Source organism: Neofelis nebulosa, chromosome 12 (genome assembly GCF_028018385.1).
Source record: "Neofelis nebulosa isolate mNeoNeb1 chromosome 12, mNeoNeb1.pri, whole genome shotgun sequence".
Taxonomy (NCBI): domain Eukaryota; kingdom Metazoa; phylum Chordata; class Mammalia; order Carnivora; family Felidae; genus Neofelis; species Neofelis nebulosa.
In genome coordinates this window covers 3078296-3358249 of record NC_080793.1, presented here as the reverse complement: position 1 = coordinate 3358249, position 279954 = coordinate 3078296, and the positions used below count along the sequence as shown (strand labels likewise).

Genomic DNA, 279954 nt, shown 5'->3' with positions numbered 1-279954 from the left:
AAGCGAGGCTGTGGGCCCCGGAGGCAAATGCAACGAGTTGTCTGTGTCATGAGGACGCAGGGGGCTTGGAAAAGCGGTTCTTGTACAGCCCGTGGCCTCGGGCCGTTAAGTGCCTGTGCGGCCCATCTCAGGGCATCAGGGCCACCCCCGGAGCGGCCTTCCCGGGAAGTCCAGTGACGGAGGAAGACGCTCCCTGTCTGGATCCATTAACCTCGCTTTCTTGGTTCCCAGTCCGCTTGGACCAGCTCTTCTTACGGAAGGGGGCGCCCACGTCCTCCCCCCATGACTCCAAACAGGCTCTGGACCCCAGGGGTGGGGGAGCAGCAGAGACAGAGCCCAAGATGTAGGGAGACGCAGTCCCCTAGCTTGGGGACATCCTCCAGAAGCCGGCGTGCCCGTGGCCCCAACACGCGCCCCCTTCCTGCACCTGGTGGCTCATTGCAAACACACCAGGGACTTCGGGACCAGCCCGGTTGCCCTCAGGTACCTTCTCCCAGTTTCGAAGGCCACACGTGTTACTCACAGACGGCTCAGGTGATGCAGCGACCCTTCTAACCCTTGACTCGTTGCCTAGGACGTGGCTCCCGCTGCGTCTGGGGCACAGAGGGGCACAGAGTGGGTACAGGGGTGGGGAGGGGGGTGGAAGGCAGGGTCGGAGTCCTGATCCCCTGCCTCGTGAAGACGGGGTATTATTGTCCACTGCTGCGTAAGGAATTGCCCCAAAGTATGGACGCTTCACAGACAGCCATGTCTTGTCTCAGGGCTGCGGCGGGTCGGGCATTTGGGGACACCTGCCTAAGGTGTCTCGGGAGGTGGCAGTCGGGGTCGGCAGGGGCTGGACCGCCTGAAGGCCAGGCCGGGCAAGCCCCTTCCAAGATGGTGCACCCATGCGGGCGGGAAGGAGGCTTCAGCCCCTCTCGCTACGCGGGCCTCGCGCTAGGCCGGTGAGGTGTCCCCACGTGTGGCAGCTGTCATCCCCAGGAGCTAAAGGTCTGAGGGAGGGAGGAAGGGGCAGGCCACAATTCGGTGATGGCCCCAGAGCCACGTGCTATCTCGCTTCCATGTTCCCCGCGTTAGAAGTCCAGGCTATGCCTCTTACCGAAGAAACGAACATATTTCTGCCTTTCTGCAAGAATCTTTCCATGTTTCTCCATGCTTACCTGTACCTGTGATATAAATAGTTGAATTGCCAGAATGTGGACTATATTGCATAATCGATCATCCACCCCTCACCTGATCACTCACCGCGTTGCGGGGTGAGCAGATATGTACAGTTACTTTCCCACGACCGCACAGGATTTCGGGCCCCACGGTGTCCCAGGAAGGGTTGCCAGAGTCGGCAGGTCCTGGACGAAAGCCCGGTGCCGCCATTAGAAGGCTTTCACTCCTGTCCCGGAGGGCATTCAACTTGGAGTCAGTGTTTCAGGATCTCAAACAGACCATAGGTGAATATCGTGTCCCAGCTGCCCTCTTCCTCCAGGGCCAGGGTTCCCCGGTGGGCTCAGGTCCGATGGGACCTGGCCAAGTGAACGGAGGGGAAGGCCCGCGTTCCACTCCCGGGTGGGCCAGGACATCACCCTTCCCCTCTGCCGCCCGAGCCCGGGAAGGTGGGCCCCGAACCGGGAACCTGGGTCCTGACAGGTGGTGGGGGTTTGTGTGTCGGGTGAAGCCTCTGAAGTTTCCCCACCACACCCCTGTGCCCTTGTCTGGTGATCCCCCAAGATGGCCTCCAAGGTGCAGACGGCGGGGTCAAAGGCCATGCACATTTTAAGGTTGACAAACAGTGTCAGACAGCCCCGCACAGCGTCAGGGGAACTCAGCACCCGGCCCCCAGCCTCTGCAGGGGCTCCGCGGACAGGGCGGGGAGCTGGGCCGCCCAGATGCACTCACCAGGGCTTGTCCCCTTCTGGTGCTCAGGTCTCGGTGCCGTCCCCTCCCTCCTGCGCTGTGAACTGCCCCAGCGGACTCAGCTTTCAATAAAAGGACGTTCGGAGAGCCCGTTCTGCTCCGGGCCTGGAGGGATGGATGCCCAGGCCGGCGCTGCCCTCGGGCCAGGGTTAGCTCTGCCCCTGCTGGGCACAGCCACGCCCCCTCCGCATGTCCACCACTCGCTGGGCGTCCCGAGGGCCGCTCTGCTCCAGCCTGGCACACAGAAGGTGCAGGTGAAGCTTGTCATGCGAACGAAGGAAAACAAGAACGATGACCAAATGTATCGCCGAGGCGCGCGATGGGACTGACCTGTGTCCCCTGCCAGCCCCCCAAATCCCAGCCTCCCCCAGAGTCCCGGAACTCTGGGGGTGACTGTGTTTGGAGGCAGGATCTTCGCAGAGGGGATCGAGCTAAAATGAGGCCATTAGAATGGGCCTGGAGTCCTTATAAAAAAAGGAAATTAGGACACAGACGCACAGAGCGGGAGATCACGGGGAGAGGACGGTGTCTGCGAGTCACGGAGACGGGCTCTGGAAGGAAACCCCCCGCCGGCACCCTGACCCTGGACGTCCAGCCTCCAGGGCTGTGAGGCAGGGAGCTTCCGTTTGAGCCGCGTGTCCGTGGCACTTGGTGATGGCTCTGAGCCCACTGATGCCGAGAGCTGGGTGGACCACGCTGGCTCGTGGCCTGGCCGTGGCAGGTGGAAAGCTGCGGCCACGTGGTTCTGAGGACCCGAGGGGACCCCGGCGGCCCCGCTCTGCCCGTGTGGGACGCCCTGGCCGCGGCTTGCGCCCACGATCCTTATTTTGCGTTTAAAACCCTGCAGATTCGCCCTCGTCAGCCGCCCTGGGTCTCACTTTCGGGGGTTTTATTCCTGCACCTGTGACCTGTCAGCCTGTGTCATCTCAATGCTGGCACCGGGCGCCGGACGGCCAATTATTCCCCAACTGGGGCAAGTCCTCGGCACGCAGAACCTCGCACACAAACTTCTTTTTTTATGCCATGCACCTCGGAGAGCAGTCTCGCCCCGTGCTGCGTTCGTCATAGGGAAACGGTGCACAGCGACGCGGGCACGAGTGGGTGCACCCGAGCACCGTGGGACCCGTGCCATCCAGCGCGGAACTCGCACCGCGAGCACCCTCTTTCTGCTCAATCGAGGGTGACTTGCTCCCCCTGGGCCTCAGTTTCCCCATCTGCGTGAGCAGTGGCGATCACACCGCAGGCGTAGAAAGAGACGGGCTCCGTGCCCAGCCGACGGCCGGCCAGCGTGGCGGTCCTGCTCACCCCCAGCTGTTTGCTTCTTCCCGACAAACTCCCAGAGACGGTGGAAGGTGTCCAGCCCGTGTGCCCATGACACGGAGGAGAAAAGTGAGGTCGGAAATGTCAACGGGTGCGCTGAGCCGGGAATCAAACACAGCTTCTGATTTCAAGGGACAGCTGTCCACGCTGACAGCACCTGCTTGGGATTCTCTCTCTCTCTCTCTCTCTCTCTCTCTCTCAAAAATAAATAAACTTAAACATAATATAAAGCTCAACCTAAGTTTATGGCCATGGAGGAGAGGAGCAGCTTCCCGTTTATGGTAAAGTCACCAAGGGAAGTGGTCCCCGGAGCGTGCTCCCCAAAATCCTCGTCTTGCCTGGGAGCCTCCCAGGAAGGGCGCTGGGCCCCAGAGCAGGTGAGGCAAACACATCTGCTGCTTCTGAGCACCGGCCCGCGGCGTGGCTAAGACTCCTGCGTGTGGGGTCCCGCTGTCCTGGCATCTGTGTGCTCCCGGGGGAGCCGGCGTGGGCGTCTCGGGGCCGAGGGGGTCACAAGTGGGCGGGTAGCAGTGCGTCTGCAGTGGTCAGTGCCTGAGTGGTCGTGCACACCCTGAAGTGGCCCCGGTGTCACTGTGACGTGACCGGAAGCAGTGCCCCCCGCCCCCCGCCTCTGAGGGCGTCTGCAAACCCTGCTGGGGGCGTCACGGCCTCCCATCCCTGTGTAACATTTTACCTCCACTGGGGGCTAATTGATACCTAGAAATTGCACACATTTGGGGCGCCTCGGTGGCTCGGTCCGTTAAGCGTCCCACCTCGGCTCAGGTCATGATCTCGCGGTTCGTGGGTTCGAGCCCCGCGTCGGGCCCTGGGCTGACGGCTCGGAGCCTGGAGCCTGCTTCGGATTCTGTGTCTCCCTCTCTCTCTCTGCCCCTCCCCTGCTCTCTCAGTCTCTGTCTCAAAAATAAATGAACATAAAAAAAAAAAAAGAAATTGCATACATTTAAGGTAAGCATCTCGATGAATTTGGGCGGATGCATATACCTGTGGCATCATCACAACCAAGGTAGGAAACATGCACAGCACCTCCCAAAACTTCCGTGTGTGTGTGTGGGGGGGGGGGTGGGTGTGGTTTTCGGTAGAACACTTAACATATTCACGTGCACAACACACACTGTTAACTGTAGGCTCTGTGTCACCCACGCACAGCTGTGCCCCCGACCTCTAGGACTCAGCCATCAGGATCAGCTCTCCCCCTCGGAACACACAGAGGAGGCCCCCTGTGTCCCCGGGTAGATCCTCTCAACAAATCAACACCCTGAGGGCTAGGCTTGTGCCCAGAGCACACGTGTGTGCGTGCACGAACACACAGGCACACACGTACGGACCCACGTGGATACACACACACACACACAGGCTTACTGAAGCCCCATTTAAAAGTCTTAACCCAATCCCAGGAAAAATGGCTCCTCGAGGGAAACTTGGCGGCTTCTCGTCATTCTCGTGGGTCCTTAGAACTTTTAGGAGGGGAAGAGTTCTCGGAAAGTGTTACTGCAGCCGCCCTGGCGGACGGTGGAGGCGGGATCTGGGACGGGGAGGGCGTCCCGGGGCTCGGGGTCGGCGGTGGCGTGGCGGGCGTGCTGGAGTGTGGCCCGTGTGGTCATTGTTCCTGGACTTGGACTCCGCGTGGATTCTAACAGAAACTCCGCCAGAGTCGGTGCTGCTGCCCGACTTCCGTTTCTCCCTCCTGACGCTCGATGGTCGTGAAATCAGCAAGCACCTTCTATCTTCGTGTGGCCACCCGCCCAACTGCGCGCTCCTGAGTGATCTGTGACAGCTCCCAGCACCAGGGGTGGCGGCGGCCGGGCGCCCGTTGCCAAGAAATCCACAGAGACGTGCACGAGAAACCCGTAACTGATGACGGGCTCAGCGATGAAGCAAGATACGGGAGCGATGCACAAAAACCAATTATATTTCTACACGCTTGTAGTGGACAATCAAAATGGAAGATTTAACAATTCCACTGACGGTAGCTTTTAAAGGAACACACGATGGATGAGTAAACTTAGCAAATGGAGAGCAAGATTTGTACGCTGAGTGTAGGACAACGTGGACAGAAATCGAATGCTACGTAAATAAACGGGGGGACATCCGCGATCTCAACAGAAAAGACTCGCTATTAAGATCGCAATACTCCCCAAATTCATCGACAGATTCGAGGTGATCCCTATCGAAATCTTGGCTGGCTTTTGTTTGTGGAAACAGGCAAGCGGATCCTAAAATTCCCGAGGAAATGCGAGGAATCCAGAATAGCCAAGAAAACCACGGACAGGAAGCAGGTGGGGGACCGCCACCACCCCCCCCCCCCAGTTGCAGAGACCGTGTGGCTCAGGCACACAGGTGCTCTAGTGGAACAGAATCGAGAGCCCAGAAACAAGACCTCATGCTTGTGCTCAGTCGATTTCCAATAAGGGCTCCGGGCACATCCGGGAGGGAAAGAAACACAGGCTGGACATCCACGCGCTCGTACAGAACTATCCACACAGGAGGACGCGGCTCAAGATCTACCAAGACCTGTAAATGTCAGAGCCGAAGCATGAACCTCTCAGAAGACGTCGGTGTGCGTTTCCGTGACCTTGGATCGGGCGATGCTTCCTTTGCAGTGACATCGAACGCATGAGGAACAAAAGAAAAAATAGACGGTTGGACTTGGTTGAAATGTAACACTTTTGCACATCAAAGGACACAAGGTGTGAAACAGTGATTCTCACGGAATGGGAGGAAATGTGTGCAAATGCCTGACATGGGGCCTGTAGCCGAAATACCGAAGGAGCTCTTTCGACGCAATAGTCATTTAAAAGGGTGGCGAACCCCGTGTGTCACAGGGCAAAGGATTCGAAGCGACATTTCTTTAAGTCACATATGCAAATAGGCAACCAGCCCATGGGAAGATGTTCAAGGTCGTCAGCCGTCAGGACGATGTGAACGGAAAGCACCGTGGTTCTCTGCGCCCCGCACCGCGGGGAGGGCCGGCCGGGATCTAAGACGCACCGCGGCAGGTGCTGGGAGGCACCAGACCCCCACTGCGGGAGGGGCCCTGAGCCGGGCACACACACACCGCAGCCTGGAGCCACCGTGGCGGGCAGACAGTGGAGCCGCGGGAGTCAGGGCAGCCGATTCGAGCGACGGACCTCGAATCTAACTGCCAAGCCATCGGCCAGAGTCTGAAGCGGGAGCTGCCCCGTTTCACCCCCCGCGACGCAGTGCCCAGGTCGGGGTCCGCAGGTGCGAGGGAGCTCCGCACCAGGGTCCCAACGGTCTCAGGGACTCTGGGGTCCGGCGGGCAGTGCAGGGGAGCCGAGGACCGAGTCAGCAGCAGAAGGTGGCTTCACCTGTCCCTCCCCCCACGAGGAGGCCTGGGCACAGGGGTCTGAGGAAGAACCCTGCCCAAGCTCTGTGAGGGAGGTGCAGGGCCGAGGCACGAACGTGTGGGCACAGGCCTGGCCGGCCGAGTCCCGACCCACAGCCCCTCACAGGCTGGCACCGGACGTGGTGGCCTTTGGGGACAGCCTCTGTGACGCCTGTGGCCGGGCCCGGAGGATCACACGGACGGTGTTAACCGGGAGCTGAGCTCAGCACATGAAGGTTCATGGTGGCGCTGTTCCCAGTTGCCAAAACGTGCCAGCAGCCCGAATTGCACCCACAGACGGACAGATGGGCGGAATGTGGATGAGTCCCTGCAGGAAAGGAGCAAAGCCCCGAGCCCCTGCAGCGCGGGGGAGCCCCGGAAACGCCACGCTAGGTCGGCGGTCACAGAACTCACTGTCCACACGAGGCCCGGGAGAGGCAAACCCGCAGACACTGAGCGCAGGCCCCGGGAGGGACCGCTGATGGCACACGGTGGCCCTGTGGGGCGACGAGGGCTCTAGAATCAGCCCGTGCCGACGGCGGCCCCGCTCTGCGAATAAACGAAAAACCGCCAACTCACACGCTTTAAATGAGTGAGTTTTATGGTATGTGAAGGCTGTCTTAACAAAGTGACAGGGAGTCCGCACTCACCCGCGGCCGGAGTCCCAGGCGACCAGGGGAATGCGGGTGCGAACGTGTGGTCCAGGCAAACTCGGTCTGCAGTCGAGGTCGTGCGGGTGGGTGAGGGGGAAAGCGGCCTGGGAGCGGCCCAGGAGGATTTCATGTCAACGTGTGCTGTTTTCCTGTCCTTTCTTCATCTGAGAAAAAAATGAGCAAACACTACATGTTTTAACTTCATAAATTTTGACAATTGTAGGCGCTCCTGTGACGGCCACCCTAGAGCCCAAATTACGGCCTATTTGTGTCACTGCAGCAAGTTCCCTGGGGCCTTCGGCAGTCCCCGCCCCTCCCCTGCCACCGGGCATCCACACCCCAGCAGCATGGATCCCTTCACTGACAGCCGTCACCCGGATCGGTGTGCCTGTTCTCGGAGATCGCGTGAATGGTGTGACACAGCATTTCGTGGCTGACTTGCTTTGTTCCACGTGAAGTCGGGAGGCTCATGTCTGTTGTCCCATGTTCCTCTTTATTGTCGGGGCAACCGCTGCGTGGCCGGCTGACCCGACACTTGGGTTTTCCGGTTTGGGGAGATTATGGACCACGTTGCCGTGAATATTCCCGTTCCGTCTTTTCACGGACGTGGCTCTCCGTGTCTTCTGGGAAGGACGTGCAGAGGCGTCGCTGAGCCTGTTGGTGCTCCCCCCGCGGTGAGCCCCTCATGGCGGGCGCTCTCGTGGCCGGGCCCCTGTGGCAGGTGCCTCGTTCCAGCCTGACTCCGAGAGGAGCCTGTGTGTCCACTTACTTGCTCGAGGAAGCTCGCGCGTCATTCACCACGTACCAAGAGCTGGACGGACAACTGTCTGTGCTCACAAACTCGTTCTTTTGTGGACAAGGCGGTAATAAACCGCACGTCCATACTCGTGAGCCTAGAAGAAAATGCACAGGGCAGCAGGGTGAGGGTGGCCGGAGGTGGAGGCCGTCCCACGGGAAGCCCTAGGTGGCCGTCTCCAGACCCGGTCCAGAACTCCAGAGTCGGCATCACTACGTCCCTGCTTCGGTGACCTGTCCCCTGTGCTGATTGAGGCCTCGGGGCATGGCGTTCGTGGCTGTGCCTTGGCCCCAGGGGGGCAGCCCGTGTGTCTGTGGGGTGCATCTCTGTGACCCCAGCACCCGACCAGAGTTTGGGGAGGTTGTGGAGAGTGACAGAGAGAAAGGCAGCCACACGTCCAGCCTCCGGGACGGCTAGGCAGAGCTCGGACACCGACGCTTAGAGAAGAGAACACATCCGCCCTCCCCGAGAGCTAGTGGCAACAGGGAGAGAAAGCCCTTCGGGTGGAGGACATCCAGCAGCTCCTGAACACTTCTGCCCTCGGCTGCCTCCGGGCCCTGAGTCCCGCAAGGGGAGGGAGGAGGGCGCCCGCCAATTCTGGGCTCACGGAAAGCCGTGCGTCTGCTTGTCTGACGGCCGGACGTCTCCTCCGTGAGCGGGGACCCTGGGTGCCTGGCCCGCCCCCCCCCCGCCCCAGGCCAGCCTCGCCAGCTCACGCTCCCCGGGGCTGCAGGCTCTCCAGGGACGGGTCTCCAGGGAGGGTGGCACTTCCTCCTCTGCCGGGCCCTGGTTCCTGCCTTCCGGGGCCTCTTCCGGGCCCCCCCGGAGAAAGAGGATTTTTCTTGTTGCTTCTGCTGCTGTTTTCCCACGCCCGTCGGTCCAGAGCCTCCCAAAGGCAGGCTGTCGACACCGTTCCCTGGGGGCCCAGGCAGACCTGCCAAGCAGGACATGGGACCAGCCACCTGGCAGTGATGGGCGGCAGGCAGGGGTGACCAGGAGGTGCCATCTGCTCTCGTGATACCCTTGGCTTCCTGTTCTTGGCGAGCAGAGGACGCCCCGAAAGCACTGCTGTGACTCGGGGAGAGGCCCCCGCAGCTTTGCGCGGCTCGACTGCAGGTGCACAGTGCTGGGGTGCCCCGGGAGCCGCAGACAAAGCCGGAAGCAGCCTCAGTCCCCCCCTCCCGGCCACCGGGCAGCCGCTCCTGGGCACGGTGGGGGGCGGGGAGACGTCTCCCTGGTGCACGCCGCCTCGGGGTCGTGCGACCTTTCCCAGGAGCAGGAGGCCGTGGGGTTTGAAGGCAGCCCGGTCCGTCCCACTGCACAGGGTGGTCAGGGGCGAGCTGAGGTTTCTGCCCACGTCGGGCAGACAGTGGTGGGGGACCCGCGGCAGGTGCGGTGCAGGTGGTCGGCAGGCGCGTGGCCCCGAGCTTCGTAGGAGTCTGGCGGGTGCTCGCCACCGGGAGCCCGGGGGCCGTAGCCGCTACCGGCCGTGCTGCATCCAGCTGAGGAGGAAAGGCAAGGGCGGAGCAGGGGGTTGGCCCTGGGTTAGGGTGAGGGTTCGGGGGAGAGGGAGGGGGAGGGCTGGGGGTGGGGTTGCGTTAGGGTCAAGGGAAGGCGTATGCGTAGGGCCGGGGTTAGAGGTTAGGGCAGGGGTAGGGTCGGGGGTGGGTGTAGGGTAACTTAGGTTAGTCAGGGCGTTAGGGTAGTTATCAGTGTTCTTCTCTGATTTCTGCATTTTCCCAAAATCCCTGTAATGAGAGTGCATCCCTCATAAGAGCAGAGCCCTCTTTGCAAATGGGGACGAAGGGCACACACTTCAGCCCTGCCCCTGACCGTGGGCGGCTGCCCTTGCTCGGCCCCGGGGGGGCTTTGCACACGGCGTAGCCCTGTTCTCACCACGCAGTACCATGGAGAGCGGCCAGGCCTCCGGTCCAGAGCAAGAACGCTGCCCGGGTCGTTGCCATGAAAACGTATTTCTTAGTGACACCTCAACCTTCAAGGTAACCTTGGTTAACAGCTCCGGCTGGTATTTACGAGACGCCGCGGCCGGGCGGGTGGCACCCGTCAGCCGAGTGACCTCAGCCTGTGTGCGCGAACCTGGCCTCTGGATGTTTCCTCGGAGGCACCCTGTGGGGGCTCCAGGATTCCTCTCCCAGCACTGCCCTGCCACAGCCGGGACTGGGGTCACCCAGGGCAGGTGACAAAGTCCCCGGGAGGGCCTCCGAATGGGATGTGACTCCCACGGCTGATGTCTTGGGGGCAGGGCTCCAGGGCGGGTGTGGCGGGGCGGGTGGCCAACTGGCCTGAGCCCGAGTGTGACCCCCATGGCTTGCTGTCCATGCCCTCCGTGGACACCTGTGTCCTCCGTGAAGCCACCTTGCCCGCCCTGCCGGCCAAGTGACCCACGGAAGGCATCGTGTTGTTCTACATGATGTTCCAGGCCGTGAGGACAAAGGCAGGATCCGTGAGGAAGGCCCCAGTGCTGCACCTGCCAGGTGCTGAGTCTGTGCTGAGTCTTACAGGGCAGGGTCCCTCCCGCCAGCCCACCTGGCCTCATTGCCACAACCACCTGGCCGGGCTCCTGAGCCGCCTGAGAACCCAGGGTCAGCTACAGGTGATGGTGGGGGCCGCACCAACAGTCTGGGCCTACGGGTGCCCCTGGGTGCCACGAGGCAGGAAGAGCCTTCTAGCACATTCCAGGGGAGCCAAAGCCTTCTGCCCTCCTGGCCCTGCCCCACAGACGCCGGGGCCAGTGGCTTTCGGGTGGGGCTCTGGCATCTGAATGTAGGAAATCTGCCCAGGGATTCAGATGCACGCAGGCAGCTGACCAGTGCTCCCTTCTTCCTTCCTGCGGCCACGGCTCCTCGGCCGTCAGGTCAGTCCAGGACCCCAGGCTGCCTCCTCCCCATGGTGCTGTCGAGGTGGACGGGGCCGAGGGGCACGGCAGAGAGTGCGACAGCCTCACACAGGGGTGGTTCTCAACATGGGCGGCCCCACCTGTCCACCCCCAGTGCCTGGAAGCGGGCAGGGGAGGATCTATCCGCACCCCTGGCTGGAGGTGAGGCCGAGTGTCCTTCCTGGGCAGGTGGCATTGCCCTGCATGAAGGAGCCGTGGGCTGGCTAAAGGGGAGGCTAAAGGGGAGGCTAAAGGGGAGGCTTCTGCAAGTGTGATGGGGCCCCAGACGGCAGGGTGCACAGGGACGCACGCGGGAGAGTGTGTGCGTCCGTCCACGAGTGTGAGTGTGTACGTGTGCGAGCCTGTGTGCACGAGGTAAGCAAGCGTGCGTGTGCCTGTGCACCCGTGTGTGTGTGTGTGTGTGTGTGTGCATCATTTCCCCCCAGCAGGATGGAAGTTCTGGCACCTTCTGCTCCCACCGTCGGGCTGGGCGCAGCCAGGTCACTGTCACCAGGATGAGCTCTCTGCGGAGACTGTTGCTCGAGGTTGGGGACCAAGTTTGTTTCTGTTTCCGACGCCCGACAGCACCCAGCACCTTCCGCTCTTGTGGAACGGACTTGAACTGGGGCCGAAAGGGGCCTAATTGCCCTTTCGTCCAGCAAGTCCGCTTTAATGCCCAAGAGGAGGCTGGGGTCTTGGAGCAAAGAGCTGTGTTCAGCGGAGTCCGGCCCCTCTGGGGACAGCCCCGTGCTGCTGCAGACCGGAAGGGGCCCCCAGGGGACTCTGGGCATGTGACACTACGGTGCCCCTGCCTGCCCTGCGGGGCCATTCACCTACTGGGGTGCCCTTGACTCCCCGGGGACCCCAGGCTCCAGCCCCTGCGCCTGGTCAGTGCAGGAGCCTCCTCAGCGCGTCTTGCAAGTGAGGGAGGGCCAGGGCTCCGGACAGCACCTCAAGGCGGATGTGTGGGCAGAGGTGGGAGGAGGGGCTTCCCCACCCTGGGCCCCGGGCCCCGGGCCCCGCGGCCTCCACCCTCCCGTAGCTTTCCCGCCCGGGCCACGGATCCAGGGGCTCCCGGCAGAAATTAGGTGTTCAGGACCCCGGCCCACCTGCGTCCAGCCAGCTGGCCTGGGTGGACCCATTTCTCACCCCGTGCCTCAGTTTCCCCATTTGTGCAAGAGAGTCTCCATGTTCTTTGTGCTCCAGGGTCAGATCTTACCAGTGGAAGGGCAGGGTGAGGCCACCTCGTGACAAAAGGGGGGACAGGTGAAGCTTCACTGCTTCCCTCCGGCCACTCACCGTCAGCCCTGCTGCAAGGGAGGGTGACGCCCTTGCTCCCCGCCAGGGGGGCTCTTCACCCCTCGAGAGCGCTGGCCAGGAACGAGTTCCAGGCATGGGGAGTGTCCAAAAGACGGACTGTGCGGAGGTGGGGGGCGAGCTCAGCCTTGGGGCCAGGCGGGGCCTCCGCCCATCCAATTTCTCTGGGCCTCAGTTTCCTCATCTTTGAAAGGGGCCACGGCCCGCAGAGTCACAGCTTGAGTGAGGCAGCACATACGTGTGCATCTGTCTGGCGTCCCCTCTGGTGCACTAGGAACGGGGGCCGGTCTGTCACTCCTCCGGGAGGGGCAGAGGGTGCCGCAAGCCTTCGGGGTAAATGCCCGCGTCAGTCCCGCGGAGAGGCTCAGCCCCAAAACCCGGGAGCACGTTTCTGCAATCACACCCCTTGGGCTTAAGCCGGCTGTCGTCCGAGGCCAGGTGGGGCGGGAGGCTACCCACGGCTCTTCTCCCTCCTCCCCTGGGTGGCCCGAGAGCCAGCGAGCAGGGGGAGTGAAGCCCACAAGGGGGCTGGTCCCACAGAGACGGGAGGCAGGGCGGCTGGGAGAGGCCACTGCAGGCCCGCGCCGGGAGCCCAGGCTCGCAGACGAGGGTACGCTTCCGGAGGGAAAACGGGGTCGCCTGCTCGATGCATTTCTTTCACTAGACAAGGTCCCCTCTCCTGCCTCCTGCCCAGGCCTCAGGGAAGCCGGAATCCTTCACCAGCCCCGACTCAGTGTCCCCATTCGGAAGGATCATCTGGGCACCCAGCCCACTCAGGATCCAAGCAGCGGGGCTCATTGCCTCTGGGCAACCCCCAGGGAGTGGAGGGCAGGAGGGCCCTCCCCAGCCCCCACCCCCCCGGAAAGGCCAGGCCAGCCGGGGCCCTGGGGGTGGGGACAGAGGTGAAGGTGGAGGCAGAACAGACCCGGGTGCGAAGGCCCCCCCTGCCCCCCCACGGCGCCCCCCGGTCCCCCTTCCCCCCGCCAGCCCTGCCCACCAGGGGGCCTGGAGCAGGCCACTCCTGGTCAGTTTCCGGATGGCCCCATGGGGATGTTCTGGGACCGTTAGGGAGAAGCACCCACGGGCTTTATGTGGGGCTGGGACCTCCAGGTCCTTCCAGGTCCTTCCAGGTCCTTCCAGGTCCTTCCAGGTCTTAGCTGTTTTCAGCAGACAACTGTCAGCCTGGCAGGGACGCGGGTTTGTGGCCGTGGGAGAAGGAGGGGGCCGTCGGCCAGAGCTGTTTGTCCACTCGGTGCTGCGTGTGCGGGGCACCTCACTGAGCCCTCGGGGGCCCGCGGAGGGCCGGCTCTCATCCCCACTTGCAGGCCGGGAAACCGAGTCCCCCAGAAATCGTTTGAGATCATTCGGCCAGCGAGGCGTGAGTCAGCGGATCCGCCCCGGCGGGCAACCCCAGTATCTGGATGAGGCCTCCTGTGGGACCCCAGGCAGATCGTGCTGCAGAACAGTGTCTAAGGAGAAGAGAGGCTCCTTCCAAAAAGCTCCTCTCTGCCTCAGTTTCCCCCCGTGCAAAATGACCAGCGTGGGTCACACAGCCTCTGGGCTTTGAGGGTCCCCTATCACCGGAAGATTGCCCAGAGGAGGCCTCAAAGAGAAGCCGGGTTCGGAGAGGCGCTCCCCCACCCCTGCGCACGCCCGGCCCTGCCCGCAGGACGCACGCGGGACGCGGGGCCACCTTTAATCCCTGGCGGCAGGCGCGAAGCGGGCTGCGGGTGGGGGAGCGAAAGAAATGTTTAATTTATCACCCGTTCCAAGAACGGTGGGAAAATAATAATTCCATCGGAGCACCGGGAGAATATTATTTACAGCCTCGAGCTTTCGCAACAATTCGAATGCAAAACAGGATGTGCTGTATTTATAGCAGTTTGTCCCAATTGGAGAGGGAAGGGCCAGCTCGGGAGAGCAAAAAAGCGCTTTTCTTTCAGCCGCTCGCGCTCGCCCGCCCGCCGAGGAAATGATGAGCCGTCAGCGCTCCAAGGGGCCCCGCGAGCTGAAAAGGCAGGTCCTGGGGACCAAAAGCAAACGCCAGAAGCACCGGGTGGCTCTCTTTTTATTCAAAATCACATTTTTATCGATTCCTGCACTCGTGCCTGGCAAGGCTGCAGAGGCGAGCAGGTGCTGCGTGGACAAGACGCCCCCCAGAGCGTGCCTGGCTGGGGCCGTCTCCACTCGGCAGCGAGGGGCCGGGGGTGGGGGCGGCCGCGCCTCAGTTTCCCTGCTCTTGGGAAAGGAACCAGCGTTTCTGTCCCCGGGGGCTGAGATGATTAATGAGCAACCCAGGAGCGCTTTGAGAATGGAAAATATCCTCACCGTCCCAGGGATTAATCATCACATAATACATGTTCCGTAACGGTGAGGGGACTTAAGTACCTGGAGTCGGCAGAATGACTCTCCCCTCGCTCCCCTCAGGAGCCTGTGGGGCAGAAGCTTCGCGGAGAATCAAAGCTCTCCTTTGCGGCAGCAGAAATGCTCTGGAAGGGTTTTCACGCCATGAGAGGGAGAACAAAAGGCGCCTCGGATGGAGGGAGGCCTCCCAGGTTCTGAAGGCGGACAGGGGACAGACAGAAATGGCTCTTCTTCTGTGGTTCTAAAACAGGACTGACCGTGTTCACCCCCAAGCTGGCTGAACGTGTCCTTGGCCCCGCAGGGAGCCTTCCCGAAGGGGTCAGGGGCGACCGTGCAAGCTCTCAGATCTGTTCCCTGCATGGCGTTCGAGCTGACGCCCTCCAGCTAGATTCTGGGGACAGGACTCGGACCATGGAGGATTTTGGGGGGCAGAGACTTGCCCTGTTCACCCCTCCTGACGTGGTAACCCCGGGGCACCCGCCTTTTCCTTTCTGAGGGTTTGTGGCAGGTAGATGTGGGTCAAAGTCCTTAAATTGTAAACGCCACTCACACGTGAGCAAACGCCCTCCACGTGCTCTGTAGGTAAGAAGGGTCCCTGCGCCTCAGTTTGCCCGGGACAGTGGACACGCTTTACCACCTGTTAACACGTGCAGAGACCCCTGCCCTCTCCAAACTATCCTGTCATCTCATTTACATGAAAGGGGACATTTGAATTAGCCTCAAAGTCAGATAGGACCGGATGAGACGGGTGCCCAGAGAAGGCAGGTCAGCTTGGAGAACCTGGTTCCAAATGCGGGCCCAGGAGCCAGGGTGACCCCATTTCTAGCAGTGATGACAGACAGCCTCCCCCAACAGAGCCTCAGTTTTGTCCCCTGGAAAGTGGGGATAACAATAGGATCTTCTCAAAAGGTGAGCCATGACCCTCAACTTCAAACGTCCAGGGCTGATGGGTCTAGGACAACGCCCCTCCCTCCTCATCGACTACCTTGTGACAAAGCCGAGCCATCGCTCCTGCGCGTCCACGAGCAAGACCCCTGCCCTTTCTGCCCCGGAGCCGTGAGAGGCATCGGCAGAGCTCCCTCGGCCTGCACAGACGTTTGACAGGCCGAGAAGCCTGAGGCTTGGATTTGCAGGCACCGAGCAGGGCAGCAAGATGCTGAGTTGACCGGGCCGGGAACCCCGGCTTGTCGCTGTCCGGTTCCTGCTCCGACGGCAGCATCCGTCGCTGACGGCAACTGCGGGGGGGCCCAGGGCAGCCCACCCGGAGAGAGCGGGGAGGGAGCCCGGGAGGGAGCCCCCCGTGGAGGCAGTCAGGGCCACAGCCACCCGCGGCATCAGAATGAAACCAGCCCACCTCCGAGGGTGGGGCCTGGCAACATCCCAGAATCCTGAATGCACCCTGCAGAGTGCCCTCGGCAGCCGGTGGGACTAGAGGACGCAGAAGGGCAGGGATACAATGATCCAGTCAGCTGCCTCCCCGATTCAGAGGTCCGGTCAGCAGCGGATGCGTGTTCAAAAGGAAGGGGGACCCCTCCCTGGAAGGGGAAGGGTGTCAGCCCTCACGAGAGATTGCAAATTATCTCAATCAAGTAATCGCTTTCATGCTTTCAGCTGAGCTAAACCAGAGAGCTTTGGTCGGAGGAGGTAAAACTCATTTGAAGTCTAAGCATCACAGGGGAGCACCGCAGGAGCCTTCCAGATGCCGGGGGGGGGGGCGGGGGCGGGGGGACCTCAGGGGCAGCGCCTGCCCCCTGGAAAAGGCAGGAACCTGCCTCCCGGCAAAGCCCATGTTCCGTGCTTCCTTACCTGCAGCCGGCTCCGTGATGCGTACCCGGCTGCTGCGGGCTCCTGGACCGTAAACCGTAGATGGGAGATTCCCCCCCCCGCCCCCCGGGGTGGGGTTGGTGAAGAAAGAGGCTAGGGTATTGGAGCCATCCGGTCACTCGGTGACCGTCACCTGCTCTCGTCCTGTCATCCTGGATATGCTTCACACCAGGACGGCTGAAACGTGCACGTGGGCAATGCCACCAGCTGTGTGCCATGCCCTCCACAGCCCGCCGGCCCCCCGGGTCGTGCCTGGGGGACCCGGGGCTTCGGGGCCACTCCTGCCATCTGCACACCCACAGAGATCAGGGCTGCTTGGGTCTTGATGCTGAACGGAAGGGAACTTAAAATATCTCGACGTGTAGACCTTTCTGGAACCCAGGATGGACCCCATCAGGAACGGGGGCTGTTACGGCCACTTCACTGATTTTTTCTAGGAGGGCTCGCGGGAGTGGAGAGACCACTGTGTGACCCCAAAGCTTACCTGGGTGCTTGGAGAGGAACCTGCCGCCCTGGGGCTGGGCTGCAGCAGGGCTCCCGGCTGGTGGTTTCGGGGGAACACAAGTGACTCAGGGATTTGCATTCTTGCCCAAGAAAAGCCCACAGGCCACACGCTGACCTTGTCTCAGCTCTTGTTTCCTGTCCCTTTGGCAATGTCTCCTCTTAAAATACTTGGTGGGGAAATCGCCCAAACGAAATGCTTGAGAAACAGATTACCACTTGCTCACCCAAATCACTAATGGGGTTTGGAAATTTCTAGATAGATTCTTGTGCTTCGAGTGACCAGCCATCTGGGCTTTGCCTAGGACAGAAGGGTCCTGGAAACTTCACTGCTGATATGAGGACGGTCCCAGGCAGGAGGGACCAGTGGGTCAGCCTGCTTGAGCCCAGGTCAATGTCCATGGTGGTCACCCAGCAGCTCCGCCCCCATTTCCCTCCCTCATGATGATTGGCTGGTGGCCGGCCAATCAGAGGCTTCCCTGGGAGCTTTCGGTTGGTTGCTAGGTCATACTCTCCCTTGCCTCTCCAGTCACAGGGTGGGGTGTGGTGACACATCTGTGACCATAGCAAGGGTCTCACGCCTTCTAGGAAGCTGTCCTCTGCTGTCCTAGGCGAGAAGGAGCCCAGGCAGGACAGCCACGGGTGTGCCTGCGTGTGTCTGTCAACCCAGCCACCTGCCCCGGCCACCCCTCGTCAGTGGGATGAACAGAGTTTGGGATACTGAGAGGGTGGAGGCCGAACGGCCCAGGCAGAAACCTCGCGCCCTGAGTTCCGCTCCACCTGGTGACTTCCAGGAGGCCACAGAGAAGGTATTTACGTGCAACAAACAAATAACTCCCCAGCACTTCACCCACAGCAACGCGCATCCCGGATTCTTCTAGTACATTCCACCCGCATCGCAAGACCCTTCAGCAAGGTTAACCCCATCCTAACGCAAGTTTAGAAATGAAATCCGCCACAGCGAGCAAATGTCGGAGGCAGCCTCGTCCCGTTCTTTCCCGCAGAGCAAATATGTTTGCACAGCGGCTTCGGGAACAGAGCTCCAGAGAGGATAATACGCGTGTTCAACGTGGCCTCGGTCCCTCTGCCGCTCATTTCGTGCATTAAATATGACAGTCCCCGGCCGGCCCCGCCACCGTGCTGGCGAGCCGGCAGCCGCTTGTCAGCACGTTAAATCGAGAGCAAATTGGATTGTGCACCGGTCCCTGGGAACAGAAAGCAACGGCAGGATGTGGGATTTTATGAAGCGGTTTCGCTTAGGTGGGAACGCGCTCCTGGATTTCTTGTCTGGTCTGTTCATAAGCTCTCAAAATACACGCAAAAGCAGACAAACACCGCAGAAGACAGAACAACACAGGACAGATCCCGCTTCCTGCTCTGCGTCCCTCTAGTTTCCAGAAGGTGAAAATGGCCTCTATCCTGCGCCAGTCGGGGCGGGCGGGGGGAGGGGAGCCCGCTGTGCGATTTGCTTTCTCCACGGCGCTCTGAGGGCTTGCAGACCCAATTAAGATATTAAAATGGGGCGCGGGCATCAGGGCTCCTCCGCGGAGGGCTGTCTTTGTTTGCGGCTTCGGCGAGCAGCGCTGTGCAAACTGCTCCGGCCCCAGGGACGCCGGAGAGTTCTAACGGGGATTATCTGCCTCCTGAGATATAAATTCCAATTTACTCTGACACAAACTATTACCCTGCAAACACCGGTCATCTGTCTTCAGGTGCCTGGCAGGCACTCCTCGCCAGCGTCATTATCTTGGGGAAATTAAACCCGCGCAGGCTGAGGGCCGCGTCCTGCCGGGCAGGTGCCGGCTGACCTGACCTCCGCCCGGTTCCCCCCTCTCCCCTGCCCCGCGCTCGCTCCCACCACCTGCCCCCCCCCCCCCCCCCGAAGGCCGCCGGGCAGCTCAGATCGGTTGCAGCTGGAAGGGGCCGTAGGAAGCCTGGCCGCGGCTGGCCTGGGGGTCCAGTCCAGGCCAAGGACAGGTTGACGGGGCCAGAAATGGGGAGACAAGAAACGGGAGGCCTAGTTGGCTGTGCTGTGCAGAAAGCTGGGGCTCTGGGGGGCCCCAGGTGGCTCAGTCGGTTAAGCATCCGACTTCAACTCAGATCGTGATCTCGCAGTTTGTGGGTTCGAGCCCCGCGTCAGGCTCTGTGCCGACGGCTCGGAGCCTGGAGCCTCCTTCGGATTCTGTGTCTCCCTCTCTCTCTGTACCACCCCCACTCTCTCTCTCTCTCTCTCTCTCTCTCTCTCTCAAAAATAAACACATTAAAAAATTTTTTATAAAAAAAAAGAAAGCTGGGGCTCTGTCCCCACTCTGGTGGCAGATAAAGCCTCCCTTCCAGGTCTCAGTCCCCACATCTAAGGCCCTGGGTGCCAGGGTCCCCATCCTCTTCCTGCAGGTGCCGCACAGCCTTACTGAGGCTTTCCTGGAGCGGCAGAGGCCAGGCTGGCCAATCTGAAAGGCAGGAAGAGACCTCGTCGACGGACCCTGACGGTGGGCCAGGGGGTTGCTGAGATCTGACACACGCTCCCCACGTCCACCCACGCGTGGTGCCATGGTCACCGGAATCTTCGCGGAGTTGTGAGATGGTCACCAGGCTCTGTTCCGGAACACTGTCATCACCTCAGAAGAAACCCCATACTCTTGGCCGTCCCCTCTCTGTCCCCCTCCCCCCGGCCCGTGACAACCACGAGTCTGCTTTCTGTCTCCGTGGCTTCGTGTGCTCTGGGCACCTGACATCAGTGGGACCACACCTCCTTCTCACGCTCGAAGACTAGTCCCTTGTGCGGCTAGGCCACGCTTTGCTTATGCATTCGTGAGCGTGCCCACGTGGGCTGTTTCCGCGTTGGCGGCTTGGAGAGCGCCGCCATGAGCACGGGCGTGCGAGCTCCGCGTGGACACGGAGGCCTCGGGGTGGAACCCCTGGGCCACGCGGTGGCTCTCCGTTCTGGGAGCCACGGCCCAGGTCCCCGGGTGGCCGCCCATCTCACGACCGCGAGCCATCTTGCTGCTCTGCTTTGCCTCAGGCGTGGAGAGAAAGCGCCCGTGGGCAGGGACATCTTTACTGCCCCCAGTTCCTACGGAACGGGGACCCTTTCCCCCAGCAGCGTCTCGACACGCAGAGGGGACACTCCCCTGCCCCTCGAGGCTCAAGTCGCAGACGCGGGGCCGGGAGCCAGCGGGGGCGGGCGGGGCGGCCCTCCCGCCTCAGCAGACAGGGTCTGAAAGGACACCTCGTGCAGAAGCCTCGCTGTAGATGGGGACACGAAGGCTCTGAGGGCCGGGGTGCCCCTGAGGCTGCAGACCTGCCTGAAGCTGGGCAGGAGCACAGACTGCTTTCTCTCTTGGCCTCGCCCTGGCCCCGGGCGGCCTCGGGGGCCCACAGCCAGGAGGAGAGAGCTTACCTGGCAGAGGGACGTCCCCAGAGACGCCCACCGTCAGGGTCCGGCGACGAGGTGTCTTCCTGCCTTTCAGACTGGCCAGCCCGGCCTCTGCCGCTCCAGGAAGAATCCAGAAGATTGGACGTGAGGCCCCGGGGCTGGAAGGGAGAAATGCCAGGCACGGCCTGCTCCTTTACCACCGCGGCGCTTTGTCACCTGCCGTGTTTCCCCAGCCGGACCCGAGCTCCTGGAGGGCAGGAGCCCACACCTGTGTCCTGGTGTGTGCGGCTGATGGAGTGCCGAGATGGCGAGCGGGACCCGCGGGACCCTGCGGGAGAGGAGAGTTTGGTTGTTTGCGCACGTGCGTGTGCGTGTGTGCATGGGTGTGTATGAGCGTGTGTGTCTGTGTATGGGCACGGGTGTGCATGGGTGAGCATGTGTACATGGGTATGGGCGTGGACGTATGCGTGCACGGGTGCGTTTACGCAGAGGTGTGCGTGTGTGTGCATGGGTGTGTGCGCGTGTGTGTAGGCATGGGGGGTATGTGTGCATGGGCGTGTGTTTGTGTGCGAGCACGCATGGGTCTGCCTGTGTGTGCGTGGTTGCCTGTGTGTGTACAAATGTGTGTGTACGTGTGGGTGTGCATAGGTGTGCGTGTGCACGGGCGTGTCTTAGGCAAGGTCTCAGAATCTCCGCATTTGGAATCAGAGGCACCAGTGTCTTGGGGGTGAGCACAGCTCTGGCCTCAGGCGTCTGGAAGGCAGAGTGAGCCCGAGGCGGCTGGGACTCGGGTGGGCCCGCCTCCCACTTCTGCCTGGCGGCCTTTCCCTGAAACGGCAATGCGGGCCCATGGAGACCCCTGCCCTGTCTGTGGGCCCATCACGGTCAGGTCGCCCGCAGGCACACAGACCCCGAGAAGGAGGCCTTCAGCCCGTGTTCCCCCGTTTCTAACAGGACTTTCATGGCTGGCCCTGAGGGAAACTGCAAAATTGCAGGCGCTTTTTCTCCCCCTGCAGGCCCAGGGCCCCTAAGGGATCCACTCACGTGCCCCAAATTCTTGCCGAAGAGTCTACAGACGCAGTTTCTCAGCCTGGTGTGTTAGTGGCTTAGCAACCGCGTGCAGGAGAATTTACACTTTTGAAACAGAATAATGTTTCCTTCCACCACACGGACGCCAATCTTGGCACCCTGGGCATGGTTTAGGGACTAGCGCGGAAGATTCCTAGCAGAGGGTCTCACATCCGTGGGGGGATTTTCATACATTCCCCCTGAAGTGTCTCTGGGTGCCAAGTTCCCACATCCCATAAGAAGGTTCCTAATCACGGCCCCTCCCGTGCCTGGAGGCAGAGGGACTGTCAAGGCTGGGACCCTTTTCCCAGCAGGAACCAGCGAGCTCCGTCAGACATCGTGGACTTCAAAGGCAACCACCGATCTGCCAAATGCAGCTCGTTCAAGCTGGCGGGAGAGGCCGAGAAGGACAAGCTGGTCCTGGGGGACTTGGCTGGGGACAGCGCGGGCGACTGTCAGCCCTGGGCCGAGCGGCCCGGGCCTCAGAGCAGAGAGAGCCGGCTTCGCGTCCCGGCTCTGTGTCCCCGGCCCGGCTTCCCCACTTCTCCGTCTGTGATTTCTGCATCTCTGTGAGCGTGGGGACGGGTGACAGAGTCAGTCCCTGCTCCCGAGGCTGTGACCCTGCAGGACAGTGAGCTGACTGTGCGTGGGGCTGGAACTCCCTGACCCTCATCCCTGTGGGCGCGTGGAAGAGGGCCATCAACTCTCACCGGTCCTTAGAGCCCGGTTTCCAAACCGTGTTCCGTGCAACACGAGCCCGGGGCATTTTGCGCACTGGAGGTGCTGGGAATCGTAGCTGGGGGAGGCCCTTTAACTGCTGGACCCAGAGCTGCAGAGAGGAATACCCTCGGGGCGGAGGGAGGTTGGGACGAACAGGCTCCCAGCTTGTATGCCCTTGACTCACAGGGTCTCACTGAGACCTCCAAAGAGGGCACGGCGCGGGGCCCGTGGACCCTACTTTGTACGTGCTGAAGGGAGGCTGCCGGACCCACAGGTGAACTTCCCGGCAGGGCTGAAGACAGAGCAGGGGGCCCCGGACGATGGCCATGCTGCCCAGGGCAGCTCAGGGAGGGGACAAAGCCCAGAGCAGAGACGCAGTCCAGGGAGGAGGACTGTGCTGGCCGTCCTGAGGGTCCTGGGGGAGCCCAGGATGGCTGGAGCGGCAGGGGGCAATGCACGGGGGGGGGGGGGGGCTGGGTCCTGTGCGTCCTGCTCCCTCCTCCGCGATGCCTCGGGGGGCTGTGACATGCCTGCAGCCCCGCTGTTGCACCTCCGAAGTGAGGGTGGTGGTAACTGCACTCAGGGCACAGGCCCCCCGACGGCAGGGGTCTTTCTGGCACCGACACCGCCCCCTTTCCTCATGAGCAGGTGATTCCCTGATGTCCCCAGGGCCCCGCCCCCACCCTCGCGGGGACCCCGTCCCCAGGGCCCTGGAGGAAGAGAGTGCGTCATCGCTCCCTGCTGCCCCTTTGCGTCCCAGCCCCGGGACCCCCCGCTCGCCAAAGCCCCTTCTGGCCCCTCCGGGCGCCCCGCGCACATGCCCACAGCCTCACCGGGCCGAAGAGGGAGTTTTTAAAAGCCTTTGCTCCCCGACAAACCCGGGTTTGTTTCCAGCGTGCGTTTGCCTCTCTCGATGCCGGCCGTTCAGAGCCTTGGGCTCAGAGCTCTTGGGCTCAGCGTCTGAGCTCGCTGGGCCTGGGCCAGGGTCCCTGAGCGGGTCCGAGGAGGGGGAGCCCCCAGCCTCTGGCCCCCCGGTAACTGACACGGGGCAGCCCCTCCCTCACCCCGGGTCTCACTCTGCAGTGGCTTCGCACAGCCTAAAAAACGCTCCTTAAGAAGGGAGAAAAAGCTACATGGGAACCTTTCTGCTTCTTTCAAGTGTGCAGAGTGGACCTCAGGCCAGCTGTCCCCCGACCACAGCTGAGGAAGGTCGCGCCGCACCTGCTCCGGGGAGCGGCGGGGAGCCGCTGGCCCCACGGAACTGGGCCACACCCCACCCGGCACGTGCCTCGGGACACTTGCAGACCTGACTGGGCCGCGCCGAGCAAGCCCCACGGGGGGGCGGAGGGTGACAGGGGACGGTTTTCCACGCTGAGGCCGGGGAAAGATTCTTCACTGGGACTTCAGAAGCACCAGACACGAAGGAGCAGGTCGATCTGTTCGACCACCTTGAAATCCGGAGAACAGAAGGCAAGTCACAGAGGGACAGAGCTGCCAGCTGCCGAAAACCGTAGCGGCTTAGAGTGGCAGGAAGGCGTCCTGCACATTCGAAGTCCCACCCGGGTCCCTTCTGCGGACGCTGGGGAGAATCTGTGTCCCTGCCTTCTCCAGCCTCTACGGGACGCGCCATTCCTTGGCTCGAGGCCCCTTCCCCCAGCCTCTCAGCCGCTACGTCACCTCTCTGATCTGCTTCCCAGACCCCTCCCCCCTCTTCCCTGCTTCGAAGGACACAGGAGATTAGGTTGGGCCCCTGCACCATCCAGGACCATCTCCCAGCTCGAGGTCCTTAACTTAATGCCATCTACCAAGTCCCTCTGGACATGGAAGGTGACACAGTTACCAGCTCCGGGGACGAGGGCAGAGAATCTTTGGCAGGGGCATATAATTCTGCCTATCACCAACTATTAAAAGAAAAAACACATTCTCCTATCCGGGATATCTAAGGGACGCCTGCAGATCAATCAAAAAAGTATCACAGGGGTTCCGTCAGTGAAGCGTCCGACTTCGGCTCAGGTCGTGATCTCACGGTCCGTGGGTTCAAGCCCCGCGTCGGGCTCTGTGCTGACAGCTCAGAGCCTGGAGCCTGCTTTGGATTCTGCCTCTCTCTCTCTCTCTAAATAAATAATCGTTTAAAAAAATATTTTTTTAAAGTATCACAGCTCAGTAAAATGTGGGTAAGGGATTTGAACAGATAACGTCACAAAACATGATACCCACAGGAGTGACTATATTTTTTTAAACGTTGTCTACTGTTTTAGTCCTCTGGGGAATGCAAATCCTAACCCAAAACAGGGACAGGTCCACACGCATCGGACGGCTGGAATTAGGAAGGCACGGATGCTATCGTATGGTGATCTCACGCGCTGCTGGAAGCACCGTGAACTTGGGGAAGAGTTCGGCATTAACTCTGGGAACTGGAGACACACATCCCCATGACCCGGCGGGCCACTCTGCTCCCCGACGTGGAGAGAGCTGTGGCTTGCGTCAGGGAGCACGGCCGAGGAGGGGACCAACTACAGGAGCGCGGGGGCACCGCTGTGAAGAAGCAGATCCAGGAGAGCGAGTGCTGGGGACCCCAGGCAGCATAAAGATGTTCCCCAAAGTAAAGACGGCCCGTCGTATTAGGGGACGCTCATTTAGGCGGTCAGCAGACACCAGGAGAACCAGAAAATGTTGCTTTTGGGGGCGGGACAGGGTGGTGCCTGGGAAAGCGTGCAGACGGCCCTACCTGCTAATTTTCTGGTGGTGATTTTGTGCGGGCTGCATGGGGACAAAACACGTGGGCAACACCTTTCGTGGCTTACCCTTTTGTGCCTGTGCTATGTTCACAGTGCAAAGCGACCTTCACAGAAAATGCACTCTCTGAGTCCAGGAATGTGGGCGACCTCCACATCTTTCCTTCATATCGGGGGTCAATGTGTCGGCGAGGTCCCCCGCCACCCTCCTGGCTGACGAGATCCCGCCAGGTCCTGGCCGCAATCTCCAGTGAAAGCCAAGTCTATCCACTGGGACGGTACCTTATTCCTGAGTAGGTATAAGCATCCTAGAAACCCAGGAAGACTAACATTAAGTGCACAAATCGTCAATACAACAAGTCACAGAATTATGACTTATGTGTTAAGGAATCTGGACAGGGTTGGCGTTTCGGTCTTATGTTTGAACCACGTGGCCTATTATAAAGAACGTCTCATAAACCCCGACTCAGACGTGTGATTAACTGGTTGATTTAGTCATAACGTTACATGGAAATTTCAGTGCACATCTACGCAGTGCTGAAATACAGGAGAGACCTTGGCCTCGTTGCGTTTCTAAGTGACATTATTAGATTCCTAAAAATTAATTAGCGCTAGGACGATTTTGTTCATTAGACAATTGCACTACCCAAGAAAGAATTTGGATCTATTACACTTACTATTACGATCTGAAGTGTGGAAAGTATTTAATGAATTAAATCTGTAGCATGCAAAGGCCCTTAAAAGCCAACTGTTAAGATCTGGAGGTCTTTTGAATAGAAAAATAACATCTATCAACCAAATGTAAGAGATCAGGGGAAAGCTACATTTTTTTTTTTTGGTTTGTTTTTTAGTTTTCAGAAACCACCCATTAATTTTAAAAAACAAAGTAGAGGGGCACCTGGGTGGCTCAGTCGGTTAAGCGGCCAACTTCGGCTCAGGTCACTATCTCGCGGTCCGTGAGTTCGAGCCCCGCGTCGGGCTCTGTGCTGATGGCTCAGAGCCTGGAGCCTGTTTCGGATTCTGTGTCTCCCTCTCTCTGACCCTCCCCCGTTCATGATCTGTCTCTCTCTGTCTCAAAAATAAATAAACATTAAAAAAAAAAAAAGCAAAGTAGACTTAAGAAGAGTTTTCGAAACTCAAATCAGGACATTTCAGGGGCGCCCCGGGGGCTCGGTCGGTTGAGTGTCCAACTTTGGCTAGGCTCATGATCTCACGGTTTGTGGGTTCAGGCCCCACGTCGGGCTCTGTGCTGACAGCTCAGAGCCTGGAGCCCGCTTCAGATTCCGTGTCTCCCTCTCTCTCTGCCCCTCCCCCTCTCGCGCTCTGTCTCTCACTCTCTCTCTGTCAAAAATAAATAAAACATTAAGCAAAAATTTTTTTTAATCAGTACATTTCAGTGGCCGTGAGAACTGTTCTGTGTGGGCATTTGGGGAAATGAAGTAAAATACAGGAACTCTCTGGAGACGCCCATCACGAGCGCACGGCCCCGTCCGAAGGTGCCGGAGGCAGGTGTTCATGCGGCCTTGTCTCCGTTGGCCTTTTCTCTGCTGTCAGGCCTTCTGCACTCGCTGGGACCTCTGTTATCCCCCTTACCTCTCCATCGGCTTCTCATCCGTACATCCTCCTCCTACCCCTTCGCTTCTACAGCTGAGACTGCTCATCCTCCCCGGACCTTTTACAGCCAAGGTCAATGGTCCCTGCATCCCGTCACCAGCAAAGACCTCGAAAGCCCGCAACCGCGTCCCCTCGTGCCTTTTGCCATTGCTCACCCGCCCCTGCTTCGTCACCTGCCAGAGCCCCATGGGACAGCGACACAGGTGCCACGGGGCCTCTGCCTCTGCCCCTGCCTGCCCGCGCCCTCGCCCCGTGTGACTTGTCCCTATTGCTGCTTCTTTTCCCGTGTTTGTTTTTCCTTGTTTTGAATCTGGGTCTGCGGGTGGCAAATTAGGTCCCTGCCCAGAGGTCTTCTGGAAACACCTTCGTCTTGCCTCCCTTTCAAAGAGCATCTTCCCTGGGTGTGAAATTCTAGCTTGGCAGTTTTTTTTCAGCGCTCGAAAATGTATGTCCTGCGTTTCTAGATGCCATTATGTTTTTTCTTTCTTTCTTTCTTTCTTTTGAGAGACAGAGTATGAGCGAGCAGGGGAGGGGCGGAGAGAGAGGGAGAGAGAGAATCCCAAGCGGGCTCCGTGCCGTCAGCGCCGAGCCCGATGCGGGGCTCGAACTCACGCGCCGTGAGGTCACGACCTGAGCCGAAACCAAGAGCGGGGCGCTTAACCAGCTGAGCCCCCCCCAGGCGTAGATGCCCTTATTTCTGCCCAAAGTCTCATGGCAGCTCCTCTGAAGCACATGCCTCTTCTCCTCTGGCGGTTTGCAAGCTTTTCTCTTCGCCCTTGCAGCCCGAGGTGAGGCCCACGTGAGGCTTGCTTGGCCCTTGTCCACTCTGCTGTTCCACGAGCGCCAGTTCTGAGCGCCGGCGATTTTGTCCCACCGCGTCCCCACGTCTCTCGCCCGCCCTCAGCCCGGACGCCCTCTGTGGAGCACTGAAACCCCCGCCTGCTCGGCGTAGAGCCCTGCACAGCCTCCGGCCTTCTCTGTGCCCGTCGGGCGGCCCCGGGCAAGGCCGCCGCTGTCCCCGCGACACCGGGTTCCCGCGGCTCCTCACCGCCCCCGTCGCCTCCGCCGCCTCAGAAGAGAATGTCTGAACTTGGTCCTGTTTTTCCCGTGTTTTCACAAGGAAGTCCGGTCCCCGTTACCGATTCGTGCGTTCCGGGCAGCGCAAGGCTGGGCCCGTGGCTGTGTCTTCTGACTGTGGCGGTCTCCCCGGGAGGGATTCCCCACCCCCCCCCCCCCCCGTGACCTGCTCTAAACGGCCACTTTGCATTCATCCGAGGACAGGGCCACCCTCCTTTTGGTGGGTCCTTAACACATCTGTGATGTAGTGGCTGTTCCTCATCTGTGAAATTTTCTCTAGAAATCGATTCCCTCGTGAGCTCACTGACTGCAAGGACACAAGCTTTTCTTTATAGAAGTGACCCTATAGGGGTGCCCGGGTGGCTCCGTCGGTTAAGCGGCCAACTTCAGCTCAGGTCATGATCTCACGGTCCGTGGGTTCGAGCCCCGTGTCGGGCTCTGTGCTGACGGCTCGGAGCCTGGAGCCTGCTTCGGATCCTGTGTCTCCCTCTCTCTCTCTGCCCCTCCCCTGCTCTCTTTCTCTCTCTCTCTGTCAAATTAAAAAAATTAAAATAAAATACAATAAAATAAAGAGGACAGCAGAGCCGGGAGGAAAAAGAGACCTGAGCAAGTGTGCGGGGATGTGTCCCACACCTCGTGCTGACACGGCCCGAGGACAAGAGCCCCGGGCGCAGCCAGACAGAGCTGGGCGGCACGTAGGCCCCTTGGAGCTTCTCAGACTTGGAAACCACGGAGGTGTGCGGGCCGCTGCACCTAAGGCCACGCGAGCCTGTCGTGTCCCTCCGCGTCGGGCTGTTTTCTTTTCTTCGGGTGCTCGCTCCGCCCTGGACTCTGGCGGCCCGGTCAGCGGCCCGGTGCCACCCCTTCTGAGCACCCTGGATGAACAGGGTGCTTGGAGCTTCCTGCCGCGCCCTCCCCTTGGCCCCTCCGTGGATGAGCTCCGCAGGGAAGCAGGGCCAGATTCCACGGGAGGGAGAGCTCTGACGTCAGGAACCACGGCCCCAGGCCACGCGGTCCCAGATGGCAGCCGGCCTCTTATGCCTGCAGATCTTCAAGGAAAGACAAGCGGCCTCTGTCAGGGGCTGCGGGGCCGCCGACTCTTGCTCTTTGTGAAAGCGGGAACCAGGATGGGCCTTAGTTTCCAGTCCCAAGATCTGACCATTGACGGTTCAACCGCAGTTAAAATTCAGAACGCCCCTCTGTAGTCATGGAAGGAGTGGGGGCGGGAGGGGGGGCTCTGGGAGGGCCGTATTCGCTGCTTCGGGACAGATGGACATTTCCAGATGGCTGGTGGCTCTCCTGGCTTCCTGACTGGGACTCCTGCCATCGAGCGGGGTGGGTGGGAGGGGCTTTCAGCCTTCTGTGAGGCTCTGGGAATCAGATAATTGGCCGCCCCCTCCCCATATGGCCGATTAGTCACTGGGACAATGACGGCCAGGGTGGGTTTTAGGACCAGGGCGCACAGGCAGCCTTCCACGCCTGTCCTCACCGAGGCCGCCTCTTTGGGAAGGTGAGTGCCCACCAGAGATTTTACCGAGCAGCTTCCGTTAGTCAGGGCTGTAAACCAACAAGCCTGTTTCTCCCTCAGGTGAGGGTTCGACGCCCGGGGACCCGGCCCCTCCTGCCGCTTGCGTCACAGGGAGGCCTGCTCAGGGCTCCCAAGCTCGGGCAGAAAGAACGTGACACACAGGCTGAGTCGCTCCATTCCCAACCTCATTCCGCTGGTCTTCTACTCGAGGGCTTTAAAACAAAAATCCCATCTGTCACTGTTTGGGGTCTGGAAATGTCTGGTATTTTCCAGTTCTGCAAGACCTCGAATTCCTGGGCTTTTTCTTGCATTTTATGCCGCTTGCAAATGGCTAAGATCTTCCCTACGTGGTTCTTTCTCTCGTGAGGTCCATTCGGCCCACAGGCAACAGCCACGCGCTACTGAGGGTCTGGGTCCCAAGCTCCTCCCTTGGAGCGACATGGGACGTTTGTTCTCTGGGCCTCCCTCCAAGTCAGCAGAGGCAGGACGTCGACCGAACAAAACCGGGCGCCCTCCGGCGCCCTCCCGCTGACCTTGGACGTGTGGGGCGCGCTGTGTAGGACGGCGGGGTGCACGCAGGGGCCGGCGAGGGCTTCGGGGTCACGCAGCGGGACACAGCACAGGCGAGCAGGCTGGGTCCTACCTAGAAGGGCTGTGCTGAGATGTCCCCCAGGCCGCCGGGCAGTGAGGCGCAAGGGGGGGAACCCTGGCCCCTGCGAGGACTTTGCTCAGTTCTGGTGGAAAATGGTCTCATCCCGCCATCTGGGCCGGGGGCGCCCTGGGGGTGGTTGACCCGCCTGCACCCAGGAGAGGGCTTTGCACCTGCAGACGCAGCCATTCTGGAGGGGCTGACCTCCTGGCAGGGTGACTGCCATCCTGGTTTGTCCCGGACTCAGTTTCCCAGCAGGTAGGGTGCTCAGGGCTGAGACCGGGAGTCCCAGAGAACCAGGACCAGCTCGAGTCTCACCCTTTGTGATGGGAGGTCACTGGGAGAGGACAGAGGCCCGAGGGCTGGGAGGGGCCTCTGGGGCCCAGGAGCCCCCAGTGCAGCCAGTCCTCCCGGCGTGGGGCCACGAGTGTCGCCCGCTGCTCTTCTCCCCGGCCGTCCGGAACTTCCCACGGTGTTGCTGCCAGGTCTGTGCCCCCGTTTCCAGGCAGTGCCCCCTCCCTGGGTCCTCTGAAGTGGGACGCTCGGGGCCTAAGGCACAGGTGCAGTCTGACCTGTGCAGACAGGAGTGTGGCTGCCTCCTCCTCAGTTCTAGATTCCATGCCTCCATTAATGCAGCCCTAAACATCATCCCGCTTCTGGAGAGCGACACTGGGCTCCACCCAGACCTGACGGAGCCTGAAATCGACCAGGTGGCCCCTTCCAAGCCCTTTTCTTGCAAATGGCTCTTAAGGCTTCAGATTCTTGGAAGGACGTGTGAACCCGGGCGAAGGGGAGGGAGGGACCGGAGCAAGTGGGTTTGGTGGACCGGGGCGACAGCACCGTGCTGGTTTCAGGGTCTGGGGCCCCTCGCAGCCCCCAGAGGTCAGCTTTATTTGGGGAGGGGGCGACGTGCCTCGGGCCGGGAGGCTCCATGGTGGGTTTTGACGCCAAAGGTGTCTCCTCCTCCAGGAAGCCTGGTCCCTGCTCCGCCCCTCAGAGCACGCCCTGGGGCAAGTGTGGGCAGCCAGCGATGCCGGGCAGAAGTGGCGTCCAGCACAACAGCCACGACCCTGCCCTGCTGCCAGAGGGGCGGGGGGCACGAGGGAAGCTGTGGGGGCCGGGCCAGGGCTGCCTCAGTTTACAACAGTGACCTAGAATCCAAGGGGCTCCTCCTCTCAGCTTGTGAAACAGCAGAACAGAAACTGAGGCCGGACTCGGGCACGGCGGCCAGGCCAGGGAGGGCGGCCGGGAGGGGCAGGTGTGGGGGGTGGGGGCGGGGGTGGGGCGATACCAACGCCCCTGTTCACTGACCCCTTGGTCTATCGCTGACCCAAACCGTGGGCACCGGCCTTACTCCGGAGTCTTCAAATCCACCCCGTTATCCTCAGTCACATTAGAGAGAACTCAGACGGGTCAAGCGACTGGCCCAAGGTCACGCAGCCTGGACCTGACCGGGCCCAGGGAGACCCAGGTCTGTGTGGACACAGAGCCCTGTCACCTCACCAGTGACACAGAGACTTGCTTGTTCACGAGGGAGGCAGCTCCATTCTGGGACCCTGACCTTGGGAGGCCCAGACCCCAGCGCTCACAGATAGCACGTGTGTTGACAGCCGACCCGGGCAGGGAGCCCCACAGAGCCCCAGGCCAGGCCCCCAGCATGTGCTGGATTTGACGACAGGGCGGCGAGGCGGGGGGTGGGGGGGGGGAGGGGGGGAGGCTGGAGCCCAAGGGTCCCAGAGCCACTGGGTGCGATGATGGAAGGTCCATGTCACTCGGCTGGAAGGGAGAAGGGCCTTCCTCCCCGAGGGACAGCACAGGGCAGACGAAACCAGAAATCGCATTGGAGCTGGAAGGGGTTCAGCAGCACGGAGAGCAGGCCGGGGAGGGGACACGTCATGGGGTGGAAACCCAGGGGACAGGGGCGCCTGCCACCAAACTTACAGCTTCAGGCCCGTTCCCGCGGGTGTCCCCCGCCCGGCCTGGATCCGACGACCGCCCTCCCTCCTGCAGCCGGGACTTCCGGGTGCGCTGTCCTGACCTCGCGGGGTGGGGTCATTGCTCCCCGAGTCTTCAGGGGTCACTCCCGTCAAAGCTAGGCTTCCCAGGCGGGACCCCGTGCCCTGCCATGAGCACAGAGGTCACAGCCACAGTTGAGAATCCAAGGGATGTATGCACAGACCTCACAGGCCACTGTCCCCTTTCCCGGGGGACAGTCCAGCCCAGGGGACACGCCCGGCCCTGGCCCAGGCTCCAATCTGGCCCCGGCCCCCTGCTCTGGTGGCCTGGGCAGCCCTTCAGTGGCCCCCCCAGCCGGTTACACCTTCCCGAAGCCCCTGCGGGTTCACGCACTCACATGCATATATAATGCAAATAAATCCCTGTCATGCCATCAGGTTAATTGCACGAGCCCCTTCCTCTCCCAAATATCTTTGCATTCGTAGAAGTATTTTTTAAAAAATCCTATCGTGAGGGTTAAATTGTAGTGTAGGGCTAACGCATAGCTTGAAAAATAACAGCTTTGTCCTGACACTGAAGGTCAAGAGATAACAGCCTTGCTTTACTCTTGTAAATTATGCTTCCTACTCTTGTAAATCAGGCTTCACCAATGAAGGAAACAAAAGCTCAAAGAAAAGAGCGTCAGAGGCAAGGCCAAGGAGATCCACGGGTTGCAACTTAGTGGCAGAAAGTCGAAAATAATCACCTCATCCGACAACTGTTTCTAACTCATCTGGCAACTGTTTCTCTGTTCTGTTCCCAGGTGATGATAAACCGATGTGATCGGCCATAAGAACTCTGCACCCCGGCTGTTCGCGGCCGCACCCTGATCAAGAGTGTCGGTCCCGATCGGTCGGCCTTGCCTCTCAGTGCAGTAAACTTTGCTGTGACTGTCACTGGTGCCCGTAGCATTCTGTGTGGATGCAACACTATCAAGTGCTGAAAGCATGAGAGCATTTATAAGTGACGCGCGGCAAGGCTCAAATTAAATATTTATAAAAATTACTTTTTTTTTTTTTTTTAGCTCTTAGCCCATCTCTCAAACAGATTTAAAAAAAATTTTTTTTTAACCTTTATTTTTGAGACAGAGAGAGACAGAGCATGAGCGGGGGAGGAGCAGAGAGAGAGGGAGACACAGATTCCGAAACGGGCTCCAGGCTCCGAGCCGTCAGCACAGAGCCCGACGCGGGGCTCGAACGCACGGACCGCGGGATCGTGACCCGAGCCGAAGTCGGCCGCTCCACAGACTGAGCCACCCAGGAACCCCAATTAAACAGATTTTTTTTTTTTTTAAAACAACACTTAAAAAGAATTTCTGGCTTGCCAGGCTAAAAATGTTTCTGTATTTAACAGTCTTAACGGGCCATAGTGACAGGGCCCTCAAGAGGTCACGGTTTTTCTCTCAAGATTTCGTTGTGTCTTTGAAACTACGACTTCCTGAAGGAAGATCAGTCCCAGGAGGACCCCATCTCTAGGGTGGGAGGTCGAGGCACGGCGAGGTCCTCAGCTCTGGGTTTACGGCTGCACGTGGGGGCACCGTCCTCGCTGCCGAGGGCTCGGTCCAGGAGAGGCCCGTCCTCCTCTGCTCTACCCGCACCCCCCCACCCCTCCACCCCGTTCAGGGCTGGGGCCGCAGTCCTGCACTGGCTCACCCCTGAGCAGACCCCCTCCGCGCTAAGCGGCGGTGAGGCAGGTGAACAGGGGCGGGCGTGACCAGCGGTCGGGGCAACGCAGGCCACGGCGACACCCGCGTGTGCTGAGCAAGGAAGCAAGTGTGCGTATTGAGAAGACGCGTGGTCGGCGAGAGCCGGCGGGGAGACGAGGCATCGGCGTCTCGGAAGGGCACGAAGCACAGAGGGCCCCCCGGGGGAGCAGGGCGGGGACCCTGAGCCCGCGCTCCCTTGCCTGCGGGCCCCAGACCAGCCGTCCCTCCTGCCACCGTGTGTGGGGGGCCACGCCAGGCCAGCCGCTCCTTCGCTCCGACACCCTGTAGACCTCACGTCTGTGGTGCCCCCGAGGTGCTGGCCGTCGAGGTTTGACAGGTGACACTTGTGACACCACCAGGCCCCTGGTACACCTGAGCGCAGTTTTCAGGACTTGAATCGCTGTCCCGGTCTTTGGTGGAGAAGGCATGCTTGCTGGGGTGTAACAGGGAATCGCCTGCTCGAGAGGAGGGTGGGCCCTTGGACTTGGATCCTAGGCCTAGGCATGGGATCCTGCTCCCTTGTCCCCCTGTCCCCCTGTCTGCTGTCTCCCTGTTCCCTGTGTCCTGTGTCCTGTCTCCCGTCTCCCTGTCCCCTTGTTCCCTTATCTCCCTGTCCCCTGTTTCCCTGTCCTGTCCTATAACCTCTCTGTCTCCCTGTCCCCTGTCCCCATCTCCCCATCCCCTGTCCCCCTGTCCCCTGTCTCCCTGTTACCCTGTGTGCTGTCCCCTGTCTCCCTGTCTCCCCATCCCCTGTCTCCTGTCTCCTGTCTCCCTGTCTCCCTATGCCCTGTCTCCCCGTCCCCTGTCCCCTGTCTCTCCATCCCCTGTCCCTCTGTCCCCTATCTCCCTGTCTCCTGTCCCCCTGTCCTTCTGTCTCCCTGTCCCCCTATCTTCCTGTCTGTGTACCTCTCTCATTTCTCTATGGACAGGCACCCAGGTCCCGCCCAGGGGCCTTCACTCTTCATCACGTTGTTACCTTTGGGCCCGGGTGGTCCTGCCTTCCCAGGGGCTCCAGGGGAACCGGGAGTTCCCGCAAATTCCAAACACACATGTATCATGGACAAAGGACGGCCACAAAATTCCACTTGAGATCTTTGCCCCAAGTAGGAAGGTCCACCCGGCCTCCGTTGTCCTCGGAACCACTGCCTGGTGTCACGGAGCAGCCACAGGATGGGACCAGACCGTCCCGTGGGGCCCGGGCCCGGGGCTGCCGCCGATTCCTGCCTCCGCTGACCTCTGCGTGGTGCACCCAGGCCCGGGCCGCCCTCGGAGCCCTGCTGTCTAGCGAGGGGCCCGGAACATGGACACCTCCTCGGAGACTCTGACACACCGGTCCCCCGGGACACGGCCGGCCTCTCTTGCAGCGTGTCCCCGCAGGGCGAGGAGGTTCGGCTGAGCCCCAGCCCCCGGATGCCGTCGAGGGCGGGGTCATCAAGAGCCCCTCCACGTAGGATCTGATTCCATGTCCAGAGCAGGGTCCCCACCAAGTGCCCCTCAGCGTGCACCTAATCACCCCGGGCTTGGGGCGCCCCCCCCCACCCCGATAGCCCCCTCGACGGGCTGTTGGCACGCATCTGCCTTCTATGCAGGCTCGCGCCCCACGCCAGGAGGGCCCCCACTCTGGGGAGAGGCGCCCGCACACGGCAGGTCCGCCCACACCACGGCCTGTCCCCAGTCCCCCCCCGGGCGACCGAGGCCCCGCTCTCCCCCTTCCTGGTGTGGGACTCAGGGAGGATGCTGGCCCCTGCGTGCCTCCGTTTCCTCATCTGAGGGAAACATAGAAGAACGTGGTGGCCTCAATTTTCGGGTGAGATCAGGGAGCTATGTGAGGCCCGGACCTCTGTCTTCCCGTGGCCTCGAAAGCCGGCCTTGGGTCAAGGACCAGGAAGCAGATATTCCGTAAAAAGACACTTGGTCTTTGGACAGTCAGGTGGGTGGGCGCCAACCCCTCAGGTGCAGGTGCAGAAAGCTCGTGTGGAAGCCTTGACCCCCCACCCCCAAATGTCGCTGCTGGAGGCCCAGTGTAGACCGGAGGAGCCTTAATGGTCCCGTGAACGGTGGACCGACTCATCGTTGCCCCTTCTGGGCACACGCACCGTGCTCTCACCGCACAGGCAGCCGCAGAGGAGAAAACGGCAGCACGAGAACCGTGAGGAAGAGAAAATGCTTTCACGGCACCAGACTGCATCCAGCGGAAGTCCACATATTAGCAGACATGTGCAGTCCAAGGCGTGCGCTCCGGGGTCAACCGTACCCCAAACGTGAGCTCCTAAAACACTCCGGAGACCAGATCCCTCGTAGGGGAATCGCGGGGCCCGACGGGCCTTCGGGTCGGCGTCTGACGCTGCTTCTGAGCAGGGCCCCGGCCCCCGGGCTCCGGCTAGAGACGAGCAGGGGACGTGCCCACCCCAGGGTCTGACAGGAGGAGGCGGGGCTCGGTGACCCCGCCCGATCCGGGGGCACGTGCCTCTCTCTCCATCGACGCCTGCCTCTCCCTCGGGCCCTGCGTCCCCGGGCAGCCCCGGGCAGCCTCGGGGGACGGTCAGCCTGTCGGAGCCCTCCAGACCCGCCACTTCACCCCTGCAGAGAAACGCAAAGTGCCCGGCAGGGCTCCGCTCCTGATCCCACTGTCAGGCCACCCGATGGCAGACTTCTGCCCGTGAGGTGACCTTGGGCCTGAGCAGGCTGCCGGGGACCACTGGAGGGTCAGCCTGGAACTGGGGCTTCCTGCCTCTCTGCCCTCCCACCCCCTGGCCATGGGTGCTGGTCAGGTACGAGGAGATGGCCTGGGAGCCCTCCAGACCAGGGGGAGCCCAGCTCCTCAGTGCTGCGTGTCCTCGGGCATGACATCAACCCCTCTGGGCTTCTGTCCTCGGGGGAGGATACATTAGACGACGCAAACGTTTAAAACCTGAGTAGCATCCACGGTGTTGAGAATGAGCTTCATAAACACTGGGGACTTTCAATAAATAATGACAATAGATATTTATAAGAAATTGGGGGCAAATTAAGCGTCCCGTGATATTCTAGTCAAGAGCCACATGCGCCTCCGGCCTCACTTGTTCCAGACCTTTCTCCAGGGTCACGCAGGGGAAACTGTCCCCGTCCTTCCTCTCCCGGGCTCGGCTAGTGAAGGCAGCAGCTTCTGGAAGTTCCCGCCCGGTGAGAGAGTGCCTCGTCCAGAGCCTCCCACGGGTCGGGATCGCGGCGGTGCAACCGCTGGGGACAGCCGCTGGCCGGGGAAAGGTGATCTGGAGCCTGTGATGGTCCCTCCCTTTCCCTGCCACCTCAGCGACCCAGTGGGGCTCACCTGTCCCCAGAGCCTCCAAGTCCCCCAGGGCCAGTGCCAGCGGCAGGAATCTGACCTGGGCGGCCCTCCCCGCTCTGCCTTCACACGCAGCGCCCGTGTGGGACCCGACGGTCGCCCCCACACGAGGACCCCGAGGCCCGGAGGGGAAGCCTCCCGGGGCTTGGGCCCAGACGGTCGGGCTCCAGAGAGGCTCCCGTTCCCTCCGGTCCGGCTGCATCTATTTCTGTGCCCGGCAGCCTCCTCGTCTGGAAAATGAGGCTGAAAACGTGCTTAGCGAGGGCTGGCACGCAGCCCGCGGCCGGCGAGCGGAGGCCGATGTCGGGCCTGCGCAGCTGGAGTCTGACTCACCCGGACAGGTGTCGGCCGTCCAGGCCACAGTGCACAGGAGGGCGACGATGGCCAGGACGGCAGGTCCCGCGGCCACGGCGGCTCTGCCCCGCTCCGTGGCTCCCGTCTGTGCCGCTCAAGGCGCTCCCTGGCTCTCTGAGGCCGCGGCTGCCCACCTTAACCTCCGGGTCTGATTCTCACGTCAGTGACCGCTTCCTCCCGAGGCCTCTGGTGCCAGCCTCACAGGCCCTAGGCCTCACAGCCTAGTTAATGAGCATCCTGGGTAAGGGGCCTCATTTCCCCTTGGCTGGGACGCTCTTCCCAGCGAAGACCCCACGGCCCTGGGGGAAGGGCAGCCTGTCTGCTTGTGTCGTTAGGGAAAGCCCTGGCCGCCCTCTCTCATTCCCCAGCGGCGGGACAATGATCCGAGGCCGCCCCAGGTCGGCAAGGTTTGCACAACCAATCATTTGCACACAGTGGGAAGGGGGGGTGGGGTGGGCGGCCCGGCCAGGGATGTCACCAAGAGCCAGTCTAGCTGGCCCTGCACGGAGGACAGGCTCTGGACCACCAAGCAGCGTCTTCGGGCTCGGGGAAGCGGGGGAGGGGGAGGGGGAGGAGGATCCCAGCCAGTTGCCCCGGCCACTTGTCACCTGCCCCGGGGAGGGGCGTCTCTGAGACAGAGCCAGAAGTCCCAACCCCACCCGCCCGATAGCCCCTGCCCCAGTGTGTCACTGGAGTCGCGACCCCCATCGTAAGACAGTCATGATGCTTTAAACTTCCTGAGTCAGCAAATGTAACAAGAATTATTCATAGGCCCCTTAACGAGAGTTATTAAAACGTGCCTGTTACCTACGGAATAAGGTTTATAAATCAAGCTTAAAAGCCTAAGGAATCACTGGGCTTTGGAAGTCACCATTGTAACAGACTGACCAGACTCATTTGAATTTATTTTAAAGACAGTGACACACTGAGAAGTCCTTTCTGTGCAAGAAACCAGACGAAACCTAGCCGAGAGGCACCACAGAGAGGAAATGAGTCCATATGGCAAGGCTCAGGCCCGGGTATGCTACTACGACTTTGAGGGCATCTCTTGTTGTGGATGGGGAAACTGAGGCACAGAGAAGGAAAGGGGCTGCCTGGGGGGGGGGGGGCACACAGGTTGTCACTGGTGGGCCAGGATTAGAACCCAGCTCCCCTTTGTCCCTGGGATGCTCTCGTCCCCACCCTCTGCCTCCCTCTGTCCTCCTCCCTCGGTCCCGAGCCTCCCGCCCCTGCCCTCTGGCTCCTGGCTGTGGGACGCTTAGAAACCTGGGCTCCAGGCTCAGGGCTCCAATCGTTCCTGCCCAACCCTCGCCTGTGACAGCACCTGGGCAGGAATCTGACATCCCCACCCGCCCTCGGGAGGCTCCCAGCCAGAGTGGAAAGACCACTCAATGGCAAGCCAACGACCCATTGAGGCACGAGGATCAAAGACAGAAGTCCTGAAGTCCTGTCGTGGCTTCCTTGCCTTGGGCTCCCCCTGCTCCAGAACTTTCCAGAAGCCTGTCGCTGTTGGTCCCCGCCGAGCGTTTCCTGGGCCGGTGCACCAGGACTTGGCTCCCCCTTGTGTTGGCCTCACAAGCAAGACAGAAGAGGGATGTTTAGTGAGCACCTACTAAGTGTCAGGGCTGCTCTGTGCCCTGTGACACCGTGGTGACAAAGCGGACAGGCCAGTACACTCTTGGGAAGGCAGCAAAAGAAGAAGCAGACAGACAAATACACAGTGTGGCCCCAAGAGGCCTCCAGCCGACAGCCAGTGAGCACCGGAGGCCCTCAAACCAACGGTACCCAAGAGATCTCGCCAACGATGTGTTTGAGCTCAGCGGATCACTCCGCGGTCAGGTCTCTGGATGAGACCTTGGCCGAGGCCGGCACCGTGCCTGCCATTTTGGGGAGGCCCCGAAGTGAGGGCCCGCGTGAGCTGCGTCCAGACGCCTGACCACAAGAATGTGAGCCGACGCACACGTGCTGTGTCGCGTCTCTTAGTTCGGGGTAGTTTCTTCCGTAGCGAGAAATAATAACGCACGTACAAAGTGGCTGCTTAGGTTTAAAATGAATTTGAGAAGATCCCTGCACCGGGGAACATGTCAGTTCCCAACACACGCCCGGGAAGCGGACTGCTCCCAAACCCACGTGATAAAATTTGTCGGTTTGGGGGGTGGGGGGTGGGAAGCGGGATGCTTTGTGCGCCTGGCACTTGTTGAAGGGTTTACTCCTGGGAGATTACGGGGAAGTGGTGTTTTCCTGCCTCAGGCACAAAAACAGACCCCAGCGACGGGTATAGGACGCCCACTCGCGTGTGCTCCCAGTGCGTGGCCGGTGAGGGGAGGGCCCCTGTCAGCTACAGTCCTTGTCACCCTTTTGGGGGCAAATCCTTGGACTGCTCTCCTCTCTTCTGTTGAAACCGACCGCGTGATGAAGTTCGTTGGTGAGATTTTTAGATCAGACCGGGTGACTACTTTGGAAGGCTCCAGACAGGTTGTGCTGGGTTAGAGGTATCCAAATCTTGGGCGCCATCCACGTGCGCCGTTTTATAGCTTAAATCTAGTATCTGTCATCTCCGTGACATACTTCTATTTCGTCCGCGTATCTGAGCTGCACGTCACTTTATGCATACACACCTCTGACCTCATGCAGAGTGAGTTCTTGGATCCCGCTGGTCAGTTTTCAGCGTGGGAGTTCGTCGCGGGTGTTGGCTCAGCCCGCCTTGCGCGGCGAGGGGTGCCACGGGGGTGGAGGCGGGGAGGGTTGGGTGGGGGCCAGGACGGGAGGGGGGCCCCGCCTGCAGGAGTCCGTGTGGGTGGGACGGACACGGCTGTATCTGCAGGGGTCCCGAGCCCCTGCCAATCACAAGGCTGCGGGGCTCTAGCTGCTGCCACCGGTGGCCTTCGGGTTGGAAGTCTAGGCGTGCGCTCCCTTCGGCAGCGCATATCCTAGAAGGTCTAGGTCTTGTATCTCTAGGAAGTTGTGCAGGTGATTTCAACGGACAGGCGGCTGAGGGAGCCGCCGGTGAGCAGACGTCAGTGGGCGTCACCAGAAGGACCCACGTTGTCCCCGCACACGGCGATAGCTGCCTTACGAGCGTGCTCCCCGCTCAGGGGCTTAGCAGGCGCCCCTTCTCCGTGGAGGAGGAACCAGAGACCCTCCCTGGCTTTCCTGCTCCGGGACGGGGCCATTTCCTTTCATGACCGCGAGCGGTCCCCTCCCCCAGGGCCCAAAGCGATTTGTGAAGTCGACCTCCTGTCCCCTCGGCCCCTTCTCCATTCAAAGACACAGGCAGCCCGTCTCAGGCTCTGAGGGACCTCCGGTCACAGAGCGGCGGTGACCCTCACGCGTCTCGTGTCTTACGGAGGGGCCGACAGGGGCTCTGAGTGCTGGGTATTGGCAGAATCTGGGCCTGGGTCCCGGAGCCAGCTGTCCTCACTGCGTTCTTCTGACCAGGCCACAGCTGTGTCCCTGGGTGCACAGGTGTGCCCACACCTGCACGCGCACGTGGTACTGGGGGTCTCGTCCCAGAGCCGGCGTCCCCCTGGGGTCCCGGCCTGCTCGCTTCCTGCCCTTCTCGGCAAGCCCTGCGGACTCCACGCTGGAAATATCCAGACTGCGATCCTCGGTGCGTCCCCTGCACGGCCACCTCTCACCTGGGTGACGACCGACGCTGGCTCTGTCCTAACACGGGGCCCGGAGCCGGCCAAACACGGGTCCTGCCGCGTCCCACATCCGGCACACACCACACACACGGGCACACGTTTTCTCTCTCGCTTTGTGCCTCTTTCTTTATGCTTCTAAAAAAGTACACTTTTATCCCTTATGCGTTGTACTTCTCCTGAGCACTTATCCCTCTCGACAGGCTTCGTGCCTGTGTCTGCTCACGTCCGTCGCCACTGGGACGAGAGCTCCGTGCAGACGGGACTCTTCCGCGGTCCCCAGAGTCTGGCACACGGCACGCGGCCAACGAACTCCCTGAACGAATGAACGAACGAGTGGATGAACCAGCTTCCCGCCTGTTGGATTTCATCCGGCGACCTGTGCCCTCGGCGCGCACGCCCGGCCTGTCCCCTCTGCCTCCCGAGTCACTGCGGCGGCCTCAGACCCGTCCGGCTCTGAGGGGGCCCCACCCTGCGTGGTCATCGCCTGAGCCGAGTATCTGGAGCCTTCGTCATCCACATCCGGGTTCTGAGCAAAGCGCGGCTGCTCATGCGGGGGACGGCTGAGCTGCGCCCGGCGTGTCCCTCAGTGTTTCTCGGTGTTGGCGCTGATCCTCAGCCCCTGGGGGTCCTGGTCCCTGCCGGCCCTCTCCAGACCTCATCTCTTCCCCGTGACACCCTCCAGCACGGTCACCGGCGACCAGCCTGGCCATCGCCCTTCCGCCTGTGACTTCTTCCCTCGGGAATAACCTGCCTGCGAGAGGCCACAGGGAGCAGACGACGACCCGGACAAATGCTCCGCCCTGGAGACAGGAACCTCCTGTCCTGGGATGACAGTCCGGGCTGCACGCCTGCCTTCAGTGACGCCGAGGTTTTGCGAGAGGAGTGCCCCGCTCTCAGGGGCCGAGTCCGTCGAGCTCAGGATGGCCTAGGCCAGGGGGCGTTGAGCCTGCGGGCGCAGCAGGGCCCCCTGAGGCCTGGAGTCTGATTCAGCAGGTCGGCAGCGGGGCCCGAGAATCTGCTTCTGTGCCAAAGAACCACACTTTGAGAAACACCAGTCCAGGCTTTGGTGTAGCAGCTAATCACCCCGGACGTCACTGGCTTGAAGCAACCAACATGTGTCTCCAACTTTGTTGCAAATTCATCTCAGGTGGGCTGGGGACCCCCTCCAGGTCCGCCGGGGACGTGGCACTCCCGAGAAGGAGGCCGGCGACAAGAGGGAGCCCCTGCTGCAGACTGGGAGACCCAGGGTCGAAGCTGGAGCTCGTGGTCAGTGGCCGGGCGAGCCCCACGCCCCGAGCAGCTCCAAGGGGCCGAGAAGTGGGGTCCGGAGGTGCAGCTGGGCAGCAGGGTGGGGAGGGAGCCCCAGGGACGTGCGTCAGGGCCCAGGATGAGCCCGGACACCCAGGCGTGGCCACAGCGTCCCCCAGGTTGGCGCCTGGCCACATCCTGACAGCCCCCAGGGAACGGCTCCGTCCTTGACGGGCCCACGGCTGTGTCTTCTGGGGGAAGCGCCCCCTTGGCCGCCAATGGCCTCCTTCCGCTCTTCGCGGCCACCGCGAGGGGCTCGGTGCGGGGGACGGCCCAGTTGCCCTTAAGAAGACAGCCATTCACGTCTGTTTATGGTGGAAACAGCAAACTTAATTTATTGAAAAATTCTTACAGGGACTCATTCATCGCACAGGTTTAAAATATCGTTATGATGGGGCGCCTGGGTGGCTCAGTCGGTTAAGCGTCCAACTTCGGCTCAGGTCATGATCTCGCGGTCCATGAGTTCGAGCCCTGCGTCGGGCTCTGGGCTGACGGCTCAGAGCCTGGAGCCTGTTTCAGATTCTGTGTCTCCCTCTCTCTCTGCCCCTCCCCCATTCATGCTCTGTCTCTCTCTGTCTCAAAAATAAACGTTAAAAAAAATTTTTTTTAAATAAAAATAAAATATCGTAGGACGCCCTTCCTTGGACGTCACAGTTAAACTTAGGATCGTGTCTGTGGGGCTTTAAGGCGTCATCTGACATTGTATTGTAAAGGGCCCAACGTCCCAGAACCTTTTCTGTGGGTTTTCCGATGATCGTGTTTTCCCTTTCCATCAACAAGTGACCAGTTATATCGACAAGGAGAAATAACAATCACGCCAGGAGAATTTCTGCAAATATAAGAAGTAAGTTTTATTGCAATATACCGCAGCAAAGTGGTCGGGGGAGAAGGGGACACATCTGGCTTCAGTACAAATGACGACAGCTTTGAAGGGACCACGAAGATGGGGAGGACAGACTAAGAGCAGACTCGGGAGGGGCGAGGAATCAAAACGGAATCACATGACCTAGACAACCCCCGCAGGGCACCGCTCGGCAGTCCTCGCGTATGGCTTTGCTTTGGAAGAGACAAATGTGAGAGTCATTGGCGCAGGCCGGCATCCCAGGCGCGAGAGGACCTCGAAGCCAGGCTTTTCTTTGGCAACAGCGAGACTCCGTTTCCGCGGGAGTTCGGGAAATCCCAGTGGGTGATTTCGTCTCGCCCGGGGTCGGAGGGCTCTCTGCTGTGGTCTCCCTGGCGGGGCGGGGTGGGCAGGGACAGCACCGGACCGGTCGCCTCTCCCCCCGAGGGGGCTGAGCAGGGCCCGGGGGCCCCACCCGCTTCCCCCAGCACGGAGGGAAAGGGCATAGCACGAGGGCAGCTTTTCACAGTAAAGGGACAGCCAATCCTCGCCGGTCCATCGGGTCTCCCGCCCACAGTAGGCAGCCCCCGGCCCTCGCTCGTGGGAAGAGGGCACGGTGCCCGGACAGAGCCCCGCCAGCCCCGAGCTCCAGTGCGGCCGAGACCTGCGCCCAGGATGCTTGCAGATGGGAATCCAAATCGCTCGTGTGGGAAGGAGGCCCTGAGGCAGCCCTGCAGAGACCCGCAGAACTCACGGCCCTCCTCCCTGTCCGCTGAGGGCCCCCCGGGCCACCCCTTAGCTTCAATTCAGTTCTTAGCACAGACACGGAAATTAGCACCAAACGTTCGGCAACCAGATACAACCTGCTATCGTCACGACACAGACAGTGCGGGAAGCAGCTTTTATTTGTGTGTGTGTGTGTGTGTTTTCAAATCACAGAACCACAGCCTAATACCGGAAACGGGCCTCGCCGCGACCTGGGGGCGCAGAAGCGCGTGGGCCCAGCGGGCAGGAGGGTGGCGTGCGTCTACCTTAACGTCCTTGGCGGAGACCCACGCCGTGGAGGCGAAGACGGGGACCACGCAAGGCGGGAGGGTGAGGCACGGCCAGGTACCCCCGCGTCGCCTTTCAAGGAGACCTTGGAACAGATAGCACCACAAAGGACAAGTTAAAAGTGAGCACCAATTATCACGTAAGGACCATCTACAGAAAGTGTGGGTTCCCTGCCCCGGACGCTCTCCCGTCAGGCTCTGCGGGAAGAAGAATGGAGAAAGGAAGCAATTAAAATTAATTTATGCCTGCGTTTTAACCTAAGTGCATGAAGGAAAGGCAAAGCGTGGAGTTCTCTCTCTTTTTTCTTTTTCTCCTCTCCATTAAAAAAGAAAAAAACCTCCAGAGCTCATCAAAAAATTGTCTGAAGAGGGGCACGGACGCCTGCTGGTCGAACGGCAGCATGACCTCCCGCCCTGGGCAATATTCCACTTTATTGCACGTTCCTGGCCAGGGTGGGGACGGGGGCTCCTCAGGTCTCGCCGGGATTGGACCGCCCACCCCTTGTCCCCACTCTCCAGCGGGGCTGAAGCTGGGTTTCCGTGCGTGATCGAAAGTCAGGGACACTGCACGTTTATGACAATACAATACAAATATTTACTTAAAACTCACAAAAACGGAAGCACCTTGAATCCATCGGAAAGGCACGTGCGGAACGACATTTCGCCCGCGAATGGATCGTGTAGTTGAGAACAGACGCTCTGGCAAGGTGGGGATGACCCTTACAAGGCTCACCTCAGAACACGTTTTGAAGGGGAAATACACATCTTCAAGTTGAATTTAAAAAACAACAACAACAACAACAAAAGGGGTCTCCGAATAGTGCAGCCCCCACACCCGCTCCGTGGCAAGAAGTGTGGCCCCCTTCCCGTCCCCGTGGCGTGGTGGCGACGGAAGGGCGCTGAGACAGCGGGGTGCCGGTGGCGGTGGGCCGTCTAGGTCATGTGATTCGGCTCCGGGGTGGGGACTCAGCTCTCTTCCTTTGCTCTGTGGGTCTGGGGTCCGGCTCGGCGTGGAGCCGGGCGCAGACGAGGTCGGGGGAGGGACGAGGAAGGCCTTCACTGTCCAGGACGCCCGCAGACGGCGCGCTGAGGTCACGAGGTTGCTCTCGGGGGTCGGGCTCGCGGCTCCTAGCCCAGGAAGCAAGCTGGCCCCACTTCAAATCCGAATTTCTGTGACGCTTCACCGAAGTCATTGAACATGATGTCCACGATGGGCACCTGCTCCACCTTGGGGGTGTCGATCTCCAGCACGGTCTTCTGATACCCTTTCTTCGTCTGGGAGGCACAAGAGAGGCGCGTGTCAGCGAGAGGGGGCCGGGGGCACCTCTCACGCTTGAGCCCCACCCGCCACACCCGCCCCGGCTCCCGGGCTCCCACGCACGCGCACGAGCGGCCGCGGACAGGGCCCGGCTTCTGTCACGTCTTCAGGCAGGCGGAGGGAAGGAAGGTTCCGGACCAGGGCAGGCAGCGCCCCGCCTCCCCCCACCCCCCGCCCCCCGCCCGGCCATTTAATCCGGGCCACGGTCCTGGACCCACGCCCCACCCCCACCCCACCAGCTGGGACACTCCAAGGCAGCCCCTCCAGGACCAGCTACAGAAAACACAGCTCTACTGGAATACGCCGATCTGGGCTCCACGTTCAAAACGCAGAATTCTAAGACAGGACAGCGGATCGCGGGCCCTGCCCTTGGCAATGACCCCCCAGAAGTGAGAGGAGGCCACACCCACAGGTGCGAGAAGAAGCGGGGAGCTCTATGCCGTCCCCTCCCCCGGCCAGGCCAGCACCCACGGCCGTCCACCTAGGCTCTGTGTCTCTGGGCCTCCGCCCTCACCGTCGGCCCCCCCTGAGAACCAGGGAGTCAGATTCAACAGCTTCCTGGCCCTTGCTGGGCCGCTGGGAGGTGGGGCTGCCACGGGGCCCGTGCCACCTCGGCTACGGGCGGCCCGTGCCTTTCCACGCCGGCGGGGCAGTGCCACGGGAGGGCCGGCGAACGGCCTCTCCTCCCCACCCAAGGGACGGCAGCGTTTGCCGAGCTGACAGGGTGATCTCTCCTGGATTTACGGGGCCCCACGGCTGCAATTATCGGCGCACTTACGGAGGGCATGTTTAAGCAGGCCTCGAGCCCGCAGCCGCCCCGCCACCCCGTTATTCCTGAGGCATAAATAACCGTTACGGGCTGGCGATGGCCCCCGAGGGTGCACGGAGCTTCACAAACGACGGGATTTATGCGGCACGCTTCCTCGGGCCCCCTGCCAGGTGATCCGTGTCTGTGCACAGGGCTGGGCCCGCTCAGCGGCCCCTCAGTCCGGCCACACGGCCACAGAGCGTCTGCGGGAACCCCAGTTTTTGGTCCCTCGATGCCCCGTGAATCCAGCTGGCCTCCGGGGGCCGAGGGCCGAGGCCGGCCTCTCTTCCACCAGGAGGTGCGTGGGGGGGGGCAGCGGGGCCCCCTGAACAGTTACGTGGGAGGGGCGTGACCCGGCAAATCGTGCTGAACTTTTTGGGGGTTTGGGGTTTGCTGAGCACAGCTCCCCAGGAGCCCCCCCGTGCCCCACCTCCACGTTCCACCGGCCCTGCCCTCCGCCCACACTCCAGCCCTGGCCTGCCTGCGTGGCCCACTCTCTCCATCCGCAGGGCTCTCTCCTTGGAGACATCGTCTCTCCACAGAGATAGGATCTTTTCTTTCCAGAGTAAACCCGTCTGAGGGGGGAGCTGCCGCTCTTCCTGGCCCAGCGTCCAGTCTGGATATCCCACCCTCTCGGGTCCTGCCACGGCAGCCAGAGATGCCCGAGGACCGTCGCAGAGCTCAGAAACGGCCACCGTGAGGACGGGGCACGATCTCCTCTCTCCGGCAGATCGGGGCAGCCGATCGACGTGCGCACTGTTTTCTAAGGGGCGGGACCGTGGCTGGGATTGCAACGGCGCTGGGTCTCGGGCTCCGGGCCAGCGGCGCTGGCTTCCACGGACCCCATGGTGGAGGAGGAGCCGGGTCCTTCCAGCTCTGGGCAAGGTGGAGCCATGGGGGCTCCCCTCAAATCTTCGCCCTTTCCGTACGGCGGCAGCCCTCGTGGGGAGAAGAGGCACGTGGCAACGTCCGGAGCCACTTTCAGTTCTGACAAGTAGGTGGGGGCCTGGCAGCTGGTGGGCTGAGGCCAGAGGCGCCGCTCAACATCCGACAATGCACAGGGCGCCCCCACCCCAACCCCACACACCCAAAGACTCATCTGGCCCCAGGTCTCCTCCGTGTGACGTAAGGGGCAGAAGCAGGAAGGGGCGGTGGAAACTACGGGCAAGGAGATTTTAGCTCAATTCCTACAAGAGCTTCCTAAGGCTGAGACCTTGCCACCACGGCCTGAGAGCTGCCTCGGGTGGTAGTGAGCTCCCTGTCAACGGAGGCATTCAAGGTGCAGCTGTGCCAGACGCGGACTACGGTGGGAAGGGGGTGGGAATTAGGAGACTCCATTCTGTCACATCCTACGGGCCTTGGGCAGGTCACTGGGCCCCTCCCGGCCTCAGAATTTGCTTCTGCAAAATAAAGGGAAGGCCCCAGTCAGCGGTTCTTACCCGGAAGCGGGAGCCCTCCTAGTGGCGTTTGGGGCGTGGAGGCTCGTGGTGACCGGCTGCCCACATGCCGCCGGCACACCCACGCCACCAGGGGACACGGCCAGACAAGGAAGGCCTTTGGCTCTGGGGTTAAGGAGCCGGGAGCTCGACCTTGTGCCAGGACGCAGGCAGACCCAGGCACGCGGGCTCCCGGTTACACAGCATCGCGGGGAACTCCTGGCGGCTCCCGGCTTTGCTGTTGCAACGAGTCGGGGAAGGAGCGTCTACAGAAAGAGACGCGGGGGCACCTGGATCTTTCCGGAAAGCTCTCTGGAGCCTGTCTGAGCTGGAGCGGGGAGCCAGGCGGCCCGCACTGTAGCCGCTGAGGGTCCTGGGCCACGAGGTGCATTTTCCAGCATCCCCCCCCCCCCCACCCCCGCCGTCGCCCCTGCAGGGACGGCCCCCCGCTTCTGGAGGACCAGTCTGCTCTCCTCACCGGATGGCCTGTGCTGGCCCCAGCGGACTGTTTCCCTCTCTGCCATGGAAGCCGGGATGCTCCAGAATGCTCCGAGCCACATTCAAGCCCCTTCCCCAAGGACTTTCTGCTCTAGGAGACACTTCTCTGCCCTTCACGTCTCTGCCTCTACTGCCTTCAACTAGCGGGCCTCTGTTGTCAAGAACAGTCACAGGAACTGAGGGTTCTTCTGGGGCTCACGGCGGGCTGAACGCAATCCCGAGCGCTTTTTAGGCAAGATTAGAAGTGCTCCTGGAGCCACCCTCTGAAGGAGATGCTATTACTGTCTCCACTCGCGGGAGGCGGGGAGGCAGGGATAATTTTACCCGCCGCCTCACGACCTTCTCACAGCAGCCCTCGTGTGTCAGGAGCGTGAACAGATGCCAGGGGGTTAAGGCCTCCCTCCCGCCCCCCCACCGGTGCGTCTGGACCCCTCCCCGGGGGACTGGACTCCTCTGCTCTTAAGCAGGGACGAGTCCCGCACATTCCCCGGCCAGACCGCAGGACTGACTCGCACAAATCCCAGGGCACGGGGCCGCAGGGGGCAGGGGCAGAGTGCCTGGGGGAGCCCGCCCCTCTGGGCGTCCTGGCCTCACACTCGGCCCCCCCCCGTTCCCTCCCCTGTAATCCCCACAGTGGCCCCGGGGGGGTGGGTGAGAAAAGGACCAGAGGGCCCCCTGGGGGCCGGAGGGGGCAGTCCCGGCCAGGGCACCAGCCAGGGGCGGAGGCAAGCTCCGAGCCTGGGTCCCGCTCTCGGTGAACACCGGACACCTCTGCCCGCTCACCTTCCCTCTGGGCCCAGGCGGCACCGCAGAGCCGTCCGCGACACTCTGGCCTGGCCCAGAGGGCGCCAGCCACCCTCAGCGGACCGGTCCCAGGCACGCCGGGACGGGACGGGGCGGGAGCGTGCAGCTGTGGGGACGGGCACAGAGGCGAGAGCACGGGCTTGTCACGCGCACCCGGTGGCAGCTCAGTGCAGGGGGACGCCCTCCCCGGCCCGGGTCACACTGTGACCAGCTCTCCCAAAAGCCCTCGCCGCTCCGTTCAAAGAGCAGGTTGGGCGGCGGAGGTGGGGGGCGGGGCAGCTGGTGGAACCACTGGAAGAACCGGAAATCACAGATGGTTTGCTCCACCCAGAAATCTTCCGGAAGGGCCCTGTCTGGGGCTGGCGCCGGGGATGGCCACCAGGTGAGCGGCACGGCGCCTTCCGGAGAAGGACATCATGCCTGCAGGGAGGCCCCCCGGAGGGCCGGCCCTGGTCGTGGAGCGGGGGTGCAGCCCAAACTACCTGGCCCCGCGGGAGCCGGCCTGGGCACCTCGGGCAGGTCCCTGAAGAACAGGGGCCGGGAGGGGACAGCAAGACTCAGAGCAACGCTTCCTGGCGGCCCCCGCCTCCAGCCTCTCAAAGGCCCCAGGAGGGGCACGCCCGAGGATCTCAGCAGGACCGGGCCCCCAGTGCGCGGCTGCACCTTAAACGTCTCCCGGGACACGAGGACACGGCTCAGACCTGTGGGCTGCCCAGGGCTGCCCCTCCCCTGGGCACCCAGGCCTCGCTCTGGGTCGGGGGGCGGGGGGGGGCGGCACAGGCGGGCGTGCAGAGAAAGGCAACTGTTCCGGGGCCCGGGGCCCAAAGGGCGGGGCGCAACTCCAGCCCTGAATGGCCGTGCGGCCTGAGCAAGCCTCCCGTCAAGCCTGCAGGCAGAGCGGCCCTTTCTGGCGGGCGGCACGGGGCCCGGGCCTGACCCTGCACCCACAGAGCACAGCCCGGCACTTGGGAGCAGACCCAGCCTGGGTCCCGGCCGTTCCCAGGAAAGCCCTGTCCAAGAAGAGAGCCTCTAATTCCCAGCCGCGCTGACAGGGGCTCCTTGTCACACGTGGATGGGGCCACGGACCCGGCTCCCCGGCCTCCCGTGTCAGGGCTCAGCTTTCCCGGGCCGGGCGCCCTCGCCGCCCCCTGCACGCCGCGCAGGGCCGGCCCCGGAGGCGCCCGGTGACCGACCTGGCGCGGACTGAAGGACGAACACCGGAGGCCTGGAGGGTGACACCCCGCCCCCCGGGCCAGCCGCGTGTGACACTCACAGCACAGCCGTCCACCAGGGCGCGGATGTAGGGGCTGTTGTCGTAGGACATCTCCTCGTCGTTGGAGCCCAGGAAGCGCATGGCCTTGTCGTAGCTGCCCGTGGCCGCGTCCTGCCAGGCGACCGACTGGTAGCAGTTGTAGGTGATGTTCTGGTTGGCGGAAGCACTCAGGAGGCGCAGGAAGGTCATCTGGACCACACCCACGGGGTTGCCCTCGGCGTCCACGTAGGAGAGCTGGGGGGGAGACAGGGAGGGCGCTCAGCAGCGGGGGGACACGGCCTGCTGCACGGCCTGCCTCTGTCCACGTGCCGTCTCCTCCAGAGTGAGAGCCACGCCAAGGGCAGCGCCCCGGAAATGTGCCACACTCCCGGCCCCCCGCCCCCCGAGGCCAGGGCGCACCGGCTCCCGGGGGGCTCCCTGGAACAGAGCTCGACGCATATCATTTCTTCCAGACACCCACACAGCCCTCCCACTCCTCCTGGCCTGGCGGGTCCCTACTCCTCCAGGGCTCAGTTCATGTTCCTCCTCCTCCAGGAAGCCTGCCCAGGTCAGGTGCCCTTCCCCACCTTAGCCTAGCTCGGTGTCTCTTTTCCCTACTGGGCTGGAAGGCCCTCCATGCCAGCGCTGGACCCCGTGTCACAGGCTCCTGGTGCGTGGCTGCAGCCCGCCCTGGACTGAGAGCACCCTGAGGGCAGAGACATGGCTCACAGTCCTGTCACTGTGCCTGGGGACCGGCCAAAGGAAGGTGCTCACGAGATCATGGTAATAAATGAAAAACTTTTGCTGGGCACCTATCACGTACTAGGCCCTGGCCACGGAGCCGTGAGAACTGCAGATAGAGAGAGCAGGGGGCCTCAGGGGCAACTTGGGCCAGCGGGGAGCGAGGCACGGGGTGCTCGAGGGCTAGGGCGACCGGGCGTCCTCCTGGAGGCACAGGGGAGCCACAGGATGGCACTCGGGAAAGGCCATCTCCACCTCTCCCGGGGCTCGGAATCCAGGGAAAAGCAGAGCATGCCTTCCTGCAGCCTGGGGCGGGGCTCAGTGTTGCCCACACTTCGAGGGGGCAGTCGGGGCACCCTGGGGACGTGAGCCTCCCAAGAAGACCCTCTCTCTGACAGCAAGCCCCGGGCACGGCATCAGGGAAAGACAACGTGTCAGCTCTCAGGGACTCTCTCCAGCGTCACCAGCTGGTTACCCCAAACAGGGCTACCAGGCTCGGCGGGGCAGGCACGGGGCGTCCCGAGAGGCGAGCCTCGGTTTCCGCATCCCGAGCAGATTCCAGCTTTCTGAACAGCAGGACGCGGCCAGGGGACGTGGGCGTCGCCCCGACCCTCCCCCCCCCCCCCCCGACGATCCTTGTCCCGCTCCAGCCAGGCATCGGGGTCTGAGGCTGGCCCCCCGACCCCCCCCCCCCCCCCGCCGGCACGCTGATGCCCCACGGCTGTTCCACTGCAGGCCCATCCCGCAGCCGACCCCGGAAGAGCCGGCTGAACACGCGAAGGGGAATGAGGCCCACTCGCTTATATCCACACACATATAACCAGCGAGCACGGAGGCGGGGGGCCTGGCCGGCGATCCGGCCCCTTCCCGCCAGCTCCGGCTTTGCACGCGGTGACCGGACACCTCACGGTCGGACCCTGAGGAGGAAGACCGAATACCAACCGGCAGTCCGGGCCATCAGGTGCTCCTTCTGGGAGGAAGCTTGACTGACTGGAGGAAGCAGACATGCACAGGGACAGGCCAGCGAGCAGCGCGGGGCACAGAAGGACCCGAAGCCCCCAGGGCTGAGCGGGGCGGCGGGACGGCCGAATCCCGCCACGAGTCCCCCCCCCCCTCCCAGTGGGAAAGGGGCTCCTCGGGGTTATCTCCACGGGCTGGGTCCCGGGCAGCCCGTCCAGAGAGAGAAGCTATTCCTTTAGGAAGGGCCCCGCTTCTACGTCCGCCAGGACGGTCACAGGCAGCTGGCAGTGCCTCAGAGGGAAAGCCCAAATAAGCAGGAGCTTCTGCTGGGTCCCACCTCGGTCTAAAATCTGTGGAAACGGGCCGGAGGCAGGAGGCGGGCTACCGGGGTGGGTGGCGGGAGACGGTGTTCTGAGAGAGGGGAGAGGGCGCGGGGCCACGAGGCGGGTCCTTCTGTGCACGGGCTGCTCTTTCTGAGGCGAGCACAACAGGGGTGGAGGGAGGAGAAGGGGCAGGTGGAGAAGCAGGTGGGGGGCCCGCCGCCCACGCAGGGAGATTAAAGAGGTCTCCACAGACGTGGCGAGGCGAGCACGAACCTTCAGAGTGTCTGCAAAGAGTGGCTTGGAAATCCAGGACGTGGGCAGCATGCAATACTGTTAGCTACGGAGTGCCGCAGGATGTGAGGACGAGGGGCCCCGAGGGCGGAGACGGGGCAAAGGCCAGCGGGAAGCCACCGCTCCGTGAGTCCTTGGGGGACGTGGCTTCTGCGAGCCACGGAGCTCCCGCGACATGGCTTCCGGGAGGGGAAGGACCCTCTCCGGGGGCGCGTGGAGAGGGGACAACCAGATCTGAGGACGTGAAGGCCGGGAGCGAGGTGGGACACCTGCTACGCACCCACGTCCTGGGCCCTCGGCCCCTTCGCCTGCTAGAAGGAGGGCACGGACTCTGCACTGTATTCCAGAAAGGGGTCCGATCAAAGCCCATGCTGGCCGCTGGCCGCACGTAAAGGAGCCCAGACCGGCTCTCAGTCTCTGTGCCGGTGACAGAACATCACTGGCTTCCTTCAGGATATTCCATGCCCTTCCGTCTCTGGGAAAGGTCACTGGGACTGGCTCCCCGGGAGTTAAAGCAGGGACTAGCCTAGTCGTGTGGGATGCGCAGAGACTCCCGTGGCCGGGTGGGCCCTCAGGACGGCCCCTGGCCCGGCAGCCGCAGGGGCCCGTGTCCTGAAGGGAACTCAGTTGGTCAGCGGCCCAGGACTCGCCTCGTCTGACCTGCCCGCTAGGACGCAGCGCTTTACAAACCCCTCCGGCTCCTGGGGTCTCTGGTCCCAACTCCTAGCCGCGCCAGGCTGTGGCTCTGGGCGGCCCGTGCACCAACCTCCTGTCCTAGACCGACTGGAAACCCGCCCGCCTGCCCCCAGGCCGAATGACCCCTCGTCGGGGATGGCGGGCGCCCAGGCTGGGTCTGGCTGTCGCGTGCCGCGGAGCAGCTTGGCTGGAGGGGCTCGAGCAGGGGTGGCACGGCGGCCGTCAGTGCCATGCAGAGCCGCGAGCCAGGCTGTGCCGCGAGCAGGCAGCGCCCCGGCGGCCACTTACCAGGGACCCTCGCTTGTACTGACTATACCAGGTAGAAGGCTGCTCTTTGGGCCAGCGGGCCATTTTACTCTGTAAGATACGAAACGGACGCGTTTGAAGGACAACCGCGCGCAAGTCGGAGGCCGCCTTACCAGTTTACCGCGCTTGAATTCACTGAACCAGGAACCCGGGTTTTCTTTGGGCCAAGAAGTGATCCTGGCCTAAACATCGAGCGGGGAGGTGGGGAGGGAGAGAAACAGAACGACAGGGTTACTAGGAGCCTGCCCCGCCTGCAAACACACCTCCTCCCGCCCGCGGCACGCCCCTGCGCCTCGCCCCACGTGGCCGAGGGGGTTCCGCTCGCCCGGGGACAGCCCGGGGGCCACGGCGGGGACAAGGGGAGAGCGGGGGCCTCGGTATCCTCTCCGTTTGTGCACATCCAGCCGCCAGCGCGGGGCCTGGCACTTCCCAAGTGCCGGGTGGGGCCGCGGGGTCAGGGTCCGGACGACCGAACGGATTCCCGGGGGCCGAGATGAAGGCAGTCATGACAGTGAGGGTCAGCATCTGCTGACGGGCCAAGGGGAGCACACTCGGGCACCCCGCCATGTGATCCGCGGCTCTGCCCGGGGAACGGGGTGGGCAGGGGCGCTGCCAGGGCTGGGCCGGCTGGGGGTGCGTGCGTGCGTGCGGTGGGTGGTGCCGGCCTGAAGACGCGGCGTGGAGGTGGCAGAGGAGGGCCCCCAGCTGGCGTGTGCTCAGCGCAAGGCCGAGGCGCTGTTCCCAAGGTGGGGCCCAGCACAGAGCGGGCTCGTACCCGGTGCGCACCCCGTGCACGAATGCATGCGTGTGACCCCTCCTCGGGAGGACGCCTGCCCCTGGCTCCGGGAGCAGGAACGGGGAGCCGCTGGCTGCAGGCACAGAGCCGGGGAGCCCAGCGGGCGGGCCCACGGGACCCAGGCCCCACAGTCTGCTGTGCACAGCAGGGGAAGCGGAAGCCGGACTCCCTGTCCTGTCCCACCGGGGCTTCCCCTCTGGGCTGGCCTCGTACCGGGGAGGGGAAGGGGCCTCGGGGAGGAAGACGCACCCCAGGGCCCCCTCCTGTGCATTTCTGAACAGGCACCTGGCCTCCTCTGGGAAGCAAACGGCAGGTGTGGGTGGGCACTCCTTCTGCCTTAAACCCCGGCCCTCCCGCTGCCTGACAGGGAGGGGCCGGGCGGCCGAGGGTCCCGATTTGCATGAGGCTCAGTCCGAGAAAGAGGGCAGAGCAGTGGGGGTCACTCAGACCCCCGGCTCGCTGTCCACGCAGCTACAACGCCAGCTTGGGCTCCCGGGGGTATCTCCTGGTTCTCCAGAAGCGAGGCCGCTTGGCGGGGAAAGACAGCCACAAAAAGGATGAGAACCAGCGTCTCTTCCACCCGAATTTCCTCCTGGGCCTCTGCCAAACGGGAGGGTCCTGCGGCTTGCGTTGTCTTTTTGAACCTCAGGGCGTTTGTCGCTGGGCATAAAGGGATTTCAAATTTCAGGTTGGGGAGAGTGCGTATAAGATAGGGGCGGCTCCGTCGGTGAAGCGGCCGACTTCGGCTCAGGTCACGATCTCACGGTTTGTGAGTTCGAGCCCCGCGTCGGGCTCTGTGCCGACGGCTCGGAGCCTGGAGCCTGTTTTGGACTCTGTGTCTCTCGGTTCTCTCTGACCCTCCCCCGCTCATGCTCTGTCTCTCTCTCTCAAAAATAAACACTAAAAAAATTTAAAAAACAAAACAGGGGTCCCCAAATCGTGCCTGTCAGGGTGGAGCTCCTGTCCCTGTGAGCTGGGCCTTCTGCCCAGGGGTGCTGGGGCCCCCCAGTTTCAGCAAGATTTAGAGACAAGGGGGCCCTGACGCTGCTCTCTCCCAGGGGATCTGCTTCTCGGCGCTGTGGCCAGTAAGGAGCTGCAGGCCTCAGGCTGCCCGGCTCTCCTGCATCGGAGCCTCGACTGTCTGCACAGCTGGCCGCCTGAGGGGCGCCGTGGGGGTCTGCGCAGGCCCCATGCAGGCCCCACGCAGAGGGCTCTGTGCCATCTGTCAGCTGGAGACCTCGCTCACCTCACCTGTGCCGCACCAAGGCGGAAAGGAGGCCACATCCACCCCACACACCCGCGCACACACACAAACTCCCGGCACGGAGGCGACGGTTGATGTTGATGGTCCGCGCGGTCTCCGTGGACCAGAACCCCGCCCGCCGACACCCTGCACCCAACAGACTTCGGAGAGGACGCGCTGCACTCGGGACAGACAGGAGCAGGTGCCCAGGAGGAGGCTCCTACTAAGAACTGAGGCAGACGCCAGCCTCTAAGAGACGTGTCCGGGTGACTTTGTACTTGGCCCCAAAGTCCCCCCCCCCCAAGGGCCTCAGGTTGGCCTGGGGTCAGAACCATGGGGTCATCTGAGGAAGGCTTGGAGCGACCAGTGGTTGAAATCCCAGCCCGGGGGAGGGGGGCGAAATGCCCGGGGGCTACCCTCTTCCGCCCTGCCATGGCACGAGGCTGTGCCCACCGTGTCCCGTGGCTCTGGTCTACTTTCCGGGGGAGAAACCTTCACCTGGAAACCGCCGGAGCCGTCAGCCCGGCCGTGCGGCGACAGGAAGGCAGTCGGGGAGGCAGGCACTTACCCCCTCGGACTTCTTGTCGGGGAAGACGCACGTCGCCCCTCCGGCCGTGAAATTGCAGTAAACTTTGAAGGAGTCTCTGGAGCAGCCTTGGTTAGGATCTACCCAGTATTCACCTGGACGGCAGATGGGGAGGTGGGTTTGCGAGCTGCTCCCTGCGTGGTTCCAGAAGCATCCGCACCCTGTCGGCTCAACCGTTCAAAGCCCACGGCCCGGCCCACAGGCCGCCAGGGCGGGCCTTCCCCGGGTCTGTGCGCTCGCGCTCTGCCTCTCGTGCTGCACCCACATGGGGGCACGACGGACCCGCCACCAAGAACCGGGCTGGAGGGTGAAGCCCAGGGCCCGTCAGCGCTGGCCAACGGCCCCCACGGCAGGCGGACGGGAGTACAGAGACGCTCCAGGTGGGCTTGGAGGTTCACGCGCTCGGGGTCAGAGAGGCCGGGGACCGGGGACCTCGGGGGAGAAGCGCTCATGCCTCCCAGAGGGGCAGCAGCCGGCCGGCTAACGGAACCGTGGGCTGCGTGTGGCTTAGGGCCGTGAGCCCGGGAGGGCTGCTGCGTTTCCGGGACAGTCCGGACAGTCTGGGTCTCGCAGGCTGCTTCCCCACGCAGCGCCCGGATCCTGACACTAGGACGAGTCCAACGGCACGGGGAGGGGACGTGACTCCCGCGGCAGCCCTGACATCAGGCGTGTGCTGAGCACACGGCACACCGTCTCTGCCGCTCTGTCCTCTGGTAGGGCACGCGCTTCTGTCCCCACTTCACGGACGGGGCAGCTGAGGCTCAGGGTGACAGGTGACGCACGAGACGGTGGCTGAGACGGGACTGGAAGCGGGCCCCGGGCCACCTCGGAGCCCGGCCCTGCCTCCCCGGCCCCCCTTTCCCGGGGCGCGTCCCGCGCTGCCTCCGTCAGGCCCGCAGCTGACGCACGGATGGGGCCCCCCCCCCCCCGAGGCCGTGTCCTTCCCGCCGCGCGGGCTGCCCCGTCCCCGCCCCCGCGCGCCACTACCGTCCGGGAAGTCCGGATGACAGAGCTGCAGGTCCTTGCAGGTGCGTGCGGGGTTCTGCTGCGTGCCCAGGGGCCGCTTCATCTGCTCGATCTCTAACTTCAAGGAGTTGAGGGAGCCGAAGATCTCCTCCATGCCGTCCGCGTAGTCCGCGTAGCTCTCGCCGGCCCCGTCGTCCAGCAGCTGGCTGGCGTCGATGTTCCGCCGGGTCCTGGATGCCTGGATCGGCAGGGGCTGGATGACCTCGCCGGGGGGACCCTGTGTGCAGAGAGGACCAAGGGGCTCTGGCGGGAGCAGGGCCGGGGGGCTCCGCGTCCCGGCCGCAGACCCCGGGCCACCTCGGGGAGCTTCTGCTCCCTCTTTCCTGCTCCGGAGCGTGGCACACCCCTCCCGGCCGCCAGGCCTCGCCTGCGCACCCGCCTGCCTCCTCCCAGCCTCGGCTGGACCCCGAGCGACCGGCTCTGCCCTCGCCTCTGCAGCCCAGCCCGGGGCTGCACACGGTGGGACCGCACTAGCGCCTGCGGGAGGAGCCCTCCCGGGGGCCGTGTGGGGGCCCCGGCCGAGGACAGACACAGGAGTCGAGAGGCTGTGTTGCCAACACGGGGTGACCCGGGGGGCGCGCCCCACAATCTGGCTCGTCAGGGCCTCTACCCATCACCCGGGGGCCTCGTGTGGTGCCGCCCACTGTCGCACGCACACAGATGTGCACACACGCATGCACACACGCACGTGTGCACTCTCTCCCCCTCTGCCCAACCAGGCCTCCCAGAGAGAGGCAACTGGACCCCGTCCACCAAGTCCTGGACAGCGAACAGCACCCACAGACGCTCCCACGACCGCCTCCACGCCAGGACAGCCCCCACCCCACTTCCAAGTGTTCGAAGGGGACTCACCGGCGGGCCGGGGGGTCCTGGGTGGCCTGCCTCACCCTTCGGGCCAGTGGGACCCTGGGAAAAAGGAAAGAGACCCAGGATGTGACTTCACCCCACCTCGTGCTCTGGATGATCTCCAGAAACCTGCACGGAGACGGCAAGGGACAAAGTCTAGCGTGCCGGGGGGAGGACAGCAGAGACCCTCCTGTCCACAGTCCCAGCTGTAAGAGCCTGACGCCCCGAGACGGGAGCTTAGGCGCACCGTCCTGCTGAGGTGGGGAGCGACGGCCCGGATGCCTCTGTCTGCAGCGACCCAGGCTGCGGACGTGCTCAGGACCTTCAGCTCTGGGAGAGAAGCATGAAGACCAAGCCATCAGGGGTCGAGGGGGCGAAGGCGGCCCAAAGCTGTCATCCAGGGGGATGCACGCCCCTCCCCCGGGCAGAGGGGGCCCATTCGGGGTGCAAGCCACTTACCGAGGAGCCCTTAGCACCTTTTGGCCCAGGAGGACCCTGCAGAGAGCGGGGGACGGAGCGTCAGGGAGCGGGCACCCCTTCACCTCCAGGTACCCACCTCGACCCACAGCCCCGCTCAGGCCGGGCTGGGCCTTCTCCCCCTCCCCCGCGCCCCAGTCCCTCTCCTAGGAGCCTGAGCTTGTACTGGCTTGTCTGGGGGCAGGCTGGCGCTCACCCGCTGGGTGGCCGAGGGGCCTGTCGGACGTGGTCACCCTGCCCCCACCCCAGCCGAGACACCACACATTCAGGCAGCCAGAGTTAGAGGGAGAGCAGGGCCAGCGTCAGATCCACGGGGCCACCTTGGGCCACATGGACCCAAGGGGCAAGCGGAGGCTGGAGGCCGTGGGGGAGGACCCTGGCGTGCAGGGTGCCCTGGGAATCGGGGGTGCCCTATGGATAGCCCCCCACCCCTCGTCCGGGCCGAGCAGTCCTGCTCACGCTGATGGGGACACTGTCCTCACCCTCCCACCCTGTGGATGTGTGCAGTGGAACAGCCACGTTCCCTCAAATGCCCGCCTCCCCTACCTGGACCCGGGGCCCAGAGACCCCACCTCGCTGTGTGGCTCACGTCCCTGACGTGGAGATATGGGCAAATCCACCTGGGCCCAACGTCCACTCGGCAGTGGGACCCAACCCTGGGTCTCCTGACTATCCTGTGACCCTCCCGCCACATACTGAGGCCCAGGCCCAGGCTCACCCGCCTCCCTGCTCCCCCCAGAACGACCAGGGACCATCCGCCCCTCCCAGATACACACCGGCAAGCCGGGAGGGCCCGGAGGGCCGATCGGGCCGGAAGGACCAGTGATGCCCTGAAAAGGAGCAGAAAACACAGGCCATCACGCAAGGGAGGTCACAGACACACTCACCTGCTGGAAGCCGAGTTCCTCAGCTCTCACGGTCTCTCCTCCAGCGGACACGGCCCGCAAGGGGCCCGAACACGTGCCGGGAGGTTGCCCGTCCCCCCCGCCCGGCTGCCTGGGGCCCGGCCAGACTCTGGCATCTTCGGGCCATGGGGAGGTGACTTCGTATCGTCACCCCTTCTAACGTTCCGACTTGAAATACACAAGCCCCACACCCAGTGGTCCCCCCGTTGCTGATTTCCACTCGTTGTGGGAGCACAGGCCCTGGGGGTCGGGGGACGTCAGTGTCCTGGGGTCCCTTTGTGCCTCCCCTTTGTTCCTCTGCACTTAGAGCTTGCAGCCAGACCCCCGTCCACACAGGCCAGCCCGGCTGGTTTTAGCCTCCGGCACCCCTGCAGCCACAGGGCGCCCAAGGCTCACCTGGAGCCCTGACTCCACACGAGCTTCCCCCTGGGGCGTAAGCGCCCGCCAGGGCAGAGGGAGGCTGAGAGAGCCCGCCCTTCCCCCTCCCCCTCTGCCACACAGGGACCGGGGCAGCTCACTGCTGTCAGAATCCCAGAAATTCTCGAGCCGGCTCCCCCCCAGCCGGGACGCTGCAGAGACCGGTTTGCTGTGACGGCTGACTCTGGTGGTGGAGACCCTGGACACCCTCCTAATTCTCGAGGTCACTGGTCACCACGCCCCGGACAGCTCCCATTTGGGGAAGACGGTGGCAGATGGAACAGGGGCTCTGGAGGACACCACCCTACAGCCACAGGGGGCCGTCAGCGGTCCCACTTCACTCCCTGCCCCCGCGGCTCTGCCTCACGAGTGCTGCCCCCTTGCGGGTCAGGCGGGGGCCAAGGTGGGCGCAGCCAAGGGCGTGAGCACCTTGGGAAGCAGAGAGTTATACCCGGAACGAAGCCCTCGCTCACACGGGGAAGCGCACAGCCACGGCAGGCCCGCCTCGTCCCCTATCCTGCTGCCACGCACACATCGCCCTTCCCCGGCCACGGGGTCCACTTGTGCCCTGCCCTCCCGGGGCTCAGTGGTGCGGGGCCGGGAGGATCCCTCTGGCTAAGGTTTGCTGGGGGTGCAAGCGCCCATCACTACTGTGGTTCCCAAGGAAGTCTGGGGCCAGGCGTGCACGTCCGGGGTCGGGGGGAGCCCGGCCCGCGGGTCTGGCAAACGTGGTGGAGACTTGCCAATGACCTGGGGGCAATTAGCCGGGTCACAGGCCCTCGAGTGGGGTGAAGCCACGCCACCTCTGGGGCCACCAGGGCAGCGTCCCCTCCGCTGTTCCCCTCCAGACGCGACGGACGTGAGGACGTCCTCGCAGCTTTAACCGGCCTCGGGTCCGCTGGGCACGGAGCGCCAGGTCGTAAGCCGCTTCTCGCCATCCGCGAGGACGCTCACTGGGGGGGGCCCCACCTCACGCACCTGTTCGCCCTTAGGGCCGGAGGAGCCCTGGGGGCCAGGGAGACCGCGGTCGCCCTTTTCACCCTGTTCGCCCGGAGGTCCGATGAGTCCGATCAAGCCTGGATGACCCTGTTTGGAAACAAAGGCATGAGGCGGCGCTCGCTGTGGCCGCGCCTCCCTGCCAACCACGTGAGCCGGCGGGACGTGGCACGTCCCGGCCACGGGAAGCCACGGAGTCACCGGCCAACACCTCCCGGTGTGGAAACCGGCCTAAAGACAGCTCAAGGGACAGACGAGCAGGTCTGACACGGTCGGCCTTTGGTCAAATCATGGTCTAAAGAGAGAGGGAGACACAGATCCCAGACCAAGGTGATAACACGGTTTCCTGAGTGACGCTGTTTTGTGCGTCTGCTGGGCATTGCCCAGTTTTTCTATGGCCACCGTGTATGCCTTTTGTTATGGGCACAGAGACATTTATGCACTTAAGGGAAAAAGTTACAGGGTGTCATAGATACGACAATGTTTCATGTTTCTCTACAAGGGACGCTCTCTACGCAGGCTTACGTGTGTTCGTTTCATAGGAGCCTGTGGAAAGCTCTAGAAGGACTCTTCCAGTTTTCCTTACTTTAGGGATTGAGTGGTGAGAGGCATGGAGTAGAAAAGAAACAGACTCCCCAGTCCTTTTTTAGAAGGAACTATCTGGGGGGCGCCTGGGGGGGCTCAGTCAGTTGAGCTTCGGCTCAGGTCACGATTTCACGGTTCGTGGGCTCGAGCCCCGCGTGGGGCTGGGCCGACGGCTCGGAGCCTGGAGGCCGCTTCGGATTCTGCGTCTCCCTCTCTCTCTGCCCCTCCCCCGCTTGGGTTCTGTCCATCTCTCTCTCAAATAAATAAACATTAACAGAATTTTTTTTAAAAAGAAAGAACTATTTGGTTTGTGTGTGTGCTTTCTACCTGTCCATAAATCAGTGTGAGCAGAAAAAGATCACCCACCAGCTGGAGAAAAAGAGCGGGCTTTGCTGTGCTGCAGAATCCACAGTAGGAACACTGCTCGGGCCCTGCACACCCTTCGGCCACGGTCTCCCACCAAGGACAGGGACCGAGTCCCCCATACAGCACAGACTGGTTACGTTCCCAGCCTTCCAGGACCTGTCCCCGGCCAGCAGCGGGCACTGGACGGACAGGTGGCTGATAGTTTGAAACCCCGGATGTGAGGGGCCCCGAGTCACAGCCTCAGAGGCACTGGAGTCCTGTCTTACCTTTTCCCCCTTAGGGCCAGAATCTCCTTTGAGGCCGGGGAGTCCTGGGGGACCCTGGGGAGAAGAGGTGGAGGGATCAGAGCTCTCCTCCCCAACCCCACCCTCCACCCCTGCCGGGGAGCCCCTCAGGATCATCACTCACCATGGGGCCGGGGGGGCCGTCGGGGCCTGGGGCGCCTGGGAGACCTTGCTCACCCTGAAACGCAACGGGCCCTCAGCACGAGCCCCACAGGGCCCGTCCTGTGCCCACGCCCCCACCCGGCAGCCGCTGCCCCTCCCTGGCCCCCATTCGCTCACCACAGGGCCAGGGATCCCTCGCAGGCCATCGGGGCCGGGCTTCCCAGGGGCCCCCTGGGGGCCAATGGGACCAGTCTTCCCAGGAGGGCCTTCTAAGCCGGCTTCCCCCTGCAGGGACACAGATGCTTGAGGCTGTGGCCACCTTGGCCCACGATCACCGCCCAGAGGACCCCAGATGCCCTCAGATATCTGGGGCTGTCCCAAGTTCTTTACGGAAGCCACCCTGACCAACTCTCCACCCCCCTAATTTCCTCGGTCGTCCGGGCTTCCCAGTCTCCAACGATCTCGGCCACCATGGCCGTTCCAGCCGGCCCTGCCTTCATGGCGAGCTCAGCCACCACTGCCTGGGCAGGCCTGGGCCTGGAGGGCTCCTGTCCCTGCATCAGTTGCCGACAGGGCAGCTCCAGGAGGCCCACAGGGCCATCAGAGTCACAGGGAGCAGCCCCTCGAGGGCCCTGGGCGCCCCGCCTCTGCCCGGCCCCGCGGTGGGCACTGGGTCAAACACCAGGCCGGGTGCCCCAGCACCAGCTGCCCTCTCCTTAGGCTGGAGGGGCGGACGGCCTGCGGGTCTGTGGGCACCACAAGCTGTCTCCCTCCCGCTTTGCGGCGAGAGCCAGGCCTCCCTCTGAGCTGGCCCCAGCTCCCTGCTGCCTCCGTGGCTTTCCTGTGTCCCCACGTCTCCACTTCACGCCCGACTGGCCGCCATGCAGGCGGCTCTTCTGGGAAGCTCGACAGTCACGGCTGAGCAGAGAAGCACATTACCTTGGCTCCCTTCTCTCCCTGTCTGCCTTCGGGGCCTGCGGGGCCGGGGGGGCCCTGGAACAGAGCAAGGGAACAGCGTGTGAGGAGCTGCCTGAAGAAGCCAGAGCCATGAGGTCTGTGTCTGCAGGGAGATGGGCCGGGGGGCGGGGGCGGGGGAGGGGGGCTCCCGGGCCGCTGGCCAGCATGGATAAGGCCCCCCAGAATGAGTCCCAGTGGTCTCAGTTCTGGAAAAGGCCTCTGGGTCAGTCTGGGGAGGCCTCTGGCAGCCCGCAGTGCTGGGGCCCCTTTCCCGCTCACACACCAGGCAGGCCAGTCTACCACAGCACCCCCCAGACGCTAAGTATTCAACGTGCAGAGAAAGGCTCGTTTCGCCCGCTCTGACTTTTGAGAGAGGTCTGACGCAGGGGGCGAGGCCCTCTCCGGCTTCGTGGGTGTCCTTCCCCCCACGACGGGCGCCACCGATGGCATCAGCACTTGGCCTCCCCCAAAAGCACGGGGCGACCGACCTAGCAGGTCTGAGGTTTGATGACACGGCGGGCCTGGAGAGCACGCCTCAACCGGAAGCAGGTGCCTGGCGAGGGCCGCCTAGCGGACGCGGGGCCAGGCGGAAGGGCGGAGGGGAGGGGCGGGCCTCACGCAGAAATCTCGCAGGCAGGGGCGACGTACAGGATTGTTTATTTACCCTTTTTCCTGGAGGCCCAGACGGTCCCGGTTCACCAGTAGGGCCCGGGGATCCCTGGGGTCAGAGAAAGAACACAGAATTTGGGAATCAGGGTCGGTCAGACGGACGCCTGGCACGAAGTTCTCGGCGTGTGCGCCCCGTCCTCGGCCGGCCCCGAGGCTGCCTCTCTCTTCCTCTGGAGCTGCCACAAGTCCCAGGTGAAGTCATCCCGCACCGGGGCTCCAGCAGCAGCGGGACCGGGAACCCTGGCTCGCGGCCACGGTTCTGCCACATTTTCAACCAGCACTTTCCCACCGCGTAGCAATTACTCTGGATGCCCAGCGACCGTCCACACCACCCCTTGCCCACATCCCCGGCGACAGGAGTGGACCCCGAGGCACGGGGAGGACAAGGGTGGCCCCGAGTCCCAGCCCCGGGAGCAGGGGAACTCGGGCATCTCCGGGGCTTTGTTTGCTGCTCGTCTCACACGGGCGACGCCAGCCCGTGCCCGAGGGTCGAAGTGCCCAGCAGCAACCTGCCTCGTTGGTGCAGGGTGGGGGTGAGGGAAATCGGTGAGGACTCTGGGGCCGTCCCCGAGGAAGGGGAGGCCCACTGGGGTCGGTTCCAAACCGGGCACACGTGCCTGGAAGCGATGTTTCAGAAACTCAGCGTCGGGGATAAGAGGCAAGTCTAGTGTGATCCCAGCCCAGGGGGCTGACCCGGGCAGAGCCCTTTGGGGGAGAGGCACCAATTAGGCAGAAGTAAGGCCATCCTGACATTCACGGGTGGGCTTGCGGTGGGCAGGGGCTCCCCGGTGACAAGTGACAAATCAGTAGTACAGCTGTTCCCAGCTTCCACCGGAGCCCTGCAGGGAGCTCGCGGGGAAGAATGGCTCCTACGAGGGAACTGGGCCCGGCTTTTTCTCAGAAAGGAACAGAGCAAGTCGCAAATCCCAAGAGCGCCCGACACCCTCCACCAGGTAGCCGGGGTCCCTGGAGGTCACGAGTGGACTCACCGTTTGCCCAGCCTCACCGTCGTCCCCTTTGTCACCAGGGGGGCCATCTTGACCCTGAGGGGATAAAAGCAAGTTCCTCCTGTCTCCCGAGTCACACGCCAATGCCCACCGTGTCCCCAGTCCCTTCCCGAGAACCCAACCCTCTCTGGGCGGCCAAGCGGGAACTCCTAAGCACCACAGCCTGGAGGCCACGTGGGAGAGCACCGTGTCCCAAGGAGGATTCACAGAAGACAACCAGGAAGGCAAAACCCGGACGGCAAAGGCAGGGGGAGGGCTGGTGGGGGTGGGGGCTCCGTGGCCTTGAACACCTACCGCGGGGCCAGGCTCTCCGGGGGGACCAGGATCTCCAGGAAAGCCGACAGGGCCCTGAAACAGACAGAGAGGCACGTCGGGGCCCCGAGCAACCGGGGGGCTGCCGCCGCATCCCCAGGACCCCCGCCTCACCCAGCCCCTGCAATGCCCTCTGTGCGACACCAGGAGTGCGCCCACGGCCCGGAAGCTCCCCGGAGACCACCTCATCCCAGCCACACCCCACGCGGGCAACGAAGGCTCAGCACTCCGCTTTCGGGGCACACGGAGGAGGGCAGGCGCCGTGCCCGTGATTCCGCTCCCGGGGCTCCAGGCTGAGACCAGGCCCAGACTTTCAGGCTTCTAGAACAGGCTAGTAGAAGTCCCTTCTGAGACGAAGTGGGACAGGCCACGGGAAGGTGGCATCCGCGTAGACCGCTGCTCCTGCAGCCCATTTAGCAAGCTTCCCGGGCTGGGCACATGAGGCCCGGAAGCCCCCCGCCCCACCCCTCCTCTTCCTCACCTCCACATCTCCGGCCCAGCAGCTGGTGTGAAAGCCTCTACGCTTTACAAACGTTACCCCAAGACCCATAGCGGTCGGGAGCTTTAGTGTGCCAGCAGAGAATGAGAAAAGCCCGGGCCCGGAGGTCGCCAGCTTCGGGGCGCCGTGGCATCTCGGAGTTACTCACGGGGCTGCCTTTGGGACCGTCGTCCCCAGGAGGGCCTTTGGGTCCAGGGGGTCCAGCTGCACCAGAAGGGCCCGACTCGCCCTTCTCGCCCCTTTCTCCTTTGGGTCCCTGGAGGGAAAGGCCAGCGTCGGTGCCCTTGGAGCCGGCCCCAGTTTCGCAGAGTGCCGTGCTGGCCTCAGGCGAACCCCCTTTGTTTGCACGGGAAAGCGAGTGCCCTCGGGGTGGGGGGGGGGGCCGACACGCTGGGCCCAGTGGGTCCCTGAAGCTGCTTGTGCTCCCCAGCCCTTGGTGGCCCCCGGCGATGGCCTGGCCCCGCTGGCATTCCAAGGTGGGCCTGACGGGCCCACCAGCTTTCTGGGGCCCCTGGAGGGGACCTTTGGCTTCCAGGTGGGAGGGGCTGCGGGGGCCCAGGACACCCGCCCACTCCCCCGTGTGCAGGTGGAGGCGGAAGCGAGAGGCCAGGAGACCCCCGTCCACCAGCCGCCTTTTGTGCCCGAGAGCCTCCCCCAGGCCGTCCTGGAAAGAACGCCCATCTGACCTGCGAAGGTCAGAACATTCCAGTCTGGGCTGATGAGAGGACAACTGCCCCCATGTTTGTGGCAGCCCACGAGCAGGTCTGGACCACCACAGACGGCGGAGGGACTTATGGCCTTTGCTCGCGGGTGTTCACCGCCAACGTGTTCACACACACACGCGCGCGCGCACACAGGCAGGCTCGCACACACGCACGCCCTCTTGGTACGGTAACCCCACGGAGGTAAGCGTGAGGGGAAACACGGCTCCCGTCGCATGGACGGGACAACTGGGGCAGACTGTGAGCTTGCCCCCCAGCAGGGGCCCGTGGTCGGGGCCCCCCCAGCCCACTCACCGGAGGGCCCCCCTCTCCAGGCAGGCCAGGCTCTCCGGCTTCGCCAGGCTCACCCTAAGGAGGAAACGCGACACGGTTACGGTGGCACCGAGAACAGGGGCCCCGGCTCCGAGCACTTAGCAGACCCTCACTGCCGTCGGGGAGGTGGGGGGCCCGGGGCGAGCGAGCGGCCAGCGCACTCTGACGGCGTGTGGGGTTGGAGGGCAGATGCGTCCCTGTCAGGGCGTGTGTTGACCTTGGTACTCGCAGGCCGTGACGCTCACACAGAGGAGGGGACCAGAGCAGGCTGGGCGTCACAGATGGCGCTCGGGTGAGCTCTGGGGGACGACGAAGAGAAGGCAGTGGGAGGGACAGGGGACGGCGCAGGGGGGAAGGGCCGGACCCAGGCAGCGAATACACAGCACCACAGGCTCAGAGGGTGCAGCCGCCCTGGGCGGAGGTGGGCGCGCTGGGAGGGAGACACCTCCGAGCGGAGGCAGTGCATCATTAGTTCGGGGGCTTTAGCAGGAGATGCTTCTCTGTTAAGGTTCATATCGTAAAAAATGGGCAGTGACGGAGAACTTCTTTCAATTTAACGGGCTGATGTCGGAAAGTTCTGGAAATGGTGTCCAGGGACTGCAAATGGACAGGAGCACGTTGGTCCCGTCCCTTTTATCCCGAGGAAGTAGGGCAAGGGCTTTCGCAGTGGAGCAAGGTCACGGGCACCGTGTGGAGTCCTGCTCGCGCACACGGTGCACACACAGAGCCCGCCCTGCTCACGGAGGCATCCCCAGGGCCCACGCCCTGCAACTCATCCGATCGGATGAGGGGGACCCCAGGCTGTGAAGCAGGGACGGTAAACGCGGACACGCCCACACTGCCAGGAACAGACAAGACCCATCAGAGCTGGATCTGGGAGGGGGCCGGGCCTCCCTGCTGGTTGTAGCGCTTGGAAATTCTGCAAACGGCCGCCGGGAACAGGGGTCAGAGCCCCCAGCAACACGGCACAGATCTGCCAAGCGTCGAGGTGCGTCTGACGGGAACGACCCAGCAACGCCCCGCACGCCTGTATCCGCAGCTGGACACACACACACGCACACACACGCACACGCACGTCAGCCGCCAGAACAGCGAGGGGCGTGAGTCACCTTCTCTCCCACCGCACCGGGATTGCCTATGCCACCGGGAGGCCCTTGTGGCCCGTCAGCGCCTGGAGCTCCAGAGGGTCCTCGGGGGCCGGGGGGGCCCGGGGGTCCCTAGGGGAAGGAGAACCAGTGAGCAGAGACAAAATGCAAACTGTGACCGGAACAGAAACGAGCCGCCACGCCCGGCCGGGTCGGTGCATCCTGGTCGCGCTTACCATCTGACCCACGTCCCCAGTCTCGCCCTTCTCTCCGGGAGGTCCCGGCAGACCCTGGGGACAGGAACACGGCAGAAACTTAGCAGGTCGGTGTCGCGCTACCCCAATACCCACGAGGCCTTCACGGTCTCCCCACCACCGCGCCAAGCAAGCATCCAAGAGCCTCAGGATGTGCTTCTGAGCGTATAGCCAAATGCGAGGCCACCCCCATGACGCCGGGTCTCGGAATTAGCCGGAGGAAATCGCGAGAGAGTACTTGGAGATTTATGGACCGAGGCGCTTGCCACACTGTCCCATTAAACAGTAAAACCTAATGAGCCAACAGCAGGGAAATGTCGGAATAAATTATGTCGCCACCATATGCTGGCAGTGACTAAAAATCACGTTTTCAAAATAAATAAAAAGGGACACGTCTAAAGAATACTTAGTAACCCTGAACACAACGCGTAAAGCGAAACGCAAGGAGCTACGCTCAAACTTTCCGTACGCTCCGCGTGATTCCGGTTTTGCAAAAGCTGAAGGAGATCACACACGTGCGTGTGTGCGTGTGAATCCACGGGGGTAAGACGTGCCCGGGCGTTTAAAGCCATCAGTCCTGAGTCGTACGTTTGCCGGGCACTCTCTTCATCTACAATTGTTACAGTAGGTCAATCATTTCCACCATCTCTGCAACGAGTGCAGGAACCCACACCGCTGGTCAAGAGAAGCAAATACGGACACGTCTGCAGTCACGGGGATTTGCGTTGTTTCTAATTAATGAGGAAGCCCCGGGAGGCCCACAGAGCCTGGTCTTAGATTCCCCATTCTTAAAATGTCAGGAGGAGAGGGGTGGGGGAGGGGAGAGGAGAGGGGAAGGAGGGTGGAGGAGACGAGAGGGGAGAGGGGAGAGGGAATCAGGACGGGGAGAAGGGACAGGAAGGAAAGGGAAGGGGTAGGGGAGGGAAGGTGAGAGGAGGGGGGAGGGAGGAGGGGAGGAGGGGGGAGGGGAGGGGAGGGGGAGGGGGAGGGGAGGGGAGGGGGGAGGGGGAGGGGAGGGGAGGGGAGAGGGGGAGGGGAGGGACTAGGGGAGGGGAGACAGGGTAGGGGAGGAAGGGGAGAGGGGAGGGGAAGGGGAGGGGAGAGGGGGAAGGGAGGGGGGAGGGGAGTGGAGGGGAGAGGGGGAGGGGAGGGACTAGGGGAGGGGAGACAGGGTAGGGGAGGAAGAGGGGAGGGGAGAGGGAGAGGGGAGGAAGGGGAGAGGGGGAGGGGAGGGACTAGGGGAGGGGAGACAGGGTAGGGGAGGAAGGGGAGAGGGGAGGGGAAGGGGAGGGGAGAGGGGGAAGGGAGGGGAGAGGGGAAAGGGAGGGGAGAGGGGAAAGGGAGGGGAGAGGGGGAAGGGAGGGGAGAGGGGGAAGGGAGGGGGGAGGGGAGGGGAGAGGGGGAGGGGAGGGACTAGGGGAGGGGAGACAGGGTAGGGGAGGAAGGGGAGAGGGGAGGGGAAGGGGAGGGGAGAGGGGGAGGGGAGGGGAGAGGAGGGGGACGGGAGGGGCCGGCACCGCAAAGATGAGGGCCCTTCAGAAGGAGACCACCGCCCTTGCACAAACCCTGTGGTTAGTTACCTGCAGCCCCACTGGCCCGGGGGGCCCAGGAAATCCTCTTGGACCTTCGTCACCTTTCTGCCCAAAAAGGCCCTGCTGGCCACGAGGGCCCGGCTCGCCGTCGGCTCCCTGCGGGGGGGACGATGGAGCCGGGGGTGAGGAGCTGCTGCCGGTACCCCGCCGGCTCGAGGGGCTCGGGATTAAGCACGGATACTCACGGAGGGGCCTGGCTGTCCGATGGGGCCCTGAGGACCGGTGGGCCCAGGCGGACCCTGGAGGGAGAGGACAGAGACACGGCTGCTTTCCCGGGGCCAGAGCGGAGGCCGACGGGGAGGGCCGGTCGGGGCAGAGACCGCGGTCCGAGGCCGTCAGCTCGGCCCCCACGCGTGGCCGTCGGTGGAAGGATGCCGGCCCGGCGGCAGGGGCGTGTTGTCGCGGGCGGTGCTGGCGGCCGCCGTGCATCATCTGAGCTCCCACCACACGCCCCGACGCGGGCCCCAGAGGCCCTGCGTTAAGCACACGATGGGCGCCACGCCGCCCCCCACACGGGGCCAGGACCTGGCTCCAGAGCGCAAGGCTGGCGGTGCGTCCCCAGACACAGCCCACTGTCGGCCCAGGGAGCGAGGGGGACAGGAAGGCAAGGGAAGCAGCACCGGGCGGCGGCCCCCACGGGCACACGGTCACTGACCGCCTGGGGACACCAACCCCCCTGAAAAGGCCCAGCCGCTCAGCAGAGTGGACAGGTGTCACCCGTACCAGGAAGGAGCTGGCCCCGAGTGACACTGTTTTTCAAGAAGACACTAGGGCCCCTGAGCAGACCGAGCAAAGGAAAAAGGGGCAAAACAAAGAGGCAGCGGTCAGGGTGCCCGAAGGGCGGCCGTGACCCAGGCCTGCAGAGCCGAAAGCCTCGAGGACCAAACGCTCCGCTGGCCTTACTTCCCAAAACCCGTGAACGCCTCCCGCTTGTCTGTTCACAAGGGACTCACTCAGGGACATACGTACGTGCACGCACAGACACACACACGCCCGTGTGCACACGTGTGCATGCACGCCGCCCACGCGCGGGTTCCAGCAGCCGTGTCCTGCTCTGGGCTGCTGCCGCTGCCGCGTTAAGGACGGCGTAAACGCCAGCAGGGAGCGCGGGGTCCCCCTACCTGCTCGCCCTTGTCCCCCTTGCTCCCCTTCTGTCCAGGCTCCCCGATCTCTCCCTGCGGAAAGACCAGGAAGATCTGTTAGCCCCGACCCCTCTGCATGTTATCTGCTCCCCCTAATTATTTTTTCCTAGAGATGAAGAATCATCTCCTCTCTGGGGGGGGGGGGGGGGGCGGATAACTTCCAAGGAAGAGACATTTCCGCAGATTAATTGATTTCCCTTCTAATACAATACTGGACGGGACGCGGCCTCGATCTCACACGGTACAGGATTTTAGTGGATTTTAAAACGTGGTGAGAATCACGGTGGAAATATTTACTTTGTCATATGTGGGAGGCATAGCAATGCAGGAACAGAGACATCGGTTACCGGGCTCCAGAGGGATTATGAAAGTGCCCAGCGTCCCTGTCGTACAGAGCTGTCCCCCGCGCTGAGAGGCGGAGTCATCTGCGCACAGGTGACGAAGTCGGAAATGTCACCCGAGTTATCATAAATGGAAAGTCAAGCCAAAGAGCGAGATTCCACCGTCTTCATTAAACGAGGGGTGAAATATCAGCTCTGGAAGTAACAGCGGTAGAATCATCAAGCACACTCTTAATGAACGGGGGCCTTGATGATTCAAGTGACTACACTTAAAAATAGACACCGAGTAAAATCTCGTCATGTCGGGCTCTGCACATGCAGCACCGACGTGATGCACGGGGGAGCGGGGAGGATCTCTCCTCGCTCAGGAGGCTGGTAGCGAACGTCCCCAAAACGGCAGAACCGCACGGGAGGAAAGCAGTTTCAAAGCCCCCCGAGCACTCCAGAGATCTCATTCGTCACCGCGCTATTTGGGAGCTTTCCCGAAATCCTGCACCGACGCCGAGCGAGCGGGGGCGGGGGCCGCTGTGTCCCCCGCACCGGCAGTCTGGGCTGCGGGTCGTCCGCGGGCAGGGGCACTTGTCCCAACTCTTCTTACCTTGTCTCCGTCTTCTCCGGGGGGGCCCACGGGGCCAGCTGGACCGGGGAGCCCCACGGGGCCCTGGAGGCCATCTCGGCCAGCTGGGCCTTGGGGACCCTTCTCACCCTGAAGAGGAGAGGAGACCCCCGGTCAAACACGGCTCCGTCGTGGGACCATCCTGCCACCAGCTCATCAGCCCAGAGAGGAGAGGCCCCCGGGCGGGGAGTGGGCAGTTCCGGGCCTCGCCAGTCCTGACGGGTTTCAGCCAGCTTCGCCGAGGACCACTCTGAGCCCGGCCCCCGGCCACTCACATCCCGCACACCGCTGCCTTTCCGAAGAAGGGCTCCTCTTTTACAAATGGGGAAACCGAGGCACAGTTTGTGAGCGGTGCCGCCCAAATTCAAAGCCAACCAGCCAGATTCCTGAGGCTGTGTGCGGGATCACGGATTCTAGGGGCCAGGAGGGCCTGAGCCCCGGCCACCACCAATGTTCTTACCATTTTAATTCTCGGCCAACACCTCCCCCACCAAACAGGCGCGTACACACACAGGCATCTCTCTTCTCTCGTGATTCTGATTCACTTCCCTCGCAACTGCCCCTAGAAATCTCAAACGTCCTTACTAAGTCCTTGCTTTGCTTGGGTCACCGTATTACTCTGTGGGCGCAGACCGAGGGGGTGTGTGCTGGGGAGGGGGGCACGGGAGAGAAAAATGTGTGCTCAGTGTCCAGACCCACGTGCGGCCAGCACCTACTCGGACCCCACTGCCCCATCTCGACCTCTCCGGCTTGCACAGCTCCCTCCCTGCCCCTCAATTTAGTTCCTGCCAATATAGCCTTCAACCCTAGGTGAGCCAGAAGCGGCCCAGGCCGGCTGTGGCTTGCCTGGAGCCTTCCCGTGTGACACCACTGGTCAGGCGGGCAGTGCTGGGGGACACCTGGCCTCCTCCTCTCCCTGGGGCTCTTCGGGGAGAACGACAAGCTCTGCACTCCCGGGAGGTTTCTGCTTAAGTATTTACTCTCTTCAGGCAACGAACTCAACCGTCTCTCAACCGTCTCCAACCACAACTGTGCTCTACACGCATTCAATGCACCACAGAAGGCGGGTTTCTGGCTCCGAGTTCGGCTGGGTCAGCGTCCGATGGCCTCAGTGGAAACGATGAGATGCCATCAGAGCCGACACCACACCGAACGGATGTTTGCCGGGGCAGGTGCTCCCTGCGTGGTATCGCGCTCGGCCGGGAAGGGAACCGGGCCCTTGCCACCCATGAACCGCCAAGCGCGGAACGCACGAGGAAGGTCTTTCTAACAGACATCCGTCAGTGCGGGCGTCCCAACTCTGTCGGGGATGGTCCATGAGCACGTCTGCCCTTCCCTCCCGGAGCCCTGCTCATTCTGACACCTAAATTCCAAAGGGAAGTTTGAGCTGAAATTTGTCCCCGGGACCGACTGAATGCGGGGCAGGTGGGGGGTTTGCAAAATCATGGTGGACACCAAACACGGTCGGGGTGGGGGCACATCAGGGCAGCAAGGGGCACTTTGTGGTTACTCCGGGAAAGGTGCTTGGCGGAGGGCGGCCAGTGGCTTCCCGGGAGGTCTACACATGAAGGGACCCGTTAATCTCCTTCCTGGAAACCAAGGCTGGGGCAGGAGGCCTCACGAAGCCTCCACGCTGGGCTGGGCCACACTCGGGGTCACTGACAGCCGGCTGTCGGGGGTCCAGGGAGAAGTTTCTCTTCTTGGCACATGCCTCCCGGCCCCAGGCCAGGGGAGGGGGCTCCCATCCCAAACACCCATCCTTCTCCCACAAAGACCAGCCTGGCTCGGGTGACTGGGACCCGGCCACACATGGAGCCCAGAGCCCGGCCGAGACCAAGGCTGAGGCCACACTGGGACACACACGGTCCCCAGCCCCTCCCTCTGTGTGCACGGGCTGGGGCACAGCCACGCAGGTGAGCTCCCCGGCACCCTCTGGCTCAGGTGACTCTGAAAGAAGCCAGCCAGCACCGGGAACCCATCCTCGGACCTCAGTCAGGACACTGGGGACACACCCACTTTCCTGGGGGACAAGCACACCCCCCACCCACCTCCCCACCTCCCGGCTCCCGCAAGCCCCTGGGGCACGCCCGTGGCAGGGATGGGGCTTGGCGGGCAGGGCCCCTGTGCCCCCGAGGCGGTACTTACGGGAGCTCCTTTCTCCCCAGCCGGCCCTGGAGGTCCTTGGGGCCCGGGTCTCCCTGGGATTCCGATGGGCCCAGCAGCACCAGCCGGGCCTCTCTCTCCAGGGGATCCCTGGGGCGGGCAAGAAAATGGTTCATTTCCAAGGCTCCCAAATGCACGGACACAATCTTCCAGAGTGCCACCAAGCCTTATCACTCCAGAGCCCTCAATAGTTCCCAGGGCCCTTCACAGCGCACACTACATAGACCAGCGTTCGAGGCTCTGGGTTTCTGGGCCCCTCCTGGCTCCTCCCTTCCCATAATTCCAAGCAGATGCCTGCCTCCTCTCCAGGGTCTGAGAACACATCCTCCTTAAGTGCTTGCCTGGGGTGCCCTCCTGGCCCGGGGTCCCCATCCTCTCCCCCCACCCCGAGGTCTGCCTGCCCACATCGGGCTCCCTTTCCATCCCGCTCCCCCATGTCGCATGTTCTATGCTCTATGGAGGATGTTCTGCCCCACTGACCCCCCCCTCCCCCAGAGCACCGCTGACGGGTGGGAACCGGCCTAATCCTAGGGTCAGCACAGGCAGGCCACCATTGCCCAGGCATCGCTCCGCACCGTCCTTTATCAGAAAGAAAGGTACCATTTTCATTTCCGCCTGGCTTCCCTGAAACGGTCCGTAACTTGGGTGGGGAGAGCTGGGGTTACCGTGTGGTCTGTGCTCAGACCCAGAAGGCGGGGGGGTCCTACAAACCCACATCTGTGCAGCAGAGCTGGGGCCCCGTCCGAAGGGCAGGGGGAGATGCGGCCCCCGTTACACCTCCACGGAGTGCCAGCCAAGAACAGGGGTCTGTGGGCACGCCTCCCGAGGGTGGGCGTGGCCCCGCGCGGCCCCCGATTCCCCCAGACCACAGAGGCGGCTCTGGGAACGCTGCATCCTCAGACCTCTCCTAGCTGGACTCCCAACGTTGGAGGCACCATTCCGGCAACAGACGGCACCTGTGCTGGCTGACCTGTGCGTGGGCAGCCCCGGGGCAGGCGGGCAGCCTGACTCTCCAATCCACACTCAGAGACGGGAGATCTGTGCCCCTTCCCTTCCCTCCCCACAGCCCCGGGCCCAGACCTACACTCGGCTCGTCAGCACCTGCCTTGCTCCTCCAAAGGCAGGATGGAGACACGCGGCCCTCCCTCCACACCGCCGAGCTCTCTGCCTGTCCTCACACAGCGTGCCCCCCGCTCGTGATCACCCCGGCTGCCAGCTCGGGACCCGCTGCCCGCCTCCTCCACGTGGCCTGCCCAGGACCCACAGCGGGCCAAGGTCGGTGGGCACGCTCTCCTGGCCCTCGGGGCCGCCCTGTCTGCCTGCCCCCCAGGCTCGGAGGAAGAGGTCGGATAAAGTGTCTGTGCCGGCCAGCCGCACTCACCGCGGGGCCTGGCGGGCCAGGGGGGCCTTCGCTGCCTTTCAGTCCGAGTGCGCCCTGCAAAGCAACGAGAACACGTTCGGGACACCGCGGGGAGAGGGCCCCGGGCTGGGCGGCGTCCAGCTCCATCACCCCGCCCGGCCCCTCACTCACCACTGGACCGGGAAGCCCCCGATCCCCAGGGAAACCACGCAGTCCAGGAGGGCCGTCTTTCCCAGGGAGGCCGGCGGGACCTGGGTCACCCTGAAATCAGAGCCACAGAGGAGCTTCTGAGCGATGCCCGGGACCAGGGTGGCTGGGGAGGTGGGGCGAGGCTTCCTCTCCCAGATCCACCAGATTCAAGCCAGAGTGGGGCAGCCCCAGGCACTGGCTCCAGAAGGAGCCTCTGAGGGGCGGCCTGACGTGCTCCCGGGCAGCTCGGTGCACAGGAGCGTGACCGGTGCTCGCGCCTGGTAGGCACTTTCCGCGGGCTGGCTCTGCGTGTGGTGTGGGGACAGACTCCACCCCTCTGGGCTCAGGGTGGGTTGAGCGGGAGCCGAGGGCCCCCACGTCTGCCCTTTCCGTACACTTGGGGCTCCTCGTAAAACTGCTCAGGTAAAGGAGCCTGTGGCCAGACCACTGGCCACATCACCCGAAACAGACCCACCACCCAAGAGACTTGTTCCCAGCCTGAAACCACATTTCCCGAAAAGATAAACCAGCTGAGCGTTTTCCCTGAAGCACATGAGAGCTTTGATTTATCTTCCAGAACTTTCTCCAGGGCCCAGCATGGGAGCAGAGGGCATCTCCGACCAGCACGCCCTTGACCTTTCCAAACTCGGACAGCTCTCTCGGTGAGGGGATATGTGCCCACCCACATCTACGCGTGTGTCTACATACGTCACACAGTCACACACACGTGTACGCGTCCTTAAGTGCACACACGTGTATCCGAGCACAGACACGTGCAATTCTTCCAACAACGCTTTACTGGCTCTCCTTCCTTATTCGCGGGTTTACTCTTGCGCCTGTGCTCGCGTGCACGGCTGGGTTTGCTGCGTCCCTCCCTGAAAGGCTGCGAGGGGAGAAGCTCTCCATTTTCAAGCCGATACCCAGGAATTACGACCACCAACCAGGGGCGCGCCCCGGCTGCGTGGGGAGGCTTCCTGGGGAACAAAGACGGGACGCAGGACCCACGCTAAGAGGCAGGCTAGAAACACGTCCACTTTCTGTTTTCGTTATTTATCCTTTAGCCTCTTGTGGTGGGAAACTTTTTAACGGGTCACTTTCTGCTAAATCAGTTTCAGACACGAAACGTCAGGGTGGGTTATGTGCGTCTGGGAGCCGGAGTGGCAGCCGGGGGAGGGGAGGTCAGCCGGGCACAGCCCCGGGGCCGAAGGCCAAGGACGGTTTGACCCCCGGCCCCCGCTGCCATCCCCCCTCTGCGGCAACACAGCCCAGATCCTCCTTCAGACCAGGCAAAAGTGGTCGTCTGGGGAGCCAGCTGGCACGAACAGCACTGGTCTGAGACCCCCCACTCGTTCATCAGAAAACAGCCGGACAGAACAGCGATCCCTCCGCGAAGGCCGGGCCGGCAAGGGAGGCCCGACGAACTCACCTTCGTCCCTTCTTTCCCGGCAAGGCCAGGGAGCCCCTGCTCACCGGGGGGGCCTGGGGGCCCGGGGTGGCCACGCTCGCCCATTGGACCCGTTTCTCCCGTGGGACCCTGCGGGGAGAGTCCACGTCAGCCCCGAGCGTTTTTGAGACACGCCAGGGAGCAACCTTGCCTTCCCAAGCTAAGGACAGCCCTGGGCACGGAGGCAGAGGGCCCGCTGTGTGCCCTCCAAACCCCACAGTGCTTTGCGAGTGTCCTTCCTCTGGTAAAAGTCCAGGAGGAAACGGACGGGGCGGACGGGGTGGTTGCGTGCCGTGAGGGTGGCCCAGTGGCCACGCGAGAGGTGGGCGGCGTGCCCACATCCCCTGCTGTCCGCGGCCGCAGCGGGTCAATGTCTTATTTCCTGCTGCATCAGGTGGGAACTCGCTGCCCAGTTTTGCTGCTCCAAGCCATCGGTCCTGGCTGCAGGCCACCGTGCGGTGACCCACGGGCCGCGGTGCTGGCCGGAGCCAGGAGGCCCAGGCTGCCGGGGGCTCGGGGGCAGGGAAGAGCGGGCCCGAGCCGGGCCTGGCCCTGGCTGCCCGCGAGCCAGCTCCGTTCCGCCAGCTTGCCTCGTGCTGATTGTTCAACAGACCGTCCCCGTTTTCCCCATCTGGCTCCCTGTGCGGAGCTCATCTCTGAACGCTAACAAGCCGTGGGACTCGGGATTCTCCGTCAGCAGCACCTACGCCTTCCGAACCCTGGGGCACCTCCCTCCCGTGTGGGCGCCGCACAGATGGCCAACGAAAGCGGGGGACGCGGCTGCTTACCTGAGGGCCCACGACGCCCGGGGGCCCTGGGGGGCCGGTCTTGCCTTGGAAACCCTGCGGAGAGAGAGTCACCATGCCGAGATGGCCGAGCGGTTCTCATCAGAAGGCTCGCGCCCCGACCCCCGACAGCGAATGTTCCCCACCACACTTGCGAGGGCCCGTCTCCCCTCTTTTGTCTGTGCGTATATTTCGCGAACACAGTGAGGCCGGAGAGGTTAGCTTTGCTCGCTGCTTTTGTGCCGGGAAACAGATTTTAAAGCCGCCGATCCTGACAGCGTCACTGAGCGTTCACTTTCCCGGCGGACTCAGCACCATCGTTCAGCCTCCGGAAGCTCGACTCAGGAGCTACCTCTGGGCTGTTTCTCATCAGCGACTTTGGGAGATGGTCCCACGTGTGTCGCTAACGCCTCTGCCGAGTGACAGGTGACCTCACCCGCCCCTCGGCATTTGTGGGAACCGGGACAGGGCGGGGGTCTTCGCCGCTTTCGTAACCCGGCAACTCGAACGCGCGGTTAGCCGGGTTCAGGGGGTTCCTCGCCTCTGCCCGCACACGGCTCGTGTGCCACAGCCCTGCCTTCAGTTTGGATGGTGGCTCTGTTACGCGTCCTCCCTTCGAGGAGGCGGCTGCGGCTGCGAAGCAGGGACGCTTCGTTTCCAGGCGCATCTACAGAGCCCTGCACGTGCCAACAAGATGCCCTCTGCAGGTGCCCTGAGACGCTGGCAGGAACGTGCAGCCGTGACGCCCGGGAAGCTGTTAGTGGGAGCTCTAGAATCTGAAGGGGGGCGTCTTAAGCCACAGGGAGACCTGGGGGGCGAGCGGGCTGGCCCGCGTGGCTGATGGGCAAGGGCGGTTCCCTGCCTCACTGCCGGACGGCCGCCGGGCCAGCACCGGAGACTTCACGCTTAGCCGCTGGACCGTGCAGGGCCCACGGCGGATTCAGCGTCTCTGCAAATTCTCAGGGGGCTCTTCTCTTGAGGCCCAAGGGAAGCTGCATGCAGTGCACGGGAATGGCCGTACTTAAGTTTATTTATCTTGCGAGGGAGACGGCGTGTGCGTGTGCACGTGCGTGCGAGCGAGCGGAGAAAGGGCAGAAAGAAAGGGCAAGACAGAGAGGATCCCAAGCAGACTCCGCGATGTCAGCAGAGCCCCACATGGGGCTCGGACTCGGGAACGGTGAGATCGTGACCTGAGCCGAGATCCAGAATCGGACGTTTAACCGACTGAAGCCCCCAGGCGTCCCGGAAATGGCCATTTTTCAAGCAGAACCTTTGGAGGCAGCGTTTACAGGGTCAGAAACAAGGGGTGGTGGACAGGTCAAGGGCACCCTCACGTGGGGGGCCGTGGCACAAGTGCCAAGTGCAGGCAGGAGCCTGAGTATAAGGCAGGAAAGGCCCGTCCGTTTGCCCCGGGGTCAGGACCATCCCTGGCTGGTCTCGAGCCCCTGGCTGGGACATGAGCTTTGGGCTCACGCTTAGAAGCGATGCCCTTTGCTGCATCCGTTTTCTAAAGAACAAAGTCAACACCCGAGGGAAGACCTTTCTGGAAGGTTTGTCTGGATGCCCCGCCGTGTTGGAGACATCTGTCCTGCCTGGGTCTGGAGACCGGGTGCCCCCCGCATCCACGAGGGCAGCCAGGCACGGCACGGGTAGCTGGGAAGCCCCTACGTTACTTTCCCAGCGAAGACGAGCAGCTTAATTACCCCACCAGCCTCTGTCTGGGGTGAGGCAGAGGCAGAAAGGCACACGCTTGGCAAAACCTTGTGTCTTGTCTCCTCAGAACAGCATTAGAGAAAAACAGGCAAAGCTCAAACGAAATGTTTTAATTTTTCTCCATAAACAAAAGAACGAGGTGACGTGCATTCATCAGCCAGCATGCGCCCCGCAGCAGAACGCCGGGAAGGTGCAATTAAAAGAACCTTTGTCACAATGAACCAGGGGGACAAGGGGATGCTTTTAGCGCAGGCACGGAGGACATGTTAACGGCGGCATTCAAAGCTTCGTGGGACGCGGGGTTTGCTGTGAGACCCTTTCAGAGGCCTGCGACTACAAAGAAAACTGGCCGCAGAGACAGAGGGGCCGGCTCAGCAGCCTGTGCCGTCTTTCTGGTGACCAGGAGGTCCCCACCCGTCCGAGCCTGGAGCCTCCAGATCACAGGTGCGCCCACGGCCTCCCGCGGACACGCCCGCCGTGGGCGCGGCAGGCTGGCCTGCAGGGCCAGGAAGGGACCTTATTTCTGAAAGACACTTTTTCTTCCCACTGAAAACGCCGGGCGCTTTAACCTCCAGCCAACAGCGACGCAGCCTGCACCCGGCTTCTCCAAAGGGAGGGGCGAGGTGGGCGGCGCACCCGGGACGGCAGAATCGCTCACCGATCACGAGCCTGGCTGAAAGCCCAAGTTATAACGGGCAGGCCACCTGCCTCGTTGAAGGGGCCCCGCGTAGCCCCTGCCATCAGCCCCGGGGCCGGGAGGGCCCGCACAGGCAAGGCGCCAGGCCGTGTCCCTTCTCTTACTACATCCCAGCGCGAAATGGCAGAATGGCACGGGGTCTTTCCGGCTCGCTTTCTGGCCCGAAGGCGCACACTTCGAGCGTGGCCGCACTCACGATTCCTCACTGAGGAACAGGCGGCTGGTTGCACGCGGTTCAGCGTGCGGGTGGCATTTTGTCTGCCATGGTGGTTCTGAACGTGACCCTGGACCGAAGTTGCCGGGACACCTCGGGCACCGGCACCGGCCTTCTGCGCACACAGAGCCGCCCCAGGCGCCGCTGGCCGGCACGGGGCCGTCCGCAGGCAGGCTCACCCCGAGTCAGCGGAAGACGGCCGCCACCTCAGGGGCCTTCCCGAGGCTGGCCACTTTCTCCCGAGCCCACGGGGCCGAGGAGGCGTGCCCACGGGCGGGGCTGTGGGAGAGGCCGGGCCAGCCTGCGTCCCCGCGTCCCCGCGTCCCCCACGCTGCCAATACTCACGGTCTCTCCTCTCTGTCCAGGGTGTCCCGGGAGCCCGTCCTTGCCCGGAGGGCCCTGAAGGAAGAGGCAAAGGGAAGAAGTTGCATTCAGTTCTGAGAGGCGCGCACCTTTGGGATTTCAGACCAAACCAGGGGACGAACACAGCCACCTCGCTTCACAGAAAGCTCCTGCAAGGGTCACAGTGACCAAGCGCCACGTGGGGACCCAGCACCTGTGCGTCACCTCCCGAACCCGCACAGCCTTCCCGAGCGCCACACTTCCCCTCCCAGGGGAGAAACTGAGGCAGGGAGAGGTGCAGCCGTGGGACGCACAGGCAGCAGCACGGGGGCCCGGGTCCGCCTTGTCCTGGCCGCTGACCCCCAGCGTGTCCGTCTGGCGACAGTGCCCACGGTCAGGCATCTTTCCCTCTGGGGTGTAACAGAGTGCGCTCTGCCTGTGCTGACTTGGACTGTGCCCCCAAAATACGGGGGGAAGTGCTAGCCGCCCCGCACCTGCGAAGGTGACCTCGTTTGGAAACGGGGGCTTTGCAGACGTCACCAACGCAAGGTCACACTGCACTGGGGTGTTCCCAAAGTCGGTGGCTGGTGTCCTCACAGCAAGACGGGGGCGTGACGGCCCAGGGACACCCCCAGAGGAGGCGCCACGTTAGGGTGCAGGCAGAGACCGAGTGAAGGGCGTACAAGCCGCGGAGGGCCAGCAACCACGGGAAGCCGGGAGCGGGGCGGGGAAGGGGGCGGTCTCTCCCAGAGCCCCCCGGGAGGAACCGGCCCCGCCAACCCTCGATCTTGGCCTCTTGGCCTCCAGACTGCGAGACAGCACGTTTCTGCTGTCTCAAGTGGCCGAGTTGGTGGTAATTTGCAACGGTGGCCCGGGACACTCACACTGGACCCAACTACAAGATCGTGTCCGCCCAAATGGGAGAGAGGTCCACGACGCTTCCAAAAGCGGCTCTCTCCAGTTTCCCCGCCGACGCCCCTCCCACCGGCCCAGCAAGGAAAACACGTTACTCACAGGAGGGCCCTTGGGTCCAGGGAAACCGGTGGGTCCTTGGGGTCCGTTGGGTCCCTGCGGATAGAGAACGGCCAGCTGAGCACAGATGTCCTTTCCCCAGTGCGTGGGGGCCCAGGAGACCCCACCATGGTCCTCCCGAGTCCTTGGTTCTCCGAGCAAAGTCTCTTTGTGCTCCCCCGGACCCTTTCTCCATTTATTCCAGCCCCCCGCCCCCCGCCAACGCAACAAAGGAGGTCAGTCCGGGGAGCTGAAGGGGGGCAGCTTGGGGCCGAGGGCCGGGGGAGGGGGCCGCCCGCTTCGACAGGCAAGAGACCTCACTCCCAGCGAAGGCTATCACTGATCCGCTTTGGGATCCTAGGAAAACCCTCTCCTTCGGTAGGACTGGAGACACGCCTCCCTCTCCCCAGCCCACCCCGGGAAGAAACGGGGAGGGACGTTTAAGGCAGGCTGCCTCCCCAGAGATGTTGGCAGAGGCCCGCGTGTTCACGATGCTCACCCGTTCACCTGGAGGGCCAGCGGGGCCGTCGCCTCCAGAGTTGCCCTAGGAAGGGAGGGACACAGAAAAAACAGCTTCACCACGATGATCTTTATTATCACTGCCTGTGACAGAACACTGGCCCGTGACGTCACGGGATGTCAGTCACACACGGCACACGGGCACAGGCACGGGTCACCAGGACTTCCAGGAAAGGGCAGAGGGCGCCAGCCGCCGATCCACGCTCCCAAAGGCCACCTGTCTTGTCATCAGACCCTGAGCTGCTATCCACGGGGCTGTGACATTTCCCCGAGAAGAGCCCCCTGCGGGGGGACAAAGGCCACGCTCCCACCAGGAAGTGTGTCGAAAAGTCACATGGCGATAGGACCCAGGCATCTGCCCCGGGGCCCCCACAAGCGGTGACAACGGCTATGCCGTGGTATCACTCGCTCGTGCAGGGGAGCGTTAATCCCTGTACGGGAACGTGGGACGCACCGGCACTCAGCGTGGGAGAATGTTCTGCACCCCCCGGTGGACACATCCCACTAGCCGGGGGGCCAGCTCTGCACCCCAGCCGAGCAGAAGGCCCACGTCCCTTGGTGGGAGCGCACTTTGGAATGGCGTCCCGGCCGAACGGGGAGGGCCTGCTTGGCTGTCACACGTTTCCACGCTGAGAAAACGGGAGGAGGGGACGTGAGGGACAGGCTCGGGCTCTCCCTCTGAGGCAGGAGGTAGAAACGGGCCCTCCCCACCAGAACCGGATGGTGGGGTACCCGGATGGCTCAGCACTTGTGCAAAGCCCGGGGGCCCGGTCCCCTAAGGCTGCGGAGGTCCCAGTGTGGGGTGGCCCTTCCCGCCACGGCTCCGTCGGGGCTGAGGCACGTGATGCAACTCAACCTGACCTGTCCGAGGGCTGCTGGCCCGGCTCCTTCTTAAATACCCTCAAGCAAACTTCCTTTTTTTTCTCCCAACAAAAAGGCCACGGATCACCCACAGGTGCTCCACGTGTGGGTGGCGTGGCTGACACCCCAGAAGTCACTGAAAACCTACCTTGGGGCCGGGCTTCCCAGTGATGCCCCGGGGGCCCCGTTCGCCCCTCGGACCCTGCAGGGGGGGAGAGAGGAAAGGTGAGCTCGAATCCTCCCAGCCCTGGACACCTCCCTCCCCCTCCCACCGAGCATGCCCCCTGCAATGTGCTCCCGCTTCTGGGAGCCCAGAGGGTGGTTACCGTCGGGCCTCGCTGCCCCCGTGGTCCTGGCTTCCCAGGTGTGCCCTAGAACCAGAGAAAGAAGCGGCTGGTCAGTGACTTGCCAGAGACCCCTGCCACGGCCTGGGTGGTGGCCCTCTCCTGGGTTACGGGGAGAGAGCTCGGGAAACAGAAGCCGGGAAGGTCTGCTCTCCTTGTCTGTGCTTCTCCAGGAGATTTTTCAGGCCGAGGGGACTTCACTGCACATTCGATACACAGAGCTTTGTGTTTCCGCACAGGCCTGTAGAAATCCAATTTTCTCCCTGCAGTCTGATGGATGTTTACCGCCCTATCTGGTTTCCTTTCCGCAAGCATCAACGCCCCCCCCTCCCCCTCCCGCCCGCCCTCTCCCTCCCTTTCTCCATCTCTCTCAGCGGCGGGGGCGAGGGGGATCATTACCGCAACCCCTTTCATACATAATTTACTTTTGCTACAGTTCCGAATATTAGCCATTAAATTTTCAACAGGCTCCACAGTCAAGCAAACTTGTGGCTCCACGTATAAATCATACACCCAAAGTCATCGGCTTCTCTTCTCGTAGAACCTAGACTCCTTTTTCTTGGCGGTGTTGTTTTGCATTTTCCAAACCACGGAAAACAGATGCGCCACATTTGTTTTTCTCGGAAGCAGAGCTTGGATAACGGGTAACCGCGGTTCACCCGCAGCGCGCGGAAGCAACGGGCGGACCGCCACCCCGGTGTCCCCACCGCCTCTCGACTCATCTTCCAGAACTTTATGCCGATTTCGAGCGACGAAGCCCAAGACGGAGCTGAGCCGCGAAGGCCACCTGCCGCACCGTCTCTCCCCAGCTTTGACTTGTTCGCTGCTGGAATCAAAACTGCTCTGTGCCGTCTGCCGTCTTGGAGTGAATTTAATACGACGGTTTACGGTGACGAGGTGGTTATGTCTCCTTCCAACAATGCACTCTGGTTTCCCTGCTTTAATTACCTGGCGATAGCCTTCGGCTCCAAATAAATATTTGCATACGAACATTAATGCAACATCTGCTTTCTTCGCGCTGTTGGCTTTTACCAGCGTGGACGCCGGGCCAGCCCCGGCTACTTGTTGGCGTCCGTGGGTGCGTCCAGCCGCGCGTCTTCTCCACCAAGTCCCACACCCGTGAGCCCGGGCACAGAGGGCAGGACCGAGGCTCAGCCCCGGCCTCCCGGGTGAGCCTGCTGCCCAAGGGTTTCCCTGTAAACTGAGCCAGAGAGGGACGGACGCTGCTCAACAGGAACCGCCCCGTCCACGGTCTGCTTGGTGACTCGCCTGTGAGCGCCTGTCCTCATGTCCTCACGGGGGACGCGCAGACAGTCCCAGAAACGGCCCTGCTCCGGCCGAGAAGCCAAGCACAGGTGCATCTCTGGACTCCGGCCTCCCGGGCCCCTCAGCCACCAGCCCCGCAGAGCCGCCCTCCCGGTCCGCAGATGGCTCAGGAACGGCGGGAGCAGGCACCACGGAGCCCCTGCCTGTGTCCCTCTCCTCCATGATTTCCAACTGGGACTCTCAGGGATGACATTTTCAATGTGGCTGGTGCCTTCAGTCACGTGGCAAGACGGACCATGCCCCATGGGGGGGGCTTTGAGGCCCCGGGGACGCCACCCTTTCGCCCCCACCACCTGTTCACCGTCCCCTTGTCTCTCCCCCCCCACTCTGCCCCCTGCTCAGGCCTCAGTCCTTTGTCCCGGGCATCTGTGAGGCCCAGCCCACCTCCGCCCCTCCAGGCTGTCCCTGAGCCCTCCCTACCTCTGCAGTCAACCGCCCCCCCTTCCCCAGCACATCTGGTTTGTCCCTGAGCACGGAACTGCCATCCGCCACACCATCTGCTTTACTTACAGACTTGCTCCCTGTCCCCACCCTTGGAAGGCAAGTTCCACGAGGGCAGGGATCTGGGCTTCTGTGGCTCTGTCCCCAGGGCTCCAAGAGCACCTGACATGTGGGGACAGGGGAGGTGCTCAACTAATGCCATTTGGATGGAGGGAGGGCTGCGTGGATGGACGGATGGAGGGAGGGAGGGACACAGTGACAGGCTGGCAAGAATGACCCCATAACTTGGTCTGGAAGGGTCAGCGAGCCAGCCGGATTGCCAGGATCGGCGATCAAGGAAGAGTTGCAAACCACCAGGGCACGGGGAAGGTCACTGTCACTGGGAAAAAATTTCTTCTTCCTTTCCTGGGGAAGGTTCCAGAATAAAGACATCTCTCTCAGGAGATATGTGGGGGGGACAGACGTGCATAATTCCGGGGTTCCTCTCCCGTGCAGAGATGTGGGTCCTCAGTCGCTCCCGGGGAGGGCGTGGGGAGCCCATGAGCTGAGCCGTGAATGGTCCAGGTCTCCTGACAGGACGTGCTCGTAAAACTGTAGCCATCTGTGATTCGCTTGTGTGCAGGGCCATCTCGGATGCTTCCCAGGGACGGACTTGGCCTTTTCCTCTAGATCCCATGTCCTCCGCTTGCCTCTGTGCCCCCAACACCCGGGAGGGGCACAGGGAATATTTCTCCCACGATATGCGCGAACGTGCTTGCCGGTCCTACTTGGCCCTTGCCCAAGCCGTTGCCTTTTGTAAAAGTTGACATCGTTGTCCTCAGGGCCTGCCCCCACCAAGGTGGCCTCCGAATACAGCAACCACCACAGGCAGCTTGGAAAAGCCCCGTAAATTCCCAGCATAGTTTCCTTGCGTCTGCGCTTCAGGTCCTGGGAACCAGGAGCCAAACCTCACAAGAGCAAGCTCCCCCGTTCTGCAACCACATCTGTTTTCGGTGGCGTCCCTGGTGACCCCCAGCACCGACGCATGGGGATAACGGCCCGTGGGGCTTGGGGGGGGGGGGGGACCCGGGCATCTCTCTGCCCTTCTGAGCTCAGGAAGCTGAGTAGCTCTACAGGGGCAGGGAGAGAGGAGCGGGGCTTGGGCCAGAGTGCTGGCCCTAGGGCGCCGGCCAGGCCTCCACGGCCCCACGCGACCCGTCCCAACGGGGCCTTGATCCCTGGCCCCAGCGGGCTCCTCCACGGACAGGGGCTGTGGCCAAATCACACGACCAAATGCCGAACATCGCGACCCCTCTAGGAGAGTCTCGCCGCGAGCTGGCGTCAAAGGTCACGAGGCCGCCACCAGCGCAGAAGCCACTCCCTTATCACCCCCATGCTTCCCGGACCCTGGCCCGCCCTTCACAGCGGCCTCTGTGAGTATTCCAGAGGGCAGCTTTCCCCAAAGGCGTCCGTCAGATTCTCTGTGGAGGTCAGACAGACAGGTAGGGAGGCGGATGGATACACGGACAGCGACGGACAAGGAAGAGCCAGACAGACACGCTTGCAGGGGTACAGACACAGGATGTACGTGTAGGTAAACAGATAGATATGCATGGAGGTCAGGTCCAGCTCCAGACGACGACAGTGTCCCTGTGTTCACGCCGTCTCCTCGCACTGAGGGCAGTTCCCCGTTTTCTATCTATCTCAGGCATCGGGCACGCGCACGTCTGTTTACACGGGTTGGGCTGGCTTGAGGTCTCTCTCCGTTTTTCAGGAGAGCTCACCGTCTCTGCTCAGACGCGGTGAAGACAGATCGGGGCGGGGGTCTCTCTGGGAAGACGCAGCCCCCCTGTGCCAGGAGCAATAGCGTGGGCGCAGGGGAATGGGCCGGGCCTGTCCCAGTTCCCGCAAAAGCGGCAGTCCTTCCTCCGAGGTCTGGGGTCCTCCCCGCGCCAAGGTATGCCCTGCACACGTCTCGCAACCCGGCCTCTCTGCCCCCACATGCCTGTGGACAACCAGCTCAGAACTGAACGACCAAGAGGACCCCCTCGATCCTGCGTCCCGGGCAGCAATGCTCAGAGAGCGCCCTGTAATTTCCCCGAACAGAAGGCCTGGAGCAGGGGGCGGTCAGGGCGGTGTGGGGGGTGTGGCTTCCTCAGCCCAGCCCTTCAGAACGCCACTGTCCACGGTGACACCGGAGTGAACCACAGCATCCGGCACCGGGCAGGTGCCCTGGGGCAACGGCAGCTTGGGAATGACGACGGGGAAGAGCTTCCTGAATTTGGACCGGCAGGGTAGGCAACACGCTCCTTTTTTCTCCTTCCCTTCCTTTAAAAATTCGCCCGGAGGAAAGGCCCTCGGGTTGAAAGACTCGGGTTTCGCTCACGGCCTGAGGAGCTGTCGGGGTCGCGGTGTCGGTCAGAAAGCATGCCCTCCCCTCCCGCCGCTGCCCTGCAGCCCACCACCACCCAGCCCCGTGTGCGGGGAGTCTCCAGCGCTTGGTGCCGAAGGCCACGGGCTTAAGGTCAGCCATGTGGAAAGCGGTTTGGGCAGCAAAGTGGGTGAGAGCAAACAGGACGTGCCAGAAAATGCACCCGTTGAATACCAAGGAGGCCGGGCTGTCCTTACCCTGCCGCCCTTCTCTCCGTTGGCACCAGGAAAGCCGGGAAATCCGACAGAACCCTGAAAGAGAGGTGACTCATAAGGAAGCACGAGAGCTGGGCCAGAGAATCAGCTATGCTGCGTGTGCCAGCAGCAGCTTACGGTTCACGGCCTCAGACACGAGCTCCACCGACCCACCCCCGACCCACCCCCTCACCCCCCACCCATCCATCCACCTTCTACCCTTCCATCCATCCATTCATCCATCCGTCCGTCCACCCACCCATCCACTCATTCACCTACCCAACCATCCAGCTACCCATCTAACCATCTACCCATACATCCATCCCATCCAACTATCCACCTACCCCTCCATCCACTCAGCCAACCATCCATCCGTTCTGCCCAACCATATACCCACCACCCCGCCCCCAGCCAGCCATCCACCCATCTAACTATCCACCAATCTGTCCACCCACTCAAACACCATCCATCCATCCATCCATCCATCCAACCATCTGTCCATTCAACCAGCCATCCACCCATCATCCATCCACTCACCCATCCATCCAACTATCCGCCTATACAAACGTCAACCGCCCACCCACCAACCCACCATTCGCCATCCATCCGTCACCCACTCACTCAAGAAATATTTCCTAGGCATCTCATAGAGTCCAAATCTAAAAACCAAAGCTGAGTCTTAACCACACTTCCCCCTTCTCCCCCTCTGAACACTCATGTCTTCAAATGCTGGTATCTGCGAAGAACAGGGCACACAGATTCCTGAGAATGAACTGGAAGGGATGTGTGGATCTCACATTCACGACATTTTGTTTGCTGCGTCTTGTTGTCATGTTTTGTTATCTTCCCAGAACACCTCTAAATAAAGCATGGCAGCTTGTAGAGTGAGAAGTTAATGCAAATCTATGCACTGACTCTAACAACTAACAGCTTTTTAATTCTAGAAACCTACGAGGGGCACGTAGACAAAAGAGACACTTGGGGACTTTGATGTGGGTAATACCCAGACAACTACGACAAGAGCTTCCCTGTGACACTCGGGCACTTCCCGTGCCCGTGGGAGGTGGCTACTGTCTTCAGCGGGCCTCGGCTCTCCTGTGGCTAAAAATCCTGACCTGAATGTGCGCTCAGACCATGAAAAGTTCGCGAATTTCCAAACCTTGCACCCCTAGTCCACCTGCCAATCCAGGCAGGAGACTGCCCCGGACACCCGGGTGCAGGTCCCACAGAGCTCAGTGCGGGTGCTGGGACACGGTGGCACGTCCAGACACTCCTGAGGACCTTGAAAACTGCCAGGCGGGGTGCCTGAGTGGCTCAATCCCTCAAGCGTCTGACTCGGTTTGGGCTCAGGTCACAATCTCACAGTTGCACGGGGTCAAGCCCTGCGTCAGGCTCTGCACTGGCAGCATGGGGCCTGCTTGGGATTCTCTCTCTCCCTCTCTCTGTCCTTTCCCTGCTGGCACTGTCTCTGTCTCTCTCTAAATTAATTAATTAATTAAAAAAAAAAAACTGCCAGGCAGCTCAAAGTTTTATTCCCTTGCCTTCCAAGGACACTGCCTGAACTTGGCCCACACACCCCCGGACTTCTCTCCTCTCCTCCCCTCAGAGGACATATACTTCAGGACAAAAGGCCTGTCCGTCAGCCCCTCTTGCTCCAAGACGCGGGGGGCACGGCCACGTCGCAGCCGCACTCAGCACGCTACTGTGGGACCCTGAACAAATTCCCGTTCCACTGCAAACTGCCTCCCCGCATACGGGGCGAGGGCCCACCCGCCCCAAGTGGATATTAGCGTTCCACGGGAAGGACTGCTGATTCCTCAGCCAGAATGGAAATATCCAGGGGGACAGGCAGCCCACGGGGCCCTTCCCGGGAACGAGCCTGAGCCTGGGAGCCTGGAAAGGCGCTGAAGCCGGGGAGGCAGAACGACGCAAGCAAAGCCAGGAGAGACAGGAGCTCTCCTGCAATTATGTCTCCGGTGCAGACAGCTGGTTATTTTTTAAGGAAGAACCATGAATAATAAAAGGTGAGATTTGGGGGAAAAAATAACGTGTTAAATGATTTCCAAGGCCTGGAGGAGATGTTTCACTTAAAGCAGAACATGATTTCATGGAAGGAAGGTTTCATCTCCCTTTACGCTGTTAGGAGCAAATGACCTTCAAATCTCCAGTGCGGAGCAGAGGTGAGAGAGGCTTCACGAGCCCTCGGTGCAGAGAAAGCAGCGGGCAGAGGTGCAGGGGACGCCTCGCCTCGCACGGCCCTCGGCTCAGGCTGGCTCTGCCCCCTTGTCTGAAAGGCCCGACTGCCAGCCCCCCCTTCCAACCCAACCAGGCTAACGCGCAGGCTGCGGCCAGGGCAGAGCCCGGGGGAGACAGCTGGGGCGACGCTGGGTTTTGCCACAGCAGCCGCCCCCAGGGCCGTGGGTGTCCGAACACCCGATACTCTCATAAGTTACCTTGGGCCCTTGTCTTCCCGGGTAACCTGGTAATCCCGGCACTCCGAGTTTTCCCTGGGGAAAAAGAAGGGGCTGTGTTATCTGGCCAGCACCTTACCTCTCCATCCATTTTCTCCCAGCCGAGAAAGGACACGGAGAGGCCGCTGCCTGCCCCCCGGGAAGCCGTCTCCTCCGAAAATCCCTGCCCGGACGGGAGGCAGGAGGAGACACGGCCATGGCTGAGGCAAGTCTCCAACGGAGGAACTCTTTATCTGTGAGATTCTGTCGAGCCCTTTTGTAAAAGAGTCCTCGGGGCAAGACAGGGGGGATGTCTGGTGCACTCTGAGCGCCGGTTCCTGGGCCAGCGCCACAGCAGGGGGCAGGGGGGCGGGGGGCACAGGTGTAAGGACAGGGGCCTGTGGAGAGTCCCTGCATGAAAGATGATGCCCTGGGTGCCGGGGCTCGGTCCCCAAGCTCTGGGGCACCCGGAGGAAGGAGCTCTCTCAGGGCACTGGCCTGGCAAGGTGCTCAGAGAGACCTAGCTCGGGACAAGGAAAGGACTGGCCTAGCAACGGACGAATTTCGCCAGGAAGGGTGGCCAGGGTGCCGGGGGAGCACGTGGGACAGGACCTGACTCAGATTACACCTAGCCCCATCTGGGGGCTTCAGCCCGGCAGAGTCACCAGCCTGGCCACCCAAGGCCGTCAGAAGGGTCTGTCCCCGGGAAGCAGTGAGCATCCTTCCCGTCACATACCTTCTCCCCAGGGGGTCCCAGAGGACCCGGGTCGCCGTTTGGACCTCCACGACCCTTCGGGCCTTCGGGGCCATCTTCTCCTCTGGGACCAGGGGGGCCGATCTCCCCCTGCAGGTCAGAAAAGAGAAGGTGAGGAAGAACCCCCAGTCTCCACCCCCCACCACACGACTCCCATGGCCGTTCTGGGCCCGAGAGTCCGGGTCCCAGGTCAGATCTTGGGGTAGGAGCCACTTAGCCCGCTTGGCGCACCAGGCGGCCTCATGAGCACGACACCCGCTCCTGTCTGACGAGACGGGAGCACCGCGGAGCAAGCTACGGGGCTCTGCTGAACGGCCACGCCGTCCCTCTGCACAGCGTGGGAAGTTCCTTCTCCAGGCTGCACGCTCCTGCTTCTCCAAATGAGTCCCTCTCGGTTGAGGCGACTTTGGTTAACCCCGGAGCTCTCAACCGCTCCTTGCCCAAATAGATCAGGACAACCTGTGCGCAGGATGCTGCCTTTTTCCTCGAAGCAGGGATGGGCCACAGCCCCCGCCGCCCAGGGGTCTGGGCATGGCAGGCACACAGGAGACCACGTGACGTGTCCCAGAGACGGAAAGGTCCTCAACGCTGCCCCAACCAACTTCGCCGCGGTCCAGCCTGGGCCCGGACACGACCGGGGGTCTGGGGGCTTGCCGAGGTCCACGGCAGCACCGGCCCGGCCTCTGAGCACCGCCCTCCCCCCCGCCCCCCCCGGCCCTCTGCTCACTGCCAGGTCTCGCTCTGATCACTGGCTTCCAGCGGCAGCTGGGAGACAGCCGTACCCCCCACAGCAACGATGGGTGTCCCACGGGAAACGAAGGACCAATAACTTCCTTACTCGTAATGTCCAGTGTGTCCGCGGGCCCAGGACTCTCGGTCCCTAAGAAATGTTCTTCCAACAAAAGGACCCTTCACACATTAACTGAGCACCTAGGAAAGGTCACGCTCGGGGCAGAAGTTTCTCCGCTCCCTGGCTGAGGAAGTGTCCCTGCTGCCAGTCCCACCCTCACCCAATTCCAACGGCAGGCCTGCCCGCGGAGCCTGGAGTGTGACCGCCAGACATCCTTTGTGCAATCTCTTTCAGAGATGGACCCTCGTGATGTGGACCCCGAGCGTGTGCACGGCATTGTCAGAGGCAGAATAAAAAGGACGTTCGCCAGCCAGAGAGAGAGAGGCCCCTCAGATGTGGGGCAGAGTCCCGTCACCATGGAGAAAGTTCTAGAAGGGCTGTCTTTAGCAGGAACATAACTGGGACACGACTGTGAAATGAATCTCTCTCTTTCGTTCCTCCGCCTTTGATAGAGGCCAAGATTGCCTCTGCCTTTTTAGTCTGTGACACGGCGCCAGGCGCGTGGGGCTCTCCGGGGCTGGCACGCTCTGAAAAGGCACCTGCAGGCCAGCTTTGTCGGGGAACAGTTACGGCAGCCGCACGGCGGCCGACAGCCGTCTGTCCAGGTGCGCGTCCAGCTGCCGCCACAGCTGTGCCCACGCGGGTGGCTCGGGCACCACCTCCCGCCCTCCTGCCCGGGGCCTGCGCTCACTCTCAAGGGGGCTGGGGCCCTTCAAAGTGCCCACGCCCTGGCGGTGGCGGCCGGCCGACGACCCGGAACCTTCCTCCCGCTTCATCTGCTCTGCCCTCTCCCCACTTAGAGGAAGACACAGCCAGCAGCTTTCTGCCGGACGCCTGCCGTGGGAGCCAAGCCCATCCCCCTGCAGCACGAGCAGCTTCCTCAGGCGGGGAGGTAAATTATTCATTAAAAAGCAACTGCTGTCTTGCAGCTTCTGATGCCCGAGCATGAGATTACAGAACACAGGAGCTGCTCGGGGTCCGAAAATCACGGGAGGATGCTCGGGGGACCGAGATGCCGTCGGGGCGGGCAGGGACCCCGGCCCTCCCGGTTCGGACGGCATTTCTGCAGCCCCCTCCCTCCGTCTCTTCCGAGCCAAGTGAGGCACTCTGCCATCCCGAGTGTCGGCCGCAAAAAGACAAGTCCCCACGGACCCCCTGGGCACGGAGGTCAGGGCACAGGGCAGAGGGGCCAGGTGACCCCAGGTGACCCCAGTGACCGGGTGTTCACGCCAGGCGAGAGCCGCCTTGGCTCCGAGCCGGAAGCTGAGGGCCAGTGGGGGGACAAGCACAGAGCCAGGCCCCTGGGCTCCCAGCTGTTCCTGCCTGTGGGCCGAGAGCCCCCCCCCCGCCCCCGCAGAGGCGTCACCTTCGTTAGGAGAAGCTGTCCTGCGGCCCCGAATGCCGCAGCCCTCCCCTGGCCTCCCACCCCCAGCCCCGACCCCCGCCAGCACCCCAAAACACTCACCCGATCGCCCTTGATTCCCATGTCGCCTTTAAACCCAGGAAAGCCGTCTTCACCCTGACAAAGGACAAGGCAGCGCCTGGGTCGGCACGAAAGAGCCCACCTCCGGGGCGGCTTGCCCCCCTCCCCCCACGACTCCGCACACAGCCCCCAGCCCAGAGCCCCTGTCGTCACACAAGCGCTGGGCATGCCGGGCGGGGGGGTTCTGAGCGTGAGTCCTGTCCCTCGTGAAGGGCGCCCCTCTAACCCTCTGTAGTCGTGGGGTCGAGCTCGTGGTCCGCCGCCCCCACCCCCACACCCCTGCACCCCGCACAGCTGTGCACAGCTGGGCCCCGCTGGGGCCCAGTAGCCGCTGACGGGCGAGCACCGGGGCGGGGCTGGAGGGAGGACGCCCCAGAGAAGCCGGCCGCCACGGTGGGCCCCACAGACCGGCCCAGCAAGAGCTGGAGAGGACGGAAGGGCCCAGGGCTCGGGCAGTCTGGCTGCGGGGCAGCCCTCAGTGACACAGTCCTGCACCCTCCAGGCCAGGGGGACACATTCCTGCTATTCGCGTATTTGGGGATCCACAAGGGTCAGGGACTGCCGTGCGCTCGAGTCCCCACGCAGACAACCGCAGACACCCTCAGGTACTTGCACGGGGCGGCCTGGCTCGCCCTCCCTCTCCATCCAGGCCCGGCGTCCTGACCTCGTTTGCCCAACGGGGGGCCTGGTCCTGAGCCCCAGGCCGGCCGGGAGCTGGTACGCAGAGGGAGGCAGTTTTCTTGGACTTGGTGCGAACTCGTTTCTCCCCAGCCCGCAGTGCGCGTCCGCTGTCCGGTGATATGCCGGGGACTCACCCACAGCGGCCTCGGGCTCTAGGTCCCAGGAGGCTCTCCTCACCCCCACCCCACAGGCTGCCCCCCCGGGGGCCCTCAGAGGGGCGGTGACTCTCCTGGAGAAGAGGCCTTCCCCGTCAGAACTCGCTCGGGTAGCCCTGTCTCTGGCTAAAGGACAAAAGTGATGGGACAAATGTGGCAAAACCTGGGGCTCTGGGGAGCCCCCGCCAACGGGATGAGGGGAGTTGAGGGAGCTGGGAGCTGCCGGTGGGGACCTCGTCTGTCCCGCGGGGAGTGTGCCCGGCCCTGACCCCGAGGGCCCTCAGTCCCCACGCTTCCAGGGGCCACAGGATGACGGCTCAGGGGTCTGCCTTCCTCCGCTGGCTCTCCAGGGGGAACCGAGGCAGTGTGCGTGCGCCTGCTCCCCCAGGCTGAGCACGGAGACGGGGCCGAGACTGAGCCATCGCCACAGCACAGAGGGCCCAGCGTCCGCGCCGTCCCTGTCCAGTGTGGCCGTGTGAGGAGCCAGCTCAGGGACGGGAACAGGCAGATGCCGCGGGGAAGGAGCCGTGCTGGGCGCAGCCGGGGGGCACGGCGACACCTCTTTCCCTCCGCGCCTGGCTCTGCTCCAGCCTGAGGGGCCGCCCAGGGAAGAACACCCAGCACCCCAATGGCCCCGTTGTCCAGCTGCCTTGCGAGGCATCCGCCTGGGGTGTCCGCTGGCCTCTGCGGGTGAGCGGCAAGCCTTGGCCTTGGCCGTGGGTGGGGGGTGCCAAGCCCCCGACCCTCAGCCCCGCCAGGAGGTGCGCCCACAGCCTGCCCTTTTGCAAACAGTCTGTCCCGCGGGGGGGATCACGCCCCTCCACACTCAGAGGCCACATGAGCCTCAGCAGCTGTTAGGGCTGCCACGGAAGGAGCCACCCAGCCGGCCACCGGCTCTGCGGCAGGAAGAGGCGGGGGGCACTCACCTTCTCGCCCTTGGTGCCTTTCAGACCGCGGATGCCATCAGCTCCCTGGGCAAACACGAAGGGAAGAGAGTGAGTCGGGTGGGTCGGAGCCTCTCCTGAGCTCTCGAAAGGGAAGGGTCGAAGCCCCAAATACCAGGAGGGCTGAGTGCGCAGCCCCCCAACCCACACAAGCTCCCTCACGCTCCCAGTCTCCGAGGGAGGACCCTGCAGGCTCTCCTCACGCCTACGTGAGCCCTGCCTCCCCGCCTCCCCCCACCAAGGATTCCCAGATGTCCCCCGCTGACATCTGCCCTCTTCCAGAAACATCCGTCTCTCTGAGGTCTGGGGAGCCGGTGGGACGTGAGGCCTCAGCATGGCTCTGGAATCGGGCAGACTGCTCGTGGCCTCTGACATCGTCCCAGGTGCCTAGTGCCTCGGTTTCCTCATTTGGGAAGTGGGGGTGACGACAACCACTGCCCTGTTACTGCTGGTGGGAGGGGGATGCAGACGAGCCCTCAGGACAGTGCCCGGCACATAGTTGGTGCTCAAAACACAACAGCTGTGTGCTGTCTGGCCGCTGTCATTCTGTATTATTATTACTAACATGCGACAGTAGGCAACAGCTCATCAAACTGATTGATAGAATGGCACCAGTGCCACTGAACGCCAGCTCAGGACAGATCTCTGCGCCAGACCAGAACTGTAAGGGTGGGACACACCCTCTTTCCTCTGAGCCCCCCCCCGCCCCCCGCCACGCTAGCACCTTGCCCAGACCAGGTAAGTCCACCCGTGGAGTGGAGGGAACTGGCCACAGCCTCGGCCCTCCGAGCAGGGAGCAGACACCGACCGCGGCCAGCTGCCCAAGGGACCCCGGAGAGAGGCCAGGCCTCCTATCTGGTTCCAGCAGAGGCGGCGGGCAGGGCGGCCGGGCCACCTCGCGGGGACCCTCGGGCTGCCAGACGCCCTCTGGTGGCAAGAACTGTGCACAGAGTGTTAAGCCTTTTTCCAGGAACTGAGGAGAAGCCCTAAGAAAAGCTGGAGCCAGGCGCTGAGAGCTGGGCCGGGCCTGGGCTGCACGGCCTCCCCCGGGCGGGAGCGGGGGCGGCGACCGCCCCCTAGATGCACCCCGGGCTCCAGTGGCCCCAGGCGGCCAGATGCCTCGGGACAGAGGGGAGGTGCGGTTACCCCCACACCTCGATGCCCTGGGGGCTCTGGCACCAGCTTCCTCCCTCTTGCCGTGCTGGCGGGGTGGGCTTCCTGTGCCCACGCCCTCCCAGACCCAAAGTCCTACCATTTCCCGACCCAGGTCAGAGGCCAGGGGAACGCGGCCCAGGAGACCAACAGACCAGATCTCTCGGCCACGGCACAGCTGACATCTGGGGCTGGGTCACAGGGGCTGCCCTGCGCACAGCATCCCTGACCCCCCCACCCGTTACGTGACGGTAGCCTCTCCCCCCAAGTTGTGACAGTCAAAAAGGTCTCCAGATGTCCCCCGGGGGGCACGAATCGGCCCTGGGCCTGCTATCCCTCAGGCTGCGGACTCCACTGTCATTTTCAAAAGCACAGGAAATGAGAATGCATGTCTCCAGCGAAAAGAGCGTTCAGCCCCACTTTTCCTCCCACTCCCTGCTTCCAAGTCTAACTGGATCGCTCACGGCCTGAATGAATTTTAATCAGACAGACAAGATAAGAGCATTCCCCATAAACATTTTAAAGCAAACACCTTTTAGCTCACAGACACAGCATTATGCAATTAGCCGTGTACAGAGCCAGCAGACGCTTTTGCGACAAGAATTTATAAAATAAACACGCACAGAGCTCACATAATCGGCATTTCTGCCACACAGGCAATCCTGATAAAACTCACAAGGCGTGCTGGTAAGAGCCCGCTTCAGGGAGAAACCTGCCCTGCCTCGGGCCCCCGGCCCCCAGCCCCCGGCCCCCCGCCCCCAGGAAGTCCGTCTGCCCTCGGGCCCTCGGAACATCGGGATTCCGGGGAAATGCCGTCGGGCCCCTCGGGGTCTGGCTCGGGGCGCTTGGTTCGGAATAAGCAAGTTCTGGGTCTGAGTCCCGACCGAGGCATCGATTTTAGGGTAACTTGGGGCAAGGTGCTGAAAACTGAGGTCTTGGATTCTCCATCCCCCACACCGCAGGCCAGCCGCACACGTCCAAGGGGCAGAAACGCCCAGGAGGATGAAGCACGGTCAACGGTGCGGACTGAGCACAGGAGCTGAGGGGCGTGTCCACGCAAATCCCTCAGGCTGGGCTACTTGCGTTTGTGTATATATTTATACATTTCCCTTCACGTCAAGTTGAAGTCATTTGGGAACAAAGTGAGCCGTTGGCTTTTCTAAGGCCTCAGCATCACCTAGAGCTTTCAGACGCTACGGAGGAAAGAACACCCCCCCCCCCCCGCCCCCGAACACGTTCCTCAGGGCACATCCCTCTCCGTATAAATGTGCCCAGACAGCGACATGACTGGAAATTAAATCACACAACTCAAAGCAAACCCGGTTAGCTGTGACAGAACAGGCGGGCCTGTGTTTTGGGTATCGCTCTGGAGCTCCGTGCCCCCGTTTAACAAGGTTCCAGAGCCCCTTGGCACCGCAAACACGACTGCGGGTAAGTGGACACCTCCCACGAGCATCTCGCCAGCACTCGGTCTCCCGGGTGTTATCCATGGGGACGGACTCTCTCGCTCCGGATGTGCAAATGGCCCGGAAGGGACGTTTCTGAGTTTCCCCGGGAAAAGAGGGACAGGCTGTTCCCTTGGCTGAGGTGTGTACCCGTGCGGCGCCTGGGAGGGGGCGGGCACTGGGTGATAGCTAGAGCAGCGTCCCGACCGACGGACAGGAGGCCACCGTCCTGACGCCTACGTCGTCACAGACGCACCGGAGCTGTCCCCTGCTCTGGGATCAGCCCCTCCTGGCCCTGGCTGGCCACTCCCTCGCCTGTCCCAGCCCCCTGTCCCGGGATCCCACCTTTCCCTCAGGAGCGCCGGGGGACCGGGACTGCTGCGCCCGCAATCCCAGCCTTGGCCTCCAGGAGGGCGCGAAGCTGCCAGAACCTCACCTTGACTCCTCGGGGACCCGGATAGCCGATGGGGCCCTGGGGGCCGGGTGGACCCTGAAACGAAAGGGGAAAGACCGTCAGCTCCATCTGGGGTGTGGTCGTGTCCGGTCCGCTCTGGGTCCTCCCACAACAGCTGGAAAGCTTCCGTTCCAGCAGCCAATTCCTCATGCTCCGTGCGGAGCGGGCCCCGCACATCGGACCCTTGGAGGGGCTCCCACTGGACGGGGGACGCCTGCTTTGTCTCCTGCTGAGGCTTTTGCCGGGGACCGAGGTGCGGCCGCCGCCCAGAGGTTCGGGAGTGCGAGGGGGGCCGTGAGATGGGGAGGGGCCCTGCTGCTTCGGGCTGCCCTTAAAGAAGTGCGCCCCCAGCAGAGGCACCTTGGGTGACGGGGGACAGCTAGCGGCTGGGAGAAGGGGACGAGGGCTGACCGTCTGGGGAAGGGAGCCCTTGACAGCGTGACGGCCTTGCTGACCACTCACTGCCCCGGCTCCCCGAGCAGGTGCGGGCCTGGGGAGGGCCGGGAGCATGAAGGGACGGAGAGGCCGACTTCTGCCACAGACAGGGCAGCGGGCAAGTGCCTGGGGGCCAGGCCACCTCGAAACTCCATCCCGGCCTCAAAGCCCCACGTCCTGGCCCCCAAACAAACGAGGGCAATAGGTCAGCAGGAGCCCCCGGCCGAGAACCTGCACAGTCACCCAGCTTGCGTGTGGCCAAGGTTACGGCGGTGCCTGCACCCCCATGTGTGGTAACCGAGGCGGGGAGGGGTCACGGGGGACTTAGGCGGAGGTCCCTGCCGCCCCAGGCCGGGACCCCGGGGCACAGACAGCAGACCAAGGGCACAGTCGTCTCTGCTCACTCTCTTCTGAACCCACCTGGCCTCCTTTCTCTCCTGGAGGGCCTTCCTTGCCAGGGTGCCCCTGTCAGGAGAGAGAAGGCGTTAGGCAGCGGCCGCCCCCCACCCCTGTCTTCAAATGTGGGAGGGAGAGCCGGGCCCCTCCCATCGCCTTCCCCCACACCCCCAAACACAAAACAGGAACCAGAGAGGCAGGAAGTCAAAGGCATCAGGCAGCTGGGCACGGAGGGCACTCACAGCCACGGGGCCCCGAGCCAGTCCTTCAGCCCTGACCCTCGGCTGCCCCATCTGTCACCTGGGAATGGTGGCAGGCCTGGCCACGACCCGGGGTGGCATGGAGGAGAACGTGCTGGGAAGCCCACAGGTGGGATCCAGGCACCATCATGTCACCTGACTGCACCCAGCCCGCCCCCAGGTGCAGGTGAGCCGGGACAGTGACCACAGGGCATTTGCTCGTCTCCTGGCATGAAGTCTTCTGTGCCAAACAAGGACGGATGAAGCGGGACAGGGGGTCTGGACATCTGGCTTCCCGGAAGGGCAGGTGCCATGCTGTCTGCAGGACACAGACTCTTTCACGTCGGGGATGGCAGGCTGGTGCTGAGGTGGAGGCCACGCCCTGTCATTCGACTGGCGTCCCAGCACGTCCCCAGGTCTGTGTGCAAATGCCTCCCAGCCTCCCGGGTGGCACGTGCCAAAGAAGAGGACCTACTCCCACAATACAGGTTTGGAACCAACCCCAGTAGAAATGGTTATGGCCCCCGGGTCACTGCCCCGTCTACCCGAGCCCCAAGCAATTCAGTTCTCAGGAACGCGAGCTCTCTCACTTTCCAACCCGGGTCGGTCACTAGGTTTAGGCCTTTGAGTTCCTGAGGCAAACACAGACAATGACAGCAGAAAGAGACACACTTCGCCGAGGACACTGGCAGGACGCTGACTCTCGACCTGGTTACGTCCGACCCACAGTGTGGTCTTGGGGAAGTCACTTGCCCTCTCTGGGCCTCCACCTCCTCATGGGTCAAAGGAGAGGGTGGGCCAGGTGCTCTCTCAGCTTGCGTGTTCTAGAACGCAGCAGCATTACGGGCACCAACATCTGGTCCCTTTGAGTAAATGATTTGTGCGTCTACCTTCTGATCTTTACTAGTCATGCGCTTGGATTTGACACCGTTGCAAATAGCCCGCCCCGAAGTGCAAAGCAAGGACCCCACCGCGAGGTCCTTCTGCAGGGTGGGGGGCGCCCTTAGGGAGCCGCGCCCCCGCCTTCGAGGGAAATCGGGCACCAGATGGACCACACCTGCTGCTCTGGCCCACGGGGGCCACACCACCCGCCACACCGCCTTTCAGAAACAAGGCTCACGGCTCCAACCCCTCACGTGGCAGAGCTGGACCCCAACAGTGCCAAGGAGAAGGTGACCTGCTTTAGGGTGACCAGGAACGGGTGGGTCCTGCCCTCTCTCTGCCACATGGGCTCTCTGGAGCTTCCATCAACCACAGACGTTTTTCTGTTAAGGAACCGTGTGAACAGGGAGGGCAGGTGTGGATGCGTGAGCCCCAGGCTCCGGGTGCCACACACGCTGGGGACAGAGCCACACTGGTCCCTCGGAGAACGAGCAAGGCCCTTCCACACGGTGCTGTCCTCGCTCACGGGGCGGCAGGGACAGAGTCCCTGCAGGGACTGCCAAGAGCCGGTCTGAAAAGCGCTCTGGACTGCGCCCGGCAGCGAGCGCGTGGGCCACTCACGTCGGCGGTTATCGGAATTATTAGCATTATTTGAATTGAGGCCTAATTTCTTTACCTCCGTTGTAAGTTGCGTCTATAGAATGAGAGTAACTGTGGGGACAGCTCAAAGCTCACTTAAAAACGTGGGAGCAGGGGCGCCTGACGGCTCGGTGGGTTGAGCGTCCGACTTCGGCTCGGGTCATGATCTCACAGCTCGGGAGTTGGAGCCCCGCGTCGGGCTCTGTGCTGACGGCTCAGAACCTGCTCGGGATTCTCTGTCTCTCTCTCTCTCTGCCCCTCCCCCGCTCACATTCGCTTTCAAAATAAATAAATAAACGTTAAAAAAAAAAAAGTTCCAAACAATGTGCCAACAAACAATGAAAGGAAATACACCAGACTAAGAGACTGATTTTTCCGCAGTGAAAAGCCGGCCATTTTCCGTTCCCTTCTACGCGTTTGCGTTTTTCCAATGCTCTATAACTAGCACTGCTCATATGATAGAAAAATAATAAGGCTTAAATTATTTGTATTTGATGTTTCTCTGGTTAAAAAAGTAATATATGTTCCTTGGAGACAATCAGGCAAGTGGGAAAGGAGACAAAGTCCCTCGTAACCTCACCGCCCGCAGCAACGCCAGCTAATCGCATGACGTGGCTCCTCTGATCCGTCTTACGCACACACGCGCCAAACGCACCACGTGGTATATTTTTAATGTCATTTTACGTGTTGGGCCTGTCCTCATGTCAAAGAACACTCGCCCAGAGTTGGTTCTTACTGGCTCCGTAATACTCCTTCGAACCATAACTCACGTCCCCACCGCCCCGTTGTGAGCTCTCCGGGATGATTTAACAACACGCTTCAGTGCGCGTCTGCTCCGAAACGCTCCCTCCTTCCGAAGGGCTTTAAATCAACCTTCCTTTCTGCAGCCGAGGCCAGACCCAACCAACTCGAGGGAAGAAGGGAAGAAAACCCTCTCCTGTTCGGAGCGTGTGCTTTAATCTCTCTGTTCCTGCAAATTCACGTACGACAACAGGCACCTGTTCCCCTTCGCGTCTTTAGCGTTGAGCACCTTCAGTGAGCAGCTCGCACAGCCATGGTCGGACGGGCCGCTGTGCGCTCATATTTCAAGTTTAAGTGTTTGCTGGGGGGGTGGGAAGTGCAAAGTCTAGGACAGGCAGCCCACGGCTCCACGGGCTCGGGGCGGGGCTGCGGGGTAGTCTTTGGGGTCTAAGTAGGAAGGAGCCTGGACCCCTCAGGGTCTCTGGAGCATCAGGGGTGTCATTGTGGGGATGGGGGGTCTCTGGGGCAGAAGCAGTCAGGTCAGGGAGGTGGGGGCCTGCAGCCCGCCCCACTCCCCAGCACTGTCTGTCCCACAGGGCTGCGGGCCTGGCCCGTGACGGACGCCCTGCACACAGGAAAATGCGTGCAAGGAGATGCACCCGCCTGCCATCAGTGGGGTAAGCGTGGGGGTGGGATCAGAGTGGCTTCCACTTTGTCGTTTTTTTCATCTATTTTGCTAATTTTCCGTAACAAGTTATTTTACAGTCAGGAGAGGAAATGCAGCGTGAACGTCAATTAAGAGAGGTAAGCGACCACTGCATCCACACCGCCAAACGCGTGGAACACGGGAGGCCGCGGGAGGCCCGGGGCGGCTTGCGTGGGGCGGGCGGTGACCGGCCGCTGGCTGAGCCTGGGACGGGGCGACTGCTGGTGTGTGATACCCTGGACCCCGCCATTCCCAGCCCCGAAAAGGGAAGCTGTACCTTAAACAGTCCCCAGTTAATTGCCAACGTACTGAGCTCTTGCTTAGGTTTGACCAACATTATTAGAACGATAAGATACGCCGTGTCTGAAATAAATGGTTCAGATAGTCCTATTTCTGGAAATGTGCTGTGTCTGCAGCATCACCTGAATCCTCCAAAAAAAAGGCGAAACCAGAAATCCCACCAGCAGCTTGCAAAGAGGGCGGTGGGTACAGATGGATCCACACACACACACACACACACACACACACACACACCTCGAACGTGTGCCACCTCCCCACCCCTCCCTCTGCCAGCTCAGCCACAGGCTGACTTGTCACTGGCTCCCTATTTCGAGGCGGTCCCTAATCTGGCTCCACAGCTGCGCTCACACATGGCCAACGCACTGCTTAATACCCTCCTTCGCAGTGTGTGATGGCTAAAAATACACTCAGCGCGCGCTGTCCTTCCCTTCAAACACCAGCGACACGGGGAACGGCTCGGAGCCCAGCCCAGCCCTCCTCGGGGTTGGAAATGCAGGCTGGGTTCTGGTCCTTAAACAGAGCTCCCAACAAATAACTCCTTCTCCTAGTCGTGTAGTTTCCACCCCTTGATCGGAACCCGTCATGGAAAAGTGCATCCAGAGCCCCATAATCGCTGGGCCACCAGTCACACAATCAGCCGGGTCTTTCTTCATCAGTGGAGGTGGGAGAGAGGAGACAGGAAGGGGTGCCTCACCGCAACCGGGGCGAGGGACGAGGGGCGAGGGGGGCGGCCGCTGGCCTGGGCTCTCCATCCCTGGGGGCACACGGGGCAGGCAGTGCTGAAGGGGTGAGGTGGGCAGGGTACTCACCGGGGGTCCGTCAGCACCGGGCATTCCTGGCAGGCCTGGTTTCCCCAGGGGACCCTAGAACAAACCAGAGACCCCCTGAGCCCTGGGGCCACCTCTTCCCTAGGCCGACCCCAAGGGCACTTCCCGACATTTCCGCTCAAAGAACATTTGTTGAAAGGGATGCTCAGAGGCACTGAACGCCCCCTGGCACGGGAGCTTCCGGCAACCGAACCCCCCCAAAGGAGAGGACCCTCCCCCTCTGCTGCTTCCTGGGCCTGCGGTTTTGCCACTGGAACAAAATCACCCCACGTGGAGGCAGGAGGGCTTCTCAGCTGGTGCCCAGCTGTGTGCGCTACTGAGAACCACACCTCGGAGGTGGCCCCGCCGTCAGCCGAGGGCCTGCGCTCGTGGAAAGATCTGGGGTTGAGCACGAGCTCGGCAAGTGCTCCAGTGGCCCTGTTCTCCCCCAGCACCTAGGACTCAGCGGGGGCCCGGATGCAGATGGGGTGGGGGGGGCGGTTTGCCAGATTTAGCAAGAACGACACGGAAAGCAAACAACAACACAACAAGACTTCAGGCTGACAACAAACAGTCAAATTTGACCGAGCGCCCTTTCTGGTCCTGAATCCGGCAACCCTCCGCACAGCTAGACAATGGATGGATGAGTGAATGAATGAACTTATGATCAGTGACGGACAAAGGTCCCCGATCTCCCCCGGTCTCCTTTCCCGCGTGCGCAGGGCCCTGAGCTTCCCTGGCTCCGGGAAAAGAATAGAATCACGCACAAGCTGGGGATGGACCGCCACTTCCGCGGCCTGGGCTGCGGTGGGGGGAGCTCCCCAGGGGCCGGAATGCACCCCGTGGGCAGGTGGGGGCGTCCCTATACCAGCACAGCCACTCACCTTTTCCCCTGGAGGACCGATTGCACCCTGGGGGCCTGGGAGACCCTAGGAGAGGAAGGCAAGATCAGGGGACTGGCCGGCTCCGGGCTCCTCCCTGCCACCCGTCCACCTTCCCTGCACCCTCTCCCTCATCTGGGATGACTCCGTTCTAGGTCACACGTAGGCTGCCGGTCCCTTGGGGCCCAGGACACGCCACCGAGACCCGCACCCCCCCGCTGGCCGCTGCTCACTCACCTGGGCACCTGGATTGCCCTGCTGTCCCGGGGGGCCGGGCTCTCCCTGGGGGCCCTAGAGGAAACACAAGCAAGGCACTGATGGGGACTCTGGAGGGCAGGCAGGTGCCCAACACCAGCGTCAGAAGAGGATGCCCAGACGGGAAGAAGCAGGTGGCCCCGTGGCAGAGAGAAAGCAGGCCTGGGCACCTGCAAGGATCCCCACGTTGACCCGGACGTGAGGGGCACCCAGTCGTCTCTGCCGGGACACCCAGACAGCCGCCAGGAAGGAGCGACCGTGAAAGGAAGCGACCAGAAAGTACTCTACTTGGTGGAAAACTCCCAAGACGTCACGCTAAAGTCTCCCGGTAGAGCCAGGGGACCTATCTTTCGCTGGGCCTGGCTCACAGTAAGTGCTCATCACCAGAGCACAGGGCAGGGAGACAGACAGCTTCCTCCGCACCTGCACAGACACGGTCTGGCTCCGGTCGGAATAAGCACGGCCACCAGCTCTCCCGCTCAGACTCCACCTGGACCCAGGGCTCAGGGCCTGTGCCCTCCACCTCGGATCCCCTTCCGGTTTGACGGTAACAGTGGGCGTCAGACCCCCAAGACTTACCACATTTCCTTTCGGACCTGGTTGGCCATCCATACCCGTCACACCCTGGATGGCGTTGGAAAGAAAATAACAGAGTGCTGAAGAATCAACCACAGTCACAGGGAAAATCCCACCCAACTCTGCTCGGCGTCCTGCCCTCACCGTGTCGGGGGACGGCAAACCTACTGGGGAGGGTCAGGGGTTGATATTAAAGAATCCCGCAGGCTCGATTGGCCAGGGGCCGATGGAGCTGTCGGGCCCGAGCGTTGGGTGGGCCAGGCCCGGAGAAGCCGCCCACCGGGACAGGGCCCCGACAGAACCATGGGCTACTTGCTTCCAGAACTTTCCAGAAGCCGCTTAGAGTGCCTTCAAAGGAGAAAATGAGGCATCCTGGCGACCGTTTAAAACAGCACGTGTCGCGTGAGAAGGAGAAGCTGTACGACCCACTGGCCTCTGTGCCTCCTCCCGCAAACCCACGCCTGCGGAGGGCTCTGTCTGCCTAGGAGCCTCAGAGCCCCGGCGACACCTCGACCAGCCCCGGGCAAGTGTCCGAGCGGGACAGACGTGCAGAGGTGACGGGCCTTACCGGAGGTCCAGGAGGGCCCGGGGGTCCCTTTGGCCCCAACAGACCACGCGGCCCCTGCAAGAGGAAAGGGCAAAGGACTGTTCACACTTGGCCAAGAACCCGGCGCCGGCCCTGCCCCAGGCAAGCCCCGCAGCCCCACCCCCACCCCCAGAGTGTTTGCAGCAACGCAGGTGTCCACACGTCCCGGGAAGCACGGGCAGCACCCGTCCTCGCCCGTGACACCTCCTCAGCCGCCCCACCTCTCCACCAGCTCTGGGAAGCAGGGGCGGGTGCATGGAATGAACCGGCAGCTTAGACAAGGGATCAAGGGGCACCTTCAGAGCAAGGGGAGCCTTTCAGCTCAATGGCGCCCTTTCACACTCGCTCGGGGCAGGTGCACACAACAGCTCTCCCAGGGGAGGCCACGAAGATACTCCGCTGCACGGAACGCTTTTGTCCACGTCTCGTTACTGGCTCCCTCTGCGCAGTGACATGTGACTGCCTTTCCGCCACCGGAGGGTGGAGGGAGGAGGAGCTAGTTCTCTGATGGGGACGTCGTGACCAAAGGCAGAGCTGAAGCACGGGGCTCGGGGTTTTTTTCTGGGGCGCCACTAAGGCCCAGAGCTCAACCCCTCCCCCCTCTGCAGCAAAGGTCACGTGTGGGCACGGCCCGTGTGCACGTGGAGGGACACAGCCCCAAGGCAGCGCCGTTCCCAGCACGGTTCATGAGATTCAGAAGGTAACACAGCAGAGGCATCGCCCGTCGCCCAAAGGAGCCCCATCCTGAACCTCACGCTTGCCCCTCTCCTGGGGGGATTTTCCAGCCTTTAACCAAGGCACGAGTGCCCTGAATTCTGACGGAAACTCCTGAGACTCGGCCGAAGAGGGCTCCTTCCCACACTCAGTGCCACTTAACTATCCCTGTCGTTATTTAAAAACCTAGCCCTGTAAATGCTTTCTAGAAGTTACTAACCCGCAAGGTGACGCTTCGGCGTGTGTTAAGGAGGGGACTGCGTAATGGATTCTCCTTAGAGGCGAATCAGGCATCCAGGGCATAACTTAGTCCCCGGTGAATGTGGGAGCCCAAGCCCAGGCTCTCTCCGCGTACCGCTTGCAAGGTTCTCCTCAATTAATGTCGCCAGATGCGTACCGCCGTGGCGACGCGGGCAACAAAAATGAGCCACTTCAGAAGTAACCACAGGTGAGACGTAAACGGTGTCCTTTGTCACTGAGGAAGTTTGCTTGGGCCCTAAGAGAACTCGGCTTCGGGAAAAGAGCCGTTTGCTGCCATGGCAGGACCACCCTGATGCAAGGCTCCACTTTGGGGAAGTGTAGACATCAGAAGGGATGGTAAACCGTCTGATTAGTCACCACAACTGCTGCTGGACACTTGCCTGGCGCACTCTGGGCGTCCACTATGCCTACAGCCTGGACACCCGCCATGATGGCCCTGCACATCCACCATGATGGCCTTGGACACCCGCCATGATGGCCCTAGGACACCCGCCGTGATAGCCCTGCATATCCGCCGTGATGGCCTTGGACACCCGCCACGATGGCCCTAGGACACCCGCCGTGATAGCCCTGCACATCCACCATGATGGCCTTGGACACCCGCCACGATGGCCCTAGGACACCCGCCATGATGGCCCTGCACATCCACCATGATGGCCTTGGACACCCACCATGATGGCCCTGCACATCCACCATGATGGCCTTGGACACCCGCCACGATGGCCCTAGGACACCCGCCGTGATAGCCCTGCACATCCACCATGATGGCCTTGGACACCCGCCATGATGGCCCTGCACATCCACCATGATGGCCTTGGACACCCGCCACGATGGCCCTAGGACACCCGCCATGATGGCCCTGCACATCCACCATGATGGCCTTGGACACCCGCCACGATGGCCCTAGGACACCCGCCGTGATAGCCCTGCATATCCACCATGATGGCCTTGGACACCCGCCACGATGGCCCTAGGACACCCGCCATGATGGCCCTGCACATCCACCATGATGGCCTTGGACACCCACCATGATGGCCCTAGGACACCCGCCATGATGGTCCTGGATATCCACCATGCCTGCAGCCTGGATACGCACCGTGATGGCCCTGCACATCCACCATGATGGCCTTGGACACCCACCACGATGGCCCTAGGACACCCGCCATGATGGCCCTGCACATCCACCATGCCTTCAGCCTGGATACGCACCATGATGGCCCTGCATATCTGTCATAATGGCCCTGTACATCCACCACAATGACCCTGGACACACGCCATGATGGCCCTGGACACCCACCATGATGGCTCTGGACATCCTCCATGATGGCACTGGACACCCGCCATGATGGCCCTACACACCCGCCAGGATGGCCCTACACACCCGCCATGATAGCCCTGGACACCTGCCAGGATGGCCCTATACATCCACCATGATGGTCCTGGGCATCTGCCATGATGGCCGTGCACACCCTCCATGATGACCCTGGACACCCACCATGAGGACACTGGACACCCCCCACGCCTGCAGCCTGGAGCTCCAACCACAGCCCTCCAGGTCTCGTCTTCTTCCCCTGGGGAAGGCCATATTTGCCCTACCAGCCTTCTTTTCCCTGCTCAAGAAACCCCCAGATGTCTCTGTTTCAAGGCTGACCTCCCCTCTAATTTATGATCTGGGCTGGTCCCTGGTTCCACCCAGAGCGGTCTCCTCCAGCAGCCCGTCACCACGCAGAGGAGAGAGAAGCCCACCCGAACGGGACTTACGGGTTCCCCGGGCAGCCCTCTGGGCCCGACTTCTCCATCATCACCCTGTGGGGGAGAAAAGAGGCAGGATTTTAGGGACACATTCTGAAGCCTGGACAGAGAGACAACATGCCTTCCCGCTGTGTGGAAGGACTCTCTGGCCCGGGGCTGCTTCAGCCTCTGCCGGATCTACTAGTCCGGCCCCAGCCGGGAAGGCCCGAGTGTCCCCACCCCGGGGAAGCTTCAGGGAACTGGGGGGATCCGAGGCCCTGGGACGCTCTGCTCAGGAGCTCACACACCACAGCCCCAGTGAGGAGAAGGCTGCACAGAAACATCAGGGCAGCCAAGAACCTGGTGACCTCGACGGGTCGTGATAGGAATAAATACTAGAATGATACGCGGTAGACTGAGACGGAAAACAGGTGGCTGGGTGGGGAGGGAGGGAGATGGCAGATGACAGGGAGGGAGGGAGGGAGGGAGGGAGGGAGGGAGCGAGAGAGGGAAATGATCGGAGCGCGAACAACGGAGGCCGAGTTGGAAGGCGTCACGGACAATCGCCAGACCCCTTGGGCCAATGCCCAGTAGCCTAACCTCTCTGCCCGGGCCCTACACGCGGCCTCTTCCTTCCAGCTGCAGAAGGAAATGCTGTCCTGGCTCCAAAGGTTCCAGATCAGGAGCTGCCATCGGCAACTCTGCTCCTCCCGGTCAGGGCGCCGCCCCCTCCTCTTCACCTCACGCACAGCCGGCCCTGCACACACGCGCGCACACACACGCACGCACACCTCCCCTGCTAAGAAGCACGCGCATCCGGGAAGACCCCTCTCTCCTTTCTCATAGTACAGTCAAGTGCGCTGGGGCCCAGACAGGAGAGGGGACCCTGGCAATGGCAGCTGAGAGCCGCTGAGGACAGAGGTACGGCCAGGCCCTAACTCACTTCCCAGAGTTTCCCAACCTTCTTCCTAAAACACCCCCGAGACCCCAAGACGCTGTGTAAGTGACCGGGGTGAATGGAGGGAGGGGCTCATAAGCCCACTCTAGCTTCTCTGCACATCGTAACTGTGCGTCACTCTCCCAGGAAGACGCACCTGACAAACCCCGGGGCCTCCGCAGAGCCCCCCTGTGAGAGGCCCACCCCCAGCCCGGGCTCCAACCTCGGGCAGAGCCGTGCTCCCCCCACCCCTGCACGCTCCCAGCCCTCCGCCTCCCTCCACCTCCAGGGCCAAGGACAGGCTTTTCCCAGACTCCCCACCCCCGCCCCTAAGCCCCGGGCCCCACCACCCCACAGCCTCCACCCAGACCACGTGACAAGAGGAGACGCGGAGCTCAGGACCTCTCCCGACACCCCTCCTCCACGGCGACCCAGGCAGCCACCTCCCGGAACTAGGGCACTCTCTCCGAGACCAGCGGCAGGCGAAAGCCTCTCCCGGACACAGGCCCAGCGGTCAAGCCAAACGCTTCCACCTGGTTTGTCTCAGAGGTGGCGTGAGGCCTGTCCCCACATCCCGTGGCTTCGCCCACCCACAGCCCCTCCTTCCCCAGCTGCACCCTTGCCAACCAATGACAGCACTGCCTGCGTTTCCCGGCGGTTCCAGCCCGGACCCCCCCACCCCGAGGGGACGGGCAGGCGGCTACTCACCCGATCTCCATCATCTCCCGGAGGTCCTGGCGGGCCAGAAGGACCAGGGTCACCCTAGGACGTCAAGCAGGGTCAGCGTTAGGCACTCGGAACAGTCACCCCCAGCCGTCTCAAATGCCCGTCCGTCTTTCTGCGATTCTGAGACCAGAAGCCCCAAGCCCGCTGAAGACTCCAGAGTGACAGGAGGTGGTTTTGGGGACTGGTGTCGGGAGGCAGGTTCGCTCGACCGGCTCCCACGGGCAGGCGGCGCCCTCGGACTCTGCGGGCTGGTGGGAGGGGGTCTGAGCGACCCCCTGCCAGCTTCTCCATGGGAAGCGGGGCACCAGCCCCGGCCCCACAGGGTCCCCAAGGAAGGGCTGCCGCCCCCGACCGTGAGCGTCCTGAGGGTCGGCGCTGGTCCACCTCCCGCCTCTCGCAGCTCTGGGCCTCGCGTGCAGTCGGTGCCTAATATGCACTCATCTGTCAAACGGACGGGCCCGGCGGCTGCCCTCGTCCCAGTCTCCACATCGCGGCTGGAGAATGCGGACGACGCGCCTTGATAACCACTATGTCATTCCTCAACGGGCCGCGGGCGCGTCGGATAAACCCTCCCGACACCGTCCCCAAGCGCGTGTGCTGGTGTGTGTGCACGCACACGTGCCTGCGTGTGCCCTCGCTGTGCCAGAGTCCGAAAGAGACACGCTCTGCTTCAAAGAGAACAGGTGAGGCAGAAAACGTCGGAGGAGCGGCAAAGAGCCGTCCCATGGAGGCGGCCCGCGCAGGAGGGAAGCAGGGGGCTCCGGGCCACGGCACGCGCCCTGGCCCCACCCCAGGAGCTGCCACCAGCTCCCGGAATCTCTGCCTGAGTGGCGCAGAGGGTCCCCGGCAGCGAAACGGTGGCCAACCGGGCTTTCTGGAACCACGGCGGGCCCCAGTGAAAGCAGATTTCTCTAAGGAAGGGCCCTCCCCTCCCCCTTCCACGCGCCTCGGGTACGGGGGGCCGGACGGGCTCGCTCACTGTAAGGGGCCCATGAGAAACCCACTCTTTCTGGGCTGACTTTCCACAAGGACATCGCGTTGCCACTGGTTTCTGGGAGTTTCTTTTGTGACCACCCCGGAAAGGCGGAGTCCCAGCCCCACACGAGAGATCCCAGGCCTTCCGGAAGGGTCTCCCAAGAAACACCTCCACCCTCTGCACAGAAGCCATCGGGACCTCTGTGCCGGTGACACGCACGTGGGGAACACTTACCCGGTGGCCCTTCTCCCCCGGCAGTCCAGCCAGGCCGTCGAAGCCGCGGTCGCCCTGTGAGGAACAGAGGGGCCTGCTCAGGGGCGCCACTGCACACAGCTTGGCCGCCCTTCCTCGGGCCGCGGTTCGGGCAGCATCCGCGCACCCCAGGCCCCAGAACCTCCGCGTGTGGCGGCCACAGGCCTCTGTTCGCCACAAATTCCGCTGTCGGCTCTGTGTTTCCGGGGCCCTTTTCCCCCAAACACCAACAAAGGCTACAAACACAGAGCTGACTTTTGTCCTAGGGCCACAGGCTCTGAGCCTCGATGTCACACGAGTGCCTGTCTCGCTCACCGCTACACCCTCAGCGCCCGGCACGGCCGGGCACACTCGTCACCAACGGGGGCCCCCTGGCGCCCCGGGCCACCCCGGGCTGCCTCCTGGAGTCGGGGCGCACAGCCCTGCCTCGCGGACGGTGCAAAGCACGTGGGGGAGGTCAAAAGCATGCTAGTTCAGGCTTAAGATGCCTCTGTTGTTGGAAGAAGTCCACTTTGTGCGGGAGAGACTCAAGAAGGCCCTTCTTCCCTCCTGCCGCTCGGGCGACTCGAGACCAAAGCCTCCTCTCCTGAGCTCGGGTCGCGCGAGGAGCACCCGAGCTCATCCACGCCAGCTACTAGGTGAACAGGCGTCTCGGCCGCCGGCGGGTGCGGTGACCCATTCTCCACCCCCTCCAGGTAACGCAGGAGAAAGGCGCCGTGCGCGGCCCCGGACGGCGCTCCAGAGCTGGGAAAGGAAGGGCCGGCCGAGAACAGGGGTGGGGGCTCCACACCAACGCGGGGGGGCGGAGGGGTGGCCACGCTGAGCCGCGGCAGCCGGGAGGGGGCAGGGTCTCTGCGGGCCCCGGCCGGTGGCCCCGCTGCAGGTTCTGTTCACGCGCACACGTGACCGACCCCGCGTTCGCTCACATACAAGGTCTACTGGCTCCCTGCGACACGGGGGAGCAGATGCCCCAAAACTGGTCGAGAAGGCTCCCCATCTCGTGCACCTGGCATTCGTCGCGTCAGCCCCCACGTGCGTGCTCTTGCCGTCTGTCCGTTCACGGACGGCTGGCAGAGCTGAGATTCCACGCGCCCCCCTCCCCCAATGCTCGCCACCTGCTCAGAGGGACCCATCTGCCCCCTAAGCAAACCAGCTGCAGTTGCCATGCTGGTTTGTGACATTCACCCCGGCAGCCCTGGTCCTCGACCGCCTGGAACCCGGCTGAGACACGGACCCAAGCAGAACCTTCCCCGCCCCCAAGGTCCCCCCACGATGAGCACGAACGTCATGACTCGTTACTTGTCACCACAGTGACCTTCGTCGCACCGCCGCCATGTTGGCCGTGCCATCAACACGGTGACGGCGACCGCGGCCGCGTGCAGGACGCCAGGAGGCGGCGAGCGTAGCCTACCTTCGGGCCCGTTTGCCCCGGCATCCCTCTTGCTCCGTCGCTCCCAGCTCGGCCCTGGAACACAGGAGGGAAACTGTCACCGGGGTCTGGGAGTCGTGGCCTCCTGCGATGCGAAGCAGCGTGGCCAGGCTGGTCCGGAGGACCCCGACCGGGCTCCCGGGGCTGCTGCGTGCCTCTCACGTGACTCCAGTCTTTCTGAGCCTCGCCGTCTGAAATGCCAGATGGGGAAAATGCCAGTCGCCTGTGTCCGGGATGAGACCAGGCTGCGAGACAGCGGCCAGGCAGCTCTGTGAGTCTGCGGGACTGTGGGTCTAGGGCTCCGGAGAGAGTGTGCCCGGGCAGCAATCCACAGCCCGCTTCCCTTGCACCGTTCGGAAGCCAGATTACGGACAGGAGGGTCACAGAAAGGAGGCCCCTAGGGCCAGTCCAATTGGCTACCAAAGGAACGGAGCCCCACAGTGGTGGCTTGTGTCACTAAAGCCACACGGCTGCCCACCGTTAGCAAGATGCTCATCCGTGGAGGCCACTCCTGGGGCCATTACTTCCAGCCATTTCCAGGAAAGTGACAAGGACAAGCCCACGGTCCCCACCCGACTGGCCACGGGGCTGAAGGGTCGGGCCCACTACCAAGGCCCCAGGGTCACCCTGGGAGAGCCCCGCCAGGCTTGAGGCTGCCTGGACAGGGCCAGGGCCAGATGCCGCCCTGCTAACGAGGAAATGTCAGCCCGCTGGGAATAAAGACCTGGCCCAGAAGAACGCCTTCTCTCCTCCCCTCGTCCCGCGTGCACCTGATCAAACGAGGCCCTCATCGCCGAGCACAGAGAACATTTGGAAAGCGACAGCTTTCGGCCTCAAAGTACAGGGGAGACAGGGCAGCAGCAGAGAAGAGAGAAGCCGGGGACCCGGGTGGACCCCAAGGAGCTGGTCTGTCTCGCCCGGGGTTAAAGTTTACACGGAGCTGCGGGGATGAAAATTCCCGTCAGGAAAGGCGCCCGAGCAACGCGGCTCCGGGGCAAAACGCCGAAGCCAGGCCGGGCGAACGGAGACACGGGTGGGGCCCCCGCCCTCTGCAGTTGTCCAAACCCTCCGGAGTCAAGGGAGATTGGTCAGAACGGTTCGCGTGATCTCCCGGCAGGACGTGCAGCGGCTCCCGACGACCAGCACCCCGGCTCCGGCTGGCAGCCCCCCCCCGCCCCCGAGCGGCGGCCAGGCCGGCACAGCCCACGGGGGTCCCCGCTCACGGCTAGCGCTGGCTCCACGGAGGCGTCCTGCCTGCCCCACACACCCTCCAAGCGGCCCGGGGGGCCCAGGGCTCAGCACGCCTTGGAGAGGCTCACACCCGCACCGGGTCAACCCCAAACAACCCCAGAGCTTCTCTTCGCCCGCGTAAGGCGTCTCTGGCTGAGTAGATCCGCTCATCAGTGCGCAGCGTGGGTTCGCCACGCTCTCCCTGGCTCGTCCGCACGGTGAGGCTTAACTGATAGGAACCTGTGACGTACGCCCCGTTCAGCAGCCACGGCCGTAGGGAAACAAACGGGTCCCCCACACTAGAACTCCCTCCCTGAGTCCCGGGGGGCCGGGAAAGCAGGCGAGTGACAGGACACTTCCTCCAAAACCGAGGCCGTCTCTGGAGACACGAGGCCGCCTCGAGGACATAAGGCCCGGTGAGCCTTTCGTGTTCTCGATGCTCGCGCCCAAAGGGCCACGGAAGTTGCCTTAATTCAAAATGCTTGTTAGGGGCGCCTGGGGGGCTCAGTGGGTGAAGCCTCCAACTCTGGCTCGGGTCACGATCTCACGGTTCGAGGGCTCGAGCCCCGCGTCGGGCTCTGTGCTAACAGCTCGGAGCCTGGAGCCTGCTTCGGATTCTGTGTCTCTCTCTCTCTCTGCCCCCCGCCCCCCCCCCCACTCCTGCTCTGCCTCTCTCTGTCAAAAATAAACATTGAAAAAACATAAAAAATAAAAATTAAAAAAACACAACATCAACAAGCTCAGGACGGAGGCCAGAGACCAGGTTGGCAGAGGCCCGCAAGGCACACCTGCCCCAGGACACACAGCACCCTCCGGCTCAGTTCGCGACCCCAGGGAAGGGGATCCGGCCGTGAAAAGCTGCCCTTCAACAGAGGGGAACCACCAACCGGGCTTCCGGCCCCGAGCCTGGCAGTGGGGGCACGGCAGACCCACCACAGACTCCCGCCCCCGTGGGGACCAGCTGCGGCCCACTGAGCCACAACGCTTACCCTTCTTCCAGGCTTTCCGGCCGGGCCAGGAGGGCCCTGCACTCCTCGGGGACCCTGTCCGCAATCAGAGAGGGCAGAGTGTCAGGGGGCATCCGTGTTTTTCAGAGGCAAAAGCAAAGCCCTGAACCCCTGCTCCTCAACCCGGCCGGGGGCTCGCCGTCTCTCGAGTGGGCACCCCCGGGCAGGGCACAGGGTCTGCTGCCCCCCGAGTGAGGGCCGCCCAGGGCACAGCCGGCGAGTTCCCCTGAAGACAGCGGCTGTTTCTGTCCCTCAAAGCTGCGCACAGAGCCACAGATCCCTGCCACTTCCTTAAAGAAATGCAGCTCTCCCCCCCCCCGACATGCCTGTGGGCACCACCCCCCATAAGCAGGACACGCCCCTTCAAGCAGCAAGGGCGAGGTGCCCACGTACCTGAGGCCCCATGTCTCCCGGCTCGCCCTTCAGACCTCCGCTCCCCGGAGGGCCCTAGGGAGACACGGTCTGGGTTAGAAATGCTCATCAGACGCCAGGGAAGGGGGCGCCCCGTGGGGCAGGGCTCCCGCTGCGAACCAGCAAAGCTCATGGTCCACGGAGCCCAGCGTGCCTGCCCTGGACAGAGCCTGGGGGCTGAGCAGGACCTTTCCAGTTGTTTGGATCTCCTCTGAGTTTTGAACCAAATTCTGGACAGTGGGGCTTATGGCACGAGAGCCGGAAAGCCCAACACAGAGTCTGCTTCTCTCTCCAGGCTGAAGGTGACAGTGGTCTGGCACGTTCCGTAGCTCAGGGCAGCGTGCGGCACCCTCACGACGAGGCAGGAGCCCCAGACGGAGGGGAGCAGCCCCGAGCCAGCATGGCCGAGGAAGGTGCTGAATGCAGACCGGGGGGGGGGGGCAGAGAGCCAAGGTGCCCCCTAGGGAACGGGGGTGGGGGGTTAAATCCTCCGTCTCCTTGCAAACTGCAAAGGCCGCAGGCACTCCCAGGGGCTCCTGTTTGCGGGCCCTGAGCGCGCCCGGGCACACACCACACACAGCTCGTGCGGCTGGGGAGGGGAGGGCTGGGGATCCCGGGTCTGTCCGTCCCCCCACCTCACCGAAGTGCTCTTGACTTTGGAAACAGAACTGTCAAGAGTTGACGACAGCCCAGAAAGAAAGAGGCTCAGAGCTCCCTGGGTCGCGAGGCAAAATGACAGCAGAGCTGGTGCGGCGGGCTGCCCAGCCCCCAGGCCACCACAGCCCCCCAAGCCCCTGCCCAAGGCCCCCAGTCCCGCTGGGGTACCACTGACAAAACGAGTGGTTGATGAGAGCTTAAAGTGTGCTCTCTCTGGGTGAGCTGGGAGCCCAAAGGGACCGACTGAGGATGTCCCCCACCCACCACGTTCCCCCTCCGTCCCCCACGTAGGACTCACCATGGGGCCGGGCCTCCCAGTCAGACCCATCGGGCCAGCTGGCCCCCTCAACGCCAGCTGCAAGGGAAAATGGGGCACACTGAGAAACGGCTAGGGTACTAGTCCTAACAGGTGGGGCTCAGCCGGGCAGGAAAGGCCCGACGGGGCGCACCAAGGACGGGGGCCTCTGCAGGAGGGGTCTCTGACGGAGCTCCAGGAACCTGGCACCTCAGCTCCTCTGGGACCTGTGAGCCAACACGAATGGAACGGAGGCCGTGCAGGTGGAACCGGGGGTGGCCTGCCCCACGGTGGGGATGGGCGTCCCGCCCGCTTGGGTGCTGACCTCCTCCTTGTCCCCAGCCGGCCCTCGGCTCTGGCGGTCCCCCAGCCCCGCCCAGAGTGTGACCCCGCCCCCCCCACCACAGCCCAGCTCGGCCTCCTTTCCCAAAAGGACCTCTCCTGCTTCTATCCTGTGACTCAGTTCCCCCTCCCCCGCACAATGCCATTTTCATTTTGGAAAAGATTCGTTCCAGTCATAAAACCTCGTAAGCCCACGACCCACTCGGCTTCCGTGAAAACACACAGCCAGGCAAGGCCCCGTCAGTAACTCCAGCCGCAGGCGCTGGGGTTTCTCACGCACCTCGTGGCATCACGTGGACAATTTATCCCACGGCAACAGCTCAACGCTCAAGCTGTCCTCTAATTATCCTCGCACTGTGATCACTAACATCACCTCCACGGTGCCAGAGCCACATAAATACCGCCCAAACGAGGGCTTACTTAGTAGTTTCCTGAGATGCCCCGTTACAGGTGACGTTCCGCCGGATCACCCACCCGCCCGCCTCACGGAACCGGGGTTCACTCTGGTCACCGGCCATCAGCAATCTGGAGCGTCATCAATCAAAACCTCGGCTCACTAACCAGCCAATTAGCAGAGAGCAGAGCCGTCAGGAAGCAAACGCTCCTCGGGACCCCCAGGCCAGGCGAGGGGCTTTGGGGCCCGCGGGTGCCGTCCCAGAGGCTCTATCTCGGTCCCGCCCCATCACTGGGAGCCCTTCCAGGGGCGCACGGGGTCTGTCTCTCCATCCCCCGCGCCCAGCGGAGGGCAGCAGACGGCCCCGCACGTCCGTATCCGGGAACCTGGACCCTCAGCATACACAGAGGAGCCCTGAGACACCTCCCCGACCTTTCCCAGTGCTCGCCTGGGCCCCCCAGACACTGGCGAGTGCACACTCACACATGTCCTGATCCCCCAGGGGGCGCGCCCCTCTCCCAGCCGTGCCCTGTCCCCTCCAGGTACCACGCATCACTTACCCGGGCCTGCTGCAGGATGGCCTGAGCCTGGGACTCCTGAGCCGACACCATGGGACCCTTGGAGCCAGCGTCACCGCCCCCTCCAAAGCGGAACTGCAGGCGTAAGACAGGGGGTCACCGAGGGTGCACCGGTGTGGGTGCCCACGCTGGACCCCGGGGCCTCCCGGGTGACAGCGGAGCCTGGCGGGGGTGGGGAGGCCTCTGGTTGGACAGTGTCTGGCCCGAGCCCCCTCCCCGGACACGCTGCCCCAGCCCCGCCTGCCGGCTTCAGCCCTAGGGCCACCGGAAGACCCGCCCCGAGTCTGGAAAGACCTTTCTGACTTCCACGGCATCTCACTCTGAGACCCCACAGCCCCTATTTGTTGCAAGAACAAGCCAAGGGCCCAGTGCAAATGCCTGTGCTGAGGAGCCCTAGCTCCTGGCTGCACACAGGGTACCCTCAGCTGCACCTGGCCTCCTGGGTAGCACCAGGTCGCCAGCCAGAAGACTGACCTCTGGGCCAGCGGGCCCGGGCCTGGGCTCCCACAAGATCAAGGAGGGACCAGCTGGCAGCATGCCCGCTCGGGGGTCCCCGCAGGGACGGTGGGAGTCTGACAAGAGGAGCAGGCTTTCAGAGCCAGTGTCCCTGCACCTGAGGTGGGCCACTTGGGATCCTGGAAACACCCCAGGAGAGCCTATTTCTAGGAGACAGATGTCCCACATTGGAGTGGCCTGTGGCCAGGGGATGGTCCCCCTCAAACACAGAGCCCGGGGCCCCCTCTCCACCGAATTCTGAGCCCCAAATCCACCCACGCTGCCACCCACGCACCCTGCCGTGCACCCCACCACCCACCCCCACAAATGATACTCACGGGCAACATGAGCATAGTTCCAGGAGGGCCGGGCAGCCCATCAGCCCCTGGAAGGCCTGGGCGTCCAGGGGGACCCTGTGGACAGAGGGCCCGAGACAGCTGGGTCAGGATGCAACGGGGATGGGGCAGGGCTGTGTCCAGAGAAGGAGGGCAGAGCCGCAGCCCACGAGGAAACCCACAAGGCAAGCACAGGGCCAGCAAGACCCCCGTGGCGCGGAATGTTCCAGAATCCAAGCACAGAGGAAAGAAGGGCCTGAGAGATGTGGGCTGAGGACGAGGAAAGGCTTCAGGGGGAGAGAAAGAGGAGGGAAGAGGTTCTGAGCCGGATCCACAGAGATGTGCAGGGAGAGGTGGGAGACCCAAGTGCAGGGGGCAGAGGGGCCACCCCGGGCGGCGGGCAGTCGGCCGAGCCAGGGCCCCCAGCAGCCAGGAGCGCCCCCTCCGGGCCTGCACACCGACTGGGCAGGCAGCCCAGGAGACCAAGGCCCACTTCCCCCATTTCCTCCGCCTGCCAGTGACCCGGCCCCCACGACGCTGCGTGTCTGTCGCTCAGACAGAAGGCGGTCGGGGTGACCCCTTGCTCGGACAGACACAAGGGACCCCAGTGAACGGGGGGACGTCCGCGGGACACAGACCCCTCTCGAGCAATCTCAAGAGCCCGTGTGTCCAGATGACACGGTGGCCCCCACACGTCCTATTAATCTGGTCCCCAAAGCAGGCCGCAGACAGACACCCCCCTATAGATTCTCTAGACTGACCCTGGCCGCTCCGGAACGCTACCAATGTGAAACGGACGAGACAGTTTATTAAAAAAAAAAAAAACGTATTATCAGCCAGCCTCTTCACAAATCCTGGCAGATCCCCACCCAGCCTGAGGCAGAGGTCGTTCGCTGCTGAGCCCTCCGCCTCGGAGTCGGTCCCAAATCAAACCCCAATTTAAGACGTAGGGTCCGTGCCTCCCCAGCACGAGACGCCAGCCACGTGGTGTCTCCGTGGTGTGCGTGGGCCTGTGTAGCACCGGAGGCCGGGGGCCCACTGGGGGCGGCCCCTCGTCCACTCTCCGCCTCCAGAGCCCCTCCTGCCATGCCCCCCACCCCTGCTCTTCCTGAGCCACGGTGCTGGGACTGCAGCCTTGGTGGGAAAGCCCTCACCCTCTCGACTGCAACCAGGATGACGCCAAGGAACAGGCAGAGGACGACCCGGGAACTGGGGGAAAGAGGGGCTTTGGAGGGAAAAGTGATGCCCCGCCCTCAAGAATCCACCCAAAGCTTTAAAACGTGAGTCTCGCAGAGCAACTAACCCACGACTGCTTGAAAAACTGTCCGCGAACCTTTGCCCCGTGCCCAGGTCTGCAACCTCGTCCCCTGAGCTGGAAGGCGGGGCTACGTCAGAGGCATCTTCCCATTTCCCAGGACACTGACCCCGGGCCCCCAGTGTGGCTCACTCGGTTCCACAGCCCGCGTGGGACGTCGAGGGACGCTCTGGCAAGCGGGCGGGGAGGTCGCGGGGACCCTGCGCGGCACCAGCTGCCGGATTAGAAGTGAAGTAAGCAATGTCACCTTTCCTGTGTCACTTGATCGGCTGGCCCCCAAATCAGTGCCCTAACTGGCTCGGAGGAGAGGGTTGCCAAGGGGTGACATGGCAGGGCTCCAGTCACACCTACACGTAGACACAGGTGGCCACCTCCGTGTTAAGAAGTCGCTGCTGGGGGCGCCTGGGTGGCGCAGCCGGTCGAGCGTCCGACTTCAGCCGGGTCACGATCTCGCGGTCCGTGAGTTCGAGCCCCGCGTCGGGCTCTGGGCCGACGGCTCGGAGCCTGGAGCCTGTTTCCGATTCTGTGTCTCCCTCTCTCTCTGCCCCTCCCCCGTTCATGCTCTGTCTCTCTCTGTCCCAAAAATAAATAAAAGACGTTGAGAAAAAAAAAAAAAAAAAAAAAGAAGTCGCTGCTGTTTCACCGGGTTTCCGGAGGCCGTTGCTGGCCCTGCGTCTGCACAGAGATGAAGGCCAAGGGCACTCAGATCCTTGGCAAAGCCGCCGTCAGCCGCGGCCGCAGACCCAGACCCGAAGCTGGGCCCGTGAGCCCTCCGCTCAGGGCCGGATGAGCTGCCCAGGGCCCGCCTCCGGGCTGCGGTGTGGGTGCAAACAGCACGCGGCAGCCCGAGCCGTTTTTCCTGAAAAGGGCGGCAGGGTGTCGGGAGAGGGGGCCCCGAGGGCCAGAGAAGTCTTTACGCTGAGGTATTTTTGCTTGGCTCTTAGACCTAGACAAGGAGAGGGCCGTGGCATGAATTCTCTAGATTCTCAGCAAGTGTGCCCTTCCTTCCTCCTTTTTAGGCCAGCGAGCTCGGGAGTGGCCGTAAAGCTCCGGCGGCCCCTTCCCGCGGCACATCTGACAACCGGGGTCGGGAGCTGTGCCCGCAGCTGGGGCCACAGCCTCGAGTGAAGCTGGCACATTTCTCCCTCACCCCGCTGACCCCACCTGCCCCAGCCAAGCCCGCCGCCCGGAGCAGGAGCGGGCACAGGGAGGAACGCCCGAGCCCTGCCCGTGGAGGCTCTCCGAGCCCCGGGAGGCTGGCAGAGCTGGACGGAGGCACTGAGATGTGCCCGGGACTGTTTCTAATTCCAGCCTGCCCCCTCTCAAAAGGAGCATCCCAGCATGCTCCCTGGTGTGAAAGCGGGTCCTTCTGGCCTCCGGGGGGCTCAAGGGATTAGCCACGTCTCACAGAGGGGGAATGTTCAAGCCGCAGCAGGACAATGGCCTGCCACGCCCAGGGCGGGGCCGTGCCACCGTGGCTCGCGGCCCTGCGGCTTATGGGACACCTTCACGTCCAGAACGGAGGCCCTTTCCCACGGGAGCACCTCCCTCCCTGCAGAATCGGATGCGCTCAGTGCCCTCCGGGGAGGGAGCGGCGAGGGAGGCCCACGCCCGTCTGTGACCGCGTCCTGTGTCCACGTGCAGAGACACCGGCCGTGGGGAATTTGTGAATAACCACGTGTGGTGGGTTGAACGGTGGCCCCATGGAAGACGCTTAGGAGCACCGGGAGAGAACAGATCCGCATGGCTGCCCCGGGAGGCGGGAGAGAACAGACCTGCCCTCCCAGCCTCACTCAGTCACACAGCCTCATACAATCCGCAACGGAACCTGCCTGTCAGGTGCCAGGGACCCAGCCTGGGTCCATTCCCCCGGCACGGGGCGTAAATCCTGCCCACCCGGGGGGAAAGCGGTGGCACGGTGGGGTGCAGTCCCCAGGGTGGTCCTGGGGACCCCACACGGCACCCGTGATGCACACTCTCTCGTGGGGGAGGCGGTACCGACCGCTGTTCCTTAGGGCAGGGCTTACGAACCTTGTAAGGCACAGAAAACACATCCAAGCAAAATCCCATGGGAAAGCCCGACCCTTGAAAGATAAGGAAGGGCGGGGGTGGGGGGGGGTGACCCTGCCGGGGGCACTGAGTGCATCAGATTCTGCAGGGAGGGAGGTGCCCCCGTGGGAAAGGGCCTCCGTTCTGGACATGAAGGGTCCTGAGAGGAAACCTGCATGTGAGATCCGGGCTCCCTGGGAGTGCTCTGCCCCGTGTGGGATCCACAGGGCCCTCGGGACACCCGGCTTTCTTGTCCCTCGTTTCCCTCTGAGCCTGAGGATGAAGTACGGACCAGGACAGCTGGCCCAGATCAAGCCTGCCCCTGCCTTGCCTCCGCCTCGTGGCTTTCACAAGCTTTCCCTCGGCCCACCTGGGCCTGGCCGTCTGTCACCAAGGGGCGCTGGACGGGGTGATGGCTCAGGCCCCTTCTCACCTCTGACACCGCCCAAGCGCAACAGCAGCTCGGAGGAGCTGACAGCCACCCAGTTAGGAAGACAGGCTCGACTAGTCCAGGCCACATAGGAAGTAATCAATAATTAGTAACAGGAAAGGCTACAGAACCCCAGGATGGTGGAACTGGGGTGGGAGGGAGGGGAGGGTCCTTCCAGATCACCCAGTGAAAACCTGTCACGTCCAGACAAGCAAATGGGGCCAAGCAGATAGGGGATCAGAACGTGCCACCCCAAAACGTACCACTTTGCTCCGAGGACGTGTAACCGAGCTGACGGTAACCGAGAATCAGCAAAAGTTCTCTGCCCTCCCCTCACCTGCCTTAAAGGAGCGCGTAAGTTTCCCTCTGGACAGATGGCACGAATTACCCACCACCCCCATCTGTACCAGAATCAGATCTGTACCAGATCAGGAGGACGCTCCTGATCACTGGAGACCGGGAGACCGAGCGCAGGCACTGAGAAAAGGCTGCACGAGCAGACCTTACTAAAACGACCCTTACCTTCCATTCGTTTCCCTGTATGTTTCCTAGTCACTTTCCATAATTTATCGCCCTTGGTCGAAATGGTACAGAAGCCCTCAAGTCCCTGTACATGTAAAACCTAAAACAGTAATAAAAGCGTGTGCCTGTTCTCCTATCGATGCCGTCTTTTTGTCCGTTTAATTTATAGGCCCCCATCACCAAACATAAGAGGATGGAGGGAAATTTTTTCATTCTACACAGGGATTCTGAGTTCTCCCTGCTGGCAGGTGGCAGGGTAGGATCCCGACTCTGCATCCAGTGTTCTTTGCCAGCTGATCAGCTGCGTATCCGGGGGACGTGGGCACAGAGAGGATGCTGAGCTTTGAGCAGGGACAACTCCTTAGACAATGACGGCTTACGCAGGGCCCAGAGGGTGGGCAGTGCTCGGCTCCTGGAATCGGCTCCCCCTCCCCACTTGGAAAGGAACTGGGGAGGCCGAGTGGGCTGCAGATTTCCCTCTGACTCCAAGGACAGCATGCTTCAGAGGAGCGGGTCCCTCTGCCGACCCCATCCCCAGGCCCCGTCCTCCTGGATCCTGGCTTGAATTTAGAGACACCAGTTGCTTAAACCAACGACATCCCACTGGCAGCGGCCTTGGCTCCTCTAACAGAGCCGCTGGGTCAGGTATGGAGCACCAGTCACCAACGAGACCACCCACCCCTGGCACCGAGCCGGTTCAGCCCAAAGGCAGGGGCCAAGTGGGGAGGAGTCCTCAGTGCCAGACAGCGCGTAGAACTGGGTGATGGGCAGGTGGCGGGTGGAGGGACGGACACTCGCAGCAACACCGAGGCTGACCAAGGTCCATCAGTACCCGTGCACCCAGTGGATAGCGTCCCGTCCTGCATCTAACGGAGACGACAGCACCTGCCACGCCGTGTGGTCCCCCCTCACTGACGTCTGGGCTCAGGCACACTTGTGGGTCCGTCTCACGACGGCCCCCGTGGGGGCAACTGGTCATACAGATCTTTGGGGAAAGGGCCCCCAGAGCGAGCTGGGGGAGGGACAGCAGAACCCTATGGTCTGGTCCCGCGGCCAGGGCAGAGCAGTGGCCCCGTGTCTGGAGTCGTGCCGTGTGGCAGAGAGAGGGGCCGCACGCGGCGAGGCCGGGAGGCGTGCGAAGGCCACCAGCCGCCATCTTGTTTGGTGCCCATGCGATCGGTCCTCAGAGGCCACCCCGCCGCACAGAACGCAGCTAACCCCAAACCCCTTGGTCAGGGCTCACCTGCTCTGTCGGCGGGCACACCCCCCCCCCACGTGCCCGGCACCGCTCCAGAGCCTGACCGCCAGACCCCCACGGACTTCCTGCCGCGTGGCCTCGGAAGCAGACCCTAGCCGCCCCTCCACACGACCAGACCCAGCCACCGGGCCCCGTCCACGCGCCCTCCCTGCGCGTCAGGTCCACACTCTCTGGGTGGTGTGCCGGGCCCTGGGGACAGCCATCCATCAGGACACACACACGCTCCTGGTTTCTCCCGTCCACAACCTGGCCACCTGATAACTATCTGTGCCCATGTCGATATTCACGGGACCAGAAAGAAAAAAGGAGACAAGCTGGGCAAGAACCCCATGGCCGCAGTACCCCAAAACTCCACTAGGTGTCAGAGAGAAATTGTGGCTCAGCCTTCACCTCAAGGGCAGCGACCTGGGGACACGTCCCTTTGCTCTGGGGACCTCAGGATACATCCCTTTGACGGAGGAGGGGGGAGAGCAGGGGGGGAAGGACATGTCCCTTGGACTGGGGGCGGGGGAGGGGGGGACTCCTGGATGGGTCTCTGTGACTGGGGAGGATCCTGGGACATGTTCCTTTGACCGAGGGAGACCCCGGAACGAGTCCCTTTGACCCGGGGCAAGCCCTCCTATTCAGTAGCTTGATTTCCAACAAGGAAGACAGAGTGTGGGGAAATCAAGGCCCAAGAAGCTCACATACTAAGGAAGGACAGATGTAGGTCCCGATCCCAAGTGACGTGGACAACACGTGGACAGCCTGACATCGCAGGCCACAGGGCCCTCTGTGAGCTGGTCACAGCAGCCTCAGTGGGACTCAGGCCTGGCACACTCTTGCCCTTGCAGGTGCCATCTGCCCCAGGCTCGGGGCTGGGCAGCACTCGAGCTCCCTAAATTTCCGAAGACGGACGCAATGAGGGGGTGGCGGGAGGGGTGAGGGGGCCAGGGGCAGTTTGGAGAAGAAAGCCGATATACCCGTGCACATGTGAGGACAAGGCCAGCCACAGAGCGGAAAGGCACACAGACAAGCCCACAGAGCGTGTGGTCCCAAGGAGCGGAGTCACCCCTTACCCTTTCTCCAGGGTCACCCACTTGGCCAGTGGGTCCCATCGTTCCCGGAGGTCCTGGGAGACCCTGGAATTAAAAACAAAATCAGGACAGAATTCAAAGATACAGTCGCAGGGCAACACCCCATTCCCACCTTGCTTCAGGGGAGGGTGGGGGTGGGCCAGGGCAGCGCTGGGCCCCGGGGGGTCTGCAGAGGTGGGTGCCCCCTCTTTTCCATCCAGGACCTTCAAGGGGTGCCACTGACCCCGCACCCCCAAGCACCTCCCACAGGCCCGGGAAATTAAACACGACACTCACTGCGGGGCCTTCGGGGCCCGGCGGCCCCTCCATAAGCATGCCCTGGAAAAGACAGGAGACAGCGTCTGAGACCCCAGGACCCCGTCTCTCCTGAGATCGCAGCACGGGTCCGGACCCCCGGCAGGGTGACCCCGTGAGGGTCACAGACCTGGGCCTTGGAGTGCATGCCCACCAGGGGCCCAGAGCAAGGAGGGGACGTGGCCAAGACCGTGGGACCGGCAGCCGCCTTCTTCCCAAGCCCCTCACCCTGCCGCTAGGCCCCCTGCCTGACGACCTTTACGGCCAAGTGGGGACAAGGCCTCCTGCCCCCTGCCCCCGTCAGCCTGGGCCCCAGAGAGGCCTGATGCGTAGCAGAGGGGGTCAGAAGACAGAGCTCCCTGGCCCGGGTCATGCTCCCCACTCCTGGGCATCCGCTTCCAGCCCCTTCCCAGGGCAGGACCCTCCTCCCGCAGGACGAGGGAGAGCTGTCAATGCCCGGGCCGGGCAGCCCCAACTCCCTCTGTGTCTCTTCCCACTCCAGGGGGCTCCGAGGCAGTGCACAGCCTTGTAGGAGGGAAGGGATCTCCTGCCCCCTGTGAGAACACAGCGGGCATAGTATCTGGGGGTCCCGGGACCAGCAGGCTTCAGCCACACTCGGGGGGCCGGCGACACACACAGCCACGCCCCCCCCCCCCCCCCCCCCCCGCTGATTCTTGAGACTGCCAGGACAAGGGTCAGGGAGCCGGATGTCCCTGGCCCCCCAGGGCAGACCTTGCGCCCCTGCTCCCCCAGACCAAAGAGAGTGCGGACTGCTTCCCCACCCCCGGAGGTGGCGTGTGCCTCTGTGCCGGGACTCTGCTTCCACGGTGACCAGTGGCCTTGAAAGACCTGGGGGGGGCGGGTCTCCCAGGGGGAGGACGGGGCACGCCCCGCTGAGGCTCGCAGACCCGCGCAGGCGAGGTCCTCCGACCCCCCAGCCTCCCCGCCGGGGCTCCCCGGTCACTGCCAACACGTGTTTACACAGATGTGCGCTCAGAGGACTATTTGTGCTTGAGATATACACAGGCAGTTCATCCAAATAGCTTTCGAATTTCCTCCTCTGACAAAGGCAGCTGAGAAGGCTCAGAAACCGGGCTGGGGTCAAGCGAGAGACCTCTGGCCGCGGCGGGGCCCGGGGCCCGCAGCCGTCTTCCCAGACACGCCGGCCGTTGTTCTCGGGGAGCTGGGGTGCTGCTGGCCACAGATCTCACGGGAGCCTGGGTGGGGAAGGAGGCCGCAGGCCGGGGCGAAGGGGCCCAGCACAGGGAGCCCAGACTGCCCACCAGGGAACGAGGAAGGCTTTGTGGATGGGGGAGAGCAGCGGCCTTCCCGCGGGGCCCCAGCCGGGTCCGCGCCCCACCAGGGTGCAGGCACCAGTCTCAGAATTCGGCAGGGAGAGTCCCCGCGAGTGACGGGCTCAGCCTCCGCCCAGCTCAGGACAACTCTGAGTGCACAGAACAGAGCCTCCGAGGGACGTCCACCGGGTAACACAGGACACGGAGTCTGGGGACTGGTCCCTGGAGGCCCAGGCCAGCCAGGAGCCGATAAACCGGAGTCCCCTGAGCTGAGAGGATTTCTGCCTTTCAAGGGGCCCCCGACCCCGCCGGAACGTGTGGATCCGAGGGGAAACGGCGGCCGTGTCCCTGGCTTGGAGGGAGCCAGGGAGCTGGTTCCAAGAGCCCCTGTGACATGAGTCCACCTCCCCGGAGGCAGGGCGCTGGGGCAGGGCGGGGAGAGCGGAAACAGGGGCCACCCCGCCCTCTGCGGTCAGCGGTCAGCTGTGAGACCCACGTCGGCCGGCTCCCAGGACTCGGCCATCTGTTTACAGAGCTAAGACTTTGAGAGCATCTCTGGGTTGAGAAACTGCGACTGTTTACACAGTGTCCCTGGGGGACCGGCGAGGCCCCTGTGGACACGTGGAACCGACTGGGGACTGGGAAGGACACAGCGCTGGGGCCAGAGGGAGCCCTCCCCTAACTGTGCCCAGATGCCTCGGTTTCCCTCACTTTGCGTAGACACGCTGTCTGTGTGGGACCATCTCTCCTCTGTCAGCCCCTCCTCTGCACCCCCCGCCCCCCAGCAGCTCACCTCCAGGCGACCCATCTGGCAGCTGCCAGCAGACAGGAAGCTCACCCAGAAGGTACCAGCCTGGCCTCTCCCCAGGCCTCCCCGGAGCCCAGGCACCTACCTGCCCTGGGGCCCCACGTTCTTCCCAGGCAGGACAGCCTGCCTGCCTCCGAGGCCATGCGGACCCCACAAAAGGCACCCCAAGTCAAGAGCGGATGCACTCGGGGACCAGACTGTCTGGGCACATGTGCAGTCAGTGAGATCAGCTCAGCGACGCTGCTGGCTCACCTCTGGCCAGGGAGGCCCGTAATGACCGCGGCAAACCCACTGTCCTCTTGGGGAGCCCCCACCCAGGCCACCCACGGCACTGCGCTCCCCCCCAGCCCACCTTTCCCCTGGGCCTGGTGTCGGGATCTTTCGTGTTGCTGAGCAGGAGGCCGCCTGGCACTGGTGCACCTCCGCACCTTCCCCTGCACCGCCACCCCCCACCCCCAGATAAGCCCTCCGTGGACCCGCAGGGGGTACCGGAAGAGGGTGTTGTCAGCCTGAGAAAAGCATGTGCGTCCAGCGGCCACGGCCCAGTGGGACGGACAGGCCCCATCCCCGGGGCAGGCCCGGAGGGAAAACACACAGCCCCGGGGGACGGCCTTTGCCATCATCCAGCTGCTTCCGCAGGCCGGGCAGGGAGCCAAGCCGGAGGGCTCTGCCCTAATTGCCCGCTGGGGGCTCCACCCCAGAGACGGGCCACATCCCGCCTGCCCTAGCCACGGGGCTTCGGGTCCCTCTGGGGGAGACCAGTGGTTGAGGTTCTAAAAGCACCAGAGGAGAGAGGCCACAAAACTCCCCGTCCCAGGAATCCGAGGTCGTGAGGCCCTGGGAGCCCCGACGTCCCGTCCCAGGCCCAGCCACCGGGAACCACCTTCTGGCGGCAGAAGCCTTAGCCCAGCTCCCCCTTGTGACCAGCCTCGGTGCAGGACATCGGCCTTCCCCTCCGGCACACGGACGACGTGGCAGGGTGGACCTCGGCCAGCCCCTCCCCGTTGTCGTGTCCACGGCCGCTGCCCGGCCCACACCGCCGTGGCCACCACACGCGGCCGCAGGGCCCGCCCCAGCAGGCTGACCACGTGGCGGCCTGTCCGCCCAGGGGTCAGGGCCCGAGCTCGGCAGCTCTCAGACCACCGGGGGGCCCCTGGTGCCCCCGGCAGAGGACCCGGCAGCAGGGAGCGGCCGCTGCGCCCCTGGGACCCCCCCCCAGCCCCTCATTCCATCACAGCCCTGTACTTGCTGCCCGTGACCCCAGCCTGGTAGAGCAAAGTTCATCAAAGTCCCTGCACGCGGCTTCACCAGTTGCCGCAAGCTGACCCCAGGCGGTGGCAGTGCCGGCCTTGGAGCGGCAGAGCCCGTGGCTGAACCCCTGCACTGCCCGGCCCGGCCTGAGGGGCCCCGTCAATCCCCTGACCCCTCCAGCGGCTTCCCTCCTCCCCACAGGTTCTGAGTCCCTCTCCTCAAGGTGCTGGAGGCCGGCATGGAGTGAGGCGCTCAGACCGCACGTGCTCAGCGCAGGGGTCTCGCCAGCTGGAATCCCAGGCTCCTCGGTCAAGGTCTAGAACATTCCCCCGCCTGAGGCCCTTTCCTCCAGCTTCCGCCCCAAGCACATGAGGCGTCCACGAGGGGCCCCGTGGGTCGGGCCGTGTCCTGCATGATCCACATGACCCACCACCCCCACCGACTTCAGAGAGGGGACGAGAAAGCGTCCTTACTGGTTCGATGATGGCAGGCTCTCCCTTCTGGCCCTTCTCTCCTCGGGGTCCTTCGATCTGGGTTCACAGAACACAGGGGGGCAGAGAATGAGGCAGAGAAGGGAAAGGGAGGCCCGACCTCACGGGATCCCAATGGCTCACGGCCGGCCGGCCCCAGCCCCGAAGCTGCGGGCGGGAAGGAGCCCCTCAGCCCCGCAGCCCTCACCCCTTCGTAGATGGTGTCCTGGTTGGCGGGCATGCCCGGCCCTATCTCCGACGGGGACACCGTGGGGTCGTAGTAGGGGTCGTAGTAGGTCTCGTCCAGGTTCCTGATGGTTTCTTCCGTAAACTCGCCTTCCAAGTCATCTTCCGGAGGCGGAGCAGGCTGGGAGGGAGGGGAAGCGGGGGGTCACCGGAGGACGGCAGGGACGGGGGCCTCCCAGGAGCTCGGTCGAACGTGCTGGGGCAGGCAAGTCACACATCCTCTCCTCCCGCCACAGGGAAACGTCACCCCGAGCCCCACAGCACCCCATGGCAAGCTAAGGCCGCACCGGGATCGGCACGCCGTGGGAGGGCGGGTGGTGTTGGGGGCTCCGCCCCAGGGCCTCGCGGTCTGGGGGTAACATGCCTCCCATCCCATCCCATGGACGGGTGGGGGGGGTTTGGACCCCTCAGAACGCAGGCATCTGCTCAAGGCCGTCAAGACTCAGGCTCCATGCGATGCACTTACTGTGCACTTATCCCCCCCGCACCGGCCCCCGACCCTACAACTCGCCTACAGCGCCTGGACCTGTCGTGCCACCTCCTGAATGAGGACAGGGATCGGGAGGCAACGAAACCGCCCAGGGTCAGCGGACAGGCCTCAAGCCCGGTCTGCCTGGCGGGAAAGCCCTCGGTGGCAGCCGGCACCACCTGCCCTCGTGCCTCCTCCTGGTCCAGACCCCCAGCTCACGCACCTGCCCTGCCCGGCCCCCTCAGGCCCCAGACAGGGACGCTGCAAACACGCACATCCCCATCCGTCCCCACGGGAACCCCAAGATACCAGGCAGACGGGGCTCATTCCGCCCATCTGCAGATAAAAACAGACGATGGTGTCACAGGCTCAGCAAGTCAGGGGCCCCTAACCCGGGGGCCGGGGAGCAGGGAGCCAGTCCGGGACCCCCGAGGTCAGAAGCGGAGGAAAGAGGGAGCCCCGAGCCCTCATCCAGCCCCCCCCCCTCCCCCCTGCACCAGGCCCGCTTGCAAGGGAAGCAATTACATTGGAGGCGTTGGCCGTGCTGGTCGTGCTGGTGGGAACCTCGGCCCCTGCGCCGTGATCAGGGGGCAGGTCGGGATTCTCGAAGCCCTCGTAGTTCAGGTCCTCATACGGGGCGGGCGTGTAGTAGTCCTCGCTGGGCATGTAGTCATAGACCCCGAGGCCGGGGTCGTCCTCCTTCCCGGCCCCCTCGCTGGTGTCGGGCACTGAGGGGGCTGCTGTGGGGGCTGCGGTCTGCTCCTGAGAGCGGGGAACGGAGCGGGAGTCAGGGAGGCGGGGGGCCCAGGGGAGCACCGTCCGTGGCCTAAAACCCCTGATCCTGCACTTGAGAAGGGCGAACTGTATCTCCAGGTTTAAACGGGTTTTTTTTTTTAAGTTTATTTTGAGAGAGAGAGAGAGAGAGACAGCAGGGGAGGGGCAGAGAGAGAGGGAGAGAGAGAATCGCAAGCAGGCTCCACGCTGCCAGCACGGAGCCCAATGCGGGGCTTGAACCCACGAAGCCCCGAGATCGTAACCTGAACCGAAACCAAGAGTCGGATGCCCACCCCACTGGCCACCCAGGTGCCCCTGTATCTCCGGCTTTAAAAGGAAGACGCCAGACTCAAAGCAACGTGCCCCTTCACACCTCTGTCTGCTGTCCACACGCCATGGTGGAAAGCCCTCTGCCCAGCCTCCCCCGCAGCACAATGCACAGAAGGTCACTCAGTCACCCGGTCACTGGTCCCCTGCCGAGCGTCCACCCGCCACCTTCCGGCGGCCACGGTGCCCTCCCGCCCCCCAGGGCCCCGTGGCCTGCAGTGCCCAGACCTCGGCAATCTCTGTGGTCTCTCTAGCAGCTTCCACGGGCTTGTTGGTGGGGGCGGGCTCCTTGCCCGGGTCCTCTGTGTCCTCGTAGTAGGGGTACTCGTAGTAGTACGCATCACCTTCCCCTTCTCCTTCTGGGTACTGAGAGAAAATTGGGGCCGTGTGAGGAAGGCGGGCCCCACGAGGAGCCACGCTGCTCTCCTCACCATCCAGGTTCAGCCAGGAACAGCGGGCACCGGAGAGTCATGCCCCACTCCGGGTGTGAACCCGCCTGCGGCCCCGAACCAGCTTCCGCCCCCTCCAGCTCCTTGGACAGCAGAGTCAGCCCCGTGAGAAGCACAAGGGAGGACACGGGGGCCCCAGGTCCCCTTCAAAGAAAGTCGAGTCCTAAAAGGTACAGACGTGCTGACGCTTTGGGACCAAGGGCCTGGACAGCCGGTCAAACTGTGGCGTCTTGTGACAACGCTGCTGTCACTCAGGATCCCCTGCCCTCTGCTGAGGCCCCAAACCATAGCGACAGGGAAGGTGTCACCCTCAAAACTGGGGAAGGAGTCCGGCCAGAAGGCCTCAAAGACCTGCCTGGGCCATGGGACCTCGGCCTCACGAGGGACACCCTTCCTCTTCTGACTGGTCGCCACAGAAGGAGGCCAGAGGACTAATGAGAACAGGTTGAACACGACAGAAGACGTGAGTCACCCGTGACCAGGAGGTGGGAGGATCTCCACTCGGAAAAGGTGGGGAGAACGCCAAGTGGGCTTAAGCAAGGTGCTGCCGACGCGGGGCGGGTGGGTGAGCAGGATTCCACAGACCACGAGCCTCTGACTCTCACCCAGTGGGTTTATTTTGAACACTGGTCCCCCGGCTTTTGTGTCCCCTCCACCCCTGCCGGCCTGCCCGCCCTGCCCCCCACCAAGGGGCCTGCCTACAGCCCTGCCATGAACCAACGGGGCCAACTCACATATTCATCCGGGTTGGGATCCTGTGACTGGGGGGTGTCGGGGACCGCGGTGTCACAGTCTGGGCTGTAGTGCTCACAGTGATCATAAGCCGCCCGATGGTCGGAGACAAAGAGCAGCTGCTGGATGTCACCCTGGAAAAGGACAAAAGCCCTCGAATAAGTGGCGCACCGGGGACTCACATGGGGATCCGGGAGGCCAGCCTGATGCCCTGAGGTGGTGAGCAGCCCAGACAAATCTTGGGAGGAGCTTGTCTTCAGGACCAGCCTTCCTTTCAGGAAGATGCCCTCGAATCGCCACTCAACCTAGGATGGCCAGCCCATCCAACCATGCATCTAATCCATCCACCCACCCATCTATCTACCCATCTAACCATCCATTCATCCATCTACCCATCCACCCACTCATTCTTCCATCCATCCATTCATCCATCCATCCATCCATCCATCCATCCACCCATCCACCCACCCACTCATCCATCCATCCATCCATCCATCCATCCATCCATCCATCCATCCATTCATCCACCCACCCATCCATCCATCCATCTACCCATCTACCCATCAATCCATCCATCTATCCATCCACCCATCCACCCACTCATTCTTCCATCCATCCATCCATCCATCCATCCATCCATCCACCCATCCACCCACCCACTCATCCACCCACCCATCCATCCATCCATCTACCCATCTACCCATCAATCCATCCACCCATCCATCCATCCATCCATCCATCCATCCATCCATCCATCTACCCACCCACCCACCTACCCATCTACCCACCCACCCACCTATCCATCTATCCATCCATCTATCCATCCACCCATCTTCCATCTACCCATCTATCCACTCATCCATCCATCCATCCATCCATCCACCCACCCATCTATCCATCCATCCATCCATCCATCCACCCATCCACCCATTCATTCTTCCATCCATCCATCCATCCATCCACCCATCCACCCACCCACTCATCCATCCACTCATCCATCCATTCATCCACCTACCCATCCATCCATCTACCCATCTACCTATCCATCCATCCATCCGTCCATCCACCCACCCACCCATCTATCCATCCATCCATCTATCCATCCGCCCATCTTCCCTCTACCCATCTACCCACTCATCCATCCATCCACCCACTGATCCATCCACCGATCTAGCCATCCATCCATCCATCTACCCATCCACCCACTCATCCATCCATCCATCCATCCATCCCCCCATCTATCCAGCCAGCCAGACAGCCAGCACCCTTCCAACCACCCACCCACCCATCTATCCATCCATCCATCCATCCATCCATCCATCCACCCACCCACCCACCCATCTATCCATCCATCCATCCATCCACCCATCCACCCACTCATCCACCCATCCACCCACCCATCCATCCACCCATCCACCCACCCATCCATCCACCCACCCACCCACTCATTCCATCCATCCATCCACCCACCCACCCATCCATCCATCCATCTACCCACTCATCCTTGCACCCTTGTACCCACCCACCCATTCACCCATCTAACCCATGCGTCCAGCCACCCACCCACTTCCATTTATCAGACACCTGTTGGGCACCTGCCAGGTACCAGCCATGTTCTCAGAGCTTTTGTGAACTGTGGGTGATAAATGCAAGCTGTAACTTCCACTCTAAATAGTGAGGGCTTGAGGATATGCTGCCTCCTTCCCTGTTACCCTTATGGTGGGGGAGTATTTTTAAAGAGGAAAATAACCTACGACCCAGAGATTCCAATCCTAGGAACTAAGGCAAGGCATGTAAACAATTCACCCATAAAGTATCGCAATAGGTATTCAAATAGGTCCACAGACACCCGTGCTCACAACAGCATTATTCACAATATCCAAGAGGTGGGAACCACCCAAAGGTCCATCAGCGCATGAATGGATAAACAAATTGTGGCCTGTCCATACACTGGGATATTATTCAGCTATGGAAGGGAATGAAGAACAGACCCATGCTACCACCTGGATAAGCCCACGCTGCCAACCACCGTTTGGCATTCTGGCTCATTGCCATGGCAGCCAAGAGTCCCACCATGCGAGCTAGGAAAAGCATGCAGTTCTATTTTATGCTGATCTCATCAAGATGTGTCAACAGCAGACAAACAAAAGGGAACAAGAACCATAGGTCTCATGAATGTTATCAAACATTTGATGTCCTCCTGGCAGAAGATCCTCGGGTCCCAACCAGATGGGTATAAACTGACGTCATGATGATTTTATTAATGGCTAACGTACAGGCGATGTTTACTATAGGTCAGATACAAGACAAAGAAACTGCGTGCTGTCACTCTTTTTGTACCCACAAGAACCCTATGAATTATGTTCTATTAATTCCCATCTGAAGCTGAGAAACCCAAAGCCCTGAGGTCACCTGTCTGGCATCCACAGTCACACAGCAGGTGAGGTGGGGCCAGCTCAATGTAGCCTGCACAATATCAATCACTTATACGACCTGCCTGGGCTCAAAAAGAGGAAAAGGAGTATGGACAAGCATGCCAAACGTTGGAACTATGTCATTAGAGATGGTGCCCAAGAAAGAATAATTAGGGGCTGTGCCAGGTGTTGAGTTCCTTGGCCCAGAGCCCATCCTGCCACATGCACATCTATCTATCTATACACTATCCCAATCCATCAATCATTCATCAACTGTATATCCATCCATCACCCACCCACCATCCCACCATCCACCATCTATCTGCCCTACATCCATCATCCATCCATCCACCCATCCATCTATACATCTACCCTCCATCCATCATCTATCCACCATACACCCACCATCTAACATCCATCCATCCATCACCCATTCAATAGCAATTATTGAGAACCTACTAAGTGCCAGCCCCTCCCTGCATCACACACAGGGATGAAGCCGTGGCCCAGAACCACTGCCTGGCAGTGTCCACACTCTACCTAACACTTTGCACTTGCCTTATGCCCATGGGTAAGATCGCATGCACACCCAGACCGCGTATTCATCTGGTCGTCATTGATGCCTCTTACGTCCCACTGTCCCTTTCTAAAGACCTGAGACTAGCCCTGTTCCTGTACCCGCCCCCCGCCCCCCCACTCTCCCATGGTCCAACTAAAGGCATGTTCTGCTCCTGAAGACAGAGCCATGAGTGAAGCAATAGAACACGTACCCATGAGCTTGACCCAAAGAGGTGGTGCTCATTTGGCACATGTCAAAACCGTGGGCCCAAGCAAGGAAGCCACGCCCTCCCTGACCTTCATTTGATAAAGGTGTGTGAACCCCTCCTCTGTGCTGGATCCTGGACTATGCTGGACAATGGGAGGCTGGCAGGGTGTGCCACTCAAAGTCACTAAGCGTCCTCCCTGGCTCCCAGAAGGCTCTGTGGGAAAACTGGCCCAGATACGGGGCACAGGGGGAATGACTCAGTGGCAGAAATGGGTGACAGTCCTAGAGTCCAGAAGAGGCCCATCCTACCTGATGCCTGAGACATGGGTCCAAATATGTGACCCCCCCCCCCCGCTCCCCGCTTCAGTTTGAAAAACCTAAGGACCAGCAAGGAGCTCAGAACTCCCCCAAGCTGACCTGTCTCCGTGCAGAGGGCTCCCCTCCCCAAGTTCAGTTGTCCCCTCCTTCACAGAGCTGCCCGCCTGCTCCTTCTCCCTCCCTCTCCCTCCTCTTCGTCCCTCTCTGCCTCTCCCTCTCCTTTTGGATGTCAGAGGCTCCTGGCCCACACTGTAAACTCTCCAACAGACGAGAACCACGTGACAGGAACAGCGAACCAAAACCACACACTTTTATTAAGCAACAGGACTTCGAGTTCGACTTTCATCCAATTCAAATAAAACATTTTCTTCCTTCAACTGGCAGCTTGACATCTGAACGTATGTTCTCCAAATGCAATCTCTGTAAGGAAGAGGGGGCTCGGGGGGCTCTGGGGGTGGCTGGGGCAGCTGGCGTCGGTGCACCCCTTGCGTGCACAGTGGCACACGGGGATAACAGCTGTCTGGTAAAGGGCCTGCCCCCCCAGGAAGCCCAAGTCCTCGGGCCATGGCCACATCCGGCACATCCGTGTGCCTGCACCCCAGGGCACCCAGCCCAGAACCAGGCTTCACAGGCCCCGCACGGTGGTCCGGGCAGCCCCCCGACACCAGGCAGGGAGCAAGGCTAAAGGCTAGGGCACGAATACCCACGCACAGACGCAGGGGCCAGGTGCCTCCCAGAGACTCGCCCGGGGCTCTGGAATCCGAGCACACGGTTGGTGCCGACCTGGCCCTCGGCCAACCCCGGCTCCCTGCCTGCCTCGCCCACTCCCCACATTGCAGCAGAGGGCCCTGCCGTAGGGTCCCTGCGAGCACGAAGGCCCCTTCGTTCCCAGGGCCCGCCCTCCTCTGCAGACACCTACACTTGGTTAAAACCAGTTTGCCCACAACCCCCTGAGTGGGTTTCCACACCAAAAAAGGTGCCCCTCTGTGCTGTGGGTACATGTCTCAAAGGGCAGGAATCCACCCATCCCCTGCCCCACTGTGAGAAGGGGACACTGAGGCACGGGTGTTAAGGCTCACACTCTGAGCCTCACGGAAGCTGGGTCAGGTCTGGGCCCGGGTCCTCATCCAGCGCTCCTTCCAACCCGCTGTGACCTCTTCCCTGCACACATGACGGTTTCTCAGGTGGGGAGGGGGCCAATACCCGTGTGCCCTTTGCAGAGATCCCGGCCCCCAGTGAACTTACTCCTGCTGAGACCAGACACAACCTCAGAATCTTTCTCCACCCAGAGCTCCCAGCAGCCACCACCCAAAGACTGGGCGCCGGCCTGCCCCTTGACTGGCCCTACTCTGGTCCGTAGTGTCTTTCAGATGTAACGCGAACGATCACGACTTTGTGACGGTTGTGAGAGCATTTTCACGCCGCCTGCTGTGATGGGAAACCCTGAGACTCACTCCGTGTGCCCCCCTCTTCCTGACAAAGCCTTTCTCGGCAGCTGCTGGCGGGAGATGCTGGGGGGCCTGGATCAGAGGCCCCCGCTGCCCACGGCCTCAGCCCCTCGGGGGCCAGGCTGGGCCTTTCGGAAGCTGACCGCCAGCTCCGTGAGGCTGGCCACAGGTCAGAGCTGCCGGTGGGTTCCCTGACCCTCCGGAAGCATGGAGGGCACCCCGGGATCTTTCCCAACCAGCTGCCCTCTCAGGTGGGGGAACCCTGACCAGGAACCCTCAACCAGCCTGGCCTTGACCTTGGAAGTCTGCTGCCCCCTTCCCCGGAGGCAGCCTAGCAACCCCCAAACTCAAAGATTCATGGCTCACTTGTAAGGTCTGGAGTCGTGGGGGGGGGGGGGGGGGGTGTGCGTGCACGTGCGTGTGCATGTGCGTGTGTGCACGGACACACGCGTGTACGTGATGCGCAGAAGGTGACCTCTGTGTGACCTTCTGGCCGGGGTGACAGAGACAGAGAGCTTCCGTCCTTAGGGACCCTTGGGAGAGAGCGAGGGGACATCACTGCCTGCTGGCCCCAGGGGGGTCGAGCGGGGAAAGGACACCTGCCAGGCTGCGGGGCTCCCTCTGAGGCCTAGAGACTCACATGCCAACGATTCCGTGTTCGCCGTCAATAACCGGTCCTGTTGCTCAGCTAAAACCGACGGCCGGGTCGTGTCTCTCAGGCACTGACTACGTGTGCCGTGGTGCCTGCTCTTTGCCGGGCGCTCCTGGGAGCCCCGTGCGTCCTGCACCCGCGGCCTCCCTGCCCCTCACCGCCCCCTCAGGACGGGGACCTGGGAGCTCAGCCCAGCTGGGGCTTCTCCAAAGGGGTTCCGCGGAGAAGGCCGACACGCCAGGCTGCCCGCCCCCCCCAGATGTTTGTTAAGAAAGGGTGTACGGGGTTGTTTCAAAAAGGTCCAAACTCCCAGTGTAGTAAAACCGTCTCATTTTACAGACGAGGAGCGCGAGGTCAGCGGGGTGGGTCCCCTGGACCTCAGCGGGGGAAAGGCTCCGGGGTCCAAGGCCAGGAGTCCTTCCACTCTGGGGACCACAGTGCCAGGTCTGTGAGTGCCTGGCTGCTGCTGGGGGCCCCCTGGCCGTGTCTCTCCTGAGCCTTCCCACAACCCCCACTCACAGATGGGGAAACTGAGGCAGCGCGTCCCGAGAATTTTCCAGAGCCAAGAAGGACCCAGTGTGTACTTACTCCTCGCCCCATGGCATTCCACCAAGGTCTCACAGTTGAGCCACGGCCACCTCCCCAACAGCAGCGGCCGGAATCCACGGAGCGTTCCCATGCTGCACTGCGTTCTCCCCCTGCAGTCCCTGGCTTCCCGTCCCCCAGAGTGACCCTGCGTGACCCCTTTTCACACCGTGCCCCTCCCCCTAGCCCCCCAGTCCCACCCCAGTGTGGACTGCCCCCTCCGTCCTGCCCAGCATGGCCCCGGCTCTCCCTCGGCCCCGGGAGAAGCCCTCTCCCTCCACGGAGCCTTGCCTGACTTTGCCCCCGGGGAACCCACAAAGTCCTGCACAGTGGGTAAACCCCCGGCCCCGATTCCGCCCGATGGCTCGGTCCGCGGCGCCCAGCGAGGGGGCAGCCCCTCCATCCGCCCCCAGCCCCCCTCTGGGAGCACGAGGCACACGCCCCTGGACTCACGGCCTGACAGTGGGTGACATGCCCCCCACCCTCACTGGGTCCCTACGGGGTCACGTGTGGCCCAGCCCCAGCCAGGCAGCTGGCCTACCAAGGGGCCCAAGCCCCGGTCCCCTCCCTCAGCAACAGCCACCCGATCCCTGGGCTCTGGTGACCCTGACCCCCTCCCCATGACAGCTTCCTCACCGTGGCTCCTCTGTGCTCACGTGGGTGCACTCGCCCTGTGTCTCCTGTCTCCCCCCCCGTTTCGCAGACGCACACACTGAGGCTCAGAGAGGCGGGGTCCCTCTTGCACGGGCAGAACGGGGGCTCCGGAGTCGCTGTCCTGCAGCTGCCACCCGAGAGCAGCCCGGCCCCCGCGGAGTTCACGTGGAACGTCCCGCTCGTACGACAACCGTGGCTCTGCCCCGGCCTCAGGACCACCCGCTGCCCCCGAGTCCCCATCTGGGCCCCCGGCCCACGAGTGCCCACCCTGCCCTGCACTCCCGCTCAGGTGCGGACCAGTCTTCCGCTCTCACACGCCTCGCTTCTGCCCCACCCAGCAAGGTCAGCAAAGCCGTGCCGAGCCCCGAGAAGCTCCGGCCGCGGTGCCCGACGGTCGCTACGGCCGCTGGGCTCCGCTGCGCATCCTCGACCCCGAGGCGACAATCAGGGGCCCCGCTTCCTGGCGAGGACGGGCCGGCGGCAGCCACTGGGACGCAGCGGGGCGCGTGTTGCCCTTGGCCGCGGCCGAGCCAGGAGCGTTTTGCTGAGGGAGCCAGTTGTGCTTTTGCGATAATGAGGTCTTATCCGGGCTGCGTTTCTGCTTAGGAGCTGAGGAAACTGCAGGGTTTTCGTTGGAGAGCTTTGCGGCCTTGGGGGCCGCGGAGCCGGAAGCCGGAGTCTGCCCAAACGGGGGCACGTCCCCGCCTGGCGCATCCGTGCAGCTAAATCGGCTGAATGTTTCCCTCCGGTCCCGCGCCGGCTTCTTTCCCCTCCTGCCAACAAAACCGCCTGAGCCACGGCCCCCCTCGTCCAACCCAAACAGGCCCCGCGGGGGCCCCGCCACGCGCTCGGCTCTCCCCGCGGGTCGCGTGGTCGAATTTCAGCCAGAGCCCTTCATGTTCGGAAGCGGAGACACGCAGATAATTTGAGAAGGCGGACGCTTCTCGCCCGAGACTGCCGGCGAAACGCTCGGCGACCGGGCTGTCCCTGGAGCCAAATCGGGAGGGAAGCTTCGACCTCCCGGCTGCCGGCCGCGGGCTCTGGCCACAGACCGGCACCGCCCCGCACGGGCCACGGGGTGCGGCCACCCGCCGCGTGGACAGCCACGGGGGTCCCAGCGCGGCTCTCCAGGCACGGGGGAGGGAGGCCGGCACCCCGGGGTTTCCATCCCGACCCACGAGGCGCCGAGCCACGGTTTGCTCGCCTCAGGGGAAGCGGTGCTGGGCCTGGGGGGCCCCGGGAGAGCGGAGGCCACCCCGGCCCCTGTGAACAGGAGGGGGTAGCACGTACTGGGACCAGGCACACGCACACAGCGAGCACCAGGCATGCGCGCAGGCGTCAGCCACGATCGTCTACCCTGGCCCGGCGCTCCTCCCCCCGGGGACCCTGGCCAACTCCGACCACCCCGACCCGTGCACAGGGGCCGGGGGAACCTGGGGGGCCCTCCTCACGAGCCGCCTCCTCGGTGCCCCGGGAGGCACCACACGTGAAAGGCCACCGTATGCCCCTGTTCGAGCCCTTGTGGCCCCAACAAGTCACATTTAAAACCCTGTGCGACACCGCTGACCCGCGACTCACACGATGGAAAAGGCAGGCCCCGAGCCAAAGGAGGTCGAGATAATTTTTTCCATGATTTTCGGAGGACCCGTGGCGCCCGAGAGCGAGTTTAACACTATGTGGGCAGGTGTTAAAGAAATATTTCCCTGTGCTGCCCCCCAGGTGCCGCCTGGCCCGTGGCCCATCCGTGACCATCCCCGCTACGTGGCCACCTCCGGTCCCGATCCAATGGTCACCTCTGCCACCCGCAGGTACTGCTCTAGGGTGTCTAGGTCCCGTCCGCACACACACACGTCTCCGCGACAGGCCAGGGCACGGTGGCCCGGGGTGGGGGGTCAGGTCTCAGCCTCGTCAGACGCCGAAACTGGCCGAAGCGACCACAGGGTCAGATTGGTGACCTCAGAGAGGGCACACCTCGTCCCCAGACTGACAGGCCGGCAGAACCAGAGGCAGGGGCCAGGACGACGGGCCACGTCCTCCGTGTCCCACCACTCTCTGTAGGGCGCGGCTCTCACACCCTCGCCCACCAGCCGTGTGGCCCAGGACACCTCGCTCTGGGCATCTGGCCCCCAGCACAGCCATCCGCCACCTGGGCAGCCCACGAGGGAGGCTGTCCCGTCCTCCCCCCTCCGGACCCTCCGGGGCGGCGAGCCCGCCGCTACTGGGCCGACCACGGGGCGCGGGGGACCTCCGAGCCCGGCGGACGGCGCCCTGTGACAACCTGCACAGAAGGAGCGTGGACCCCGGGCACCGCGGCAGGGAGGCGCAGGGCGCAGGCCGCAGTGGCCAGGGCGCTGGGTCCTTCCCTCCCCGGCCGCGGGGCCTGAAGCACGATCGCTTCATCCCTCCGGGCCTCCGCGTGTTCATCTGTGAGCCCCACCGGGCAGGAGCGTGCTCGGGACGAAGCGTGATGGCCTGTGTGGGACACTCGGCGGGCCTGGAACCCAGCGAGGCCGGGACAGGTGAACGAGGGCCACCACCGTCACCACCACTCTGCTCTCACTCGTTCAACCGGCACCCCCGTCCTGAGGCTGACGGACCCAAAGATGAGGGGGTGGGCGTCTCCAGCCTCCACCCTCAGGCTTTAATGCTGCCTCGGGGGGGCAGCCCAGGTGACGTCGTCATGAGCCACCACCGAGGGCTCAAGGAACGCACCCCGGAAGGAGCGGCCTCAGAGCTGGGCCCAGGCAGACGAGGTCCAGAGCCTATTCGGGTCCTCGCTCGCCCACCAGCTCGTCCCCACGCCCCGGAGGAGACTCTCCACCCTCGGGCACCAGCTCTCTCTCTCCCCTGCCTCGCCAACCCTAGGCTCAGGCCCCAGGTCGTTACCTCAGCCTCCACCGGGCACGGCCCGCACCCGCGACCACCCCGCCCTCTGTCCCGAACGTACTAAGGTGGCACATCACACCGTGGCCCCTAATGGACACGCACACGCACGTGCCCCTCCGCGCCCCCCGTAGGAAATGCCTCGCCACCACGCCTCTCCACCCCGTGCTGGTGCAGCTGGTTGTTTTGAACCCAAATACAGAAACACTCATCCCCGATGAACTTCATTTCCTCGGTTCCAGAGCACGGTCCCAGCCCCAAAGACCTTTCTGAGTCATACGCTGTCAACCGAGAGAGTCACCTGGGGTCATGTGTGGCAGTCAGGCCTAACCGGGGTCCCTCGGCACGTCCACAGCCGTCAGAAGGTTCTCACTTGCACCCAGAGCACGCACATCCCTGCTGCGAAGGTTCGGGGGGGGGCGGGAGGGGGGCTCAGGGGCCGGGCGCTCCCGCACTTGAGAAAACTCCGCACCCGATGCACCCTCACCCCCGGCTGCCGGCTGGTCACCCCCAGACCTTGCTCAAGGGCGTGGTTAAGGGCACGGACTGTGGGGTTGGCCGTCGCTGCACAGATGCCGCCTGGAGAGGCCGGGAAGATCCGGGGCCTGAGATGGCCGGGGCAGGAAGGAGGAGGGTCACTCTGAGTGGGGCACCCAGGGCCTTGGGGCCACGAAAGCTGGCTGGAGGGTCACCGCCAGAGGGAAGTTAGCAGGCAGCGGTGCCGCCTAAAGGGACCTAAGGGACAGGGACGGAAGCCTGACGTCAGAGGCCCAACGTCATCTGAGAATCAGGATGCCCTTCGGATCCAGGAAAAGGGTCCAGACTTGGGCCCAAAGTCTGGCCCCGCACTTCTTGTCTGTGCGACCTGGGGCAGGTGGCTTTACTTCTCTGGACTCTAGGTACCCCGCGAGCGCTGAGGAGCCAACGCCACGCGTGTCCTGGGCTGCTACGAAGGATCGTCAGGGCAATTATCAGGATAAGACCACCGGCAGCTAGGGCAGGAGGCACCTTCCTGGACGCCGGGAGGGACGTCACTATTATCTGCTTTTCCAAGCGGAACAGAGGAAGCACGTTCGGAGGCACAGCCCCTGCCCCATCTCGGGGCCTCGGGTTTTCTGAACAAGCCTCCTTGCTCGGCCTGGTGCCTGGGCTCCTCCGATGCAGAGGCCCCCAGCGCCTGTCCCTCCCGGAGCCGAGAGCTTCCAGACGAGTCCGGGGTGACTCGGGCAGGGAATGCGTCTGCGACGGGCTTTCCACGTTCTCGGAGACGCAGACTCGGAGGCCAACCACCGCCGCCCTCCAACGAACGTTCCTCACGGCTCTCAGAGCCCAGGGGTCCCCTCAAGGCTGGGACACACGCTCAGGAAGGGGGTACCCCACAAGCGCACTCGTGGACCCTCCGGCACTGGAGGCTCTCTCTCCGAAGGCACGGTCCGGATACAAGCAGCTCACCCCCCACCGCCGAGGTCGGGGGAGTCTCACAAATCACGGCCACACGTGCGCCCGCGTCTGGGGCCCTCGGAGAACACCTTGGAGATGGACTGATGCCCAGCGCTGGGGGCTTCGTCAGGCATTACGTTCGCCACTCACAAGCCTGGTGGCTCCATCTGCCGCCCTGGAGTCCCAGGCCCACCCGAGTCCGTGCGCGGGGTCCATGGGGGCCAGGGCAAGGCGGAAGCTTCCCCACGCCCCCCGACAGCTGGCAGCGGCCAAGAAAAAGACCCCCCCCCCCCCCGCACACAGCGGGACCCCCTTGCCCTCCAGCTGCCCACACGGGCGGCTCCCCAGCTTGGGCAAGGGGGCCTTCCTGGGCCACTGCCCCCCGCTACCTGCGTCCAGAAGCATCGGCCGCGATGCCCTGCGCCTCCAGGAGAGCCACCGATGCGCCTCCCCTCCCCTGATGTGACCTAGCCCGTACCCGCGGCAGCACCACAGGTGCCCGCGAAATGACATTCGCTCCCTGGAACCCTGGTGCCGACCCTCCCCAGGGACCCACACACCAGAAGGTCATCCCACAGGCCGGGCTCCCGACACTGCATCAGCCCCCTGGGCCCGGACGGGGTCCTGCGCTCACGGTTTCCACAGAACAAACTAAAGGCCTCTCCGGCCAGGCCGCAGCAAATGCCAGGTCCCACAACGCGTGGGCAGAAGCGAGACCCATCTGACCCCGTGGGGTCTCTCTGACCCCTCCTAGTTCGCCCCCCACCGCCACCCCCGGGTAGAGACACTTGCCCCAGCTGCTTGGCTCAACAGGGACCATGAGAGCAGCCGGCATGACCCAGGCCAGCTTCAGGGGCACATCCTCAGAGCCCGGTCCCCACCCCGCACACCCCTGACCCCTCGACGCGCAATCCCACATGAGAGCCCCTTGGCGTGGCCATCAGCCTGAGACCCACCGCCCCCTTGCTCCTGCCAGCCTCCGCTAGGCAGCCACCCCACCCGCCGCCCAGCTGGTCACGGGCCCCCAGCCTGCAGGCTGCTGGCCACCAGGCAAGAATCCAGGCCCACGCCTGCCCGCTGCCCAGCTCCTCCTGGACGTGAACTGGACACAGAAATGTACCCCAAACTCCGTGTGCATTGTCCTCATTGGCCAGTCAGGCGCCCAGACAAGCCAGGAGCCACGCACAGGACTGCCCCTGACCACCCGCTCCAGCCAGGAAAACCTTAGCAGCCTGCCTCCTTGGCCAGACCCGACTCAACGGCCCAAGAAAGCCTCAGTGTGGAACCACGCCCAGGGACTAGCTTGTCATTACCCACATGGGTCCTACGGGAATTGATGGGCAAACCCCCTTCCGTACCGGTCTGGGTAACGGGTTAAATAGCGACTCCAAAAGACAGCTCCAAGCGTTAATCCTAACCCCCAGAACCAACGGGGTCTTACTTGGAAACAGGGTCTTGGCAGATGTAACAAGGTTAAGGCTCTCGAGATGAGACCATCCTGGATTAGGGTGGCCCTGAATCCAGTAAGTGTCCTTAGAAGGAGCAGACAGACGAGAAGAGGGGAAGGGGTATACGCATGGAAGCAGAGACTGTAAGGGCGTGGCCAGAAGCCAAGGAACCCCAGGGCCACCAGGAGCTGGGAGAGGCAGGAGGGACCCCCACCAAGCTCCTCTGAAGGGACCACAGCCCTGCCGACACCGTGAGGCCAGACTTCTGGCCTCCAGAACCGGGAGAGAATAAGTTTCTGTATTTTTAAGTCACCAAACTGTGGAGACTCGTGGGGATGCCAACATCGCTGCCCTTCCGGGGATCAGGGAAGGTCCCTGGGAGGTGGGGGGAGCTGAAGACCCAGTCAAGAGGCCCTGACCTTGCTCGTTCATGTCCCCCCACATCCCGTGGGGTCCGCCCGAGAACCGCCTCCGGGGGCGCAGGGCTGTCCCCTCACACAGCCGGACGGCGGGGGGGGGGGGGCACTCCCAGGAAGAACCCAGAGGGTCCCCAAGGATTAGGCGGGAACGGGAGCGGACGTGCTGGAGGGTCCGGGCCCTTCCAGGCTCCACCTGCTGGACGCCCGTCCAGGACATGCGATCTGCAGTCAGAAAGCCCGGGTTTGGGGGCGCCTGGGTGGCGCAGTCGGTTGAGCGTCCGACTTCAGCCAGGTCACGATCTCGCGGTCCGTGGGTTCGAGCCCCGCGTCAGGCTCTGGGCTGATGGCTCGGAGCCTGGAGCCTGTTTCCGATTCTGTGACTCCCTCTCTCTCTGCCCCTCCCCTGTTCATGCTATGTCTCTCTCTGTCCCAAAAATAAATTAAAAAAAAAAAAAAAACATTGAAAAAAAAAAAAAAAGAAAGCCCGGGTTTGAGCTGCCCTCTCCCCCAGGCCCTCGACCTAGCCCTGGGGTCTAGCCCATCGGCGGTCATGACGGGCTAAGTCAGAGCGGCCCGCACGGTTGCACAGCTCGGGCTCCGTGCAGAGGCCAGGGGGCCGTGTCTGGGGCGGCCCGGACCTCGCTCTGGCAGCAGGGGGACAGAGCCGCGGTCCCCGCCAGGCCTGACACTGTGGACAGGGGTGGGGGGCAGGGGCACTGGGCCCTCAACACCGTCAACCAGTGGGGACGTGGGTGGGAGACACCGGCAACCGCCAGCAGAGCAGGGAGCCTCGGGCGGGTCCCCTCCCACCGCGTGCGCGTCTGTCCACCTGGCGTCTGAAACCCAACGCGGATTTGGCCCCGCCAGCCCCACAAGTGCGCCCCTCCCGGCCACCCTCCAAGGACAGGAAAAGCACACCCTAGGACGTGTCCGCGGTTCCGCTCTGCAGAGACATCTGGGTCGAGACAACGACGCCACAGGGAGGCTGACAGAAGAGGCATGACCGAAAGCTCTGGTCAGGGAGGTGCCTTGGATCCAGCAGGGCCAGGCGGCCTGCAAACGGTCGCCAGGGTCACAGGGCACGGGGGCCCCTGCCGGTTCCAGCAGTCCCAGGCTACGCGAATGGCTCACCCCACCGTCCCTGTGGCATCTCTTCACTCTCTGACTCCCCCCTTGCTGCCCCATGACGAGTCTGGCGGCTCCAGAGGCCCCCAGACTGCGGTTTCCCCAGCCCTGGGTCCCTCGCCTGCGCCCCTGTGGCAGGCGACGGGACGGTTGCAGAGCTCACGGCTGGGACAGCGAGAGCCAGCACGTGGACCCGGGCCTCAGACGCCAAGCCCAGCGAGATCCCGAGGCCAGCAACCGCGCACACGGAGCGAGGGTGGCTCTGTGCTCCCCGGAGGAATCCCAGGCCGCCCTGGGCATCGCTGGGGAAGCCCTGTCCCGCGGAGGCCCCGCTCCTGCCCCAGGAAAGCTGAATTCCAGGAAAGAACATGTCAGTGGAAAAGCCAGGCCTCTGGAAAATGGGAATCAGGGATGAGGTAAATCGCTGGTCTTTCCAAATGAGAGGCAGGCAGACAGACGGGAGGACCGTCACCCGGGTCTGATGCCACCTTCCTCCCGCCGGCCCCTGGAGCTTTGCAGAGAAAGCCCCAGTTTACAGCCTGTTTGGTCTCGTTTCCCCTTGAAACATTCAGCAGCTTTAAAAGCAGACTTGGCTCCTGGCCCAGAGCTCACTGGCTCCCTGTCCCCTGGGGCGGGCCTCCCTCCTGGAGACGAGGGTCCTCCTACCACAGAGGCCCTCCCCGACCCCTGCTGAGCCCCACCCCCAGACCCCTCCTTCTGGAACAGCAGCTGAGCTGAGGGTGGGGAGGGCCATGCTGGGCCCTCCGCACAGTTCAGAGACGGGGCCGGGAGGGTGCTGGGCAGGTGGGGCAGCCTGCAAACCCAGTTTGCGCTGGCCCTTCCTGGAAGGTGCCGGGGTTTCACAGACCCCACAGGTCAGGGGACTCCGACGTCCTCGGGGCCCGTGTGGGGCCAAGGGAACAAGCACCCACCAGCATCGTCGGGGCCACCGGGGGTTCACCCCGGCTGGGGAAGGTCGTGACCCAGTTTCTGAGGACCCAGTTCTGTTGGTCGGGTCGCTAAAGACACGCAGGGGCTGCCGGGAGTGTGGCACCTGCTGTGCATTGCAACAGCGTCCTGTCACATACTCTGGGCAACAACAGATCTGGGGGCCGGCCCTGCTGCGCTGTAGCTTTGCTGGGTGACCTTCTCCAGGTTATGCAGCCTCTCTGGTGCCGGTGTCCCCGGAGTGGCCGGGCTCGATGGGAGGGCAGAGCACGCCGGCGGGTGACGTCGCGGGGCCTTGCTGGCCAGTGCCGACCTGGCCAGCCTCTCTCCCAGCTCTACCACTGAAGGAAACAACCACTCCTACCTCCTACCAGTCGCACTCGCTCCCCCTGGCACTCTTGTGTGTGTTTCCAAACGCACAAAGCTCGTTCCTGAGCCCCGGATGAAAACAAGACTTTTCTCTGCACGGGGAGGCCGTAGCACCACTCCTCTGAAAGAACAGCTCCCCAGCCCCTTCCCACAGTGGGCCCTCGGCCTGCCTGGCACCCACTCCACCTCGGGGGACAGGAGCAATGCCCCGGGACCCCGACTGCCTGCTGGTCCCAGGACACAGGCACATCCCGGGGAAGGAAGAGGACACGGGACACGGAACTTCCCAGGAATCCTCTGGAGGACGGTGCCCCCGAGCAGCCCCGTGGGCTCACCCTCCTCCTGAGAACGTGCGGGCAGGGACCTACTAGGTGGGTGGAAGGCAGTGGCCAGGCCAGCCTGCCCCTGCCCCTTCCCTAGGGCCGGCCTGGCCAGAGGACTCTGCCCGAGAGGCGAGGACAGCAGCCGGCAGCTCACGCCCCCAGGGCACCGAGATGGCGGTATGCAGGCAGGGGCCAGCGCAGGGCCCGGGGTTCAGGCCTGCACGCCCACGGCTGGCCCTGCCCAGCTGGAGGCCCTGGTCTCTAAGGCAGGAGTCCTGGCACTGAACTTGCCAGGGGAGTCTGGAAAAGCGGAGGTAAGGGACAGCTCTCGACCCCGAGCCGCCACACAGGGAGCACACTGGCTGGTCAGTGTTGACAAAGGGCCAGAGGGCCTTGGCACGGCCTGGCCTCTGACGGCCCAGGGTCCGGGTCAGTGTGGTCCGCCGTGGCCTGGCGGGTGCAGGCATTTCACACAGATTCCATCCCAGCGTGGTGTCACTGCATCCTACAGTCCTCATCTGCGGAAGACAGGTCACGTTTCCCAACGTGAGCAAGTCTTCCCAGCCGGGAAGGTCCGGGGGACCACCTCCCGCAGAGCACGGACACCTCGTGCGTGGCCCACGAGCCCTCGCGACCCCGGCAGCCCCTCCCGCTCAGAACGAGTGCCACGGCAAGGGCTCCTGAGCTGCCGTTGCCACTGAACACGGCCTGTCCTCAGCCGCGCCGCGAGCCCCGCACTGCCTCACGCACACGCGTGACCACAGGGTCGACCGCGGTGCAGATGGGGACCCCGAGTCTCGGAGGGGCCAGGCAACTCACCCGGCGCCCCCCAGCTGGTGAACGGTACAGCTGGGACCCTGCCCCCGCCCTGGCCCCGCCCGGCCCTTCCCGACGGCCGTGGAGTCTCAGTATTTCGTGTTCCTGAGCGCCTCTGGGCTCGGTCAGGATATCAAGGAAGCAATACTGGTTTTAGGATCTTTTTTTTTTTTTTTAAAGAGAGATAAAGGCTGTTCCCGAATCTTTATTCCGTGAACACACAGAAGGCACTAGAAATCACCAAGAGTTTGCCCAGCACAGAAAAGCCACCGCACGACAAGTGAACTCAAATGCACGCGCTCACTGCCCTCCCTCGGCACACCTTCCCGCCTCCGGTTATCCAGAACTTCCTAACCAACCGAGAAATGGGTAGTCCCAGCACCCTGGCTCCCCGTCGCCCAGCAGGCACCCACACCCAGGGCTCCGATAGGTGAGCCCAGGGAAGCCCCCCCCTGACACCCCCCAGGTGCCGCTACCGGGACCCCATTACACAAACGAGCGTCCTGTGGCTCATCTGCTTTACCCGGGTCCTGCCACCAGCAGGCGACCTGAACCAGCGACAGCTCAACCCCAGTCTGTGTGACCCCCGTGCCTTTGACACCAGCTCCCCAAATGACCCCACAGCCACCTCCCGCCCGGCACACGGCCCCGGCTGTCTCGCAGTTCATCCCGGGTTTCTGGGCAAGTCTGGTCAGAAATGCGCCCAGAGGGCGTATCTCCGTAACTTGCAGAATCTGGCCGTTCCAGCAGGCTCCGGGCCCCACCCCGCCCTGCTGTCCCAGGACGCACCCCGCAGGGCCCCCGGACCCGCCTGCACACACTGGCTCCCCGGCCTTCCCTCTGCGGACCCTCCCGCCCCATCCTCCCGTAGAGGCCGCCGTTCTGGTCTTTCCTTGCTGGTGCATCGCGTCCGATGCCCCTGGGCTCGCTCTGTCCCCCCTCCGCACCTGCCTTGGCGCTGAACTAAAATCGACAACAAGCAGCTAACGCTCGTCGAGCGCTTCCTCCCAGGGGCACAGTGTGACACGCGCTATCACGTGCGACCTCAGGCCACTTCCGCCACGGCTGCATTCACGATCCATGACCCCAGTGCGCAGACGGGGAAGCCAAGGCCGGGAAATGCAAGAGCCGCTTGCCTGAGGCCCCAGACCCAGTGCGCGCGAGAGGAGGGGGCGTGGCCCCGGGGGAGCCTGCAGCGGGCCGGCCGCCATCCGTCCCCGAAAGTTTTGCGGTGATGCCACATGCCCCGTTATGACTTTACGGAAGGATGAGACTTTCGGAAAGTCATTCTTCGCCCGCGCAAAGCTGCAGTGTGACCACCCTCCCCGCCGGAAGAGCCTGGAATCGGCAGCGGACGACACTGCCGTTGGCACAGAAACGGCAGAGTGGCCGGCGTGTGTGCTCTCGCCCTCCGGGGGCCCCCGCAGAGCCCCGGGTCCGGTCAACACCCGTCCAGCCCTGGGCGGCGGGGTCTCCAATTCATGGAGCAGATGCACCGACCCAGAGACCCCACCTCAGGGGGGAGCACAGGGGTGGTGGTGGGCACAGAGCCAACCTCTCAGTCGCGGCCAAGTGTGTGAGCAGGGAGCTCACGCTGGCGCTGGGGAGTCCCGCCAGGAGATGCCGCCTCATCCTCCCATCTCTGGGGGCCCCATGGGCGAACCCCAAGAGCTGGCAAAGCCCTCAGAGACCATCCAGCACGGCCGTCTCCAAACACGCTCCAGCCACGGGGCCCTGGTGGCAGCTGAACCTCCCCCCGCACAAAGCCCAAGCAAAACATAAAAGAAAAGACGTCCAGCGGAGGAGTCCTGGCTGTCATGTCGCCCAAGCCGAAGGGGCCACCGGTGTCCTGAGGGCCTTCTAGAACACAGGTCCCAGGCCTGCTGCCCCAGCACCTCAGGAGGCAAAGCCCAAGCGTCTGTGCTTTAAAAGGTCCCCCAGGTGATGCCACTGCGCTCCCCCGGGGCGTCCGGAAACCGCTGGTCACCTGCCCCTGGTCACCAGCGGGACAGAGTGCTTTAACGCCCTGACGCTGAACCCCCATCTGGGAGGACAGAGATGCAGAACTCTGTGGGATGCTCCGCTCAGCCCCTTCCCCGTGCCTGAGGAGCTCTCCCGGAAAGCTGGGTTCCAGGCCGCAGGTGGCACGGTTCGTGCCTTCCGGCAGCTCCCGTGCACCGGCCCAGCTCTGGCCCCCAGTCCACCCGGTCACAGCCGCCCCCTCCCCAGAACGGCCGAAGATACTGGAAGGCAGGGCCGTGCATGCGTCCACAAGCCTCGGGCCCCGCTCACCGAAGCCCGTGTCCTTCCCAAGCCTGTCCCTGGACCCCCTGGATGGGGCTGGGGACTACTGTCCTCAAGGGGCCTCTCTGCTCCCACAGGCCACAACCCCCCTTGGGACAGAGGCTTCGGCCGATGGAAGCATGGCCGTGTTGGGATGCCAGCGTCCCCGAGGAGGAGCCGGGCAGCCGCGGCGGCCATATCCAGTGGTGACGACCCGCCAGCGCTGGCCCGGGGGGCGCGTGGGCCGGCCTCCCCTCCCCCGTCTCACCTCAAACACTTCCTCATCCAGGATCCGGGTTCCAAACACGATGATGCCGTTGACGTCGATTACGGGGTGGTCACTGCGGTCGAGGGGCTTGGTGGTCTTCTTTTTACAATCCAGGATCAAGGTGACGTTTTTCTTGTGGATGCTGAGAGCGATCCTGTGCCACCTGCAGAGAAACAGACAGCCCAGCGGGTGAAGGGGGCCTGTGTCGCTGAAGGCCAGCAGAAGCGACCCTGCGGCAAACGGCCATTTCCCGCACCGTCAGGGCGGGGCCGGGCAGCTCCGAGCTGAGCCTCTGCCATCAGACCAGGTTGGGTGCAGATGTCGGCCACACGGCGTGGCCCTGGGAGGTCCACTCGGGCCGTGGAGGTCTCCACGTCTCTCACTTCTCACCAGGTCAGCTGTCTGCACCCGTGAGCTCCCTGGGAAGCCCCGGGCACGGGCTCTGGAACCTTCCACGGGCTCTCCAGCGGGTCAAGGGCAGGCAGACACAGTGGCCCTGCCTCGCGAGAGCCCCCCCGAACCCTCCAGCAGACTGCGGGCTGCTGGAGAAGACAGCGCTTGCAGGGGAGGGGGAGGATGGGTGGGCCTGTGTGAAGTTCTCAGTGACAAGCACAGGGACCACATCCCGAGGCTCTTCGAAGATCACGCACAGGGCCTCAGATGTGTCAGCCACGCATGAGCTGACTTTCAAACTACCAGGGTGTAGGTATGCCCCCAACAGAGAATTCTGGAAAGACCTGTCTTTTTTGTTTTGTTTTGTTTTTTTTTAAATCGTGTGCTCCCTCCTCTGATGTGTCTGTATCCTTAAGGGTATCTTACATCTTTTCTGGAAGGAGTCGGGTATAACCACACAATTTTTTACGTCCCTGCTGAGACCAGGAGCCTGGCATTTGAGATACTTTCGTGCATTGTACAAAGGGGAAGCAGAGAGGCCCAGGGAGAAGAAAGGGTTCCCCAAAAGCACGCAGGGCGACCCGAGACCAGGACCCAGGCCTCCAGACTCGAGCCCCGTCCTCCCTCTGCCTGGCGCCCGCCTGGGCACATCTGGCACTGCCCTGCTTTTTATAAAGCGCGTCCTGCCGTGAGGTCCCTTAGCAGCCAGCAGGCTTTCGGCGGCCTGCCCTGACCCTCCGGCGGGGGCAGGGCTGGGCTGCCGAGCGGTGCCCACTTACTTGCCATCCGACAGGTTGATGCCCCTGAAGAGGGGATAGTCCTCTGGCCCTGGCTTCCCTGTGTGGTCCTCATAGAGGAAAACCGGAGAGCGGCCCATTTCCAGGCCGATCTGCTGGATGCCCTGCTCATTGTAGATGGAGACCAGGAAGGCCTGGCTGCCTTTCTTGGCTTTCACAGTGGTTAGAATGGAGAAGTCCTCAGGAAATGAAGACGCTGTAACAGAAGACAGAGGGAAGAGGGCAGTCAGGAAGCCCTCGGCTGAATGCAGCCGCAGCTCTGCAAACAGACCAGCTCGGGACCTGGCAACTTCGGACACATATGGTGGTGCACAGCCATCTGCTACCCATCTGCCCCTTGATCAAACTGTTCCTGCAGCCCTTCCCTAACACCACGTGACCGAGCCTATCCTCTTTGAAGCTCAGTAAAGGCAAACTTGATTGCTCCTTCCAGCTGTGAGCCTTCAATGTCATCTCCTGAGTTCATCAACACATCTGCGTATAAATCCTAATTAGAACCTCCTAGAATGTCAGCTTCCTCTGAGCAGGGGCTGTTCCAGATGCATCACTGTTCCTAAAGCTGGACCTGGCAGATTGCGTCTCATTTGGTACCTGCAGGAGGGAGGGAGGGGGAGAGAGGGCAGGGGAAAGGAAGGCGAGAAGCAGGGACCGTACTTTTTGCCATTTCCTGGTTGATATGCAAACCAGAAGAAAGGGAGAAAGAAATCAAAGGACTTCAACCTAAACTTTTAAAAAAGAAAGAAAAAACCCAACCCTGTATGTTAATGGCAGAAAACACACTTTACACCTCAGGACGGAAACAACACAAGGTCACTGACAGCCAGACCCACGCGGCCCGCTGAGTGCACGCAGGCCCGCTCCGTGTGCTCCCGACCTCCCCACTCGCACGCGCCACTCTCTGGCCGCGACAGGGGCACAGCCCGCAATTCTGCACGGGGCCCGGGGCGTGGAGAGAGCGTGGCTGGTCCCGACACAGGGGAGCCACGCAGAAACGCTCTGCGGAACCGGCCAGAAGGAGCGGCACCCGGAGAGGTGTGGGCACCCACACCCTGACTGACGGGGGCGGGGGCTGGGGATGTGGGTGAGAAGCGTCACGCGGGGCTGTGGACCCGGCTCGCGGACCTGGATGCGGAGGGACTCTGTTATCAGACCCACCGCTCCTTGGGATGGCAACCCGGTCAAGCAGCCGCCCCACGGTCCAAGGGGCGGCAGGGCTGGGGTGGGGGCCGCGTCCAGCCCAGAAGCTATCCGTGAGCGCCCTCTGCTGACGGAAGAGCTGCACGGCCAGGCCACCGCCCCTGCTTTTGCTCACTGGAGCACAGAGCTAGCTGCAGGGTAACATGCTGGGGACAAGGGGACCTCCAGGGCACCAGGCCAAGGGGGGAGGGGCGGGCAGGAAAACTGCCTGCTGCAGCCCCTGTGACCTTTGCGGGACCCAGGGTGCGGAGATCTTGCCAGGGTGAGCCAACAGGAAGACGCTGTGGCTGCTTCGACCGGTGAAACCAACCGGCCCCCAAAGGCCAACTCAGGGAGGTGGGGGGGGGGGGGTCCCAAGGTGGAGACAGAGGGCAGACGAACGACTTCCTTAAGGGATGACTTCCTTAAGTCATTTCCTGTCTACTTTGCTGAGGCCCAAGGGCACTGGGGCAGTCTGAGTATACAGTAGGAGTTTAATAAGGGCATCACTATTAAACTGAATCCTCGTTCGCCAACAGCTCCCGGACAGGATGTTCTGCTGGACAGAGGCTGATCCGGAGCCCCAGGCCCACCAGGAGGGAAGGTCTGGGGGGAAGGCGAAAGGGGGTGGGGGCACAGTGTGACACCCCGCCCTTGCTTTGGATCCGGAACATGAAGGGAGTCTCAGGGGCCCCGAGGGTACCAGGTGGAGGACAAAATGGAGAGGGGACCCCAATCCAAGGCACAAGAACAGAGGAGGGGGCCCGTGATCATGAGGAAGCGTGCCATGTTCCGGAAGCCTTCAGAGGGCACAGTGTGGATGTGGCCGAGCTGGTTCTGTGGACGAAGGAGCCCCTGTCACTGGGGCCCCAGGGCAGACGCCCGTCCAGGAAGTGGGGGCAGCCTGATGGGACACACTGGTCTCCTGCCTTCACGGGGGATCCACGATGGTATCTTCTAGGGTCTCGGGCCTGTCTTCCTTGACACGGTGTCCCTCCTGCAAGCAGAGAGTGGCGAGGCCCGGGGACCCCCAGGCAAGCAGCGCCACCCTCTCCGGCTTGCCCCCCAAAGCGTCACAGCTCTGGGCTCTGCCTTAATCCCTATAGACTGCTTACACGGCATCAGGGCCACCCAGGGCCAACTGCCGGGACAGGTCCCCGCTTGCCGTCCCGGGTCCACTGACCTCAGGACCCAGACCCCCGGGCCCAAGGAGACGAGGAAGACCTCTGAGGGTCAGGGAGGACTCTCTGTCCGGCTAGCAGGTGCACACAGCACCAGCCTGCCCGCCTGCGGTCCCCCCCCCCCCCCGATGGTACCCGGGCTCCCCAGAGAAGCCTGCACTACGGAAGGCTCGTACGTAGCCGCAGAATAAATGAGCGGGTGAGGCGGGCACCCGGGTTAACCTGTGTCTGGCCCACGCTGGGGGAAGAGTCCCCACAAGGGCTCCCAAATACCCGCGAGCCTTGGCCACCGGCTTGTGAAGGGGCCACTGCTCCCCAGAGGATCCAGGTGGCCCGCTGCAGACAAGTCCGGGGCCTTCTCCTCATGGAAGTAAATCACCTGGACGTCGACCTCCCTCTGCTCTAAGACATGCTTAAAACCGTGCACGTGGCCACCGGGCCACACGGCCGGCCCAGCTGACCCAGGCGTCTCCGAGCAGCCACACTGTCCCCCGCCCCGGGAGGCGGGCATCACAGCGGAAAGGACGTCCGGCGCCGGGCTCACTCAGAGGTTCCGCGAGAAGGGACAGGAGCCGTGTGCTTCCTCACATCCGAGGCCACGGTCACAGGACACGGACCTGGGAGAACATCCTTGGGCCGCTCTGGCTGACGGGGGTCAGCAAACCGCAGCGGCTCCACACTCAGAGAAGGGACCCCACAGAAACCCCTGCTCAAATCAGCCCGAGGCAAGTCCCCAGCTTTGTCTGGCTCTGTCTGGGCTCTTTCGACTCCACAGGCTAATCGCAACCAGAGCACCCCGTCAGAGCGTTTAAACGCTAACCGTGTAATCAAGTTACTAATTGGAGAGCTTAGGGAAAACGAGGGCTTGAAAACTATGCCGTGTCTTACTCCTGACTTCAGACCAGACCTCCGATAATTAGTCTCTATTCCGAGGTCCACGCGATCTCTCTGACGTGACGTAAGGAGGCCGGGAAGACAGAAGGAAAGAAACCCCAGGAGTCTGTCGTGACAGAGACCCCCCGAGCCGGGCGTCCGGCAGGCTACCTCCCAGGCAGCCCACCTGGCTTCCCCAGGAGGCCTTACGCGGGGACAGCATCACACACGCTCCACGCGGCCGCCGGGGGCCTGGGGAAGCCCCCCACCGCTCCGCCTTGAGCCTTTCTCTGGTCCCAGCCTCCCAAGTCTCTCTAGGGCAGGGGATGTGGGGCAGGATGTAGGCAGCTTCTGGGCAAAGTCGAGAACGAGGGCGATCCTAAGACGTGTGTCTAGGCTCAGCCCCAAAGGTGAGGAAGTGTTCCCGGGATGCTGGGCACGGAGGCCCCTGCGGCTGTCTGCCGGGAGCACGAGGGGGCCCTGACCCAGAGGTGGGCTCCTGACGGTGCCGCAGGGGACCCGGTGTCCCTGGCTGACCTCATCTACCCAGAGCGACCTTCTTGTAAAGGGCCGACCCGGCCTCTCTCAGGGACAGCCTCCTAAGGGCCCACGGATTAAAGGCTGGCTGAGACCCAGGGATCCAGGGAGCAGACAGCAGCCCCCGGAAGAATGTGTCCCTCGGGACCCAGGGGGGACACGGGAGCAGAGACACCGCCATTTGTCAAAGGGCCGCCCAAGGTCGGGGTCACAGCCAGGTCACCAAAAAGACGACGCCCAGTCTTCTAATAATTACAGAGCATCTCCTAAGGTGAACGGATCCGCCTGGCGCCCCGGCCCCTTTCGGACCCGAAGCGAAAAGGGCTCCTTTAAGGCAGGGGGAGAGCTTATCAACCGTCGGCTGTCTCCCCGAGGCCAGATAAGCCCAGAGGGTTGAACTCACTCTGGGGCCTGGGGAGGGGGCGCCACACTGGTCCGCAGCCGGGGGACCGGGACGACTCGGATGCCACGTCTTAGCAGCCAACGGCGCTCCCCGTGCCGGGCGCGTCATTAAAAGCAGAGGCCTGGTGCTTGGCAATCACTTCTCATTAAAAGCCTGCACCCTCTTGCTGGGAGCCGTGATGCTCGATTCATGCGTCTCTCAATGTCACTGCCCCCAATTAAGCCTCTGTGTGCGAGGGCTTCCTTTCCCATGACCCTGGGTCTCTCTCCACCTCACCGGAGAACCGTCCATCACCTTTCTGCACCTGGGGTCCTGGCAGTCTGTCTACAGCTGGAGATACACCTGCTTGGAACAGCGAGGGGGACGGACGAGGCCTCACGCCCCCACCTTCGGTGGTGAGGGCTCATGTGATGGCTGCTGGGTTTTTTCACTATAACGAGCTCAAACCGCCCTCCTCAGAAGAGCTTCCTGGAAAATCAAGGGTGCTTCTCCCGCCACATGGGGTTCCAGCTCTGCACCCTGGCGGGAGGCAGGAGGAGACAGCCATGCCCTCCACCAAAACACACATCCCCTCACCACCACCCACCAGCCAGCACACACGCCCGTCTCTTACCAGGATACAGCTGCTTGGTAGGTGCACTGAGCTGAGCATCTTTCGTGACTCTGTAAGCGACATCTGGGCCTTTGGAAGATCTCCGTGTTGCACAAAAACCTGTTGTCTTTGTTATTCCGTCAGGCAAGTTGTGAAAATCTAGAACCTTCAGGAGATCTGCTGGCTGAGCTGAAATGGCAAAGGAAGGGAGGTGTGGGGTTAGACAGGCAGGGAAGGAGCAGCACAGGGCACCCCCACCTTCCCAGGAGCGCCCGGAGGGCTCAGGGGAATTGGAGGCGGCTCAGAACCAGCTCAGACGCTGGGTGTCGGGGGGACGTGCACTGTGGCCCCCAGAGCCGTGCTCCCGTCCCGGCTTCCGCCACGGGAACCAACCCTCGCCTGCCCGGCTCCCTCGTCCACCGGCAGCTGCGGGGCCGGTGGGACCCCCCCTGGTGGCGGAACACAGACTGACCGCGCGTGGATTCTGCTGGAGCCAGCACACCCCACGCGCCCTGAGCACGTTTTATCCCCCTTGTCACCCGATTAACACATCATTCTCCCATAACTGTTTACAGCAAAGATGCAATTCCCGCTTGCCCCCAGAAGACCTCTGCCTACAAGACAGAGCAGAACCAAGAACGAGCGAGGAGCAGGTCCCTGCCTCCCTTGCGGAAAGTTCCTGGCCCTCCGGCGGGGGCTCCTCCGAGAAGGGCAGCGGTGCCCGAGGGCCTTCGGGCCCGAACGTGGCCTCCCTCCTTCACATCAGAAAGAGCAGGGACCTCCAGGCTGCGAGGACCACGGGCTTGTCCACACACCTGCCCCAAACAAAGGCGGCTCCCTATGGAAAGCTCAGCTCACGCTACTGCAAGGGGCCCCGGGAGTCCCCGCGGAGAAAACAAACTCCCACTTAGAGTCAGAAGGAAAGCCTTAAATTTCCTCACTGCGCCCAGCCCCTGGACAAGTCCCTGGGACAGGCAGAGTCACCGCCCTCTGGGAGCCCAGCTGCCTTGATGATGACACTTCGCTAAGGGCAAAAGGCGATCTTAGCTTAACCCCATCCCGACCTCCGGGATCCTGTAAGTGTCCTTCATCGCGTAAAAATCCCTTCGGAAACTTCCTTCACCTCTAACCCCCAAGATACAAGGTAGCAAATCAGACTCCAAGCGTAAAGTCCCCTGATACGCATCTGAAAGGTCTCATGACTGAGGGTTTGCTGAACGGTAATACGTGACCTTTTCCCAACAATAGTGAGTGAGCCCTCTCGGGGCCCTGGAAACCTTGCTCCCAAATCCCTTGGAGGCCTGTGCTGTCCCCAGCCCCCTCCCGACTTGGCGGTGGGTAAGCAGTGGCTTCTCACAGCTCTTCCTGCCCACGGACCTGTCCGCGTGCTTTAATAAAGCCACCTTTGCGCCCTGAAGACGTCTCGAGAATTCTTTCTTGGCCACAGGCTCTGAACCCCAACGTTTTCCACATCACAGCGGGCGATGCCCAGGTTAGGGGAGCCCAGCCCCAGCACCTCCCTGTGGGGATGGGGGTGGGGGTAGGGAGTAGGGGGTTGGCCCCGCCCCTGCCACCAGGCCAGTCAGGGCACAGCACCAGCTGGTCCCAGATGGTTGGTGCCCTGGTGGACCAGAGACTGGCCCAGGCCAACAAAGCTCCATCCTGGGGCTTTTCCTTTGGAAAGGAGGGATCCTCTCCTCTCTTCTGGCCCCACACACTGGGGACCATGAAGCAGGAGCTTCAGGCAGCCCTCTGCCAGGGCTGAAGGGACTGTCAGCAAGCAGAGACAGACTCCTGCCACGCTGCTTTTGCTCCTGGATCAAGCTGTGCCTGAAGCCATCATCCACATGAGCCAATACATCCGTCCTTATGTTCGTAACAACTTGGATTAGACTCTGACACCTGCTACTAAAAACTCAGCCCCCACTGAGTGGACTCACGCAGGCTTGTCCCGGATCCTGGGCCCTCCTCAGCTACTCAGTTCATCGGCTCCCCGGCCTTCCTCCCCAGAGGGCTTACCACATGCCCGAGGCTCGCTCCACAGGCAAGTCCCACTTTCCTAACAGGGGTGGAGGATGTGGAGGTGAGAAAGGACCCCCGGCATCGGTTCCCCTTCCCGCAACCCAGGAACCCTGCAGCCAGCTGCCTCACTGGGAGCTCAGCATAACCACAGGAGAGCGTGGGGGCCCCAGAGGCTGGGCAGCCTCAGTGCTTGCCCAGCGAGGCCTTGACAGAGACCCCGTGCCCGAGAGGGCAGGCGCGGAGGGGAGCGTCCAGGGCAGCGGCAGGTGCAGAGGGCATCCCGTGGGCTACCCTCCCCACACGGCGACGGGCTGGGATGGGGGAGGCGGCAGCCCGGGCCAGGCTCCGAGAACACCGGGGCCGCAAGGAAAAGAAGCTCCTTTTCTCCAGCACGAAGCACGCCCCCGCCCTCAGTTCCCTGCAAGGCACCACGTCACCTCGATCCCAGACTTGCGCCGCCAGCGGCCGTTTGCACAACTCAGCTTTCCCACAGACCCCTGTCCCTGTAACCAAGGAAATATAGGGGTGGGCGGAGGAAGGGACAGCGTGGGGACCCAGGACACTCTCGGTCCAGACTGACCTCCGCTCGTGGACAGGATCACTGCCTCTTGTGGCCTCTGTGCTTTCCCTGGGTGGCTCTCGGCTCCTGCCAGGACCCAGCCCCCCACATGGCGCAGTCACCCCCTCGCACGGCGGGGGCGGCACCTCTGAAGCTCGCGGCCCTGGCGACCGTCCTACAGGCTGCCCACAACCCTTGTCGGACGTCTGTCCACTTGACATCGGGCTCAGGTGCTGGCAGAGCCCAGAACTGGACTCGGGCCGTGGGAAGGGACGGCCGGTGCCAGCCGCCCATTCACCTGCCACAGTGATGGCACGCAGTTCTGGCTCATCTCTGAGACTCGGTTCCAGCATGGGCGGTGGCCAGGGAAGCGACCAGAGATCCCGGCTGGGCTTTCGGGGCCCCCATCCCGATAGCTGGCCGTGCTCTTCCCAGATGGGCAGCTCGCAAACCTGTTTTCTCCATCGCTGGTGGGGGAGAGCTGTTTTCCAGAAGCCTCCGGGACATGTTCATAGGCCTCTGCTAAACAAGTTGAAAAGGCCACCAGACCATCCAGGCCCAACGCCACCCCTCCTCCCGGCCAGGGGCTCCCTGTGCCAGAGCTAAAAAAAAAAATAAAAAAAAATACTTTGAAGTTTTATAAAAGGTGTGGGAAGGGCCTGGGAGGCATCTGGCAGGACAGAACTTCCGTGGACTTTCCCTCCCGTTGACACAGCCTCCCTGTCAAAAGGCAGTTTCTTAAGAAACCAAGGTCCTCGGTGCCTCCGTGAGGATGAGAACACCGCCAGGAAACAGTGCTCTGGGGACAGGTGCCCGTTGGTTTGAGACCAGCATCACCCCCCCGCCACCGTCCCCAGGGAGAAGGTCTTGAGGTCACCGCCTCGCTGAGGCCAATGAGAGGACTTCTGCCAGCAAAGGCTGCCCGGGCACATTCCCCGGACAGTCCGCGAGCCCTCCCTCCTCCTCCCTCCACGACAGCTGGGCGGGCCTCCCCCCTGCGCGTCTCAGCACCCCGTGGAGACACAGAGGGAACTGGCCGCGTCTCGGTACCCGCCCAGCGCCCGCTCAGGTGCCTAAGGCCGCCAGTGTGAAAACCAGGCCACCGCCACCACGGTGAGACCACGCCACCCTTGCCGCACGTGGGCCCCCGTGCGTTGGGGGCAGCGGGCACCCGCGTCCCACTCAGGCTCTGCGGAGCCCAGGGAGCCGAAAACCGCGTTCGGCAGACTCCTGGGCGGTCAGGTTCGGGGAGCAAGCCAGGTCCTAGCACCCGGGGGGCGGAGCCACAGGCGCTTTGTGCCCAAAAGGCGGCACCAGGAGCCTGGAAAGGAACGCGGGACCGAGTGGCCTACCGATGAGCCGAAGCAGAAACGAACGGCCCGGATCGGGGCCCAGAGGCGCCACGGACACGTTTTACAACTGGCCGGCCAACTGGTCAACCGGCGCGGCCACCAACCACACGGGGCGGCTTCTGCACTTTCCACAGTCACTCCGAAAGCTATCTGTCCAGAGCCCCTGGGGACTCAGAGCCAGGGCGCCCCACGCCACCGGGGCTCCTGCCCCCACCCCGCGGCACACTGCAGGGCACGAGACCCCAAAGCGGCCCCCGGGAGTGACCTCACGCCCGGCACGCCCGGGGCACGCGCGGCCCCACCGCCAGCGGGCCACACGGACACCAAGCTGGCCAGCCGTCGGGGGGGGGGGGGGCGCACAGCCCCCACATCTGCCCAGAAGGCACGAGCGCGGGGCCCTGACAGTCAGACCCCCTGCACAGGGCACCTGCGTCCGGCTTGGGCTCAAGCTCCACTCCTTCTGTTCTGTTTTTTGCTTTTCGCTTTTCGCTTTCCCCTAAATAGGCCACACGTGTTCTCAGACACTTGCTGAGGGTGAAGACGGCCTCTGAAGCCCCGGCTCTGCCTATCCCGGCCGGACGGTGCGACGGCTGATTGTTGCCCCCGTCCTAAGGGCTCGGGGAGGAGCTCGTGGGCTGTCCGAACCTTCTCCCTGGACCTGGAACCATCAGGTGCCTTTGGTTTCCACCAGGTCACAGAGGCCCCGTGGGAGAGGACCTTTTCCTCAGTCCTCCGAGTCCCGGGGCCCCGAAGCCAGAGCAGTGCCCTCCGCCACTCTATCACCAGGGAGCGCGCACCTGTGCCGTCCCGTCCACCTGCCACATCTCCGGGACCCCGGGTCCCCTTCTCGGGCGACGGGCTCCCACCAGATCCCAGGCGCCGGGCGGCATGGGTGGGGGCATCACAGCACCTTTACCTCATCGAAAGGTGACCATGAGCGCCGTCCCCCATGGTGACCGGCTCCATCGGCCCCTGGGCTCAGGGATCTCTGAGGACGGGCGCTGATCTGGGCGGCTCTGTCCCTGCCCTGCGCTCACCTGCACAGCCCCTGTCCGCCCCCCTGCCTTCACTGGTGGCCCTCCTGCGGCCCTCCTGTGACACACGCATGGAGCGCTGAAGGCCCCAGGTTCCAGACAGTGCTGCTGGGAGAAATGGGGCACGCAGCCTGCCCCCTCGGCGCCCCGGCGGGGACGATCCATCCTTCCTGTAGGGACTCCATCCGCGTGCTGGGACTCCCCCCCGCCTGCGCCCCCCCCCATCCCCCGCCACCGGCCCCAGAACGCCACGTTTCACCCTCCAAGGCCCACAGCCCACCGTTTCCTCTCAACGGAGACCAGGGCCAAATCCTGCCAGGCGTCTGCGGGCCGCTGGACAAACCCAATGGGACGAGCCAAGTGGCGGGCGCTCTGCACCCGAGTCAACACCGTTACCGCCAAAAGAAAACGTGAAGAGTTCTCTAAACCACCACCAAGGTTTACATCCTCAAAATTCTCAGAACCGTCTAATTTTAGAGCTGGAAGGAGTCATAAATAACCTGAGTGCCAGCGCCCTTGATTCCGAGAGCGAGGACGGGTGGACACGGGGAGTGACCACCCCAAGTGGCTCCAGCAGGCTGGGACCCGGCTGGGGCCACGACAGAGCCATCCACAGCTTCTGATCCACGCCAGCCCTGAACCCGCGTCCACTCGGCACAGGCAAGGGACACACGGAGCTCATGACGCGGTCCCCGAATCACGGCGCGTCCGCCTCCCGTGTGCGGTAACCTCGCTGCTCTCAGAGATGCGCCCTTCCGTGAGTTCAGGTACCTCAGGCCCGTGTGCGGTCTGCTCCCCTGGGCTGCAAACTCAGGAGGATTCACGCAGCCCTGGTCCCGGCAGACACGGCCACTGCCCCCCAGGGCTCCACTTGTCCCGTGTCAGCAGAGCGCCACACGGTCACCCGCGGAAGCACCAGCCCTTGCTCTGTCCTTACTAGTTCCCTCCTACGCTTCGGGGAAGCAAGAAGGACGAGGGACACCAGCGAGGAAGGGGGGGCAGAGCCCCCCCCAACCCGACCCAGGGCCGAGGCTCCTCCCACCAGCCCTCCGTGGCCCCATCAGGAAGGTCAGCCCAGCAGGTTGGAAAACAAACAGGCCTTCGGAGGCTCCGACAGAAATTCCTCTTCAGTGACCAAACTGTGGGAACAAAGCAAACAGGCAGGGGTGGAAAATGCGCTCAGACCGTCTCCAGGTCCTTCCCCCTCCCGCACCCCGGGGCTGCCACAGGGCAGAGCCCTGGAGCTCACATCAACTGGGGGCAGGCCAGGCTCGCTGCCACACGGGGAAGACGGGCTCCTTGTGCCTGAAGCCGCCCCGTGACCCCCTTCGGTGGCTCCCAGCACTCCTCTGCGGACATCGGGGCCCGGTCCCGTCCAGGAGGCCCCGGCTCTCACCGGCCGCCACCCCACCGATGCCACGGTGTTGTGGGAACCACTCCACCACGGTCCCTGAGGAGAGAGTCCTGGGGTTGTGCGGCGGGCAGCACGACCGCCCTGCTCGAGCCCCCAGGGACCTGCCGCAGGGCCTTAGCACCCCCGGCCCCCAGCTCAGGCAGTTTTGTGCCTAGAGGGGGCTGGATTGGAGCCTGGCTCTGCCCACCCTGCCCTATGGGCAGTGGAGGGTCCCATGCGGGAACAGACTGGAGGGCGCACCTGGTGGGGGCTCGCTGTCATCATCCCTCCCCCACCGAGAGACCCCACTAGCCTCCCCTACGACATCCCTGACCACCTGCCAGTCTGTCTTCCCTGGGGGTGAGCCCAGCACGGAGCCCGTCGTGCTCAATGACACTGTCAGGTGTTTCTGGCCCCTTTTCCGGTTTCTAAGCAAGAGCTCGGGGCGCTGACACGGCCTCAGCTTCGTGGCATGTGACTATTTGTGCAGCATCTGTGTCCTCGACCGGACGGCCAGGACGGGCCTCCTCAAGCCGCCTCCCCCGGGGGGCCTCCGCAGGCCCCGGGATTAGGGCTCGGCAAATGTGGCTCCGGTCCCAGCTCCCCCCGCCACAAGCCCCACGGCCCTGGGGAAAGTGGGTTCCATCCGGAGGCTCCCCGTCACCACCCGCAAAAGGGAAGGGACACCGCAAGGGGTGGCCGGCACCGGGATACCGGCCGGCAGGGGCCACGGCCACGGCACAAGCAGCGTTGACTCCCTTCACCCGGCCTGAGATCGGACTGCTGGACGACACGGGGCACCTGCCCCGTGCCCCCCACAACCGCCCCCACCGTGTGCGGGGAGGAGGGCAGGGACTGTGGGGCGCAGGACGGGCTCCCTGGGAGTGCTCCTTCCGTGAGCCAACACGAGGGCCCGGAGATGGGGAGCGGGAAGGCCGCAGCCTGCTCCTCACTCTGACCTCATGGTGTCACGCTAAGGGTGAAGTGTAGTCGTGGCGGGGGGCAGGGTGAGCTAAGAACCCGTCAGAACTGAAAGCCGGACGGCGTTGCAGACAGCAGAGGGCAGAGGGGACCCGGAGCCCACCCCACGGCCGGTCAGCGGGCCAGGGCCACTGCACGGGACACCCCCCAGCCTGACCTCGCTCGGCCGGCACACACAAACGGCCGGGTCCTCGCTCATAAGCGGGACGCCCTCGGCCCACAGGCCGCACCCGCCCCGCTGGCGGGAGACCCTGACCTCCCTCGTTCCTGCTCCGTCCTCCGGGGGCCCGGAAGCCCCCCAGGCTGCAGCTCAGCCTTGGGAAAAGCGGGCGCTTCTGGGCCGTCCAGTTAGAACACACTTGGTGCCGATCCCTTCGCAGCGGCCTGGCCGGTCCTTTCCCTCCAGCAGATGCTGTGGCGTTCCGTCCACGCAGCAACTGTGGTCCTGGGGGCAGCGGGGGCGATGGGGGGGGGGGGTGGTTGTGAGTCCTCAGGACACGGGGATTCCATGAGCGGGTGACACAGCCAGGACGCAAACAGGTTCTGGAAGGCCACGGAGGGCAGCAGGTAGAGAGGCAGGCACAGCCTCCCTGAGCTGGCACCAGCTCGTGCCCCTTCCTCGCAGGGCCTCCCAACAGGGGGCACAATGGGGCTGCGAGTGCAGTGGTCCTGGTCCAGGAGGGGGGGCAGCTGAGGCCCTCAACACCCACCGTGCACCTCCATGGCCAGGGGAGGGGGGCAGCTGAGTCTCTGGGCACCCACCGCGTGACCACATACCCTGGGGAGGGAGGCAGCTGAGGCCCCGAACACCCACCGTGCACCTACGTCGCTTCCTCTCTAGGAACACAGTGTGGCTAAGGAGGGCCCCAGGGGGGAGGTAACTCCCGGCCTGCCCCAGACCGTGACCCCCATCTTCCACCCGTCACCGCGGCTGACCCGAGGGTCTGGACACCTGCCCCCCGCACATCACCCCACGCTGTGGCCAAATGCTAGCCAGGTGCCCTCATGGGGCCCAAACACACGTACGTGCCATCACCTGGGCCGAGGGCACCTACGTACGGTCCAGCCTGGTGCCCCTCCCCACCAGAAGGTAACTCTCAACACACACACACTCACTCACGTACATTCACACTCACACCCTCTTACACACTCACTCCCTCTCACACACATCCACACTCATACACACACTCTCAGTCGCACCCTCTCACGCTCCTGGGAGGGAGTCCTGCTGTCTGCCAGGACTCCCACGAGGGCCGGCTGGCAGGTCAGAGCACGTGGGAAGGAGTCCCACGGGAGGAGTGGACGGGAAGGCGACGACACGTGGAGGCCGGCAGAAGCCCCCGGGCTTGCTGGGGCCACACGGGAGGGTCACACGGGGAGGGCCCCACAGGGTACCACCGAGGGACAAGAGGAATCTTCCCGCCGGCCCCAGCACCGGGGGGCGTGCCTGCTCCGCTCCGTCCCCCCTGCTCTCCATCTGGCTTTCCAGAAGCAGAGGGGCATACGTACGTCTCTCCCATCGTCCCACAAAGGGCTGGGAACAGACCAGAGCTGGACGCGAACCCCCGGCCCTCTGCAGGGATGGCGCGGGGCAGAGGGGCGGGCTGGGCCGCGGCCGGCCCACGCTGCCGGCAGGAGCCAGCCCAGGAGCGGAGCCCGCGGGCGTGAGGGGGAACCGGATGATTAATCTGAGTTTCCCCGGAGGTAATTTATCTCCTCTTTCTGGAGGGAAGGGGCGGGGGAGGGATGGCACCAAGTGCCAGACTGCACGGCCCCGGGCTGGCCGTGTTTGCGGCAAGAGGCTCTCCGCACCGCCCCACCTGCTTCCACGAGGCCCGGAGGGCGGGCTGGCTGCCATCGGGCCAGCCGGGGTCACACTGGCAGGGGGCCCTCTGCATCCACGGCCTCGCCCAGGCCCGGCACCCCGGGAGTGGGGCCCAGGGCGCGGAGCTGAGGAGGGAGGGTGGGCGCGGGACAGATCGGCACCAGCTCCAGACCGGACTCGCCAACGACTCTGTGATGGACGAGCGACACCCGTCACTGGAGTGGGCCCGGGGGGCTGCGGGCGCCCCATTCATTCAGCGACGCTCTCCGAGGCCTACCGGGCATCCAGCACCTGTGGGGGGCCTGCACCATTTCTGCACTGACTGTCCCGACATTCCGGAATCCACAGGCTGCACTGGCCCGAGCATTTCCGACCCTGAGCCTCAGTCCCCCTGCTACGAAGGGGCTGTAATAACAGGGCCAGGAACGGTAGCTGAAGTCAGCAGCATCGACACCGGATCCAGGCTCCTTCCCTCCCTCAAGAGCGACTATGACGAGTCAACGCGGTGTCCGGAAGAGACCCCTTGGCTTAACGAAACTCCAGGAGAACAAGAGGCCCCAGCCCGCACACGCCACGCCCTCCCCCCACTGGCCTGGCAGGAGGTGCCCCCGGGGGACCTGCCGTCTCCTGGACTGTGAGATCCTGGTCAGAAAGGTGTCGCCCGTAATCGCGGCAGGAGGGGAGCGCTTAGCCCAGAGCGTATGCGCAGTATGGTGAACAGAACCAACCGACGTACGAGTGGAGGGGAGACGTGTTCTAGGGACCCAAGATAAATCCAGAACGGGAGGGAACCCTTCGGTGGGGGCGGCGGTCCAGCAGCAACAACCAGGAGGTGCAGGCACGGCGACCTGCCATCGCCCCCTCAGGGCTGAGTTCTGCAGGGAGCTGACAAAGGCGGAGGCTTCTGCGAGAGCAATGAATGGAAAGCAGGTAAGTGCCCGCCGGCCGGGGCCCGTCACGTAAACTGCGTGTATGAAACCGTTGGCAGAGGCTGGACAGGAAGGGGCTGGTCCAGCCGGCCTGACCCGGGAAGACCGCCGAGACAGGTCACTAAGGGAAAAGAGCAAATCGCAGCAAGAGTCCCATCCCTTCTCCTGTTAAATAAAAGCCGTCCACGTAATCGCAAACCACATCATATAAATGCACACACAGAAAGGCCCAGAGCAATTCCAGCCAGATAGCGAGGGGCTTCTGTCCAGGCAGGGGCGAGCACTGGTAGAGGGTGAAGGGGACGTCTGCCCATCTCTCTCTCTACACCTCCCCCTCTGAAAAATGCTCGAAGTCCACAGTCACATAAAGCCCACGTAATTTTATGAACCCCCACAAAATACCAAAATGTGCTTTTTAAGTGTGGCAGTTTTAAAATGGCCACAAATTCTTTACCACGAGTGCCCATTAAGAGGTGGGGTCTACGTCCCCTCCCTTGAATCAAGGTGGGCTCTGGGACCGCGTGACCAGGGGGAAGGCGGTGGAGGTGCTGGGTGCGAACTTGTGGGTCTGGGTTTTGAGCGGCTTGCGATACGCCGAGAACCAGACTCCATGCTTGGAGGAAGCCCAAGCAGCCCCCGGACGGGCCCATGTGCGGAGAAACCCAGGCCCCCGGCCAACACCCAGGGCTGCCCTCCAGCCGTGTGGGAAACCACCCTGGGAACAGCTCAATCAGATCCAATAAAGCAGCTCGACGGGACGCCAGCGGCAGACGCGTGGTCCCTGCCGGCCGCTCCCCCTTGCGGACTCCCAAGCCCACTAAGGTTGCTCAAGCAGAAGACTGCTATCTTTCGCAGAGCTAGGACTAAGTTCCGGGTGGTTTTAAGGCGGCAAAGCAGAACCACACCAAGCGAGCAACAAAGGGGAAATTTGTTAACAGCAATACTCATGACAGACGTATATGAAACTCTCACAGCTACAAAGGAGGGAAACAAACAAATACATTACGTTTGATGTCGCTCGGAGTTCAATAAACCCAAGTTAAAGCGAGACTCTTGTTTCCCACCAAACTGGCAAAATATAGATATATTTTTTTAACGTACCAAACTGAAGCTTTCTAGGAGACAGTGCGATGCTCGGGGCTGAGACTGCTCGAAGCATTCACTCCCTTCACCCAGTGGGAACTTACCTCCAACACCGAGTAAGGAAGAAGTATAAATACTTAGAGACGCTTGCCGTGAAATCAGGCACAACACCAAAAACGTTGAAAGAAAGCAAATGTTGCAACTGGTGCGGGTGTGTCAAAAATATTACTGTACATCCAAATAACATTAACATCACACACTCATGAGTTTCATTTGTTGTCATGTTAACGTTAGCTGATGTTACTAACGTTTGATTAAGTGATATTTATTTGATTGAGGGATAGTTAATCGTATGGGGAAATGCTCCTGGGTTTTGTTGTTTATTTTAAGTGAGGGTTTTGGAGGTATAATCCGCACACAGTATAATTCATTCTTCTTAAGCGTTCGGTCCAGGGAGTCTGACTAACGTGTGGTCCAGGAACCACCCACCGTCACGATACAGAATATTGTCATCACCTCAGAAGGGCCCCTCGTGTCCCTCTTCCCACCCCCCGCCCCTTGCAACCAGTGTTCTTTTTTCTACAGTTTTGCCTTTCCTCAAATGCCACGCGAATAGAATCGGATCGCATACGATCTTTAGCGTCTGCGTGTTCCACTTAACGAGACGCGTCTGTACCCGCACTGTTGGACGTGCGCACTCTGGCTACCGCCGTGCGGGATCCCACCACTCGGGTGAACCACAATTTGTTCAGCCATCCCCCTGCTGACGGGTGCTTGGGTTGTTCCCAGTTTGGGGGTTAATGAGGCAGCAGGTGAACATTCACACGTGTCTTTCCACGGACGTCATACGTTCACGTCTCTTGGGTAAACACGTCCCAGCGGAATTGCCGGGTCCCCTGCTAAGCATGATGGGCTTTATAAAAACCTGCCGAACCGTCTTCCCGAGTGGATGGCCCCAGCTCGTAGTCCGGCCGACCCCGGACGGCACTTTCCCCACATCGTCGCCGCCCTGGTACCTGCTTTTGGCTTTAGTTTGCAGCTCCCCGACGACCGCAGCTGTTAAGCATCTTTCCATTTGCAAATGGGCCATTCTTCCACCTTTTCTGATGAGATGTCTGCGCCCGCCTTCTGCCCAGTTTCAAATGGGGCCGTCTATCTTCTCGCCGTTGAGCTACAACATTCCTTTCTCTCCTCTAGATGTAAGTGTGTTTTTTGCAGGCATTTTGCTCCAATCTGTGGCTTCACCTTCCCATTTTCGTAACAGGTTCTTTTCAGAGCAGAAGCTTTAATCTGATCCAGTCCAACCTGTCGATTTTTTTACAGATCGTACTTTGTGTGTGCTTTCTGAGACATTTTTGCCTAATCAAGATTTAAACAAAGGGTTTTCTTTCTCGTTGATTCTTTACAGTTTTAAATCTTACGTGTATGCCTATGATCCATCCTAACTTTTATATATGATTTGAAATAAGGGTCCAAGTTTGTTTGTTTGTTTGTTTGCAAACAGATGTCTAGCTGTTCCAGCACCACTTGTAGATAAAGACTACCCTCTTGCCAGTGAAATACCTTAGCATCGTTGTCAAAAATTAACGGATCACATATGAGCAAGACTATTTATCGACTCTCTTCCATTCCCTTGGTCTACATGTCTTTATGTCAACACCAGAATGCTTTGATCGTGGTAGCTTTAGAGTAAGTCCTAAAATCATACAGAAGGAGCCCTCTGCATTCTTCTTTTTCAACATTCTCTTCATTCTTTCAGGTCCTTTGCCCTTCCACACAAATTTCAGGATCGTGTTATCAATATCTATTTTTGAAAATGTCTGCTGGGATTTTAACTGACATTGCACTGAATCTGTAGGTCGGTTTTGGGTGAAAATGACACCTTCGAAATATTACATTCTCTTGTCCATGAACATGGTATACCTCTCCAATTCTTGAGACCTCCTTTAAGACCTCTAAGCAATGCTTTACAATGTTCTGTGCACAAGTATCTTGTCAAATATGTCTCTAAACATTTCATATCGTTGATGCTACTGCAATGGCTGCTTAAATTTCTATTTCCAATTGTCCACCTCTACTCTCTAGAAATACAAGTGACTTTTTGAATTGACTTTGACTCCTGTGACCATGCTAAACTTATTTATTACTTCTAGAAGCTTTTTTGTGAAGTCCTCAGAATTTTTAACACCAATAATCATGTGGTCTGGAAATAAGACAATTTCACTTCTTCCTTTCCAGTTCACATGCTTTATTCCCTTTTCTCGCCTTCTTCCACTGTCTAAGGCTTGCCATGCAATGTTGACTAGGCATGGTGGGAGCAGATGTCCTTGCCTTGTCCCTGATCCCAGGGGGGGAAAGAACTCAGCAGTAGATTTTACATCGATGTCCTGTATCAGATTGAGGGAATTTCCTTTTACTCCTCATTTATTGAGATTCACTCATATTTTAAGACTATTACAAAGTGGCCTGTAATCCCAATTTTGTAAATGCAGGCATGGAACAAATACTGGAAAATAAACACATCAAAATGTTCAGCTGGTAATTTATTTGGCTTCACTGAATAGAAACTATCACCAGGATCATGGTTTAAACAAGGAAGGGATTAAGGTTCATTTTTATTTTCTTCTTCGTACTGTTCAGTAGCTTTTAATGTTTCTGTGATGGGTGTGTATTGTTTTTATAACACATCAACAGAATAATAAATGCCAATTAATGTCCAACAGGAAATGGCATTATGATGAAGTAACTGTCCTCTCTTCATGTCCAGCTAAAAGTAAACCCGCAGGTCAGTCACAGATCTTTTCACCTTTGCCTTCATGGTGGACAATCTTTTTTTATGTAAAGACGACAGTATAGAAGGATATATGAACTAAGATACTTGTTTATTTTTTTCAATGTTTATTTACTTTTGAGAGAGAAAGAGAGAAGGGGGGGTGGGAGGCAGAGAGAGAGGGAGACACAGAATCCAAAGCAGACTCCAGGCTCCGAGCTGTCAGCACAGAGCCCGACACGGGGCTCGAAGCCATGAACCACAAGATCATGACCTGAGCCAAAGTCGGACGCTTAACCGACTGAACCACCCAGGCGTCCCAGTGGTGGGTAATTTTTAACTTTATGAAGCAAAACTGTGTCTGCACTTCTCAGGAACATTCCCCAGAGTCTGCATTTGGAATGAGCCACCCGACGCCATGCATCCTCATGGGCCCCCCCTTTGCTAAGGCCCGGGTCCAGCTTACCCCTGCCCTTCCGGACTGAAATGTGGACAAAAGGCAAATGTATCTGCTGGCTCACCGGTTTTCTACACTGACATCAGCTGGCGTTTGCCCTGAAATCCTCGTCGGAAGAGACGACTTTAGAAATGGAAGAAAATGAGCCCTTGGAGGTGGTGTAACTAACACCTGTTAAATGTCACAAAGCAAACAACGTGACAAATGAAGGTAAGAGAAATATTTCCTGTTACAAATCGAAGTCACTGTCTGTGCGAGCGAGCCCTGCGCACCCGCCCGAATGCTCCTCACGCGGCCCAGATGGAACTGCTCTCGGAACGCGGGCCGCGGAAGGATCCCGGTGGAGTTCTGTTGCTAGTAGATCTTTCTTGGCACTGAAATCATGTTGTTGGCTTATGCGATCCAAGGAAGAGAGTAGCGTACTGGGTCACTCTGACCTTTGGAGGGATACGTTACGTGACTTCCCTCAGGACCAGAAGGCATGTTTCAATTACTAGAGCCAAGCAAGTCTTTAGAACGCTCTGACGATGACTCAAAACCAGCCACAGGGACGCAAAATGAGCACTTAACGGTGCAAAACTGTATCAACTCCCTCGAAGGAGGCGCCGCAAAGTGGCGGCAGAACTCAGAACTGGTCTGCACCACGGTCATGCCCCAGTCTGGCCACCAGTCCCACGGAACACCCTGGGCCCACGCTCCGTGTGCTGATGAACTGGGGTTCCGGGCCCCCCCTCCCCCAGGGATGAGAGTTGCGCTCCGGGTCCCCAGGCTCGGTCGGCACCTCCAGACCCTGGTGCAGAGCGGGCAGGGCTACGTGGAGCCACCGGCAAGGCTGGACGGATCACTGGCAAGAACCCGTCCCGCAGCCCCACACCAGGCTGCTGTCCGAATGAAATCGCGCCCTTCCTTTCATGCCTTGGCCCTTCCCCGCCCAGGCCAGCCCGGGACGCCCCAGACACCAGTTCCAGCCCGCCCCCCTCCCCAGTGCCCCAGCACACGCCCTGACCACGCTCATCCCATGTGACCGCCTGGCGGGGAGAATTTCCTGCCAGCGGCAGGACCTGGTATCACCGTCTACTCCGCGGGCCACAGCAGGGACACGGCACAGACGACCCAAGAGAGGAAGGGGAGCAGAGGGGAGACAGTGAGCAACTACTGACTGCCCATTCGGTTCCAGAAGGTTCCCTTACGTTTTCTGACTAAATGGGAGGAGCTCTGGAGGCGTGTGAGTCATAACTGTTATCAATAACCCACTTTTGACGGTAACACCGTGGGGTAGGAAGTACCACTCTGTTCTCCAGATGAGGAAACTGAAGCCCCAATGCCCAGGCAGCCCAGCCAGGTCCCGAGCATTACACGACAGCCCCCCACTGCCTCCCAGGAGCAGCAAGGAGGCAGTGACCGGCCTCCAGCAGGTGGGTAGCCCAGGTCTGTCCCACGGGCCCCCCAGGGGGTGGGTACCCGGGGATAATGCTGCCCGGGGTGCAGCGGCTCAGGCGACAAATGCCTGCCGTTGGCTGGAATGTCATCTGCAACAAAAGGGCCTTAAAACGTTCTGTGCTCTGATGCAGTGAGTCAGCGTCTAGGAATCCACCCCGAGGAAATAATAAGAGAGGCAGAAAGGATTTACCAGAAAGATGTTCATCCAGGTGTTATGTATAAAGCGAACAATTGGAAGTGACCCAAGTCCAGCACTAGAGCAACAGAGACATAAACCCCGGTGCGGGCGTATATAGTACATGACCAGCAGCCATGGCGATATTTACAGCATAACGACCAAGGCAGGCGCCATACTGTTTCTACCCGAGCTCAGCCAGGAAAAGGGGAAAGCGTGAGGGCGGGGCTACTGAATGCCTGTGTCCCCCCAGCGCTCATATAGTGAAATCGTCAGCCCCAACGATGGTGGCTCCAAAGAGCTTCCTCACCCCTGCCAGTGTGCGAGGACACAGTGGAAGAAGGGTCCTCCCCCAATCACGCCGACGCTTGACCTTAGACCTTCCCACCCTCCAGAACCGGAGGGAATAAACTCCCGTGGTTTATAAGCCACCCAGTTGGTGGTGTTCTGTTACAGCAATCCGCACACACTAAGACAGAATGGAAAAGTAAAAGCAAGTTTCGTATTTTCCCAATTTGTCGTAGTAAGTCTGCTGTGTTTCATAGCCAAGAACAGTTACCAAGACTATTTGCGGAATTAGTAGAACCTCTGAATCTATAACCAAAGATCCTGAAACGCTGACTCGCCACTTCCCTGTTCCCTAGATGATGCTTCTCTGACATTTTACTGTCAACTACACGGCTTTCCTTCCTTCTCGCCCCCCGTCCATGTCCCGCCTCTGCTGAGAGCCCCTATGCCTTCCACGTCCCCAGCTACTCCAGAGCCAGTCCCTGCCCCCACTAGCTCCTAAGACACGGTCAGCTCCTCATCACTATCCTGGCCACTCTGCCAGCCGCTGTTACATCCAGAAGCATCCTGTCTCTCGATTCAAGCCAACGCACACAGCCCGAGACTCCAGCTGTGCCTGGTACTGTGCTAAGTAAGCACTCAGAAGCTCAAGTGAGTCCGTCTTTCCTTGCCCTCAGGGACCCTCGAAGTGGACGTCTGCGTGGTCATACCACCCTGACACTAGAGCGGGCCGTGGTGTGGTGGATGGGGCAGCACAGTGCCATGACAGAAGAGGGGATGGAGGTCAGGGGTGGATTCATGGTCCAGATTCATGGGTGGGTGGATGGATTTATGGTCTGGATGGATGGGTGGGTGGTGGAATGGGCTGATGGTCTGGGTAGATGGACTGCTGGTCTGGATAGATGGATACATGGAAGGCCTGAATGGGTTGATGGTCTGGATGCATAGTGGGTAGTGAAATGGGTTGATGGTCTGGATGGGTGGGTGGGTGTGGAATGGGTTGATGGTCTAGATGGATGATGGGTGGCAGAATGGGTTCATGGTCTGGATAGATGGTCGGTGGTGGAATGAGTTGATGGGATGGATGGATGGATGGATGGATGGATGGATGGAATGGGTTGATGGTGTGGAAAAATGGATGGATGGCTGGAATGGGTTGACGGTCTGGATAGATGGTCGGTGGTGGAATGGGTTGATGGTCTGGATGCATGGATGGATGAGCAGGTGGGTTAACGGTATGGATAAGCAATGGACAGACGGGTGAGTGGGTACACTGGGTAGGTGGATGGATGGATCAGTAGATAAAGACAGCAATATGCCCTTGCCAATGAAAACTCAATTAAAGGCACGAAAGCCTCATCTCTTGACATTCTTCTCTGCCACTCTACTCATACTATGCTTCAGTCACACTAACTCCGAATTCAAAGGCCAAGGTCACACAGCATCAAGGGGTTTGCACATCCCATTCCCTATAGTTGGAATCTTCCTGCTGCCCCAACCGCCACTCGTGGCGAATCCCCACTCATCTTGTGGACCTCAGCTTAGAGGTGTCACCTCTGGAAAGGTATCCCTAGGCCCCACGCGGGGGACCGGTGGCCCTCCTCTGTGCTCACTCTTCGAATATTAGATTAAACCAATGAAATGGATGCCGAACCATTTCGGCCCCCAAGATGGCACTTCGCCATGGTTTGGCCGAACAGACCGGTCGCACATTCCTGTGAGTTGCCCATGAGCCTGGCACGCCCATAACACTCTCACGATGGGCAAGCAAATGAAGGGGTCTCAGCTCCTTCCCCCACAGTTCTGTGCTCTGCCAGAACAGACCACCTCCCCGGTGGGAATAAGAGTGGCTCAAGTTTGGGGGCCAAAGTTTACCTCCCAGCAGTGACCTTGTGGAAACAGGACACAAAGGGCCCTAAGGGACAAGTGGGGATGTCAGCTCTTCCAGGGCAGAGGGGACTCCACTGTCATTTGACGTCACAATGCCCCTCCCCCAACTCACCAGATGAAGGACCCTCAAAGCCTCATGTCCCAGCTGGTTTTTGGAGGGCGGGGCGGGTGCCATTCACAGCCTGAACGCTGCCACCCACACAGAAGGTAAGATGCGCGAGCCTTCGGTCCCCAGGCGGGTGTGCGGCCCTCCACGTGCTATGCAGTTCCCACAGGAACGGGGCCAAATCTCAGACCCCGCTCTCAGCTGCGCGGTGCTGGCACGTTTCCACGTTTGTGAAGTGAACACACTGCCAACACCTACTTCCGAGGATTAAAACAGACGATGTCTCTGGAGCTCTGCCCCCAACCCGCTGCGTGGCTCTAGGTGAGGTACGGGCCGGCCTCAGTTTCCCCACCTGCACAATGAGTGCATGGCGGTCACGGAGGACAGTTTCGGTTCCACAGATCTATGCGTGTGTGCTCCTCTTGTCAAAAGATCACCAACTGTCACATGCACAGCCATCTGGTAAGAGTCCCTTCCCGAACTGCTCATTTCTGTCTCTTTTTCACTCCCCCCCCCCTTTTTTTTCAATTTATTTTTGAGAGAGAGAGAGACAGAGCGCGAGCAGGGGAGGGTCAGAGACAGAGGGAGACACAGAATCGGAAACAGGCTCCAGGCTCCGAGCTGTCAGTACAGGGCCCGACGCGGGGCTCGAACTCACGAGCTGTGAGATCGTGGCCTGAGCCGAAGTCCGGATGCTCAACCGACTGAGCCCCCCGGGCCCCTCCCCTTCTTTTTAACCACAACTTTTTCAATTGACTAAGCCATTGGGGCCCAAAGCAGCCGCCTGCCAGCAGGAAAGGCCCGCGGCTCCTCCCAGAGCGGCCAGCCCACACCTCCTTGTCCCCTGTCTCCATTAGGCACACACCTGCCCACCTTGCCGCCACCCACGTGCTCCAATGAGCCCTCCCCCGACTCACGAGATGCTGACAGGGCTGCACCCAGCCCTCCACTCGAGCGAAAACCACGGGTCCCCACGTCTGTGCCTCTGTCCTCATCACCCATGCGCACGCAAGCCCACGGGTGTGTTTTTCCCTTTAATGGTGACAGACTCAGACCCGGGAGACCAATCGGTTGCAGGAAATAGGAAGGCAGGAAAGCCCGGCCCTCCTCCTTGCCGCGCTGTGTTCCGTGCCGTGGCTGCAGAACGTTCCGGTCTACGCGGCTCTGGCGACGGGAACGGGCCACCTCAGTCCTCTGCCCTGCCAGCCAGTGCCACCCCGCCGGCCCGCTACAGGCGTCTGCGTACATTCGCGTATCCACGGGGAAAAAGCCAAGACCCGCGGAAGTTGCCAGGCGGTTTTCGTGTTCTGACAGATACCGCGACCGCCTGGCGTGGACGGACAGCGTGCGAGGGCACCCGCTTCGCCTCCCTCCCTGGAGCCGAGGTGTGTGCTGTCTGTGTTGGTTCCTCGTCCGCCTGCCCAGCGGGGAGCGTGTCCCCCGGGGTCTCACCTGCAGTCCTTGCCAGGGAGCCAGCATCCGCTCATGCGTTTAAAGACTATCCGTATCTTCCTTCCTAAGAACTCTTCGGGTCTTTTCTGCGTCTCCTTTTCTGGAGGAGGGAGGGGTGGTTCTGGCCTTTTCTTACTGACTTACAGGAGTTGTAAGTATACAGATCAACCCCTTCTCTGTGACACACGCCCACGTTCCACTTTCTTTTTCTGGCTTCTTTTCTTTTTTTCTTTTTTTCTTCCTTCTTCTTTCTTCCTTCCTTTTTTCTTTCTTTCTTTGTCTCTTTCTTTTCTCCTTCCTTTTTCTTTCTGTCTTTCTTTTTGTCTTCCTTCTGTCTTCCTTCTTTCTTTGTCTTCCTTCCTTCCTTCTTCTCTTTCTTTTGTCTTTCTTCCTTCCTTCTTCTTTCTTCCTTTCTTTTTCCTTCCTTCCTTTTTCCTTTCTGTCTTCCTTTCTTTCTTTCTCCCTTCCTTCCTTTTTCTTTCTCTTTCTTTCTGTCTTTCTTCCTTCCTTCCTTCTTCCTTCCTTTTTCTTCCTTTCTTTCTGTCTTTCTTCCTTCCTTTCTTTTTCTTTCTTTCTTTCTTCCTCCCTTTCTTTTTCTTTCTTTCTTTCTTTCTCTTTCTTTCCTTTCTTTTCTTCCTTTTCTTTCTTCCTTCCTTCTTCTTTGTCTTCCTTCCTTCCTTTTTCTTTCTTTCTTTTTGTTTTTCTTCCTTCTTTCTTTCTTCCTTCCTTCCTTTTTCTTTCTTTCTTTTTGTCTTTCTTCCTTCTTCTTTCTGTCTTCCTTCCTTCCTTCTTCTTTCTTTCTTTCTTTCTTCCTTCCTTCCTTCCTTTTTCTTTCTTTCTTTCTTTCTTTCTTTCTCTTTCTTTCTTTCTTTCTGTCTTTCTTTCTGCCTTCCTTCCTTTCCTTTCTTTCTTTCTTTCAGTCTTTCTTTCTTTCTTTCTGATTGGTTGTTTCGGGTTTTGTTTTGGAACTCTTGACGCTTATGGAGTAAAACTTTTATTTTCTTTTACAACTTCTGGGGTTTCTGTTGTACTGGGAATGGCGTTCCCACCCCCAGATTGTAACACCCAGTCTCCCACGATTCCTTCTGGGAGAGAGCTCTGCAATTTCGTTTGTACAGTTCCCATCTCTGATCCATCTGGAATGTGTTTAGATGCAAGAGGAAGGCAGGGTCCAGATGGTGTGTTCACTCTTCCAGCCCATTTCAGTGACTAATCCTTTCGCTCCTGGCCAACGGCCAACGTGAAGGCCACCTTTATCAAGCCCTGAATTCCTGCGGGGCTGTGCCTTAACACCCACAGAGCAAAGGCCACCCAGAGCCCCCCTTCATGCCCACGTGGGGCGGGGGGGAGTCTGCTGCTCACCTAGCCCCCAGCACACTCTCCTCCCCACCAGAGAGCAGCCTGAGGGAAGAAGCATGAGCCACCGGGGTAGATGCAGCTCGGGTCAAGTCCAAGGCAGCGTGCCCCACGAACACAGCCCCTTACAGTATCAGGAGATGGAAACGACCCACGTCCAACCACAGGAGACGCTGTCAGGGAATCAGGCTTTTTACGGCAGCCGTGACAGAGGACGGAATGCTGTCCTTATAGAGTGAGGGGAGAACATCCAAATCAGGACTTGTGCTGGGACTCCTCAGCCTTCTCCTTGCAGGGGAGGGTGCTGGGCGGGGCCGGGGCTGCACCCTGATTTCCAGGCCAGCCGCCATGCCTCTCCCTCAGTCCCCTCCTCTCTGTGCTCAGACCAGTAGTTTGAGTGTGGGGATTGCCAGTGAGTTTTATTTTCTCTATACTTTTCTCTTTCCACAAGGACTGTTACAAAAATGCATCCTCTTTCATTAAAAAACATACACCATTAAAGAAGGAGGAGGAGGGGAAGGCATCTAAGGAGAGGGTGCGCCCCTCCCTCCCGGACATGGCCTCAATGGGACACAGCTGGCGTCTCTGCAGAGCCCCCCCAACACCTGGCCTGGTGGGAGCTCCCCCCGCCCCTCCCGGCCCCGCCCCTCCTCTGAGCGTCCACACCGTGTCCCCCGGACACCCTGGGCAGCACAGCTCACCCCCAAGTCCCAAGTCCCAAGTCCAGGCACACCAGCAGCCTGGCCACAACATGCCCTCGGAGCCACCGTGCACACAGCCGGGAAGTCTCGGGAAGGACGTGGACAGGGACACCGAAACAGACAGACCGGGGGCCAGCCCGGTCCTGGCCCGGCCCATGCCGTCACCAGGGGTCTTTGACTGGCTTCTGACCCCTGGTCTCCCCAGCACTCAACAGGCACTGCTCTTCCTCTCTCGGGGCGGCAGGGGGCGGGGGGGGGGGGTCAGGACGGGGCAGCACAAGGGAGGTGAGCCTTGCTGAGACTGAGACCGAGGCACGCCAGGGCCTGCCACGCACTGACCACGGCAGCCCGGGTCTCCCCCTCGCCCCGGGGCCAGGCGGCGTGTCCCTGCATCCGACTGAGCCGCACAGCCGTGTGCAGGCTCTGGTGCTCGGTAAATGCCCGGCGGCCTTCAACCAGCCCCTGGGCAAAGCTGTGCACGGTGCCCGCCCAGCGGGCAAGCGCACAGAGCAGGTGAGCCGCACGCTCGCCCAGAGCCCCGGAGTCCGGTTACAGCCTCGGACGCGGCGTCTGCGGCCCAGCAGAGACGCCACGGATGCCAGGTCCAGGGCGCCGTTTCCGGGCCAGAGCGCTCCGGGAGAGTCAGCTCCCATCCCGACGGGGCAGCTGCCACACTGCCCCCTCCTTCCAGAGCAGTGACGGCTGAGGCCGGGCCCGGGTTGGAAGAGGCAGGAGGGCCCAGGGGCCGCGGGACGTGGGGACGGAGAAGGACCCCGGAAGCCCTTCTCTCGGGCCTGCTCTCCGTCTCTGTGCTCACCCCCGCCCCACGGCCTCCCCGCAGGCCCTGGGCCCTAGCTGTGCGCTGGGCAAGGTCAGGAGCACTCAGGGAGAGAGCTCACCCCGTGCAGCTGGGCCCCGCTGGACCAACCCTCCAGCTCAGAGTTTCCCAAGGCGCCGAGAAGAGAAGTCACAGTGGGGAGGAAGGGGCAGCAGGACAGAGAGCAAGCATGAGTCGTCAGAGAAAAATGTGCGAGAGCCTGGTGCCTGACATACCCCAGAGACGGGCCGCTGCTCCGAACAGCGCGGGCCTCAGGGCCCTGCCCGGGTGCAGTCGTTCACGGGCTGTTTATACTACTGCCGAAATCAGATCAGGAAATATTTTAACAAGTGACTGGAAAAAGACCAGACTACCCCTCTTCGGAGGGTTTTCATCTTTATTTTCTTGCCGAGATATTGACCAGGCACCAGTGTTTATGGAGAAAGGCACAAGCCTGGAGGCCGGGGCTTTCGCTGGGGCTCGAATTCAGCACAGGGAGGACTGGGTCATGGGAACCAAGAGGTGGACAGAGGAGTGAGCCTGGGCTCTGCAAAAGCAGCCGCCCCGGGGAGGCGGCTCAGAGCGTCGCGTGTGCGATCCTGGGGTCCGCGTGCGGGAGGCAGCGTCCCAGAGGCAACAGGACCGACCCCCTCACCCACCTGCACGTCCCGCAGAACCGAAGTGGTTCAAGGTAAGGGCTCAGGAAAGAAACAGAGTCCTGGAGAAGGGCAGGCAGAGCCTATTTAAGGAATTCCAAAACGGGAAGGAGACAGATTCTGGAAGTGATTTACGGGGTAAGATGATTGATCCCAGAATTAAAGGAGGCCTGGAGAGGGTCATCTGGAGAGCTGGCAGCTAAGGAGCTGGGTGACGACTGGGAAATTTTCCAGAAGACCAAGTGGGAAGGGGTTGGCCAGAGGAGGCGGCCTGGGGTGCTCAAAGCCACGTTCCAATCTCAGGTCTGTTCCTCGTTAGCTGAGTCATTGGACGGATCCCCACCATACGGACCTGGTGGGAGCAAGCGATCCCGGGTGGAAAGCCCCCAGCACAGAGGAGGCGCTGGGCACACCAGCCAGCTACGTGTCCCTGGGACCAGAGACACCAGAAGAACAGTGCTCACACCTGCTTAAGGGCACACGTACACACAGGCACACACCCTGCACAAGCTGGTCATTTGCTGGGGGATCCCTCGAGAGACCTGGGATGGTCCGACTGCCGTGTGAAGCGTCACCGAGTGCAGATTCACGTCAGGGCAGGACAACCCAGGGGAGCCCTGAGCCCGGGCTCCGATGCGGCAAACCACAGGCCCCGTTCCCCAGGCTGGGCACCCAGGCGAGACGTTCTTCCACACCTGCGCGGCCAAATCCCAACCCCTCCGCCTCCTCTCTCCCTGGGCCCCTCCAGGGGTACCACACCCGGGACGGCCGTCTCTGCCAGCCAGCGTGGCACTCTCCTCCTCCCCCAGGATAGCCCGGGCCCCCTCTCGCCTGCCCATCCTTCCCTCAGGGTCTGGGAAGCCCTCTGGGTTCAAGCCCACACGACTACCTACAGAGCCCCCCACCCCCACCCCCGACACCGCGTGTGGTGAATCGTGCCCCTTGACGGGACCTACGCCTAGGGGTGCCTAGAACCATGCCCCCTTGGTCTCAAATAAATTGAAACCCCCTGACTCTTCCAAGTAGAGGGGTCTGGCCCGTGCGGTGGGGCAGCCGTGTTACCCAAGCAGCAAAGTTTCCGAGGCAGCAGAACGATGCTCGAGGAGGCATGATCCATTTTAAGAGCAAACCAAGAGGAGAACTCTCTTGATCCCCGGTCCCTGGCAAGCCCGCAGACCCTCCCTGGCTGCTGGGACCCCTCGTAGGCATTTTGCCAATAAGATGAAGTCTGGGCCCAGAAACCAGGCCTCGGGGCATCGGTTTCCTCGGGGCTTTTTAGTTTCCTTTCCTGGAATGTTGACAGTTTAAAGATGTAGATGAGGTGCTGGTCCAGCCTCCCTGACCTAGGAGAGGTTATGGCTGGGCCACAGCGGCTTGCCTCTTGGGACACCCGATCGACCGCTCGACCCCCACGCTGCCCACAGAGGGCAAGGCTGCTTAAAGTGACCCCACCCTGATCTTTCGCAACATCTGGCTGTGGCCGTCACAGATAGATCCCCAAATGCCCCTTTCATCGTGTGTCAACTGACATTAAACAGGCAAGACCTACCTGGCTAGGATCCTCTCCCCCTCTCTTTCCTTCCCGGTTAAATGGAAAGAATGAGTCAGACCAGGGCTGCTCACCCCTCGTACAAACACTGGCCTCGCAGCTGAACGCAGGGCGCAAGACCTAATCCCACAGACCTCATCTAAGAAGTATGGGGAGGGCGCCGTGGGGCCCAGGACCCGGGCTGGCTTCGTCCTGCCCTCGGGCCCGGCACCCGCCACCAACCAGGACCTGGGGAGGCACACGGCGGGCAGAGAGGTCACCCACGGTGGTCCCCAGGCTTCACCAACTTCCCCCGTCAGCCGCCTGTTACCTAGATGAAGACCCCAGAGAAGAAGGCGGTGATCATGCCTCCGATGGGGCCGAAAGCCCCTCCCCTGGCTGTGAGGTCTACCCTCTGGACTCCGACTCCCCAAACAGGGCCTGGATACATGGGAGTTCCATAACGGAAACACTATCGAGGGCCCCAACTCTGACACTTACTAGCGCTGGGGTTTCTGTGGGCCTCAGTCTCCTGGCCTGGGGGATAGAGATGACACCTTTTCCCTTGGAAGCATGTCATCAGGATAAAACGATGCACAGAAGCCCTCAGGAGACGGGAAACGGAAGGAAGAAAAGTCCTAGAAACTCTCACCCTTGGCCTTCAGAGAAACTTCTCAAGCAAGCACACCTCCCACCTGGGTCACATCTGGGTCACATGCTGTTCCCGCCTCTGTTCCCAAGGAGAGGCCTGTGGAGCCCAGGGTCTGACTGTCCCTCAGCTGCCCTCCGGCCGATCAGAATGGTGGGTGGGCCCCACAGCCCGCAGGACAGGCCAATCGGCCTGTCCCCACGTCCCCAGCCCTCTCGGGGTTGGGGGGGGGGGTGGTAAGAACCCGCCAGCATGTGCCCTCCAGCCCCCGCACAGCAGCCCTCCCAGCACCTGTCCACAGGGACAGGCCCGCAGTGCTGCAGGGAGGGAAAGGGCCGGCTGGTTCCGAGCCGGGAGACCCACCTCGGGCCTGGCCTGCGCTGCCCCCAGCGTGCTCCCCCCTCCCCATGCCGGTCCTCGTGGCACTGACACAATCAGAAGGCAACGAAATGAGGGAAACGGAGAGGGTCCCCACCTTGAAGCGACTTTCGCTTATTTCTGGTGAGCAAGGAAGCTTTCGGAAGCTCGAAGGCCCTGCAGTTTGTGGCATAAGGGTGAAACCCACAGGCTCTGGAGGCTGGGTTCCAGCACTTTCCACCGTGGGTGCTGCTGTGAGGTGTCTGGCAAATGGCGGCCACCAAACCCGCCCTGGACAGACCTGAGATCCTCCAGCCCCGCGGGTCCCGGGACGAATCTGTGAGGTTGAATGCCATCCCCTCACAGTGCACACCCAAGACCGCTGGGCTCCCCTCCCAGCCGTGGGACACGGGGCCCGGATGCCAGGGCACCACTTCTCGGCAGCCTTCGACCCCAGGAACCCCCAGGCCCTCTAGTTCTGAGTTGATTCATCTGCAAAACAACCCCGAGGGCAGAGGCCAGACCACCGACTCCCAGTAAGACATCCAATTCCTTCCCCAGGAGCCCGGGCATGTCCGCCGTCCGGGCCTCGCCCTGCTGGGCCAAGGAAATGGGCCCCCAGTAGTTCCCTGGTATTCAATGCCGTAGAAGGTGGACGGCCTGAAGCCGCTGTCCTAGGCCCTGTGTGCTGGCTCATCGGTGTCTCCCACACTCATCCCCTGAACTTCCCTTTCAAAGCCAAAGACGTGGCGGACTTCGGGAGGGACGGGAAGAGCGGGGGCCGGAGGAGGTGCAGACCCGGGCTCCGTCGTCTGCTCTCGTCCTCGGGGATCCCCGGTGGAGCCCACTCAAAGCCCCACCTCGCAGGAGACCAGACCTGCTAGCCCGCCTCCTTGGCTCCCGGTCAGTCCCAGAAAGCACCAGGCAAGCCAGGGCCCCAGACCCGGAGAACTCCAACCCTCTGCAAAACGCCAGCAAAGCTGCAGCCTTGGGACCAGCCCTTGGGGCGAGGACATTCCTGAGGGTTGGGGGAAGCCGCGCTACAGCTGAGCGACAGCCGCACAGGCGCTGGGGCAGCCGGGAGGGGACCCCACCCACAGCCTGCAGACCGAGCCTCGCCTGCCTGCGCGCACCGTGCTCTGCTGTGTGGCCCCAGCCAGCTCTGGGCGGCAGCCTGCGCGCCCCGGGGACATGGAGCCACGCAGGAACAGCACTGCCGGTGTCCTCCTGTCTCGGGAGTGTCCCACTCAGGGCCTGGAACAGGTGGACAGTCCAGAGCCCAGGAGCCCAGACCATGTCTTCCTTGGGCCTAAGGAGCACCAAGAAGGGTGATGTCTGAGTTCTCTCCCGTGGCACCATCATGAGCCCCCGTGGCCCAGCTCCACGGCCCAAATGAGCTCCCCTGCATCTACCCACGTATACTGACGCCCTGCACTTATCACGCGGCAGTAATAACTGTGAGAGCCGGCACTGTGACGGTGCAATTCCTGTGTGACTATCCCCCGCCCTTCCAACAGTCTTCTGAGACAGGTGCCGCTTCTATGCCCATTTCACAGATGGGGAAACTGAGGCACAAAGAGGTTCTCAGAGGTGCCTCGGCACCTGTGCTGAGCCCAGGCACTCGGGATAGGTAAGACGCGAGCACCCTGCCCTCCCAGCTCCCGAGGGAACTGAGAGGGTGGCCATCGGCCGCACGGCCCGCCTCTCCAGGCCCCTGAATTCTGAGCTCATCCGTGCATCCTCCCTCCCGCACGGACACGTCACAGAGAGGGAAGTACTCACGCTGAACATGCTGGGCAGAGTCTCCAGCTGAGCGTGACGTGATGTCAGGGGCCAGTGCCACAGTCACCGGGGTTGGGGGGGGGGGCTGGATGGCACGAGGCTAGCCGCCGCTGACAGAACCCGACCCCGTGTGGATTATGGGGAGTTGTGTTACCTCTGACGTTTCCCCCAATCGCTGCTTCTGGAAGGTGGGGCCACCTGGAAAAATGCGGGGCAGACGCAGGGAGGGGGGAGCCTCTGCCCCCTCCTCGTCCCTCCCGGCCCTGCTCCCCTTGTAGGCACCACCCCACCATTTATGCGGAAGCCTACAGCCTACCTGTTCAGGTGAGGGAGGCCGACCCTGAGAGAGCGCTGGCCTGTCCCACCCTCTCCCTCTCGGGCGGACCCCAGCGCCTCCCCTGGAGCCCCCTGCCCGCCTCACCCAGCAGTGCCCACCCCCCAAGCCGGCCCCGCCACACTGGGTGCCCAAGGAGGACCCACACACTCCCTGCGGCCACTCTCCCAGCAGTACTGAGTGTAACGGGCCTTACTTAAACTATAAATCTGAACAACAAAATAAGTCCCTGGAAAATAACCCGGTTTGGAAATCCTGTCCCCGCACCTCCATCCTAAAAAGCGCCAGCCACCCCGGCCCTCTGGTGCGCGAGCGCTCTCTGGCCCAGGAGGCACGGGGGACGCCATCCCTTCCTCCTCTGCATGAAACAGGCTGAGGCTGGGCCACACTGTCCTCAGGAGGACGGTGGTGTCCACAAGGGAGCTGGCTCGCAGAAGCAGCCCTGGAGGAAGCCGGGGCTCCCCTAAGCATCTCACGCTGTGTCCAGAAAACACAGAACTGGGAAAAGCAGAGAAGAAACCGAACAGGAAAGAGATCGTGGTCACTGCAGCCTGGGCACACCCTGAGGACGTGAGAAAACACCTTCCCCAGAGGCACAAACATTGCTCTGCCTTCCCTGAACCACACTGAGGTCCAGGCGGCCCTTCCTTGTCCCTCAGCTCCCTGCACTGCCTGCCCCTGCGCAGGGCTCAGGGCTCTGGGCTCCCGGCTGTCCCCACACCCGGGTTCCGGGAACCGACCCAAGCTGGCCAGGGCACCAAGGGCCCACTGGACGCACAGCCACCCCCTGTCCTCCCCAGGAAGGTCTTGACCTTCAGCCAGGCGCAGTGCCCTGGGAACAGACCGGCCCAGGATCAGTAAGGAGGAGACCGGAGGCAGGGGCTCCCAGGCTACCCACCTGGGACCGTGGGCGGGCGGCGCAGACCTCGCTTTCAAGCACCAGGCCAGAAACAAACGCCAGAAGCTGCCGAGACCCCCTCGCCTGGATCTGAGAATGGCATCTCACCAGCACCGGTGATGGTCCTACACCAGCAGGAGGGCAAACTCACCCAGGGCCCGACCCCAACAACCACGGGGCCTGACAAAGCAGGCTGGCCTCTGATTGGCCAGCGCCCCGTGGAGCTGGTAGGTACCAGCTCCTCTGATTGGCCAGCGCCTCAAGGGGGCTGGCTAGTGCCTCTCTCTGATTGGTCGACAGCACTCCCTCCCTGCTGGCCAATGTTTCACTACCTCCCACTTCGCACTTCCCTGGACACAATCGCCTGTTCTGGAGTCCGATTTGCGCACCGCGCCGTTAGTTCCTGTGCTGCAGGGACGCTCGCCTGCACCTGCCGCCCGTGCCCGGCCCAGACCTAGGTCGCGTTAGAGGTCCGCAAACACTTCCGGCCTAAGCGCGGCCACTCCCGGCCAAGGGCCAGCCTCCCCTGCGGTTCCCTGGGACCCCTCTCCCCGGCAGCACCGCCCCCCGGAGCTGCCCACTGCGCCTCTCAGTCACCCTCGGCAGGATGCAAGACGATTACTTCCCACCTTCCAGTTGGGTTGAAACGCCCTCTCTCTGTCATTGTGAGATCGCTCTTTTTACAACGCAGGCTGGGAGGTTTAACGTGGAAGTGACTCCTGGTGCAGGCACACATTTGTGGCGTTCGGTAAAACGACAGAAGACATGAGGACCCCTATTGCCAAAGTGCTGGCAGGGAAGACCAGGCCAGAAGAGTGACAGTCCCAGGCGTGAAACACAGGTCCTGGCATCAGAAAACAAAGGGACCCTCTGAGTCCTGCACGCAGACGTCGCAGTGCCCCCTGGAGCTCCGCAGAAGGAGATTTTGGAGAAACTGGGTCAGACTGGGTCCATCTCTTGGGTCTGAGTCACCAAAGAATGGCGACATTCACTTCTAATGTGGGGTTATTACTTAGGATGGGAATCGGCCAGAAAAACTACTGGGTGAGTCAAAGCTGATGGGGTGATGCGTCAGACCGTGTGACCCCCACGACCACACGTCCACGCACATCCACTCACGTCCGACCGGGCGTTCATTCATTCCATAAATGGCTCTCCAGCCACCTCCGCGGGGCCGGCGCAAAAACAGCGTCTGGGTCTGCAAAGCCGCCACCCGCAACCCCCGCAGAAAAAACCCTCCCAGTGCACCAGCCATCGCGGTCAGTCACACAGGCTCGTGAGCTGGTCTCGTTCACTCACCGGGGGACATTTCCTGTGTCACCTCTTCTCCTGTTTCTCCCGGGAGGGGGATACGGGCGCCACTGCCCACAGGAGAGACAGGGAGCCACTCACACAGCCAGCCGGTGAGCAGGGCCAGGTGCCCGGCACCAGACCCCATAACACGGCTTCGTGTCGCCTCAGGGCCCGGGAAACACAAACTGGATACTGAGCTCACTCTGCGCTCTGCACATGTTATGCATTGAGCCCTCACCAAAACTCCTGCAGGACACGTGATCATCACGCCCTTCTAAAAAAAAAAAAAAAAAAAAGGGAAACTGAGGCACGGGGAGGCTAAATGCACGGTTGGTAGGAGGGGAGCTGCGGGGAAGCAAACCCAGGCTGGCCGGCTCCAGCCGCCCGCCCCGAGCATCACCCACACCCCAGTCCTCACGCTGTGCCCGCAGCAAGGGCACATCTGCCCATGAGAAGGGCCAAAGCAGGCTCCACCTTCAGGACCTCAGGCTCCCCTCCCACCGAGCCAGGCCAGAAACTGCGGACACCGGAGGAGTGGCTCATCCGGGGGAACAAAAATAAGGAGGAGAAGAGAAACCCTGGTGTCACACTGCCCCCCTGTGAGGAAAAACATGTCATCAAATGATCAGGCCCAGCAGGACCCCGCTGGCCCCGCCGCAGGACCCGCAGCCCCGGTGTTCCCCCCCCTCGGGCTCCACGGCCACGGTTCATCTCAGCACCGCCCATCGGGCGGGCGTGGCTCACCGCAAGGAGAGAAATGTCACCTGGCCCCCGGCTCCCCACACACACCAGGCCCGGCACACAGGACAGCCTCGGGAAACCACGCAAACACAGGCACGTGCAGGCGCACGGACACTCGCACGGACACATGGGTCCCCGCGCGTGGGCACATCATACACACGCACCTGCTCCCACACGCACACACAGACACCCACACGGGTGTACCGCCCTCAAAGGGGCTCGTAGCACCTTTCCACACATGTTGCCACACGTGGCCTGGCCACATGAGCCCAGGAGGTGACGCAGGTGGGAAAGCGTCCCCACCACGCAGACGGGGTCCCACCCTGACTCAGCGGGATGACCGAGCCTCCTTCCGCTGCGCTTCTTCGGGAACAGTCACATTTAAAGCCCATCGTGGCAAATGTGCTCTGTCCCTTCTGCAGAAATAGCACCCAGAAGAGCTCGCGGAATAACGTCCTACGTAACTCGGGGGCTCACTGTGCATCAGGCACAATCCACACGAGCAACTGTCAAAGCAATTCTCCCCACTTTCCAGAGGGGAAAGCTGAGGCAAATGCTCAGTTGGCACTGACCTCCCAGCTGCCCACACTGCTCCTGCGGCTCATCTCCCCTCACATCTAACTGCCCATCCCCAGCACAGGAACCCAAAGTCGTGGCCAGAGGCGCCCCACCCGAGCTGAGACTGTCAGTTGGCACACGGGTCCCCGTGCACGGGCAGAGAGGGTTAGGGCAGCCCCCCAGGTCTCCACTCGTCCCCCAAGAGACCCCCGCTTTTGTCACTGCAGCCATTCTGCTGGCACAGCCTCCCTGGACAAGCGGTGCTGGGGGCGCCCTGCCAGCCAAGCTAATGAGGGGCTTTCCAGCCAAGGGAAGCAGCCCCAGAGAACACGGAACACCAGAGCAGAGTTTGGGATGTCCTGCCAAGGAGGAGGGGTGGACAGGAGTAAAGCCAGAGGTGGATGAAGGCACCTGCTAAGGGAGGGGAAGAAGAAGAAGGAAAAGGCCAAGTTTGGTGTCACCTCCTCCAGGAAGTTTCCCCAGATCTCCCCAATGGGGCCAACCCTCCCAGATGATTTAAAGTGACACTTGGCACCAAAATGAACAGTGAAATAAACACACATGCTGCCCAGAGGACTTGGGGCTCCTGCACCGAGGAGCCCGCCCCCGCTCACCTCTGTCCTCCCATAACCCTCCAGGCCAGGGTGCAAAGGCCTTCCGGGTCCAGGTAGGTCATGCAGATGAGTGAAAGGCCAACTAAAGAGAAGGAACAGGACAGTGCAGACTGCTTTCAGTCCGGTTCCTCTTGAAGGCATTCCAGTGAAAAAGGAGGGAGGGAGGGAGGGAGGGATAAGGGATGGAGGAAGTTGGGACCTAAACACTGTTGGCCAAAGGCAACTCATCCTTCGCCCCAGGGTGAAGGGGGGGCGCACATGTGGCAGGACCGCCCCCTTCCCCTACATCTGCTGCTCTGGGCACCAGGCGTCCCCCAGGGAGGGCTGATAAATGGATGTGAAGTGAAAAGGTATCCCCCCCTCCCCCCTTAAGTCAAAGGCTCTAAGGCGTGGCCATGCTAAGCAGAAAGGAGACCCTCACTCAGCACCCAGATGAAGAGGTCACACAGACCCAGAACATGGGCTCCCGCACCTTGCAGGCCTGTGGGAGGGTCCGGTGACATGATGCGGGCACAGGGCCAGGCAGATGCCAGCACATCCATTGTGATGTGCAATTAACACATGCAGCTGTCTGGACTGGGGGGGGGGGGGGGGATCCTTGCTTTGCTCCTTAAATGCAAACCCAGGGTGCCTCAGGGTGTAGGTGATCATCGCTAGTCTGCCCTCTAACTGTTCTGTTATTAAGTGGGGGGGAAGGAGGGGGGACAGTCTGCTCCCCACCCCCTCAGCTCCAGCCAACAGTGTCTGTGATCCAGGGAGGAGGCAGGGCCAGACGGCCAGAAGGCAGGGGCGGGGCAGGCGGGCATCAGCTGTGCTGGGCTAGGGCGTGGCCGCGGTGCTTGTCCAGAAATATCTGAAGGGTGGGGTAACGGGGCAGGCTCTGGCCGGCACCCCAGGAACAGCCCTGGAGCAACATCACAGGAGAAGGGACTTCGTGCCCTGCACCCGAAGAAACTCCTGCCTGGGGCCCCCGCTGGGTGGTCAAAGCCACTGAGCAGTGACCACAGCTCCGGCCCCTCCAACCACTGAGATCTGGACCAGATGAGGGACAGGGCTCCAGGGAGCCAGCCTGGCCTCTGAACTCCTCCCACTGACTGCTCTCTTCTGAGGAGGAGGGAAAGGGGGAAGGATGGAAAAGGATGTCTTTCCAGCCAACTTGATTGAGTCAGAGGAAATTTAACCGTTTCGTATCTGTCAAGTCCCACAAAGCTTGGACGACTCTTCCCACAAAATTATTGCAAGAAGCAGGCACGTGACTGGACTCAACCAATGACGGGCCGAGGAGATGACCTCAATTTCCAAATATTGGGGTCACGTTTCATTTCACATACTCCCCTCCACCCGTTACAATGTTAAAGGGCCCCAAATGCAATCTTAACTTTTCATTCCTTCACACACTTGGCCAAGGAGAAGGTAGGAAAAAGAGCCATGTTCAGAGAAAACTCGGAAAACATCTGGCTCATCCCACAACGGAGAAAAGGACAGGCGCCTGGGAGGACCGCTCCCGCCTGCCCGCATCTGCGGTGGACAGCCGCCCTCCTTGGCCACGCACTGCCCATGACTTCGAGACGGGTCCCGCCCTGGGAGGTGGGACGGGTCTGGGAAACCCGCTCAGGAAAGCGGCTTCTTCACATGCTTCTAACGGTCTTTCTGACCAAAAGCCAAATGAGCAACTCCCTGGCCAGGGGCCAGGCTGCTGCCCCATCCCCTCTGCCACGTTTCTGCTTCCAAGGGGCCGCCCTCGGGAAAGAGGGGGTCGGAGAGGGGGCAGGGACTGCAGGCGCAGACAGAGCCCGGGAATGGAGCTGGGGGCCCACTGCAAAACTGCCAAAGGCGTGATCCCCAGCCTGCACCCGGCCCCGGCTTTTGGGGGTGACGACTCCCCTGAAGGGTTCCGTCCTGTGTTCCTGGGGAAAGCCCATCTGAGGAGCAGGACGGGGCTAAGGCCCCCGGCCACCATGGGGCCCCCACCGACTCCAGATCACTTTCCCGGAGGCCACAGTTGTCCCTCCCCCCCCCCGACCCCGCCTTCAACTGATCCCCGGGGGTGGGGGTGGGGGGAGTCATTTAGCCCAGGACCTTGGGCACGTTGGTGGCAGCCCAGGGATGAGAGAGCAAGTCCCCAGAGCTGGGCTAGGCACCTCTCGGCTCCCAGTCGTGCTGGCTGGACACCCCGACTCCTGCTCATTCTCTTTGGCCCACCACACACCCATCGCGCCAGGAAAAAGGGAAAGGGTATCTCAATCGGGAAGTGTAGCATGGAAAGTGATTCTTCCCACATGGCTTCAAATTACAAAGTGGCGGGGGACAAGGGGGCGGGCGGTGGAGCTGGAGCGGCTGGCCAGCTGTGCCCCCCAATTCCCCTGACCTCGCACCAGCAACTCTGAGCCTCGTCTCCAGGCTTGTTAGTAGGGACTTGGGACATTCTGACACCTCCGATGTCTGAGGCTGTGCAAAGACCCATCCCACAGGTAACCACCAAGGTGATGCTTAGAAGCCACGGTCCCATCAGGAAGCTGAGTGGGAGGGAGTCAGAGCTACAAGAGTCCAGGCAGGCGCCCAGGGGAGTGGGCTCCTTCCAAGTCAGACCTCTGGCAGGCAAGGGCCCCATCTGTGGACCATCTGAGCCTCTCTGCCGAGACACCACCACCACCTCCCAGCTCTGCCCCGCAAACCCCATCTCTGGGAGGCAAACCCAAGAACAACTGCCTCCGCGGGGTCAGGAGGTGTGTGTGGGGGGGGGGGGGGGGGATTCGGAGCAGGGCTGGAGGGGCTGCGGCTTCTGGGATTCCCAGGCCGGGGGGGCCAGTGTCTCCCCCCCACCCCGCCCCAGGAGCCCGGCCGGAATTGACGGGCTGCGACTCTAGGGGGCGACCCTTTCCAGTTTTCGGGAGAGGAAGTTCTGCCGGCGCGAGTGATGTGGGACGGAGATACTAAGTTTCGGGACAAAGTTTGCCGGCCTCGGGGACAGACCCTCTCGCCGATCCAGCGCCAGGCCCTTCCTCCGCGCGCGCCGCGGCCCCACCCGGCCGGCCCTCTGGCGCGCAGGGGTACCGCGCTGGCGCGTCTCCCTCCCCGGGCCCCAAGGCTGGCATTCGGAGAGGCGGCCCGCGCGTTCCCCGAGCTCGCGGGGGGCGGGGGGGGGAAGGGGGAGAGCGCCCCGGAGGCTGGCGGGGGCCGGGGATGACAGCCGCCCCCGCGCCCCAGCGCCTTACCTGCGCGGCTCAGAGGCGGCGCCCACAGCAGCAGCAGCAGCAGCAGCAGCGGTGGGGACAGCAGCGGGGCGCCCGGGCGCGGCGGGCTGCGCGCTTTCCAGCGGGTGTGGACGTCCATGCCGGCGGGGCGCGGGTCGGGGCGCGCGGGGACGCACGGGGGCGCGGGGCGCGGCCCGGGAGGGAGCGGACTCGGCGGGGACCGCGCGCTCTAGGAAGTCATGGGGAGCAGCCGCCGGCGTTCTCTTTGTGGCGGTGGCCCTCGCGCCGGGGCCGGCTGGCGCGCTCGCCCACGCGCGGGGGGTCGACCTTGGCCCGCGGGGCGGCCGGGACCCCGCTCGGCTCGCCGCCCTCGCCTCCTCGCCCCCTCCGACTCCTTCTCGCCGCCTCCTCGCCGCCGCCGCCCCGCGACCCGCTCCCCGTGCGCGCTCCGCTCGAGCGAGGTCCTGCGCCAGCCGCGGGGACGGAGAGTGCCGACCTCGCCTTGGGCGCCGTGCTCTTTTCCCCCCTAGTCCTCCCTCCCTCCCCCCTGGAAGGCACCCGCCGCGGCTGTCGATCCCCCGCGCCCGCAGCAAATCAGAGCCCGGCGCCGCGCTCGGCCGGGCCGGCCCCCGCCTCCCACTGGGCGCCGCGGGCGAGGGGGCGGGGCCGGCGGGCGAGTCGCGGCGACGAAGGGGCGGGCCCGGGGCGGGCGCGGGCGCGGGCGCGGGGCGGGGGGGGCGGCCGGCTCTCGGCGAGCGCGCGCGGACGCGCCCCGCGCCGCTCCCCCGGGCCCCCCGCTCTCCCCGCCCAGGTGCCCGCACCTGGCCCACCCGGGGAGCCAGCGTGGAGGGGCCCCGGGTTTGCTCACTCTGGGCTGGGGGGGGGGGGGGGGGGTGGAGGGAAGTTGCTGCTCAGCCCAACTTTTTCTTTTACGTGGACGAGCTCCGAGCTCCTCTTCTGGGTGGAGACTGAACTTCCAATTCAGCCAGATCGGGGCGCCCAAGACTGAGGCCGACTTGTCAACCCGCCCGGAGGACCCGCCCTCCACCTTCCCCCTCACTGAGGATTGGGCGTGGGAGCCCAAGTTAGGGTCTGACCTCCCAAGGGTCCCAGAAGGAGCCTGGAGGTTGCACATCTGGGATCTTAATCAGGCGAGGTCGGCCGGCAACCCACCACCACCACCACCACCACCACGCCCCTCCTCGCTCCCTCCCGCGCCCTCCCCCCTCCCCCGTGACCCCTCTGCAAGAAAAGGAAATCAGAGGGCAGGTGCCCCTCGGGGAGGTGACAGCGGGCAAAGGGGTGAGGGGTCGGGACCCACTGCCCTGGGGACTCCCGCCGGGCGCCCGCCTTCGCTTCTTTAAGGCTTGGGGAGGGCCCGCTGGACTGGACGGCAGGCTGCCCCTTCTACTAGGCTCCTCAGCCCAGAAAGCCCCCCGTCTGGGACAACTGCGGGGCCCTTGTTACAAAGAGAAGGGGCGAAGGCGTTTTCAGGGGCTCGCCATTCCTGAGCCGTCCAATCCGGACCCCCTAGAGCACACAGTTCCCCCAGGGGTGCCGGGCCAGGGCCGGGGCCGCTCCAGGCTGGTGCGAGATTCCCCAAACGCCCTTTCCTGCCCACCATTCCAGAAACGGGGACTTGGGGTGGGGGTGGGGCGTACTTAGCTTTGCTGGGACGGATGGTCATGTGCGGCTCCCGGCGTGGGTGGCAGGTGGCGGCTGACCGCTGAGCAGCTCGGCTCCGTATCTGCCGCATGTGCCCTTCCTGGTGCCACTAATGCGCGGGGGGGGGGGGGGGGGGGGGGGGGGGGGGAAGGGGGGAGCCGCACCGACAGAGGGGAGATGTTTGGGGGGCATTAAGTAAAGCAAATTGTTCTTTCCGGTTTTTGTATTTCTTTGTTGTTGTTTTTTTCTGTGTAAGTCGTATGTACGATCGGAATTGTGTGTGTGAGTGGTGTGCATGCTCGTGTTTATGCATGAGGGGCATGTGTGTGTGTGTGTGTGTGTGTGTAAGCTAGAGCTGGTCCTTTACTTGTATGCACCTTAATGAGATTCTACCTGACACTTCTGAGCCCCCAGCCCCAGCCCTGTCGGGCCCCGAGAGTGCCCCCCACCAGTGGGAAGGCCAGCCTCTCTCCATGACTTGGGGTGCTGACACAGGTCAGTGGCCTGGCTACCAGGAAATAGTACAAAACTTTCGGGGTTCTAGCTTTTCCCCAAGGACATATGGCACTTCTCGGACAGTCACGTGCCCCTCCATCAGGCAGCCACCCGGAGTCCCTCTCAGTGATGCGCAGAAAGCTTGCCCCTCACGGCCCTGAGCAGACAGGACAGATGTCATCCTATCCCTGGAGAGCAAGGGGTGTGAGGTCTTGGCCAAGCTGATGAAGGTGCGTCTCCATTCCATCCAAGCCCGGAGCTGGGTGGGGAGGCCAGTTTCCATGCCGCCAGGAAATGCAGAGAAAAGTCCCTAAACTGAGCGGCCTGACCTGCCAGGCCAGGACTTAGAACAACTTGACTGTCTGAGTCACGATTTCAATTCCAGTGAGCACAGTGAAAAGGTCAGCCACCCCACAGGGGACCCAACAGGGTGCGGGGACTTACCCAAAGTACCAGCTCATGTGTGCCGCAGCCAGAGTTTGCACCCAGATGTCCCTTTTGGGCGCGAAACAGGCTGATCACCTCGCCCGGGTTCACGCAACAGTGACTGGTGGTGGTTGACCCCAAGCCCAGCATCCCCCGGACCCTCCCGCAACTGATTAAAACAGACGGCCTTTGAGAACTGTTTAATTTGCTCTGGGCCCTAGAGAGTCTGCAGTGAGCAAGACACCCGGGTCCCTTTGGCATGGGCCTGACAGCTGCACAGAGACTCGGTCATCACCTGTGTGGGGAGTGGCCGCCTGTCAGCCCACATCTTCTGTAATTCATACCAGGTTCCAGTCTGGCCCATCCCGGTGCCTGTACCTCCAGTCGTGGCACTTGGCCATGGGAGGGACTCACCAAGATCCGGGGCTCTGTGCACCCCGGCCACGGTCGCAGTATACTTCCCGCGGTGCCCGGTGAAGAACGGGACAGGCCAGATGTGCCCCGAGCTCTGCACCTGCGATCCGACCACCCAACGTGCTCCTTGCTGCCGTAAGTTCTTCTACTGACTATCTATGTAGCGGAGTTGTGGTTCTCCACAGAGCGTCCACGCGAGCACCAGGTATCGCCCTCCCCTGGGCTGTTGCAGCCGCCAGCCTCCCATCTTAAGGGGCCACTCAGCCTCCCAGAGTCATTGCCTGGCTGGGAAAGGGCCGGCCCGTTCCCGAGAAGCCTTCCAAGGCAGCCAGGTTCCCGCCCTCCTTTCCCCGCTGCGGGTGGCGGGAGGGACCCGGGTGTCTGCTTGCCCTCCGAGAGTTCACGGTCCGCTGGGGCACCCAGGTGGGCCCAAGGCGTCTGGGGGGCTGCGGCCCAGCAGAGTGAGTGGCCCCCACACCTGTCCACAGCCTGGGGCTGGGTTCCCTCTGGCCACCCAGGGATGACGCTCCTACCCCGCATCCCACACCTGCAGGTGGTGTCCTGGGATGGGAGCGGCCGACTCAGCTAGGGCCCCAGCGGCAGCCACAGGTGAATTCTCCCCTCTGCTCCTCGGTTTTGTTATCTGAGAAGCAGGGAAGAGGGACCCCACATCCACGGACCCAGTAGAACATAGATGAGAAGGTGATGGGGCGCCAGTGGGCGGGGGCGGGGGGAGCTCAGTCGGTTAAAGGACCGACTTCGGCTCACGTCATGATCTCACGGTCCGTGAGTTCGAGCCCCGCGTCGGTCTCTGTGCTGATAGTTCAGAGCCTGGAGCCTGCTTCTGATTCTGTGTCTCCCTCTCTCTTTGACCCTCCCCACTTGTACTCGTGTGTGTGTGTGTGTGTGTGTGTGTGTGTGTGTGTGTGTGCACGCCCCCCAAATAAATAAACATTAAAAACATTTTTTAAAAAAATAAAAATAAAAATGAAAAAAGAAGGTGAGCCAGGAAGGCCTCGGAGATGCCAGCGCCCCTCCCTCTCTGCTCCCCGTCCCCCAGCCCAACCCCCTCCCACACCCCCCCCACAGCTGGCCCGTCTTCCTCCCAAACCCCCAGTCAGCAGAGCAAGGACCCTCCCTCTGAGGGAAGAGTTCCAACAGCAGGGTGTGGATGAGCCAGACCTGAGCAGAGACCCTCCTGCCTCACCAGGTGCCTCACTGGGTGTGACCCTGGGGGGAGGCTGTCTGCAGAGGGGTGGCCCTGCCGGCTCTGGGGACCCCCACCCCTGCCCTGTGCAGCTGTGAGGCTCAGCACACCGCAGGGCTCTCCTTCCACCCTGGGGACCAAGTGCTATTAATCCCAGGGTAACTTCCGAACAATTATTAGCAAAAATCATTACTTATTATTTTTATTTTTTTTTTAATTTTTTTTTATTTCAACGTTTTTTTTTTATTTATTTTTGGGACAGAGAGAGACAGAGCATGAACGGGGGAGGGGCAGAGAGAGAGGGAGACACAGAATCCAAAGCTGAGCCATCAGCACAGAGCCCAACGTGGGGCTCGAACCCACGAACCGCCAGATCATGACCTGAGCCGAAGCCAGACGCTTAACCAACAGAGCCCCACAGGAGCCCGGAGCCTCCCAGGAGCCCCAAAACTCACTGCTTTAAAGGCCAAGGGCACAGCATGTCCTTCGTCATCCTGTTTCCATCATGCTCCTCGTTCAACTTGGACTTGGCGGAAGAGGGCAGAGACAGGACCGGGTGGGCCCAACAACAGGCCAAAGCTGGGCTCCCCAGGGCAGCAGTCTGCTGGGGCCCCACATTCAGGTGTCCTGGTGCTTCTGGGGCCTTCTCCGCCTCCCTGGTCCCCATCTGCCCTCTTTGCGTGTCTGCGCCCCTAATCTCTTCCTAGAAGGACAGCCAGTCATATAGGATGAGTTTACCCTACAACGAAAATGACTTTCTTTTTAACCTTAGTCTCCTCTTGAAAGGACCTGTCACCACAGTCAATTCCGGGGGCGGGGTTAGGGCTTCCACAGGGGAACGAGGGGGCGCAATTCAGCACACAATACCTTGGCAATCCCAGTCTGTGGGCCTTTTGGAGAAATCCAGGGCACTGTGTTTTCCAGAACAATAAGGGCATTCTAACGCCCGTGGGGGTGGGGGCGGGACCACGTCCAGCAGGAGGGGCCTCTGATGGCATCTCACCCTGACTGCTGGGCCAGCCCTCCGGAATCTCGCTCCCCTGGTGCGTATGGAGCTGAGCGTCTGTGACGCCGACCACGCTGGGGGGAAGGGGGGCAGCACACAGGCTGAGACCCGGCCGCCTCCTACGAAGGCTCCCGAGTCCTTCCCGGGTCCTCGTTTCTCCCTCCCCACCCTTTCTGTGGACGAGTGCCCCTGCCCTGCTTCAGGAGCCCCGGCCCGAGGTGCCCAGGGGGTGCAGAGGAACACGTCTCAGTCTTTGTGAACAGCCTGCGGGCGAGCAGGTACACCTGAGCATTGTGGGTGGGAGCCGGGCCTGGAAGGCCGTGTGGCCGTGTGCAGACGTCCCTCCAGCTCCGGCAGGGAGGCTGTGGGGCTTGACCTTGGCATCCCGGGCCCGGCCCACCATCTGATTTGCTGAGTGGACCAGACAGTGCATAGAGGCTGTGCTGCAAAGAGCCGGGGAATCGGGATCTAGCCCTCTGGTCCTCATTCTCACGCGGAACCCCGGGGCCACCCTGATTCCACCTCACGTTCCGTGGGGTCCCCCGGGAGGCTCTCCTCCACCCACATGGAACCTTCCACCGCTCTGACAAGAGAAGGTCCCTTCCCACACCCGCCAGCCCCAGCCAACCCCGAGTCCCGCAATCTCTGGCAGCCATTTCCTCCCGGAGCTCACACCCAGGACCCAAGGGTGCCGGGACCACCACCCTACAGGAGCAAACCAGTCCGCAGTCACGGGCCGTCATCCTCCAGACCAGACAAGCCTGCAGGAGGCTGGAGATCTGCGTCGGGGCTGCAGGGCACCAGCGGAAGGCCAGGAAGCAGGTTCTCCACGGCCAGGGGGCCGCCCCGGGGAGCGCAGGAAGCGGGCAGCGAATGCAGCGGAGCACAAGGCACGGCGGCGTGCCCGGGACCAGCGGCACCCTGGTGGCTCAATCGGCCGGGACGGCGCTTTGTTCCCCCCAAGCCCACGAGGGCCTGGTTTTACTGCACCTCGATGTTCCTCTCAGGGGCCAAGTGAACTCTGCAAAATAACAAGAATTCCAGGCAAAACGGTCCATGACGGACCCCCAGTAAGACTCTAAACGTGGAGAGAGCGTTGGCGATTATCCAGACAGCGCGACGCAGGGACGCATCTTCCAGCCTGTGACGAGCTGGGCTCGCCGCCCTCCCAGGGAGTGTTTTCTAGAGCAAGGCCGAGTTTGCAGCCCGGGGGAAATGTCAGCTGGACAGCTCTCTACGGCTGCCTCTTGTAAAGAACCGTGTGTGCGGGTGGAGAGAGCTGCCGGTGGTCGGCGGGCCGTCCCCCGGATTCAGATGGCGGTTCTGGGGTGCGTGTGATGGCACCCCACGTGGGACCTAACTGGATCTTCCCCAGCCCACGACCCCCACTTTGGGAGGCAAAGGTGGAAGTGTCCACGAAGCCTGCGGAAGAGGGCCTTCTGGGTGTGCGGGGTTGACTCGGACCTCAGCCTCTCGTCCTTTTAAACAAGGTCCCATTTCCAAGGGCCACAACCAACCCACCAGAGCCCCGGAGTTGTCACGTCATCCCCACCGGGGAGGCCGAGAAGACACGGCAGCCAGCCACGGTCTGGAACAAGGGGTCAGCGGCACCTGCTGGCCATCCAGCTCAGGTGCAGAAAACCCCAGCACTCCCGTGTCCTGAGAGCAGGCGACGTCCCCATCGGCAGGACTCAAGCTGGCAAAGGGACGAGGGAGCTCAGTGGAGCCGTGCGTGCGACGGCACATTGCCCGGGTGTGCCAAACCCTGCCCGGGACTGTTGTTTTTTCCAGGAGGGCCTAGCTTTATTTGTTTTCATTTTTAGTATTAAACCAATGTTTTCAATGGAAATAGCTCCCAGATTAAATTTTCTTCCCTAAGAGGAAATAAGAGGGGATAGAGAAATTTAAATGAGTCTCCCAAACCCAGAAATCAAACTCATTTGCCCCCCAGAACCCTTGAGCACAGTCCGCGAGCCGAGCCGGGGCGAGTATGCACGTGACTTGGGGGTACGGGTATGTGAGTCGGGGGGCGGGGGTGGCGCTGTGGCAAGAACTGACCGGGGCTGACCGTCTTTAATCCTCCTGATACAAAGAGCATCCCTAACGTGCAGGTCAGAATTCAAGTCCGGAGCACGGGGAGATGGGCCCCAGAGCTGTCAGGTTCTTAAGTGGAGAAGCCGGGGTCCTATCCCAAGCCTTCCCCCCGCACCCCCAGGCTGCTCACTCTGCCCGTGGGGCCTTCCGGCAGAAACGGTACAGATTAGATCCGCCCTGACACTCAGGGCGGGGGGCGGGGGGCGGGGACAGGGCAGGAGCTCACAGGAGGAGTGGGTGCAGAGCTAACACGGGCATCCTGGGTAGGTCTGGCCGTGGGAGGCTGACAGCGGTTCCCAGAGACAATTCCAAGCCCTAATCCCCAGAACCTACAATGTGACCTTATTTGGGAAAAGGGTCTGTGCAGATGTGCTTAAGCTAAGGGCCCTGAGATAAGGAGATCATCTTGGTTTGGCCAGCTGGGCCCTAAATGCCACAGCAAGTGTCCTTGGAAGAGGAAGACAGAGGGGATTAAAGACAGACAAACAGAAGGCAGGGCGATAGGACGGTTCAGGCAGACTGCAGTAACTCTGCCACGAGTCAGAGAACATCTGGGGCCACCAGAAGCCGGGAGAGACTAGGAAGGCCCCTCCCCCTGCAGCCTCGGCCAGGAGCGCCGCCCTTCGGACACCTCGATCTCGGGTTTTGGCCTCCGAGACGGGGAGAAATTGAATCTGTGTGTCTCAAGGCACCCGGTGTTATTTGTTATGACAGCAAGGACACTAATATACCTGAGGCCTCCAGGCCAGGTGGACAGGCCCAGAGCATGGGGCACCTGGAGAGGGTCTGGGGAGGGGGACGTACCAGGTGGCAGGTGTGGCTTGTGCCCAGGCCCCTTAGCTGACATGGCCCAGTGACTCCTGGGGCATCTTTCCCTTCACTTGGCCAGTGGGGTGGGTGCAGGAGAGGGCACTGGGCCCGAGCTCCCCTAAATGGGCTGGGGATAAGCACCAGCCTGGGGGGAGAAGAGGGCGGGCTCGGAGAGGCAGGGGTGGCCCTACATCCCTGACAAGTGTCTTCATAAGAGACATGTGGAGGAGAGACACTAGGAGAAAGGGGGAGGCCGCGTGCAGCTGGAGGCAGCGGCTGAGGGCTCGGCCACAACCCAGGGATACGGGGGCCCACCCCCCACGGGCCCGGCACCGTGAGCTCCACACTCAGAGGTGGCACCTCCATCTTGCCAACCTGCCCGAGCCCAGAAAACGCTGGCTCCGCAGCCCGAGCTGTGGCCACGACCGTCCACTGGGCATTCACGTCCCACCTCTCAGCTACGGAGAAGTCCAGACTCTGTGCCAAGGAAAATGAGACAGAATGTGTGAGACGCTAATGAGACCCTGGGCCTGGCATCTCCAGCGGCTCCCCCCGGGGGGCACCAGGGCACCTCGCCAAAGCCCCTACCCGCTTAGGAATTTCCCCCTTTGAAGCCCGAGGGCTGGGAGCCGGGATCCAGCTCCTTGCAGGAGAATAAAAGCAACCAGCCGAGGGCAAATGCTGGCGTCGATTCGGGCCCCTTTATTTTTGTCAACAAGGAGATTTGTCTTAATGGGAACCAGCAGAACCCCAGTTGCAGACTTTCCCCTCCTGACATCTCAACTGTAGCCCGCCCGCCCCCCCCCCCCACCACCCCTGGCACTCCACGCAGGGCAGCTGTGAATTTTGTGCAGGGGGTGGGGGGGTGGAGGGGGGAGGGAGGGAGGGGGGAGAGGAGAGGGTAAGTCGGGGGGCGACCTTGGGTCTCTGTCCCCGCCCCGGCCATTCCGCTGCGGCCACCCACGGCCGCCACCCCTCCACCGTGCCGTCTCACTGCACTGACCCCACGCACCCACGCTGACCCCCTTCCCTGACTGGGGAGCGAGACGCACGGGAACACAAGTGATCGCACACCTTGGCCAAGATACTTGACTTTCCTGTGTCTCGTCTGTAGAACAGGGACACTCCTAGGACAGACCAATCACGGGGATCTGGCGGGATAACAAACCCCCTCGTGGTCTGGCACACAGAAGGCCCTCGGCCCACGTTTGCTAATATCGATCAGTCTTTGGCTGGCACGGGAGGAGCCAAACAGGGAGGGGCCCAGTGGCGTGCGAGCCTCAGACACTCAGGGGGCTGGGCACTGGGCATGATTTCAGAGCTGGTAGGAGCCCCCCATTGTCACAGTCGGCCCCTCTCTGTTACCTCTGCAGACTCTGGAAGATCCAGTGTGGACCCTGTTCGTCTCAAGGTCTGCTCACTGGCCAGATGCTACGAGAGGTTCAGCGTTGGGCCGGTGCTGGCGTGTCCAGACTCACAACAGCTGGCTTCTTGAAATGTGCTTCTTAAAATTGGCCACGGTGGGAGCATTTACACCACGGAAATTGGCAGACACTGTGAATCTGGGCCTTTCTCCGTAAAGAGTCCGTCATTAAACACTTAGCGGTGCCCGTAAGCAGGTACCTGACCTTGGCCTACTTCCTGGAGGCCCAGAAGCGGGCCGCAATCTTTCCCCAGAAGGTTTCAGTGAGATAGCCAGCCCTCGTGGGAGGATGGGAGCCAGAATCTTCCCCTTATCCATTTTAAAAACCCAGATTTCCTGTGGGGCAGCCATCTGCTTTCCTAAGAAGCTGTCTTTTCTAAACAGCTGTCTTCAGATATTTGAAGGACGGTCCCGTGGAAAAGGAGCTATTCCAGATGTGCCAGAGGAGGAGGGCAACAGTGCTGGGTGGATATTTGGGGAAAACCCCTTTCCTTGCATTTCACGTGCGTCTGAGAGCCGCAGGGACCCTTCCCCAGGGTTTTCTTGTCTGAGAGCCTCTCAAAACTCAGCTTATGCTCAGCGATACTTTCGTTGGGTGTGAATCCCTCCTACGTGCCCAGCCCCTCCTGCGTGGTCACCTTCGGGAATTCAGGGCGTGTCGACCAACAGGCCCTTATCGGCATCAAACCGTAGAACTTCGAAGCCAGGCTAAGTGTCAATGACATCACCTCAGGCCCTCAGCAAACACCCAGAGACTCGGGTCGCTTGTCACAGTGCTTGACTGAGGCACCAGGGACAGTGAGGCTCACTGTCACCTCTCCCTGTGGGGTCTGGGGCTGTGTTCACAAACGATTGGCTTTTATTCAGACCGGCAACTGGGTGGGCATCCTGGATACAAAGCATGCTGTTTTGTTTTGTTCACTTTTGTTTAAGTTTATTTATTTATTTGGGGGGGGGGGTGCAGAGAGAGAGAGGGAGAGGGAAAGAGAGAATCCCAAGCAGGCTCCACGTCGTCAGCACAGAGCCCGACACAGGGCTTGATCCCACGAACGGAGATCGTGACCCGAGCCACAGTCAAGAGTCGGACTCAACCCACTGAGCTACCCAGGCGCCCCTGTTTTGTTTACTTTATAAACACATTAAAACAACAGCAGATTTTCAGTTGGGTTGACGGTCTTTTAAGGGGGCAGGGGCTGCACTTGTCAGAAGCTCAATCTTAAGTCAACGTCACCGGAGGAAGTGACGGGGTCATCCAGCGACTGTAAATCTTCCCTTCCGGTTGCACGTTGTTTACAGCTGATACAACGCTCTCGACCGCGTCATGATTTTGTACTCCGCAGACACTCACCGGGGTGACGACAGCATGGAAACCCCGGATCAGCACCGTGTGGAGCCAAGCACCGCGAGCCCCGGGCTCCAGGCTGCTGGTTCGGTCTGTGTTCTCACGGCGAACAGCTGCTTCCGAGATACAAAGGTGACCGCACAGTGCAAGTAACGATGCCGGGAATTGCGCGTCTGCCCTCCGCCCGGCACCACGTAAGTGCTTGAGACGCAAAACCCGGTTGTGTTCTTGCAAGGAGCCTGGAACGTGGACGCTGTCACCTCCGCTTCACTGCGGGGCACAAGTGTCCCGGCTGGGGGCGCCTGGGTGGCTCAGTCGGTCAAGCGTCCGACTTCGGCTCAGGTCATGATCTCACGGTTCAAGGGTTCGAGCCCCGCATCGGGCTCTGCGCTGACAGCTCAGAGCCCGGAGCCTGTTTCAGATTCCGTGTCTCCCTCTCTCTGCCTCTCCTCCACTCTGCCTCTCTCTCTCTCTCTCTCTCTCTTAAAATAAATAAATAAACATTGAAAAAATTAAAAAAGAAAGAAAGAAAGAAAAATCATGTGTCCCAGCTGGGATTTGGACCAGCCTTCCCAGCTCCACGGCTGGCTCTCGGTCTCCCATCACTCACCCCCAGTGACGCCGTCACGGCTTAGGGCACTCGAGCTGGTTGTCTCTGCACCTTTATACCTGAGCCGGGGTCAGGGAAGCCATGCTGCTCCCTCAGAAGGGACGTGCGACTTTACGTAAGTTCCAGCACACACAGAGTTGTGGATCTGAGTGGCTGCCTGTTGGGTCTCTTCCAGAAAAATTAGCTTTGGGGGCAGGAGGGCCTGTGGGGTCAGCTCATTGCCTAATTCAAATGGCTGACCTACTTTCCCTCCTCCTCTTTGGGATGAGACCGACTGCTCCAGCAAGACTCTGCACCCGTCTGCTGTCCCCTCCAGGCTGCGTGAGTCAATGGGCAGGAAAGTCTCTGTCACTCTGGGCACTGAGCAGCTGTGCCGGGATGGGGGGGGGGGGGGGCGCGTCTGTAGGCGCTGAGACGGCTCCTGGGCCCCTGCAGGGACAGACTGTTCCCGGTGGCCTGAGTGTGGGGATGTCAACGGGCACATTCCACTGCACGGGGCCAGAGGGTGACGAAGGGACATGGATGGGGTCCTGCAGAGCTGCCGGCAGGTGGCCCCTGAACTGGCAGAGTCTGATTCAGGTGCAAACAGGAGTAAGCTTGGGTGGTGCCAGGCTGCCTGAGACCACGTAGTGGCTGCTATAGCCACTTCGGAAATACCATGGAGGCTTCTGGAAAGGTGACAGTTCCTTTGTGCATAGACACTACGAGAGGTAGACCAGATGGCCGGCTGATACTTCGATCCCATTCCCTTGTATGGGGTCTGGGGACTTTTTTTTTTTTTTTTTTCCAGCTCTGAAAAAAGAATCTCTGAGACACTCTGAATGCCCAAACATGAAATAGCTAACTATATTTCCCCCCCTCCCCCATCGTTGTGGGAATCTTTAAATGGTTTGAGAGACAGGCAAACGAAATCCCGGGTGTAAATCCCGACCAGGCTCATGACCTTGACAATTTACTATCAACTTAAAATTCATTAAAACTACGCAAAAATGAAGATTCCGTCCCTCACCCGCACTCGCCACACGGCAAGCACCCAGTGACCACGGGCAGCTGGTGGCCACCAAAGGCACAGCACGGACTGAACGGGTTTCCACCAGTGAATGGAGTTCTGCACGCCCAGAAAACCTCAACGGGCCCGCGGTCAGCCCACGGGCAGCCAGGACGTGGGTTTAAAATGCAGAGCCCCGGGTTTCACCCCTGGCCAGCCTGTTCCGTGGAGCCCAGTTGCTAAAGCCCAGGATGTGTACGTCTAAGAAGCTGTGGGCTGAATCTGACGCGTAACAGATTGAGCTAACAGACACTCGGTACAGAAGGGGCAACTGAGGCCCGTGAGCTTGCCACACCCCACAGCGACGAAGGAGGCCCCGTTCACGGGGCTTTGGCTCCAAGGTCCCTCTCATGTATGTTCACGGACCGGGCAGGCCCGGTTGGCCCCAAAGGCTCCTCCCATTTTCCATCTGTGCCTCCGAGGCCTCCACGTGCACTGGGTGAGAGAGACTCAGCCTGACTCCCTGGCCCCCAGACTCAAGTCGTGAGCCCCGTGGCACACAGCTTCGTACAAGTAGTCATTTCCACGTTAAAACCAGTGGCTCAGAAACACAGTAACTGTCATAAAGCTCAGCATGAGCCCTGTCCGCTGAAAAATATCCTCAACCCTCCAGAATGTTTTAATGGAAATAACTTTCAAACAGAGGGAACTGGCAAGGCAGCCAAAACCCAGTTTCTTGAAAATGAATCATGTAGTTTGGCTTGAGTGAGGCCCCTGGTCTCTGCACAACCGATGCTTCTTTCTGTCCATTCAGAGTTTGTCAAGTCGGCTCTGGATTCATTTGAGTTCTGGAAAATTCATCAGCGTGACCCAGAGGAGGGCTCCGAACGTCCGCAGCTGGCCCTGCCCGCCCAGCGCGGCCCTGCCCTCCCTCCCGCAGCTGCTGTCCACGGCCAAGGAACCTTGCTCAGTTACTAGAGCTCGCGGTGGTCCGGGTCCACAGCCAGCCTCCTTCACACGACCTCATGCCCATTATGCTGTCAGATCGCTCCGGGCTCCCATTCAGCCATCAGAGGGCTGTGGAACATCGGCCTGGGCTGGCTCCAGGGCCGGGCAGTGACACAGAGCGCGGGGCCTGCCTCTGAGGCGCTCAGTCTGCGGCTCACTGCACTGCACCCCAAGGGGCTCCATCTGAGAGGCTGGAAAAAAAGTGGTGAGTGTCCACAGAAGGCTGAGACCAATTCTGGATGGAGAAAGAGGGAAGTGGGGGGAGGGCAGGAGGAAGAGAAGGAAGGAGGGAAGGAAGAGGGAAGAAGGGAATGAGGGAAGGGGAGGGAGGGGGAGGGGGAAGGAGGGAGGAGAAGGCAAAGGAAGGGGGAGGAGGGAGGAAGGGGGAGGAGAGAGGAAGGGGGAGGAGAGGGGGGGGGAGGAAGGGGGAGGAGAGGGGGGGGGAGGAAGAGAAGGGGCGGGGGGGGGGGGGCGGGGAGGAGGCTTTCCCAGGAAGAATCGCAGAATGAGTGACTGGAAAAGAAACCCTGAAGGACGAATGGGCCCTCCGATGGCAGGGCTGTCCAGGGTGCCGTGCGGGGCCTCAGCGTTGGGAGGACGGAGGGGCCGGGGCCGTAGGAAACAATGGCGGGCGTGGGGCCATTAACCACAAAAGGCCTTGTCTCGATGGTGTGATTTTTGTCCCCCATCTGGCATTAAAACGAACCAAAAGCACGAGCCAGCTTTCTTCCTCAGCCTGCTCCTCAGGGTCCAGCACAGGGCCCGGCGCTCAGGAGCCGGAGAGGGACCTCAAAAGGCTCGGGTCCGCCGGGCCGAAGCAGACCACCCGTGAGTGCAGCCCGCCAGCCCCCAGCCTGCGTGCCCCTGGCCCGGCGGGGCCCCCAGCGGGACCGGCCACCCACCCCACCCTCGATTTTCCTGCCCCGTCCAGCAGATGCAGGTCTGGCAGGACGACTCGCGCGCAGACCGGAATCACGTTTCTTTACAGCAGGTTCTCAGCCTCATGCTCTTGACATCTGGGGCCGGGTGATGGTCCGCCGTGGGCCGTCCTGCGCATCGCGGCTGTTGAGCGTTATTCCTGGCTCCACCCACTAGATGCCAGCCTCCCCCGCTGGCGGCAAAACACAGCATATCCAGACACTGTCACGTGTCCCCTGGGGGCCAAACTGCCTTCGGTTGAGAGCCACTGATGTCCCTGGATTGGGGACAAGTGCTCGGCTGGCCTTCCTGGCAGGTCACGTCCCTCCTCACGCCGTGCACACGGATGCGTGGTCACGTACCCAGGACTCCTTCCAGGGAGCATGACCGTTACTCCCGGTAGATGCTCACGGGCCCACGGTCCTTAAGAGTTCAGTCCCATGATCTAGAAGCATCAGGAACTTTTTCTGTTAAGGGTTGTGACACAGTAAATATTTTTGGCATCGCGGGCTGCGGGGTCTCTGGTGCAGCTACTCAGCTCTGTGGTTAGAGGGCGAGAACAGCCACAGATAATAATTAGTAATGCGTGTGGCTGTGTTCCACGGAAACTTTACACACAGACCCTGAAATGTGAATTTCGTGTCATTTTTATGTGTCATAAAACAGCCAGACTCCTTCTCCTTCTTTTAACCAACCAGCTAAAAATGGAAAACCACCCTCAGCCCGTGGGCCATACACAGGCAGCCGGTGGATTTGGCCCGCGGGCCACAGTTCGCTGACCCCAAGCACATCCTGTGGCAGCCTCGCCTGTGGGCTTGTCCAGTCACGGAGCCAGAGTGGCATTTCTGAGACAACTGTCCCAAAGCCCCGATCCTGCGACCGTGGCTTGTCCTTGGATCTTTTGCCCTGGTCGTGGGAGGGGGCCAGTCCCGTCAGCTACTGTCCCGGGGCGAACCTGAAGCTGGAGACAGAGTTCTCTTCCCGGGAGAGGGGGGGGGGGGGTGTCTGGAGGTGAGCCGAAAGGGATTGACATTGACAGGAAAAGGGCTGGATTAATCAGGGGCCTGGGTTAATCCCACTTGGTGAGAAAAGTCATCAAAAACGTGCAGGCGGCCGCTTATCAGAACCCGGGCCGAGGAGCGGGGGGCTCCTCGGCACATCTGGCTGGGGGGGGGGGGGGGTGCGGGGGGTGGAGGGTAACTTCAGCCTGGAGGCAAAGGCCCCCGCCAGGCCTGGTTCAACCGCTGTGCTGTCCTGCCCTAAAGCACCACGCTGATCCCGCGACACCCTCACCCCGAAAGGGTTCTCCCCTCTGGGGACAGGCCGCCCTATTTATAGCTCTGCCTGGGCCTTCTCAAGATGGCAATTTCACGCCCATCCATAAATCTCCCCTTCCAAACTGGTACTTGTAGGTCAGCAGAGAGGGTGCCGGGAGCCACAATGACTACACTCCCCACGTCGGGCTGCCAAAGTGGGGACGCAATTAGGATTCCGGGCAGGCAGCGGCCCAGGGCTTCTTCCGAGGGCAGGACACGTCGACAGCAGGCGAGGGTGGAGCCCCAGAGGTTGTGCGGGCCAGCGGCCTCCGAGACGAGGCCCGGGCAGCCCGAGCCAAAAGCCAGGACATTCGTGGACCTGGGATGCCCTGGCCGAGCCCCACCGCGCGTGCGCCGCCGGGCAAGGCGCAGGTTCTGCCCCCAGCATGCCTCACAGATGTACGCGAGGCACACAGCTCACCCAAGAACGCGTCTGCTGATCACCCACGCGGTCCCGGCGGCTGCTCCGGGTTCTGCACAGATAAGACACGACACAAGGCCTCTTGCAAAGGACGCCCCGTCAGTGAAAAGAGCCGAGTGTGTTCCCAAAACACCACCAACCGGGACGCGCGCCACACCGGAGAAGCCTGGGGGCGACGGCAACGCGGGTGAGGGGCTGGGACCGTCCCGGCAACCAGCGAGGGACCTTGGCACGCCAGTCAGCTGCTCTGGGCCGGCTTCCTCCAGGCCTTAAAAGGAGCGATCGGCCCGTAGGTGGTCTGGGGTCCCGACAGCAATGCCAGCCAACTGCCCCCACGCCAAAGCCCTTCTCAAGTCCGACCCTCCACATCAGAGAGGACTGTCCACAGGAAGCCGGTGGGCTTTGGTTCCAAAGCAATCTTGTTTTTTAATGCTGACTTATTTTGAGGCAGAGAGCACGAGCAGGGGAGGGGCAGACAGGGAGGGAAGGAGAGACTCTCAAGCAGGTTCCGAGCTGTCAGCACCGAGCCCCACGCGAGGCTCCGTCTCACAAAGCGAGATCGTGACCTGAGCGGAGATCGAGAGTCGGACGCGTAACCGACTGAGCCCCCCAGGCCCCCCTGGGCTTTGGCTTCAGGCGGCTGCGGGTTCAAATCCTGACTCCCACGTGTCGCACAGGATCTGTCTCCTTCGTGAGCCTGTGAGTGAGGAAGACCCCAGTGCCCCACAGATGTGTGCCCCCTGGGTGGTGCTCGATCATCTCCGGAGCTGGCACGGGGCGCCCCTCCTGGGCCAAGCCTCCTCCTGGGCCCCTCTGTCCCCCGGAAAGGATCAGATCCAGTCCTGGTCTCCACGAAGCAGTGCTTCTCGTAATCTGGCACATGTCGGGGACCGTTCCTGATGAGGGGGGGCGCCCCACGTGGACAGCCAGGCTCTCCAGAGGCCACGCTTCTCCGCCCCACACCAGAGGCGCATGCACGAGGCTGCCTGGCACGCCCCGGTGAACCGCATCCTGGGGAGGAGAGCCTAGATGTTTCCGTGTCCTGCCTGGGCCCCAAGAACGCTGTCCCCGTGTCCCCGTGTGTCCGTCCGGCCTTTGTGCTTACAGGAGGACCTCTCCCATCCTGACCCAGCCCGGTCTCCGAGGCGGCCGGCGGGCCCCTGAAGCTTACAGGGACTGCCACCCAGTCCGGGGGTTCCAAGGCTGCACGCCGCGCGGCCCCCACCCGCCAGGACGTCACAAGGGTCCGCCGTGGTAGAGGAGGCAAGGAACACCAGTGGGCGCCTGGCGGGGTCTGGGTGGTCCCCGGCCCCACCACTGACCGCAGGCCGATGGCCAGGTCCCACCAACACCTCCTCGGGTTGCAGGGCAAAGAGCAGCACTGCCCGGGGCGGGGGGTGCTAAACAGTGACCCACAGCAAGGCCGGACACCCCCCTCATCATTGCAGGGGCGCAGGTGGGGCCGGGCCCAGAGCAGAAGGGCCGCCCGCATGCCATGCGCCCCGCCAGGACCCCGGCCTCCGCTGCCACACATCCTTCACGGGGTTCTTTCTCCCGCCCTTCTTTTGGAAGCTGGACCATCCTTCCAGGACCCAGAGCCGTCCCCAAAGCCTGTGTGCCCCTCTTCCCTCTGGAAAGGAGCCAAGGCCAGGCGGGTGTCTTGAGCTGCCCGGATCGGCCCACGCTGCCCTCTGAGCAAGTGCATGGGGAGCCCGGTCCCTGCACGGGAGCCACGTGGCCTCCACGTCTACCCCGGTCCCCAGGCGGTCGAGGCACGCGAGGCAGGCGAGGCACGTCCCAGGGTTCCGAGGAAGGGAAGTGAACGGGCCTCGGGACAAACAAATGTCGGTGAACTTGAGGAAATGGAAAACATCGAATCCCTTCTCTGGCAGGGGAAGCCAGAGAAGGACCGAGCGGAGCCAAGGAGGGTTCCGGCCGGCCCGGCGGCTCCGAGCAGCTGGCCTAAGCATCAGGGGCGGGAGCCAGCGCATGTGCAGGCCTGCAGGACTCGCATGAACGCCCGGTCCCAGGTTGGAAGGCGGAGTGCTGCAGGGGTGAAGGAGAGACGGCTCGCGCAGGCGGCCCAGCAGCTCGGCCCCTCCCAGGCCCCCCGTGGGGCATCGCCTGTGGCCACAGGGGCAGGGGGAGGAGGGTCTGCTCCCTTCTGCGTCTCCTGAGCTGCAACGTCTCGGGCACAGGAGACGACCGGCAGGCCCCGGACGGGCGCCGGAACTCGGCAGGCAGTGAAGCCGGCGGAAGGAAGGGGCTGCAGGTCGATTCGGCAGCCGGGGCTCCTCCAAGGCCCGGGCTCTCTCCCCGTCTCCGTGCTCGGCCCCAGGCACCCCCCGGCAGCCCACCTTACACACCGGTGTCTGGAGGCAGAAGAAGGCTAGATCTTTCCGGGGGCTGTTTTAAGAGCTGAGGCTCTTTCCCAGGATTCCCCTCTTGGCCCCTCCCGCCCCGGTTACGGGGAACAGGAGCAGAATCCCCGTGACTGGCTGGGGCGGGGACAGGGCCACGTACGGGATGACGGTCAGGCACCTCCCAAGACCTGCCTGCTTGGGGGCCAGCTCTCTGGGCCATGCCCACGCGGCCTTGTCACGCCTCACGTTTAAGCTGTGTGCCTCCTACCTGCCAGCTCGGGCTTCCCTGTCCAGGCAGAAGCGTGGGATGCCACGGATGTCTCTCAGGGCCAAGGGCGGGCAGCCTGGAGCTCTCCCTGCGGTGACCCTTGGACCCAGGGGAGCAGAGCCGGTGGACAGATCCTCCCCTCTCTCCCCTGGAGTGAGCAGGCGTGAGGCTCCCCAAAGCCCGCCCCTCCTGTCTGCTCCTCGGGGCTGCAGCCCCAAATCGAGCTGGCACACGCGGGCACCTGTCTCTGGTTAGGACAGCCGCCTTCCCTGAGCACAGCAATGGCGCGAGCCGCCCCGCAAGCCAGTCAACAAGAAAGAGACGCGCTGGAGTAACAGTATCTGCCAACGACGTGTAGCCCAATTAGTGGGAAACCCAAGGAACGGGGAGAGATGGGGGGAGGGGGGCTTGTCTGAGTAACGCCTTCACAGAAACAAAAGCTCTGGGCCCAGACAGCTTTATGAGAGATCTCTCAAACACTCTGGGTTCTTCGTGGAATGCTATCGTACGAGATCTCTTTGTTCCCAGGCTGCGGCCATGGCTCCAAGCCACAGGGGAGCAAAGCCTTTCAATTCACTTCGTGGAACTGCATCGCCCTCCCGCCGAAATCAAACAAATGGGGAGTTGAACCTAGCGTATGAGTGCTTCCACGGGCCGAACACTGCCTGGGGCATTTTGTTCGTTGGACGGCATGGGTAAAATCATTGCCACCCACTTTACACAAGGGAAACTGAGGCACTGCTAGCCCGAGTCCGGAGCAGAGTCCAAATCTGGAGGGCACGCGAAAGAACTCGTGGCTTTAATGTCTGCAGAGCCCTGACTCACAACGAACGGCTTCACTTACGGGTTTAGGAGGGAAAATCCCCCCCAAAAAGCACAGGAGATCAAACGGGTACCATGCTAGATGATTCATACACCGGGACCAGGTAGGGATGTCAGGAGATTGTTCCTAACTTTGTAAATTTAAAAAAAGGTTTTCCAGGGGCGCCTGGGTGGCTCAGTCAGGTGAGCACCTGACTCCTGATTTTGGCTCAGGTCATGATCCCCGGGTCACAGGGTCGAGCCCTGCATCGGGCTTCTCACTGAGCATGGAGCCTGCTTAAGATTCTCTCTCTCTCCCTCTCCCCCTACGTCTCTCCCTGGCTCGGCCTCTCTCTCTCTCTCAAAACAAAATAAAATAAATACATAAATACAGGTTTTTATTACACATTGGATCGATGAGAAATTACACTTGTTAAGAAATTATCACCTATAACAGAAAAGTACAGCCAAGACCTGCACCCCAACCCCCAGGGGAAGATACAGGACGTCGCCCTATGTGCCCTCCCCAGGCCCCTCCCCTGTCCCTCGGAGGGAACTCGCTCCCGAGTCTTACCCTACCATTCCCACGGCCCTGTGCAGCTTCGCCTCACGTTCTTACGTGCCGACACGCTCTTGAAATCGATGAGTGGCCTCTTGCCGGGCGTTTCCCTTCCTCCTGCACTTTTGGCCACGATGCACCCATTTCTTTCATTTCTGCGATTCACCTATTTAGTCGCAGGCAGCTTTGGGCCGTTCACCCTCACTCTCGTAGGACGCTCCTTTACGTGAACGTAATACGGTTTCTGTGCCCGTTCCGCTGTTGGCGGACGTCTGGACGATTTCTCACAACGCACCTCTGTAAACGGTTCCTCTGTGAGGGCTCAGGGTGTGCGTCCTGAAGCCCTGTCCTCTGGGGGATTTTCTGGGTCACCGGGCACGTACCCACTCAACGTGACATCGTGTGCTTGGTCGTGCGCCACGGCAGGTGAACCAGTTTATGCGCCAAGGAGCAATCGTGAGAATGCTGTTTGACATCCTTGCCAAGCTTGATATTTTTATAACTTTTGATTTTTACCCCTATGGTGGGTGTGAAAGCATATACCATTGGCGGGAGGATTGAGTCTGCACTCCTCCGTTACTAACGGCATTCAATGCCGTTTTATGTCTATTGACCGTTCAAGTTTCTTGTTTAGGAAAGTGCCTGTGTCGAGTCTTTTGGACCTTCTTCTGTATATGCTGTCCTTTTATTGATTCAGAGCGACTCTTTTTCAATTCCGGGCACTAATACTGTTTCTGGTTAGATGGGTCACAAATCATTCCTCAGGTGGAGGCGCTGTCTTCTGTCTGCGTCCTGTCTAGTGAACGGAAGTTATGGATTCGTCGCAGGCGGTGACTGTCAGCTTTCCCTTTACTGTATTGGCCGCTGCCATATGGTCTCTGAGGCCCTTCCCCATCCTGAAGTGACCCATTTACTGTCCTCTACGATCTTCTAAGACTTGTCCCATTTTGCCTTTCCATTAAGAGCTGAAATAAACCTGTAATTAATTTTTCTGAATAGTGTGAGGTGGTTTTGTCCGGTTTGTGCCCTTTATTTACTTTGGTCTGGGCGACCGACCACCCTTGAATAACTCACTTAAAAGTCTGTTCTCTCCTCTCGATCTACAGAGCCGTGTTCTCCACAAATCAAGCCTCCAAACCCTGACAAGTCTGTTTGTGACAACTCCATTTGGTTCCATCGGTCATTTTGTTTCTTTTTGCAACACTGTAAGACTTAATTCCTTTAGTTTCATAATAATTCTTGACATTGGAGACTCACATCCCCCCAAAATGTTGTTCTTCCTCAGGAGCATTTTCCTTACTTATGATCCCTTGATCTTGTATATAAATATTCAGATATGAAGCTTTCCAAACCACACACACACACACACACACACACACACACATGCACGCATGTACATGCACATACGGGCACACACATGCCTGGGAGCCTTTTGGAATTGCACTGCTAATAGATAAATTCGGGAAGAGCTAACATGATACTCTGTCATTCCCAAACATCATCTCTGCCCATTGATTTAGATTTTCTCCAGTCTCTTAATATAATTTATCATTTTCTCTGCAAAAGCATTGCATACACTTTATTGGATTCATTTCTGAGTACTTCATATTTCAAGTGTTATTAATGGTAAGTTTTAACCGTTTTTTTTTAAGTATAATTAAATGGGGTAAAATGCAGTAATCTTTAATGTACATCGCAACGAATTTTTCATGATTGCACCCATAAGACCTCTATCCAGGTCAAATAGCCAACATTTCCATCGCTCCAGAAGGCTCCCCATGCCTTTCCAACTAACACACGTGTCCAGAGGTCACTGCTGTCATCAGCTCGAAGATTAGTCTTCCTTTTTCTTGAATTTCAAATAAATGGAATCATACGGTACATGTGCTCTCTTTTTTTTAATGTTTATTCTTTTTTTGAGAGGGAGAGAGAGAACGCAAGCAGGGGAGGGGCAGAGAGAGAGGGAGGCACAAATTCCGAAGCAGCCTCCAGGCTCCGAGCTGTCCGCACAGAGCCCGACGCGGGGCTCGAACCCACGAACCCGCGAGATCGAGACCTGAGCGGAAGTCGGACGCTCAACCGACGGAGCCCCTCGGGCGCCCCAGTATGTGCTTTTTTGTGTCTGACTTCTTTTGCTCAGGATAACGTTCTGAGATTCGTCCACGTTGCTGCATGTATCTGTAGTTTGTTTTAATTCCTGGAAGGGTATTCCATTTATGCATACACTTTTGCTCATATATTCCCCTTTCATGGATATTTGGGATACATGACTAAGGCTTCTATAAACTTTATGCCATATTTTTTTGGAGCGTTTACCTAGGAGGGGTGGCTGGCTCTTTGTCGGTGTAGATCAGAACCAGAATGGTAGGTGTGTATTTGTATCTCCTCACGGCTTTCTATTTGCACCTCCCTGGTGACTCATGATGTAGAACATCTTTTCTCGGGCTTATTGGCTACGCAGCAACTTCAGTCATAAAGTTTTCTTAATTAGTCCGTTTTTTTTTTAACTTGGGCTGTTTATCTTTTTATTAACGAGCGGTTAACGAGTTTTATTAACGAGTGGTATGTCCTTTAAGTATTCTGATCAAAATTCTTCGTAGAGGGGCGCCTGGGTGGCGCAGTCGGTTAAGCGTCCGACTTCAGCCAGGTCACGATCTCGCGGTCCGTGAGTTCGAGCCCCGCGTCAGGCTCTGGGCTGATGGCTCGGAGCCTGGAGCCTGTTTCCAATTCTGTGTGTCTCCCTCTCTCTCTGCCCCTTCCCCGTTCATGCTCTGTCTCTCTCTGTCCCAAAAATAAATAAAAAACGTTGAAAAAAAAAAAATTTAAAAAAAAAATTCTTCGTAGATATATAGGTCCTTGTATATAGCTACACGTATATGGCAAATACTTTCCCCTTATCTCTCAGTTGGTCTTCTACTTTCTTAGTGGTATTTTTTGAACAGTGGAGATTTTTAATTTTTCTTAAATCCGACATGTTAATTGTTAGTTTTACACTTAGTGGCTTTCGTATCTTGTTTAGGTAACGTTTGCTTGCCCATAGGTTGGGAAGGAGTTCTCTGATATTGCCTTTGAGAGACTGCAGAGTTTTGGCTTTCCCAGTTAGGTTTAAAAGTCCACCTCAAATTAATTTTTGTTCATGCGGTGCAGTGGGGGGGGGGGGGGCAAGGTTGTTTTTTCCTGAAGCAGTAGCCAGTTGCTTCAACACCATCTGTTGAAAAGAATTTCACTTTCTGCAATAAATTCAGTTGGTCATTTGTAAGTCTCTCTTTCTAGATCTTCTGTTTAAAAAAAATTTTTTTTAACGTTTATTCATTTTTGAGAGACAGAGAGAGACAGAGCATGAGCAGGGGAGGAGCAGAGAGAGAGGGAGACACAGGACCTGAAGCAGGCTCCAGGCTCCGAGCTGTCTGCACAGAGCCCGACGCGGGGCTCGAACCCACAAACTGCGAGATCATGACCTGAGCCGAAGTCGGACGCTCAACCGACTGAGCCACCCAGGTGCCTCCTAGATCTTCTATTTTATTCCATCAATCTGTCTTTTGTTTCCCCAAAACTCCACTGCCCTAAGAACTGTTAGTTTCGTAATGAGTCTTGAATTTGGGGAGTGTAAATTCTTTTTCTTCTCCAAAACAGTTTTCACAATTTACTCTAGGTCCTTTGTGTTTCCGTCTAGGTTTTATTGTATTTTTTAAGAGATTTTATTTTTAAGTAATCTCTACACCCAACGTGGGGCTTGAACTTACAACCTTGAGACCAAGAGTCACAAACCCTCCTGACTGAGCCAGCCAGGCGCCCCTCCATTTAAATTTTAGAATTGACTCAAAAGTCTCCATAAAAGTCCTTTTGTCAGTCCTTTTCCCTCCTGCATCGGCTTTTGAGTTAAATGGATACTTTAGAAATTGCAATACGGATTCTCAGTTTATCACAGTCTCTTAGGCACATCATAATCATAAATGGAATCTTAAAAGCAGCCAGTGGGGTGGGGCGGGGAGGGAGGAGCAGGGGTGAGGGGAGGAAGGAGCAGTGGGGGGAATGAGGGAGGAGTGTCCCACGTTCCAAAGAGCAGCAGTGGGTGTGATGGCTGACTTTAGTTCAGAACTATGGAAACTAGAAGACAATGGAATGGCATCTCTAAAATGCTTGGAGAAGAAAAGCGCCAACGTAGAATTCTATAACCAGGGAAAAGAGTTTCACAAATTGAGATAAGATAAAGATGCTTTCATACAATAAAAGGGGGGCTTCAAGAGTTTACCACCAGAATGCACACACTACAAGCAACAGTACGACAATGCAGGGAAGAGCAGACTTCATGGCAACTAGGACCCAAAGGGTGTGGGTAGGTAAAGATTCTTTTGTCTAAAGTCCGTTCATCTGATGTTAATCTGTCGTTTTGTTGTTGTTGTTAGTGTTCACTTGGTCTACCCTTATGTTTTAGATCTCTTCTATATTTCAATTTTCCCTTTTTACACACACTTCTCTACCATTAGTGGCTCCCTAAACATCTTAACATGCGTTGAACTTACCAAAATCCGAAGGCAATCAACACATGTACCCTGCTCTCAAACAATGAAGATTCAACACACTATGCCACATCTTTTCTCGCTTTCCGACTTTTCTATTATTTCAATTCCTAAAGCCACGTAAGGCATTTTTATCATTTTGCACAGCCACTGTCTAATCGCTTTTCCATATGCACCACTCCTTCTGGTCGTCACTGCTCCCTCCATATTGTCTCCCGCCTGAGATGACTGTCCTTCAGCCTGACATACATCCTCTGGAGTTTCCTCCAGGGAAAATTTGCTGATGGAGAGATTTTCATTTCTCCAAAAATGTTTTTCTATTTCCCTCATTCTTTTCTTGAAGTTTTTTAATGTTTATTCATTTCTGAGACAGAGGGAGGAAGACACAGAACCCGAAGCAGGCTCCAGGCCCCGAGCTGTCGGCACAGAGCCCGACGCGGGGCTCGAACCCACGAACCGTGAGATCATGACCTGAGCCAGAGTCGGATGCTTAACCAACTGAGTCACCCAGGCGCCCCATGTTTCCCTTATTCTTGAAAGATATTTTCTTTTGGTGTACACATTCAAGGATCCTTTTTTTTTTTTTTTTTTTTTTTTTTTTTTTTTGGCTAAGAAAGTAAGATTCCACTCTCTTCTGATCCCCACTGTCGATGTTGACAAGGTAGGTGTCAGTGCAACTGTCATTCCTCGTGGGAAATTTGTCTCCTCTCTTCATCACTTTTAAGACCTCTCATTCTCTGGGGTTCTGCATTTCCACTTAGATGCCGCTGGGTGTCGAGTGGATTTTTTTTTGTCCTGCTTTGGATTTAATGGGCTTGACGAACACGAAGACTGGTGTGTTTCAACAGGTCTTGGAAGTCTTGCCATGTTTCCACCAGGTGGTGTCTCTTCTCCCTCTGATGAGATGTGACTTAAACCTTCTCATTCGATTCCTAGGATTCTCATCTCTCTTTTAGATCATACGCTTGTTGTCTTTCTGTGCTCCATTCAGGGTCATTTTTACAGCTCATTTCCCAGTGTACCGATTCTTTCTGTAGTTGCATCTAATCTGTGGTCAAATCCATCGGGGAGTTTTCAATTTCCGTCAAAATGATTTTCATTTTTGGGGCGCCCGGGTGGCTCGGTCGGTTGAGCGTCCGACTTCGGCTCGGGTCACGATCTCGCGGTTCACGGGTTCGGGCCCCGCGTCGGGCTCTGCGCCGACGGCTCGGAGCCCGGAGCCTGCTTCCGATTCTGTGTCTCCCTCTCTCTCTGCCCCTCCCCCGTTCATGCTCTGTCTCTCTCTGTCTCAAAAATAAATAAACGTTAAAAAAAAATTAAAAATTAAAAAAAAATTAAAATTAAAAAAATGATTTTCATTTTTAGTGATTATATCTGGATTTGTAAAAACCCTTCCTGGTCATTTTTTTTTTCATACTTCCCTCCTTACCCTTATTTTAATCGCCTCATTTCTTGCTTTAAACGTATGGAAGCACATGCTTCCAATATGTGGAGTCTGATGTGTGGTTCTTCCAGTTGCCGTGTTTGGTTTTCTGTTTTTCTGTTCTTGTTCCTGGGGCCATGTTTCCTCCTGTATAATGTAGTGTTGACTACAGACCCACACCCCTTGAAGTGGTTTTACTTGGGGGAACTTCTTCGAGACCTCATTTGAAGGTGAGTTTCCTCGGAGAGGCTTTTTACTCACTTCTGTCGAGGACTTCAAAGTGCCAGTCCGGGGCCGCCGTAAGCTAAATTTTCAGGTTGAGGATCTCTGGACCACCCAGGTAGCCTTAACTTGGGCTGCAGACCATGCGAGCACTGGCTTGTGGTTCGGAATTCTCAGGAGGCGCCAAATTCTTCATGAATGGGTGTTCTGACTGCCCCAGGGCGTGTTGGGTGTGTCCAAGGACACTGATGTGAGCCCTCTGGCGTCCTGGCGGTGGACTCTCTCCGAACCAACTCCTTGGGCAGGCTGTGGCTGTCCCCCGCTTCCTGGAAGGCCGTGAACACAGGTGCTGATGCCCACCTGATGCCGTTGTGGTGAAGGCCCATTCTGGAGCACAGGTTCCAGCTCATACGGAGTTATTTTGCCCCGGGGGATCCCTTTTTTCTTGCCCCAGCAAGATAGGGAACTTTGATGAGGTGATTTTAAAATTAACCTCAAAGAATAAACAGGTGAGGCTAGTAGCCAAGGCCTTTTGGGGAACATCACAGCGAGTCGTGACGTTCCCTGCTCTGCACTGTGAGCATTAATGCTATGTGTCTGCTTGGCTGGGCCAAGGGATGCCCACGTGGCTGCTGAAACATTACACTGGGCGTGTCTTGGGGGTGTTTCCGGAAGATGTTCGCATTTGGATCAGTGGACTGAGTAAACGTCTCCCTCCCAAACGCATGTGCCACCTGCATCACCCAATCTGCCGAGGGCCTGAATAGAACCAGAAGTGGGGGAAAGGAGACTTTGCTCTCTGCTTGAGCTGGGACGCCCATCTTCTTCTGCCCCCGGACACCAGCGTTCCGGGTCTCAGGCCTTCAGACTCACCTGGGACTCACACCATCAACCTCCCAAGTCCCAGGCCTTAGAACCTGGAAGCCAGTTACATCACTGGCTTCCCTCATTCTCCACCTTGAAGGAAGATCCTGGAACTGCTCAGCCTCCATATTGTGTGAGCCAATTTCTAGAATAAATCTCCTCTCATACCCATCTATCTGCATATGTGCCCTATTGGTTCAGATGCTCTCAGAACCCTCATTAATATGTACATTAAAGCAGGATATAAAGCTTCAATACTTTTATTTTTTTAACGTTTTATTTATTTTTGAGAGAGAGCACGAGCAGGGAAGGCGCAGAAAGAGAAGGGGGCAGAGGATCCCAAGCAGGCTCCGTGCTGACGGCAGTAAGCCTGATGCGGAGCTCGAACCCATGAACCGTGAGATCATGACCGGAGCTGAAGTCGGGCGCTCAACCAACTGAGCCACCCAGGTGCCCCAAATCTTCAGCACTTTTAAACATGTGGCCCCCTCTCGTGTCACAAGTAGAGATCAGTAAAATGAATAAAAGTCTAGGGGTGCCTGGGTGGCTCAGTCGGTTGAGCGTCCGACTTCGGCTCAGGTCACAGTTTGTGGGTTCGAGCCCCGTGTCGGGCTCTGTGCTGACAACTCAGCTTCAGATTCTGTGTCTCCCCCTCTCTCTGCCCCTCCCCTGCTCACACTCTGTCTCTCGCTCTCAAAAATAAATAAACATCAAAACAAATTTTTTTTAAAAGTGAAGGCACAAAATAACATTAAAAGCAGAGGACAATGTTTATGTAGTCTCCAGGTAGGAAAGACATTTGTAAGCATAAAAGGCAAAAGCTGACGACATAAAAGAAAATTTTTAACTATTTAAATTTCTATTTGTAACACAACATGACGAACCAAAGTAAAAAACCAGGAAAAATAGGTGGAGATTATGAGAGACAAAGATTTGCATCCCTCGCCTTTGAAGAATTTTACAGATTAAGAAAGCACAAGCTTAACAAGACACGAGCAGAAAATATACGCCCAAAATGCTCAACAGATTTGTGAGACCAATGTTCAAGTTCACCAGTAATCAAAGAAATGCTCGCTGAAGAGTATAACTTCCAGGCCCATCCAGATTTGTCAGGGATAATCCTCGATGCCAGGGAGCTTTGGGCGGATGGGCATTTCCTACGCCGACGGTAAACCGACCGACTTGTGATTTCCAGAGGACAGAGTGGCACTTTGTACTAAGAGCTACGAAAGCATTTCAACACTCGGACCTCACAACTCCCCCTCGCAGAATGGCATCATCCCCGGGATGGCGGGCTGAGGCAAAGACACGACGCGAGGATGGCTGCCTGCACGGTGATCAACACGCACAAAATCAACGCCCACGACAGAAACGAGCTGAACGTGTTACGGGATATCCGAAGAATAGGACACGTGGAGAATCGAGTACTAAAAGTGAAGCTTTGGACAGAGGATCTGAGGCAGTAGCACGGAGCAAAGCAGTCTTCCCACAAATGGTGCTGCCCACGTGCAAAACAACGAATCTGGACGCAGACATTACACCCGTCACAAAAAATTAACTTAAAAAGGGGGCCCCTAGGTGATTCAGTCGGTTGAGTGACCGACTTCGGCTCAGGTCATGATCTCGCGGTTCGTGAGTTCGGGCCCCGCGTCGGGCTCTGTGCTGACAGCTCGGAGCCCGGAGCCCGCTTCGGATTCTGTGTCTCCCTCTCTCTCTCTGTCCCTCCCCGGCTTGCACTCTGTCTGTCTATCTGTCTCTCTCAAAAATAAGTAAACATTACAAAGACCTCTTAAAACCCAACAATCAGAAAATGAACTGCCTGATTAAAAACGGGCAGGAGAGCACAGCATCGGGAAGACAGTTGAGAATACGGTGATGACCGCGTACGGTGACAGAGGGCAGTGAGCTCTCTCGTGGCGGGCACTTCACAGTGTGTAATAAATGCGGAATCGCTGTGCTGGGCGCCCGGGACCGATATAATATCGTATGTCACCTCCACTTCGGTTAAAATAGACGGGCAAAAGACGTAAGCAGACAGCTCAGCCAAGAAGACTGACAGGTGGAAAGTGAGCCCGTGAAAGGATGCTCCACACCCCACGTCATCAGGGGAAAGGCAAAGCAGCGAGGTACCACCACAGGCGCGGTGGGCAGCCCGGATCGCTGAGGTCAAGCGCTGGCAGGCACGTGGCACCACAGGAACTGTCGCTCGCTGCCAGGAGGAAGTTGGAACAGGGCAGCCACCTTCGGAAGACACTTCGGCAGTCTCTCGACAAAGCTAAGCACCCTCTCGCCGCACAGTCCGGCAGCCACGCGCCTCGGTGTGTGTCCAAAGGAGTCGAACGCTGAACGGGCGCGCGGAAACCTGCGCGTGGATGTCTGGAGCAGCCTCCTCCGTGGCCCCCGGCGCCTGGAAGCAGCCAGGATGCCCTTCGTCAGGTGAACGGAGAAAGCGTGGTCCGTGCAGACGGCGAGGCGACGCTCAGCGCTGAAGGGACCGCGAGCTATAGAGCCAGGAGATGCTCGGGAGGAAACTTGAACGCAACTGAATGACAGAAGCCAACGGGAAAGGGCTGGAGGATTCCAACTCTATGACATTCTGGAAAAGGCAGAGCGAAGGCAACGGCGAAAGAGCCAGCGTTGCCAGGGGCTGGGGAGACAGAGGAGTAAACGGGCAGAGACCAGGGGACTTCGGGACGGTGGCGCTACGTCTGTGACAGCGTGAGGGTGGCTACGTGTCATCCCGTGTGCGTCCAAACCCACAGACCGTGCGGCATCAGGGTGAGCCCCGAAGCACACGGCCCGGGGTGCAGCTGGGCGGTGCTGAGTCGGTGCGCGTTCATCCACTGTCACCGAGGCGCCACGCTGGGGGTGGGAGGGCGCAGGGGATACCGGAAATCTCTCTACTTCCCACGCAGCTTTGCTCCCAACCTAAAACCGACCTGAAAAATACGTGGTATTCGCTAAAAAAATAAATCCAATAAACTCAGGCTTTGAGGACTACGCGGCTGCTGAGAAGACGTGCACGCCGTCACGAGAGATGACAGAAGCCGTGTCGGAGCGGCGGACGGGACGGGGTGGCGGGTTCCGCCCGCCCGCTTGTACCGGGTCTCACGCCGCACGCCCAGCAGCGAGGATCCCCGTTCGGGACGTGCGTGAGCGCGAGACAGGGCAGAGACCCCGTCTGGGGGGACCTGGGCTGGCGCATCGGCGGACTCTGAGCCCCAGACGCACTCGGGGCCCGTCCTAGCTCCTAGCGGTGGCCTGACCCCGGACGGCCACCTGACCCCTCTCTACCACGTGGCGTCCGTGCAGAAATGAGGGCAGGGAACCCCTAATGAAACACCGTCATCCGGGGGGCCCGCGGATCCACGACCCAGCTCGCGGCGCACGAACCTTAACTGGAGAGGAAGCGGGGGAAGCCAAGGGCCGGCTGCCTCCTGCTCCCCACCCGTGGCGCCCAGCCGCCCCCGGGGCGGCTCTTCCCTGTGGTCCCCCCCTGGTCGGTCCCCCTCCCGGCCCTCCGTGTGCAGAAACCCCGTGGCCCGAGCTACCACCCCCCTGCTGCTCCCACAGTGGCTCCGGGGCCCAGCAGCTCTCGTGGGCCGGCTCGGGGGCAGGGGGTGCCCACACGGATAAAAGGCTCCGGAGGAAATCATACAGCCAGGCAGGGCTCCCTGCGGCAGCAAGAGCCCCCGGCGGCGGTGGCCGTGGTGTCCCAGCTGGGCGGGGGACAGAGCCACTCTCCTCCCGCCGGGAAGGAAAGCGACAGTGGGCGGGAAGGAGACAAAGCCCACGGTTTGGGTCAGCAAATGGCAGTTTTCTGGGCCGTGCGCCGTCCTGTGGTCCCCACTAGGACCGGGCTTGTCAAGGAAGATCAGTCCGAGCGACGTTCGCGAGCCGCCACGGCCCCGTAGTCACCCAGGCTGTTGGCCATCACGTCCTCCCCTCGGGGGACTGCTTCATCCAGGAAGAATGTGGTGCCTGTGTTCCCAGCTTCTTTTTCCAGCTGCCTCCAAAGGTGGGAGCCGGGGAGCCTCTCAGAAGCCCAGACGATGCCTCCGCTCTGGGGTTTCAGAAATTCCGCGAGTTGGTCTGGGACGTGAATCATGCTTCGGGTTTGGAAAAAGTTGCAGAATCAAAGCCGAGGGAGGTTCGGGGCCGCCCGGACGTGGCGGCGGGCTTGGGGGCCCTTCTGGAGGCTGGCCAGCGCCGTCCCTCTCGGCTCTATTCGGGCGAGGCGGGGGCTGCTCGGTGGGACAGCCCACCCTTCCCAGAAGTTCTGGGTCCATCCGGTTAGCCATCCCAAACCACGGACACAGCCGTTGCCTCCTGGCTCCACAATCCCAGACGATTTCCAGGGATGTCCCGAAACTCTCAGAATAGAACTGCTGAAGCAGGCACACCAAATCCCTGCGGTGAATTATCGCATAAAACATTCAGGACGTTGGCGAGAGGCCAGGGGACAGGGGAGTCTCCTTCCCAAACAGCCAGGGTGTCCCAGTGATCCGGCTGTGGGCAGGCTGGCCCTCAAGAAACAGAGAAACTGAGGCCCAAACAGGGAAAAGGACCCCTCCCCCTCCCACCGAGGTCCTAGAGCATTACACAACACAAACCACGTGGCACGGGTCTACTCTAGAAATTTCCATCACTAGGCTTACTCCTTAAGGACCATCTGGAGCCGTGCATGCATTTTCAGCTTTGCAACCAAATGTGCAAGAATGTACACAGTCACCTCTGCGGCCCTCGGCCCGGCCTGCCTCGCCAGCCTTCCCGTCCTGCTCTGTCGCACGGCTGGGGTGCACCCTCTAGGCACACTTTTCCAGAAAGACGCATCGCCCATGGGAGGGCGCCTTCCTGTACAAGTGACAGCTCGCTGGGCAGGGAACTTAGGATTACAGCATCTGACTTTCAACCTCACTGCCAGGTAGCTCGGTTGGCCCTTCTTGTCGCAGAGAAATGCGGAGGCCGCTTGATTGCCGCTTTGTGAAAACGCTCTCTCCCCATCCCGTGAGGACTGAACCGTTAGACGGAGGCTTGATGTTTCCCACGAGAAATGAGGAACAAGCCAGCCCAGACGGGCCGTGCTTCCCAGGGTCCTGCTTTACGCCAAGGGCCAGGCTTGGGTCAGACAGCCTGGACTTTGTTCTGTCGCTAATTGGGCTTGTGACCTTGAGAAGCCACCCCACCTTCCCAAGGCACACTTCACTGCTTTCTAATAAGGAGAGAATGTTCTGCCAGTATCTGTTAGCACAGGCTCGGGTACGCCCAGAAACAAGTGTCCCCAGCATCTCTGTGGATGAAAACAAGAAGGAAGCGTGTCTCTTGCTCACTCACGCTCCACGTAGGTCCTGACGCCTTCACGCACTGACCCAGGCGGCTGCCGGAGGTTCCGCCCCGGAATACTGCCCGTTTCCACGGCAGGGGAAATGACCTCGTCCACTGCCTCTGCCCAGAAGCGGGACCACCACGTGCCCTGGAGATGGAAGGCGTGGACAGGTGCGTCAACAGCCAGGTGCCCCGAATGGCTGCCAAATGATTCCCTGGCAGGGTCCTCCCCACAGCCACCTTCCGTGGGCAGCCAGAAAGCCTGGAAGATGAGGGATGGACCTGTCTACGCTGCGGGGCCCCGGGGAGAGGGCAGGGCGGAGGCTGGGGCCAGCGCGCACGCCCAGGGGAGTGGGGCCTCCTTCGCCTTGGTCTCCCAGCGCCCGGGCGAGGTTCCCCTCCCCTCCCCTCCTCCTCTGCAGGTCACGGAGGGGTCTTCCTGCGCCGTGGGGGTGCCCGGACAGTCCCTTAGAAAGGAAGCCTGCGGCCCGGCACGATGGGACTGGCCATCTCCAAACCCTGGTTCCTTTCCGCCTTTAAAACACAACGTCTTCATCCGAAGCTGCAGGGGTAACAGAACTCAGGCGGGGAGGGTGGGGGGGGGGGTGCTTTCCCGTGAAGAGCCCTCAGCAGAGACGACACAGCGCGCAGCCTGCGAGGACCCCGGAACTCTGTGTTCGTGTCGTCTCCCTCTGCGTGTGCGTGTGCATAAGTGTGCGTGAGGACATCAGTGTGTGCACGTGCGTGTGCCTGGGTGCACGTGTGAATGAGCACGTGTGCGTGTGCATGCGTGTGCCTGTGCGTGAGCATGTCTCTGTCTCTCCCTGAGTGTTTCTCAGTCTAGGTCTCTGTTTCTCCCCCGTCTCTCACTCTGTGTCTCTGTCTCTGCCTCTCTCTCCCCCATCTCTCACTCTATGTCTCTTCTGTCTCTGTCTCTCCCATCTCTCACTCTGTCTCTGTCTCTCTCCCATCTCTCTCTGTGTCTCTTCTGTCTCTGTCTCTCCCCCTCTGTGTCTCTGTCTCTCTCTCCCATCTCTCACTCTGTGTTTCTTCTGTCTCTGTCTCTCCCCCTCTCACTCTGTGTCTCTGTCTCTCTCTCCCATCTCTCACTCTGTGTCTCTTCTGTCTCTGTCCCTCCCCGTCTCTCACTCTGTGTGTCTCTGCCTCTGTCTCTCCCCCACCCGCTCCCTTCCGTTCTCTCTCTCAAGCCAGACAACAGCATGATGTAACTCGCAGCCCAAGCAGCCAACTTATGTCTGAAGAATCCACATGTTTTAGGTGTTTGAGGAGAGAGCTACGCCCTCTTTCTCATGGGAACGGGGTAGGACGAGTCATATCTGGGGGTTCACCCTCTGCCCGGAAGAGGGAGGCCCCTGAAATCCCAAGCCGGCATCCCTGGGCTCTCCACCCCGCCCCGGAGCCCAGAGCCCCCTCCCCCCGACCCCTGCTCATGTCAGCAGGCGCCCCGGAGCCCGCAGGACCCTCCCCGCCCAGGCGGCCCTGGGAACAAGCTGGCAGCGGCCGCTGGAGCCGGCGGACTGATGACAATCGCAGACTCCGCTGGAACCGCGGGCCTGGGCGCACAGACAGGGCAAGCCCCCTCGTCCAGGCCGTCGTGTCTGCTGACCAGTCGCAGCTCTGCCCGCTGGAGACACGTGGCGGGTGGCTCACCGGCCCCCCGGCCCCCCGGTGCCCCCGGCTGTGACGCATGCCAAGTGGCCGTGCCCTGGATCCCACGGCAAACAGAGCGCCCCGTGTACCAGGGTCTGTTGGGCTTGGGAGGGACGGTGCAGGGTTCCCTGTGTGGCGCCAGGGCAGAATCGGGCCTCACGCAAGTTTCTGCCTCCAAATACAGCAGCTGCCAGCACAGCGCGGGACCGGACGTGCGTGCAGTCACGACGGGGCGGCCGGGAGCCTGGAATCCAGCAGGATCAAAGGGCAAAAAGGGCACATTCCCCTCAGGGCACCGCAGTGACTCAGCTGGTTAAGTGTCCAACTTCAGCTCAGGTCATGATCTCATGGTGCGTGAGTTCGAGCCCCGCGTCGGGCTCTGTACTGACAGCTCGGAGCCTGCTTGGGACTCTCTCTCTCCCTCTCTCTGCCCCTTCCCCACTTGCGCTCTCTCTCTCTCTCTCAAAATAAATAAACTTAAAAAAAAAAAGAAAACATACTTTCTTTTTGATCTTGGTTTTGCTGGAATAGGTTTTCAAGGCGGAGGAGTTTGAAGGCGAGGAAGGGCGATGGGAGCCGTCCCGGCCTCTCACAGGCGTCTCTCCCCCTGGTGAGACCAGGGCAAGCCAGAGAGAGGGGAAGACTGGCTTGTCCGGGTCCAGGCTGGGTCCTCGGGCGCCATCGGTGAGGGACGCGTCCCCAGTCTGTCCCGGAGAGAGCCGGAGCACGAGGGCTGAGGGGCAGGTGTGCCCCTGCGTGCAAGGCACACACTCGCTCTCAGCTCCTCCGAACTGCAGACACGGAGCTTCCGCACAGCGAGACCCCAGATGATAGAGAGTCTGGTCCCATCCGACAGGTGGGGACACTGAGGCACCCCTGGGGGCTGACCTGCACACGGCTCTGGTCCCGTCCAGTTTCCCCACTCTTAGTCTAGAACCCTCTCCCTGAACCTCAGCCATCCGGGGAAAGGAGCAAAGCGTCATAGACGTGTGGCCTCCTTCAGACACCGACGTGGAGGCAAGGCGGCAGCACGGTGGCCACTCACGGCCACGCCGTCCGTCCGCTCGGGCTGTTGCCGTCACACGCCACGGCCTGGCCAGCCACTTCTCCCGGTTCTGGAGCCCGAGAGCCCGAGATCAGGCTGCCCGCAGATTCGGTTCCTAGCGAGAGCCCTCCCCCCGGCCGGCAGAGGGTCGTCTCCTCCCCGCGTCCTCACTCGGCGGGAGAGAGCTCTGGTCCGCTTCCTACGCCTGTAAGGACACTCGTCTGACCACACCGCCATCGTCACTCACCCAAACCTAATCACCTCGCAAAGCCCCCCAATACCATCACATGGAGGGTTAGGGCTTCAACGTGGAACTGAGAGTGACCCATTCAGCCCGTAGAACCATCCTTGGCTCCCCAGTACTCCTGGAGGGAAATGGGTCACCGCTGAAGAGGTGCAGACTGTCACCGTAAACTCAAGGGGGCACCAGTCACATGGTGGTCTACGGACAGACCCCTGCAGTTGTGCGGTGCACAACCTGCACGATCATCCACACTGAACCGGAGTCAGGCACACGCTGATCACTTTGGGGGCCCTGTGCCTGGCGTTCTCCTCCATTAGTGGCACCATCACAAGCCCCCGTCAGGTAGGTCCTGATGTTATCTGTAGCTTGTAGATGATGGAATCGAGACCCAGAGAGGAAAAGGAGCTTGGCCAAGTTCAAAGGGCTAATATGTGAACGGGGATGGGAACTCAGGCCGCCCTAGGCATCTTCTCAGCTTCATCGGCCTCCCTGTTGCGGGGTGGCTCTCCGACGCCCTTCCTTAGGCCCACTCCCCCAGGAAGTCCCCAGACTACGCACCCTCCCAGGGGACAAGCAGCCACGGTCCTCCGCAGGAAGGGTGTGCAGACAACCGTGGGTGACACTGATATGCACTAGCCTCAGGGAGCCTCCGTGCTGGGCTCCAGGCAGGCTCCAGACCTCCATTCATTCACGGCCAGGCAAGGAGGTGCCCTGAGATGTGAGGCAAGGGGGCCCAGGCAGGGGCAAGGGACGGCTTTCTGGAAAAAGACACCGAAGCCAAGTTCAGGATGCCGGGTAAGAAATACACCTGCTGACAGAGGTGGGCACTCACTCTTGCTCTGGGGACAGCGGAAGCAGGGCATGTGCGCTCGAGGCGGGGGAGTCGGCTCTGCTCCAGGACGAGCGAGGTGCCCGGGACGGACGAGTGGCTGGAAGGGGGCAGGGCTGGGCTTCAGACTTGTCTCCTCGCCGTGGGTGGCGATGGGCAGTGGAGGCGGGGCTCCTGCGGGCCGGTTCTTCCAGGGGCGCCCTGGCTGAGGCAGGTGCCTCCTGGGGGTCGGGTCAGGTCCTCACCCAGGAAGACAGAGTGAAGACAGCTCCTGGGGTCCTTCCTGGAGCACGGCTGGGTGGGCCTCGTTCGAGCTTCTCTCTTGCCCGCCACACGGCTCTTCCCGCTTCCTCCGTGACCCCCCCATCCTTCCAGCCCTGGATCGGGGCGCCCACGGTCCAGCAGATGAGGTCTCTGTGGCCACCGCCTGGCTGGACGGGGTGGGTGACATCTTCGCATCTTCTGCGGAGGAGGAAATGTCACCCGTGTCCAGTCTTGCACGGGGCACGTCCTTCGTAGGTGCCACCTGGGGGACGCAGCCTCACAGCACAGCTGTGGACACAGCTGCCCCCAACCAGTGTGGGGAGCACACACCTCACCAGGCTCCCAGCAGCTAAGAACCCACATGGAGGGTCAGCCCCCAGGCCAGGGAGAACATTCCTGACACCTAACGCCCATCCCCAAGAAATTTTGCCAAAGCCAGCTTTTGGCCTGACGTGGCCTCAGAGACCGATAAGCAGAGTAGACCCTGCAGTGTGGGCCCATATGGACCCCAGCCCCCCGCCAGCCCTTCTGGGACAGACCTGGGGTGCCCTCGGGGACTGGGGGGGGCAAAGCCAGTAGGTCCCTGAGCACAGAGCACAGAACATATGTATCTGCCACTTAGGAGATGCTTCCTGAATATTTGCTGAATTCAGGGCTGAGTCCTCAGGGGGCTCTGCAAGGCCCCTTCACCGATTCAGTCATTCGACAAATATTTATGGAGCACATTTTGTAAGTTAAACGTCATGCTAAGCACTAGGGAAACCAACCTGAAAAGAAAGAGAGAAAGGAACAGAGAAGGAGGGAGGGAAGGAAGAGGAGGGAAAGAGGGAGGGAAGGAAGGAAGGAAGGAAGGAGGGAAGGAAGGGAGGGAGGAGGAAGGAAGGAAGGAAGGAAGGAAGGAAGGAAGGAAGGAGGAAGGAAGGAGGGAAGGAAGGAGGAAGGAAGGAAGGAAGGAAGGAAGGAAGGAAGGAAGGAAGGAAGGAAGGAGGGAGGGAGGGAGGGAGGGAGGAAGGAGGGAGGGAGGAAGGAAGGGAAGGAAGGAAAGAAGGGAGGGAGGAAGGGAGGGAGGGAAGGAAGAGGAGGCAAAGAGGGAGGGAAGGAAGGAAGGAAGGAAGGAAGGAAGGAAGGAAGGAAGGAAGGAAGAAGGAGGGAGGGAGGGAGGAAGGAAGGAGAGAAGGAAGGAGGAAGGAAGGAAGGAAGGAAGGAAGGAAGGAAGGAAGGAAGGAAGAAGGAAGGGAGGAAGGAGGAAGGAAGGAGGGAAGGAGGGAAGGAAGGAAGGAAGGAGGAAGGAGGGAAGGAAGGAGGGAAGGAAGGAAGGAGGAAGGAAGGAGGGAAGGAAGGAAGGAGGAAGGAAGGAGGAAGGAAGAAGGAAGGAGGGAAGGAAGGAGGGAGGGAGGGAGGGAAGGAAGGAAGGAAGGAAGGAAGGAAGGAAGGAAGGAAGGAAGGAAGGAGGGAGGGAGGGAGGTAGGTAAGGAAGGAAGGAAGGAGGGAAGGAAGGAGGGAAGGAAGGAGGGAGGGAGGAAGGGAAGGAAGGAAGGAAAGAAGGGAGGGAGGAAGGGAAGGAGAGAAGGAAGAAGGAAGGAAGGAAGGAAGGAAGGAAGGAAGGAAGGAAGGAAGGAGGAAGGGAAGGAAGGAAGGAAAGAAGGGAGGGAGGAAGGGAAGGAGAGAAGGAAGAAGGAAGGAAGGAAGGAAGGAAGGAAGGAAGGAAGGAAGGAAGGAGGAAGGGAAGGAAAGAAGGGAGGGAGTAAGGAGGAAGGAAGGAAGGAGTAGGGAGGAAGGAAGGAGGAAGGAAGGAAGGAAGGAAGGAAGGAAGGAAGGAAGGAAGAAGGAAGGGAGGAGGGAGGAGGGAAGGAAGGAAGGAGGGAGGGAGGAAGGGAGGGAGGGAAGGAAGAGGAGGGAAAGAGGGAGGGAAGGAAGGAAGGAAGGAAGGAAGGAAGGAAGGAAGGAAGGAAGAAGGAAGGAGGGAGGGAGGAAGGGAAGGAAGGAAGGAAAGAAGGGAGGGAGGAAGGGAAGGAGAGAAGGAAGAAGGAAGGAAGGAAGGAAGGAAGGAGGGAAGGAAGGAAGAAGGAAGGGAGGAGGGAAGGAAGGAAGGAGGGAGGGAGGAAGGGAGGGAGGGAAGGAAGAGGAGGGAAAGAGGGAGGGAAGGAAGGAAGGAAGGAAGGAAGGAAGGAAGGAAGGAAGGAAGGAGGAAGGGAGGAGGGAGGAGGAAGGAAGGAAGGAAGGAAGGAAGGAAGGAAGGAAGGAAGGGAGGGAGGGAGGAAGGGAGGGAGGGAAGGAAGAGGAGGGAAAGAGGGAGGGAAGGAAGGAAGGAAGGAAGGAAGGAAGGAAGGAAGGAGGAAGGGAGGAGGGAGGAGGAAGGAAGGAAGGAAGGAAGGAAGGAAGGAAGGAAGGAAGGAAGGAAGGAAGAAGGAGGGAGGGAGGGAAGGAAGGAAGGAGGGAAGGAAGGAAGGAAGGAAGGAGGGAGGGAGGAAGGAAGAAGGGAAGGAAAGAAGGGAGGGAGTAAGGAGGAAGGAAGGAAGGAGTAGGGAGGAAGGAAGGAGGAAGGAAGGAAGGAAGGAAGGAAGGAAGGAAGGAAGGAAGGAAGGAAGGAAGAAGGAAGGGAGGAGGGAGGAGGGAAGGAAGGAAGGAGGGAGGGAGGAAGGGAGGGAGGGAAGGAAGAGGAGGGAAAGAGGGAGGGAGGAAGGAAGGAAGGAAGGAAGGAAGGAAGGAAGGAAGGAGGAAGGGAGGAGGGAGGAGGAAGGAAGGAAGGAAGGAAGGAAGGAAGGAAGGAAGGAAGGGAGGAAGGGAGGGAGGGAGGAGGGAGGAGGAAGGAGGAAGGAAGGAAGGAAGGAAGGAAGGAAGGAAGGAAGGAAGGAAGAAGGAGGGAGGGAGGGAAGGAAGGAAGGAGGGAAGGAAGGAAGGAAGGAAGGAAGGAAGGAAGGAAGGAAGGAAGGAAGGAAGGGAGGAGGGAGGAGGAAGGAAGGAAGGAAGGAAGGAAGGAAGGAAGGAAGGAAGGAAGGAAGGAAGGGAGGAGGGAAGGAAGGGAGGACGGAAGGAAGGAAAGGAGGGAGGGAGGAGGAGGGCCAGCCCCTGCCCAGGCTCCTTCCCTCTGAGCGCGGCCCAGCTTGATGGAGGGCGTGTGGCGTGGGAGGCAGGCTATCACAGTCGGGCCGGGAGGTGCCGGGCAGACAGCAGCCACGGCCACAGGAATGACTCGGGGTGGCACAGAGGGAACACAGGACCGCAAGGAGCAATGGTGGGGGTCCCAGAGGGTGGTACCTGGGGAGGAGGGGCCAGCCAGGGCACGGAGGGGCGGGCGCGTCCCCGGGAGGGGGGGGGGGCCTCCCGGGAAAGCAAACGTGGGAGACGGCGATGGGGTCGGGGCCGGCCTCGAACGCGGACGTCCACCCGCAGCCCGGCCTCTCCCGGCCCTGAAAGCAGACGGAAAGAGACCCGGGTCTTTCGGGAGAACCCCCGGGGGCCCGGCAGAGTCCAGGAGGGGCTTCCAGAACCAGAGGCCGCCGGCTCAGCGCCTGGCCCAGCACCCCCGCCCGAGAGCCCCGAGTCCTGGGCCGTGTTGCACAAGTGTGGCCCGAGCCTGGGAACCCAAGGGGGCCTCGCGGCCTGGCCGGCGGGCGGAGGATGTTTGCACAGTGAGTCAGCGCAGATGTGGGGCTCTCGTTACACACTCGTCCACGAAGGCAGGAGACCAGGCCTCGCGACGGCCAACGCCTCTGCTCCCTCCCGCCAGAGGGAGGCCCCGGGAGGGGGCAGGGAGGGCCCGCTGCAGACAAAGGCCGAACTGCTCCGCCCGTGGCCGTGGCCCAGGGCCAGTCTGAATTAGTGAGCATCTGAAATGAAGAAAGTTGTGTTCTGTTCTAAGAACCCAAGTCTGTTTGAACAGTCGGCCGCAGATTAGGGCCCGAGGATTACCGCCAGCCTGGCGTCTTGCGCGCCTGCCTTGAGGAGCAGATATAAATAACTCGCTTTCAGAACGGGGACTGTGCGGCAGGCGAAGGTCACAATTAAAGGGACCCGAAAGTCAGCCTCCTGGTGCCGGGCACCCTGTGATCTCGGGGTCATCGGGCGGCTTTGTGGTCAAGACAAGCGCAGGGCGTGAGCGGAGGCCTGGGCTCCGAGCGGCTCGAGGCCGGTCGATCGGGCACATCACTCGGGAGCTTCAGAAACGCATCGCCAACAGCTCTCCCGCTCCGGCTGCACCGTTTTACGAACAGGGGGAAAAAAAAAAAAAAAAAAAAAAACCACTCAAATTCTCCTGTGGCTAATTCATTCCAGAAGGCACCAGACTGAATATCGCTACTGTAAATAGATTTCTTCATTATCCTGGGGCATTTTTTGGCCAAAAGACTAAGGAAAAAACCAGGCAAGAGTCAGTAAGTGTCTGGGCTCCCAGCAGGCCCAGCAGGGGTGTGGGAGGGAGGCCCAGGGAGGCCGGAGCCGCGGCGTGTTCCCACCGTGGACGTGCACCTGGTCCAGTCAGGTGTGCCTGCTCGCCGGGCTCGGCCGGGGAGCACGAGGAGGGGTGCGTTCCAACGCCCCGGAGGGCCACGCTGGGTGGCGTTTCACGATCCACGCAGGATTTATTTTATGGAGGTGACCAACGATGACACGGAGAAATCCATGACACCGAAAAAGAGTGTGTTACTTAGAGTTTTCGAGAGGAGAGGCCACACCGCCCAGGGCACGTGGCAAAGCACCGGACTCCGTCTCGGGGCGGAAGGACCGGGACAGCGCGGCCCAGAGCCTGCGCTGTGGTTTCTCCGGGAAGGAACGGGCAAGGCCCAGGGAACAAGTCACAGCGAACGCTCAGCACTGGCGTGTCGGAGTGATTCCAGCGGGCTCTGGGCCACAGGGGTGTCCCTAGCCATCTGGTCCCTGGCCCGGGTGACTTCGGGCAGGGGGAGCGCTGGCCTGTGTGTGAGAGCCGGCGAGGGAGGTGGACGCGGCTGTGGGCTCTAGACTGACTGCTTCGTAAATGAAAGGCGTGTTTGCAAGGGAGACGTCTGCTGCCTCCGGGAATTAGCTCCCCCCCCAACCCAGGGAGGGACAGTCTCTCCCCAGCCGGCAAGGCCCCCAGAGATGTGGAGGTGTCGTAAAATAGGGAAAATAAAACACGCAACGAACACAGGCAGGTGGACGCTTCTCGGGTCGGAGCGCTCAGCGCAGCGGGCCCCGCCCTGCCTCGAGCCCTGGGGCCCCGGGGAGCCTCCCCCGACCCCGACATTCCCTGGGGCCTGGTCTTGGGTGCTCATCTGCCTTCGCTGCCGGGTCCCGGGTGATCTCGGGGGCCATGCACGGGCTGGGGTCCCCATCCCCACCCGCCCCCCGAGTCCGCACCTGCCTGACCTCTCTCTGACCCCATCCGTGCCCCAGACCTCTTCATCAGTGTCATTTCTCCTGCAGTGTCTGTCTCTAGCAACGGGTGACCTGTCCTCTCCAGGGCCCAGGCCAGAGCCGGGGCCCAACCCCGTCTCTGCCGCCCTCCTGCCCGTTCGGGGCCCCCGTCGGCCCTCTTAGGTCCACCGATCGCTTGTTGGTGAGGGTGGCGGCAGAGGGCAGCGAGGGGAGCAGCAGGCTGCTCCTCGACACATCCGACCCTGAACCCCGACTCGCCCGGAGGTTGACCGCAGTCGGGAGCAGACCCTGAGCGAGGCTCCTTGCGGACCCGGGCAGCCAGCGGTAATCCACGTCGAACCCGGTGCCGGGCAGCACCCGTCCTGGCCGTCCGGCTCTCCTCGTGCAGGGTTGGGGCTTTGCCCCCCACACCCCACGCTTTACGAACATTCTCGAACGTGATTTCCAATGGCGGGGAGTCCACAGAATAAGACGCTACCACTGGCTTCCCGTGTGCGTGTGAGTCCCCGGGGGGAAACTGGAAGCCACCGAGACTCGGCGGGGCCGCGGTCCCCGGTCCCCGGGGAAGATGGTGTGTCCGGGCAGAGGTCAGCGTCTGGGGTCTCTCTGCCAGGAGGGAAGTTGAGAGGCCTGACCCCGGCCCCCGCTGAGCCCTCCTCCCGCCCACCCACACGGCTCCAGGGACCGTACCTGACCGCACTGGCTTGGCTGGCGGGCCCGGCAGCCCAGTGCGCCCGTGAGGCGGGGATTCCGATCGGCTGGCGAACGTTCGGGTTCACGGCCCAAGGGAAAGGCCAAGTGCGCACCAGCCCTGCTCTCTTGAGATCCAAGTGCTGCTCCCACCGGACAGTCGGTTTTGCGCCACCAGCGAGAAGGGTGCCGAGGGCCCCACGCGGAGGTGGGTGGCCTGGTGTCCTGATCTCCTGACCCCTCAGCTCCCCAGAGGAGCGCCACGTCCCCGGGCAGCCACGCAGGAAGCAGGGCCACGGTCCCCCCCGAAGTCTCCGTGGTGCACCCACGTGAGAACGTAGCCCAGGGCGGCACATCCACCGCAGGCCGTCCGGAACCCCGTATCCTAGCAGTGACCACGGGGGGCCGTCTTGACCCGCGCACCCCGGGCCGGGCCCGCTGGCACGCGTCCACCTCCCCAGGGGCCCTCTCGGCACACCGAGAAGGAGGGCACCCCAGCCGCCCCAGCCCCATTACCCTCTTCCCAGAGATCTCAGGGAGATCGGCGGGGGCCGGGGTGGGTGGGTGGATGGAAGGTGTCTCTGGGGCCAAGCGTGGCCACAGTCCAGAAAGAGCTTTGGAGTCCCCGGGGCGGCACTGGGCGGTGTTCCAGCTGGACGCCGGTTCTGTCTGCCTTCGTGGCCCGAGAGGACGCCAGCCATACACAGACCTGGGAAGCAGGGGAGGCCCCAGAGTGGAAACAGGGGTCTGCACACGGCACACCCAGCGCGGCCGTGGGCTTGAAGGAGGGCGACTGCCGGGTGTCCTCCGAGAGAGACCCGGAGACAGCTGCCCACGGCCACCCCGTGGTCTGGTCAGCGACTTGCCCCCTCCTTAGCAGCAGGCCGCCGAGAGGGCAGTTGTGGGGTTCAAAGAGAAAGTCTGGGGGGCCCCCACCCGGTGGAAGACATTAGCGGGTATCCGCAAAAGGTCTAGAACTTTCCATCCGTGTGCTCCCCTCATACTGCCTGCTTTAGACAGTTTATACACATGTTGTAATTATTTATCTGCCTAGCTGTCCCCCGGGCCTTCGGCCTCTGGAGAACAGGGCTGTGCACCCCCACTTGTGTCCCCCAGCTGAGGTCTGACCACGCTTCAGTCACTTTGACGATGTTACCGAAGGGATAAGGTGCCGGGCAGAAGGGAACGGGCTCTCCGCCACAGCAGGGGCAGGACGCTCGGTCCCCGTCGGCTCCTGCTGTCCCTGGTGGCTGTCCCGTAATTGCTTTCCGTGCGTCTGCTGGTCTTGTTACATAACGCGTCATGGGGAGTCTCTGCCCCCTGCCCCCTCTAAGGGCGACACTGTCCTCACTTCAAATGCCATGGGTTAAAATGCACCTGTTCTGAGCTACACAGAAATGGAATCACCCAAGCTGTGTTTTCAGGGGGTTTTGGTTGGTTGGTTTTATCTCCACCTGAAGATCCGCCCCCCCCCCCCCTCCGCATTCTCTCTGTGGATCCACCCATGTGGCCTCATAGCAAGTGTGCTCAGTCGGACCGTGTTCTGAAATGGATGGACAGCGGGTTTCTCCAGCGTCCAGGTGCCACAAAAAAGCCACGGTTAACACGGTCGCACGTGCGTTCTGCCGCGTCTGTGCGCACGTTTCTGTCGGGGGCGCGCCAGCGAGTGAAGCGGCCAAGTGCCCGGGCTCGCGTGTTGTTGGCTCCAGGAGATAAAGTCTCCGTGGCCGCACTGGTCTGCACCTCCCCCACGGGGCACGGGCGTTCCGGGGGCTCCGCGTTCCCACCAACGCACAGCTTGCCCGCCCGTTGTAATTCGAGCTGTTTTGCTGCAGGGTTGGGGGAGCGGTGTTTGGTTGTGGTTGTTTAGAAAAAAGCATTTACTGGGGCACCTGGTGGCTCAGTCCGTTCGGGTCTCACTATTGGTTTCGGCTCGGGTCACGGTCTCGCGGTTTCGTGCGTTCCAGCCCCGCGTCGGGCTCTGTGCTGACGGCGCGGAACCGGCTTGGGATTCTCTCTCTCCCTCCCTCTCTGCCCCTCCCCCACTCACACTGTCTCGCTCTCTCTCCAAATAAATAAGTGAACTTTAAAACAATTAAAAAATCATCCGCTGAGTGAAACGCAGGTAACAGAAAACTAACCCTCTGAGAGCGAAGGATCCCTCGGTACCTCCCCCGCCCGCAGCGTCGTGCAGCCGCGAGCCCTGCCTGCTCCCAAACATCCCCCTCGCTCGGAAGCGACACCCTCATCTTCTGAGCAGTTTCCTCCCATCCTCGGCCCCCTCCCCAGCCCCGGCAGCCACCAACCTGCACCGTGACTCTAGAGACGGTCTGTTCCAGGTGGTTCACGCAGAGCCACACGGTACGTGACCCCTTGTGTCTGGCTTCTCTCACTCGTGTTTGCCAGATTCGTCCAGGCTGTGGCCTGAGTCAGCCCTTCCTTCCTTTTCACGGCCGAGTAGTATCCCGCGGTGCGGATGAACCGCAACTGTCTCCACTGTGACCTTCCCTTCCAGCTCCTGGGCTGCTCGTGTGGTGAGGCGGTCTGCAGACGGCTCTCAGCCTTCCCAACACCCTCTGCTCTTGAGCTCCTGATCGATCCGCTTCCCATTTTTGTCCCGGGACCGGGTCTCTTTCTTACCGATTTGGATTTGAGTCCTTCACCAGTTACGTGTTGTAAATACCTTCCTCCACGTCGTGGTTTGCACTCGGCTGATATTACCATTCACCCCTCCTTTCTGCTTTAACTCGCTATTCCCATGCTCAGGCGGAGAGACAGCCGTGGCCGTGGGGCCTGCTCCAGACGCCCGCCCGCCCGCCCCCGGGTTCTGTGCAGTCTTGAAGAGGAGACTCACCCCTCCCGCCCCCCTGGTTCCCCTGGCTTGCTTGACTGAGGGTCCCGGCAAGGCTCACCGTGGGGTCCTCTCTTAGACTTCCGTCAGCTGCCCGACCGCAGACGGCCCAAACCCCGGGCCCACCACCGGGGGACGGCCCAGAGGACCCCACCAACTCCGTGTGGCTGAATAAGCCTTTTACGCACACCCGCTCTGCACCACTGGGAAGCAGGCCACCAGCCCACACCAGCAAGCGGCTTGGCGTCAGGTGGGGAGGTGCGCTCGAGTTAGGCAGGGATGGGGAAGGCACACGCAGCCGGCCCCGGGGCTCTGTGGCCCCGCTAACCCACGGCCGAAACATCAGCTAGCAGCATCCCAGGGGAAGATGCTGGGGGCCTTGCCTTCAGCGCACGGAGGGGTGCACACCATCTGTCTTGGGCTCATCCTGGAGGGAGAGAACAACCATGGGTGGGTGCGGCCGGCTGAACAACGGCCCCCACGGTCCCACGTCCTGATCGCTGGCATTTGCGGCCGTCGCCTTGTGTCCCGCAGAGGTGACTGCACATTTTGAGAAGGGAGATTAGCCTGGGTGGCCCGGGGATGGGGGCGGGGGTGGGGGGCGGTATCCTCGCCAGAGTCCTGATGAGAGGGAGGCAGGAGGTCAGAGTTGGAGGAGGGTCTGATGCAGGAGGCAGAGACTGGAGGAAATGTGTTTGAAGACCGAGGAGGGGGCCGCGCCCCAAGGAATGCAGAGAAGCTGAGAGGCAGGGAGCAGGTCCCCCCCCCCCCCCCCCATCCCGGAAGCCTCCAGAAGGAAGCCCTGGTCATAGCCCAGTGGTGCTGATTTTGGACTTCCGGCCTCCAGGACTATCGAGGGATGAAGGTGTGTTGTTCGAAGCCACCGGTCTTGTGGTCAGCGGCCCTGGGACACTCCTGCGGTGGGGAAGGGGCAGGACAGGAGCCTAAGAGCCTCAGGAGAGAGGTGCGGCGTAGACACCCCACATAGAGGCCGTCTAAACTGGCTCCTTGGGCCCTGCCCCAGGTGAGAGTGCCCAGCTACATGCTCTGAGCACAGAGAAAACACGACGCTCTCTCTTGGATGGCAGGGACTCTGGCCACCATCCCGTGGGACGTATAAAGTGGCTCCACCCAAGAAACGCGCCTCATCCCAGGCTGCGCACGCGGAAAGGAGTGACTGGAGCAGCAACACCAGCAGTGACGGCTACTGCGTAGGGAGCGCCGGCTGGAGAGCAAGCACAGACGAGCCCCCCTTCCCCCCCGCCCAGGACCTGCTATTCCCTCTCGCGGGTGAGTCCCCCAAGGTTACGTGGTGGACCAGGTCCTGACCCCAAAGCCATCACTTTTAACCCCGACGCTCTGCTGCAGTTGTGACCCCCTAGGGTTTACTATTTAAGGTCAAACGAAGCAAAACCCACAAACACTCACTAATTCTGATTTTGCGAACCGGAGCCCTTTCCGAACAAATCCATTTCGTATGGGCAATTCGCGTCCCCAGCACCGTCGCCGAGCAAGCCTTCGGAAAGTCTGAGAGAACAGGGACACGCTCTCAAAACCTCGCCTGCCCGTTTACGCAGGAGAGAGGAACAAATCCACCCCAGTTATTTGCCTGGTCCTTTAAAGTTCTCCAGGGGACGGCTTCCCGTGACAGACACACACGTTCCCCAAGCGTCCAGCCTGCACTCCAAGCCGTGAAACTGCGCCTACACCAGCCGAGTCACTCAGACTTCTCCCAAACCCAGACTGGCCAGTCTCCTGATGAATTCAAGTCGGTGATGGCCCATCCTTCCGCGTCCGTCCACTCTCCCGCCAGCCTCTCCGTGTGCTGGCCACTGTCCTAGGAGCCATGGGGGCCGAGGCCACAGTGTGTGTCCTCAGCAGTGAGAGCGGCCGCAGAGAACCCAGACCCCTCTTGGGGACAGCCTGGCACCCACTGTCACCAAATGAATGTGTGAGACCATCTGAGAGCTAACATCTACCTGCCCGGGACTCCCGCCCCAGGTCAGAACGGGGAGTCAGGGAAAAGCCAGCGCCCCTGGGAAGAGCGAGACGCCCCCATCCTGGCTCTGACCCCAGTCAGCGCCCACTGTCCTCAGGCAACTCCCTGCTCCTCCTTCCTGTCTCCCCGTGCTCACCTCTGCACCCAGAAGGGAGCACTTAGCTCAGGGATGCCAAGTTTGGGGATCTTATCAATCAGTAAAATTTTTTTAAAAAATCAGAAGGCACCTGGGGGCTGTCAGCTTTAAAAAAAACACCTGGGTGGCTCAGTCGGTTGAGCGTCCGACTTCGGCTCAGGTCATGATCTCGCAGTTGGTGGGTTTGAGCCCCACGTCAGGCTCTGTGCTGACAGCTCGGAGCCCGGAGTCTGCTTCGAATTCTCTCTCTCTCTCTCTCTCTCTCTCTCTCTCTCTCTCTCTCTCTCTCTGCCCCTCCCCTGCTCATGCTCTGTCTCTCTCTCAAAAGTAAATAAATGTTAAAAACAAAACAAAACATTGAATATCACCCCTCTTTTGACAGTAGCAAGGACATAATCTCAGAATAAAGGACACTGTTGAACACAGAATAAACGGAACTTTCTGAGAATGTGAGCGCCTCGTCTCTGTTTGGTTTATGCCGTCGGGGACCTGTGGGAACATCAGCCTGCACCTGGGACACAGGGGCTGGTGGCTCTGGGCGTGGCACAGCTCCTGACCCCCTGAGCCACGGGAGACCCACGGCGGGGCTGATCTTGAGTCTGCCCCCGCAGACACGCGGAAGCACCTGAGGAAGGAAACCCCACAGCCCGCATTCTGAGAGTCTCCCCTCCCTGTTGACGACGGTTTGCTGCACAGATGGGCCCACACGGCGTCCCCCCCGCCCCGCCCGAAGGCACCCCCGGCGTAGGGTACGGTCCCCACAGGTGTTCATCTGTGTTTCCTCTCTTACTTGTCTTTATTTTTCTCTTTGGGAAAATGCAATTACGACTTTCAGCGAGTCCGTATTTACAGAGGACACGGGCTTGGCTATTTCACCTCGGGCGAGTTTCCCTTTTCCACTCACCTTTTAACCTAGAAACACGACGTCTCTGTCACTCGTCTCTTGTATTTCATCTGTGACTCTTATCCCAACAACGACTTCACTCTGCCATCACCTTGGTTCCTTTCCACATATTTTCTTTGAATTAACAGCACCCTTCAGGTGGTTTTTTATTTGGTTTTGCCTTTTGCCGAAATACTTTGTGAATTTCCTACCTAGTAATGTTTCCAGAGTAAACATTTTTTTTTCCTTTAAAAGCATACAATTCTTTGTTAAGCCTTCAAGCAGCCTGTGACACGTGCGTACGTGTGAGAACAGGGCCCAGACTCCACCGCTCATGACCGTGAACTTGAGCCGGGACGTGCAAGGGCACATGTGGGCGGCAGCACTCAGGGATGACACAGAGCACTGTGCCCGATTCTGGCACCTGCACGTCGCCTGATCCCAGGCTCGTCGCGGCTTCATATGACCTCCCACCGTATTGCTTCAGGGTGAATGTTTAAAATATCAAGAGAGTCAACTTTGGTTTCCACAGATCTGGTCTTTATTTAAGGCCACAAAAGAGGCACCTGGGTGGCTCAGTCGGTTAAGTGTCCGACTTCGGCTGAGGTCATGATCTCGCGGTCCGTGAGCTCGAGCCCCCCCATCAGGCTCTGTGCTGACAGCTCAGAGCCTACTTGGGATTCTCTCTCTCTTTCTCTTTCTCTCTCTGTCCCTCCCCTGCTGTCTGTCTCTCTCTTTGTCTCAAATAAACTTTAAAGAACAAAACGAGAGGTGCCTGGGTGGCTCAGCCGGTTAAGCATCCGACTTCGGCTCAGGTCCTGATCTCACCGTTCGTCGGTTCGAGCCCCGCGTCGGGCTCTGTGCTGACAGCTCGGAGCCTGGAGCCCGCTTCAGATTCTGTGTGTGTGTGTCTCTCTCTCTCTGCCCCTACTCGTGCTCTGTCTCTGTCTCTCAAAAATAAATAAACGTTAAAAAAAAAAAAACTTTAAAGATGGGAACATGAAATGTAAAATTTGAGTTTCTTTTTTAAAAAAGAAGGTACTTTGGAAGAAAAATAGCAAAACAGCAAATATTTGGGACTGGTAGCTACAAACGACCAGTCTGGAGTGTGTGTCTACATGTTTACATTTACTTATTTAAATTTCAAACAGGCTGACCCCACAGCCGGGTCTTAGGGCCAGGGCAATGTCTCGGGGCCACAGAAACTCCAGGGCTCCAACAGGGTCACAGAATAGAAGAAAATGCCTCATTTGGGACACAGGCTGGCCAGGGCCCTCGGCGTTCGTCCCATACTCATTCGCTCTCTTGACCTGAAGCAGAGCCGGGCCAGGGCCCAGGCCTGTGGGTGACCCGGTCCCCCCAGAAATCTGGGGGCGACAGAGGAGAAGGCTATCTTCTGGTGTCTGGGCACCAGGCGGGTCCTGTGACCCTGGCCATGGTGAGGGGCTGGCCCGCAGGCCTCTGGCCAGGCCCTTCAGTGAACACACAAGGATACTGAGGCCCGGGAGAAGTCTCTCGTTGGGGTCACACGGAGATCCCCGGTGCACGCAGCCCGGGCCACAGTGCAGGGCCCTGACCGCAGCCTGGAGCTCCTTCCTCAGCTGCACAGACGTCTGACTCAGGGGCTGCTGAGGGCGTGTGGGGCGCAGCACGGTCAGGACTGGGCCGGGCCCGCAGGGGGTGGGGGACGGTGGTTAGACACGGTGGTAGGGCTGGAACAGAGCCATCGTGGTGACAAGGAGAAGGGGTGCAGAGGGAAGGGCAAGTCAGAGCAAGCCTGCCTGAGCAGAGAAGAGCCGGGTCTGAGGCAGACCTGAACCTTCTCGCCCGGCGAGTCCGGGGATCACACAAACACCACGGTTCGGATGCCGTGACCCGAATGCTCAGCAGTCTCGCCCACTTGGTATCTACTGCAAATCTTTGATTTTAAAAGTCATACGAGGGGCGCCTGGGTGGCTCAGTCGGTGCACCCGACTTCAGCTCAGGTCGTGATCTCACGGTTCCTGGGTTCGAGCCCCGCGTCGGGCTCTGTGCTGACGGCTCGGAGCCCGGAGCCTGCTTCGGATTCTGTGTCTCCCTCTCTCTCTGCGCCTCCCCCATTCACGCTTTGTCTCTCGAAACTAAGTAAATGTTTAAAAGTAAATAAATAAATATGGGGCGCCTGGGTGGCGCAGTCGGTTAAGCGTCTGACTTCAGCCAGGTCACGATCTCGCAGTCCGGTCCGTGAGTTCGAGCCCCGCGTCAGGCTCTGGGCCGACGGCTCGGAGCCTGGAGCCTGTTTCCGATTCTGTGTCTCCCTCTCTCTCTGCCCCTCCCCCGTTCATGCTCTGTCTCTCTCTGTCCCAAAAATAAATAAAAAAATGTTGAAAAAAAAATTAAAAAAAAAAAAAAAAAGTAAATAAATAAATAAAAGTCACACTAGTGTTTCCCTGGATGGTCTTCAGTACGATGCAGCAGCAAATTCCGGAAGTGCCCCCGAAGCACACAAACACAAGGAGGTTAGGGGAGCCAGTCTATGAACCCGCGTCCATGTCACAGGCCAGGCCGCTGCAGGCTCTGTGCGTCCGGCTGGACGTAGCAGATTGCGTCACCCAGGCCGAGGGAGCTCCCCTCCCCCACACACCCTCCCATCCAGAGGCGGGGCCTGGGTCCCTCCCTGCGTCTGGGGGACCTGAGAACAGCTGCGGCCAACGGAGCCTGGAGCGAGTGACGCACGCGGTGCCCAAGACTGGCCGTAAGGGCCACGTGCCTCCCGGAGCCCCGAGCCACCAGGCTGACTCTCCAGAGGCGGCCACGCCGGGAGGAAGCCCAAGCCGCAGGAGAGGCCACGCAGAGGTGCTCCGGTCACGTCCCAGCTGAGGCCGTCTGCCGGCTCGAGGAGCCGAGACGCCTCCAAATTAGCCCAGGCCTACTGTCCAGCATCCCAGCGAGGCGCCAGGCAGGAAGCAGCGGGGACAGGCACGCCCGGCGAGCTCCTGACTCGTACCACCGGGCCGGCTTGCTGTGCTAAGTTCTGGCTGCTGGGTTCTGTTCTGTAATTGCCAGAACACGTGGGAACGAAAGTCCCTAACTCTGTTTTAAAGTCATTCTGAGTCGGGGCGCCTGGGTGGCTTAGTCGATTAAGGATCCAACTTCAGCCCAGGTCACCATCTCACGGTTCCTGGGTTTGAGCCCCACGTCGGGCTCTGAAGCTCAGAGCCTGCTTTGGATTCTCCCTCTCTCCCTCTCTCCCTCCCTCTCTCTCTCTCTCTCCCTCTCTCTCTCTCTCTCTCTCTCTCTCCCTTCCCCCACTCGCTCACTGTCTCTGCCTCAAAATAAATAAACTTTAAAAATAAAATAATGTATCAAAACAATCATTCAGCGTTCAAAAACTCAGAAAAAGTATTTCCACCAAGCAGATACATTTGTTCCTATGCTCAGAGCTGGGAGCTCTTGCCACCTCCCGACTGATCAGACACCGTCTTAATTCCACGAGCTTCAAACGAGAAGCTGCCAGGAATACACATGCCGTGCGGGCAAAGCCTGACGTGGGGAGTCTGGGAGGAGCCAGAGCCAGAGCTGGCCGTGAGGTGGCCCCGGCCACGCCGCGTCTCCGCCCCCCCCCCCCCCCCCCCCCCCCCGCCCCACGCAGGCCATGGAGGTTAGCACCGCTAACCTGCTCTCCATCTGCCTAGTTTAAACCAATTCTGGACTTCGGTATGAACCGGATTGCACGGCACTGGGTACCTGGCCTTTTGGGACTGGCTTCTGTCCCTCAGCGTGTCCCCCAGGCTCGTCCAAGCTACAGTGCGGATCGGTGCTCCGTTCCTTTTTACGGCTGAGTAACATCCCACCGTACGGATGCGGCACGGTCCCCCTCCACCCCTCGGCTGATGGGCGTGCGGGCTGATTCCAGCTCCTGGCGCCTAGGTCAATGCCGCCGTGAACGCTCACGACCAAGCGTTTGCAGGGGCCAGTGTCTTCACTTCGGGAGTGGAGTTGCTGCGTCGCACGGTGACTGCGTGATTGCCCGTGCAATTGCCCGGCTGGTCCCCACACCTGACCTTCTCCCGGGAGGCTCTGAGGGTGGCTGTGGACTAGACCACCAAACCGTCCCCACGGTCCCCGTGGCACACAGCCCCCAAGACGGGGCAGAGCACCAACGCCCCTGCCGTGGCCCATCCTTAGCAGGGGACGGTGTGCTGGGTGCACATGACGACCGCCAGGCTGGGTGACCGCAGCTCGCTGGCCAGGAACTCACGCCTACCTGATTCCCCGCACAGAACCAAGGGATGTGCAGCTTCCGCCGTGGTGACCTCGGACGCGGTGATTTCGTAAGGTTCGACCTCACAAGATGGAGATTCTTTATGTGGATTTTTTTTTTTTTTTTTTTTTTTTTTTGGTGCATGCGGATTTCCTCTGCCGTGACCATTCCCGTTCGTATATGTTGCCCGTCTCCCTGCTTGTCTGAGGGAAGGGACTCGTGTTCTTACTGACACGTGGAAATTATGTGTGCATCTGGGTATGAATCCAGTGCTGCGTGTATGCTGAATGTATCTTCTCTTGCTCTGGGGGCCGCCTTTCCATGCTGCCCCCCGGGACCGTCTCATCACAGACGTTTCAAATTTTAATAGGAACGAATCTATGAACCTTTTCGTAGCCTGTGCATCCTTTTTCCATATTGTGTAAGAAACCCTCTCCCACCCTGAGATCATTACGAACGCTCCTTTTCTTCTCTCTTGGAGATGCTACGGTTGTGTTCATCGGGTAGGTCAGGGGGACCTTCGGGGACGCATCTCCCCCGAGTGACGTGATGTCACCCGTTCTATGTGGTTTCCATTCCGACGCCCAGCCGCGTTAGCCACAGTGACCCGTTTCTGCCCCTGCCGCACAGCCGGTCCCCCTGCCCAAACAGCCGGCTCACCGTCTCCTCTGTCGCTGTTTCTGTCGTAGCTTGTATCGAGGTGAAAGGGCCCCCACCTTGTTCTTCAACCGTGTCTCACTGACGGTCCCACCCCGGCCCTCGCTCAGCAACGCACGTGGTAGGATCGGCTTATTAGGTGTCACCAAAGCCAAACACGGGCCTTGTGGAGAGGGTGCTGACGTCCTGTTGAACGAAAACCTCAGGGAAGTCAGGACACGTGGCAACCTGAGGGTACCGCGTGGCCCCCTGAGCCCGAGACGCTGCCTCACTCTTTCTTCCTGGTTGTTTGGGATTTCATTCTGGGGAGGCACCAGAACGGAGCAAGGCAGCTCCCCACTGATGGGCGTTCAGCTGGATCTGGGGGTCTCCCGTCCTAAACATCACTGCGGCGAACGCTTCCATGCGTGGATCTTGTGGGGCGAGGCCGAGGGCATCCACGCCACGAACCCCTGGAAGTGGGCTTTCTGGGCCCTACAATCCAGCACCCTGAGTTTGGGAAGACGTGCCGAACTTCCTTCTGGAAAGGTTACACCCGTGAACGTGGTGAGGCTGGTGGGATTTCCTTCATCCTGACCCCACTCAAGGCGGGCAAAGGTGGAGGTGTCTTGTGTGAGCTCATCACAGCAGCAAATGCCCCGTCTGCCCCCCGGGGGCCCCCAGGACAGTGGCTGGACTTATGGCTCCTTCTCCAGCCTCCCCCCTGCCCCGGAGTGAGGCCTGCCGTCAACCAGTGACCGGGGAGCGTGCAGGAGCTCTTCTGTGGAGCACAAACCCACAAGCGCAGGGATGGACCTGGGCCGCAGCGCCTGGAACGGAGGCCGCCGCACTCGGCGCTCAGTGAGCTGATTAGTCAAGAACACGCCCAGCGGCAGTGGGATCTCCCAGGCTTCACGCTCGGCAGAAAGCTCCCTACTTCTATTGCCGAGACACACGCCACCTTCCCCAGGCTCCCAGGGCCCCCGAGGATGTAGGCAGTCGTGAACCGGGGAGCCCCGTCCCCCGTGACCAGGCTTGGAGCGGCAGGGGCGCCCTGCCCCCGGGAGCCTCCGGCCTCACCTTGCCATGTGTTACTGGCCGATGTGCCCACGGAGCCAGCTCGGATTCTAGGGGAGGGGAATTTCCTCTTGACAGGGAGGTGACATCAGTGTATGGGAAGGAAGGAACCCTCCGTGGACCTAGCCACCCCAGGCGGCTGTCAGAATGCCAGCATCGACTATCATAGGTGCTACTGTTAGGGCTCAGTCCGGGCCAGGCGCTGGGCGACAAACGATCCTTTCAATCGTTTTTCCAGTTACGTAGTTTGGTTCCCATTTTACGGATCGGCAGACCGAGATTCTGGGAGGTTCGGCGTCTTGCCTCAGGCCCTGCTGATCAGAAGCAGCCACACCAGCGGCCAAACCCCCTTCTGTCCGTTCCCGAGATCTTAATCCTTCTATGGCACCAGGATGCTCCATGGACAGAGGCACCAGGGCGTTCTTGAATTGTTTTCTTTTTTTTAGTTTATTTGTTTATTTTGAGAGAGAGAGAGAGAGTGCACACAAGTGGGGAAGGGGCAGAGACAGCGGGAGAGACAATTCCGAGCAGGCTCCGGGCCACCGGTGCAGAGCCTGACACGGGGCTCGATCTCACGAACCGCAAGTCACGACCCGAGCCGAAGTCAGATGCTTAACACACCGAGCCACCCAGGCGCCCCTCCTTTAATTGCTTCCTGCGACATTGTTTTTCAAGGGCCCTCAAGCCGCCTCAGCTCTCCCGTGCATCTTTTTAAATTATTCTAATTGTGAAACACAAGCTACAAATAGCATCCATGTGCCCCCACCCACGTTGGGACAGACACGTGCCGGCGCCACGGACGCCTCCCCGCGCAGCCCCCGCGGCCTCCGGTGGTCGTCACCACCCCGGCTGCCGCGGAGATTGCTTCCTTACGTTTCCCTTAGTTTATCGTCTAATTACGCAGCCCTAACAGTACAGTGTAGTGTTGCCTGTGTTTTAACGTTATATAAATGGAATCACACAGTAAGTCTCTCCTGATGTCTGGGTGCTTTCCCCCCTTGAAATTATGCTTTTCCCCTCGCCCGTGTTGTTTCGAGGAGCCCAGTTTACGCGTGTGTGCACGCGCGTGGCTTTCGCGGGTCTCGTGGCAGTCGCTGTCCCGTCTTGCTGTGCGGTATTTCGCAGCATGAACGCACCACGCCGTATTTCCCCGTCTTCTTCCCGGGGGACATCCGGCTCCGGTACCGAGCGCCCGGTGGGCGGGAGCACAGGTTCCCAGGACACACTTCCAGGCGGGGGGTGCCGCCTTCAGCCTCGCCGGAGCGTGGCCGCCACCTCCCCCCTCCGACCCCCACCGCGGAGGCTGAGTGTTCCCGAAGCCTGGCCTTCTGGCCACCACCGCTGATTAACGGGTATCTTCGTTTTCGCCCATCGGAGCGGGGGGGGGGGGGGGGGGCGGGGGGGGCATACCGTGTATCTCAACGTGGTTTCACGTCCCACGGCGTCGTGAGGCCAATCTCCAGGGGAGTCGCTGACGAGGAAGCCTCGTGGTCCTGCGACGCGTCGTTGTGACCGAGTCCCACGCTGCTGCCCGTTCACTCGCTCGTCCAGCCTTCATCTCACGCCAACTGCACAATATCAGCTGCGTGTTTCGGGGCCCTCACTGCACGTGCTCAGTGCCGTCCTCAGCATCCCCGTCTTTGTGCCTTGAGGGAGGTACCACGCGTGTTCATTTCGACAGGCAAAAGCACCAGGGCACAGAGAGGTTGAGTGAACTGCCCAAGGTCACACAGCTAATAACCGGTGCGGCTGGGGCAGGGTGGGACCCGGGCAATCTGTCTGCAGAACCTGCGTGCGGAGACACGGGCCTGTGCCTGGCCAGGCATCACGTGCTCGGGGGAGACCCTGCCCTCCGGAGAGACTCGCCTGTTCGACTTCAAGGTACACGAGAGAGCCAGGGGCTGTGTGACGGCAAAAGGGTAGGCTGGGGGCGGGGCGACGGAACGGGGCAGAGAGACGCTCTGTCAAGATGCGCTGTATGTTGGACGACGGCACTGAGCTTCCGGAGAAGCTGCGAAGACAGCGCAGAGCTCTCCGTTAGGCCCGGCACCCAGCCTCCCCCGTCGTGAGCATCTCACGCGAAGTATCCCCAACCGTTCGTCAAACAGCCCTGGCTCCTCGCACTGCGGGCGGCGTCGGAGAAGACCGCGGCGGGGCGCCGTCTCATCGGACGACGGGGCCAGGGAGTGCGCGCTGGCACGCCCGTGTGCGTGCACGCGCACACCCGCCCTTATGCCTGTCTGCCCGTCTCCGCGTGCGTAAGCCTAACACGAGCTTGGATCCAAGCCCCCGGCCTCAGTCCAGCACCACGTGCCACACGCCTCACCCTGGTCTCCACGGCCCCCCCACCCCCCCGCCTGTCTACACCCCCCTCCCTCAGGACAAGCCCGGCCCCACTGCCCACCGTGCGGCCACTGACTTGCTCGCTCCCAGAGTGCACAGACGGCACTCCAGGAGCGGCGCCCACGGCCTATCCGTGCACGGCTCGTCGGTCCTCAGCCCCACAGTTTCTGGTCAAAACACCATTTCCGGTTACTTAGGTCAGGGCCTCTCCCCTGATCCTCGAGACAGGTTTTATCACACGTCTCTAATATGGTCAGGACCCTCTCCATCCGGGGACCCCCTCGCCTTTTGGTTGAATTTTTTTTTTTTTAACTCCATCGATTAAGGTTCCCTCCTCGTGTGGTAAAGCCGTATGGGTTTTGACACAGGCGTGGTGGGGTGTCCACCCACCCGGGGCCGTGCAAGTTCCTTCGTCACCCCAGAAGGCGCCTGTGCCTCCCTCCCTCGCGGCCTCCTGCCTCCCCCACCCCAGCCCCTGGCAGCCACTGATCTGTCTTCTATCTCGGTAGTCTTGCCTCTTCCAGAATCGTCATGTGAGTGGAATCTGACAAAACGTAGCGTTTCTGGTCTGACTTCTTTCGCTCAGCAAAACGCATTTAGACTCTTCCGTGATGTTGCGGGAATTAACAGCACGTCCCTTCTCCCCGCTCAGGGTGTTCCGTTGCCTGGCCGCCTCCTGGCTCGTGTGCCCTCCCAGTGGCGGACGTCACGGTTGCTCCCAGTTTTCGGTGATAAGGGCTCGGTGTGCACGCGAGCTTTCGGTCCACTTAGCAGTGTGATCGCTGGATCGCGCGGTCAGAGCTTGTTTAGTTCTGCGAGAAACCCGCTGTCTTCCGGAGCAGCTACGGTATCTCCGTTCCCGCCAGCGGTCAGCAAGAGCTCCCCCTGCGCCTCATCCTCGCCAACACTTGGTGCTGTTGACTCGTGGATTTTAGCCCTTCAAGGGGGCGGGGGGGGGGGGGGGGGGCTGGGTCACTGCTGTCCCCACTCCGTCTCTGCTGGCCACAGATGTGGGGCACCCTTCCACAGACGACCGTGCCACGCGTCTTCTGGAGTGAAGCGTCTGTCCAGACCTCCGCCCCGTTTCTTCCTCGGGTTGTTGTCTCGTGGCTGAGTTGCAAGACCTCTCAAAATACTCTAGAGACGAGTCCTTTATTGGCTGGAAGACTTGCAGACGCTTTTCTCCATCTGTGCCTTGTCTTTTGTCTCCGCAGAGTGAGCTTTTTGACCTCTTTGGCCTGTTTCGTGCTTTTGCGCATACAGATCCTGCACGTATTTTGGCGGATCTGGTTTTTTTAATGTTTAATTTCCTTTTGAGAGAGACAGAGCACGAGCGGGGGAGGGGCAGAGAGAGAGGGAGACACAGAATCGGAAGCGGGCTCCGGGCTCCGAGCCGTCGGCACAGAGCCCGACGCGGGGCTCGAACTCACGGACCGCGAGATCACGACCCGAGCTGAAGTCGGACGCTTAACCGACTGAGTCACCAGGCGCCCCTGTTTTGGTGGATTCATACTTATGTATCTCATTGGTTTTTGGGGGGGCAATTCATCTGGTTTCTGACCATGACGTATAGACAGTTCAATGGCAAGTGCAGCGTCTGTCCGATTGGTGCTGTGAGAATCGGTCACCAAAACGTGGAAACAGAGGAGCTTCCACACATACTTCTACCAAGACAGAACAGAATTATCTGAAATCGCACGTGCCCCACCCCGCCCCCCAGCCTCCCCAGCCAGGACGCAGCAGGCAGGCGGCCCGGGGTTGAAGCCAGCAGGTGTGCCGCTGGGGCGAGCAGCTTCCACGGCTCCGTGTCCCAGCCCCTCCACCCGCGAAGCGAGGATTCCTGGCGGGCTGCATGAGGATCACGCGAAAAGACACACAAGCGCGCCAGAACGGGGTCTTCCCGAGCTGCCGCTGCTGAGCGCACCTTTGCTTTCATTGGGGTCACAGTGCTGACCCCCCGCTGCCGGCTCCTGCGCCCCTCGGCCCCTCCAGGACGCCCTCCCCAGGATCTTGGGACCTGGATCGCCAAGGGTCTTGCCACGTTTCCGGGCGGGCTCCGTCCCTGGATCTCACGGTCTGCCACCATCACCGAGGTCCCCTGAGGGACGGCCTGGGGCTCGACTCAAAGCTGCAGCCCACCGCCTCCCTCCTGATGGAGCCACATCAGGCCCTGGGCAGAGGTGGGGCACGTCCCGTGAACGTGGCCTCCAGAAAGCGAGCGGCTCCCACCGCAGGCAGCCCACGCTCGGACGAGCCTTGCCCCACAGCCGTATGAGCGCAGGGCCTGAGGTCGGAGGGCCTGTGGCTGCCCAGGGTCACGCGGCCCTGAGCGGCCGAGAGAGGGTTTGCGCCCAGGCCGTCTGCCGCCCTCGCCGGGACCTCGCCCGCTGTACCGTGCTACCACCCCCCCCCACCTGGCATGGGCTTTATCTACCTGCCAACCCTCGGGGGCCGGCTCTGGGTGGGAGGACCCCGGGCCCGGAGGCCACACTAACCCAGGCAGAGCACCCACATTACGGGGGCCCTTGTAACGCTTTCCTAACCTTTAACCTTTCCTAACCTGTACTTGTAGATCATACAGAGGCCTTTGAAATCGCTGGCCTCCCTCAGCAGAGAGGCGCAGGGAAGAAATGAATCTCAGAAACGTGCAGGGGGCCCGACTGCATACGGCGGCCGCGGACTCGTGTGCACTGTGACGGCTGGTGAGCGCTTGCTCGGCGGGGGGGGGGGGGGGGGGGCGGTGGGGGGCGGTTAGAAAGGAGGGAGGATCCAGCCTTTGACAAACTCACTGCCCCCAGCGAAGGCCCCACTCTGCCTTCTGCACACATCTGCAGGCCAAGTGGCTGTTCCAGGAGGCTGGCTGGCTGGGCTGGGGACCTCTTCATCACCGTGCGTGAGGAGCACAGCCTGGCTCCAGCTCACTTCCTGCCTGGGAGAACATTGCCCCCCAGGGGGATTCCTGAGCCCCCGGCCTTCTGGCGTAAGTCTGTTTCCTCGCAGAGCTCATATCTCAGGCAGACACATAATGTATAGAGGCGGCCGGGCCATCCGGGCCAGAGTCTCTGCAGGCACAGGGCTGACGTAGTTCGAGTGTTGGATGCACGGCCGGCCCCACACCCAACCACGGGCCGTGCTCTCCCTCTGCCTCCGCGTCCAGCCACCGTCAGGGAGAGCCTGCTCCCCGACTGCGGCCCCGAGGAACCCCCGACCGTTTGGCCCGGTGGGAAAGCGCCAGGGGGTGCCGGGCTGACGCAGACCCGGATTCAGAAGCGCTCTGCCACTAGCCGCGCGACCTTGGGGAGGTAACCACGCCCCCACGGAGGGTCTCAGTCTTCCCGTCTATGAAATGGGCTGGCAGAAGCCCCCTGATCTGCTGGGAGGACTCAGTGAGGCCACGGAGTGGTGAGCGCATAGCACCCGCCCCTGGGCAGCGTTTCCTGATCCTCCGCCCTCCCCCTGCCATCCCACACATCTGGGCTCCCCCCCCCCCCCCCCCCCGCCCAACCCCTGCCCCTGGCAGCCGACGGCATGAGGTCACCAGGTGGGGTCAGGCGGATGGGGACAGAGTGCGGACTCTGCTGGGCTCATTCCTGGACCCCCAAGCTCCCGATGATACGGACCTAGCACACAGCAAGTCCCCCCCCCAGAGGCTCCCAGCTGACCACCGTTCTGCTTGCACAGGCCTCTGGCATGCCTTGTGACACAGGAGGCTCACTGAGGGAAGAGCCAAGGACACGGCAGCTTCATAATGGGGAACGATGGCCCAGAGACGGCAAGCCACCTGCCTAAGGCCGCACAGTACGGTCACGGTGAGTGGGATGGACACGGGGGACCTTGTCTTCCTCTCCACATGACACGCCTGAGGAGCCTTCCCAAGGCCCCAGCGTTCTTGTACCCAGAACACCCGAGAACCCAGGCCCCGTGGGGGAGCCCCTACAGCCACTGAGCACTCTCCCCACGGTCGGACTCATCGCCTCGGGGCCACTGGCCCTCTGGGCTCCTCTGGGTAATTCCAGCCCCACCCACTCCCGTGGCCTCGTGGGGGAGCCGCTGGCCCAGCGTGGGAATGAGCTCAGCCTCCCGTCTGCTCTCCAGATGCCCGGATCCCAGCCCTCCGCTCACCGCACGGGCGATGCTCTGATCCTGCCCCAGAGCGCAGATTCCACAGCTCGTCCTCGGAGACCAAGGTCGCACGTCATGCCTGCCGTGCTCACCGAGCAGCGGCCCCCGCAAAGCCGGGACTGTGGTGGACCCACGGGCAGGACAGCCAGTGGGTGTCACCCCACTTGCCACCAGGGTGGCTCCGTGGCCGGCAGGAGAGGGGAGCGTGGGCAGGAAGGAGCCGCCTGGGTTGCTACGTCTGCCTGGCCACGAACAGAGGTCGCCCGGACTCCTGGGGCATCTATCACCTCCAGAGTTTGCTGGCTCCGCGTGGGGTAGGGACTCGCGGTGCGCGCTCCAGGGCTCCGCCTGGGTGACGGTCCTCCCCACAGACGGCTCCCCAAGGCAGACCCCGGCGGCCTGCCCGGTGGGAGCTGCTTCGGGGCTACCCGGGCCGGACCCCGGAGCCTCTCACCTACAGGGGTGCAGGGGCAGAGCAGGAGGCCGCCGGCGTCTCAGAGGAGAGCTAACTAACCCCAGGGGCCCGCCAGCAGTCCAGGCCGGGGCGGACCCCCCGCGAGGAGGGAGCCGGCTGAGACCCACGGCCTGCGGCAGCCTCACCCCCTGCCTCCTCCGGGCTGGGCCCGGGCCGCCCCTCGTCCTCCTGCCTCACCCGGCGTCCTCGGACCCTGTGCCTCTCTCTGCGTGCCCACTGAGTCCCCCACTCCCTCCGTCCCACACCTGCCCCCGGGGCCACCTGCTGTGCCCGCCGGTCGCCCGCGCCCGGCTCCCCCTGCCAGGCCCGCAGGCCTCCACTCCTCTGCTCTCCCTCCCGAGGAGGGACCCCACCTGCCCCTCCCTCCCGAGTCCCTCTATTTGGGGCATGCCCCTCCTTGCCAGGGTACTGTGCAGCCCCTCTGCCTGGAATGGCTTTCAGCAGGAATGTGTAGAGACAGAGATTTCCCTGGCACAGGAAGGCATCGGAGCGAAGCCAGGCGAGGGTCCCTAACAACAAAACACCACCGTCGTCACCAGGCCTGTTTGCCGCATGAGCGTTTTCCTGGGAGGACGTGGGGCCTGGAACCTTCCAGAACTCCCAGAGGCTCCGACAGTGCATCTGGATGAGCCGGGATCCCACAGGGAGAGGCTGCAGGAACGTGGCGTCTCACAAGGGAAGGACATACGGACGGCGCCTGTGTGTCTGTCCAGCGAGCCTTGCCACCTTCATCGCCACGGCGTGGCTCCGAGGGGCTCCCTCCGTGTCTGAGGACACGCCAGGAGGGGTGCCGAAGGGGATCCAGGGGCCCTGGCTCTCCTCACCCAGACCCCACGCAGACGGACACTGAGTCCTCCAGGCGGCACGCGGTAGGTGCTCACGAAGTCAAGCGGCAGCCACTGCATTCAGGGCCAGGATGACGCGGCCGTGGCAACGCTCTGCCCGGAGGTCATCGGGTGGGGCAGGGCGCGGAGCCCCGCCGACGCTTCTGCCCCAACTCAAAGGCAGGTTCTTGTGCCCTGAGAGTGGCAAAGCCACCCTAGAACCAGGAGGAGGCGCTGTGGGGCCCCGTGCCCAGGGTCTCACGGCTGTCCAGCCTGGGGGTGCCACGGACGCTGCAAGACCCAGGGCTGAGCTGGGAGCCCAGGACGGCCACGGGGCCAGGCCGCCGACAGCAGGCGGGGTGTGTCGTCGCCTCTACCAACCGGACCCACCGGGCTCGGTGGCAACGTGCCAGTCCCTTCCACTTGCCTGACAGAAGAACGCCGCGGAAGCCTCGGCAAAACCAGAAGCCAAAAGAGAGAGCTTCTTGAGCTCCGAGCTGTCCTTCCCAATGCTTACCAGGCTCTCAAGGCGTGGCCAGTGGGCCCGGACCAGCCCCGGTCCTCGGGGAAACCACAGCCCAGGCAGGGCTGGCCCCGGGGCACGTGGTGAGCATGTGGGACCCCTGGTTTTCTCCTCTGCTAAGAGGGCAGACGATGCCAGGGCCCAGAGGGTTCCTGGGAGGAGACAGTGTGGACAGGCCAGCGGAGGTAGCCAGCATCTTAGGTCACTGCAAGCGGGCAACACGGAGGAGCACCCTGGTCACGTCCGCCTGGCCCTCCCCCTCCGGCTCTTGGAGGATCCCCCCCCTCCGTGTCCGCCCAGCCTGCCGACCCTGGGGGCAGAAGACAGGGGACTCCCGCCGGCCGGGCTCTTTGATGGCCCGTTCGGACCTCCAGGGTCAGCAGAGCAGGGCCCTGCATGGCCAGGGCGGGAGGACCCGGAGCCCGCGGCTGGGCATGGCCCCCAGCTCCTCCCCCACGCTCCCTTCTATTGAACTTGGCCGTCCAGGTTCCCCTTCTGCTTGCCATTTGAACCACTCAGGGCAATTTCCTTTCTCGTCTGAGCACTGATTCCTTTCCAGATGGCTTCCTCCCTCTGTCCCCCTCTACCAGGGTCTCGGGCCAAACCCCACAGCTCAAGGCGGGGCAGGACCAGCAGAGGGCGGCGAGTGGGCAGGAAGGCGCTGGCGGCACTGAGCACTGGGAAAAGGGCTGTGCTCTGCACAAAGCCCAGGCTCGGGAGGCTTGGGGCTGGTCCCACCAAACCAGGCTCAGTGGCCACAACTATGCCCTGAGCACATTTTTAGACTGTGAGTCAAACTGGTAACAGAGTGATTTGTTTAATCACCCCAGAAGGAAGGCTGACTTATGGCTCCTCTCCACAGGGGTCAGGAGTGGGGGGGAGGGGGTCTCAGAGAGGCTCGGGAGAGGGGAGGCGGCAGGGGGACCCCAGAGCAGGGCTACTGGGAGGACGGGTCGGGGAAGATGCACAGACCTCCAGGTCCATCTCCGTGAGGAGCCCGTGCTCCCGGAGACAAAGGGCAGGATGGACCCACTGTCCCGCCAGCACTCAGGATGCAGAGTTCCGCCCTCAATCAGCTGGACACCGGCTTGTGTCCTGCTCGCTTCAGCTGCCAGTTACAAGGGAAGATAAATCAACCACAGCAATGGTTCGTCTGGGTTCCTAGCCTGTGCCAAACCTTTTTCGAGGGACGAAAAAGATAAGCTTCTTCCACAGAAATGGCAACATGCACGAGAAAGAAAGTTCTAGATCCAAATAAGGGCAGATGTGTCCTATGGGAGCCTACAGAGCAGGGGCCGGGTGAAGAGTGGCCCATCAGACGCTGCTGGGCCACACACACACTCATTGCTCCCAGTTCTGGGGTGGCTCCCAGGACCCCGGGGGTCCCCCCCTGGGATGGAGGAGGGGCCCTGGGAGTCCGGCGGGCGCCTCTCCAGAAAGTTCCGCCCCACCTTCACCCCTAAGCCAACAGCTGAGTGTCCCGGGACACAGCTCCCTCAGCCATAACACGAATGTCACATCATACCACACTCACAGAGGAAGTGAAAGGGGGACCTCCAAGATGCCAACGGAAAGTGGACAGCCAGGGACAGACGGGTCTCAGCCCTGCCCCCAGGATGGCCGCCTAGACCACTTGTGATTGCCAGGTCACGTCATGAAACGTGACCCCTCTGTCACCGATGACAGGGAAGCTCTGGTACGAACAAGGAGTTGCCGGGGCCCCCGGGCACTGGGAGAAGGGCACACGCAAAGCTTCGGCTGCCCAGGGCAGGAAGGAGGGGGAGGGGGTGGAAATGGAAAGCAGGTCCCAGGGGAGGCAGAGGCCCCACGGCTGGAGGTGCCGGAACGAAACGGGCCTAGACGGGGCGGCTGCGGAGCAGGGGGCACCTGGGCGGGGCACCTGACTGTCACCAGGCCACTCGGCCGCCCCTGGGCTTCCCCTCAGCTCACAGGTAGCCCCAGACAGCCCGAGGATGCCCCTCCTGGAGGTCCAGAGCTCCGGGCCCTGGGAGGAGGGACGGGCGAGCTCCGGGAGGGCTGGGCCGGCAGTGCTGAGGGCCAGCAGCCGGCACCGCCCCGGAGAAGGAAGTGGCTTTGCCGGTCCCGCGGAGTATCCATTCCCTCCGCTCGGGAAGCAGGGCCTGAGGGCGCCAGGGACTCGGGACCTGGAGCCGGGGCGGGGCAGGGCAGGGTTCTGTCGAGGACGCTGGCACGGGCTGGTGAGCCCTGGGCTCCCTGCCTGGGGACACAGTCTGTGATTCCTTAAGGGCCATTTACACATCCGCACCTGAGCCCTCTCTGTGAGCCCCATGACCCCACTGGGCTGGCCCGGAGCGACCCCAGGATGCTTGCTGAATGCGAGATCAACGCATGCCACTCACTGAGGGCCACACGACGTGGGGAAGGGACGAGGGACGGGCATCAGAAGCTGAGGAGGAGTGAGGTCTCCGTCTCAAGCCACCGGGATGATACTCTGCCCCAAGAGCAGGGTCCCAAAACAAAGCAGAGACGAGGAGCAGTGGCTTACAAAGGTCGCTGCTGTTGGACAGTAAAAAATCTTCCTTCTCAGGGGCGCCTGGGTGGCGCAGTCGGTTAAGCGTCCGACTTCAGCCAGGTCACGATCTCGCGGTCTGTGAGTTCGAGCCCCGCATCAGGCTCTGGGCTGATGGCTCGGAGCCTGGAGCCTGTTTCCGATTCTGTGTCTCCCTCTCTCTCTGCCCCTCCCCCGTTCATGCTCTGTCTCTCTCTGTCCCAAAAAAAAAAAAAAAAAAAAAAATCTTCCTTCTCAGTGGTGGGAAAAGAATATAAACTTGGCCCAGGCACTTTGAGCAAATGCTCCAAACACCCGATGAGCAGCGAAACGCCGAGGGAGGGAGTCTCTCGGCCAGAGTCCCCGCGGAGACGTTCCTCAGAAGGCCGGCTCAGGAAGGTCCCCTCAAGACCTCCCAGCAAGAGCCCTGGCGAAGCCCCCGTGGCCAGGCAAGGCCTTCAGAGACCCCACGCCAGCCCAGGGCAAGTACCCGCTCACCTCGCACACCCCCCACCCCCCAGGGTGGTCCAAAGCAAAGAAAGTGTGCACATCAGAACAAGGAAAAAGCAGCCCAATAAAATCTGTGTTTTCTCCCAAATGACTACTGCAACGCTTTCTGTGAACTATCAAGGATCACATTATATCTTAAGAATTAAGTTTCGCCATCGCTGGCTAGCCCAGTGTCTCCACCACCTGTGTCACTTTATTTCAGGCCAACGTGGGGCTGGGGGCCTGGCTTTCCCCCACAAACCACCCGCAGGGACTGTGGAGGCCCCCCAGCTCCTCCAAGGCACCAGGGTCCCCGTTCCCTCCACGCCGGCCCCACCGGAGCAGCACCACCGGCCAGGAGAGATCCCAGTCCGGAAGCGCTCAGTAAGGTACAGGGCTGCCCCTATGAGGCTGCGTGACACACGGGGACCGCACAGACTCCGGCTGCCAGGAATCTCTGAGAACGTGAGAAGTCCTGACGCTTCGCGACACCCAGAACACTCCTTCCAAGAGGCGGAAGGGACCGGGCAGACCAGGAAGGCTCCGGAGGAGCGGATTCTACCGCTGTCCGCGGTCAGAAGTGGCTGGGGGCCGGCAGCTGGAGGGAAGGGTAGCAGCCACACATGCGCGGGACAGGGAGGGTAAGAAGGCTCTGGAGTCAGATACGCCCAGGTTCAAACCTCGCCCTCCACTCCAGCCTAAGCCTGCCGGTCTGGGAAGTTCCCGACCTCTGCGCCCCAACTTTCCTTGTCGGTAAAGCCGAGGTGACGCCTGTGCCACGGGCGTGGCCAAGGCAAAATGCAGCGGCACACGTGATTGTGGAACACGCGTGTCCACGCTCGCTCGGCAGCACGCACGCAGCTCAGCAGGGACGTGCGGGGTGGGCACTGGCGTCTCGTGCCAGGGAACGTTTGACGACCAGCCGGGGCCGGGACGACAGGCCCACCTTCTAGCACCTGCCAGTTTCCGAGGCGTAAATATTCCCACCTTGTCGGATTTCACACTCCTACATGACGTCCCTGAACACAGAGCTGGGCGGAAACGACCACACCCTGGCTGCAGTCAGCCACGGATGCACCAGCCCGTCCCGGGCCACGCCGCCCAGAAGTGTGGCCTGATGGAGAGGCCATCTTGTGAGTGGCAGTGAGGATGGGCCCCTCCCCCAGGGCATGGCATACACCCCAAATCACCCCAATCACCTAAGAACCAAGGGGTGGAAGGAAGGCTGTCCCCACTCCCCAGCCCTCCCGTGATTCACCAGGGAGCTCGTCCCCAGCCAATCCAGAGTCTAAGTTCCCAGAGACACAGCAGGAGCGCCCCGACTTTCACCCGTGACCGCCTCCCCGTGACCTCAGCCTCCTGGTGCCGAGAGGCCAACAGGTCAAAGTGAGAATAATCCCACCGGCAGGGTCACTGGCCCATGAGCCGGAGTCACTGCCCCGCACGCAGGGAGGCCAGCCGCACTTCTGCCGGGAAGTGTCCCCGGAAAAGGGCTCGACCCGAATCCCAGACGAGTTCTTTTCCCAGAAGGGCCGTGCCTTATGAAGCAAGTGTGAGCAGCACTAGGGGTGGCCCGGGGAGGACACCAGAGCGCCCCCCCATGCCCGCTTCCAGACAGAGGCGCTCATTCTGCGCCAGCAGAAACATGCCTGGAGCGTCTCGGCCAAGCCGCTCCGGCAACTGCTCTGGACCGAGGGAGCTGCACGGTGCAAGGTCACAGCCCTCCCTGGGCCGGCGCACAGCCAATGACTAATGGAGCAGGGACACGGAGACCCTGCCTCCTTCTCCCATGGCTCCAGGGCACCCCGTGGGCTTGGTGGGATGGGCTCCAGCCCCCCGCATGCCTGCACCATGGCTCAGGCTCTCCCTCTGCCCAGTCCTGTGCTCTTCACTCTCTCAAAGGTGTTGGTCCCAGAAACACCCTCCCAAACTATCCCAAATGTCCATTTCAAAGCCTCCCAGAGAAGCATCTTGATAACCTCAGTAGGAAGGCCCAAACCTAGTGTGAACAGTGCCACAAACAGGTGTTTGGGAGAGAAGACAAATGCAGAAGCCAGGGGGTCTGGTCTATGCACCTGGAGGAGGAGGAGAGGGAGGAGGGGGGGAGGAGGGAGACAGGGGTTGGGTCTGTGCACCAGGAGGAGGGAGAGGAGGAGGGAAACAGGGCCCCGTCGGTGTACCAGGAGGAGGGAGGAGGAGGAGGGAGACAGGGGTCCGGTCTGTGCACCAGGAGGAGGGGGAAGAGGAGGAGGAGGAGGAGGGAGAACAGGGGCTCCCATCTGTGCACCAGGAGGACGGAAGGGCCCCGCCTGTGTACCAAAAGGAGGGGGAGGAGGAGGAGGGAGACAGGGGTCCAGTCTGTACACCAGGAGGAGGGAGGAGGAGGAGGGAGACAGGGCCCCGTTGGTGCACCAGGAGGAGGGAGGAGGAGGAGGGAGACAGGGCCTCGTCGGTGCACCAGGAGGAGGACCGGGAGAGGCTCTGACAGCCCCACGTGGACACCTGCGGTGGTGGGAAGTCAGCTGTCTGTGAGCCTTTGGGACCCCCCCCCCACCCCCGGCAGATAGGGACAGGGAATCCAGCAGCCTTGTCCTCGAGGAGTGCTGCTGCCGTCTCGGAGGGCACGGCGTTACAGGTGCTCGGACGGAGCGCGCGGCTTGTCTACGTGGCGTACTCGAGTCCGCCCTTCACCAGTTGTACAAGAGTCGTGGGGATTGGCCTGTTCGCCGGCCGCCTCCAAGGCGGCGTTGGCAGAACTCAGCGCCCGTAAACGAGCCGTGGAGAAGTCGAACCGCGTCTCCGGTTGCCTAAGGGATCTCTGACTGTGACCTTTGGGATGGCCCCGGGCCAGGCTGCTGTCCCTCTAGGACGACGCGAGGCTCTACTGAAAACCAGTGGCAAAGCGATTCCTCGTACGTCCTCGAGGCACGGACGTGGCCCGTAAAGTCGGGCCGCCTGGAGGCGCGCGGGCTGGAGGGCAGCTCCCCAAAGTGCGTTTGGAGGGACCGGAGAGTTTGGCGGCTTTCAGTCCGTGTCTTCGGAGCCTCACGGGGCCCACCGGAGGCAGGGCCTCAAGCCTCCCCATCGCCGTCCACTTCACCCCTGGACACCCTGGACTTCCGCCTACGACGTCACGTGACCCAAGGACCCCGCGGCCGAGGGGACACGAAGGCACGCTGCCACGTGATGCCAGCCACGCTGCAGCAAGTTCCCAGCCGGGAAAAGAGGAGTGAGTCGGCGGTGCCAGCCCAGCCCCCGGCCAAGCGGGCACCCCGCTGCCACGTCCCACGGAGGCGGTAAGCGGGACCGCACGGATGGGGGCGGGGAGGGTAACCATGGCAACCCCCGCAGTCATCGCTAAGTAATCCCTGCACAATGTACAATTGCTCTGTTCATAGGAAGGATGCTGACCGTATATTCTGGTTTTCCACGCACACGACTTCACCAGGAAAGAATGCAGAGCACACGGTACAGATTTCCCATCCAAGCAAATCTCCGCCTAGTCCTTGGGGGACCTGACGGATGGGGCTCTGCTCTCTCGGAAAGCGGAGAAGGCGGAGATGCGACGGGCCTGGATCCGCTGCCCGGGGCGGGTCTCCGTGGAGCAAACCGTGGGCTCTTCCCCCCTGAAAGCCTCCTCGAGTCGGAGAGCGTGTGGACCTGGTCCCAGAGCGCCAGGCCTGGTCTGGGGTCTGTAACCGGGCCAAATCGCAGGGCACACTCGTGGGTCAGAACGAGACCCCCGCCGGGACGCGTGGCGGAGGGAGGGCCTCCCTTCTTGCCGGCGAGGCCACGGGCGCTTTGTGGCTTCCGCTGAGCTTGGGCTCTCTGGAGGAAGGCACACATGCACTCGTTTCCCTGCCCCGTGAAGTTCATAGTTAGGCGGGAAAGATGAGTTTCAGATGCTAAAAATAATCTTTTGGGACTTTTCACGGAAAAGCAGCGGCCCTGCTGTTGGGCCTTCCTTCAGAGAGATGCTTCCGTTCCTGATGTCCGTGCTGGATGGACGTGGCCGCCATGTCACTGCTATTCCAGACGTGGCCTGTAATTTCCTGCGACCTGGAAATCCACATTCCCCGGCTCAGACTTTGCATCTTAGAGAAATGAATTTTAGTAAAATGCACCCTGGAACTTTTTTAAACATTTTCTTTTAACGGGACGCAGGTCACGGAAACCCGCGCAAATCAGCAAAACGTCGCCCATGGAGAGATCACAAAGTATGCACCCGGGTCACGACACCAGGGTCAAGAATTCAGACAGGCCGGCCTCCCTGGGAACACCGGGGCCCCCCACCCCACGGCCGCCCCCGCCCTCAGCCAGGGTGGCCGCCCCACACTCCACCGCCACCGCGGACACAGGGGATTGGACACGGGAGCCTGCTGCCTCCTTCCCCTTGCTCAACACGCGTGGGATCCGTCCACGTTGCTGGGCATGGCCTCTGTTCATTCACTCGCACTGCCGTATAATCACATGGAGGCCTTTTAACAACAAGAAGGAAGGAAGGAAGGAAGGAAGGAAGGAAGGAAGGAAGGAAGGAAGGAAGGAAGGAAGGAAGGAGAAAGAAAGAAAGAAAGAAAGAAAGAAAGAAAGAAAGAAAGAAAGAAAGAAAGAAAGAAAGAAAGAAAGAAAGAGGGAGGGGAGGAGGGAGGGAGGGAGAGAGGGAGAAAGAAAGAAAGAAAGAAAGAAAGAAAGAAAGAAAGAAAGAAAGAAAGAAAGAGGGAGGGGAGGAGGGAGGGAGGGAGAGAGGGAGAAAGAAAGAAAGAAAGAAAGAAAGAAAGAAAGAAAGAAAGAAAGAAAGAAAGAAAGAAAGAAAGAAAGAAAATTGGCTTGCTGCTATTGGAAGAAGAAACCTTCCCCAAGGCAGGGTGCAGCACCAGTGGTCCCTCTGGGGTGGGGCGAGGTCCTCCTCGGGCTCCTTCAGACCCCATCCCCCCGAGCTGGCACCCACGTGTGACTCAGGACACTGGTATCTGTAGGCGACCTCGACAAGCTGGTGGCAGGCCTCTCACTTATTAAAACACTGCTAATTACAAGCCCTCCCTGTGGCCGGTCGGCCAGTCAGCGTGGGAGCCGCCACACAAGGCCTTTCCTTTCCCTGGTCGTGTCTGTCCGTGTCTCCTTTAGCTCCGTGAGCGAGAAAGCAGGTCTAGGACTCAGTTGATGAGCAGTCCCCCCGCCATGCCCCCTCTTCCTCCCCTCCTGAGCGAGGACCCCCCCCCCCCCCCCCGGTTTGGTCAGGCTATCTTCGTATGCAGGCGTACGTGTGAGATATTTCCGTATTCACGTGTGTATGTGAACACACACGCGTACACACAGCACCTACAGCATCTGTGTGTTATCCGGACCCCCAGCTCAGCGTGCAGAAGTCAGCCGCTTCCCAGCAAAGACGCCGACGCAGCCAGAACCCGCCGGAACCTACGAAGCTCAGAACCGACTGCGTCCCTGACGAGACGCGCACAGGGCCAGCGTGACGAACACATGAAAACGACGTCATATAAAACAAGACGGATGTGGGGGAAGGAGGGACGCTCCTCGTGGACTGGAGATACATTCGATATAAAAATGCCACTTCCTCCTAAAATCATAAACTAACTCAACCGCATCCAGCTAATTGAAACACTGACAGTGCTCTCCGTGGAGGTGTTGGGGGGACGCTGAGAAACGAGTTCTCAGTTCAAATGAAATGCTTAATTCATGGAGCCAGACCGGAAGCTAACCCAGGTGCCCTCTGACATCGGAGCCACCGCTCAGCGCCAGCGACCCGGCCCGTCGGCGAGCCCGAGCAGGTCCAGAAATAGCCCCAGAGAGACAGGTGGGGCCTCGGAGTAGACGGACTGGAGGGGGACAACGGGACGTCCCATTGGGGCGGTGGGGCAAAGGACCAGCCCCTGGAGGAGGAAAAGTTGAAGGAAGAAGAGAATCCCTGCTTCCCCTCCTTATACCAAAACCAGCTCCAGAAAGAGTCGTAAACGTGAAAATAAAGCCATAAAAAGGGGTAAAGCACGTGAGGATCTGTCACACGGTCTTAGGTAGGAAAGACCGTTCTGCACAGAAAAGCCGTATCACAGAGTACTGATTGGAACACATAAAACGTGAAGGTTCTGCGTGGCACACGCACACACACGTGCACACGTGTGCATAGGTCCGGAAAACACACAGATGCTGCAGGTGCTGTGTGTACACGTGTGTGCACACATACACACGTGAATACGGAAACATCTCACGCGTACGCCCGCCTACGAAGAGAGCCTGACCAAACCAACATCCTGCTACCGGACAGACCAACACTCAGATTCCTTAATAAACCAGGAGCGCACACGAAACAACAATGCGCAACAAAAGAAAAGCAAACAGCCTTGATATCAAGAGACGCGGGGGCGCCTGGGTGGCTCCATTGGTTACGCGGCCGACTTCGGCTGAGGTCACGATCTCACGGTTCGTGGGTTCGAGCCCCGCGTCGGGCTCTGCGCCGACGGCTCGGAGCCTGGAGCCCGCTTCGGATTCCGTGTCTCTCTCTCTCTCTCTGCCCCTCCCCTGCTCATGCTCTGTCTCTCTCAAAAATAAATAAACGTTGAAAAACAAAAAACAAACAAACAAAAAAGACTTTTTGTTGACCTACTATACCCGTAAGACTTTTAGAGTTTCACACGTGGTACCGGCACGGGTTTGGGAGGGGACAACCTGGTGTCATGGCCCGGCGCCAGCTGGTGTCCCTGCCGGCGGGGCAATCGGGCCACGGCGATCCACGTTTCGAATGCACCGGCAACCTCTCAATTAGGAAGCGCCTGCAGAGAGCTGACGTATGTTCACCAAGGAAGGAGAAGACAGGGGAGCGTGTTCGGAGCCCCTCTCGGTGCTCGTGGAGGCAGAGGTCGCAGGAGTGATGTGGCCCCGCCCAGCACCGCGGGCTCTCTCCGTGACCGTGGGCGCGGCTCCAGCCGCTCTGGGGGTGCAAACAGACTCCCCGCGAGGGGGGCCCGCTCCCCGGCCTCGAGACACCCACAAGGGGAGGGGGGCACGGGGAGGCGGGGCCGCCGCTCCGGGTGGCGCAGCAGGAGGCCGTGGGCCCTGGCGAGGAAGCCGGCCGTCCCGCGAGGCGTTCTGCTTAATGGTGTGCTTACTGGAATGATCGACACCGTGCTTGCACGGAGTCTGAGGTCCATTCTGCCTACCTAAGCACTCTGACCGACAGCAAACTGCAGGGTGGCCCCAGTGTGGGCACTGCCGTGCCCGTAACAGGCCGTCCGTCCCGGGGGCCGCGGGAAGGTCCCAGGGGCCTGAAGAGGGGCCTGCAGCCCGGGGCTCGGGGGGGGGGGGGGGGCGGGGGGGGGGAGAGCTTCGCAGATTCTGCCTCCCTCCCAAGCAGACCCGCGGAGCCTGCCGCCAGGTTGGCCCAGCGGCCCACGGCCAACCGTGACCCTGCTCCGCACGGAACATTGCTCCCCAACGAGGCCACGGGGACGGCAGGCCGCACTCGACCATTTCCAGGAAGTTATTTGAAGCAAGTCATAAAAGTTGGGAGTATTCCCCCTTCCCCGGGCTCCGGCTCTGGAGCCCTTCCAGACACGCTCCCCACACCCTTGGCGGAGATTCAGGGGGATTTTTCCCTCTAGTTGAACCAGAGAATCAATAGGGTGCTTGTCCCGCAGATGAGGCGGTGGGTCCCCGGGTCACTGAGGGCGCCGTGGAGGTCACCGGGGGAGGTCAGGGCCCGGGGAGGTCATGGCCTCAGCCCCCCAGCAACTAGAATAAGACGTTAAGCAACGCCTCACACGTCCACGGGTGTTGGGTCCCTCGACCCCGGGGGGGTTCCGGGACCCTCCCCTGGAGGCACCTCCAGACCATCCCCAGGGCCCCCAAGAGTGGGGGGGGCATCAGGGCAATTCTAGGGGCCCTCGTGGGAGTGGCTTAGCCCAATGGCAGGGGCACGGGGGACCCCCACTCTTCAGACAACCGGGCCACCCCTCCCGCACACATGACTCCCTAGTCCCGGCAGAGGAGGCTCCCTCCCCACCCCGGAGTCTCCCCAGCTCTGGCAGTGCTGGGCGTACGCTCGGGGGCAAGGACGGGTGGGCTGCCCGGCACACGGAATCCACCACCCCACGGGGAAGGAGGTCATTCCCACAATTGTCCCCAGCGTGGCCATGACCACCCGGTGCATCGACATCAGTGTCCCTGCAGAAAAACCGAAGTCGAGGACAGTGAGAGACGGTTGGGGGGGGGGGGGGGGGGTTGCAAGCAGCCTGGAGCTGGGGCCTGGACGCAGCCCTTCCCTCCGGGAGCGACCCGGGCTGGCTCCTCCCCAGCCAGTGCTCAGGTCCCGCAGATGCGGGCTCGGCGGCCTCGGGGCCCCTGCACACGCTTTCGGCTGGCCCTTCCGGGCCCTCCAGGCCTCTCGGGCATCTCCACGGGGTGGCTGGGCACGTGGGGGATAGAGGACAGCCGGTCACCGTGGGGCCATCGAGAGGTCGGGAGGAGGCAGATGGGCTGGGAGGGTAGAGGGGGAGGACACGCCCACGAAGGGGCCTGGAGGGGCTCCGAGACCGGGCTTCAGCCTCGCTCAGTGAAGAGAAGGAGGCCGGGCCAGGCGGGCGAGCGGATGTGCCCCTGGGCGAGGCCCCGGGGAGGACAGGGCAGCCCCAGCTCAGTCCCTTCTCCCACAGCCACAGCTGGGGAGCAGCTGTCTGCCTCTGACCCCTCCCCACCCCACCCCCCACATCCTTTACTGAGAGTGCTTGCTGCTCTGGTTGGAATTTCGTTCCAAATGGTAAATATTTTATTTCCATCCGCGAGGCTCCCGCACAGATGACTTGGACACGACATGGAAAATACCTCTTGCTGCTCAATTCAGCACAAGAGGAGTGCGCTGTGCGGCCAGAGGGTAAGCTTCTAGCAAAACACTCTGCCTTCAACTGGACCATGATAAACCAAGGCCTTGTAATTCCCTCCCTCCTCCAGGGCCCGCTTGGGGCCTGGGAGGTGACATCATCAGGGCAAGGGAGCCCGGCGGGCGTCCGTAGATGGGTTTCTGTTTCCACCCCACCTGGCACACAGCCCCCTGAGCCCCCTCCACTGAGGGCGGCACTGCGGTTGCCAGTCTAGGCTTGCTGGGTGATCTTGGGAAAGTTCCTTGCCCTCTCTGGTCCTTGCTTTCCCTTCCTGTGAACTGGAGGTGAGAACGGGACCCATTCTGCAGACGGTCACAAGCACCATCAGGGGCTGCTTTTGAAGCGCTGGGTCCCCTGTGGAGGCCGTTAGAACAAAAGGGGCTGTAAATACGGCGTCTGAGAAACGCAGTGCACCCCTTGAGCTTACGGACGGACGGGGACGTGGTGTGAAAACACACATTTAGCTGCTTGGATCAGTAACGGAAGTAGCTGCCGGTACCTGGAGGCCGCTGACGCATCAGCATGGTACATGCTGAGCCCTGGGGCAAACCCTGTGCCCCAGCACATCAGGCCCCAAGTCAAGAAGACAGACCGGGGGGGGGGGGGGGGGGGGGGGGTTACCGGGCCCCCACGAGCATAAAGCCGGTGCCCCTGCGGCTGCAGTCGCCTGCCCGCGCGTGCAGCGTGCTCCCAGGGCTCATTTACGAGTGGAAGATGCACGGGGGCGGGGGCCCCCGGTTCACCCCTGGACCCGCCAGTCTCCCAACAAAGTTCACACCCGAGAACAGCTGCCTCATAAATGCAGTTTTCATTAATTTCCTGGAAGAGGGAGTTTTCGTTTCCACATGACGGGTCTTGGGAGACCCAGGGAGGAAGGCCCGAGAGGGGGCCCCGGCGCCCGGGGTTTCTGTTCGTCCCGCACCGTTTGTCCCAGGTCCCGGGTCCCCGCACCGGGCGGGAGGGCGGCGAGCTGATGGACGGCTGCTGTCGGGGTGAGGGTCCGACGTGGGGCGGCTGCGGGAGGCGGGGGTGACTGAGGCCCCGCCAGAGGACAGCGGGGACCTCCTGGCGGGCAGGAGTCCCATCACGTCTCTAGAATGTGCTTGGAGCGTTCCCCGCGTGTCCATTCCAGGCAGCACGTTGCCACCGTCCAGGAGGCCCGGAGGCAGAATCTCAAACCGTGCCACAAAAACACTGTTTGGACGGACACGGAGTTGGGCTGGTTCCAAGCGTCCAGAGTTGTCTTGTTTTCTTTAGGCTTCCACAAACCCTCTAATAAATGATAGGATAGCAGGGGTCACTTTCAGTGTGAGGCCAGGGCGTGGGTGGGATGAGGTCATGTGCCGGTGCTGCTGAGACTGGACACGGCGGCCGCTCCTACCCACCAGCCCCTACCGGCGCTGCCCTGGGACGCACAGATGGCTCCGTGTGGCGGTGCCGGGGCCGGAGTCCCTCTTACTCCACGGCAGCTTAGAGATACCGGAAGGCGACAGATCACGCAGGACAGCAGTGACGCACGAGGACACTGAGCCTGGCCCCCCACCAACCGACCAGGTGCCCCGGGGCAGGTCGCGCGTGCTGTCTGCCTCAGTTTCCTCGACGGTAAGGTGCAATTCACGCGGGTGTCCTTCTCGTGGGCGTGCCATATCTTAAATCAGCTAAAATCCGCAGTGTCTCAAAATGGTTGGGGCACACGGCGAGTTCTCCAGAAACTAAGCAAATGTCCAAGAAAAGAAGGCGGGTCTGGGAGGAGGACGGCTGCCGGCCCCGGAGGCCGGAGGCCCCCTCGTTACATCGACGGGGACTGTGGGAATCCGAGGCCCCGGTGTGTCCGGTGCCCGCCTGGTTGCCCAGCTGTGGGGCCAGCCCCTGCCCCCAGCACCAGCTCCCTCTCCTGGTGAGGAGGGCCGCCACGGCCGGCCCCGGAGCTGCACAGACATCTGGGGAACTTTACCAACGGCCCAGGGACTTCCTGGCCTGCGTGTCCCCCTCCCGGGTTTGGACCTCGGAACAGATTCCTAGGGTACTAAGCAGGATGCTAACACGGCACCTGCCCCCGCCCGACCTCCAGGAAGGCCCTGTCCCCGGAACCACCCTGCTCGGTGGCCCAGTCCAGACTGAGAGGCTGAGTCCAGGCTCTCCGAGTCAGCTCACCCCACACCCGTGCCACCAGCGCCCCCCAGCCGGCCCTGTGCCTGGCCTCACATGCCCCATTCGGGGCCCAGGACCCGAGCCGAGGACGCCTCCGACACCGGGAAGGGCAAGGGGGCATCCTCCCAGCCCACACCCGACTCCAGTCCGTGGACACGGATCTGGGACCGCGGACCTCCCAGACCGAAAGGTACCAAACGTGTTGTCTGAAGCCACTCCGTCTGTGGTGGTTACGGCCACGGCAGACACAGAGCCATCACGGGACAGGCGGTGATTATCCATCTTTCTCCCCCGATTATGTGTTGCGCCCACCCGTGCCGACACCCGGGGCCGCCAGCTGCGCGTCCCCCTGCCGTGTCACGTCCTGCCAGGCGGACACGCGGCGAGTTCGTCCCGTCACCGGTGACGGGCGTTCGAGCGGTGTCCACGCTTTGGGGCTGTGAGCAGCGGCGTTATCGACATTCTCTCCCGTTCCTCCCGCTCTGGAGGCAGGACTTCTCTGGGCGCGTGTGTCCTGGGACTTCCGACTTTAGCAGACGCTTCTGTGGCATCTGCACGATGCTGAGTACTGGGAATACGGTTGGCTGCACACACGGCTGGGTCGCCACGCACGCCCCACGGGACGCAGTCGGGCTGCAGGGGTTCCCGGCACCGCCCCGCCTGGCCCGCCGTCAGGAGGAAGCCCCCACGCCCCCGAGGACCCTTCCCACCCGCCCCTTTCGGGGACGGCGGAGCTCCCCTTGCACGCGTCCTGGCGGGTGAGGCAGAAACTGGGTTTGGAACCGGCCGCTCTCGCACTTGAGCCCCACCACCCCCCCCCCCCCCCCCCCGATTCCAAGACAAGAGGAAGGCGTATTCGGCAGACGTGACCACGGCCGTCAGCCCGGGTGAGGGGCGGCGCCACCGCAGGGACCAGGCTGGGCGTCCCCCTCACAGCCGGGCCATGTGGGCCCGCCTTCCCAGAAGCATCCATCCGCCGTGTCGCAGGGAGGCTAACTGTTCTCATCTTCCAGAAGAGGAGCCCGACTCACTCACGGAGGTGGTGCTCCTGGGCAGGTAAGCGGGAGGTGGGCGGGGCACCTACCTCGTTCCTCAGCCTGCAGGGCCCTTGGCCTCCTTCTGCGGGAGGAGTTTCCGCCTCGTCGTCGTGGGACTGTCCTCTGCCCTTGTGAGTCAGTCTGCTCTGTTTTCTAGTGGGAAACCCCTCGGAGGGAAGCCGGTCTCTCCCGTGGCCAGGACGCAGGCCAGAGTCTCCGACATGCTTGGAATAAAAGGGACTTGATTTCCATCGTGAAATCATCTCTTCATCTCTCCAGAAAGTGTCCCCTGAGCCCTGCCAGGAGCCAGGCGTGGGGCTCCTGCTGGGCCACATCAGTGAATGACACCCCACGAGCTCTGGCCTCAGGGGCACGGAGGGCCCGATCGCCTACTTGCCGGGGGCGGGCCCCCTCGGGAAACAGGGAGCTCGCTCAAGTCAAGATATTTCAATAAGGACTTACGAAGGGACCACTTGCAGCCAGGTGGATGAAGGGGAGCCCCAGGCACAGGGCAGGAACTGGGGGACCTCACCCCTGGCCCCAGGGGAGGAGAGGAGGCAGAGCCCCAGGGTCCCACGTGGAGACAACACCTTCAGAGGAACAACCCAAGACGGCCTCGTGGTGGGGGCTGGGGGGTGGCACGCACCCTGACTCGGGTCCCCTCCTTTTCTCTGATGTGCACCCTCTGGCTGAGCCCGACCTGAGGTCGGACGCCAAGGTGGTCTCCCAGGGCCGCTCACTCCACGGGGCCTAAAGCAGAGCTGAGACACAGGTGCGGTGGCTGTGGGGAGCAGGCAAAGGCAAGGAACGCGGAATGGTGTCCCTGTTGTAGGAAACCGTTTGGGGGCTCCTCTGAAGGCCACGCATGGTTGCGACAGGGCCCCGCAATTCCGCCCCCCGGGGACACGCTCAGAAGAACTGAAAACAGAGATCCAGACAGACACCTGTACGTGCTCAGTAGCAACACCATCACCTGCGGATGCGGAAGGGCCCGTCGGCGGGTGAGCCTGGGTAAGCAAGACGTGGCATGTCCACGCGACGGAGCAGCTCCGGGCCATGCAAGGGGAGCAGCACTGGCCATCCACCACGTGGGGAAACCGGGGAAATGTTACGCTCAGGGAGAGAGGCCAGACACAGAAGGACAGACGCCACTTAGACGAAATATCTAGCAAAGGCGAGTTTCCAGAGGCGGAAAGTGCATTGGAGGCGGCCAGGGAGGGTGAGCGGGGAGCTCATTTCTGCTGGGATGTCCCGGGACGGGGAAGGAAGGTCCTGGAAGCAGGCGGTGGTGACGGCGACACAGCACCGCCCACGCAGCGAACACCGCTGCCCGGTGTTAAAATGGGTGCATTGTTTGGCCTGTGACCTTTTCTCAGTAAAACTGTTTAAAAGATGCAAAGCACCCAACACATTCCACCCCTTCCGCCCCTTGACATCCATCTAGTCCTGTGGTTGAAAGCTCACGCCCAGCACACAGAGGGGCAGCGCGTCCCAGGAGCCACCGCGTCCCCGCGGGCGGCGTCCGTGGTGGCAGGACGCGCTCCCACCCCGGGCGTGTGGCCCGACTGCGGCAGGGGCAGCTCGCGCAGGGCAGAGCGGAGAGGGGTGCAGGGGGGAGGCCCCCCCCCACCGAGCAACGCAGGCGGGGCTGCCCCAGGCGGGGCCCCACGGGCCCTTCCGCCTCTGCGTGCCCTGTCCCGGCGCAGGGACCTCCCCTGTCAAGGATCGGGGTCCTCGGTGGCTCTGCCTTATTCCCTCTCCTTGTCAGGGTTTCCTGTATTAACAGCACACCCCTGGGCCTGACCTGTGTCTGGTCCGTCAATGTCTTTTAACTGGTAAGTTCAGCCTCCTTAGGTTTACTGCGACTACCGTCTCCCTCTGTGGGCTCATTTATCCTGACGCACCCGTGCCCCCCGCCCGCCCCACCTGCCTTTCCACAGGGCGGGGAGCCCCCAGTCCCGGCCCCGCCGCCGCTCGCCCCGCTTCTCGCTCGTTCGTACTTGCGGTCGGCAGCTCTGCTGGGAGCGCGTCCCTGCGCGGAGCAGGGGCGTCTCCACCTGCCCCTGAAGCAGCAAGAGGAATCCAAACTACTCCGACCACCGTCACCGCCTCCCACTTTCTCGGCTATTTTAGTTCTTACTTTTGAGCCTCTGGAATTGGACTTTATTCTACACAGTCCTCACCCACAACGCTGCGGCCCGGCGTTTTCCCATCACCGGTGCTCCAGGGGAAGCACCAGGGAGTGTGTGTGTGCGCTTCTATGTGTGTCTGTGTGTGCACACGTGTGTGCGTGTCCTGTGCGTGTATGTGTACGTGCGAGTATGTGTTCCTGTCTGTGGACGTGTGTGTGTGTGTGCCTGAGAGGGTCATATGGGCCTATGGTGCCTGCACGCGTCTGTGTGTTATGGGTGGTGTGTGCGTCTGTATGCGTGTGTGTGCAAGTGTATATGTGGACGTTGTATATCTGGATGTGTGTATGTTGATGTCTCTGTGCGTGCTTCTGCATGTGTGTGCGTGTCTATGGTGTCTGAGTGTGTCTTACACGTACATGTGTATGTGACTATGTAGATGTACACATGTGGTGTACACGTACGTGTCTGTACATGCGTGGGTACGTGCGTGTGTGTGCATGTCTGTGTGTGCACGTGTATGTGTATATGTGTGTGTGTGGATGTGTGTCTACATGTGCGTCTGCATATGCGTGGATGTGGATGTGTGTGCACGTGTGAGTGCACACCCGTGTGTGTGCTTGGGCGTATGTATTTGCATGTGTGTGCGTGCACGTGCGTGTGATGTGTCTGCATACCTGTATGTGTGCATGTGTGTCTATGTAAGTGTGTGCACGTGTGCACACGCACTAGCGGAGCCTCTTGCCTGTGACGGTCGGGGTTGTGGAACCAGGCGGAAGTCCCCCCAAGCCGCGCCTGAGGGCACACCCCCTCCCCTCCCTCACGCCGCAGGTGTGAGTGGCTGTAAACCAGCCCAGCCCTCCCGCACCTCCTCCCCCCCACCCGCCCCCCGACCATCCCCTTTCCTCCTGAATCGCATTCTTTCCCGGCTGTTGCAGACGATGTCTGCGGATACTCTGTCCCCGACTGTGTGCGTCTGAAATCGAAATGCAATGTGCCATTATTTAAATGCCATTGAACAGAACACTGAACGTTGAAATGGAGGCAATGGTTGTTTTGAACCACTCTGGGGATGTTTTCTCCTCGTTCTGGCTTTCCGCTGTGCCTACTGGGGACTTTGTTGTCGGCATAACTATTTGTCGATGAGGAATGGGTCTCTCCTGTCGGCTGTTTGTAGGACCTTCTCTTTGCTTTTAGAACCAGTTCGCTATCGTGTCTCTGGCGCCTTCCTTTGAGTGACCCAGGTCATCTCCACGGAGCTTCTGGAATCTGAGGATGCACATTCTCCATCAATCTCAGACACTTCTCAGCCTCCGTCCCACCTGTCACTGCCCCTCTCCTGTCATCGCTATGCCCTCCTCCCGGGGCAGCTGCCCCCAAGACAGAGCCCCCCACTGAGTCAGGGCTGGCCTGAGTGGCTTCCCACACAGGTCACAAAGGTCTGTGGAGCCTGCCCGCACTCCCTGGGACCTCCCGCTCTGGCGACACCGGCCACCGTGCCACCTGCCACTATGAGGACCCCCAAGCAGCCCCATGGAGACGCCCACGAGGAGGGGAACTGAGACCCCCTCAAGGACCTCACCAACTTCCCCACCAGGTGAGTAGATCCCCAGAGGCGCCTGGGACTGGGGGGCAGCGGGAGTGTCAGACGGGGAACGGGGGTCTCCTCCGTGGCGGATGACCGTGCTCTGCCCGGCCTCCGGATGCACCAGAGACCCCCGACCGGCACAGCCCAAACGGACAAATCGTGTGGCATGTGAGTTACAGCCCAGCAGAAGTATCCAGAAACCTGGCTGTGCTCTCACGGAGGGTGTAACTGGCAGGGGTCCAGCTTCCTCTGCGTGTCTGCGACCCCGCTCTCCACCTGCCGACGCCAGGGAGCAGCTGGGGCCATCCCGAGCAATCCCGACGCCTCGTGAGCCAGGCCCGGCTACATTTTCAACACGCGCATCCCCCGTGCCCCACTCTCGAAGACATCAGGCGTCATTTTCTCCAGTGTTCGTGGACGCATTTCGAGGGGTGTTTGCTGCAGTTGAGCCAGAACTCGTAAGACTCAAATGTCCCGCCGGCGAAAGAGCCGGGGTCTCGGGCTGGCGGCCCCAGAAGCCTCACGGAAGAGCGCTCAGGGACAGATGCTGCGACGGCAGACAGACACACGCGCCAACCCTGGCGCTGCCGCTCAGCCGCGGCGAGGCCTAGGACGAGCCGCTTGATGTCGGAGGCCCGCTTCCACGCCCGCCGGAGAGCAGCGCTGCACGCCCAGCCCTTCGTGGGCCCCGAGCACCTGCGGCAGCTCTCTGTGCTCCGGGGAGCTTCTGGAAGCCCTGCGGCCCCTTGGCTCCTCCTCCCTCTGCGCATCTGGCTCCCTTCACCTTAGCACTCGCCCCGCTGCGGCCCAGCAGGACAGTGCACCCGAGTGCCCTGCCTGGCCCACAGGTCACCGCGGCCTCTCTTCCCGGGTCCTGCGCGGCACCTGGTCCGGGCACAGTGGGCCCGGCAGCTCCTCCCGGTCGCCCCGAGACAGCGTGCAGAGGCCACTGCCCGAAGCACGGGTCCTCCCGTGAACTCAGGAAGAGGGATGGCTCTTGGTTCCGCAGCCGTGGGACCCCGGGCGTCGTCGGCCTTCTCGCCGTCAGTGCCGTGTCCCCACGCGGGGCCTGACACACAGTAGGGGCTCCGTCTACACTTCCAGAACGAACACACAGTGCTCTTCCCGCGTCTGGCCGCGGACGTGAGAGCGGGGCGCCAGCCACAGCCCGCTGTCATCCGCCGGGACGGCCTCTTGGCACAGGCCACGCTGTGCTTCTCCCCGCTCCGATGACGCTATCCCCTGGCCTCGCTGCTGTTTGGTTTTGTTTGAACGTCTTCTTATTGTGGTAAAACACACAGAACATAGAAAACGTAGCATCCCAACCGCTTCAAAGTGCACCGTTCACAGGCGTCTCGCGGATTCGCGGAGCTGTGCCGCGGCCGTCAGCACTACCTCGTTCCAGAACATTTGGCCCCGAGTCCTTGCGGCGCGTTCACACTTCAGCGTCTCACTCCGCGCACTTCCCGAGCGCTGCCCCGCATCCGCGTGGAACGAGGCGAGGCTTCCAGGAGAACACCTGCGCCGAGGGTGGAGTGTGAGCCCCCCTGCAACCCCCGCCCCCCGACAGCGCACGGCCGAGGCAGGTGGCAGGTGAGCTGACGGCCTCGGGGCGCGGCTCTCTCTGAGTCCTTCTGGCAACCGCGGGTCTGTCCCCGTGGCGCCCCGGGGCCACCGCAGCCCGCGGGCTCTCCGTTTCCCTGGGTAACACACACAAGTTTTGTCCCCTGGCTCCGCAGACAGGCGCCGTGTAATACACACGGCCCCAGGCCAAGAGGAGCCGCCAGGAGCTCGCATCCTGCAGAGGCCTGGGGTCTGCGCCCAGCCCCCGACGCCCCCACGCACCCCCGTGCCACGGGCAGGCGGGCTGCTCGCGGGAGACCTCCGTGGAGGCCCCACAGCAGCTCCCTAAAGGGCTTCCCGCTGCACTGTTCCAGGCTGTTCGCCTTCGGGGCATCTCTGCCCAACCCTGAGTGGAAACATCTGAGCGACTCTGGCTTTGTGTCAAGGCTGAGACTGGAGCTCGGGGATTTCATGCTTGTGTGCAGCTCGGGGTTGCCATCTAGTCAGCGCGTCTCGGGCTGTCCTCCGCGGCTTTGCCGCGAGAGGTCTTAGATACGAGGTCCCAGCTTTGCCTTCCCCCTCAGCACGTGGCAGCCCAGACGGGCTCCCTGGAGGAGGCGGTGGGGAGGGGGGACGGAGTCAACAGGACAGCGGTGATGGAGACGGCCCCTGACTCTCTCGGCCCTTGAAGCTTTATTTTCCCCGCCCTGCGGCTCGGTCATCCCAGCTGCACACCCGAGCCACCAGGAGTGCCCGGGCCACCTCGGGAACCATGAAAGGGAACTCCTAGCCCGCCGCCTCCTTCTCTCCCCCCGCCCCCACACCGGGCCCAGCCAATCCAGACCGCAGGTGGAGTGGGCTGGAAGCAGCCGGATGGTGTCCGTCCCCCTGCCTGGGGGAGTCGGGGAAGGCAAGGGAGTCACCCTGCGGCCGGCTGGCCCGGAACAGCGCGGGGCTGCGGTGCTGGACGTTCACAGAGCTGTGACCCCAGGCCGTGGGGGAGCCGCTCGGGCTCCTGTCGTGGGCCGAACACCGGCTGTTCCCGTCTGGGCTCGGCACCGTCGGCCCCGTGTCCGGGCCTGGCAGCCGAGGAAGCCTCGCGGACCTGGGGTTCACCCGGCAAGGCCGGGGAGCTCGGGAAGGTGGGAGGCGGTCTGCTCGTCCCTGGCGGGCAGGGGCCCACGGAGAGTGTCCGCCGAAGGGACCTGCCAGCTTTGCAAACGGCCCGGTGCCCGTGGCACCGTGAGGTACGAGGCACCAGGGCCGGGCAGGAGGCGCTCTTATCGCAAACGTTCAAGCGGCCCTCATCCAGCCTTTGGCACTGACACACAGGGGACCGGGGAACAAGGAAAACGGCGTCCAAAGACATCCACCAGCTCGCTCTCCAAACCCTCCGTGAGTCAGTGTCGTGGGAAAACACGAAAAGGGGTGGGGTGTGCTCTCCTGGAAGACACATCAGAGACGAACTAAACGGCACGGGGGGGGGGGGGGGGGGGGGTGACATTGTGTCCCCGCAGGCCAGAGTCGTGAGGTCCTTCTCCTTAAAGAGAGGGATGCCAGAGGGTAAAACGTCATGATGTCTGCAACTCCTTCAAAGGGTGATCAGGCCAGAAAGGAGGAGAGAGGGAGGAAGGGGAGGAGGGGGAGGAGAAAAGAGGGAGGGGAGGGAGGAGGAGGGGCCGGGAGGGGGAGAGGGGAAGGAGGGGAGGGCGTTGGAGAGGCAATGTTGGATGTTGAGGACTTTTATAATGAAACAACAATTGGGGTTGGGGGGGACTGGAGGGGAAGGCCAGAGGAAGGGGAGCGAAAGCAGGACCCGGCCCAGAACAGGCGCTTGGGAAACCTTCCCGGGACAAGAGCCGGGCTGCCACCCGTCTCTGGGCCCGGCGGCATCAGGAAGCTGCCGACCAGGGCCCTGGGGCCTGGGCAAGGAGGGCGGCCGGGGGCCGGAGCAGGCAGGCACCGGACGCCCAAAGACAATGGGTAAAGAGTGAGTCGGGTTCTAGGGGGAAACTCCATTAGGCGTGCTCACACTTATTTCACGGATTAGCACTGTTCTCACTGGGAATTACACGGGTGTGGGGGGGCTCGGGGCTGGGACCTGGGAGCAGGGACCGTCCACAGAGCAGAGCTCAGGAAACCAGCAAACCCTCGGATCTGCGCAGGCGGGTCCCCAGAAGGTTCGGGGTGGCACCGCCGTTTCACACGGATGCCAGGAGGACAGGCCAACCCTGGGTCCCGCCTGGACGGGAGCTGAAGCCCCCCCTCCGCCCCCGCCAGCCCCCCCCCCCCTCCGGCCCTCGGGTGGGCCCTGACAACCCCCACCCCAGAGGTCGATCTGTCTTGCTGCCTCAGTGCCCAGAGCGGTGACCTCACTGGCACAGAGAAGACACAGCCCCAGGTCTGCAGAAGCCAGAGCGGAAAGAGAGGAGGAGACCAGGGACTGGCGAGTGGAAGGTGCCTAGAGGCACCCCAAAAGTAGGGAGGAAGCAGTGGCTCAGAGAGCAGGAAGGACCCTCGTCAGCCACCCTGCACCACTGATGAAATCTGCAGGCAGAGCATGGGTCAGCCGGACCTGGCTTGGAACCCGGAGCCCCTCTTCCTGGCTGTGTGCCCTGGGCAGGTCACCCAGCACCTCGGAGCCCGTTTGCCGCTCTGTAAAATGGGTTTGCCGATGGTGCCCACTACAGAGGCCCGTGGGGCAGCCCGCCAGCAGGAACTGAAAGCAGTCCTTCCCACCTTGAGTTTATTCACTCGGTGTATCAATGTCTTGCGGCCGCTGTAAGAAATGATCACAAACTGGGGGCGACAGTTTATTCTCTTCCAGCTCCGGAGCCTCGAGGGCCTAGATCAAGGTGACACAGGGCCAAACCAGCCCCTGGGGGCCAAACCAGCTTCCCGGGCCTGTGGCCGCGTGCCGGCAGCCTCTGTCCCCGTCTGCACGCGGCACCTGTCGTGTCTCTCCTCTCCAAGGACACCAGTCATCGGACGGAGGGCCCACGCTAAATCCACACCAACTTCGTCTCGCACTCCTTAACCGATTACGTTTGCAGAGACCCTCTTCCCAGGTACGCTGCCCTCCGAGTCTCTAGATGGACACGAATCTAGTGGCTTGTTCAACCGACTCCACTTAGAATTAGTGTGAGGGCTGCTATATCCTCTCCGAATTTCATGTCTGCACGATAAAGGGCCTCTTCAAAATATTCATTAGGAAGAGGGGTCTGGGTAGGTCATCATCAGGGTAGGTCATCATCATCACGTCCAGACGTGCGGACGGAGCAAAGCTGACTGGGAGGGATGTTTACTTAAATCAAGAAAGAAACAAGGGGGACGTTTCGGCCCTTCTGAGGGAAAAGAAGGCGGAATCCCTCCCCCATTAACAGTTCAAACTCCAGGGGCGCCCGGGGGGCTCAGTCGTTGAGCGTCCGACTTCAGCCCAGGTCATGATCTCACGGTTCGTGAGCTCGAGCCCCGCGTCGGGTTCTCCCTCTCAACACGGAGCCCGCTTCAGATCCTGTCTCCCTCTCTCTCTGCCCCTGCCCCGTTCGCTCGCTCTCTCCAAAAACTGAAAATCAACACCAAAAAAAAATTTAAACGTTCGGCAGCGGGAAATGGTCCGGGAGACGTCTGCCTGGTGCAGTCGCCACGGGCCCTTGGGAGGATGCGGAGAAGCGGCTCACCGAGGGATCCGCCTAAGGAATAACCTTCCCGAGGAACAGGAGAAGAGGGTGTGGCCACCGCGACGAGACGCGCGCAGACAGAGCCACCTGGAGGGACAGCACGAACGCAAATGGCCGTTATTTGCGGGACGAAAACACACGCACGTGAGCAACGCCCGCAGAGAGGCCGGGGCGGCGCAGAAGGTGGCGGGGACACCGCGTCCCTCGACACAGGGTGGTCCCCTACCTGCAGAAGGTGGCGGGAGTCAGCCCCAAAAGACCCGCGGCGGCGTCTGCCGTGAAAATCCCACCTGTGTGAAGCCCCCCTTCCCAGAAAGCGCTGCAGAGGTTCAAGCAGACAGGCCCCCGGTGTCCAGCAGGAACGCGAGCGAATCTGTGGCCGGCCTGGGAAGTCCGGAAGGCAGGAGGGACACCCCCGGGGAAGGCCCCAGGCAGGCCCGGCTGGACCCGGAGAAGGGCTCTGTCCTCCTTCCCGGCCCGAGTTCACATTCCCTTCGAGCTCCACCGAGACAACAGCGCGGACACGCTGCCCAGACCCGGTGCTCCTCGGGGGACCCTGTGGCCCGGGGCTCCTCAGGGCTCACCCACCGCCCTGTCCTCTCCCGGCCCTTCAAGTGTGGACCCCATTGAATTGGGCGCTTTAAATAGGAGAGTCGTGTGTGAGCCGTGTGCAAATCAGATCTCGCTGAAGCTGTTGCCACGACGAGAAAGAAAGAGCCGGTGCAGATAAGCCAGAGGCCTAGGGCAGTGGCAGCATCCAGGAGCCACTGGGTCTAAGGACCCAGTGGGATGTAAGGACCACCCACTGGCAAGGATCCAGCTGGGGGGGGGGGGGCAGGCCTGACCCCCCACCCTGCTTTCAACGGGGCCTTCCCTGTTGTCCGTGGAGACTTACAGAGACCAGCCACTTGCTGCTGGTACCCTATGGTAACTGTTAGTGCCGAGCCCGACCGGATCTCCTTCAGTCCTTCCAAGGACCTCAGACGAC

General features: G+C 61.5%; 1 protein-coding gene and 1 long non-coding RNA gene across 3 annotated transcripts; one reads left to right on the top strand and one right to left on the bottom strand.

The window, feature by feature from the left end:
* Window positions 1–42873: 42873 nt before the first annotated feature.
* On the bottom strand, window positions 42874–192731 carry COL5A1 (collagen type V alpha 1 chain). Of its 2 annotated transcripts, none has more exons than XM_058693633.1 (66): window positions 192235–192731; window positions 157001–157168; window positions 152200–152413; window positions 151028–151190; window positions 131871–132002; window positions 130916–131053; window positions 130112–130348; window positions 129080–129238; window positions 128875–128931; window positions 125030–125071; window positions 124736–124798; window positions 118107–118181; window positions 117256–117348; window positions 115963–116019; window positions 114990–115043; window positions 114579–114632; window positions 112342–112395; window positions 110913–110966; window positions 109685–109738; window positions 108070–108114; window positions 105316–105369; window positions 104751–104795; window positions 104154–104207; window positions 103920–103964; window positions 103039–103092; window positions 98747–98791; window positions 97874–97927; window positions 94823–94867; window positions 93043–93096; window positions 90710–90817; window positions 89977–90030; window positions 87527–87580; window positions 83135–83179; window positions 82957–83010; window positions 81928–81972; window positions 81432–81485; window positions 80421–80474; window positions 77455–77508; window positions 76649–76756; window positions 75205–75294; window positions 75055–75108; window positions 73656–73763; window positions 71493–71600; window positions 70533–70586; window positions 69597–69650; window positions 69400–69507; window positions 67802–67855; window positions 67590–67697; window positions 66463–66516; window positions 65595–65702; window positions 64930–64983; window positions 64618–64671; window positions 63624–63677; window positions 62942–62995; window positions 62180–62287; window positions 62025–62078; window positions 61883–61936; window positions 60648–60755; window positions 59124–59177; window positions 58330–58365; window positions 57877–57930; window positions 56986–57241; window positions 55981–56093; window positions 53487–53555; window positions 50078–50311; window positions 42874–45215 (listed from the first exon to the last, which is right to left on the bottom strand). In XM_058693633.1, the coding sequence occupies exons 1-66, from the start codon at window positions 192350–192352 to the stop codon at window positions 45069–45071; spliced, it is 5514 nt and encodes a 1837-aa protein (XP_058549616.1). In that variant the 5' UTR covers window positions 192353–192731; the 3' UTR covers window positions 42874–45068. The 2 variants fall into 2 exon arrangements, with proteins under 2 accessions (XP_058549616.1, XP_058549617.1); XM_058693634.1 differs by lacking the exon at window positions 53487–53555 and adding an exon at window positions 53356–53424.
* Window positions 192732–211873: 19142 nt separating this feature from the next.
* Window positions 211874–213348, top strand: LOC131491119 (uncharacterized). Its single transcript, XR_009251315.1, has 2 exons — window positions 211874–212749; window positions 213231–213348. It is a non-coding gene; the product is annotated as an uncharacterized LOC131491119 (long non-coding RNA).
* The last annotated feature ends 66606 nt before the right edge of the window (window positions 213349–279954 follow it).

Coding starts and splice junctions, on each gene's coding strand:
- COL5A1 (XM_058693633.1), bottom strand. CDS start 192,352: ATGGACGTCCACACCCGCTGGAAAGCGCGCAGCCCGCCGCGCCCGGGC. Junction 118,182..124,735: donor TGGGTGACCCTGGAGAAAGG/GTAAGGGGTGAC, acceptor CTCTGTCCACAG/GGTCCCCCTGGACGCCCAGG. Junction 73,764..75,054: donor CTGGCCCGCCAGGCCCCGCG/GTGAGTGCGGCT, acceptor TGCCCGCCCCAG/GGATCCCCTGGAGAGAGAGG.